Raw genomic sequence first — 259452 nt, 5'->3', positions numbered from 1 at the left:
TATATACATGTGTGTATAGAAACATATGTGTGTATATACATATGTGTATATATATACATATGGGTGTGTATATAAATGTGTGTGTATATATACATATGGGTGTGTATATAAATGTGTGTGTATATATACATATGTGTGTATATATACATGGGTGTATATACATGTGTGTATATATATGTGCGTATATATATATATATATATGTATATATATGTGTGTATATATGTGTGTGTATATATATGTGTGTCTCTATATACATGTGTGTATATATGCATGTGTGTATATATAGGTGTGTGTGTATATATACATGTGTGTATAGAAACATATGTGTGTATATCTACATATGGGTGTGTGTATATATATGTGTGTGTATATATACACGTGTGTGTATATATACATATGTGTGTATATGTACATGGGTGTGTATATACATGTGTGTATATATGTGTGTATATATACATATGTGTGTGTGTATTTATGTGTGTGTATATATACATGTCTGTGTATACATACATATGTGTGTATATATACATGGGTGTGTATATACATGTGTGTATATATGTGTGTATATATACATATGTGTGTGTGTGTATTTATGTCTGTGTATATATACATGTCTGTGTATACATACATATGTGTGTATATATACATGTCTGTGTATACATACATATGTGTGTATATATACATGTCTGTGTATACATACATATGTGTGTATATATACATATCTGTGTATATACATATGTGTATATATATACATAAGTGTGTGTATATATATATCTGTGTATATATACATATGTGTGTATATATACATGGCTGTGTGTATATATACATGGGTGTGTGTGTATATATACATGGGTGTGTATATATACATGGGTGTGTATATACATGTGTGTATATATATGTGTATATATATATACATCTGTGTGTATATACATGTGTGTATATATACGTGTATATATATATACATGTGTGTTTGTATATGTGTCTGTGTATATATACGTGTGTCTATAGAAATCTATATATATGCCTGTATATATAGATGGATGTATACAAGTACAACCGTCTCCTCGCGCTTCCGGACTGAAATTTTATCCACGCTTTCTAGTACCTCTCAAACCTCATACCTCGCTCGCGTACCTTGCGTCCCTACCATCAAAAATGCTCTCCTTTCCAATTAGCAAATTAGCAAATTGCACCGCTAACAAATGCTGAAAGCGAATACCTTGCGGGCTTCTCGGAGGATTTCCGCTGCGCCTGTCCTACGCCTCGCCGTTTAGCTTCAAACTCTTTACATTGGCCTTACGGGAAAAAAAAAATTAAATCGGACGCTCTCCTTTCTTATCACGAGGCGCCTCGCCGGGCGCCTTAGCCGATCTACGTTCCTGAACGTTACCTCGGCCCCGAGCCCGCCTCTCCGCGTCTTCCTCGGCCCCGCTTCCCTTCCGCTTTCAATTCTTATTAACGCCTGGGAATTACAATTATGCCTTTCCATGCCGCTCTGGGACTACCGTCCCTTCCCGCCAATCCCCGTGCTTCTTATCCTTCCTTCGGCCCGATGACGCGTCTGCTTCCCTTAAGATGCCCTTTAAACCGTCTCTAAAGCTCCTTTCTTTTTCTATAGGCCCTTTGAAAGCCCCGTTTCTGTACCCGCGCCTTTCGGGACGTGCCCTTCGCTAAGGCTCTCGCGTTTAGCGTCCGGCGTTTCATCGAAAATTTCCGAAAAATGTTTTCCCGTCGGCGGAGCCCGGCGCGTCGTCTCGGAGGTGGTGGCGCCGTCGTCCCGTCCCCCGAACTTTTTAACGCTTTAAAGTCGCGTTCGATTCGAATGGATACGGGCTTGATGGGACCATTTTTATATCTATTCCGACACATTTTAAAAACCTCAAAAATCTTCTCTAACGGCGAGTACTACCTCAACTTTTTACTTCTACCCGCGCCTGCCGCTTTCTACGGCTCCACGCTGCCGGCTTCTGGCCGGATTCTGTCACGTCGTGACCGAGATAAGGAACTAACGCTTCACCAGTCCTACCTCAGGGTACACGTTTACTACCGTGGAACGGAGCCATTCCGATTCCCGGGACCCTGCTTTGCGAATGCGGAAATGCCTCAAAAACGTAAAATCCATTTTTTTCATTTCCATCGGGCGCCTAAAGTGGTCACCTAGAGCGAGAGGTCCTGATTTTTTCCGTACAAAACATGGCGGAGGCCGTAAAGGCGCGGCCGCGTCCATTATTATGGCGGCGCCCGTTTCGCACGTGCGCGGTGCACTGGACTACCAAAATGGCGTCGGCATCGCTCGAGCATGCGCGGTGCACTGCACTACCAAAATGGCGGCGGCATCGCTCGAGCATGCGCAGTGAAGTAGACTACCAAAATGGCGGCGGCATCATTAGAGCATGCGCAGTGTACTGAACTACCAAAATGGCGTCGGCATCACTCGAGCATGCGCAGTGCACTGGACTACCAAAATGGCGCCGGCATCACTCGAGCATGCGCACTGCAGTAGACTAACAAAATGGCGCCCGCATCACTCGAGCATGCGCACTGCACTGGACTACCAAAATGGCGCCGGCATCACTCGAGCATGCGCACTGTATACTTCCAAAATGGCGGCCGCGGAGTCCCGACCCCGAAAACGGCCATACGGCTGCTTGGCGGGCTTCCCCGGCGCTGCGGACCGGTGCGGAGTGGCCTTTGAGGGCCGATGGAGTGCGCGCTACGGTTTGGCGCGGCCGCCGTTTTGTCCCGAAAGCGATCGGCAAATTCCGTTCTTTTTCCGCCTCTCGCGCGGTTGCCGCCGCCCGTGGGTGACGCGGACGGCATATAGGACGCCTTTGCAGCTGTTTGCGGCGAGCAGAAATGTCCCAAAAGCGCGAAATCCGAGTTTTAAATTTCGATCCGGCCCCTATTTCGCACATGCGCAGTGCAGTGGACTACCAAAATGGCGTCGGCATCACTCGAGCATGCGCAATGTAGTGGACTACCAAAATGGCGTCGGCATCATTCGAGCATGCGCAGTGCACTGGACTACCAAAATGGCGGCGGCATCACTCGAGCATGCGCACCGCATTGGACTACCAAAATGGCGTCGGCATCACTCGAGCATGCGCAGTGTACTGGACTACCAAAATGGCGTCGGCATCACTCGAGCATGCGCAGTGTACTGGACTACCAAAATGGCGTCGGCATCGTTTGCACATGCGCAGTGCACTGGACTACCAAAATGGCGTCGGCATCACTCGGGCATGCGCAGTGCATTGGACTACCAAAATGGCGTCGGCATCGCTCGAGCATGCGCACTGCACTGGACTACCAAAATGGCGTCGGCATCGCTCGAGCATGCGCACTGCACTGGACTACCAAAATGGCGGCGGCATCACTCGAGCATGCGCACCGCATTGGACTACCAAAATGGCGTCGGCATCACTCGAGCATGCGCAGTGTACTGAACTAACAAAATGGCGTCGGCATCACTCGAGCATGCGCAGTGCACTGACTACCAAATGGCGCCGGCATCACTCGAGCATGCGCACTGCAGTACACTTCCAAAATGGCGGCCGCGGAGTCCCGACCCCGAAAACGGCCATTCGGCTGCTTGGCGGGCTTCCCCGGCGCTGCGGACCGGTGCGGAGTGGCCTTTGAGGGCCGATGGAGTGCGCGCTGCGGTTTGGCGCGGGCGACATTTTGTCCCGAAAGCGATCGGCAAATTCCGTTCTTTTTCCGCCTCTCGCGCGGTTGCCGCCGCCCGTGGGTGACGCGGACGGCATATAGGACGCCTCAGCAGGTGTTTGCGGCGAGCAGAAATGTCCCAAAAGCGCGAAATCCGAGTTTTAAATTTCGATCCGGCCCCTATTTTGCACATGCGCAGTGCACTGGACTTACAAAATGGCGTCGGCATCACTCGAGCATGCGCACTGCACTGGACTACCAAAATGGCGTCGGCATCATTTGGGCATGCGCAGTGGAGTGGACTACCAAAAATGGCGTCGGCATCATTCGAGCATGCGCAGTGCACTGGACTACCAAAATGGCGTCGGCATCGTTTGCACATGCGCAGTGCATTGGACTACCAAAATGGCGTCGGCATCACTCGAGCATGCGCACTGCACTGGACTACCAAAATGGCGTCGGCATCACTCGAGCATGCGCACTGCACTGGACTACCAAAATGGCGTCGGCATCACTCGAGCATGCGCACTGCACTGGACTACCAAAATGGCGTCGGCATCACTCGAGCATGCGCACCGCATTGGACTACCAAAATGGCGTCCGCATCACTCGAGCATGCGCAGTGTATTGGACTAACAAAATGGCTTCGGCATCGTTTGCACATGCGCAGTGCATTGGACTGCTAAAATGGCGCCGGCATCACTCGAGCATGCGCAGTGCACTGAACTAACAAAATGGCGTCGGCATCATTCGAGCATGCGCAGTGTAGTGCACCAACGAAACGGCGTCGGCATCACTCGAGCATGCGCAGTGCAGTACACTTCCAAAATGGCGGCCGCGGAGTCCTGACCCCGAAAACTGCGATTCGGCTGCTTGGCGGGCTTCCCCGGCGCTGCGGACAGGTGCGGAGTGGTCTTTGGGGGCAGGTGGAGTGCGCGCTGCGGTTTGACGCGGCCGACATTTTTTCCCGAAAGCGATCGGCAAATGCCGGCTTTTTCCGCCTCTCGCGCGGTTGCCGCCGCCCGTGGGTGACGCGAACGGCATACAGGACGCCTTCGCAGCTGTTTGCGGCCAGCAGAAATGTCCCAAAAGCGCGAAATCCGAGTTTTTAATTTCGATCCGGCCCCTATTTCGCACATGCGCAATGCACTGGACTACCAAAATGGCGTCGGCATCGTTCGCACATGCGCGCTGTTGCCGACTTCAAAAATGGCGGCCGCGGGGGTCTTTTCTGAGGGAATATACGTCTACTGTGCCGCCTGAACGAAATGCCGAGTCCGAGGGTGCCACCGCCGCATTTTCCGGGCTTTGCGGGCTTCTGCTGAAGCGTGCGGTGCTGTGGACGGCGCGGGGAGCTGGCGGGATCCGCCTGTGCCGGGGCGGGCACCGCCGCGGTCGATTATACGGCGGACACGCCCCCCCTGCCCCCCTCGGCACCCTCCCCTCCCCCCCCGCGTCTCCCGGATCCTTAAACATGGCACTCGGCACGCAGCGGATGGCGGCGGCGGCGGCGGCGGCGACACAGGTCGGGGCGGGGCCGCCGCGGGAGGGGGGGGCTGACTCGGCGGCCCCCAGCGCGGGGAGGGAGCGCGGCGAGGGAGCGCGGCGCCGCCGCCTCGGGGCCCCACGGGACGCCGCTCCCCACGGACCGCACCCAAAATGCGGTGACGTCCGGCGGCGGGGGAGAACCGACAGGGGAGGGAACTTGCCACGCGGGACGGGGCCGCCCACGTGCCGCGAGCGACGCTTTTTTCCGACTACAAACACGCAAATACCCCAAAATTCACCTGCTTCGGAACGCGCGACCCCCTCTCCCTTTTAAAGCCCGACGCAAACCTGCGAACGACCGCCTCGGCTAACACCGCACACACAAATAACATATACTACTTACAAAATACACATACCTATACTCCAACATATTATTACATAGATTATACACTAGCAACCAGCTATATTGCTCTGAAGATTTATTTTTGCATACCCTTTTTTTCCTCTTCAGGACACTACATTCATGCCTGCAAAAAGAAAAAAAAATGTACAAACCCTTTCACATTGGGTCAATTAATATCATTTCTTTCTCTTCTTTAGCAAGTCAAACCACCTGCTTCTACAGCACTTCTGAACTCCATTCTGACTCTTGGCAAGAAATTCTTACGGGCCTGACATTGTGGCTACAGCTCTGTGATGATCCACGTGAAAGGTGGGTGCTTTCTTCAATTATCCTTTCTTCAATGCAACACTTCCTTTTTACTATCTATCTAGGTCATCTCCTTCATTTTCATAACTATATTTGGAAGGCACTGTGTACTGGGCATTGCCCATAAATGTCCACCCAGAAAGGTAGACAACAGCTTTGCTGCAAGGCAGATAATCTTTTCAATATTCCTGCAAGAGCTGGCTTGCCTGCATTTGGTAATTATGGAACATGCTTCAGCTACTCCAGCGACAACACGTGAACAATTACTTCTTACTGATAGTGAGGCTCAAAAACGACGCTTCTGAAGCAACGATGCACTGCAGGCACCTGGACACATGTCCTTCCCTTAGGAAAAAAACCTCAAAGTTCTTTCCCTCTTCCCTGGCTTGCTGGTACCAAGCACAGAAAACTGCACCTGAGGGAAGCTTGGAAGCCTGTATCCTCTGACATTTTGCACTTGGTTAGAGCTTTTTTTTCATACCTCTGCATACTTCTGAAAATTACAGTTCCTCTTTTACAACATAGCCAATGTCCACACTTACCTAGAAAGAGGCACTGGGATTTGTTTTCTGTAAATTCATTCACGAAACTCCTTGTTCTTTCTCTCTCTCCTTCATGGCCAGAGTTTCCCAAAGAATATTTAGCAGGGCCTTTTTGCTTTGATACCCTCTATTTCATTTCCATTTCATTCCCTAAATTCTTTACATCCTGAAACTTTTTCTAGTACGTGGAAGAGCACGATCATAAATGGACAACAGAAAAATTGTAGAACTTCTCTAGCTCAAGATGTTGTTTTTCACTCTTTATCTATTTGCTCTTCCCATCTCATAGCTGTTCTTTTCCATGCAGCTTTAAGGGCCTGCAATTCTCACTGCTGCAGAAGGACTTGTGAACTGCTACTTCCCTACGTTGCTCATCAGAGCACGGAATCCAGTCGGAAGGTGCCGGTCCATCGGTGCGCAAACCTCCAGGTATGGCTAGAAAGAGTAGAAAAAATTCATTAAATACTTTCCCTTGGAAAACAGTTCCCATGCTTTGCAAATCTGGCTTCATACATAGAAATATTGGCACATCGAGTCTGTATCAATTTCAATACAGAACAGCATCGCTTTAAACTCTTGAAAACTTCAGGGTTTGGATGATGTTGCTACCGCTTCCTACATTACAAATGTGGCTATGCGGATCTCAAAACTGGTACACATGTCTCCAAATATTTTATCTAATACTGGACAGTACATAAGGTGCTTAGCCTTATACCTGCACATGCTTATTACCTGTGTGCGAACTGCATACCACGTGCATAGCCTGCAGAAATACACTTCGGGATTAATTCTGATTCGTAAGGCTCCGTTACGTGAGCCTTACAGAACTGCACCTCATCCATTATCCATGTACAGAAATTTGGCTTTCAAATGGCCTAAGAGAAAAAAAAATAGTTTTGCTAACTCTTTCAATGCCATCTTAAAGGAATAACATAGCTCATGTTGATGAGGAAACAATAACTGCAATAACCATCCTCCCCTGTTCCCTGTATGACACACTGAAAGATGGTTCAGAAGGTTTACTTCAACCACTGTAGGAAATGCCACACAGCTCACATGGTGGCCGATTCTCAGCCTCTGTTCCACTCACTGTATCACTCGGCCAGATCAGAGAGAAGCAAGTAAAAAAAAAAGTTAAAAAAGTTTAAAAAATATTATCCCAAAGGGAACATTTGCAGGTGGTGGTTGTATAATTGTTCCGTCTGAACGTGTGAGCGGCCCAGGCCACGCTTCTGATAGAACTGTTTGGTGTGGATGAACTCATGTCACTGTGACCAAAACATATGAGCGATACTTTGCTTCCCTTTATGCAATTAACACCTCTCTGGTCACCACAGTTCTGGTATTAGGTTAGCCTGAGATGCTGCCGTCTGACAGGGATCCTTCTCAAAACCTAGGGAGAAAACTCAGGTTTATATGTCAGCACCTTCACTGATGACTTCTTTACAATTCAGTGGCAAGACGTCCTTCATCTATTTTTATTATTTGCCACGTAAGCCACACAAGATATTTATTCTTTGAAATAGGACTCTGACATCTCTTCCCTGAAAAGGTTTTCATCATTGCTCATAAGTGTGATCTCCCTCCCTCTTCCTGCTGATCAAACCTGCCTCAAACCACTGCCTCTTTTCAACAGCTAGGAAATCCTTGCACACGCTGGGCACAACACACCCAGGAGTCCAAGGCCAGCCTCAGGCCTACCTCCTAGCAGCTCCTGTCTGGCACAAATCCTGACATTTGCACAACTTTACAATACAAAATCCCACATTTCCCCATGGGAACCTGGGGGCAACAATGGCTCTTTTCCACGGGAATGGCACATCACCACTCTCGTGTAAGATAGGCAGTTTGGAGGAATCCACGTGCACACAGACCTCTGCTTCTTTACACCTTTCATCTCACAGGATTCCTGCAGCATGCACACTTTTCAGCTACAATACCACATTTGGAACCTGGCTGCAAACGGGGCCTCTTTTACACACGTAACAAACTTTTCCACCCTTCTGACCACACCGTGGCAAATGCCTCCTCACATCATAAAAACCATCTGACAACACTTCATAACAAGCCTCAAGATACACTAGATCGCCTCTGTGTTACCTCACTCCACTCAGTCAGGTTTTCTGGGAAAAAAAAGGACTGTTTGAACCTTTTACAAACCTGCTGTGGGACTAAGAACACCGAGCTATACTGAGAGCAATCATAACAATCCATTCTTTACATTCATTTCAATTATTCACTACCCACAACAACACCTGTAACTCCTGCTTCAGGACACCACATCTATAGAAATACTGCACCACTGATATTAAAGGAAGCGAGGACAATAACCACATCAAATCTCTTCTTCCCCCACAGCAATGACCGTGGCCACATCTCCTTCTCTCTACCTCGAGGACACGCTCTGGGGAGTACCTGACAGCATAAGAGCTCTCAAGAATCTTCACCACTGTCAAGACAGCCACTTGACCCCAATGAATGCAGGATCTCCTGCAAGGACTGATGCTGCCACCACTGCAGCTTCTCTGCTTCCACACGGGGAACCCAGCAGAGCACGGCCACGACACCCTCTGCACGCTGCAGCTGGCCACAGCAGGGCAGGGTGGAGAGGGAGGCAGCAGCACTTTGGGGAGGCGGCAAAGAAAAGCCAGGAAGAATGACCTCTGAGCCAGGACGAGGCCAAGGCCCGTGGTGGCAATGACAGCAGCGGTGGAACTCCCCAGCAGCAGTGGAACTCCCCAGGTAACCGGTGGCAGCAGATGCACCCACGATAATCAAAGCGCTCCGGCTAACTGACCTGGCGCCGGGTCACCCACGACCGTACCTCCAAAATGACCCGCTGTCACCACACCCTGCTGTCTAATTGCACCGGCACCGGATCACCCACGGCCATACCTGCAAACTGACCCACTGTCACCACACCCTGCCGTGTTTGCCAGCCTGGTGCTTTTTTCCATATCTAGAATGTGGAATTTCCGGACAAGGAGGTTGCTTTTTCAAAATTCTACAAGTGAGGACGCTCCAGTGCTTTTCCTCAACATGAAAATTACGGCTTTTGGATTTTCTTTATGCCCCTGACAATCTGCACGCTTTTGGATTCTGGCTGCGTCGGTCTGTGCGCTCTATGAAAAACATTCTACCGTTTGGACCTTCCGAGAAACGGAAATCTTCCAGGATTTATGAAGCGATACAACGAAACCTTTTCTCAAAACTGTATTCTTATTCCCACCCCCTAAACTTTTATATAATTACACTCATCTATTTACATTATATCTATTTGCACTTATTATAGAGAAAATACTTACAAATCCATTGACACTTATGGAACCTCTCCTAAGACACAAGCCACGTATTTACAATGTTCAGCTTGTACATTTTGACACTTCAATATCACATCAGACTTCTACGCTCTAACCGTACACATCTACTCATATCAAACCTCTCTTTACATTAATATCTAATATCTGATTAGACTTTGTACAGAACAGCTAATAGATCTCTTTATTCTTTTTTTACATTTTGTCCTATATATCATCCTGCCTTATAAGTTAAGCTCTTTCATTGGTTCATTTATATACACAACACTTGTGTTTGCACTTTAAAATCTTCTATCTGCTTTGGCCTTGCATGGACAAGCTTATGCAGGACACACATTACTCTCTCTGTCTCATCTGCATGGTGCCCCAAGGAAGATTTTACAAGATCATTGTCTCAAAGGAACAACAGAAAAATGGCAACACCTCCCTAGCTCAACATTTCTTTTTCCTCTTTTCCTAATTGCTCTTCCCATTTCACATGTTGCCTTTTTAATGCATGTTTTAAGGACTGCAATTAGCACTGCTCCAGAAGAATTTGGGAAGTGCTGCTTCTCCCTCTGGCTCACCGTGGAACAAAATCCAGACGCGAGATGCCGCTCTGTAGCTGTAGAAAACCTCCGGGTATTCATACGAACAATACACTAAATAAATGAAATTCTGTGCCTTCAAAGAAATTCCCCATGTCTGGAAAATCTAACAAAATACATTAAAAAACTCTCCTAATCAAGTATGTATCCATTTCAATGCTGAACAGACACACTTTGAACTTTTAAAAACTTCTGCCTTTGGTGCTACCCCTTCTTACATTACAAAAATTGCAAATTCTGACCTCAAATCTGGGTTCTGGGGGACCATAGGCAACTACACCACGGCTGTCACTAGCCCAGATCCTACCTAGGCCCGTATGGGATACAGGTTCACCTTGGGGTTACACACAGCTGCTCTGGCAAAAATTCCTCCTGCAGGCACAAGATTACACGGCAGATGTTCTTAGGCACACCGTGAAAGGGGGAGCTTTCAATGGCACTCTGGGATGCAGGGGGCTGCATCACCCACTGCCCTCAATACCTCTCACTCATCCTTCCTTTCAGCTAACGGGCCATGGCCCCCCACCCGCTCCACAGCCCCCTACAGCCCTGTGGTGCCAAGTGCTGCCCTGGACAACACGACACCTGTCAGCTCTGGAGCCCAAATCCTGGTTTTGTAAGCCTGTGGTGGGACTCGGCAATAGGGACTGGGGGCTGCACCTCTCCTGGGGTGACCTTTGGCTCCACTAACCTTGTGTGGTGACAATTCACACGGTAGCCAGGACTCTGCCCGTGTCACATGGGTTCACCCCCCATGCCGGTTAGGGCTCGCCACTCCATACCCCACCTGTCCTGGACACGCTCTCACTCCCCCAGCAGAGGCGCTACCCTGGGGCTCTGCACCCTGTACACATTTACCTGTATCTCTCTGACATCCCCTCCTATGCCACCGCCAGCAACCCGCCTTGGGACCGGGCTCTGTCTCCCACACCCTTCTCCCTTCTGCTGCACCCCATGCCTCTCCCACAAATGTTTACTAATGCATTCTATTGCTGATCAAACAGAGAAATAATTAACACATTCACACTTTTCATTAGGAGTTTATTTATTAAAGGAATCATGGGGAGTAATAAGCGAAAATAAATTGCACCAGCCTGCACTTACCACGCAGTTTTTCCTTGCTTAATAAGGTGATGCTGAACTCTCTCAGCAGGACTAAAAAATCCAGCTCTCCGGTTTAATAAAAGCCACCTTAGACCCACTGGGCCCAAAACTGTAAGAAATGTCACACTTGTTTTATAGAGCTCTGCAACTAGTCACATTGGATACTGCTTTCGGGACTGCCACAATGACAGTCTTGCCATCCTGGCAAGCTCTGGCTCTGAACAGCCTGCTTGCTGGCAGCTCCTGCAGCCAAAATTTATCCAGTATCTTCAGCACCACCTTCATGCCACCCTAGGCAGCTGAACCGGGACACCCAGGACATTCCAGGCAGAGGTCCCTGCAGAACCATAAAAATCGTTCAGTGCTTTGCAAAGCAAAGCTCAGAGGGATACAAGGCATTTTTCAGGAAAACCCACCAAAAACCCAGAAATTTTAGTGACCGAAGAACACGCTTTTTGGAATGCAACTGCAGCCCGGCTCGTACCGAACGCTACACCTATCCACACTTTTAAGGGTGTGGAAAATGCCTTCAAAAACAGGTTATCCCATGACCACCTCCCACTGACAGGATCCTTGGGGCAACTCTTAGATTTTTGCATGTTCAACTGACAATAGGAAAACGGGACAGGTGTTTGGGATTTCTCTGAGCACAGTCTAGCAGCTCACAATACCCTTTGGGCTTTTACTTTGGTATTTTTATAACCTGGGGTTTTAATTATTTTCTGACCTGTGCTTGTCATGGGCCTCAAGCATCCTATTCCAGCCTCTTGGCTTCATTTGCCGTCTTCCACCGCATTTATCCTCGCATGGAAACTGCTAAAAAGCACAAAACAATGACACACGCTTCACACTTCAAACGCAAATAAATTACAATTACGAAAAATCTCGCTGCCACTTTTCTAAACTATTCATCACAGACCTTAGAAAAAGCAAAGGTGATCTGTCCCTGACAGGACCCCGCTGGGACACCCGAGCAGGCTCAGCGGGGCGCGGGGAGGCAGGCGGCTTTGGGGACGATTCACAGACACGCTGCCGCTGCCCGCAGGGACACGAGCCCTACCACCGGCTGCGGCTCCGCTCCCGCCCGCCCCCGTGGCCGCAGCGCCTCCCCCGGCGCCTCCCCCGGCGCCTCCCCCGGCGCCTCCCCCGGCGCCTCCCCCGGCGCCTCCCCCGGCGCCTCCCCCGGCGCCTCCCCCGGCGCCTCCCCCGGCGCCTCCCCCGGCGCCTCCCCCGGCGCCTCCCCCGGCGCCTCCCCCGGCGCCGCCCCCGGCGCCTCCCCCGGCGCCTCCCCCGGCGCCTCCCCCGGCGCCTCCCCCGGCGCCTCCCCCGGCGCCTCCCCCGGCGCCTCCCCCGGCGCCTCCCCCGGCGCCTCCCCCGGCGCCTCCCCCGGCGCCTCCCGCGGCGCCTCCCCCGGCGCCTCCCCCGGCGCCTCCCCCGGCGCCTCCCCCGGCGCCTCCCCCGGCGCCTCCCCCGGCGCCTCCCCCGGCGCCTCCCCCGGCGCCTCCCCCGGCGCCTCCCCCCGCGCCTCCCCCGGCGCCTCCCCCGGCGCCTCCCCCGGCGCCTCCCCCGGCGCCTCCCCCGGCGCCTCCCCCGGCGCCTCCCCCGGCGCCTCCCCCGGCGCCTCCCCCGGCGCCTCCCCCGGCGCCTCCCCCGGCGCCTCCCCCGGCGCCTCCCCCGGCGCCTCCCCCGGCGCCCCCTCTTTGCCGGGGCGGAACCCGAATGCGGACGGGAGGGAGAGCCAGGGGTGGGGCTGTGCGGATTCAACAGTCACAGCACAAACGGGCTGCTCGGAAGGGTGGCTGTGAGATTTGCGGGCTTCCAGGGCTCTGTGCTTGTGAGGCGCGGGCAGGGGAGCGCGGAATGCAGCGTGGGAGGAGCTCGGGAACAACGCGAGGGCGGTGGGCGAGTCAGGGGCGAGAGCGGCTGGGGACCGCCTTTGGAATTCCCTGTGTATCGTTCCTCGCCTTTTTGGCTAAGATCAAGTGTAGTATCTATTCTTATCAGTTCAATATCTGATACGTACTCGATGGGAGGACTTTATATTACAGGATTTTTGGGCTCGGGAGTCGGATCCGGAGCTTGCTCCCTCCGCTCCGCGCGTGGTACGGGTATTGCGGTGCCTCCGGGAACGGTGCACCCCGCCGGGGACCTCTGGTCGGTTAAAAACACATTTAAACCCGAGTCAACGTGATTATCCGCACTTAAGGGTAAACCGCAGCTCTCCGGACCCCTGAGAAGCTGCCAAAGCTCGGGCGGCTGTGATTCTCTCCTCCCTTCTCCTCGCAGGGTGCGGCCAAATGGCGGCGCTTCCCCCGTGCTTTTGCGTGCTATTTGGGTTAAACTCCGGGATCTCGCCGCTTTCTGAGGGGGTTTCCGATTTATATCAGGGTAATGGAGGACACTAATGTCATTTAAATGAATCTGGGAGGGGATTTGGGGCAGTTTTGTCACATAAACACGTGAAGGAGGTGAGCAGCGGGGCGGGGGAGCCGCACGGCTTTCTTTTTGCAGCTCTTTGACCGCGGATGTTTCTACGATGCAAATAAAAATCTCAATTCTTTTTAAAAACACCGATTTTGTTTATTTGTAAAGTAAAAAAGGTGCAGAGCTTCATCACAGCCGCTTCGGCAGCGGCTTGGAGGTCCTGGGGTGACCTAGGCGATCCCGGAGTCCCCAAAGCCGGAAAATTCCCTAAAGCCCCTCCCGACCTTCCCCGGTTTCCTCAGGAATTTTGGGGGCGATGTGACAATTTTGGGGGATTTTCGGGCGTTCCCCGCGTCCTCCCCGGGATTTCCCCCCTCCCCTGCTCTTACCGCAGCCCCGAGGGTCCCTCTGCTGCCCCCGAAAAGCCTCAAAAAGGGGCAAGAAATCCCCGATCCCCCCCGTCCCGAACCTGCCCGGCAGAGCGGCGTTGGCCCGAGCCGCGCCTCATGAGGGAATATGTAAATTAGAAGGGCATGGGCGGGGTTTGGGGGGCAGGAGTGGTTATGCAAATGAGAGAACGCCGGGAGGGAGTGGCTTCGTGTGAGTAAGGGGCGGGGTTATGCTAATTTGGATTACCTCATGCGCGAACGGCATCTTGGGAGAAAGGGGCGGGGTTATGCTAATTTAGATTACCTCATGCGCGAACGGCATCTTGGGAGAAAGGGGCGGGGTTATGCTAATTTAGATTACCTCATGCGCGAACGGCATCTTGGGAGAAAGGGGCGCGGTTATGCTAATTTCGATTACCTCATGCGCGAACGGCATCTTGGGAGAAAGGGGCGGGATTATGCTAATTTCGATTACCTCATGCGCGAACGGCATCTTGGGAGAAAGGGGCGGGGTTATGCTAATTTATATTACCTCATGCGCGAACGGCATCTTGGGCGAAAGGGGCGGGGTTATGCTAATTTAGATTACCTCATGCGCGAACGGCATCTTGGGAGAAAGGGGCGGGGTTATGCTAATTTAGATTACCTCATGCGCGAACGGCATCTTGGGAGAAAGGGGCGGGGTTATGCTAATTTAGATGACCTCATGCGCGAACGGCCTCTTGGGGAAAATGGGCGGGGTTATGCAAACTAGCCGAAACGCGGCGCGAGTTGCAGTCTCGGTAAAGGGGCGGGGTCATGCAAATTAAAGCACAATCCCGCATGAATGGCGTCTGGGGAAAAGAGGTCCGGCCATGCAAATTAGATCACTGCGCGCAGCGATCGGCGGCATCATGGCGGATGAAGGTCGGTGAGGCAAACTCGATTCCTTAGCGGCGCGAATGGCATCTTGAGAGCTTTACTGGGGGATTTGCAGAGTTTAGGCCTCGGTGCGCGGGGGGCGCGGGGGGAAATGGGCTTTCAAGCCTTTCCTGAGTCCCCGAAAAAAGACCTTTTTTCCATTTTTCCCCACACAAATCCCCGCAGCTCCTCTCGGCCCCGGCTCGGCAAATCCAACCGCATGGTCCGAGCGGCCAAAAGCCCGAGCGCGGCACCTTCGCCGTGCCTCTGCCGGCCTGTCCGGCCCCGCATGGCCGCCCCGCGCCCTTGCTTGAGCCGCAGAATCCATGAAAAATCTCCTGCAGCTCCCGAGCCTTTCCGCCTCTCCCGGAGCTCCCAGCGCCTCACGAGCTTCCCGCGCGGCCGGCCGGAGCGGCGGGGTGATGCATATTAGAGAACCAGAGCACCGCCGTGATTTCGGGTCAGTGCTTCAGAAACATGTGCTGGCAGTGCGGGAACACAGCGGGAAAGAGTCTCTAAATTGCTGGAAAGGAGGTGCGGGGCGGCGCGGGGGAGACAGCGAGGTGTGTGTTTGTCGAGCGGGGTGCCGCCGGGAGCGGGGGAAGGAGATTGTCATCGCCGCTCGGCCGTTTGGCTAAGATCGAGTGTAGTGTTTATAGTTATTTATTCGGTTTTGGGTACGTCCCAAGCTCTTCTGAGGCTTTCCCATTTCTCTGCTCCTCTCAGGACGCTGTATCCCATTAACTTGGGAAAGTTAGAGATGTGACTAATTTATCCTGCTGTGGGCTCACTTCGGGCTGTGCCTTTCCCAGGGTTTTGGGGAGGTGCAAATGTATTTTGTGCCTGACGGAACACTGAAAACAGAAGGGGGTTTATTGGAGGAGGATCTGGCATGTATATAATCTGTGGAAGGAATTCACAGAATAGGTATTTCAATTATCCTAAAATAAATAGCATTACAGTAAACTGTGAATCTGAAATTTGCCTGCTGTGTTCAGTTTTGTGACTGCTGTCAGATTCTTGATGGATTGTGATCACCCTTTCACTTTTTTATTGGCAGTACCTTCTTTGTGGAGTACCACTTTCCTGTGGGAGTCTCCAAGGATGATAAAGGACAAGTCTCCGTAACAACAGAAGCAGTTCGAGGAGCTTCAAGTAAAATCACTGATGATGGTAAGAGCATTATTTCCCTCCCCGCCCTTAGATTTAGTTTCGTTGACTCCATCTCTTAGAAATTATTCAGTACTGTTTTCCATGTGTTTCCATGCATTGCCTGAAAATCACAGTATGATTCGTGGCACCTCTGCCCCTAGAGTTGCCATGCTGCAGACAGGGGAATGGTCCTCTCAGGGAGAAGGAAGCCAAGTGATTTTTTAATTCTTTTTTTCTTTCAAGAAGTATTCATGCTGGAATTTTCAAATTTCTTTTCCTAGGGAAAGAACAAGTTAGTAAGCCCATTCCTTCCTTTGAACATAAAGCCAATATTCTTTCTGCAATAGTAGGAGAATTATCATGTACTTTTAGAAATATCAGAGATACTTACAGCTCAAATAAATAATTTTCCAGATGTTGATGTATGTCATGTAGTATCTCCAATAGCTCAGATAATCTGCTGGATCCAAGGATCCAGAGTCCTGTGCTCAGATCAGCAGACATTAATCTCTGTACTGAGAGTCACCAGTGTTTGTATCCCTGGGAACAATTTCTGTTTCTGTTCCCACTGAGAAGAGAATGCTGGATGAGCAAGATCCTCTGCCCAGTCTTTGCAGAAACTGGAATGCCAGGGTGACTTTCAAAAGCCTCTCCCATACGGTCAGTCGTTGGCTTTGCATCTTTCTGAGTGGCATTTGGGAGACTTTGAGTTCTCTTGTAAATTCTTCGCTGGTCGTTTGTGACCAGAGAAAACATCTGCTCCTTCTGAACTTCTGTAATGCAACATTGTAGTCCAAAACTAACCCATCCTGCTGCCCTCTGCCTTGTGTAGAGTTCAGCTCTGTGGAACCTACCAAAATAGGTTGGGCTGAAAATAATTTGAGGAAGACATCAAGTCAATCCACTGTAGCATTATCCTTCCTGAGAGCTTTTATCTCATTTATTAAAGATGGCTAATGGGAAAAATTCCATAGCCATCCCAGACAAGGTGGAGGAGTGCTTGGCATCCGGTTGGAAATTTCTTTGTGTAACCTGCATTTTTGTCATCACAAGACTACTTCCTTGTCCACTGTGAATGCTCTTACTGGATTTGTACTCTGTCCCAGACTGAATGCCAATTCAGTCCATCTCTTCTTGCAGCTATTCCTTCTCTCCTAAAGCTGTGATCTTTCTTGCAGCTCAGCTTTGACTCTCTCAAGAACTGTCTTGAACTATGTTATTTAATATGAGACAGAGTTCTCTCACTGAAGAAGGGCAGGTCTTACTGCATGCTAGAATGGTAGAGACTTGGTGTCACCCGAAGTCTTTAAATGCTGTTACAATTTAAAATTATATTAATTTATCTAATAATGTATTGATTTTTAAATTCTTTTTATTAGCTATTTTTTAATTAATTTATAATCTTAATTTTGTCCTGCTGGCCTCCTGCTATTTCCTGGCCTTGGAAAATGAAAACCAGTTTACTTGGGCCTTGATGTTAATACATAATGCAGAATTAAATGATTGTGTGTGTGTAACAGAGCATTCTCCAGGAGAACATTTATTTCTATCAGGTAATTTTGGATATTTGTTGCTCCACTCTTCCTTCCAGTGGTGAAATTCCAACAGCACTCTGTGTTCCAGGTGCGGTTCGGAGGAACAATGATAGAGCACTGGTGGGGCTCTGACCTGGCTTTTAAAATCTACGTGAGGAAAAGCACACAGAAAAAGGTACTTACTAGAAGATGTTCCTATTTTGTGTATTGAAAAGCAAAGAAATTGTTTGCATTTCCATTTCCTACGGAAGCGCAGACAACCAGATATTGGCAAGGGAAATGATGTTACATGTAGATAGTTGAACTGATCGCAGTTCAGTCTTCACAGAATCACAGAATATTCTGAGGGACCCACAGGATCACTCCTGTGGCTGCATAAAGGATTTTCTGAGTTTGAGACTGGCTGGCAAAAAAAAACCCCTTGTCCTTCCCGCATCCTTGAGAGTGATCTCTTGCTATTTGAGCATATTGGATCAATTATAAACATTATCCTTCAATGAGAACACGGCTCCTATAGTAGTGTGGAATGAGTTCATGTGGATGCAGTTTATATCCTTACCCTGCCCTGTGTAAGGGGAGTCATGTGAGCTGTGAAAAACTGGTGTAACTTGTGCATTCTGGGGGAAAAAAAGTACATTTCTATCCGGTAAGGTTATTTGCATAACCATCTGCCTGTGATGAAGATGGTGAGAGGGATTAACTCAGTTTAGGTTATTTTAATCAACACCAAGGTTGTCTGCCTTTCTGTTAACGGGGGAATAAATAGCATCTTTCAGTATGGAAGTTTTATTAGGATTTAGGATTTTACTAGGCTATTCAAATTTTGCATTAATCTGGAATTGTTTACAGTGTGTTCTGGGAAAATTTGTCTTACTGATGTTCTAGTGAGACTTGAAATTGGAAGTAAAGGAGATTTCCCAAATCCCTGTTGGTACAACCAATGTAGGAGTGGGGAGGGTGTGTGGCTGCTCATGGCTTCCCAGAAAGCTTTTATTTCACAAAAGTTCTTTAAACCTGATAGAAATCTTGCAAAAATGAATTCTTTGCCTGCCCTCAGCCCGTGGCCATTGGCTCGGCAGTGCTTCAGCTCCGCAGGGTGATTGAGGCTGAGCTGCTCAGTGTTAGCTGGGAAATACCTGTGGGTAAAGAAGGAGATCACACACAAGTTGGACCGTTACAGGTATGTGTTTTACCAGCTCAAACTTGAGTTGTTACACACTTTGGCTGCACACTCTTATTTTTAACTCCTCTTTTCTCTCTTTGTTTAATTTGCCATTTCTCAGATACAAAGCTTTGCAAGACTAGTATAAAATAACATGAATCTTTTTTATTCCTTAGGGGTTTGGAGAAATATTTTGAAACTCCTGCATGTCTAGGGATGTTGTCAATAAGCTAGGACTTGAATACAGAAACCACTCCACAGGCAAATTTGAGTGGCACGTATTCAGGGCTTGGAGCTTTGGCTTCTGCTTCACATGTGACATGAGCTGAGGTCTCTCCTGCCAAGGAGGCCTTGTGTTCCTTGTCCTTGTCACTTCAGGAATTACTTTCTCCAGCCAAAGTTTTTACTGGTTTGCAGCTTCTGATTGAGAAGCATTAACAGTTTGAGAGATTTGACAGTTCTGAGCAGGTGAAGGGTTAAGAATGGGGTGAGCTTTAAGGTCCCTTCCAACCCAGACCATTCAATGATTCATCTGTAATTGTGTGGTTTTGCACTCCGTTCTGGACTTTATTTCATCGAGTCACATGTAGTTTATTTTACAGCAAAAGCTGTGGCTGGTAACCGGCGTATGCCTTAGGGTGAGTTCTCGAGCCAAAGGTGTGCTGTTTTCCCTGAGTTTCTGTTGCAGCCCTTGGTTTTGGATGAGGCACATCTGACCAGCCTGTTCTGCCTTGTCCTGCAGGTGTCCCTGGAGCTTGTGGCCAAGAGCAAAGACTCTGCCTGCACCGCTGCCAGGTCAGCCACGGCCCCAGCTCATGCCAAGAGACATCCCCAGCTGAAACCGCAGGAGCCCAGCAGGACAAGTGGGAATGCAGAAAGCACTGTGTGCACCACAAGAAGCCCTGAGGACTGCCAGGAGCCAGGAGCAGGCAGCAGGTACACAGCACAGCCGCCACACACCGTGCCAGCCCCCACAGCCCGGGATGGGGTGGCACACAGAGCCCCAGCTGAGGAGGATGGGTTGTTGCTGCATGTGCTGTTGATGGTGCCTGATGGAAAGGATTTCATTGCTGAAGGCTCTGGGCTCCCCACTTCTTGTAATGTGTATTTAAACTGCAAACTGCTCAGCATTGAGGAGGCAACGAGATCCACTGTCGTTTGGGGCACAACGCAGCCTGCCTTTAATTTTTCTCAGGCAAGTCTCCCATTCTCCATTTCACACTGATTGAAGCATGGTATTCCTCACTGACAAACACATTTCATAGTCAAGTTACTTGTATACGTGGAGAAACATTTCTGCTTGCCTCTGTCCAATGCACATTGAATTTTGAACTTCTGTCTCTAAAAAGCACAATTCTGTAGACTGGAATAAAGTAGACTTACCAGAATGCTCTGTACTTAGCCAATATTTTCCAGTGTATTCTGTGTACTAATTCTGCTTTAACACTTTCAGGTGATGCCTTTTGCATTGACTTCCAGACACTTGGAGCGGCTGAAGAACAATGTGATGATTATTGAAGCATGGAACAAGCTGGGAAGCCCTGGCTGTGACAAATTGCTGGGATTAGTGAAACTCCCTCTGCATCAGTTTTACATCTCGTTCAAGTAAACTTTTTCTTTTCCCCACATATTTTGGGTTGGGCAATATCCTAACTCAGAGAAAGAAGTCAGGGATGGCGTGTGGGGTTGTGTGGGAGGGTTCTTAGTTACACTTTATAGCAAAAGGCATTTTTGCCCTGCCAAGCTTCCTATAGCTCTTTCCCGCAGTGAGCAGCGTGTGAGTTACACTGTCCTTGTCCAGAAGTACAGATGGAGTGTGAGAAATGAAGTCACTGTGCTGCATCAGGGTTGGTGGCTGCTTAACTTGTGGTCCTGTGACAGACTAAAACCAGAAGAAATCAAAGTGACTACACAGGAAAATGAAGTGTGGCTTTCCGTCGGTGATTTTCCAAGACTGTGACTGATTGGGTTTGCTCCTAATTAAGTTCTGCAGAGATCCCATAGGGATGCTGTCAGTTTGCACAGCCCAGATGTCAAATAACCTCCAAAACCTTCATATTTTGTGTTCTTATCTATTGGGATTCTCTGGAGTTCTTTGTTCTTTTTGGTTTTAATCTATTGGCTTCTTGTTCAGTTAAGTAATATACCTGCTTAAAACAGTTTAAATTAGTGGAAATACTGGACAGAGGAGATTCTTCCTAATGCAAAGGATTAATTCCTTTTATTTTGGTCAGACCTAATGACAAGTGGAAATCAGACAGTGCTGGAGCTGAATGGCCACTGCTTTGTTAGTTATTACTGTGTCATTTGTATAATTTTTTAGTAATCCACTGTAATTTACTTGTGTATGTCAGAATCACCAAACGGTTTGGCTTGGGAGGAACCTTAAAGCCCTTCCAGTCCCACTCCCTGCACTGGGCAGGGACACCTTCCACTAAACCAGATTGCTCCAAGCTCCATCCAACCTGGCCTTGAATAACTCCAGTGTATTATTGGAGATTTTTCGATCTTTCTGGGAGGTTGTCACTGTTCCTTCTTTTCTTCCATCCCCAAAGGCACATAACTGCCTCCTAAAAGTATAGCGTGGCTACAGGGTGTTAATGGGAGTCTTGTTCCCATTCTTCCCCTCACTCACAGATCTCTAGGGTGGCTCACAGCTAAGGCCCTGTTAGGTTTTGGGAAGGTGTCCTTTGTCATTGCTGAAAATGGCCTCTTGTACTCAGCAGCTCATGGATCTCTGCTCTGTGAAGACTGGATGTAATTGAGACAAATTTCAGAGGAATGGAGATAGATTGTTTTTTATCAGCATTGAAAACCCTGTCTAAAATGAGTTCTGTGTGCTCGTGTTCCTACTCAGATGCTCATTCTGATGCTGAGGCTTTTTTGTTTGTTTTGTTTTTGTTTTGCAGAGATCCCAGGGTTTCCCAGCTGCTCCTGCAGGCTCAGTACCCCGTGGTGTCTGTGGATGGCCACATGCCTGTGGTTGATGTTTCCACCGGCAGCACAAATGGGAGCCTGAGGGTCATCCTGGCAATGGGATCAGCTGCTCAAATAGTGGCACTGCAAAGGCTGAAAACTGAAGAAGGAATGGTACCTCCTGTCACTCAACGTCCTCCCCACTCTCTGGACCATCCTCCTACAAAACCCGCAGTGGTATTTATTGTTCGGTAAATCTTGAGTCTCGCTGTTAAGGACATGTGGAAAGGGTTTTACCAGTGGGTTCATTAACAGGCGAGTGATCCTCAATCTCTTGATGCTGTAGCAAATTTTGTCATATTCTACATATTCTGCACAGAGTTATATTCTTTATACTATTTTTTTACCAGCTTTTTCTCACCAGTCCTGACATTATTGCCCTTTCAATTGCCTTGCATATCCACTGCTTCTATCTTCACAAGTCCAGTAAAAAAAAAAAAAAAACAGGAAAAATACAGAAAATCTCAATTCTCACAGTCTTATTGGAGAGGTTTTGCCACTACCTTTAAGTTGGATAGGTGGGAACTTTTATGCTTTTTATATGCTTTGCAACAACAACAAAAATTTCTTTCAGGCTTTCTATGTTTCTGTAAACTTTTAGGAGGAAAATGGCAGGTAATTGTTCTGCCCCCCATCTCATGCTTCTTAGCTCCTGATCACATGTAATTGTTTAGGTTGGAAAAGACCTCTATGCTCATCGAGTCCAGCCACTAACCCAGCTCTGCCAAGGCCACCATTAAACCATGTCACCAAATGTTACACCCACATGGCTTTTAAAAACCTCCACTTCCCTGGGCAGCTTGTTGAAATGTTCCCAGTCTCCTAAAGTCATCCCTTCCGTGTGGCTTCCCTTTTTTTGTTAGCAGGTAGGCCCAAAAGGGGGAGAGCTGATGGAGCATGTGTTTGAGATCCATGTGGAGAGTGTGAAGGGACTCACACCCTTACAGTCCACGGTGTGGGGAGAGGCTGACTGCTACATCCAGTACTATTTCCCAGTTCAGGAGCCTGGTTGTGGTGCACTGCAAGGACCTGGATTGCATGATGGTAAGTTTGTTTCACCATTTTCCCTTATTTAGAGCATTGCTTCTTTAATTAAATATTGTTTAGTCATGTTCTCTCTGCCTAAGTAAGATGGGGCTTTTTTTCCTGAGCTTTCATGCAGCCAATGCTTGTTTTCTTTGGAAAATTTGGCTTAGGCTACGTCACAGTTGGATATTAAGGAAAATATCTTCATCAAAAGAGTTATCAAGCTCTGACACAGCTACCCAGGCCAATGGTGGAGTCACCATCCCTGTAAATGTTCAGAAAGTGTTTGTATATGGCACTTGGGTACATGAATTACTGGTGGCCTTGGCAGTGCTGGGTTAACAGTTGGGCTTGGTGACCTTAGAGGGATTTTCCAACCTCAACAATTCTGTGATTTTCATGGATACACCAACAGAAGAGTTGCTTAGTTTAGATCACTAGGATTGACATAGAATGGTTTGGGTGGGAAGGGACCTTAAAGCCCATCGAGTGCCACCCCCTGCCTGTCCCCCAGGGACACCTTCCCCTATCCCAGGTTGCTCCTAGCCTCATCCAACCTGGCCCTGGACACTTCCAGAGATGGGGCAGCCACAGCTTCTCTGGGCAATCTGTGCCAGAGCCACCCTCATGGGGAAGAATTTCTTCCCAATATCCAATCTAAACACACCATTTATCAGATTATAAAAGAGTATTTAAATATTTGCAATGGTAGGAAAGAACACAGTGTTGAGTGTTTTGAAGCACTAACATCTATTCCCACTGAAAAATGACAGTCCATTGTTCCACACTAAGTCCTGTGGGATTTTTGTAGTGTCTTTTTAGCAGAAGTTCCCAGCCTGTGGCTCGCAGGGTCGTGGGGCTGCATGGATTGCTTGTAAAAGCTTTGAACTGAAGCTCAGAAGAGCTTTCTCCTAGAGGATTTTGTTTCCTGTCTATGGGTCCTGCCTCCTGAAGGATTGCAAGCCGAAAAAGGTTGAAAGCCACAATTGCAACTATTTTTAACCAAGTCTGCTCAATTCACAGGCATCACTTTAAAGTCATTTCGAACAGCTACCACTCTGTGTGTCCCTGATCCCATCTTTAATGATGAGCATCATCATTCCCTGTTGGTTCCTGCTGATGTCCCAGTCCAGAGGCTCCTGGTCAGTGCATTTATGGCACCAGGAGCAGCAGGAGGAGGAATCCAGTTTGAAGTCTGGTGCAGGTACAGAACACTATCCTATTCTTTGTAGATAGCACAGCAATACAGGTAGAGATAGATGTGATCCTGAAAAATCTGCAGCTCTGGGATGGATATTCCGTAATATCATTTTATAGTAGCAGAAAAAAAAGTAAGCTCATCAGCATTTGGTGATGAGTATCTGCACTTAAGACGTGAGTCTTTTTCCCCACCGAGAGTCCTAATGAATCCTTTCTTTTTATAATTTACTTAGAAAGTTCTTAGTTTGCTTTCTTCCATCTTTTAATCAGCATAACAATCTAAAAGTAGTGTTTAAATGCTTGACACATTTATGAAATAAATGAAATACATTTAATTTATGAAATTTCATATCATTTATGAAATGAAATAAACGAAATACATTTACTTGAGTTTCTCCCTTAGCTGGGGACACTAATTAGGGTATAAAGACACTCAAATTAAAGTTGACTTCTGTGCAGTTGTGAGGGAAATGCTAAGGCTGTTTTTTTGTGTCTTACCAGGTATTATTACCCAAATGTCAGAGACCAGCTGGTTGCCAAAGGGGCCTTGCCTTTGTCACGGCTCTGTGCCATGGTGACTATGCAGCATCGTGAAGAAGTAGGGATACAAACTTTCAATCTTCCCTTGGTTCCCCGGACTGATTCCTCAGAGGAATTTAATCTGCGCTCTTCAGGTGAGGAAGCTTGTGGGCTTCACTTCATGGGGTAAAATGCGGCTCAGCTGGTGAAACCTCAGAGCAGCACATCAGTGTTGGATGGTGTGTTAGCAAAGGACAAAGGAAATGGCCTCAAGTTGTGCCAGGGAGGATATTAGGGAAATTTCTTCCCCCAAAGGGCTGTCCAGTCCTGGCACAGGCCATGGTAGAGTCCCCATCCCTGGCAGGATTTAACAGCTATGTGGATGTGGCACCTGGGGACAGGGGGTAGTGGTGGCCTTGGCAGTGCTGGAGGAATGGTTGGACTCCATGATTTTATTGGCCTTTTGCAGCCAAACCAATTCTCTGATTCTGTGTAAAATTTGGCTAAAATAGGCTTTTAAAATAGGCTAAAATTAGCCTAGAAATGGACTTTTATTTGCTTTCAAGGGAAAAAAAAATATGTATTTGTGTTGGCAACTGAAACCAGCCAGGAGTGGTTTTCCTCCCAGCTTTCACTATCACCATAATGAGTGAAAAATCAGTGATTAAACACGGGCAATCCTCAAACTCCAGAAAAGTTTTCAAAAGCTCTCTCTGAATATTTAACTGCTTTGCTGCTAGTAAGCCCCAGCCTGCAATCAAGCTTCTCATGTAAGGTGAAGGAGGAGGATCTGAAGAATGGCTGTTTGTGGTACATAGTGTAAGCAGAGATGCCTCTTGTGGCTCTTTAAATAAAATAAACATCAGCTCTGAGAAGGCCACAAGGAACTCTGCGGCAGCTTTTTGGAAAAAAGTGGGGGTAAAACAAGCTGGGAGTGGCCGGGCAGGTCAGCGTGCTTCAGTTGTTTTGTAATAGGTGAGCACCGTGCAGTAGAACACAATAGTGTTGTTTGTTTCAACACCTCTTGGAAGACTGAATTGCGGCAGGTGCAGTTCCTGGATTTCGCCACAGGATGGAGACACTGAGGCGATCGAATAATGCCGGCAGGTGCAGTGCCCGGAGTAGTCCTCCCTGTAGGAGGGAGACACTGAGCTAATCCCATAATGTTGGTATGGTGCAGTTCCTAGGTTTCACCACATGATGGAGACAATGAGTCACCCCCTAGTTGGCAGCAGGGTGCAGTTCGTGGGTTTCACCACATGATGGAGACAATGAGTCACCCCCTAGTTGGCAGCAGGGTGCAGTTCGTGGGTTTCACCACAGGAGGGAGACACTGAGCCCGTATAGTCAGTTGTGGTTTAAGCTGCGTAGCTAAATATTGATGATGTTGGCTGTACCTGCAGGAATAGCTGACTGTTTCTTTCCATCCTTTCTTTCTTTTAATCCAGGTTTGCTCGATGTGAGTGTGAGGTACCAACGATGCATGAAAGCAGCAGCAGGAATAACTGCTCAATCTGTTTCACTTTCTGTACAAATACACAGGGCAGCTGGTTTGCAAGCAGCAGCCAGGTAAAGCCTAATTTAAAAAGGAGCATTTTTCACTTAAAACAGCTTTATCTAGAGGCAGCAGGCTGAGTCATGAGATTAGAACAAATTTTTACTGGCCAGCTTTCCATCTGCAGAGAACAAGATTCAAAGGGGGTTCTGCTCCAAAGTGAAAATAACTTTATAAAGACCATCAGCAGTTATTGTCCCTGAAATTGCAGTACAGGGTGGTAGCATCTGTTCTGCAGATGGATCGAAACTGGAAGGTCATGTTTTCATGCATTTCCACATTTTTCTGCACCAAAGTCTCATATAAAAATTAGCTGATATAAGATGGTACCTATTTGGGCATTGGATCCTGGTATTGCTGGTGCTACTTGAAAGCTAGCTGAGGTTCTTTTCTTGCATTTCACTGTGAAAACCTCCATAAACTAACCAGGAAATGAAGCATGTCCCTTTCCACCATAAGGCTTCTGCTCCAATTGCATGGTATAAGTCAAGGGAATGGAATGACTCTTCATCCGTCATGTGTATGACCTGAGTAATACCTGGGTCTGGTTTACTTGTAAATTATTCCATTTGTTAATTTCACCTGCTTTTGCTGGTCAGTCCTGATCTGTAAAAATAATTTGGTTTGGCCTTTGGCTTCTTTCTGGAGCAGGTTCTATGGGAAGTTATTCAACAGTACAGTATATTCTTGAAAGTGCTGAGTACTTTCTCAGATAAAAGCACAGCCACCTGTGAGGGACCTTGTGAGTTCCTCTCACCATTTCATATCTGTTCCTAGTACGTTCAGGTGGAAAGAAAATATGAAAATGCTATGCAGCCAGAACCCACATCCATTTTGACTTCATTCACTGTTAGTCCCACCTTTTCAGCTTTACTTTATCATGTTGGTTGCTAGATTCCTCACACGTGAGATTCATTCTCTTCCTTCTTTCTCTTTTTTCACATGTGAAATGAAGAGCTGTGGCCCAGAAGAAGCCCTCTGTGCAGTACTTCTCAGGGGTGGGAGTGAACACTTATGTGTGTGTGCTGCTGCCCTTCCTGCCCCAGGCACAGACACACAGCACAAGAGTTGTGCCCTGTACTTTCTGCCCAGAGTTTGAGCAACACATGGACTTTCTTTGTCATCTCATCATTCAGAAAAGCAGTGGAGAAGCCTCTTCTCTGGGGGAGCTCTTGCAGTCTGCCAGCATTGTGTTCTCTGTCTACCATCAGAGCACCAAGTCGGGTAAGGACAGCAGGTGTGATTACAAGGACTGAATGCTGGTGCAGAAGTCTCCTTAAGTTTAGCACAGGAAAAGAAATATTCATAGAATAATGGAATACTTTGGGTTGAGACTCACAAAAACCTCCCTGCAATGAGCAGGGCCAGCTTCCAGCAGGTCAGGTTGCTCAGAGCTCCATGCAGCCTGAATTTGACTGTTCCCAGGGAGGTCTGCAGTTGCTAATAGATGTAATTACCTGAACTGTCTTTGGCAGAGACTGTTCCCCTTGTGCAAAGCATTTTTGAGACTCCCAGTGATCAAGATCACCTCTTAAAGGAAAAGATAATGCATTTAGAAGGGTTAGAAGTGTTTTCAAGATGATAGCTGAGCCACTTGCTTTTGAGGCATTAGATCTTTCTTGCAAAGGAAGTACTCTGAAAGCACCTGCAGCAGCTGTGCCAGCTGCTCTCCAGTCAATCACATCCAAAGCTTTTTTTTCCAAAAATTTTAAGGTGGGAACTGACCTTAAAGCTCATCTCATTCCAACCCCCTGCCATGGGGTTGCCATGGGACCGTGCCCATAGCCCCGGTGGGGCTGCAGCCGGAGCGGGAGCGGCAGCGCCGAGGTCGGCCCCAGAGCCTTTCCCGGAGCAGCTCCTACTGCCCGCGGCGATCCCGGGGGCGATTCTGGTCCCGACCCCGGCCCCAGTCCTGCCCCGGTCCTTCAGCCCCGGGACCCGCAGCCCACCCGCCCGGGGAGAGGTGGTGCACCCAGCAGACACCGACAGGAGCCGAATCCCCGGGTCCCGATCCCAGTCCCGGATCCCACCTTAGCACCTCAGGTCCTGCGCAGCTCCCGGAGCGACGATCTCGCTGTATCCCGAGATGAGCATCCTCCGCACGAAACGGAGCAGGCGTGAATGCGCCGGGATTTATGGGCCGGGCGGGGCGGGGCGGGGCGGGGCGGGGCGGGGCCGGCACAGGTGTGGAAGGTGAGGCCGGCACAGGTGTGGAAGGTGAGGCCGGCACAGGTGTGGAAGGTGGGGCCGGCACAGGTGCGCGGGGCCCCAGAGCGCCTGCGCGGGGCGGGGCCGAGACGATTTAAACCCCGGGAAGTGGGTCAGTCGCCATTTGCCCCTCGGCGCTCGGCGGGGGAGGTTGCTGCCGGGCCGGGCTCTATATCTCTTTTCTTCTGTGCCTCTTTTCTTCTAATACTTCCCTTCTTCTATACTTCTCTTCTCCTATACCTCTCGTTTCTCCCCCCTTTCCTCCCCTCCCCTACCCCCTACTCCCTCCCCCCCCCAACCCCCCCCCTCCCTCTCCCCCCTAGCCCTCCCCTCCCTCCCCCCGGGCCGTCTCCCCCGGCCCCCCATCCCTATCCCCCTACACAGCCCAGCGCTACCCTACGCTTCCATCCTCCCTCTCCTCCTTCCACCATTCCTTCCCCCCACACCCCGGCTGCCCCCTGTCCCTGCTCCCCTTCCCCCCCTTCCCCTCACCTGCCCGCAATTATCCCTCTCCTACCTCCACCCTTCCTTCCCCCTCCCCGCACTGCGGCTCCCCGTGCCCCTTCTCCATGCCACCTTCCCCCTCCTTCTCCCCCACCTGCCTTCGATCCTCCCCGTCCTTCCTTCTCCCCCCACACCTCCCTCTGCCCACTCCCCCCGCACACTCCGAGCCCCCCACCCACCCCGACAACCCCGCTGCTCCCCTATTCCCGTCCTCCATCCCCCCTCTCTCTTTCCCCCGCAGCCGCGGGGCTGGGGGCGCCGGGGAATAATAAAGCCCAGAGGGCCGGAGCCCGGCGCCCCCCTCCCTCCCTGGAACCCCCACACGGGGCCGGGCCCGCTCGGCGGGTCCCCCCATGCAGTTCACAAGCACCGCCCGACACCGCCGGGGCTCCGGCTTTCCCCACATCACACTGGGGCTCCCCGGGAGGGTCGGGGCTGGGGGTTAGGGGGGGCCCCCTCCTTAGGAGGGGGTCCCGGGGGTCCTGGGGGGGGAACGGAGTGGGCCCCTCCGGAGAGGGTCCGGGGAGGGGTGGAGGGGCTTCCCCCGCCCCCAGTCCCCGCCCCCTCCTCCAGACCCCCTCCTCCGGAGGGGACCCGCCCCAGTCCCCTCCCCGGGACCCCCTCCTCCGGACGGGGGGGGGGGGTGTCGGAGGGGAGGGGCCGTTTGTTTGACTGCTGATCTCCGTGTGTGTTCACGCCGCAGTGACGTGACCCCCTCTGCTTCCCCCCCCCCGGTTTGGCTAAGATCGAGTGTAGTGTTTATAGTTATTTATTCGGTTTTGGGTACGTCCTTGGTGAGAGGACTTTACGTTAAGCGAGTATTTGAGCTCGGGAGTTGGGTCCAAAGCTTGCTCCCTCGGCTCCGCACATCGTCCCGGTATTGGACTGCTTCCGGCAGCGGTGCATCCCCACCGGGGACCTTTCGACTGCCAAACACAGACTGAATGCATTCGGAAACACTAAACATCACAAGTCTGTGGGTATTCCCCCCGCGAGTTCCTGGCACGGGCTTGCTGTCATCCCCAGAGCTCGTTCTCACGCCCGGTGCATCTTCCCGGCAATGCGGTGCCTCCGGGAACGGCGCACCCCGCACGGGGACATTACAGTAGTGAAAAAGCACAAGGAGAGAGCGGTTGATGAACTGCTGCGTGTACTTGTGGCAATATCAGACGTTATTAGGTGACAAAAGGTTTGTGGCCCTTCCGAAGGTGCCGCGAAGGCAGCGCTGTAGGTTGTGGATCCCGTCCGTCCTTCTGCCTCAGCGCCCGCAACATCTCGTGCCTTAGCCCCGCCTGTCCCAGGGGCCCTGTTATAGGGCGCTAATAACGGGGAGATTAATAAGTAGGTTACAGTGAAAAGGGACAGCGCAAGTCTGCTTCTGCAGGTGCTACCGGAAATACCCGAATGGTGGAGAGAGCGAGGGTAAGTATGTCAATTCATAACGTATCTTTCTATTCTTTAGCAAGTCAAACCACCTGCTTCCACAGCACTTCTGAGCCTCATTCTCTCTGTTTACAGAAAACTCTTACAGGCCTGTCTGTGACTGACGTGATGGCTGCAGCGCCACGATGGTCCATATCAACAGTGGCTGCTTCTTTCCATTCTCCTCTTTTTCTGCTAAACTTTCTTCTCACAGGCTATTCCAGTCATCTCCTTCACTTGGGTAGCAGCATTCGTAAGGCACTGGGTACTATACTGTGGCTTGGGAATAAATGGCTGGCCATAAAGGTAGTAAATAGCTTTGCTGCAAGACAGAAAATGTTTTCAAGATCTAACAAAAAGGTGGTTTTAGCCTGTGATTTTGTAATTACAGAACATGCTTCAGCTACTTCACATGCAACACATGAAAAATTATTTATTGCTGAAGCCTGAAAAGGTCTCTACTTCTGCTGTGACACATTGTGGCACCTGGATACATGTCCTTCCCTAAAAAAAAAAAAAGGACAACAGAAAAATTGCAGGAGTTCCCTACCTCAGGATGGTTTTTTTTCTCTTTTTCTTCCTGCTCTTACCTTCTCATATCTGTTCTTTTTAATGCACATTGAAAGGACTGCAATGATCAGTACTGGGGAATGATTTCTGAAGTGCTGCTTCTCCCTCTTGCTCATCGTGTCACAGAATGAACCCAGAAAATACCATTCTATACCGTACAAAATTCCAGGTATGGATACAAATAATAGAAAACCATCATTAATTACTTTCCCTTACATAAGATTGCCTATGCTTGTAAAATCTGTAGGAATACATAGAAAAATTTGCAGATAAGGTCTGTATCAATTTCAATCCAGAACACCATCATTTTAAATTGTTAAAAAAATACAGGTTTGGATGATGGTGCTACCACTTCTTACATTACAAACTTTGGCAATACGGATCTCAAAACTGCTTCACATTTCTGCAAATATTTTCATAAATACTGGACAGTAAATAAGGTGTTAAGCTTTATACCTGAACTTAGTTATTACCTGTGTGTAGACTGCATAATGCACACGTGGCCTGCTGAAAAACACTTTAGCGTTAAACCGGATTCGTGCGGCTACATTCTGAGAGCTGCCGTGAAGTGCACCTCCTAGAATAGGCATGTACAGAAATTTGGCTTTCGCGTGGCCTACAAGAAAGAAGTGAAACCTTACTGGTTCTTTCAATGTCATCTGAAAGAAAGCACATCTCTCATTTTAAATACCGAAGTGTAACTGTCTTGACCTTTCTCCCCTGCACCCTCGGTGAGGCACTGCAAGAGGCTTCATAGGGCAGCATTTTGTAGCTGTACAAAATGCTTCATGCAGCATTTTGTAGCTGTCAGCCTTGCTACAAAATGCTGCATGGCTCATATGGTGGGTAACTTGCAGTGTGTGTTCCACATGCTATTCCACTTAGCCAAGTCACACATAAACAAGGAAGATGCTCAGAGGGATACTTGGGAGGTACTGGTTGTGTAGTCGTTCATTCTGAATGGGTCAGCAGCCCACCTTGTGCATCTGATGGAACTGTTCTGTGTACATTAACTCGTGTTGCTGCGACCAATACACCTCAGCGATACTTTGCTCTACTTGGCGCATTTAACAGCTCTCTGCTCAGCTTCTGGTATTGGCTTAGCCTGAGACGCTGTGGTCTGAGGGGATCCTTCTCGAGGCCTGCTGACAGCACTTCAGGTTAAATGTCAGCAGCTTCACTACTCATCTCTTTAGAGCTTAGCAGCAGGATATCACAGATCTGTTTTTCTTATCTGCCCCATACAACAGGCAGTATATTTATTCTTACAAATAGGATGCTGACATCTCTTACCTGGAAAATTTCCCTCTTTGGTCAGCAGTGTCTTCTGTCTCCTGGTTTTGAAACACTGTTATATCATCTTTAGATAATCCTTATGTTTATTTTGGAACATAGATAAAATAAGTCTCATTAAGTATAAAGAGGGAGCAGGGGTTTTTGTTGGTTGTTTTTGTCAAACATGTAAAATCCCTAGGAAAGGACACGGGTCAAACCCGCTTTGCGGGAGGTGTCTGGAAAGGAGGGAGGTTTCACTAACATCATCTTGTGTTGGACAAGGCTGCCCGTGATGGAGGCAAAATGGCTTTCAGTAAAGGATACCGTGTCTATCACAAGCTGGATCCACTTCCCATCAGCGTGATTGTGGAAACCAGGAACAGAGAATAATGTCTCATGTTTGAGTCTGCAGCTGTGGCTGTCCTCTGTAAGTCGATCTGTTTTGATAACTACAGTGTAGAAAGGTGTCAGACTTGACATTTTGTGAGCCATTTATTTGTGGAATGTAAAGAAGCAACTATTGGGTTTTCCTATTTGCTAATGGAGAGGCTTTAGATTTAAATGAGGAAAGGAGACATTTTCTTATCTTTATCTGTTGAGAGAGAATTTGACACATTTAATTACATTTCATTGTGCATGTCTATTTGCTTGTCCACTAAATTTTCTTAAAATAGTTTCCAATATTGTCTTATTTCTTTGGCTCTGAACAACCCTATTTTGAACACATAACTCATTGGCAAGCTAAGCCTCTGTGTTGCATTTCATAACAATAAATTCTATATTCTAAAATGTTATCGTTTGGTTTTGTCTCATTTTGTGAGACTTTTGATGGCTTTTTATTTTGTAGCTTTATTTTGTCCCTGTTTTTTTAACTTCCTCGAGACTCTATTGATTTGTCTTGTAATAAAATGAGTAATATTTGGAGCAAGATGTCTTGAATTGCAAAGTTATTTTTACATGTTTTAAGTGAAAAATACATGAGATATTTCCCTAAATTCTTGCCCCGTCTTGTTTTGTTTTGTTTTGTTTGTTTTTTCTTTGTTTTGGTGTTTTATTGGGTTTTATTTTTTGTTTGAGGACACTAAAATGAGAAGTGTACAAGAGAACCATAAGGCTACACATAGGCTTTTAAAATATATAAAATTATAAAATGTTTGTGTTCTTTAGGAAGTCAAAGCACCTGGTTGTATAGCATTTTGAAGCTTGATTTTGACTCTTTTGTAGAAAGCTTTCATACCATGGAAGTAGTTTTATCTGTAGCCAGCACCTGTTAGAGGCCTGGCAATGACTGACGTGGTTGCCGCGGCTGTATGATGGTCCAGGTGAACAGTGCATGCTTTTCTCCTATTTTTGAAATTCTTCTTTTTTTGGTATGGTTTCTTCTCACTATGTGTTTGAGTAATCTCCTTGACTTTGGTAGCAGTATTCACAAGGCACTGGGTAGTGTGGATTGGGAATAAGTGTCCAGTCAATAAGGCAGTGAACAGGTTTAGTGACAGCCATAAAACGTTTTGATGATTTGTGGAAAAGGTTGTTTTAGCCTGCATTTAGCAATTACGGAACATGCTTAAACTACTTCAGGGCCAGCAAATGAAAAATTATTTACTCCTGAAAGGTATGCTCAGAAAGGGCAGTAAGTCACTTCTTGTGTCGAGATACACTGCGGGCACCTAGATAAACATCCTTCCCTAAAAAAAAAAATCCATGTCAAAGTTCTTGCCCACTTCTCTGCCTTGTTATTACCAAGCAGAGGAAGCCAGATCTGAAGGACATTTGAAAGCCTCTCTCCCCCTGGATTCTGTACTTAGTGCTATCTCATTATTAATCTGCAAACCATTGGCCCAGGAATTGTAATTGGTCAGTTATGTCATAGCAAATGTTCATACTCAGCTGGAAGGAGTTACTAGGTATGGTTTTCAGTAACCTTAATCAGGAGACTGCTCACTGTTTTCCTGTCTGGTAAATGGGCATAGTTTTCTATTGAATGTTTAGCAGTGACATTTTGCTTTCATTCCCTCTATTTTATTTCCATTTCATTCCCTACATTCATTAGGAACACTGACACTTTTCTTCATGGTTGGAAGACCAGAGTCTTAAAGTGACAGCAGAAAATGCCTGGAGTTCCCTAACTCAGGTTTTTTTCTTCTCTTTTTCTTCTTGCTCTTCCCATCTGGTATCTGTTCTTTTTAATGCATATTTAAAGGACTGCAATTATCACTGCTCAGGAAGCATTTGTGAAGTGCTACTTCTCCATCTTCCTCATCATGTCACAGAATACAGCCAGAGAATTCCAGTCCGTAGCTGTACAAACTTACAGGTATTCATACAAATAGGCAAAGTTCATGAAATACTGTCCCTTGGGGAAGATTCCCCATGTCTGTAAAATCTGTGTGAATAGATAGAAAAATGGTCAGATCAGGTATGTATCAATTTAAATCCTGAACAGCCTCACTTCAAACTTTTAAAAACTTCTGGGTTTGGATGAGGGTGCTACCACTTTTTAGATTACAAAAATTGGCAATACTGATCTCAAAACTGATACACATTTCTCCAAATATTTTAATTATTACAGACTAAATAAAGTATTTAGCCTTATACCTGGACATAGTTCTTAGCTGTATGTAGGCCATATTATTTATGCACAGCCTAGTAAAATACTTTAGCATTAAACCTGACTCATATGCCTCCATTCTGAGCACCTTAGTGAACTGCACCTCCTGCAACATCCATTTACATAACTTTGCCTTTGAAATGGCTTAAAGAAACGAATGAAAGCTTACTGATTCTTTCAATGTCATCTTCTCTCATTTTGCTGAGTGAAGGGTAACTGCGTTAACCTTCCTCGCCTGTGGCCTCGGTGAGGCACTGCAAGATGGTTCAGTGGTTTAGTTCAGCCTTGGTAGGAAATGGTGCACAGATTAGATGGTGGGTGATTTTCAGTGTCTCTTCCATGTGCTGTTCCAATCAGCCAGCTCAGAGAGAAGCAAGGAAGAGGGTCGAAGAGATAGTTCAGAGGTGGTCAATTAGTAACTGTTCAGTCTCAGTGTGGGAGAAGCCCAGGCCATGCTTCTGATGGAAGCATTCTGTGTGGATTAACTCATGTTGCTGTGACCAAAACACCCAAGCAATGCTTTGCCTTCCATTGTGCACTTAACACCTCTTTGGTCAGCACTGTCCTGGTATTGGGTTAGCCCAACACACTGGAGACTGAGGGGATCCTTCTCAAAGCCTGCTGAGAGCACTTCAGTTTAAATGTCAGCAGCTTCACTGGTGATTTGTTTAGAATTTAGTGGGAGGATGTCATAGATCTATTTTTCTTGTTTTCCATACGAAATAGGCAGTAAATTTATTCTTTGAAATAGGGCTCTCTGAGATGTCTTACCTGGAAAGGTGTCCTTAACCGGGCAGGAGTGTGTTCTCTGTCCCTCTTCCTGCTAGTGAGTCATCCCAAAATGAGTGGGAAGCTGTCTTTACTCCTGTCACCTGCCATGAGCAAAGAAGAACATTCTGTCTGGGAAAACACTGTGCCGCAAGCGCACTGAGCAGGAACATCATTCACATCCTTGGACTTCAGTGTCACAGGAAAGCTGAGGAGAGAGCAGATGTGAGCAGGAGGAGGCACAGTGCCCACCTGGACTCTCTGGAGCTGAAGTAAGAGCTGTAGTAACCTGTGTGCAGCAGGCACCCTGGTAGCTATTCACCGCTGCAGTTAGCAGTGCTACTCATACCAGTTCTTAGCAAGAAAATTCTTCCACACATTTAAACCTAGGTGGTCTCACCAGGCCTTGAAAAGCAATCTGGCAGGGTCCCCTCATCCCCAGCATCCTGAGCTGAGACAGTACTAGGGGTGTGTCGAGAAAACAGGTATCAAAAGTAATAAAATAGTTCTTTGGTAGGTAAATTTAATAAATGAAAGTGATGACTCCATTCTGATTTTAATGTCACCTGTGTGGTAATATTCAAGTGTTAGTTTTAATTTAAATACAAAAATTTAACTGTCCTAATTTGACAAAATCCTTGAAAACCTCAGTCTTAAAAGCTCAAAACCAAATTGTATTCATAAATTTTTCACAATTTTTTCAGCTTTTTCAGGTTCGAAACCTTTTAAAGGGACGGCAGTGTGGACTTTTTCTTACCTAACATAACTGAGAAGTCTTGGCTCAGAAGGAAATGCACATAATTTCAGGACTGTGGGGTTTTTTTCCCACAGAGTCCCATAATCAACCTGGAAATTGTAACTTAAAATGTGTTGTCTCATGGCGCACTGTGAACTCACCAAGAAGAGAACCCAACTGTGGAAAGCCTACATGGGGACTTTTAAAGTGATCTGAGCCTTTAAATTGTGAAAACTGGGAAACTGATTTCTGGATCTGGAATGAAGCGGAATACATGTTGAACCAGACAATCCTGAAAACAGGACTGTGGATGGGACTCCATTTGTGTAACACTGGGAGGGCTGACATATTCCTTTTAAAGTAATTGAATCGGTCAGCTTTCTCAAATGAGTCTGTGATTGGTAAGGCGTGCCTGAGGTTGTATTTTCAAGCCCTATATATCTATACTTAGAATTTCTTATACTCTAAGTTCCTGTATATAATACAGTACATACGTATTTTGAAATCAATCTTAATAAAAATTACCATTTTTATATATAGATAAGTTAGAGGTTTTCCTATTTTTTATTCACACACACCCCCTGAATTTTCAAGAATTTTTTGAGGTATAACCTTCCTTTTTGGGGAGGACCCCCCTGACCCCTCTTATACCCTATTCACCTTCTCTTCCACCACATCATCACTCTCACAGTGACATTGGGGTGCCCCAAATGGCATCATCACTACCTCAACTACAACTCCCTACCTTTTTCCCCTGCCCCGAGGAAGGCATAAAATGAATATACTCCAAAATACTGGCTCTAGCATTCCAAACCTAATACGTGGCAAAGGAACCATTTGCATTGTTGCATGTGTAGTAACTGCATCTTCATATCCATCTTCCATCAATGAAAATAACAGGTATAAATATCAGACATTGTGATGAGACATACAAAGTGATTGCACTGCAAATGAAGTAAAGTAGCCTATGTACTAGGCAAGTAAGTGAAAATCAGAAAAGGCTGCGATGGGACTGAGGGCGCTTGAAAGAACCTCAAGACTATAGAACTTCATCATATGACAGAAATCGGTATGTAAAAATGAGCAAGCCTTATTCTTTATCTTAAAGCAATTGAATTTCTCACATCAAAATGGAATCAATCTGGCACTACTAAATTGTTTAATAACGAGTGAAATAAAGTTGAAGGGTTTATCCACTAAGAGAACTGGTGATTTATAAATTAAAGCAGAATAGTATTCCACACGAGGGATTTGGGATTGGTGCTAGCAGACCCTATGCCAGAGTTCAGGGACTCAGAGACCTATCCAGTGAAGCCACCACCTTGTGTAGAGGGAAAAACCCCAAAGATTCCAGGGTTCAGACTGCTAAACTGCAAGTGAACATCTGTGCCTGTGGTGCCTATTAGGAAAATAAGTATTAGCCAGTCTCCAAGCACTTGTCTATATTCCAGGTAGGCACTCATCCATGGAAATGCCTTTGCTTTAAGTAATCTTGAGATACATGGAGCCAATATATAACCATGTGTATTTCCGTTCTCAGCCAAATCGATCTAGAGTCTTTTTATTACTTTCCCTCCTGGGAACTTTCGTTACTCGGGATTTTCCTGGGAGGCATCTGTACCATGTCTGTGTAATGTAATTAAGATGCATTTGCTATGCATCAATAATACAGATGGGCTGGAAGCACAGGGAAAAGGTCTCACCTTAGAACAGTGCGTAAAATTAAATCTCCTTCTATTATTATCACACATTTGTTAGTACATAAAATATATTTAATGAAAACCAAACTATCAAACAGTAAGTAACTTGATAAAAGTTCAGTGCAGCATCACTTGTGCCCTGGCTGCACACGCGAATGGAACGTGTTTCTGGGGACCGGTTAGTGCTCTAGATACTAATGCTGTCAGAGCTCAAAATCTAAGCTCTCAACAGACAGATCTGAAGAATGTGGAGGAAAAGAACCTGCAGATTCCTTCAGCCAAAGTGGCAGATGGCCAAATGCGCAGTCAGTTGGCTACAAGATCTTTAACTCACATGACCAACAATTACTGCAGAAAAAGAAGTAAAAATCTATCAGAGGAAGCTGTTCACAAATAAAAGTCTTCACGAATGGTTCAATGCAAATTTCTTTTTGCTGTTCTTTCCAAACCTTGTTGGTGAAGGTTTCAATCATTCAGGTTGCTTTTTCTCTGGCCTTTCATCCGCATGTCTTGCATGAAGTTTCTGAAGGCTGGTTCTTCGTGACTCTCTTCAGTCACTGGGGGAAAAAACAACAGTTCAGGACTATTCTGCTTTTGTTACTGACAAAAGCTAGAGTCAGGATAGTCAGAACAACATAGAATGTCTGTTGGATCTTCAGCTACATTACAAGGCAAAGGAAATAAGTGATCCTAAACATCAATGGAACAGGGGAAGCATGAAGACAATGTCTGTGAGCTATACAAGAGAAAAAACACATTCCAAAGACTTAGAAGATTGCTCCAAGACCAAAGTCACAGCAAAAGGGAAGGGAGCCAGGGGAAGAAACTGTAAGGCCAAAAAGATGATGAAACAGCTGTGCATTCATCAGGTTCAGAAGTCACTATGCGCCCCAGGCCTAAGTTCTCTGGTTTTTATGTGTTCTACACCTATTAATTACTTAAATAGAAAATTTACGTGTGAACTTTCACAAAGGTTGGAGAGTGATATCCCTGGACTAAACATTGCACCTGGGCTTCTGCTGTGGGTTCTGATACATGTATTTAGGTGATTGAATGTTTGCTTGTTTTCTAGGCTGTCTTTACAGTCCATCCAGGTAATGAGATACAGAGGGGATTTCCTGACTATATGGGCAGCTTTCAAGACTCATTCCCTTACCTTCATGGTCAATGTCATCAGTATCGCTCTCCCTCTCTTCTTCGTCTCCATCAAGAGTTCCTCGTGTTAGAATTAGCTCAGAGGGACCCATTGCAGAAGCATCGTCAGGTCCTTGAAAGAAAAAGAAATGGTTGTACACAAACCAGCTTGCTAAAGGTAAGATATAGTGAACATTGACAACTTCTATCTGTACATAAAAACATCAATTAACATGTGCTCTGAAAGGACTGAAAACTGCTTGTGGATCCCAAAGACACAGCACAGACTTCATCAGCACATGCTTCACACAAGGAACTGTGAAGCCAACAGCACAGCTTTTTCATATTCCAATATTTCACCTTTTCCAAAGTATTTCATTATTTTCAGTATTATTTTCAGTACTTTCAGTACTGCTTTAGCTACACAGCAGGGTTTCTTCCATGCCTGTGACTGACACGGAAGAGCTAAGTGTGGCCAATCCCACAGGAACTAAAGCCCCATTTCTCTAACGTGCAACTGCCTTCACACTTTTGCTGTGAAGACAGAGAAGCGCTGTATGACTTTGCAAGGCAAACTCTTCAGAAAACTTCTGCAGTGAACTTAAAACTTCCTGGTGAGGTACCTGCCAGTGTGCTGCCCTGCACACACACGCTGCCCATGTCCTTCCACAAGTGTTCCAGCTGCTCTCTCTTTTGTTTCTCTTGAGCTTCCTCCTGTGAACAGTTACATGTGAACTCTGAGAACATTTAGCACATCAGTGGAAAAGTAACCTCATCCAAACCCAGCAGTCTGTCCCCCAGCCAGAGCACAGAAGTCACTAAGCAGGTCTTACATTACAAGTAAGGTTACACAGAACTTTTGACCAAACATGGACTTCCAGTATGGCGGACTTCTAGAACATTTTTCAGCAGCATCAGGAAGACAAACTCAGTGCAGCTGTGCCTGCAGAGAACTGTCCGTTGGACAGCCAGGACTCAAGGTGAGCGGAGCTGCTGGTTTTGGCACTGCACATCAGTCTCTGTAACTGTCTAAGTCAAACCAGTTCACTTCACTGGCACAGGAAGATACAGGGATAGCCTCAACAAATCATTCCAGATTTTATTTTCAACAACTCTCTGTGCTTCTGAATGGAAGATACAAAATTATGTCCCCATGATTTTCTCATAATTAGCTCACATATTAGCACTAAAGCAGTGAACAGTATCTGTTTTACAAAACATCTTTATTCTTGTAAAGATATGCTCCACTGCATCCAGGAAAAAAAGGCAGATAGCAGACTCCTTCAGCACAGGAGTTTTCCCACACTAAATATGACTAGCAAATGAAATGTTAGACCCTCTCAATGTAAATGCAATTGTGTACATAAAAGTGACCTCAAGATACACTCACTATCAAGGTGTACAACAGCTAAAAACACTTACCATTGTTTTTCTAAGGCGCTCATATTCTGGACGGTACTCTCTGAAAAGATAAATAGAGTGCATTCAGTCTGAACCAACACATGATTTGTATTATCATGTGTTCATGATAATGAACACTCATCTCAGAGGCTTCCTTCCACCCCAAAAAAAAAGTTTTCCATAGGCTTTCATATTTGAGAGACATTTCAGAAAGACTAACAGTACTTTTTACCCAGATTTGGATTCTGAAACCAACAGACGCAAAATAAGTGAACCATCTTCATTGAAACAGCAACAATTCAAACCTTGATCATTTTATGGAATTAGAAAAAAAAACTTCACATATTTGATGGCACAGATAGCTTTTACTTTTTCATTGAACAACTAACACAAATATTCACCTCTGAGTAGTTCCTTTTCACTGCTGCTTTTTATGCTGATGCTTAAAGTTTACTAGAAACCTTAAATTGCCTTGGCTAAGGAAAGTGTAAAGTTGTTCAAATCAAAGGAGCTACAAATCAATACCTTCAGGAGGTATGCACTGGGTTAACCCCTTAAAATATCCCCTTACCTCTCATATTCATCTACAGCTTTAGAAAGCTGGATAAAAAACTCATCCAGTCCTGTGCCGAGCACCGCAGAAACACCAACCACCTGCAAAAGAAACCGCACACCAGAACTGGAGAGTAACTAAACTAGTTTCTAACAAAACACAACAAATTGCTGCTAATCTAAACCTAATGATAGCCATTTAATCAGCACAGCGGCACAGTACTGTGCAGTAACGCTTCTGCTTCTATCCATCCTGGTTTCAAACTCTTTCTATGCTTGCTGTTCATGGTAAGAAACGTGAAACAAGAAACATGCTTTTGGTTGTTGCTGGTTTTCTGTTTGGTGAGTTGTTACGGTATTTTGGGGTGGTGTTTCTTCGGGGAAGGGGGTTTGTTTGGTTTTATTTAACAAGATGGGGCAATTCAAGAGAAAGTCAGGACATTCTGTTGCTTACTTGTTTACTGTTAATAATCCAATCTGCAGCTAGGGTTATAAGTAGTTACTATGTATCAGTGTACTGGAATTAGCAGAATAGACAAGAACTGACCTTCTGGCTCTAAAATTATGTCTTATACTTTCTATTTAGCCAAAGCACATTTTATAAAAAGTCCCCAGTCCAACCCTAGAACAGCAAGAAGTGGAGGATTTAATCAGTTACTATGGCAACACATTCAAAATTCCCAGCTCCTCCCTAATTTGAACTTGTCTAACATTACACTTCTGGCCATTTGTTCTACTTGTATTACATCAATTACCTAAAAATACATTTCCTTAAGTCTACTACCAGCCAGAGTCAATAATCCTCTAATGGAAATTCTTCCTCTTTTTCAAAAGCAAGACAGTTGCAACTACTCACTTTCAAAAGAAAGACTTTTTTCAGTATGGCCTTGCACTTGATCGTTAATACAGTAAACATGAGACAGCTCTCCAAAGGACTTTAAGCATTAAAATATGCTGACATATATTAATATTTTTACGTTCCCTGCACTTAAGTACACGCTGCCATCTATGCTGTAATGTTCTTCGTACGACCTGCTCTCCAGTCCAGTGCTCTAATGGCTCTGACAAGCACACAAATGTGACTTAATTAACAATTAAGGAACAGGAAGTACTCTAGTTCTGTATATGGCACCACTACAATCCCTTCTGAAATTCTGTATATCATTCCACATTGAACAGTTCACAATATTTTTGTTTTGGCTACATTATCATTACCTATCTGAATGGAATCACTTCTTTTCATTTTCCTTCTTTTAATATCCATAAGGCCAAGAAGGCTTGCTTTTTTTATAGTATAAGCTGATGACAAACAAAATTAGCTGAAACCTTTAGCACACACTATAGGATCATTAACAGCTTCCAATGCATAGGGTTTCCTGAAGAACTGGATTACTTTGTCCTTTCAAAACCTGGTTAAGTGGGGAAAAACCCCCAGTGTCTTCTTGCATTATTATTGCAAGCAAATACAAGAGGGGGTGGAGGGAGCAGAGAGTGTTTGTTTGGGTTTGAGATTCTTTCTGTTTTTCCTATGTACTGAATTGCCCAACTGTACTAGACGCTTTCTGAACAAGGAAAATTACCTCCGATGGCAAATGCTGCAACAAAGAATGCTGCCTCTTGACAGCCTATCTTAGCTTTCTTCTCATGATTAAACATAATTCAGTATTATATTATTCAGGCACCCACTCACCGTGACACAAATCTGCAAATCCTCAACATGGCACATAACAGATTACAGTTCAAAAGGGCATTGCAAAGACCCTTTACAGAACGACAGGGGTTAGAGTCGGACAATAACTCTGGAGATGATCTAGTCCAACTTCTCTGCTCTAAAAGCAGAATTAACTAGAACAGGTTGCTCATGACTTTGTCTCCAAGAATGGAGACTTCACAATTTCTCTGGACCATCTGTTCCATCTGCTCTATCAGTAAAAATGAAGTAATTTTTTTCCCCCTCTTCTGTTTAAACATAGTTTCCTGCATTTCCCTTTGTGTCCATTGCCTCTTTTCCTTTCCCTGGGCACCAGTGAACAGAGCCTGCCTTTTCCCTTCCTTAGACTCTACTCCTACCCTAAATCAAAAATATTCTTCTTGAGCTTTCTCTTCTCCAGGCTTTTCTGACAGGTAATAAACAAAAATAAGATTCTTACCTTCAGTGAACTGTAAAATTCATCCAATACTAAACTCATAGAACGAGTCAGGTTACTGACATAGGAGGTCTCTTGATTTAGGGCATCCTGAAAAGTCTCAAAGTCCTGCATCCATTCCACTGCGAACCTGTGGTCAATTATGTCAGTCTGGAAGGAGAAGGGAAAATATTCAGAAGTAATACTCTTACCTGTAGGCTGTTAAGTGGACAAAATAAAAAATAAAAACAAATAAATAAAAAAATGTTAAATTTATTTTCAAAATGTTCATCTTTTCAAAATACTAAGCCCTGGTCTGAAGTTTTGCAAGTTCTGTTTTTATCAAACCAACTACACGAATACCTGAAGAGAAGACACAACCACCACAGCTTAAGAAGGCAACAGCTGTTTAAGAAAACAATCACAGGTCTAAAGCCTTCTATGATTTACTGGAATGGAGCATTCAAAAATCACGTACTGTACAATGAAGTTTAAGGTGTAAATAGTAGATCATATGCTTGAGGCCAGACAAGAACAGCCCTCACTGAAGATCCCAAGCTTTCCTGATTGCTTGGGGTCTGGGGGGAGCAAGTGCCACTTCCACGTTGGGTAATAGCCCATGCAGTCTCTATGAAAGTGAGCTGTGTTCTGACCCACAGAAGTTACAATCCAAACTCAGTGCAAGACAATGAACACAAACAGGTGAGAGGGTTCCACAGTTTTACATTGATTCATATGCAAATAGTCTAATAAAGAGTTTCATAAACACCTTACCACATGCACATCCCACTCTTAGCACAGTATCAGGTGCCTAAAACTCTCATATATTTCATTCCCCTGCACCAATGGAAAGGAGAAAGATAAATTGCCTACCAATTGCCTACCATTACTCAAGAGATTTGAGACAGAACTGAGTTCACCAAGGGCCAAAGCCTGAGTACTTAGAATCCTATAAATAAAATTAAATCACTTCAACAAATTACTTTCTTTTTCTCTGAAAATCTTAAAATTCTAAAATCTGTTTGTCACTACACATGTATCAGTTCCCTAGGATTCTTCCATTCTTATCAATAGTCAATTTTTAAAAATTAAATTTAATTAATTTTTGTAAAAAATTCTTCAAATGCTGTTGCCTTTACATTTTAGCAAGGCAAACATGAGATCAAAATGAGGTTTAAAATTATGAATCCTAAGCATCGGGCCTACCTTTCCTTACATCCACTGATCAAGTCCCACTTCTTTTAGCCTTTCAAGGTGTATTTTCTTAAGAGAGAATGGTTTTCCTACCTTATGCCTTTATGAAAAGGAAAAGCTTAGGAGCTTATTCTAGAATTACTGTCTAGAGTTAGAAAGAAAACTGTGTACAAAAACTTGCTCTGTAAGCAGGCAGGTATCAAAGATACACATGGTTTGGGTCACTGGGCAGATGGGTGGAGATAGGACACAGCAAACACTCATACTGCTTGGCTTGTGTGAGGGAAAATGTCACAGTCAAGGCATGGCCTAAGGGAAATGTAGGCGTGTGCACAGAGAGCTTGCTGTGCTGGGGATAAAAAATGCAAATTGTGTCTGTGGGGAGCCTTTTGGGTGGGATTCTTTTAGTATCTTAAACGAATATGTTTAAAGAGACATCTGTTAAGCTCAGAAGCATTCCTTTAAGGCTGCAAGTGTGTTACACAACAATGGATGTGTGTCTTTAGACTACTATCTGCCTTCCAGTAAATACTGGATCAAACATCTTTTGTTAAGTTTTGCCTGGTACAATATGTGGGATTCCTTCCTCAAAATGTGTAGATGTTACAGCATTCCCACTGTGAGTCATTAGCATGCTGCTGAGTAGGAAAAATAATGAAGACAAATGTACTGTGGAAACAGGGTGTGTAAGAGCAGATTCCGGAATGACCTTCCCCTTATACTACAGAGTTAAGTTTCCCTACAGCCCAGGTTTAAGGTCCAAAACATGTTTCAAATTGTTGGTATCCTCTCTGACTTGAGGGTTTGGGTGCAACTGCCCATCCCTGATTATTCTTGTGCATTTAGATACCAGATTAAAGACCCCTTTTAGATTTGGTTGGCAACCTGCAGCTCCCTTCCAGTCTCTCTTTCCTAGTAAAAACTTGTAATTGTGGTAAAACAAAGACACCACCGCAAAGAAGCTAAACAGAACAATGTACCACTAGGAAATGGAAACCAGAGTTTTAACTTACTTTGTTCATGACTACGATGAAAGGTAACTTTGTCTTGTACAGGATACTGGGGGAGGGGGGGAGACACAAAATAAAAGTTTCAAATTAATTTAAAACTCACTAGAATAGAAACCATAAGGCAGACATAGAAAGTTAAGCATAAAGCAGACAAGACTTGTGCAAAACTGAATACATTTGATGTCAAAAGAGAATTATTTTCCTCTGCACCAATTAGAATGTAATTTTCACTCAGGTCCTGCTTACAATTCTTGAATGAAATATACCTCCCCAAGATTTAAGCACACATCTGTGAGATAAAAAGTCTCTGACACATCCAGCTGATTTTGGTTACCATTGTCTATGATTCTCAGATCCTAGTTTTTAACTCCCTTTGCATTTTGCATTTGACTCAGACCTTGGGTTATGAGAGATTTTTCGTGAACTGTGCAATGAATTCAAATGACACAGAACATCTATAAAGAAAAGCTACCTTGACACAAGAGCTCACATGTTCATTTCACTGTATATATTGCGATCACTTTCACTCGAACTAATATCAGAAAATGCAGCATGCAATAAGACACATTTTGCACACTATTACAGTGGTCATTCCATAGGTATTTAGTCCCTGATTTAACATGAAAGAAAATAGAGAAATTCATGTACGAGAAACAATATGATAAATCAAGAGCTCCTTGCTATGCTGAACTCCAAACAAATCTTGAAGAATCTCTTAAAAGTATCAATAACATTAAAAAATGGAATTAAAAACTATGTGTTTACAAGAAGGAGTCTGAACTAGGCTGTCTTGATACACCTTAGATAAATGGACTTATAAGCAATAGGCAATGTTAGATCTAACGTAACCAGCATTCATCACAACGAGGTTTCATGGATTATTTAATGCTTTCAGTGAGAGTTTTGAGCCTATGAGCTCCAGATGTCCATTGGCACCTAAATTATTCTGCTTTTTCCATGATAAAACCACTAAGAGAATAACCGAGCCAGTAGATTGAGGGGACGCGAGGCATCCAAGTGCAAAATTAACGACCTCCTGGGCTGCATCAAAAGCACATGGGGAGCAGAGCAAGGAAGGTGGTTCACCCTTTTTACTCTATTCTACTGTTATACCACCTGGAGCACCGCATCCAGCTCTGGGAACCATGGTACAAGACAGACACGGACCTGTGAAGCAGGCCCAGAGGAGCTCATGTAAACCATCAGGAGACTGGAAGGACTCCCCTATGGAGACAGGCCAAGGAGTTGGGATTGTTCAGCCTGAAGAAGGCTTCAGGAAAGCTTTATTGCAGCTTTTCAGTGTACAAATAAAAATGGTCTAGTGGAAGGTGTCCCTGCCCATGGAAAAGAGTGTGGGTGAGGTCCCTTTAAACCCAAACCATTCCATGATTCCCCTCCAAAGTAACTATCAAAGAGACACAGCAACTGAAGCAGATGGGCTGCACTTCCAGCTTTTCTTACCTGCAGGCATACAGCATATTGGACATAAAAGTGATAGGGTTAGTACTGCGAGAGGTGTCCATCACATAGACAACAACCGAAGGAAAAGAGGAAGCCTGGGAACACAAAGTAAAAGACAGTTTAATTAGAAGCACACTGCTCAACAGCCAGGTCATTCACACAGCTTCACTGTCCAGTCATGTCAAAAGCACTTACCAAGGCCTCAGTTATGATGGTTCCTGATGCTGACCAAGTAAATACTTCAATTTGCCCTGGTGTGTCAATAATAACATACCTGGTAAGAAGTCACCCCCAAACAAGAAGGGAAAATTAGTTAAGCAAACGGTCCTGTTCTGACTAGACTATCAGCATACAATGGCAAATCACATGCTTATTCTATAACAAATGAGGAAAACTTCTCCCAGTGATGAGATTTATGGGCATGCCTGAAAATTTCCTGTGTCAGTTTTGTAACTAAGAAGCATGTACTCTCATGAGTTGAAAGCATCAATCTGACAGACAGTTAGTTGTGCAAAATCTCCAGAAAAATAATTATTGCTGCCTGTTTGAATAGTGTGTGAAAGAAAATGACGTCTAATAGAAGACAAGAAAAGCAGAACTGTAATCAGCAGACTTTTTTTGGATGTATCCAGAGAAAATCTAGTTTATCTGTTCTATGCCCTTTTCCACACAAAATTTATACCAAGGCTGAAAAAAACAACTAGAAAACATGCAGAGAAGTTTTTCAGGATTTCATGATTTTCCCACAATAATCCCAGAAAAGCAGAACTCAGTAGAATGTACTCACTTGGATGCATTTTGTCTTTTTTCAATAAACTTCATCACCTGATTGAAAAAGAGGAAGTATATTTTGTGTTTTGGCTCACAACAAGAAACTTTTATCTTCATTTCACAGCAGAAACTACATTAACTTGCAGGTATATATCAAAAGGTTGAAGTCTTTACACTTTTCAGAAGGAAGGAAGGCCCTACTAAGGCAGGCTGAAAAATGCTCACACCCTGCATAGGTCAAAAATAACCTCGATTTTTTTGTGTGTTCCAGCACCCGACTAAAGTAATGCAGTTGTTCCCTGCCTTTTCACTAAGAGATTGTCTCGATATCTGACATCAGTCCCCACCCCTGAGCTGATTTAGTGTTATGATTTAGGAGGGCTGTCAGTTATCAAATAACCCCAGGAAAATTTAACCGGTTTCCAGAAGTGAGCTTCCCTAGTTCAAAACCAGAGCATTCAAATTCACATGAAAGACTTTATAGTAAACATGGTGGAACAAAAGTCCTGTCCAAAGACTGAAGAATGTTCCGTACGTGTGCTTTCTAAATTTACTTTTAAAAAAGCTAAAACACTGAAATCTCTCATATGAAAGCTAATGTGCTCTGACTGCACTGTAAAATACAGCGTTCTGTATGGAGAATAACTCCCCAGAAATATTCCCGATACACAAACCCCGCAGTCTCCCAGCACAGCATCGTAGGAATAGCTCATAGAAACAACCTTGTACCTGGTCAAATCTTGTAGCAAAGAGATTGAGAGAGGTCACTATTCCACCATTTGGGCCTAGCCCATATCTGATGCTTCATTTAGGAAAGCAGATGGTTATGCACACCCCAGAGGTCTTCTTTGTCAAATCTGACAACAAATGCACACTGGATACCTTGAAGCAAGAAATACCCCTAATACACAATTAACTCTTCTAAGTCATTCAGTATCATAACAAATACAAAGTGTCTCTCTCTTACCCAAATACATGTGATTAACAGCAGGAAGAGGCTAAGTGGCTTCCCCTTGGCCTTTTTGCTTTAACTGCACAAGAACTCATAACATACTGTTTTCTCTAACACAACTCTCATTATCCAAACATGAGGCCAGCCATCCTCCTTAGGCCCTTCTTAACAAGACACAAAAACTCCAGTAATGGCTAACAGATGCAGTGAAGCAAAATAATGCACTTACATGTTAATTTGAAACTTTTATTTAGGATGTTTTGCTAGTAATCCCAAATCAAACAACAGCCAAAATTAAGAATAATATCCCCACCACCTTTATTCTTGTCTAAAATATTAAGATTCATACTTGCAAGTCAAAACCAAAGACTGTATTGTCTCCATCTGCACAAGCTCTTACATAGGAGACCAAGGGCCTCCACAGCCCTCTGGAAGTGCAGCCACTTTAGTGTAATGTTATTGCACTACAGTCATTGACACTGTGAGCAAGAGCAAACACTCCAATGTGTCTGAGATTCATAGAGACAACAGTGCTTTGACAATGGTCAAACAGAGAAACAGTTTTCTCTGTCTACTACAGATAAATAGGAATTTCCATATTTGTTTATGACAAATAAAATTAGACTAGTTAAAACATGGGGAAAAGGCTGCTGGCCACCACAAAACAAAAAAAAATAGAAGCCACGAGTTCTTTGAAAGAACAACAAGAGAAAAAAAAGAAGAAAAACTACATAGGCAGAGTCCCTATTACTTGTAAAAACTTACTGTTAGGCAGAATCGTTTTTAGCACAGGCAAAAATTACCTAAGGAGTATCAAATCCTGTACGTCACATGCAACAAATACACAGTCAAAACCTTCTGATATTCATGCACCGCACTGCATTATTGCAATCCCCCCACCTCCTGCTCCTTCATCACAGTGTGCACATGCAGGTTATTTTCAAAAACTTAACATTTCAAGTATCATTATGTAGACAAAAAAAAGGATACTGTTTCATGACTTCTTTGTACTTCACAGTGTCCCTGATATCTAGGGGAGACAGACATATAAGCAGTTTTCCAGCCCCCAGCTGGTCACCATCAGCTAACAAAGCATAGCTATATCTGCATTACTAGAGATCCAGCACTGGAACAGATACTCCAATTATTCCTCTGATATCAGTGACACAACTTATGTACCCACATTTCTTTCTTATCTTCTGGAGAGGCTGGGTGGCACAGTTCACAGAGTGTAAGAGATAGGACTGTCATGGAACTAGGGACTGGTATGCTCTTTGGAATAGCTAAACATAAGATCTGTTCTATTGCTAAGATATTTTCTCTGAAATCCATGTCTTCTAAAGTGCTTTAAAACTATTTGGTGGTAACATATGTGGATGTAGGGAATCAGATAAAATCTGCTGATACTTTTCATCACTGACAAAGAAAAAGCCTCCAGAACCCAAACACCTATGCACCAGATGATATAAAAAATGTACAAACGCACTGAAATAATGGCTTTGGTTATAAAAATACCTGTATTAATGACTGTTTGGAGAAAGGAGTTACAATTAAAAAAAATCTTCAAATCTATCTTGTATTAGAACTTGGACTCTCTTAAAGGAATACAAGCAGCCCAGCTGAACACCTCACGAATTCGCCACGGCTTCCGCGGAACACGTGAGAAGCACTCTACGCGCACCGGTTCTGCCTCTGTTTATGGCCCTACGTATTTACTCTCTCCTGGCGGACTCCAGGCCGCTCCTCCGGCCAGGCCCCACCCGCCTCGCAGAGCGCAGCACTCACCGATGTTGGCGGGGAACGGCAGGTTGTGGACGGCAGGGTCCAGGTTGATCACGTATGGAGGACAGCGCTGCCCGTGCAGGTGGGCGGCCAAGCGCTGTGGGGACACGGGGAGGCGTCAGGTCCCGCCGACACGCGGGTAGCCCCCGGGCCTTTGCGACTCACGCGGCCTCCCGATGCCCCGGCACCCCTCACCTGCACGAAGGTGGTTTTCCCGGAGCCGGCCATGCCCAGCACCAGTACACAAACCGGAGCCTCCACCGCGGTTCCCGCCGCCGCTGCCATCTTCCCAGGGCCCGCTTGTCCTTCCGGGTCGGGAGGCAGCCGCAGCCCCGACGTGACGCGCACAGGCGCGGCTGTGGCCCCGCTGCCGCCCGGGACGTACCGCGGGTCCGCGCGGCCTCCTGGTGCAGCACGACCCAGCGGGTCCCGGGGCGGGCGACAACACCGCGGCGGGGCTCAGGGCGGCCGCGCAGCCAGGGCCAGCTGGAAGCGACGGGCGGGACCGCACGTGCGGGCGCGGCGCTGACGTGGCGGCGGCACCGGCACCATGCGGAGCGGCGGCGGCTCGGTGAGTGCCTGCGGTCCTTCCACCGGTGCCGTCGGCGGCTGCCCCTGGGAGCGCGGCTAGGCTGCGGGTCACTGCGAGATGGGGTCCGACGTCGGGATCGCGAGAGCAGGCCGGCTTCCCCGGGACCGCCGGCGGGGCTGTGCGGCCCGGCCCGGCGCGGGGAGCGGCCCTGAACGGGCGGCGAGTGCGACCCGCTCCGAGCTCCCGGGGAGCAGCGGCGGGAGCGGCCCCTCTTCGCTCGAAGGCCAGGCCGTTCCCCGAGGCTTCGGTCCGGGCCGACACCCGGAGTAGGGCGCTGCTGGCGCCGGCGGTGCACTTTGTCCGAAAGGCCTTCGTCGCAGGAGAACGTAATTCATGGAGCGTGCTGGTAGGAATGGGAACGAGGAGCTGAAAGAGGGAGTTCCCGAACGGATACTTAGCCTTCCGGCGCCTCGCGGGGACGATCGGGCCTGCAGGATGCCCGGTGCTCCCACTAGAACCCCATCACCTCCAGTTTCCGAATCAGTCTCCTCACCTCGGGGAGTTTCCATGCTGTGCTTAAGAACCGTCTTCCCAGGCTGAATGCTGTAGAGCAGCCTGTCTCCAGCAGCAGCCGTGTTCCAGCGCACCGGACTGTCCCACAGTCTACGGGCTGGCAGAATTCAGCAGTCTCCGTGTTCTCAGGCTCTGGGCCGCTCTTTCGCTTTTTTTCACCTGTGCCGTGAAGGTGACTTTTTTGTTGTCCTTATGTCCAGCCGGTGGGCAGTCCTGCATACGTTAGGTCTCAGTTCTTTAAGTGGAAAGTAAATTGTATAAATGAAAAAACTTTAACACCAATTTCTGTAGATGCTTCCTTCATAATTGCTGTTATCAGCTTCTCAGAAGGGAAAGCCTGACAGATCATCTTCACTGTCCTTTTTTATTGCAGATCCTTAACTGCCACCAAAATTCTTTCTACTAATCTTCACTTTTATGCAATTCTTTTTAGTTGTAAAAACCCCATGAATCTTAAAACATATGCTGTTTGGTGGTCATTTCCATTTTTCTAATTGTCGATTAGGCCAGCCAATTGCAGCAGACTCTGCCTGCCTGTTTATTCTTTTTTATCATTGTAACTTCATAGCCCTGATTTTTTCTGACTCCTGCTCAGTGAGGTTTCTCCATGTTTTTCATGTGGGGATTTCCCAGACAGTACTGTTGACACTACTCTTTGGGTGTAAATAATGCAAGCACAAACATCCAGTTGACTTTACTTCCATAGGATACAAGATTTGATTGTGAACTCATTGATCAAGCAGTTGGGAATTTCTCTCATACTGCTTCCCTAACATTTCCACGAGGAGAATGGGGCTGGAGGCCCAAGGCTGACACTCTGTAGGCACAGTTTAACCATTCATGTTTTGGTATCAGAGCCTGCTGCTGAACTTCTTGACTGGTGGCTTAGGTTGTCTTTCACCGTTGATAATGTGCATCACATTTTTCTTTAAAGAAGACAGGTAATTTAGCCATAATTTCTTTTCTTCTTCTTTTTTTTTTGGTGCGTGTTTTTGTTTGCTTGTTTGTTTTGTTGGTTTGGTTTTTGGTTTTGGGTTTTTTTTTTTGGCTGGTTGGTTGTTGTTGGGTTTTTTTGGTTTTGTTTTTTTTCTTCTTCCAGTTTCTTAGCCAGTTGCTATATATGGCAAAATACTACCTTTGTTCCCTAAGCTGCCATTTTGGTGTTACATATACTTCCATTTTTATTTTCTAGTCAGTATAACTAATGTTTTTGTCTTGGGTTTTCTAACAAAGAATGGCATTGAGTCATGATTAGTATTTGGAAGGAGGTGGTGATAAGTGATCGTCCACATGCTAGGAGCAACGTACAACAAACGAGTTGTTAACACTGACTTGAAAATGTACATTTGGATACATTTGTTAAGTTACATGTCTTAATAGGAGCATAGCAAGTGGTAAGTGACAAAAAAAATCTTTGTTAAATAAGAAAAAGGGTTCTGTGATGTATAAAGTGAATACTTTATGTTCTGTGATAAAGTGAACATCTGGGCAGCTGATGGAGTATTACAAAGTGAGATAAAAAAAGAAAAGAAGGCATGAAGGATACCAGAGACAACATTCTCGGCAGGCTAAATGCAAGCATTACTTCTTTAATGAAAAATAAGTAAAAACTAGCAAATTAAGATCTAAAATATATATAAACATGTGGTCAAGTCTAGGCAGAAAGCATGTATGGGTGAATGTACTGGAGACGAACATTCCATCATGTCCCATTGCAAGGGGAAAGATTGGTTTTCATATGGGGAATGTGGAAGAATTTTTCAAAATCAAAAAATCAAAACCCTGTTTTGATTCCAGTTCCAATTCAGCTGGAGTTGGAAAGGTTAAGCACTTCCATTTGCAGAAAATAGTGGTTCATTTTTCAAAGAATGGTGTATGCACGTCCTCGAAGAGCAGATTATTGTGTTTGGCTGCACAGAGAAACATGCTAAAAGAAGACAAATTATGCTGCTAATATGAGTTGTTCTGCTTTGTTAGGACACCAGGACTGGACATCACAGACAACAGAAGGTCAAGAAGTCCTTGGGAAATAAAAAGTATGTGAATGTTTTTATGTCTAGTTTGATTGAGGGCAAGAAAAAAAGATCAGAGAATCCTAATGGAAAACCCGTATCAGGTCTTTATATAATAGTTTGAAATTTAAGAGTTGCAACAATTTTAATTAGTGTGATGAGAGTTGCAGCTGGCTTTGCTTGTTGGTTTGCAGGAAAAATGCTTTTTTGACACTTCAGTGTGTATTAGCATTCATTTATTTTTTTAAGGCTTTTAACATTGTGAAGATAAATACTTTAAGTGCAAAACCAAATGGTGTTCCAAAATCTATGTAGTTTGGGTGTGATTTCAACAGGAAGATTTTGCTTTGAGAATTCCTCTCCCCATGCTTCTCCAGTACCTCCTGAAACATAACATGTAATGACCTGACCTGGTGCTGTCAGTGCCCTCCACTTATTAATTCCTGGATTGATGTGTTAGAAGGTGAGCTCCACAGCTCAGGGTGTGGGGTGATATTAATAGAATGGCCATCATAGTCATCACTCAAGTGATCTGATTATTTCAATTTGGGAACTGTAGTTGCAGTGGGATACATTGCAAAATGTTTCTGTTCTCTTTCTTTTTTTACATAAATGGTATTTGCCCAGAGAACAGATATTCTGTGTTACTTTGACACCTCATCAGTTTGCTGTCATGTACAGGAACATAGATGTCCAGGCATTTCAAGCCCAAGAGAAATACTTTGGAACAGTGAAGCCAAGTTCTCTCTGATCTCTATGAAAAGAATTCAGTGCTATTGATTAGTCTAAAGTCGTCTTAATGTAGTGTGAGTTTTGGGATATACTGGATAGTCTTCATTGCTGAAAGCCTTGCTAATTAAAATACTTACTAGCATTAAATCTTTTAATTGTGTAGTGCCAGCCCTGATTCGGGGAATAGAGACTGAAGGAGATCTTGGCCTTTGTGGGGTGGAAAATGTCTCTTTTGTAATGATGGACTGGAGAAAAATTCTTGTATTCCGAGGATAAATGTATATTTTTAAATTGAGATTCTTTCATGCCTGCTTCTAAAGTTGAAAGCTTAAGATAGGAGGAATACTTCTTTCTGTTTCTCTTGAGAGCTTCCTTGTGTTGTTATCCAAAAGATGTACTGAAAAACAGCACTGAGGATGTTTTATCTTGCTGGCATTTTCCAGTTCCTAAAACTCAGGAGATTCAGTGAACTGTGAGATTAATTTTTAATTTCACTTGGGAAGATGAAAAGGATCTCGTCTGTCAAGTTATTGTCATTGTATGCATATGCATCCATATACATAGGAATTCAACTTGATGTTTTCCAGGTCTAAGCAACTTGATGAGGTGGAAACTACTGTTCGAGGAGTAAACAGTAACTGTGATGACACAGTCACCAACATTTCTTCTGCCTCACCGAAGGGCCCTGTGAATGGGAGTACAGAGTCCAGAAGCAAGCGGACCATTCGCAGGCCTGCTTACTGGTTGGAAATGAGAGGAATAAAAAACAGTGTTAACAAATCTTCGGAAAAAAAAGGTATTTATCACTGTTGATTCAAGGCAAAATTGTTTTTCTCTCTGGTTCTTCTGTGAGAGATTAGTCTGCTTCTGAAAGATGTGCTCCAGTTCAACCACAAATTACAACCATGCTAGTGCTGCTCATGTATTAGAAGAAATGAACTTCTGCCACTGCACAAATATGGGTACAATTCTCTGATATTACACAGTTCCTTTTGAGTGATTTGTCTGTTAAAATAATGATTCTGTGGCTGAACTCAGTTTTATCTGTAGAAGAGATATGCATAAGAGTTATGCCAATCATATCAGAAATATGCTTCTAGAGCTTTAAAAATAGAACCAGCAACACTAAAGATGTGGCGACGGGGACCATTCAGGAATACTTAAGATTAGACACAGCTTTTGTGGTTGGTGGATTATTATTTTTTAGGGATGTTTTTATTTCTTTTAATTTATCGCTTCTGTGTGTTATAATTTTCTGATTTGGAATGGTTTGGGTCCTAGGTTGTTGTAGGAACATTCAGATTTCCTGGCCTAGGAGCTGTTTTCCAAACTTCTTGTGCGGCAGAGAGCCAAAACGTCAATCTTTTTTAATGCAGTTTTTTCTTTTCTCTAAGTCAGAATCTGCATTCCATTCTGTTTTGGGGAGAGGCAAAGCTGTTAGCTTGAAAGAAGCAAGATTGCTGTAGCTCCGCACCCCCAGGTCCAGTCAGTAGCAAGAATCAGTATGTATTCTTGTAGGAACAAACACAGACATACAACATACATAAACAGGAGCCACACAGATCTGTGTTCACACAAACACCACCAACAGCCTCCATCCTTAAAGACGCAGTCTACTCAGTACCTGGCCTTTGGATCCCAGTCTCCTTGGTTGCTGGTTCATGGATGTACTGGCCCACAGAGACGTGCCAGTGGCAGATGTAGACCTCCTTATGGACAGGTTCATACTCATAGACCCTGCTTGGTGTCAGACATGACCAGATTTGTATACTGACCAGTCACCTATTTACAAGCAGGTATTCTTTTCTATTGTCTTACACCTCTATTTTCCCACACTCGGATCAACCCCAAATTGGGTAATTCTCTCCCTTTCCCTCCCTTTGACAATACATCTTGTGTTTTTCTGAATTGTTCTCCACTCAGATCCCATGTGCTACATATCCCTAAGCATTAACACCATGCTCTATTTTCTCACTGCTCCCTGCCTTCCCTGTTCCGAAAGGTGCTTCAGAGAAGAGTTCCCACTGACTCATTCTTGTGGGTCTCCTGGGACAGACTCAGGAGGAAGCTGTCTGTTTCTCCAAGTCCATAATTAGTGTTGCCTGCCTACTATTGTGCTTCTGTGCTTTTCTGTGTTCATGGAGATAAGACTTTTATAGACTTGGAAATATTCAGGGCAGGCATGATATTGCTTGGGTTTCTCTATGCTCCTTTTTGTGTGAGTGCAGATGAGGTTTTTATGACATAGCCCAGCAGCTTCTGGCTCTCTTCCTGAGGAGGATTATTTTTCCAGGCCGTGCTGTGGCACTGTCTCTTCCATACTTGCTGTATCAGAGGATTGCAGGCTGTGGGGTGCCTAACGGTTGCTGAGTTAGAAGGCTGTGTCTAGTTCACTGATGTCCAGGTGCCTTACAAGAACTATTCTTTTCTTGGCTAATTATTGAATACCAGGGTAAGATAAGGCAGCAGTAGACTCAGAGCTGTTATCTAGAGTGAATTTAGAGACTGCATTTCTGTTCTTACTTATCAGGAGAAGTACTATTGAAAGGCAAGAGGAAATCTGAGCAAAGGGAAGGCAAAGATGTTAAAGACTCTCCCAAGAAGAAGCAGAAGATTTCAGGTAATACAAATAACTTGTAATTCCTAACTACAAGCCTGCAGGTACTTCAGACTTCTCTACACAAATGACAACTTCTGGAGTCTTCAAACTTTATTTCTGATTCTGAATGTTTTGTTCTAGGAAGCTGTGTCTGCTTTACAGTGGGAGTTAATCTAATCTCAGTCTATCTTAGAAGTCCAGCAAAGGGAGGGAGGGAGAAAGGGAATTACAGGAAGTATAGGCTAGTCTGCATCATTTCAGTTTCCCAAAAGATTATAAACTAATAATCAGACACATTACTTGTAAACATCTGGAGATTGAGTAGATGATAACAGTAATATGGGTTTGTTAAGAAGAAATCAAACCCAAACACTTTTCTTTTGCTACAGAGACCGAGGGGAGATATGCTTGATATCACAGATCTTTCCTTCCTTCAAAATGTTTGTCAGTCAGTGGTTAGATGCAAAAGAAAGTGTACAAGTGGTGAAAGTAGGGGCAGGTGACACAGAAGTGTACATTTGCTGTCCAGTCTTGCAAGGATGCGGTTAGGAAAGCCAAAGCCAACCTGCAGTTGAATCTGGCAAGGGATGTGAACAGCAACAAGAAAGGATTCTATATGAACAACAAAGGGAAGACCTCCCTCATCAGAACTGGGGAGCTGGTGACAAATTACATGGAAAATGCTGAGGTACTCAGTGTGCCTCGATCTTTATCAGTTTTCTGTGCCTCGATCTTTATCAGTTAAAGGAATCCTTCGGGAATCCCAGGAGCCTGAGACCAGGCAGAGGGAAAGTCTGGAACAAGGAAGCCCTACTCACTCAGTGAAAGAGGAAAAGGTTAGAGCACATAAACAAACTGGATTTACCAAATCACTTGCCAGTTGTCCTGGTTAAGTGGGAAGGTCCAAGAGGATTGGAGGTTAGCCTGTGTGACACCAATCTGCAGGAAGGGTCCGAAGGAGGATCCAGGAAACTTCAGACCTGTCGCTCTGGCCTTAGTGCCAGGGAAGGTCATGGGGCAAATTGTCTTGGGTACCATCATGTGGCATCTACTGGACAACCTGGTGATCAGGCCCAGGCAGAGTTTAGAAATGACAGGTCATGCTTGACTAACCTGATGTCCTTCTATGACATGGCGATGCATTTCATAGATGAGGGAAAGGCTGTGGATGTTATTTACCTGGACTTTAGTAAAGCCTTTTGATGCCCATTTTCCACATCATGGCTTGGACAGGTGCACTCTTTCCTGGGTAAGAAAGTGGCTGGATGGCTGGGCTTAGAAAGTCGTGGAGAATGGAGTGATGTCCATTTGGGGCCCATCACCAGTCAAGCTCCCCAGGACCCAGTATTGGGCCTGTCCAGCTTAATATCTTTATTGATGATCTAGATGAGATGATAGTGTGCACCTTCAGTAAGTTCACAGATGACACCAAGTGGGGTGGGATGTGGAGAGAGCAGAAAGGCTCTGCAGGAGGGATCAGGACAAGCAGGAATGATGGGCCAAGGCCAGTGGTGTGAGGGTCAGTGAGGCCAAGTGCTAGGTCCTGGCCTTGGTTCACCATAACCCCATTAAGCGCTCCAGGCTGGGGCAGAGGAGCTGGAAAAAGTCCTGGGGGTGTTGGTCAACAGTGGCTCAACTGTGCCCAAGTGGGCAAGAGGCCAATGGCCCTCCCCAGGGCTGTGCCAGCAAGGGCAGTGCCTGTCTCCTGTGCTGAGCACTGCTGGGGCACGTCCAGTGCTAGGGACAGCTCTGGGCCCCTCCTGATAAAAGAGACATTGAGAGGCTGGAGTGAGTCCAAGGAAGGGAAGAGAGCTGGGGAAGGGGTTGGAGCACCAGAAGCAGCTGGGGGTACTCAGCCTGGAGAAAAGGAGGCTCAGAGAGGACCTTCTCGCTCTCTACAACTCCATGACAGGGTGGTGGAGCCAGGTGGGGGTTGGACTCTGCGTCCAGGGAACAAGTGACAGGACAAGGGGAAATGGCCTCAATTTGCACCAGGTTTAGATGTGATGCTGAGAATAATTTTTGCCCCAATAGGACTGTGCAGCCCTGGCACAGGCTGTGTAGGGCAATGGTGGAGTCCGCATCCCTGGAGGGACTTGAAAGGCATGTGGATGTGGCACTTGGGGACATGTGTTAGTGGTGGCTTTGGCAGTGTTGGTATATCGGTTGGACTTGATGGTCTTAGAGGGCTTTTCCAAACTAAACAGTTTATGATTCTAAGTTCTGTGGGGCCTGATGAGTTGCACTGAGTGCTGAGAGCTGGCTGATGTCATTGTGAGGCCACTCTTGATTATCTTTGAAAGGTCATGTAGACTGGCAGAGGTTCCTGGAGGCTGGAAGAGAGAAAATATCACTCTTATCTTCAAGGACAGAAGGAAGATCTGGGGAACTACAGGCCCACCTCAGTGGGGACAGAAGGAAGATCTGGGGAACTACAACCTCACCTCAGTGCCTGGGAAGCTGAAAGATGGAATCATCCTGGAAAACATTTCCATACACATGAAGCACGAGATGGGGATTTGGAGTAGTCAACGTGGATTCGTGCAGGGCAAATCATGTTTAATCAACCTGATAGCCTTCTACAATGAGGTCACTATCTTAGTTAAGCAGGAATATAGAATGATAGTTAATGGTCTGTCCCTATATTCAATTTTAACTATTGCTTTTGTCACCAAGGACTTAGAAGTATGTAGACAGCGCAAAGCTGAAAGTGATGGCAAGTGTATTGGAGAAAAGCTAAAAGTGAAAGTGGTCTTGACAATAAACAATTTAAAAATAGAGAACAGCATAAAATTAAAGAAGTACTATCACCACTGAAAAACAAAGAACACCTTCCCAGGTGTCAATGCTTCAGAAGAGGATTCAAGATTTATAACAGATCAAAAGTTGAATAGGGACCAGCAGTGTCATAGTTGTTCTGAAGAAGCCAGATGTTAGACGGAGAGCTTTGAGCAGGACGGTAGGCTTCTTACACATGTGAAGTAATTCTTGTGCTCTGATGCAGGGTCACACATGGAGTGCTGTTTCCAGGAGTGGGCACTGCAGTTCAGGAAATGTGTGGGCCAGCTGAAGAGGACAGGGAGATGAGAGCAAACAGCATAACCCATGAGAAAATACTGAAACAATAAGAGTTTTTTTTAGTCTAAAGAGGACAGGAATGAGTAGAGAAATGAGACCCTCCATTTTGGTTGTCATTAGATGGGCTCAGCCAAAATGTGCACAGAGGATGTTTCAGTGTGAAGAGTTCCCATCACCTGAGCTCTGTGTATGAACAACCAGAGAGCTTACAAATATTTGGATTGGACTAATGCCTGCCACTATAAATAGCCATCAATTTTGAAAGGGAGTAGGAAATAAATCTTGATATCCCTTTAAAAAAAAAATTGAACATTCCTGAATAACTTTGAGACAGCAGGCTAAATAACAGCGTTCTAGCAAGAAAGTCTGCTTTATTTTGTTACAAAGCTAGCAGAACTGAGTCTTCTTGCTTGTCTTGTTTGTGTTGTAACAGGAAAAAACCAGCAGGCTGGAACAAAGCAAAACTCGAGAACAAAAGACCACTGTGTTCAGAAAGAGCCCGAAAGCTATGGCACAGGTAAGAAGAAGAGGCAGTTGCTAAGAATGGTGTATGAAGCAAATAAAAGATAAATGTGATTCTAGGATTTGAGTCTGAGCAACAGCTGTGTTTATGGTGTTTCCATATAGTAGTTCACTTTACTGTTGACAAGGAAGAGCTGGCTGCTGTGCTGGCACTGTGTCAGTTCTGCAGAGCAGGACTGAAGGGACTGCACACTACCGGAGCCACATGCTCTTGCCATTGCATAATGTAACAGTGAAGGGGGAATCACTTTTTGAGCTGAACAAAAGCATATTAAAATAGTTGCATTAAACTCATAAAAGTATTTGTAGTTTTTACTCAGCAGAATATGTTTGCAGGAAAAATTCTGTATCTGTTGCTGCCAGATCACCTTTTCTGGGAACCAGAGACCCAAGTAGTCTGTCCTAGAAAAATAAAATTAGCCTTGATTCAGTGAGTGGAATGGCCTGGTATTTGTAGATCATAGCGCTCATTAAACACCATGATTTTCTGCGAAGTGCAGTTTGAATCACAAACTTTTCCCCCAGCCTTCTGGAGAGGAACAGCCTGGGCCTGTTAATACTGGGAAAAGATGAAAGCCTTTGGATCTTGTTATGGTAAGAATTCAGGCAGATGGCTGCTAAACCACTTTCTTCCCAAAACCCATTTCAGTAACTTCCAACCTCTGTGGATCGTGCCAAACTTTTGCTTGGCATTTCACAAAGAGGCCAGAAACTGGAAACCATGCCACACAGGGTGCTTTTCCCTGACTGTTGAGTAACTTGGCCTGATGGTCTGTGACTGCTTTTACTATGAAAACCCTTCTGCCAAAAGAAAAGTTTACTCAGCATGCTAAAGTAATTGTGCAACAAAAATTAACAGAGGAAAAATGTCTACTGGCCAAGTGGAAGAACACTCCTAACAAGGGAATGGTAGGTTAAAGAGTGTTTATAAAATGCTCTTCAAAAAGGAGGTGATCAGTGCCTTGTGACATTACATCCCTAAAGCCATAAATGAGCTACACCTATTGAAGTATAGGTGGACACAAGTTTGGTAGATGTCGCTGTTGAACCGATAACGGAGCAAAGCAGCATACAAAAATAACAGTGAGAGAATGCAGAATGCTCTTTATTTAATTAATAACAATATATATTTATACACGCGAGAAGGCTATTCAGATTGGCTAACAATCATCCACCCCCCGGTATGATTGGCAGAGGCGTTCCAGCATCTGTTCCAAAACCACTCTCAGTAACATGGAATTTTATCTTTATATTTATTAAACTTAGTAGGAGAAGGGAAGAGTTCCCGTGGGAAAGAATCTGTGCTGTCACAGGTAGCATGTGACCTGTTTCTTTCTAGGGTTCATTGTGCACATCGAAGGAAAAAATAAAGATCTTCTGTTAGCACTTGTATTCTAAACATTGTGCCTTGGCAGGTAGTATGGAAGAGCAATGGTCTTTAGAGATTCAGGACAAAGGCCGAGTTACCTGTCCAACATGCCGGGCTGTGGTGAGAAAGACTGTAGAAGGACTGAAGAAACATATGGTAAATTGCAGGAAGGTAAGAATACAAGAGATGAGCAATGGTTTCTTTAATTCTCTTCAGTTTACCGATAGGAATGCCTGCACGCTGTTTTGTGTTGTGTTTAAAACCAGTTTCATCTCATCATCACGTCCATAAGCCAGAGCCCTTTATACATGTGTAAGAGTAGTGCTTGGTGCTTCTTGCTTAGCCTTTTGCTGAAGGTTTGGGATAGTGAACAAAGGTGTAGTTACTTCATTGTTCCGCTACATTTTAGATCCCATCAAATCTGTTCTTACAAGACAGTTACCAGGCCAAAATAAATTGTTCTGCTCTCCTGCTCATTTCTTTCCCCCAAAGAGTTTTCGACTGCTTTCATTAATTTACAGTTACATGCACCATGTCCTTGTTTATTTCTAGGAAATGTTCACGTGTCATCACTGCGGGAAGCAGCTGAAGTCTTTAGCAGGGATGAAATATCATGTCATGGCAGACCATAACAATCAGGTAACCCAACTGCTGTGCATCTAAAACTCCTACAGGCAGAGCAGGCTTTGGTCCTTCCCTGGTACACACAGAAACAGAACATGGAGTGTTTTTTTCAAGTGTTGTAGCTGTCCAAATCTAATCTATTATTTTTCCAGCAAGATCTGAAAAACAGTAGAATGTTACCAGAGATGGTACGCATGCAGCATCATATAAAGAGGGGTTGAATTTCTGTTTAGGCTGGTAATAAGTTACACATAAAAGGCATTCTCAATCAGAAGGAAAAGGATTGCTCATTAGGCTGCAATTTGCAGTCCTTTGCTAGAAAGCAGGAGTTTTTCTACATCCAGAGCAGACTGGATTTGAAGTAAAAAAGCAGAAGCAACAATTAGTTCTTGTCTCTCTTTACTGTAAAAATACTAATGCTAAAATCTGCTTTTCCTCTTTGCTCTTACTTTAAAGAAGGCAGTGTCTCCTGTTGTAGTTGTGAAGAATTAGAACTTTTGAAAAGGTCATTTGGAATTTTGGGTAAGGTTCAGATAATTCACTGTAATTTTTTGCACAGTTCCCAGAACTGCAGTTTCTGAACCTACAGAAATACAAAAACCTACTCATACCTAACTGTATTAGTAAATTATGCAGGTCAGGGATCATATTCTGGCCCTGAGGATTAGGTCTGTCACTCAGTTCTAATTTATTCAGTCTAGGTGTAATAGGTAATGTAGGAAATAATATACAATAGCCATTAGAGAGAGAATAAAGAACTTGAGCTGTAGTTTAGCACAGATGAATAACTGCTACAAGTAGTTTCACTTCACTTTAGTCAGGCTAAGTGAAAAGGGCAGGACCACTAAATGTTAAAGATGCATCATTTTCTGTCAGTTTACTCCTTTTAAAGATAATTCCTCTTTGGTTTAACCCCAGCCAGCAGCCAAGCCCCATGCAACCACTCATTCTCTCCCTCGCCCGCAGGATGGGGGAGACAATCAAAGAGTAGAAGTGAGAAAACTCGTGGGTTGAGATAAAGGCAGTTTAATAGGTAAAGCAAAACCATGCACACAAGCGAAGCAAAACAAGGAATTAATTTACTGCTTTCCATGGGCAGGCAGGTGTTCAGCCACCTCCAGGACCGCAGAGCTTCATCATGCATAGCAGTGGCTTGGGACGACAAATGCCATCGCTTCGAACGTCTGTCCCCTTCCTCCTTTTTCCCCCAACTTTATATGCTGAGCATGATACCGTATGGTCTGGAATATCCTCTTGTGATCAGTTGGGGTCGGCTGTCTCAGATGTGTCCCCTCTTGCTTGTGCACCCCCTGGCCCCTCGCTGGCAGGGCAGTACAAGAAAAACCCTTAGCGCTATCCAAGAGCAACAGCAAAACCATCTCTGCACTATCAACCCAGTTCTCAGCACAGATCCAAAACACACTTCCATACCAATTATCACCCTATCCAAAACCAAAGCAAGGATACGGAAAGTGGTCATTATAGTAAATACATGTCTGTAAAATCATACGTTGCAGAGATTCAATTATTTCAGAAGTTTTCCTGCAACAGTGTTGAGTAGTGAATTCCCTATGAGAAGAATTATAAATGCTGAGCCTCCTCTCATTCATTCTCATTTTTCATTCATCTTACTGCTGTGCTTTAGCCAGTTATGAAGGAGGGAGAAGAATTGGATGAGCAGCTTGAGCGAGACCGCCTACGGAAGGTTTTGAAGCGTATGGGAAAACTAAAGTGTACAAGGGAGGTAAGCTGCATTTTGCAAAGTGTGAATTAAACAGGAGTGGATGCATAAACATAACACATGAGAGTGCCATTGAGTATGCTCTGGTACTGGCCAGAGCAAGATTTGTTTCAAGATCCCAGCTGTGCTGGGACACAGTAGCATAGAATCATGGAATAGTTTGGGTTAAAAGAGAGCTTTAACGGTCATTTCAATGCCAATTCTTTGATGCAATTTTGTCTGTGTGAACAGACTAAAGTCTTCTACCTGCTTGTCTCTGCTCTGTCAGGAAAGGTGATAGTACTTTGGGCAGTAAACTGTGGATCCTGTTCACACTGGTTGCGTGATCACTTGAAGAGTGGTTTTCTTCCATGTATTTTTATTCTGTGTTGACAGGGCTGCACAGGCAGCTTCACCAGCATAATGGGATACCTATATCATGTTAAAAAATGTGGGAAGGCTGCTTCCGAGCTGGAGAAAATGGCTATGAAGTGCCATCACTGTGGAAAAGCATACAGATCAAAGGCAGGACTTGTCTACCACCTCCGATCTAAGCACGGGCCGGTGAGTGCGCCCTGTAGTGATTATCAGGAGACTGTAGTGGGACTTCAGCCACTCAGACTTGGGACACATGTAGGCTTTTGTCTGCTGCTTTGGTGGTTAATTACCAATCACAGATCTTACCATTTTCCCATCTGTGGATTATTTTGTCCTTGCTAGTTTCCTTCTAGCAGCAGCTGTTGCTTGTCTGTGACTAGAATGAAGTTTTTAATAGTAAATCAGCAGGGCAGCAGTAAATCACCTGACTTTTGCTCCATGGAAGAGTGATGCAAACATAACTTGTGATCTGCTTTCCTTTGTTCTTAAAAGACTCACCATTGAAACAAAACAGGCAGTGCTGTGTGGCTGGCACAGGCCTTTCCCATGAGAATTCCTTTTGTGTTTTATAAATAAAGATAAAGTTTGGATGTTATTAAAAACACTGTCCCAAGACTTGGACGGTGCAGACCTGGCCAATCAGGCCTAGGGGGAGGTTTCTGACTGACCAATCTGGGTGACTTTTGAAAACTCTATATATATATGATGAAATCAATACAATAAAGGTCTTTACTTCTTGCCACTGAGAACTGGATTCTTCTCTCTGCTAGCGGCTCAACAGCGACAGTGCTGTGCTTGTTGTCCGTGAGGGTTTTACAGCAAATAATGGAATACCTTTCAAGACCAGCAACTGCATGAAGCTCTCTGCTTCAGCCTCACTGCTGTGACCCCTGTGAGCACATCTGGGGGTCTGTCTGACTAGTGGGATGCACTTCTGTCCTATGTCTGTGACAGTGAACCATAGCTACTGCAGCATTTTTATGAGGGATTGGCAAAATATTTATTCCCAGTATTTAGTGTAACTGAAATAGGAACTAGTGAAAGAGGCTCACAGTTTTGGACCTTCATTGCAGGTCACTTTCCTCCATGAGGAGAGAAGAACAGAGAACCTGAAGGAAGTTAAACGGGAGCAAAACAACACAGGTAGAGTTCAGAGGAGATCTGCAAAGGTGGCAATCTACTATCTCCATGAGCTGGCTGGAGAAGAGCTAGCCAAAGAGTGGCCCAAAAGAAAAGTTCTGCAGGACTTGATTCCAGATGACCGTAAGGTACAAGGCCTTAAAAATGGTTTATAGGGTTCAAGTTTTTACCTCCACATCTGATGAATCTTGTACTGGCTCCTACCCCATGTTTATGGCACATGGAAAGTAATACGTTGTGTGAGATTGGGTTCTGCTCTCTCTTGTCATAGTTTACATTATTTCTGTAGCAGCAATTTTTGTGGTGTAAGTGTTTTGTTCAGGAAAGCTGTAATGACTGTAAAGTCCTATTGCTGGAATTCTCAATGGGCACAAGGAACACAAGCAGTTATGGGCCTGATGTTGCTCACAAGGGATAGGCTTAAGATCACTCCTGCCGTGCTGTAAGGCCCCAGCAATCCTTCCAGTCTCTCATACATGCTGTGGTATTTCACAGTGTTTTAGACTTCAGAGTGTCCAGGAGCATCTCTTAGGCTGTGAGTGAAACCCAAGGGAAAATGATGCTTTATGATTTCAGCGGGGTAAGTACATTTAAAGGAATTGTTGTAGTCAAGGCAATGGGAAGTTTCAGATTCTGGTATTGTGGGGGTTTTCCAGATTCAGTTATGTTTCTAGACTCAGTGAGACAGGAAAACACTGATTATTGGGAGTTTGCCTGTTAAAGTAGGAGAAAAGATAGCACTTCTGTCTCAGCCTGGGAGAGGAAGAGACTTACTTGGCATTCTGTGTAGCCAGCATTACTTCCAACTCTCGATTCCATCTTTGTCTAAGCTGAAATACACTCGTCCTGGATTGCCCACGTTTAGTCAAGATGTGCTGTGCAAATGGAAGACTGAGATAAAGATGTACCGAAGAGTCCACTGCCCAAATCAGGTAATCCTTAAGTGTTTCTGAAGCCTCAAAGGGGACAGATTTCAGGTCTGTATGAGCCAGCAGCTTCCCACAACCTTGAAACTGCAGTTTGTCTCTGTGGGAGACAAATCCTGCTACATCTCAATATGGTTGTTTAGTGTAATCAAGACCGTGTTTAGCCTTGGGGATGTCTGGGGATGCTCCTTTTGTCCTTTGCATCAAAGTGCCCTAGGGATGATCCTTTTGGGAATGTGTTTGAACACTTCAGAGACAGTAACTTGGTGTCAGGCTAGTACAGTTCTCTCATCCAGGTAGGAGTTGGTCCATTTGGAAGTTTGAGCAGTGGAAAAATGACAGGCCCCTGCCTTTCTAGCTAAGTCTAATCATGGAAGGGAGGAGTAGAGGTGGAAATACAAGAGTAGAGAGACTTTGTCTGGCACAACACTTATTTTTCCTTCGTTCTGCTAGACCAGCTCTAAGCCCTGTTTAACCTGGCCTTGAGTATTTCCAGGGATTTCACAGCTTCTCTGTGCCAGAGCCTCACCACTCTGACAGGGAAGAATTCCTTCCCGTTATACCATCTAACCCTGCCCTCTGGCAGTGGGAAGCCATTCCCCCTTGTCTTGTCATTCCAGGCCCTTGTCTGAAGTTCCTCTCCAGTTCTCTTGGACTCCTTTAGGCACTGGAAGGCTTCGTTTCTTACAGTACCATACAGCAAGTCATCCAATGAGAACAAATGGCCCCGTTGGTAGAGGTGATGGTGGATGTGTCCATGTGATGCATGCTGTCAGAGAGCCAAGGGTCAGTGGCAGCTGCCCTCTGGGTTTGGTGTAAAGACTATGCCTTCCCCTGCCCTACCCCACCCAGCTCTCTCTCCCCAGTATTCAGGCTAGCATCGTTTTCAAGTATCAGAATTGCAGCACCATGTTGTATGTGGAGCTGCCTCCAGAGAGCAGCTGTCCTGTCACCAACTGCTAACCCAGCCGTGTGTCTTGCTCCTGTTCTGGGGCCCAGGCTGAGCACTGTGTGGTACCCTGAGACTGATGCCTGAAGCTCTCCGTGGGACAGGCCTGTAAAGCTGCCCTTTAACTGAGACCAGGGATGTTGGATGCTGTACTCCTGCTCTGTGCCATTAGAGACATGAGCGGTGCAGGAGGGAGAAGTGTCTTGTACCTGCCCCTGTGCTCTGTTTAAAATTTGTCTCTGTTGCACTTCAAGCAAAAAGCAAACTCTGAGTTTAGTCAGGCTATTGATAGAGCATGAGTGTAACTGTAGCAGTAGTCTCTTTATTATGTCCAAGTGTGCTCAGAAACTGAAATATAAATACTAAGTTTAATGAAAACTTAACTCTTCTAATGGTCTTTTTACGACAAGCTTTCTGGCTTTGTAGGATTGGTATCTGCCTCCATCTGCCTGTCTTTGGCACTTTTGGAATTGTCCTCCAGACATAGTAAGACTTTATTGTCCAGGAAGAAGTGATTTCTTGCTAGCATGTTGTTGACATGTTTTTTTTTTTACTGTTTCAGGGTTGTGAATCTGTGTACGGCAGTGTCTCAGGACTCAAATCTCACCTTGGCACATGTACCTTGGTTGGTAGCCTTCTTCTAAAAGCCCCACTGTCCCTCTGATATCCCTTTGTTCAAGCTCTTGTCCTGCCATCTGCTAATCTGAAATCCTCACAATTTCATGGATTCATAGAATGGTTTGGGTTGGAGGGGACCTTAAAGATCATCTCATTCCAACCCTCAATTTAGGTGCTCCCCTATGTGCTAATGAGGTTGCCATTGCAAACAATACTTGAGACCAGGAGGAAGCACCTTAATGGCATTCCTTTTAATGACACGCAAGTCCTACCTGTAGATTCACAGCTACAAGAGAAGTTTTTCCAGGTGCAGTTCTGGAGACCTTATGACATCTCAGAGAGCAGTCCTATGCTTCATGGGCACAACCGCTCTCTCACGTCAGTGCTCCTGTAGCTAAAGCTTTGGTTTGGATGATTTTACTAGTTTTTTACTGCTGGGTTCTATCTGAGCAAGATTCAAATGAAATATATAAGTGTATCGGCCTCCTGGTCCAGCAACTCTTGATGGGGTTTTTTCTGTTTGTTTGTTTTGATGCCAGGGAGACTTTGTGGCTGGTAAATACAAGTGTCTCCTGTGTGAGAAGGAGTTCATTTCAGAAAGTGGGGTCAAGTATCACATCAACTCTGTGCACGCTGAGGTAAGGCAGGCAGAGTGGAACCTCAAACCCCAGGCTGTTGGAGGTGGGGAGAGTGTCTTGAGAAGAAAATGCTGGATGTGTGCCCTGCTTTACTTTTTCCTTGCTCACTTTGGGAACAGGTTCCTTAAACTTAGCTGGTCTTAACACGTTGGTCAGGGGAGCAAGTGTTACATCATGTCACTTGCCTTGTCCTAAGCTGCTATTGCTTTGTTCAGCTCTGCAGCATTTCCCGTGCCTTTAACTAGGCAATTGTTAAATCAAATCTGAATCCTCTGAGACAGAGTGACACCTTAGAAGACACATCAAAAAACAGAGCGTTTTTAAGCACTTGCCTTTCCAGATCTCACATTTCAGGGAAACCTTATCCCACAAAGCGGCTTTCTTGTAAGCCCTGATAGAATTTATTTGGTGTGTCCACCACCATCGGTACCAACCTGTTGTCTTCTAAACCTACAGGACTGGTTTGATGTGAATACAACGACCACCAAAAGCTTTGAGAAGCTAATGAAAATTCGCCAAAAGGAAGAGCAGAGGAAGCAACGGAAGAAACGTCCTTTGACCAGAGGCAAAAAGAAGAGAACTGGCGCCCTGGCTGCCAAGAAGCTCCCTGCTTCTGGAGTTGAAAAAATGAGGAGAAGTAAGAGAGGTTGTCCACAGCGAGTGGACAATGAGAGTGCGAGCAGTGAGGAAGGGGCACCCCAAGTTGCACAGAGAGCTGAATTTCCAAAAACCAGCCACAAGCGAGGCCGAAGTAAATCCCTAGAAGATGAGAAGGAGTAATTCTAAAGTTTTTCAGTTACTAGCCCCACTTCTGTCAGGCTCATAACCCACAGCACTAATATAAGCAACTAAATGTCTTCGGGAGTGTGACTCAATTCTGCTGGTGACTTCGATATTGAAACTTTTGCCTCTGGTCAGTTGTGAGGGATACAAACCAAAGCTGTGGTGCAGAGGCAGCTTCTCCTGGTGTAGTTCCTTTGGACAGTGGCACTAGCAGTGTACCCAGCGTGATTCCTGCTCTGGTTGCAGTCTCAGTTTGGTCATACTAGTTGCTTGTTTAGTGGTTTGTTTCCAGTACAAGTGTCTGTTTTGTCATCTTCCTCTGATGGGTGAGATCAGGGTCCTTTTTTACCATTCTTCACAGAAGGGACTGACTAGCACAATGTTCAGGTCTCTTCAAGGGGGAAATCCTTTCTTGCACAGAATGCACACAAACTAAACATGAAAATAATGCTGTGCAGAATGCAAAGACGCTGGCTTGCCCTGTCACTCTCCTGTCTGTTGTCAGTAAGGCTACCACAAAAGAGACCTTCCCAGTGTTTGCTGTGGCCTGATGCACAAGGCTTATTTCATACACTGGTGTTCAGGCTCAGCACCAGACAGCAGTACATCAGCTTGGAAGGGATGGAACATCGTTATTACTCTTGTCAGGAACCCACTGTTCCGCTGGCATCTGTCTCCTGTGATGCTGGACATTAAAAATATGTAGAGAGACCTCCAGTGCAGCAAGGAGTAAATGCTCTCAAGCCCTTTGGAGACTCATTGGCCTTTCAGAGCCCACAGTAACTGATGTACTGAGATGGCCTCTGCGTGCCCTCTGAAGCCCACTTGTTTCATACTCTCCTGGGAAACATACTGCAAGACAGTGCATACCTACATGAGTAGCCTGCTAGTGCTGGGACCAGGTTCCATGGAGCTGCCTTGCCATCATGTAGTTCTTTGTCATGCCAGCACTCCCACCATGTCCTTTTCCCATGCTCTGCAGATGCCACCTTTATTGTCTTACATCACCTGTTTCTTTTCAGTATCACCTCTCTGTGCAAATGAGGTATATTAACAGTGGCTTCCATGTGTAGTAAAGACTAAAAGAAGAGGGCTCATTATTTTAAGTCATGTGTTGGCGTTATCTATGGATCATTAGAAATAATATCTTCCTGTGCTCCATAAGTCATAGAACGTTAACAGATTGGAATGGACCTTAAAGATCATTTAGTCTCACCCTCCGCTGCCACAAGCAGGGACACCTCCCACTAGACCAGGTTTCTCAAGACCTAATTGAATCTGGCTTTGGACACTGCCAGCATTGGGGCATCCACAACCTCCCTGGGCAACCTGTTCCAGTGTCTCAATGCAGCAAATGTCATAGAAGCTAGCAGGAAGCAGCAGCACAGTCAGTCCTATTTTTTTAAAGAATGGGTTCCCCAGAATCTCTGTTATCAGAAGACCATGTACCAGGAAATTGCAAAATTTATACTGTTTGACAGAGATGCTGGTGCTGAAATTTGCAGGGAAGCCATTGCAGCATCTGGGGAACAGGCAGGTTTGTACATGTGTGTTAGTACCAGCATGATCACATTGTCCCTCATGGAAGGGAGTGCTGTAGAGCCAGGGAAGTCTCTAGAACTGCCTTTGGAGCCAGTTGCTACTGCATTTGCAAGTGCTGGACTGAAAGCAGGTGTGTGGACTGTGCAGAGTGTGTAAAGTCTACAGTGAGATGGGCAAGATCAAAAGACAACAAAATAAAATGTCACCAGTGCGAGAATGTGGTTTCTTGTCTGTTTGGCATGTGGTGTTCTTGGTACTATCCCTCCTGGCACAACAAACCCCAGCCTACCCAGGGAGTTGTCCTACGTGGTCTGGTGCTGTTCAGTTGTCTTTGCGGTTTCTCCTCAGAACTCCACACAGCTGTACTTGGAGCAAATGTTTACTACCTTCCCACTTAGTCCAATAAACCCAGGAATTAAAGAAGGTTTTTCATGGGGGTTTTCAGTCTAGAGTCCTGTTTTTAGTCATTTATGGGTTACTAATTAGACCTGTTCTTTAGACATGGGTACTTCATGACCCTTCGGTTTTTTTACATCAGTAACATACTCCCCCTCATAACATGGCATGTGGGAAAAAATCATTCTCCAATAATCTATCCCTGTCCATCAGCATTACAGCAGATTGTTTGCTGGATTGGCTCAAGATGGTATGAGGTGGTTGCATTGTTGACAGTCCGCTGCTTGTGAGGAGAGATCTGTCCTGGAGCACCTGCATCCTGCTGTAGCGGGGCTAAGGCAGCCGTGCTCCACTGCTCTGAGGGCAAGGGATTTAGGTGAGGGGCAGAATCCCCTCCCTCACCTGCTGTCTGCATGCTGGACATGCACTGGTGGTTTCTGGGCTGCCAGTGCACATGGCTGGGTTGTGTCAAATTTTGTTATCCCTAGGTCCTTGTCCACCAGGCTGCTCTCTGTCGATGGATTCCCCAGGTTCTTCTGGATGAATTCCCTCCCCTCCAGCAAATCAATTGCACCAAGCAGCTTGGATGAAGACTTTACATAGTGTGAGCAACAGACCCTGGAGGAATGCTGTCCACTGCTTCAGCAAACTGGGCCTTGCTGTTACCAACTCTACTTCAGCAAGTACATATTTAGAAAGACCATGAAGGAATCAGAAGTGACAAAAGAGACCAGATAGTCACTCAATACTTGTTGCATTGATTTATTGTACTAAAAATGCTATGTATTATCATTGGAACTTGTTTTCAGCCTCTGTGTCCTGTACTGCTCAGTCCTGGTAACTGAAATAGCTTTATGGTATCAGAAATTTCTGCCTGCATATTTGTAGTCATAATTAACTCCATACATAATTTGCTGTGTGAGCTAAAGAGGCTTGCCTAGCCTCAGTCAAAACAGGTTTTTTCTTTTTTCTGTTGTGCATTGTTCTTTGCTGACATGCTATGTATCGATTGGTGTATTTTTCTCTTTATAAGTCCAGAGACATGAACCAGGAGCCAGCTGCAGTATTCTGTAACAGTCTGGTTTATGTAGGATACAATGACAAGCTTACTCTGCTCTCACCTACCTCTTTTGGTCCTCAACTCCCTCACTGTGAGAGAACACAGAATAAACTAGGTTGGAAAATACCGTTGAGATCATCGAGTCCAACTTCTGACTTACCACCTCCTCATCAAATAATCCACTGAGTGCCACATCCAGTCTTTTTTTAAACACGTCCAGGGATGGTGACTCCACCACCTCCCTGAGCAGACGATTCCAGTGCCCAGTCACTCTTTCAGTGAAGAATTTTTTCCTGATGTCTAACTTAAACTTCCCCTGGCGCAGCGTAAGACTGTGTGTTCTCATTCTATCAGTGGTTGCCTGGGAGAAGAGACCAACCCCCACCTGGCCACAACCACCTTTCAGGTGGTTGTAGAGAGTGATAAGGATACCCCTGAGCCTCCTTTTTTCCAGGCTAAACAACCCCAGCTGCGTCAGCCATTCCTCACAGGGCTTGTGTTCCAGGCCCCTCACCAGCCTTGTTGCCCTCCTCTGGACATGTTCAAGCATCTCAACGTCCAGCTTAAAATGAGAGGCCTACAATATTTATATTCAGTTTTACCCTCTTACGCACATTTTTCAGTTCTTCTAAAAATGCCTCTCAGGACCTATTTCTTTTGTTTCTAGAAACTCAATGGCTTAAGTCCAGACAGCACATGTGAACTCATTGTGAAATACTGTGATGTACTTCACAGAACTACTCTAGCAGAGACCTTAATAACTATGTTTTGTACAGTAACTTTTCCAGAAAGCTTGGTTGCATAATCAATTTTTCATTGCTTTAATTTGTCATCAGCTTTTTAAATCTGCAGATTTTCTTTGTAATTGTTATATAATTTTATTAATATTCTTGATAAAGATGTCAAATAGCTGCAGACTCTGGGATTCTCTAGGACAGATCCTTATTTACAATTATGTGATAACATGCATTTAATGTATTCCACCGATGCTTGTGTAACATGTGGAGCCAAGAACAAGGCCTTAGAGAAATTTATTATGTCAACAGCTACTTTTACCAACATGGACTTTTAATTAATTAAAAAATGTTTACAGAAAGCTGTTCTCTGTAAAACCACATTGGATCGTTCTTATGGTGTCCTTTACTGTCAGTGGTTGGTGTGTTTGGGAGATTTCAGACCAAGCTGTATTTACAGTCATCACACAGCTTGTCATTTTTAAAGTACTGGCATACTTGAGTTTTGCTTTGGGGGCCTGGAGGGTTTTTTTTTGGAGGAGGAGAGAGAATATATTTTGGTTTGTGAGTTGTTCAGTTGTTTTGTTTTGTTTTGTTTTGTTTTTTCTTAATCCTCAGGGGTTTCCCCATAGTTCCAAGTCATTGTTAAAAGTCATTAATAATTCAATAAGTTTTGGGAATCACCATCTTTCCCTGCAAGTTATGTAATGCTATAGTTTTAGAGAGGTTTAAGCTCTTTTATAATGCCAAAGTGTTGAAAAATATTGAGCTTTTTGTTGAGAGGAAGCTGTGGCATGGGAGGCACTTTACACAGAGAGATCCACTGCAGTTTGTCATTCCTGCTGCATGGAACAGTCTGATGCTGAGTATGGCAAGTGAGAATGAAATCACTGCAGTCATACACTTAGCTCTGTCACTGTATGAAGATGGGGTAAATCCCATTAGTTTGTCCTATCTCTATTGGTAAGGACACCACACCTGTGCCAGGCAAGCTCTTCCACTTCTGTGCTTTCCTTGGAGTGACATTACCCATAAATCACGTTTCCCTGTGCAGCTGCAGGTGTTTGGGAGCAGAGCCATGGCCTGGGACCAGCTCCCAGAGAAGTCTGGTCCGTGGTGCTTGCTTGCTGACCTTCACAGTGAGTGGAGGGCTAATGTCATCCTGGGATACTGTGTGACTCTGATGCTGGTAATGAAACCAGCACTAAGCGCAACATTATTTCTTGAAGTGTTACTTGACTCTGAAAGCCAGATGCCTTCAAAATTAAGTAGGTTAATGTCATCATTAAAATACAGTGCAATGAGAGTGAGATTGGGGAGGGTGGTGGTTATATTGGATAGCTCTGCTGAGACATTAATTAGTGCAGTGTTTCCTTTTATGCATGCTGTATCAGGTCCAAAACCCCATCTGAATTCACTCAAAAGTCTTCCAAATCAGAGGCTTTTGTTTTCAAAAAAGTGCATTTGCATTTCAGAAGCAAGCCTCTGCCTTTCTTTGGAAGCAGGTAATAAAAGCCAGGTAGTTATTCAAACATAGCCTGCATTGAACCACAGAATGACCATAACCAGGTACATGGTCCCAGCGACTGCTTGGGGAGACAGAGCCTAATTAAAGGTTAGGAAAATCACAGCCAGTGCTGTCTTCTTTTTTTTTCCAGCTCTTCCTCATGGCCAGGGAGGCTTTTGGCCCTCTGCACCACTGCAGTGTGGGCTGGTCCCTCACCTGCTCTTGGCTGGCCTTGCTCTCTCTGGGCCACAGCCCAGGCAGTGCTACAGGCAGTCAGTGCTGCACCAGGCCAGGATGGGTGGTACCTATGTCACCATTTTTGAGGATGGCTCCTTCCCCTCACAGGAACCAGAGATCAGCCCATGCAGCAATAAGGGTGATAGGAAGGAGGGCTAATATGCAAAGGAAGGATGTGAATGGGAGACAGACTTCATCTGATTTAAGTACTTGGTAAAGAGGTAAATCTTAAAAGAAGACTTTTCCACACATGGAATCATAGAATGCTTTGGGTTGGAAACGAACTTCAAATGCCAACTAGTTCAAGACCCTGCCATAAGCAGAATTGTTTCCTGCTAGATCAGGTTGCTCAGAACCCCATCCAACCTGATCTTGAATGCTTCCAAAGATGGGACATTCACCATCTCTCTGGGCAGCCTGTATGTGTGTCTAACTACATTCATTGTGAAAAACTTCTTACATCTAATCTAAATTGATTCTCCTTCAGTTTAAATCATTGCTCCTTGTCCTATTGCAACAGGCCTACTAAATAGTCCATTCCCATCATTCTTGTAGGCTTCTGTCAGAGACTGAAATAGTTCATGCATCAAACATTGATATAAAGTTTTGCTCATTATAACAAAAAGTGTATAAAGAAGCTATAACCAAAGAAGCCTCCCTGAAGATTCCTGACTGGGACTTTGGATTGAAAGTCAAACTGCTGAGATTAGATAAAGGGAAACTTTTTGTTCAGTCATCTCAGGCTGAGGGAAAGGTATGCATCCACAAAAGGCCAAACCCACCAGCTGCACTGAAAATCATCTCTCTCTGAGTTTGGGGGGGGGGGGAGGCAGGTTTACACACACTCCCCCCAATGAGGGGTGGGGAGGAAGAGGTTTTGGGTGCATGACATAACCTCTGGTCAGAGGCAATAAATGCCCATCTTCCTTTACACAAACTGGCCCAGCTGTGGAACCTCCCCCAGCCCCACAAGCTACATCCACAGGATTTGTAAGTGAGAGGCAGCTGAGGGGGAGACATAATCCATCAAAGACACCCCAGAGTGCTAGGCCTTGCACTACAGGACTGCACGTGATGCTGCTGCTAGAGACCACCTCCTCCCCCCAGGAGGACATACCTGGACATTGCCACCTCGCCTGAGTGTATATTAACTCATGGGATTCTGTGCTTTTCGGGAGGACCTTCACCACCAGGAAGACCAGCTGGAGAGGATCATCAAGATGCCAGTGAGACCCACAGAGTGGTGGTATTCTTTTTATTCTGTCTCTGTCATTCTCTGTGTCTGTCACTCTCTGGCCCCCCAACTCTTCCTACTTCTCCCTTTCTCTCTTCTCCCTCTCTCTCTCTCTCTCTCTCTCATATTTACTATCAAAACCCATCCTATCAATTGGCATATGGTCTCATTTGCACCTTAATTCGGACAGAGGTATTTCTAAGAACCTTAATAATCAGATCATAACAGCTTTCTTTAGGCACTGGAGGGGCTCTAAGGTCTCCCCAGATCCTTCTCTTCTCCAGACTGAACACCCCCAGCTCTCCTAGCCTGTCTCCAGAGCAGAGGGGCTCTAGCCCTCAGAGCATCTTCATGGCCTCCTCTGGCCTCACCCCAGCAGCTCCATGTACTTCCTGTGTTGAGAACCTCAGAGCTGAGTATCTTCAATGAGACTTTGCTGCAGCTGCAGTTGAAATTCCCAAAAAATTTTGACAAGGCCCTGGACCTCTTTAAAGAGCGAGACTGCTGTGCATTGAAAAGGATGGTTGTCTTGTTGAGGGCTAGAGGAAGCTTTTCGAGGAGACATTTGGCATTTTCAGGGGAGTAAGGCCACTGGGGGAATCCTGCAGGGATCCACATTAACACTGGACTGTTCAAAATGTTTCCCGCATGATATAGGAAGTAAATGAGCAGAGGGACTAAGGTCAGGTTTGAGGATTACACAGCAGTAAAAATTAAAAAGGCACCACACAGAAGTGCTGAAGCATCTTAGAATACTGAGTGGTTGGGAGATGAAACAGCAGATGAAATTCAGTATTATAAAATGAAAGGGCCCCCAATAACATCTATATATTGCCCTTGCATCCTTTCAAATATGGTTTGAATTGGTGTTTAAAACAGGGATATCATGAAAACCTACAGGATTACTTCGTAACTTCTTGCTGCTGAACTCTTTCCTCTTTAAAACATCTTGCCATGCTACATCAAAACCATCGGCCAGGATAGACTCCAACCACCCTGGCCCTGCCCCCTGCCTCAGAACTGCTCCTGTGCAGAGTACAGGCAAAGCAGGGAGGACACTTCCAGCCTACAGGCACTGTCTCCAGGTGCTGCATCAGAGCCCACCTGTTTGCTGTAGGGACAGTTTGTAACGATGATGATGATGATGATGATGATGATGATGATGATGAAGATGATAAGCGGCATAGGCTCTCATTTGGGAGGTGCAAAGAGAAATCGTTTTTTGCAAAAAACAGGCCATTTTATGCTGTAAGCCTTTTATCAGTTTACATTCTTGTGAAGCAAAACAAACATGCATCGGCTGCCTGCCACTGCAGGTGTCAATGTCCATGCGGCCCTTCACACCCACTCACCTTTTAGATCATGTGGTGTCAATGCATATCCCCAACTAATCACCATAAAACCCATGAGGTGAACACGTGCTGATATTATAACTTGTTTTCTGGTTATATAACTTGTTTTTTACCTCCATGTTAGCTGAACATTTCCCAGAGTGCTTCTCTGGCTAGCAGAAGTGACAGAAATGAACAGAAGTGAACAAGGATTAAACAAGGGTGACAAGGCCCTTAATCTGTAAGGTTTTTCTTTTCTGCAACAACAGTTCACATCCCTGACACAAGTGGCTGGCTCAAAGGTCTGAGGCTAATCTGCACAGCTCCCTCCAGATGGAGTGACTGGGTCTCTGCCACACAAAAAAAGTCTGGTCTGGTGTCCCTGGCCACCTCTCATCACCAGCCACTTTGATGCAAGGGCTATAGCAGAGCAGTCCCTGAGCAGGAGAGGGAGGTTCCATGGCACCACACCACAGCCACGGCCAGGCCAGGCAAACATGCGGTTCTCTGTCACATGGGCTGCCCAGTCAGTGCCTTGTATCGCTGTCTCATGTCCCTGACAGCTCCCTGTTGTATGCCATGGAGATACAGGCTTCACACAGGGTTCCCCTCCATCCCATGTTACCTTGGCTCTGCACCTGGCACAACTGTGCAGGTGGGCTCAGCACTGCACTGAGCAGAGCCAGGCTGGATGGCAAGCACATACTCTCCCCTTTCTCCAGGAACTTCATCACTGCTCACAGATTATGGTAACAGTCACACAGTCAGCACAAGCAAACATAAGGAACAGATCCCATTGCAAGCAATGCAGATGGCAAATTGGCCCTGTCAGAAGCAATGCCAGGGACAGGGTGTCAGGAGAATGGCAGTAAGACAACCCTTGAGGTGGAGGAGTGGCTTGAAACTAAATCAATATCCTCCAGTCTTGCACTGAGAGGGCAATCAGCCCTCGCCTCCATTTGGGCCAGGTCAACGTGGGATGAAGTTCTACCCCAAACATGGAACAGGCCACTCTAGTCTCTGCAGCAGCCATGTATACACTTGGCAGCTGTCAGGCATCTAAAGAGAAACTGTCAGCACATCCCCCTCAGTTTCATAGTTTCTAGGCTAAACAACCCAGGCTAATTTAGGCTTTGCCCAAATAAGCTGCTTTGCCCAAAACTCTCTCTTAAGGGAAGTTTGGTTTGCATGGCAAGGTTTTGGTAGTAGGAGGGTTACAGGGATGGCTTCTGTGAGAAGCCTCTAGAGGCGTCCCCCATGTCCAGCAGAGCCAAAGCCACCTGACCCCAAGACAGACCTGCCATTGGACAAGGCAGAGCCCATCAGCAATGGTGGCAGTGCCTCTGGGATTTAGGAAAGGAAAAAATTGTGCACAGCAGCAGCCAGAGAGAGGAGTTATTGTATCTGAGAGCAATAGCCCTGCAGCCCCACAGGCCAGTGCAGAAGGAATGTGAGGAGGTGCTCCAAATGTTGGAGCAGGGATTCTCTTGCAGCCTGTGAAGTCCAGGGGTAGCAGGGACTCACTTGCAGCCCAGGAAGATCCACACGGAATCAGAGACCCACCTGCAGCCACCAGAGGTCCATCAGGCAGCAGAGACCCACCTGCAGCCCATGGAGGAGCCCATGTGAGAGCAGAAAAAACGTGTGAGAACCCTTCCCGAGGAGGAAGTACTGGCAGAGACATGGTGCGATGAATTGATCCCATTCCCTGTCCCACTGCACTGCAGAGGGGGAGGAGGGAAAGAACTGGGGAGTGAAGCTCAGCTGGGGAAGAAAGATGGGGTGGTGAGAAGATGGTTTTAGAATTTGGTTTTATTTCTCATTACCCTACTTTGCTTTGATTGGTAATAAATTCAACTAATTTCCCAAAATTGAGTTGGTTTTGTCCATGACAGTAGTTGGTGAGTGAGCTCTCCCTGTCCTTATCCCGATCCATGAGTGTTTCACTACATTTTCTCTTCCCTGCCCATCTGAGGGGGGTAGTAATGGAGCAGCTTTGATGGGCACCTGGTATTGAGCCAGAGTCATTCCAGAGTATTTTCCAGCCAGTCCCAGGTGAATTTTCTCCCTCCCTGAAGCCCAAGCCCCTGGCTGGACACCAAACCCAGAAGAGATGCCAGCACTACCAGGCAGAAGATCAGGCATCAGAGCCATAGCAGGTTTCTGGCAGGCTGTATGCCCATTACAAACGGGCATGACACCCCCTTTTGCATGGCAGCTGGTCACTACAGAGCAGTGTCTGCCTTGGGGTGTAGTGTTTGCCCAAAGCTCCCATTCTCTTGCTGAAGAGGGTTAGCTTTCCTGCCTCACATTCAGAGCTTTGTGCATTTATCTGAGCAATAACAAATAAATTTTTTCCCGAGGGGTGGGGTTTGATAGAGTTGCTCATGAACTTCCATCAGTTGTGTGTTCACTGACCATGACAGTGCTGAATGCTTTTGCTATTGATAGACCTGTCCAATCACTTTTCAGCTTTACCAGGCTCCTGGCCTTGGTGGCTTCATGTGGTGTAAATCATCTGGGAAAGGGCTAAGTGGTAACACTATTATGAATATATTGACACACAGGAAACCCACATCTCAAATGCCATATGCTGCCTAGTTGTCCCATATTAAAAGAGTAAAAAAGAAATTATCAGCTGTGAAAGATGACCAGGGTCTACTGTGTTGCAGATGGTGCAGTGCAGATAGATACCAAACTGTTAATGTTTCTTACAATAGAAAGTGCCAGAACTAATTGGGCATCTGGTCTAAATACAACAGAATAAATTACTTTTTACATTGCACATAATTACACAGCAAAACTCTTGACTTCAAAATACCCTGTGATAATAAAAAGTATAAATGTCTGTTCTTGAGCAGCACCAAATTCCCCAAATCCAATTATGCAGCAGATGGTAAAAAGATGTCATCACAAAATAAATAAACACATAAAGTAGGATCAGGAATTATTAATGATTAGTGGGTATTAATGATTAGCAGAGTGACTTTCCACACTTTATAAAGTTCACAAAGTGTTGATAAAATGCTGATATCCACAGCCTGGTGATGGGTCTGAGCTTCTTCCTTGGCTGAAGACAAAAGGGGACTTTCCTGTAGAAGCTTTATAGAAAGTATCTGTGGTTTGCTGTAGCTTTGTCCTCCATTATTATTATCACAGGAAATCAATGCATTAATTCCACTTCCATGGGAGAAAAATAGGATACAGCACCCAGCACACAGATATGACTAAGTGGATGGGAATGAACCCTCACAACAACCTTGGAAATTTCCTTTCAGTGAACATGGAGACAGCTGATGCGGAGCTCCTGCCATGGCAGCCCTGGCGAGAGGACATGGTGGGCAGGCATGGAGCTGGTTAGGAGACAGGGTCTGGGGGTGCAGGAGCAGGTCTGGCTTTCACACCCTCCACAGCCCTCCTCTAGGCCAGCCAGCAGCTGGTTGAAGGGCAATGCTCACCTGGAAAAGCCATCTGAGTCACAGCTGAAGTTGGCAGCTGCTTCCATAGGTACAGCCAGGTCACAACTGACCATGGAAGGCTCTACAGTGGGAAAAGGGAGCAGCCAGAATATGGGGGAAATAACTGCATGAGTGTTGTGTCCCAGGAGGGTAAACAGTCACAGAGGTCCAGGACCCCAGGTCAGGACCCAGCTATTGCAGGTCATGTTGTGCTTTCATAAATCTGTGAATGCTCACCTCACACTAGTTAGAAGCTAAGTCTTAGATTAGGAACACAAAATCCATGCATCCTTTGTGGGTTTCATTTAATCAATAACATTTATACACTACGAAGATTCTGCAGATTCTGCACCGGCATATAATTAATCCAAACCTTTTCCAGTTCCAGAGGTCAGTTCCTGATGTGCTCGGAGTCCTTGCTGGTGTATTAAGAGGAAGATGACAGCAGGATGATGTGGTGCAGATGCAGGAGGCTCCTGCATCATGGGCAGGGCATTCTCTTGCTGCCAGCACCTCTCCCAGAACCTCACATTTGCCAGGGGCAGGCTGGGACTCTGGTGCCCATAGGCCAGGCTGCAGAGGTGAGGATGGGATCTCAAGGCTGCTGCTGGATTTCCCCACTGCATTCCAAGCACAAGGCACTGCAAGGCATATAATGCAATTCAGATGCATTAGTTCTTGATTTGCAATTGCAAATTGAATTTCACCTGGTCAAAAATCCAAATACTCAAATGATAATTAAACGTGTATGGAGAGTTTGCACTCTCAGTGTTTACTATTTATAGCCTGGACCCACAAATGCAAATGCCATCACCTGCTCCCAAAGCACACCATGCTCCCTGTGCAGTCACTGAATTCCCAGGATTGTCCTAAGTGGCACAGCATGTCCTTTCCCACATCCAGCACTGATCTGGAAGGTGTGTGAAGCCTGGGAATGCCAGCCACCCAACAGTGATGCCTAGGGTGATCAGACACAAAATTCCCCAGTCATAACATAATTCTCCTCCTGCACAAGAGATGGGGTCGCAGCCCAGGGCACAGGGAAAGGATACAGAAACCAAACCACTTTTAAGTAGTTTGGGGGAGAGATGCAGTTCATTATCACTGTCCCACAGTGCTGATGAACACCTCTTTTTGTATCAAAAAACCATCATTACTCACTGATACCTAATGCTGACAGTGCTGAGCTTTTCAAATAATGTCTCTGCTCTCTGAGCACTCCTGTGCAGTCCAGAGCAGTGCTGGGCAAGCCAGGGATCCTTGGCTGGTGGCAAAGACAGGCTATGGAACAGTCCCAACAGCTAGCTCTGCAATAACCAAGTGGTTCTCACAGTGACCAAGTGAGAATGGATCTTGCAAAGAAGACATAACTGGCAAACTGTTCCTGTAAAACCTCTTGCAGTCACAGTTTTACTGTTGCCAGCTCTACCCTTGGCTTTCCTGTAGTTCCCTCCCCATAATGCAGTTAAGAGGGACAAGGAGCTTTGAAACAGGGCTGCTGGGAAAGCAAAATCAGGCTCACCTCCTCCTCACCACTGTGGACTGCAGCAGCAATGAAGCTCACCACAGGAAAGAGGAAGTCTCCTGATCTGCCAAGAGTGTCTGAAAAGCAGCACTGCACAACCTAGATGGGACCATTTTGATCACCTAACCTGCCACGCAGCTGCAGAATTAATGTAAATTCTGATGGGCTTCAATTTCCACTTCGCTGGAATTTGTCTCTTGTACACGGACACAGCAGATTAAATCTTTCCCATGGCAACGTGAGGACCCTGGTCTTCCACAGCCCTCCCTAATGCACAGACCAATTCTCCTACGACTAGGAAAGACCTTTTGAAGCGACCAAGTAAAGACTTTCAGGGGCCCTAGGACACTGAACTAGGGATGTATGTGCCCACATGTCTGCACACATGCACACACGCACGCACCAGTGTACTATTGCTGTGGGCTGGCCTCATCCGGGGGCATGGTCTAAGCTGCCATTCGGCTCCAGCTATGCCACATAGCCAGGACAACACAGGCTGCAGCCAAGGACATCAGCTGAACAGAGAGAAGCCTCAGGAGTCTCCAAGTCTGCCCAAAACCACAGCTAGGCTGAGCCACCTTAGCAGCCCCTTGGAACCACAGATTCCATCTTGGCTTGACTCCTCCTTCCAGTCTGCATTGCTCACAGAAAGTAGTAGGTTGCTGCTGTAAGGTAATAGAGGACGATTTGGGCTCATTTTTTTCTCTACCCCTTCACTGCCTCAGTGCTGCCTTTCCTGGGGATGGGGCAGAGCCCACACCTGTGCCTTCATGCACACCCGGAGCAGTACCCTGGAGAGCCAGAGCACCCCCAGCTGCAGAGGAGCTATAGGGCTGCGCTGGGGGCACCAGCCCGAATGTCGGCACCTATCAGTGCCCAGTGGTGACACCAGTGTTGCTCACTGCTATAGGCGTGACCGTGGGCCCAGGACACGTGCCTGCATGTGGAGACTCCCGTGCTGAGCAGAGGGGGCGCTGGGGTTTACTGGGGGTACAGCACAGAAATAGTTGGCACTAGGGCTACTAGGGGTACAGCACGGGGAGAATTGGTGCCCGGGGTTACTGGGGGTGCAGCCAGCGGCTGGGCAATGTGGGTTACTGGAGAACGATATCGGGAGCGGCGATGCTGGTTCCAGGCGTCCGGCAACAGGATGAAGGCAGTACTGGTGGTTTGGGTGCACGGCTCGGGGGGCTGGGGGCGGTGCTGGCCGCTCCAGGGCACGGCAGAGAGGCGGCGCCGGAGCCGCCGCGGTGCCGGAGCCGCCGCGGTGCCGCTCGGGGGCGGGCCGGGCCGGGTGGCCGTTCCGCCCCCCCGCGCTGCGGCCGGGGCTCGGCCCCGCTCCGTCCCGCGGCGTAGGGAGCCGGGCCGGTGCCAGGGCCGCCGCCCGGCCGGGCCGCAGCCCCCGCCGCCATGGCCCGCGTCTCGGCGATGATCAGCCCGGTCCTGGTGCTCTTCGGCTGCGACCTGTGTCTCGTACGAGCCAGTAAGTGCGGCCGGGCCGGGAGGGCACCGGGGCTGCGCGCCGCCGCCGGGCTGGCTCCCCCCGGGCGGGGAAACACTCGGGGGCGCTCGCCCCTGCTGTGGGCTGCGGTCCTCGCCAGGCCCCCCCGCTGGCCTCACCGCATTCCCGGCCTGGCCTTTGCCGCGACCCTCGAGCACTCCTCGGGCACCCCCGAGGCGCCGCGGCCTCCGAACCCCTGTGCATTCGACCGGGTCGTGTCCCCTCCCCGCGGGACGGCTGCTGCCACGCTGCCCTTCCCGAGGGCTCCCAAGGGCTCCCGCCGCGGGCGGGGCGCGGGTAGGAGTGGACACTCTGCGCCCCGCGGAGCGCAGCCCCCGCGTCCCGCCCGACCCCGAGGGAGCTCGTGCCCCGGGTAGGGACACTCAGGGCTGCGGCGGGCTGGGGCTGGCCGGGTAACGAGGATCGTGTCCCTTCCTTCCTGTGTTCGGTGGGACATCGAGGTCAGTGCACCCGAGGCACCGCTGTCCTTGTGTCCTTTGACTCGTCTGGATGACCTGCTGTCAGCAGCCACCTCCTGCTGTTTGCCCCTCGACAGGTTACTGAGATATTAAATCGAATTTCGAGTACCAGACATGTTATGCTACGTTGTACCGTGTTGCAAAACACGTACTGGCGGATTCAGGAAGAGATGCAGTCAGGGGTGTTAAAAAGGGGACGCTTATTTTTAGATGTACAGTCTGGTGCTTACTCCTTGCTGCAGCAGTAAGTTGGGGAAACATCTGGGTGCCCTTGAACAGCAGCCCGAAGGGCATGGGTTGTGGGGACAGGAGCAATCTGCTCTCCAGATCACAGCAGGACAGGGAGGGCACCAGTGGAGCTGTGCCCTTCTCTCTGCAGCACCACATCTGCCAGCATCCCTCATGAAAGTTATCTGTCCGGCCCTTTGCTGTCCCATGGAGCTGGGATGCATGTCAGATCTGGCCCCATGTCCAGCTGCCCACCAGCCATCCCTCCCACTGCCCACTGGCCATCCCTCTGACTGCTCACTGACCACCCCTCCCACTGCCCTCTGACCATCTCTTCAACTGCCCACTGCCCATCCCTCCTACTTCCCACCAGCCATCCCTCCCACTGACCACTGGTCATCCATCCCACTGCCTACTGGCCATCCTTCCCAGTGTCCAGCCACAGGCTGCAGTGCTGCCAGTTCCTGTATACAGCCCTGCTCTTCCCACCCCTCAATCAGGCCCAAAAGGAGCACACTACTGTACACAGAGGAGAAAACCTGTACCAGGCCTTAAGTAAGTGACACTGCTTTCTGTGGAAGTGTCCCTTTTGTAATATAGCTTTAATAAAAAGTGAAGCTGGATAACTTATAAGTGATGTAGAATCATTAGCAGTTAATGCATTGAGCTAAACAGTGGCACACTTTTCCCAGAGAGCCCAGCAGCATCTTGACTTTATAGCCAAAATGTGTTGACTTTAGAGAGCATGGTTTTTGGAGCACTTGCATTCACAGATCTTTATGGCAACAGCTCTGCCATGAAGCTGCTCTGATCTCAGCTGCAGAGCAGGCTGGATAGTATTAGATGCAATGTGGGGATTATACACAAAGCTTTGTCCTTTGGAGGTCTTATAACAACTTTGAGGTCTCATCTTGACTTTCATAGAATCCTGAGATAATTTGGTTTGGAAGGGACCTTGAAGTCCATCTCTTTCCACCCTCCTGGTATGGGCAATGACACCTTCCATTAGACCAGGTTGCTCCAAGCCCCATCCAACCTGGCCTTGGACACTTCAGGGACGGGGCAGCCACAGCTTCTCTGGACAGCCTGTGCCAGGGTCTCACCACCCTCACAAGGAACAATTTCTTTCCAGTATCCCATCTAACCCTGCCCTCTGACAGTGAGAAGCCATTCCCCCTTGTCCTGTCACTCCAGACCTTTTTTTCAAAGTCCCTGTCCAGCTCTTTTGGAGGCCCTTTAGGCACTGGAAAGGGCTCTAATATCTTCCTGGAGCCTTCTCTCCAGGCTGAACAACCTCAGCTCTCCCAGCCTGTCTCCAGAGCAGAGGTGATTGGGATTAAACACTGCTTTGTGTATCTAGAGTAAACTTCTCAAGTTTTGATTTCTGAGGTTTTTTATCTCTTCCTACCAGGCATGCAAATTCCATATGCTCAGAAATGTATTTTCTGCAGTTCATTCAACATCAAACTGATAAAGGCACTCTGGTTTTCCTAATGCAGAACTGTAACCTGGACACAAGGTCTCCTGTCACACTGGTTCCGGGCTGCTGGCCTGGAGTCTGCACCAAGAGTGCTTAGTGTGCATGCAGTCTGGTGCACTGACAAGTCATGTGCATCATGGCTCCGCTCTACCCCCATGTCCTCTCACCCTTCTGCTGCCAGTGAGTGGCAGTCCCTGCTTAGGGCCAGTGCAAGCTCTGGCTAAGTACAGCTGGAACACTTCTGTCCGCCCTGCGTGGACTCAACAGCACAGCTTGTGGATCAGTGCAGTGCCTTTGTTCTCAAATCATCAAGTGGCTCTCAGTCCCAGGACAGTGTCTCAGCGTCCCCAGCCTGAAAACCGCAGGTGGGCCAGGCTGGGCGCCCCGCAGAAGCTTGGAAAATTCTTGTGCAGAGCTGGGCAGCTGCTACAAGCTCTATCCACAAACTTCTGTGTTGCAGCAATGTCAGACCCTGTTTTTAATTTCCTTACGTACACTTAAAGGTTGGTAGTTGAGCTGCCTCCATTGAGCATATACAGGACTCTTTTAATTCTGTTAGATGTTAAAAAAAACACCTAATTCATTACTGTGGATGTATCCTGTGAAGCATCATGTCGTATTCTTGTCCTGAGGCTAGCTGGCAGGATCTGGTCATATCCATGGTATTGATATGAGTTCCCTCACGAGTTCCAAAGAGGGAGGTACATCAGTACTACCTGCTAGAAATGGTTTCTGGCTCATGCTAGCTCCCAAGCCATGCCCAAGAGTGGTTTGGGCACATACTGGCTGGTGCAGACCAAATCAGTTCTTGGACCAATCTCCACCACTGGATTCTTGGGCTGTTCTGACCCCACCGTTTGCTAGCACAGTGATAACCTAGGACAACTGTTCTTCTGCTTGAAAGCGAGCAGAAACATGCAGCCCCCCCATATATCCACACTTTGAAATGCCTGTTTCTGGAACAGTTGTATGCTGACTGACAGGGTGCTGCTTGAGCTCGCGGCTGAGGGTGCTTCTGACACCAGCTGTGGTGGAAAGCCAGACCAGGCTGGAAAACCATCCAGTGGAAAAGGACCTGGGGGTTCTAGTTGACAGCAGTTAAACATGAGCTGGCCAAGAAGGCATAGAGCATCCTCGCTGGTGTCGTCAATAGTGTGGCAGCAGGACCAGGGAAGTGATTTTCCCCCAGTGCTAGACACTGCTGAGGCACCTTGAATCCTGCGGTCAGTTTTGGGCCCCTCATGACAAGAAAGACAATAAGGGGCTGGAGCATGTCCAGGGAAGGGAACAGAGCTGGGGAAGTGTTGTAGTGTGCTTATGCGGTATCACGATTCATAAACGGCCACCCCACGCTGCAGGGAAGGGACTGAAGCACTAGTCTGATGAGTGGCTGAGGGAACTGGGGGAACTCAGACTGGATGAAAGGAGGCTCAGGGGGGACCTTCTCACTCTCTACAACTCCTTGACAGGATGGTGGAGGCAGGTGGGGGTCAGGCTCTGCTCCCAGGGAACAGATGACTGGACAAGGGGAAATGGCCTCAAGTTGCATCAGTGGAGGTTCAGATTGGGTATTAGGAACAATTTCTTCACTGAAAGAGTGGTTAAGCATTGGACAGGCTGCCCAGGACAGTGGTGGATTCACCACCCCTGGAAGTGTTCAAGAAATGAGTGGACATGACACTTTGCAATATGGTTTAGTGGGCATGGGGTTATTCGGTCAGAGATTGGAGTTGATGATCTTGTGGTCTTTTCCAACCACAATGATTGTATTATTTCATCTGCAGGAAGCTGAGCTTCTGTGCCCACAGATATACATACACCCCGGGCAGTGGACAGGGCTGGGTCTGTGGCTTTGTTCAGCCGGTTTCGCTGTTGGCTTGTAGGTGAGCAGGGTGTGCAGGAGGACATGGCTTAGTGACTCCCTCCCTCTCATAGGTTAGTGATGAACCAGATTCCCACTGGCAAAACTCTACAGAGACACACTCTTTGTGGGATAAAGGATGTTTGAGTGTACCTTTGAAACCTTTCCAATTTTCCAGACTCCTTTTCTGGAGGAGAGAAACAGAATCCTGTGGTGTCCTTGTCTCTGATGACCCTCTCTCCTGGTGGTGTGTCAAACTTCTGAGGACACACTAAGTCCCAGGGTCTCTCTTAGAACATGTTTTCTGGGTTCTCCTCTCTGTTTTAATTGCCCTTGGCAGACCACAACCCTTAATTTTTCAGAGTGGGAACCACAGAATTCCTCTGGTTTGATCTGGAGCTGTGTATATTCTGATGTGAATGAATGCACTTAAATAGCTGGCCTGCAAAAATCACCTTTCCTTGTCACTCTAACTGGGGTTGTTGTTTGGGTCACAGTTGTCCTTTCTCTTGTTCTCAGGTGCCCCCTGGAGCTCTTTTTCTGTATAAATCACAGCATTGACCTTGTGCTGCACAGACATCTTGTAGGACACTGACTTATTTGCAGGGAGTGAGAGCACACAAACAGCCTTAGTGTCTTTCATGAGCTCCTGTGTCTAATTTCCAGACAAAATTTGGCTTTGTGTGCAGGACTGTGTGGGATCCTGTTGTGCTCTTACTGCTGTGAAATCTCAAAGTGGCAGTGGTGCAGACCATAGGTCAGTCAGGTCAGCTTTCCATAGAACAGCAATGGCAGAGCATTGCTGCCAGCTTTGCAGCCAGTGGCACTGCACTGCTAGGACAGCCAGCTCTGCCTTCAGCACTGGCCTTTCCTCCACACCCTAGAGCAAGGAGTAATGCCAGGCAATGGAGATGGCCAGATTGAATTCCAGAGTGTGTTTACTCCAAGCTGCTCCATTTTTCTGTCGCAGTTAATATATCATTGCTATGTCTGGGATGCTTCCTACGCAGTTCTGAGTGGTGTGCCAGGCATTGGTGGTGTGCCCATCCACAGGACAACCCCAGAGCTCTGTTGCCTGCACACTCCTCCTGCACCCAGTAGGCAGCTGCCTGCCAGCCCAGGAAACACCGTGTTATGCATGTGTTGCTACTGGCAGGGCTCTGGCTTATCCATATGCTGTGCCACTCCTCTCCTGGGGACAGGTTCACCAGAGAAGGTGCTAGTCTTTTGCCCTAGCCAATGTGCTGCCATGGGCAGGTGTTGAAGATGCCCCATGATGATGTGCAGGGCTGAGGGCCTGTTCTGAGACATCTTCTTTTGCCTCTTTCCTGTGCCTCTCCTCGGTCCATGCCTGGTCCCCAGACAGGCCGCCATCCCCTGTCAACGTGACTGTGACGCAGCTGAAGGCAAACTCTGCCACAGTCTCCTGGGATGTCCCAGAAGGTGACGTGGTCATCGGCTATGCCATTCTACAGCAGGTATCCAGGATCTGTTGCCAGGGGGCTGGGGACACTGATTACCAGTATTCTCCTGTGTCGGCCGTTTTGCCATGGTCCGGGGCTCCTCTGGCACCTGCCTGAGGACATCTCTGCTGCTGAGCAGCCCTTGCCAGAATGCCCCATCTGTGCCATCCATCCTGGTGGAGGGCAGAAGGCCATGGGTTGCATTGGGGTAGTCCCTCTAATGGCTTCCCTGGGATTTCTCTGGGTAAGGATGGTGCTTCAGCCATGATATAACCCTTCTTTGCTTGCCTTGTTCCACCTAATACAGCCCTGGGTGATGGTGGCTTCTCCAGAGAGGTGCCTGGCTCTCAGGCCATGCAGGGATTCTGAATAGACAGTGCTGGCCAGTCTGGCCCACCCTGGGGGTGTATGGTTGCCTGGGAAGGGAGGAGTGAGGGCAGTGTGTCCAGCACAGCCCTGCAGCTGGGGGCCTATGACTGGTGCGGCTGGAAGCAGCCTCCCAGGGCTGACAGCTCTTCCCTCTGGCAGCGGCAGGATGGGCAGATGCAACGCTTCATCCGGGAGGTGAACACCACCAACCGTGCCTGTGTGCTGTGGGACCTGGCAGAGGATGCTGACTACATCATCCAGGTGCAGAGCATTGGCCTGTATGGGGAGAGCCAGGCTAGCAAGCGTGTCCACTTCCGCACCCTGAAGGAGACTGACCGCCTGCCTTCCAACAGCTCCAACCAAGGTGAGGCACCTCTTTCCAGCTTGCCCAGGTGCTGCTGGTGGGGCCACACCTGTAGACCTGTACAGCAGACAGGCTGGGATTCAGCAACCAATGAGGAAGGTGCTGCCCTGAGAAGTGGGTTGCTGGGGACTCACAGGGCTGTACAGGCTGCTGTTGTGTCCACTATGTGTTGTGTCCACGGTAATGTCCCCAAGATGTGGTTTGCAGCCATCCTATCCTAGGTCTTGGCACCCATTCAGCTAGGCAGACTGGCCAGGACAGCTGCTCCGGCCTGTTCAGCTGCTGCCCGTAGGAAGCCAGTACTGAACAGACTCTCAGATCTTCCAGATCTTCCAGTCTGCAGGCTATCAAAAGACAAATGACAGAGCCCCATGGTCTCCTTTACTTCTAATATCTTTGTTGCCTTGGGGTTGCCTGCATGTTGGTCCATGAGAGATAATCCAGGAATCCAAGAGATACGGTGCCCATAGAGGGCATGGGAGTCTGTCTCCAGCACTAACTGTGAGAGGGATCTTTATTATGGCAGGGCAAGCAGATGGCTGACTTTCCTCAGAACTTTTGTGTTCAACTGACCTGTCCTGCCCTGGTCACTGTGTAGAGAGTGACCTTAGGGACTACTGGCATGCATTGTGCAGTCCCTACATGAACCCAAACAAGCTGTCGGAATCCCTGACTATCTTTGTGGCAAGGACGGTTTATCTGGCACAGGAAAGCCACAGGATGCATGTCCTCTCCCCAGACAGGATGTCATCTCACACCCATCCTTGTTTGGGGGAGGTGAGCTTCTCTCCTTTGGAGTTTCTCAAATCCTCTAGTGTTGCTGTAGTGGGAGGGTATCTGCTGCCAGCCCTGCTTGGGGTCTCTTCTCTGCAGGTGACATCACCATGGAAGGTCTGGACAAAGATCGGCAGCTGCAGACAGGCGAGATTATTATCATCGTGGCTGTGCTGCTCATGTGGGCAGGTGAGTGCCACAAGCAATGTTCTGGCTGGCTGGGACAAAGGTACAATCCATGGTTCACAAAGAGGATTTGGCTCAAGGGAGTGCAGAGGCACATTGGTGGAGGTCTGACACTCTTCAGTAAGTCCATTGAGTCTCCGTAGGAGCTGGAGCCAGTGGGGTAAAATGAACAACCACAGGCAATGCTCAGCAGCAATGGCTTGGAGTATGTGGAAGAGCAGCAGACAGAATGGGATCTGGAATTACAGGGTGGAAGCATCCCAGCTGACAGTAACGATCGTGTTGGTTGGCCTTAGATGTCATGACAGGTAACACTGCTGCACTAACTGGTAGTGGCTGTGCCTCAGTTTACTAAAGCTGTAAAGTGTGTGATTTGCTCCTGTACAGCACAATTAAAGCCAGTGTTCCAGTAGGCAGCAGGCTGCCTGGGAGCATGGGAGCCTAGGTGGTAAGTCAGTTCCTGACTGGTCGCTTGCAGCTGCTGTGAATGGGAAGTCATTGATCCCCTACTCCCTTCCCAGTAAATGTGGATTTTATAGTGGCATTTGATGACAAAGAAATTTGTCCTTGCCCTGGCCTTGACACTTTCGTAGTGCACTGGGAGAAAATTCAAGAGGACTGCTGGTAGTTTACACCTGGCACAGGTTTGTGTGGCAGGATGCCAGATGGGAGGAGTCAGGCCCAGTCTGTGCCTGACAGTGCCTGTGTGTTATCACACACACACTGGGGTTTGAGTGAGTCCAGCACAGTCACACTTGGGGGCATCGCTCCAGACTCCAGTGCCCAGGTTCCCAGATGTGGGACATGCTGCATGAGATGTGTGCTGGGAAACCATGAAAGTGACTGACCCCACAGCCAGTTTGCATGGACAAAGACAAGGGCTGGCTTTTGTGGGGGTCACAAGCACCAGCTCAGTAACTAGTGCCTTGCTGGAGGCACTCCAAAACCCACGCAGCTGCCCACTGACTGAACTGTTCCTCTCTGAGTGCCTCAGCATCTGCCTTTGGTGAGTGCCAAGCACCTCACATGTGCCCCAATGGCCTTAATCACGTCCATGCCTGTCTGCCCGAGGAAACTGGCCTGGCCACACATGCAGAGCAAGGAGTTGACAGCAGTTAAACATGAGCTGGCCAAGAAGGCACAGAGCATCCTCACTGGTGTGCAGAGGGGTGGTGCAGGCTGCTGCAGGTGGAGGTGTGGGTGTGCAGCACCCCAAGGAGCCCTGGGTGTGACTGCTCTGCAGCTGGGATGCTGTGGGGAGGGGAGGCAGAGGCAGCCACTGTGAGGGTGTCCTTCATGCAGTCTGTCTTTTGGCAGCGGTGATTGCCCTGTTCTGCAGACAATATGACATCATCAAGGATAACGACTCCAACAACAACAAGGAGAAGACAAAGCCGTCCTCAGAGCATAGCACACCGGAGCGACCAAGCGGAGGCCTGCTGCGGAGCAAGGTGAGTGGGGAGGGCTGTCAGGAGGGTGAAGCATGTGGTGTCTTCTGGGGCTTGCAGCCTGGACAGAATCTGGCACTCTCCGGAAAGGGAAACACCCCAACTCATGCTGTCACCCCAAAGACTGAGGGTTTTTAGGGTACAGTGAACCTTGTTCTCTCTGAGGCAGCGTGTGTGCTCCATGGGTGATTGCAGGAGAAACATTGGAAGAGATGACAGGATATAACAGCTGGGATGGCTCTTGCATTGCAGGGTGGTAACTGACCTCTCACTGTAACAGACCCTTCACCATGCCCTTCCAAGGCTGCACCTCTCCTGCACCGATGGACAGGTCTGGCTCCTGCCTCTTCAGGCAGGAGTGGACATGCTTGGCTGTTCTCATGGTTCCTGCACTGGTCTGTCACTGCTCACTTTCTGCCTTCACTGCAGCTGGCTCCAGGTCTTCACCACACAAGTCATTCCAGAGCCCCTTCCTCACCCTGAAGGAAATGCTATGCCAGGCTCTAGATGGGGAGGGAGCAGTACCTTCATCTGGCTGTTCCCTCAGCTCCTGACATTTCTCCCTTTGTTACCTGCCCAAAGACAGTGGTTTATAGCCCTGATGCTCTAACGGGACTGCATGTTAGGTTTTTGCTTGTGTTTCATCTGCCGCCTCTATCAAGGGTGGGAACTCCCCTCACTGTGTTGCCTTGACTGCCCCACTGATTCCACATCTTGGTTTCCAGCAGATGTCTGGAGCAGAAACTTCCTGTTTGGACTTCAAGGCCCCAGTTCCCTTCCTCCAGATTTTTCAGCTTGCTGATTACTCCTTGTCAAAGAGATCCCTCCTCTTGGATCCCTACTCCAAACTGACCCTGCTCTGCTGAGGTCTGCTGGTCTTGATGCCTGACACAGGCTGAGGGACTCTGCCATGGGGTCTGATCCCAGGGGTGCAGCAAAACAGGGTCTTAAAGCAGATTTTTCTCTCATAGAAGAAATCTCCCTCGGTCAATATCATCGAGGTGTAAGTGCAGCACCAGCTCTGCCGTCTGGCTTCTTGGGTGTCCTGCCAGAGCCAAAGCAGGCCTTGGAAGAAGAGACAGCACCAGGCACCCAGCCTGGAACTCAGCATGCAACGATCCACGTATCAGAACTCCCGCTTTCCTGAGGGCACCTGTCCGGAGATGTGCATGGAGCCAGCTCCCAAGCCATGCATGCAGAGCATGGCCCTGCCCATCCCGCACACCTGGCCCCCCTCCCCTACCGGTGCAAAGCACGGAGCTGAGGACAGGTGAGGGGCCACACCACCGGCTGGAGTGAGGGGGAGCCAAGGGGCTGATGCACTGGCCTGAGGGGAGGCCATGTCCTTGTGCACCAGCTTGGCCAAAGCCCTGGATGCAGCTGTGGCACTGGATGCCTGCCCAGCATCAGGGCGCAGACCTTGCTCTCAGCTGCCTGTTTGGGTTTGTAGAGAGCAGGAGCTGCTCCCCTCAGGGCCCTGGGGCTGAGGGAACGGGGCAGTGCAGGCATTGCCCCAGCACTGCCAGGAGAGCTGTGGCCAGATGGTAGGAGGGTTTGTCTGTGGACCCAGCCCACACAGGGGAAGAGTGGATTGCTGCTGGAGAACAGGGCTCCACTGCACCCCATCATGGCTTTGAAGGGGCTTTGAAGCCTCTGTCTACTGCAGAGGACAAAGGCACAAGGGACAACGAGAAGCTAGTGCTGTCAAAATGCCTGGCCAGTCCACAGAGGCTGCAGCTGGGGCAGGGAGTGCTGGTGGGAGCCCCACAGGGCTGGAGGAGTGGGCAGTGCCAGGGCATGGCTGTGGCTATGCTGTGTCCCCAGTGGGGCTCAGAGTTGGCACATTCAGGCTGTTTGAGGGGAGCTGCCAATCACTTTTGTGAGCAGCACAGAGCCTGTGCTGCCTGGAGGAAACAATGTGGCAAGGCCTGCAAAGTCTCAGTTGGAGGGAATGGGGTGAAAAAACGAGGCTCCCTACTGCCCTGGCTGCTGCTCTCCCTCCATGCTCTGCTCTGCAGCCTGCCTCATACAGGCTCTGCAGCCCTGGACTCAAGCATCACAGGATCCAGTGTCTTCCAGGAATAAATCTCCCAGTAAAAGCACTTTCAGGACTTTTCCTTCCAGGTGCTGCTCAGCTCTTGCTGCAGGACTAGGTGGGGAAGGGACAAGATAAGCGACTCCTGTGGCAGGGTCTTTTCAATAAAAGCATCCTGGCTCAAAGGCAGCATCAGAGCTGCAGGTCACTGTGTATGTCCATGCATGCATACATGTACGAGGTCTTCAATATATGTGTCTGGCCCATAAGAGAAGATTTGTTCTAGAGTGCTGTGCAAGAGCTGGAGGTCCTCCATGGTCACCTCAGGCCCCTCTGGCCCTCCAGGGAGAGCTGCTGCTAAGAGCTGGGCCATATCATGCTGCTGGACCAGCTGCAGGCTGTCCCACTCAGAGTGACATCATAGCTGCTTCTCTGCAGAGAGCAGAGGCATCCCAGCAGCAAGCCCAAGAAGGTGGTCAAGGCCTGACCCTGACAGGCTGCTGGCTGGAGGGGCCTGTGCTGCTCCCTGCTCAGGTGAGGAGAGGGGTACCTGAGGAGTAAAAGCACCATGGTGGTGGGATGCAACTGCTGCTGGGCTGTAACCTGGGTGGCAGGGAGCATAGCCACAGCTCCAGAGACACAAACATCTTGTTTTGCCCACCAGGTTTTTTGGTGGTTTTTTTTTTTTTTTTAGGGAGGTACATTAAAGAAACTGGGGCTGTCAGGGAAATACAAGAGTTTTAAGGAAATTCCAGTGATCTGGAAAATGCTTAGAAGTTCTGTTTTGGAATGTCATAGCAGATGTGCCTGCTATCATAAGATTTTTAGCCAGGCCAGAGGCACACACAAAGAATCAAAGTATCAGGTGATGTGAGGAACTATGGAAGGCATCAAAAAAAAAAAAAGTCAGAATGCAGGGGTTGTGACCAAATAAGAAACAGAGCACAAAAGTCTGACATTAAATGAAAAATCAGGGTGTGTTGCTGAGGGAAAAAACCTTCCCCTCTGAAAAAAAAAAACCCAACAAACCAACAACAAAAAAAAAACCCCACACACAAACCACAAAACCCCAAGCCACCACTTCTTCCCAGACTACTAGGAGGGCAGGGAACTGCAGCAATGAGTGGTAGAAGCTGAGGGCCTGACAATCACCTGCTCACCCTAACAACAATTACAGGTTGCTCTGTCCCCCAGCTGAGGGTGAAAAGACATGAAACTAGATTCAATATGCAAAACCACAAGTGAAAAAAACCCTTGTCTAGCTTCTGACTGACCCATAGCACCCCAGGACGCCCCAGTGCCTGTGGCACTCACTGGGAGACTGGCCCTGCCATCCCAGCTGCAACCAGCAATTGGTGCTCGGCTGGGCTGTCAGTGACACCAGCCTGAGAAGGGCATCTGTGTGGAGATGTGACAGGAACCCAGCAGCAAGGGCCTCAGCCAGAACACAGCTGCAAGCTGTTAATTGCCAGAGAAACCAGACATCCTGATGGCTGCAGCCTCCCCTGCTCTGTCTGGGGAAGGAAACCAATTGCACATCTTGCCTGTGTAGAGCACAGCTGGGATGCAGCAGGGCAGAGATACTTCAGAGCAGAGCAGGCAAGTGGGAAGAGCACAAGAGCTGCTGACACACAAGTGCTTGTGTCTGCCCAGGCCTCAGCATGGTTAGCATCAGCTCCCATCAGTCCAGGTGACATTCACAGGTGTTCAACACACCAGTACAGCACAGCCTGAACCTGCTCCTCCCAGGTCATGAAGACACCCTGGCCCCTGGCAGCCCTCAGCACAGGGAAGAACAGGAGGAGCAGCGCCCTCAGGGCTCACAGCCAAGGAAAATGTGGGGGTTCCAGACTCCATGAGCTCGGGGCACAGCAATTCTCACCACAGGCAATGCAGCAGACGCAGTATCATGCATGCTTACACATGGCACCCACCCAGCACTCAAATGAGAACGGTAAAAAACTCAGTTTATTTCTCTATAAAGGCAGAGCTTTCCTTTAAAAACCAGTTCATTTCACTCGTGAGAGGGTATGGGGCTGAACTGCAGGGGCAAGGCCTTCATCACGCACTGCTCCAGGCCAAGAGCTATTGCTCCCTGAGTATGTACACTCCCTGCACTAGGCAGGCTCAGAGCACTCGGGGTGGTCCTGCATGGCCTGGGAGTGAGCAGGATGAGGAGCATGAGTCCCCCAGCCCAAGCTGGGAGCAGCTGCAGCTCAAGGCAGTTCATGCAGCTGTTGCAGCAGCCTGTGCACTCCATGGCAGCAGCGCCAGCAGCCCCTGTGCCGCAAGGGCAGTGCCAGGGCAGGGCAGGCACTGGCTAGCCCAGGTGCAGGCACAGGGTGAATCCTGAGTAGCTGGTCCGTTGTTGCAGAGATTTGGCTTAGCCCAGGGGAGTCTTGGGGCCAGCAGTCTTGGGGCCAGTGGTGGGGAGGTCTCCAACCCCTCCCAGCACCGTCCAGCTGTCCAGGGGCTGCCCCAGGTGGTAGCACAATAGCTGTGCTGTAGGAGAGCTCAACTGGGGCCCAAGAGGTGTTAATTCTGAAAAGTGAGAGGAAGACATGGACCATGAGGCATATGCTGGGAGCTCAGCACAGCCTGCAAGGGGAAGCAGACCTTCCCAGGTAAGCATCAGCCTCCCTTGCCTTGCAGAGGACATGTTGGGGGATGAGCTGATGCAGCACTGAAGGAACTTACCTGCTGGGCTGTGGGATTCCCTCCCCAGCTTCTCCATGCTGCTTTGGAAGAGAACACAGCATCCATCATACCCCAAGCACATCCTCCTGAGAGACATGGCATGCTCATGACCCTGACAAGGCAGGAATGGCACAGCAGCACCAGGCACTGGGAGTGCAGAAAGCCCTAAGACGCCTTGCTACCAAACTCCATCCCCAGGCCAGCCTATCCCAAGACTGCAAAGCTGTATCTCCTTCCCATCAGGAGCCCCATGTCCAAAGGGGTGCTACTTCATCAGGCTACACAAACAGCTCCAGTCTGAGCACCACTGGTTGCCACGTGACACTGGCTCAGCTCAAATTCAGACCTGGCAGACCCCAGCTGAGTGCCTGCTGCCATGCACATGGAGAGCTGCCATGCACATGGAGAACAGCCATGATGGAATGGGCTTCTCAGGCTCACCACCAGCACTTCTGCCAACCTGCAGGTTAATCCTCTGCTGATTGACTGTTCCATCAGCTCCCCCCCAACATAAGACACACATCACCAAGCTCAGCCCACAGCCCCAGTCCATGCAGAAGTCAGCATGATCACGCCTCCATCCTGGTCCAACCCCAGGGAAATCAGTGGGAGAAGAAGGACAACTCTGAGTCCCATTTGAGAAACATGTCTGGACAGGCTGGCCTCAGCTAAGACTGGCAGAAACAGAGTAAGAAACATCTCTGGATGCATCCTGGGGGTCAGTAGCTGTCTCCCGCATCTCTGCTGCAAAAGATGGACTGCATGGTCTGTCCCTCCACCACTCAACCTTCTGTTCACTTGAGCTCTCAGCTGATAGAGGCAAAGAAAGAGCAGGAAACCTCCCCTTGGTTCCATGCAGTTCTCCTCCATGATCCCACCATGCCCATGGCCCCAGCAGCTCCCCTTGCATGGAGCACGGAGAAAGAAACAAGACAGTTCATCAGAGACATCCCTGAATGCAAGCAGCAGCTCACCACCTACCCAGATAAGGTTTCGCCGACATTATCATCTTCCTCCTCCTCCTCCTCCTCCTCCTCCTCCTCCTCCTCCTAGCAAGCAAACAAACAAAAACCCACCATGATATCTCACTGCATGGTCAGGTCTCTGCCAGGAGCAAGGCTGGGCTGCTCAGAACCTGTCTGGCCCTTTCACAAGACAGTCACTCCCCAGGCACAGCACAAAGGGCTCTCACAGGCAGTGGGGGAAAAGACTGGAGTGCTGGGCTGCCAGAACCTGCTGGGCTCAAGTACACAAGGACAGATAGGCCATGGCTCATCCCACATCCCATACCCCCTCCAGGAGCAATGCCCCAAACACAAGCTGTGAGCATGGACCATGCTGACACAGCTGCTGACACAGTGCACCTCTGCCCAGGGACAGTGGTGGGTAGGCACACCCTGCAGCTGAAGGGGCAGGCAGAGACTACCAGGAGCAGGCTGCACACAGGTACAACCCCAAGCATTGCCAGGCTCGACCCACACTGGAAGCATGAGGCCAAGGACCAAGCATCCAGAAGCTCCCAGGCAGGGACATAGTGAGACCAGCATAACAATGCTCCAATTGCTGTGGCCATGCAGGAGGTGCAGTGCAGATGGGCTGGGTTGAGCCTTAGCTCAGGCTGGCAGGATGATGATCCAAGGGTCCTCGCCTTCAGAGGCAGCTCTCACCCCCAGCCATGAAACCAGGTGTGCAGCACAGGTCCCAGGTTCCTGTGCGACAGGGCCGGCAGAGCAGGGCTGAGGCTGCAGCAGAACTGGGCCTGACAGCAGAGCTCCTGAAGCACAGACACCAAGGAACTTCACCTGCTGTATGAACCACAGAGCCCAGTGCACCACCTCCCATCAGGCTGCCATGTGCAACGGGGGCTGTGCAGGTATCAACAGGGTTCTGGGAGGGCAGGAGCAGGGAGCTGTGTAAGGGTCACTCTGTTCCTGCCCTAATTCCAGACATCCCTGGGCATGGGCCTGACTTGCACATACTGTACCCCAAACTGGTGTCTGAAGGGAGTGCTCCCTTTTGGGGCTGGCTGATGGGGTCTGCCGGGCTCACTGCTCTCCAAGACACATGAAGGGTGAAAGGGTTGTTCCTGCCTAGAGCCTGGGACAGGGCAAAAGCAGCTGTTAGTGCCTGCAACCTGGAGAAAGTCCAGCTGGGAATGTACAGGCAGGACTGTGGGCGAGGAACAGGGTACCCCTGCTGTGCTGGAGAGAGAATGCAAACAAGGGTAAAGGATCACCACTCAGGGCAGGCACCACCAGGCCCTGAGCTGGGCTACAGCTCAGCAATACACAGCAGTTAAGCATGGGAGAGCAGGTACATCTCCAACCCCACCCCAGCCTGAGATGGGGGAATGGCAGAGAACACAACCACAAGGACAACACTCCCTGCCTGGTGTGTTTCACCAGCCAGGCAGCAAGCCATCTCCCCTCCACACAGCCCAGGACAGGGTCTCACACCAGAGACATTTATCCCAGAGCTATGCAGAGGGACACATCTGAGAAATTCCTCCTACCGGCATGTGTTGCTTCCCAAAGATCCAGTGCCATCTGAAAGGCCTGGGCCACAGTCAGAGTCACAGCCTGGGCCTGTGAACATGAAAGAGAGGGAATGCCTGCTTCCATCTGGGTCCTCAAGCCAGGATAACCCCGCTGCCATGAAATCTGAGACCCCACAGCATCCCTTGCTGCCTTTCCCTGCAGAACACACAGATGGAAGGCCAGAGCTCAATTCTGAGTCCTGTCTGCCGCTGGGGGCCAGTCACCCCCAAGAGCAGACCTTCAGGAGCTGGGACAGGAAGCCCTCAGGAGCTGGGATGGGAATGGGGAATGCCCCTTTGCTCACTCCCTGTCTTTGCAGCACCTGTTCTCTGGCTCCAAATCCAGCTGAGGTTCACAGAGGTAAGGGCCTTCTTTTGCTGAAGGAAGAGAAGGCAGGCCCTTGCTCCCACCCTTACCTCACAGAGTCAAGAGCAGAAGGCAAGTGCTTACAATCTTCTTCTTGGGTGAGAGGAAGGCATGGCACTCCAGTGCCCCATTCTCCTGGCTCTGGGCAACATAAGCAAAGACTTTGTTCTGCAGTTTGTCTGTTGTGCAGTAGGAGATCCTGTGGTCAGAGAGGAGCTGTCAGAACAAACCGGGACCCCAGTACAGGACTTCTGCTGCACTCCCAGCACATCAGCAAGCACTGCTGACAACCTGAGGCTTTCACCTGCCTGAGCTGACTAGGCAGCCCAAACCCCTACCAAGGGCCAGAGGCTGCCTGGTATGTGCAGCAGGTAAGAGATCACTGCAGCCACAGGCACTCCCTCCTGTGCCCGCCTGTGTGGCCTGTAGTTTTCTGATGGCCAGCTCAACCCAGTGTGTGAACTCAAGCACTGGGACAAGAGGAGCACAGAAGGGTGGGTGACTGCCTCCAAGGACACAGCTAGAGGCCAGGCAGAGGGATGGTCTGACCTGGCACATCACCTCTGGCAGTGAGACCTAAATTTTGCACCAAAGAGATGTCCTGTCTCTGTTTCCCATCTAGCCACTAGACTGCACACTCACTGCCCTCACACCCAGCACCCACAGACACCTAACCCAGCCAAAGGACAGGTGGCAGGAGAAATCAACATCAGCTCTTACAGCAACTGCCTTTAACTTGCCCAAGTAAGCTGCAGTTTCTGGCATCCTGCAGCCAGAAGGGTGGTCCCAGAGCAGGGGAGACAGACATGCAGTTCTGTCCTGGGGGGCTTTCCAACCACCAGCCTCAACATCCTCCTGCTGAATGCCAGGAGAGACAAGCAGGGCACAGGGAGATGATGGATGGGCGGATGAACTCAAGGCCACCCAAGGACCCTGCATACACTCAGCTTCAGGCAGTGCTGGGGGCATAGCAGAGAGAGAGCACAGGCCTCAGGGAGCCAAGGAAAGACCTAAACTTAAAGGTACTGCTGACAGAAGGCCCAACCCTCCCTGACTGCTCAAATTCCCGTTAGTCTCCAGCTGGCTGCTGGGGAACACCTGGCCCACCCCCATGACATGCCCACCTGTAGATGGAGATGTTCTCCACCATCTCCTTTGTGTCCGCATCCTGCAGTGAGATGCCCTTCGGAGACACTGTCAGAATCACTTTCTGAAACTTGCGAGCTCCCACCCGTGCCTGGCAGTGGAAAGACACCAGCAATATCTGCAAACCTGGCAAGGGCCTTCGCCTCACCCCCTGGCTGGAAGGAGCCCCCCCAGACTCTGCACAATATAATTCACTTGGGACACTTGCTGCAAAGGCTTCTGCTGTAGGGATGGCACAGCAGAGCCTGGCAATCAGGCCTGCCCTGCACGGAACACTCCTCAAATCTGTTCACACTACTGCCACGCATACAGAAAGGGACAGACCTCACCTCCCCCAGTACTTCACCCTCCTCTCCATGCTGTGGCAGGCACAGCTCTGCTTCCAGCTGGGTTCAGGTCTGGGAGCAGGTGGCCGGGGCTGTCCTGCAGGAAGGCAGCTTCCCCACAGCACACAGGCAGACACCAGCAGCCTCCTGCGTAGCACCCTCCTCTTGGGAAGAGCACAGTCCCTCACTGGAGCTCAGGGGTAGTACACAGTCACATGCCAGAGTCCAGGGGCTAGGCTCTGACCCCAGCACAGCAGGGCCCCAGGACTAGGTCTCACCGTGGCCACGATCCTGCGGATGGCGGCAGCAGCCATGTCTTCTCCTTTTGGTTTTTCTACCAGTGTCATGCCCAGATACTTGAGGGTGAAGCACATTCCCTCAAGCAGTGGCTCCTGCATATCGGCCCAGCTCTCCGGAAGCTCTGCAAAGACAAAAGCCCTTAGAAGCCATGTGCCAGCAGCCCCACAACTAGGCCTGGAGAAGCCACCCCGCCCATAGCTCCCAGCAGCAGTGTTGTTCCCTGCCCCCAGCAGGACACTTTCCTGACTCTGTGACACTCTCATAAGAGGAACAGGAGTGGGCAGTTCACCCTTGAAGCTTTAGTCCTCCAGCCCTGGAAGTCCAGGCTCTGTCAGCACAGGCAGACAGCTCCAGCATATCTGCACAGGGCTGAGGATGCTGCAGCCCTCTTTGCTGTCTGCAAAAATCTTGCGTTTCTGGGTCTCATCTGTTTCATCACAAACAAAATGTTCTCTGTGGTGCATTCCTCTCATCCACCTGAGCTGCTGGCACACCTGAAGAGCAGCAGCATTCATTGCCACACTGAGATCAAAATCCCCAGATTGCCCCAGTGCAAGCAAAGCCAAACCCCTTGGCATCTCATTTGCAGCAGCAGGCTGCCAGGGCAGGGGCAGCTTAGTCAGCACTTGTGATCCAAGCTGGGGTGACTGGGAAGCAACTGCACCACAGAAATGCTGTGTCAAGAAAGAGCTGGGAATTGTCAAGGTGTGTACTGTTCATGCTGAGCTAATACTTTTCAGGGTTATTTTCAACTCTTCCCTGGGATTTGCTCCCTGAGCATTACTGGCACACTTGCAGAAGGGTCCAACTCATAATTGGAAAAATCTGAACCCACAGGGAAATCAGGAGACCTTATTTGCACAGCATATTCTTGCACAAGTGACAACTGTCAGGGAGCCTGCCTGGTGCCATACAGACACCAGTGACCTCCACCCTGGGCAGCAGAACCCTGTGACTCCAAACTCTCAGGACAGTCCACGTATGCCAGGCCTGCCAGGGTAAGCACTGCTGCTCCAGCAAAGCTTTGGGCAGCTGACTGAGAACAGCCAGACATGACCCTCCTGTGCCACAGGGTGCCTGTGGGGTCATGGAATCATGGAGTGGTTTGGGTGGGAAAGAACCTTAAAGCTCATCCAGTTCCACTCGCCTTCCACAGGCATGGCCACCTTCCACTAGACCAGTCCAGCCTAGCCTTGAACAGTTCCAGGGATGTGCCCGTGGGTCGCTCTTGGATTCTGCCGTGCCGCAGACAACACGGGCTCGCATGGCAAAGGACCAAGCGCGGCGGCCCAAGGGGACCGAGGTCCGCGGAGGCCGGGGAGGTTCCCGGTGCTGTCCAGCGTGTTCCAGCGCCTGGCGCGGCCGCCCGGGCCCGTCAGTCCCCTGGCGCGGGCGGCCTCGATTCACAAGTGGGGCATGAGGCGACAGACCGGGGAGCGGGGCATGGAGGCCCCGGCGAGCAGCTGCAGCGCCGCCGTGCCTCGAGGCCGGCAGTGCCCCGGCCCCCTCGGCCTGATCCCCGACCCCCTCGCCTCCCCTATCTCGGCTACCCCTACGGCCGCCCCCGCCCCCCCTAGTCCTCCAACCCCCTCGGACTGCCCTGCAGCAGGCAACGGCCGTATCCTTGGCCCGACTGCGCCGAGCTGCGGGCTCCCCGCCCGGAGCGATGCATGGCCCCGACCCCCGCCTCACTCCGCACTCACTGCGCCGCCGGCGGAGACCTAGGCCATGGCGGGAGAGGCGCGGGCTCCGCAGCACGGCGCGCCCCGCCGCCCGCAGCGCCTCCATAGCAAAGCCGGGATCAAGCCGAGCCGAGCCGGACCGATCCCTGTCGGTGTCGCGGGGGGGGTCGGTCCCCGCGGGCTCGACGCACTGGCGTCAGCGCGGTGGAGGCGGCGGGGTTGCCGCGGCAACAGAGGCGGGGCGAGGCGGGACCCGTGGCGGCGGCGGCAGACGCAGCGGAGCGGGCCCGTGGACCCTCCCAGCCCGGGCCCCGGCCCCGGCCCCGGCGTAGGGCGCGATGCAGTTGCGGCACGTGCGGACCTTGCTGGCCCCGCAGGTCGGGCCGGGCCGGGCCGGGCCGGGCTGGGGGGAGCGGGCTGCGGGGGAGCGGGCCGGGTTGGGCTTGGTTTGGTGGAGCGGCCCTTACCGGTCTGGGGCGCGTAGCTCCCGGTCTAGCGGCGGCGCTGAGGCTGTTGTGTGACTGCTGAGGTGTGCGTGCCCAACCGCTGAGCAGTGTGTATCCGCTGAGCTGCGTGTGCCCACTGGGGCTGTTGTGTACCCGCAGGACGGGACGGCGCGGGTGACCTGCATGGCCTGGTCCGCCAGCAGTGCCCGATTCGCCGTGTGCACCGCGGAGCGCGTAGTGTTGCTCTACGACGAGCAGGGCGAGCGGCGCGACAAGTTCTCCACCAAACCGGCGGACGCCAAGGTGAGCGGGGCCGGGCCGAGGCGTGGGCCGGGCAGCGCTGGGGCAGCCGACCTTCCCGCGTTCACACAGACCCTCTCCGCAGTATGGCAGGAAGAGCTACACGGTCAAAGGCATGGCTTTCTCCCCGGACTCTACCAAACTGGCCATCGGGCAGACGGACAACATTGTCTACGTGTATAGGATCGGCGAGGAGTGGTGAGTCTGCGGTGGGGTCCAGCGCACTCCATTCCGCCCTGCCATGGGCTCTCTTAGCCTGATCCTCGCCCTGGCACACACTGCAGCATCCATCACCTGACCCACAGGGAGCCAATTAGGTGTCCATGGGGAGCAGCGGGTGAGGTTTCCTCGGCAGGGCCCTTGAGTGGAGCCCTGGCTGTGTATGCAGCCAGCTGGAGCCCATGTTGCCGCCCTGTGTCACAATTTTGGAGCCGTAGCACACACCTGCCCCACTGCAGCCTTATTTGCTGGCATGAGTTGTGCTAAGGGCACTCAGAAAGGCAGTTCTCCAGAGTTTTGGGAGCTCAGAAGTTGGGGTCTTTTTGATTTTTTGTCTAAAGTTGTGATAGACAAGCAGCATGCAAAACCTCAATGGCCTATGTTTGGCAATACTAAACATACAAACTGCATACGAACAGTAGGGTGAACAGAATGTGCAGTGTTGCCAGATTTGCTAATAGCAATTTTTTTTACATTTTCCTGCAGGGGTGACAAGAAGGTGATATGCAACAAATTCATCCAAACGGTGAGACCCAGACTTCTGTTTGACTCCATTTTCTCCAGCATATGTAGGAAAAGACAATGAGAGGTCTCTCTTCTCATACGCACAGGTGTACTTGGCCCAGCTATATTTGATCTTTAAAGATCTTAAGAGAATCTCTAAATTCTGAGGCACATATTGCTCATCAAGCTTCAGAAGTCTCCTAATGCCTGGGTACAACACAATAGCTAATTGCTGAATGATCAATGCAGTCAGTTACAAAACTTTAAGGACTACTTTAGGCATCAGCGGACAGAATATTTTAAGGGAGTTGAAAGGGAAAAATACGAGAGACTCAGAGCCCAACTATTTTTCACAGGTTGGTAACTCTAAACTCTAAGATTCCTTATTAAACAAAATGGAATGTGCGCACATTTCAAACTGCATTCACAAATATCCACATGCTCAAATGCCCCAGGTTTGTGATTTCAGTCAGGTTTGCTCTTTGGTCACCTTCATGTTCTGCTGCTTTGGCTCTGCCTGCCTGTGTTAGAGAGCAATCTGCCCAGTAGGTGTTTGTCAAGGGATGGTGTTTGCCATCTGGAAAAGGCAAAGATGTTACGAATTCCTTGCACAGAAAGCCATTGGAGTGAGAAAATACAGTGCACTGTCTATTTCTACCTTCAGAGGCGAAAGTCCAGCAGCTGCCCAAGGCTTTCCAGGCAAGTGCCACCCCCATGTTCTCTGTGTCACCAAGAAAGTTCTCTGGAGGGTAGGAGGAATTATCCTCCATGGCCAAATCCCCAGAAGACTTAGACAGAGCTGCTCCTGATGGAGTTGCTGGCTTCTCTGTGCCAGGCTTTCTCAAGCTGTCTCTCAGGTGAAGGACAGCCTCAGCCCCTGGGTCAAAAGCCTACATCTCAGAGTTGGGCCGTGGCCTACCACTGTGGCTGCTCTGACTGCTCTCTCCTGGCTGCTGGAGGGAAGCCCAGGGAATTCTGTGGCTCTGCCAATTGGAAAGCTGCTAGTCAGCTTCTGTTTCTCTGTGGCTGAGCTGCTGCACTGAGTGATCATGAGAATAGAGTGTGATGAGGAAATGAGAGCAACAGGAGCTTGGTGTCTATTTGTCCCTTTCCTGAGCAGGGTGGCTATGCCAGGTGTGGGCACCTGTAGTATCCCTACGGTGAGTCTCCCTCCCTTTCCTTTTGCACCGCTTGCTGCCTGCCCCTCCAGCTGCCTGCCTGGTGGGGACCTGCTTGCCTCTCACAAGCTCAGATGCTGTCCATGGCACGCATATAGGTTTTTGCATTTTTCATGTAGAAATTCAGTAATTCTTTTCACTCTTTCTCTCATTTTCCCATGCCTTTTCTACCATTCGTAACACAATAAATCCTTTTTTTTTCTGGTTCTTTATGCATGGGATTTTACTGCTGTGTTTGGCTTTCTCCTGTAACTAAATACTGTTACTTAAAAATTTCTTATGTGTTCAGTTGTCGCTGTTGAGCCGCTAGCAGAGTAAAGAAGCACCAGTTCTCAGTGGCAAGAAGGAAAAAACCTTTATTGTTTTGATTTCATCATATATATAGAGTTTTCAAAGGTCGCCCAGATTGGTCGGTCAGAAGCCTCCCCCTAGGCCTGATTGGCCAGGCCTGCACCGTCCAAGTCTTGGGACACTGTTCCAATAACATCCAAACTTTATTTATAAAACACAAAAGGAATTCTCATGGGAAAAGCCTGTGCTAGCCACATTCAGTCAATATGAGAGATCGTTTATTGAGCCCTTTCCCTCTCCTGTCACTGGGCACTCTTACGTACCCAGTGATCACAGTATGTGATCACACTGGCAAGCCAAGCCTCCTGCTCAAGGGCCGGGAGGACAAGCAGTCAGCACATCACCACTATGCAAGGCTTGTTCCCAGGCTTTTGTTGTGTTAAACTGAAAACAAGAGTCTGGCAGAAAATGAGGTAAATACACAAATTCCTGGGAAATGGGTAATGAAAATGGGTCTTGGTTATTGGTTGGACGTTTAAATTATGAACAGTTTGGTTACCTTTGGACATTTTGTTGCCTGATTGTAGCTGTGTTTACTGATATGAATGATCAGAGTGCAGATAGAAGATGAGGTGAATAAATGAGGGCATATATGTATCTAAAGCTTAAAATGGGACTGAGCAGCCAGTGAGGCTGGTTGCTGGTGGCATAGTGCCAAACACCAGCCTTTTTACTGACCAGAGTTCTGCAGGATAGATGTGAAGGGCTTTCATAAACTTTTTTGACGCTCTCTTACAGTTGGGTTTTGTGGTCAGCTTTATTCATCCTGACCCCACCTCACATTTTGAGAATACCTTTGGTTTGCATTTAATGAGCCTATTTCTACCTGACCTGCTTGGTAGCATCTAATAACCAACCATCTTGCTTGTCAATGAAAAAATAGAGACTATTTCTGATTCATCAAATGAAGATCCAATATACAAGTATTCTCATAGCTACTACAGAAGTTGGCACAGTCAAATTATTTTTGTATTTTTTACTTGTTGCAAAAAATCTTTTAAAACAGCCATGATTTTATACATGCACTGATAGCATGTGGCAAGCCAAGCACCTGCTCAGTAGTACTCTCAGAAGAGCTCCAAACTGAACACATCCATACAACTTTGCTGCCCTCCTTTAGTCCTCCTGAACTCAATTACTTTGCCTCAACTCACTATTATCTAACTTAAGCTTCTGCATGGAGTAAGGCTTGTCCAGTAGCTTCAGCTACTGTAAGGCCTGGCCAAATGCCTCCTGCCTGAGTGGTGTCTGTTCATGAACTATTTTAGGTGGCATGGAAGCTGATTAGGTTGGAGCTCTTACCTCTCTTTTTACCTCCTCTTTGGCAGAGTGCCGTGACCTGCTTATTGTGGCCAGCAGAGAATGTCATTGTCTTTGGTCTTGCTGAAGGAAAGGTAAAGAAACTTGTTATTTGCATGACTTTCTTTCCCTTCCTGGGTATGCCAGGGTCTGCAAGTGGCTGGGCTATGGGATAAGAGACATAACTGGGTGCCACAGTAGTAGTAACAGAGGGATTACACCATGGACTTGAATTTTCTGATTCTCAGTTAGTCCCTGGAGATTCTGTTGGATCATTTGGATCTTTCCCCAGGCCTCTCTAGTGACAGGGAAATGTGACTCCAACTTTTCCACTTCTACAACCTACTGAAAAGCAATGAGCTTGCTGTGATTTCTTTCACTGGTCATGGACTGAACCTCTGGGAATATTACTTACACAGGGGGAGATCCACCTTCTACAGACAAAAAGCAAAGTTGATCAGATTCTCTTTCTCAGGTCCGTTTAGCAAATACAAAGAACAACAAGTCTTCCACCATTTATGCGACAGATTCCTACGTGGTGTCACTAACTTCCAAGTGAGTATGGCATTGCTTTGGCCTGCTCTGCTTTGGCTCAGTCTCCCACCTGCTGCTGGCCTGGCATAACGGGCCATTATGGGAAGTTGCCAGTGTTCTTTTGCTGTTAGTTACTTGTCAACATAATAACAAACTGTTCTCTCTAGAAGAAATTCCTTCCTAAAATCTGGTACCTGGCTGTGCCACACAGGCACTCTGGTTGTTCCTCAAACACAGTTGAGTTTGAAAGTCTCCATGGGCTTACTCATATACATAGATGTATTTGAAGCTGTGACTTTATAAGGATTGCATTTGTCAGCTTCACATAGCTATTTACTAACATTAATCAAGTTTAAGGGCTAAAAAAGGTAAGAACATTCTGCCAGATAAAACTCTTGACAAGGCTCTAATTAGGAAAGCAACCCTAAAAGTGTAATTTAAAATTATTCTTATTAATAAAATTTCCTTTTAGCTGCTTTAGTATTCTTTATCAAAAAGAAAAATTAAGATGTTTCATTGTCCTAGGAGTGGGATTTTCATTAAATGCTGTTGTTCTGGTGACATATGTGATTGCTGGGTTGTGACAGTGTCCATAGAATTTGTATTCTGTTCTTGAATCTTCATCACTAAAAAGTGTTTTTCTGGGTACATGATCTTCAGCCTGTTTCTTCTTCCTTGCTTTCTTCTCCCTGCTTGTGTCCAGAAGTACAGGGCATCAATGCTGTAAAAAATGGACTTAGGCCTGGAGTTTTTGCCCAGATGTTTTTTGCCTACATTGTGTTTCTTTTAGGGATTCCCAGTATCATAATACCCAGCCTCACTTCTGGAACAATTCCAGTGCGAGGGCTGTTTGATACACTTTGCTGTAAGCACTTCTGAGCGGAGTCATTATTCCACTGAACATCACTTAGCTTCTCTGGGTTTTAGTAATACAGAAAGTTGTTTATTGTAATTTCACATGATGAAGCTACTTAACTGGCTGCTCTCCACTCTCTGTACTTTTGTCTGATTTGTTTTTACAGACAGTGGCACAGATACTCGATATTATTCTTGTCTTTGGGGAAGGTTCCTGGATCAGTGATGACCCTGGGAATGGCTGCTCTGGGCGGAGATATGAGTATAAAGATGCAAGTCTTACTGCAGCATTGTATCATCCTGTCTATTTTTCTGCAGTGTGTCCGGTAGGGGAATCCTGTCTGGCCATGCAGATGGAACCATAGTGCGCTTCTTCTTTGCTGATGAGGGCTCAGGTGAATCACAGGTATCAAAGATCATTCTTCAGTGAGCAGAATTCCTGTTTGCATAGCCTGCTTCCCAGCTCCAGAGCTCTGGAAAGGGATCAGGCTGTGGAGGAAGTGCAAGTCTGGAGAGGAGCTGCAGGCTGTGCTTGCTAGTGAAGGTTTTGGGAAGCACTGATGAAGGCAGAACGGTGACTAGATGCTTTGGAATGCACTGAGGGCAGTGGTAAGGGGGGAATTCATGTTTTTGTGTATGAGGCATAAGGCTGTTCAGGTGTCTGGAAGGATCTGATGTTCCAAGTGTCCAGGAGAATGATGCTCAAAGAGGTGTGGTTCCATGGAATGGCTATTGTAATCTCTGCACTAAGCAGTGTGTAGTTACCACAGTTAATATTGAATTTCAGGCTCACATTTTGTCCTTGGACACCCAGCACTTTTCTGAGCCTCCTCCTCTGCCAGGAGTCTCTCTGTGCTTCAGGCTGTGGTGAAGGGGATGTTGTTCTCAGATCTTTTTTCTCCACCTGAAGCAGTTTGAGCATGGCTCCTCTCTGCCATGATAACCTGAAGGCCCATTTATACTCTGCAGGGTTGGGAGTTCAGTCCCAGTCTGGTTAATGATATTAGTCTTCTTACTGGCATCAGGAATCTTCTCTCACAGTTAAATAAATGTAATAGTTGATACATCTCTCAGTTCTGTTTTCTGTCTTCCTACAGACTGGACAGGCAGACAAAGATGTCTCTGTGAACTGGGCTTTACAGAAGGTCCTATACTGATCCCACTGGGATAGCTGAGTACAGAGGCTGGTTGGGGGCTAGGGCCATTCAGGTGTTCAGGGTGTTCTTGTCTGTTGTAGGGCAAATTGGCAGTGCATCCCTGTCCTCCTTATGCCCTTGCCTGGGCTTCCAATGGCATTGTGGCTGCAGGCTGTGACAAGAAGATCGTTGCTTATGGGAAGGAAGGCAGCGTGATTCAAACCTTTGACTACAGCCGGGACTCATCGGAGAAGGAATTCACCACAGCAACCACCAGTCCCGGTGGCCAGTCCATTGTCATTGGCAGCTATGACAGGTACCATGTCCCTGATGGAGAAGTCTTCTCTTTATAGTCCTTCCTCTGTCAGCCGTACACAGTTTTTCATGTCTTTCCTATCTGCTCTCTGACAGGTTGCGGGTTCTGAACTGGAGCCCACGCCGCAGTGCCTGGGAGGAAGGCAAGCCCAAAGAAATAGCTCACCTATACACCATCACAGCTTTGGCGTGGAAGAGGGATGGCTCACGGATCTGTGCGGTTTGTATCATCAGTCAGGAGCCCTGAACCCTCAAGTCCCATAGCTGGGTCACCCTTATCCATGTTTGTGCCTGGAAGCAAAGTGGTGTGGTACAGGGACAGCTTTGACTGTGGTCATACTGATGTGGTAGCACCATCAGCCAGGGGTACAGTGCAGATGCTGAGGCTGAGACCTTACGCTAGGAAACTACTGCAGTCATGTGTGCAGAGTGTGAAGCTGTAAAATCTTGTGGCTGTTGGTGTGATGGCTTGCTGGTTGCAGCAGCACTCCTCTTTTCTGAGAAGCGTAATGAGGTCAGCATAGCTCCTCCAGAGGAGTCTCAGGAGCATTCTTTCCTCTTCTGTGAGAAGCCGTATACAAACTGACCTGCTAATTAAAGAAGTCTGTGTTTCTGTGCTGTGTTTCCAGTTCAGCATGCTCTTTTGTCTGCTTTCAGCTGTCGAGCCTTAATTTGCCTTTCTCTAAAGTCAGATAATTCTTTAAATCTCTTTAAGTTAATCTTTCTGCCTATTTTTCTGTAGTAAGTTGAATAACTCAAAACACTTAAATTATTTAGGAAATTATTTAGGAAATATGCTATTTACAACTTTTGTTTAATAATTTTCGCATATTTTTGTGTTCAATGATCAAGAATCCTTGAAGTATTTTCAGACCAAAAGTTACTGAACATGTGAACAAATACTTGCAGAGACAGGAAAGGGGCTAATGGATAGGAGATTAGTGAAAAAATGGGGATGTTACACAGAAAGAGATAAAGCTGAAAGGATTTTGCTGGGAGGGAGGAGAGATTGCGAGGCTGGGAGAGGGAGAAATGAGAAACAGAAGAATAATGGGGAAGATGGGGGTAAAGGTGGTTTTTAACCCCGCCTCCTCCTGTCCTGGATTCATGCCAGTGTTTGGTGGTCTCCACTTTTCTGAGAATGGCTCAATCTTTCTGATGTCTCAAGAAAGTCAAAATAGGGCTGGTCCTCCTGCATCTAAGTGCTTGAACCTTGTTCCCCAGAACAGCTAGGACTGGTGTGTTTGTGTCTGACCTCTGATCTTCTTCATGTAAGCAGAGTCTGGAAAATCTCTCCTTAACAGAGTTCACTGACCACACAATGTGTTTTTGTCCCCAGGGTACGCTGTGTGGAGGAGTTGAACAGTTTGACTGCTGCCTTCGCAGAACCATTTACAAAAATAAATTTGAAATTACATATGTGGGACCAAGCCAGGTGAGAGAATAGCTAATGAGGTATGAAATTCCTGATGAAAACAGGATGTTTGCCAGAACTAGACATGCTTGGAATTCTGCACCTACAGTTTGCTCATACCAATTTGTCAAGAAGGGCACAGGGGATATACCAGGGACAGGGCTAAGGTTGGGTGGGAATTGGCTAGGATAAAAGGCCATGGAGTTAATGTTCTGCTTTGTGAATTTGTGTGAGGTACCTCTGTGCCAAGTGCAGACTCCTGAAGTGGTTTAATTTCGGCTAAATTTACCTTGTTCAAAATGAGGCAGTGAGGGTAAGCTGGCAGCCTGGGCACCCCGCTACAATCAGGAGAGAGACTGCAGGACTCTTCAAAGAGGGCTTATCCTTGGGGGCCAGGGTGGGCCTCCAGATGGGCTAGTAACTTGTAAATGGCAAAAGTAAGAATCTCGGGTGTCTACTACAGCTGTCATCCCATGCAAAAGGAATGGTAAGGTCTTTTAAAAAAGCAGAGTGAAGTGATGTGAGGGGATGCCTAAATATCCTAGTATCCTCTGTTGCCTAGTCTTCCATGGGGCAAGAAGGCTGTGCTGTTCCTCTGTGCATGGCCTCATATTGCTTTTTCTCATTTTCTCTAGGTCATTGTGAAGAACCTCTCAACAGGAACTCGAGTTGTGTTGAAATCCCAGTATGGTTACGAGATTGATGAGGTGAAGATCTTAGGGAAGGACAGGTATCTGGTGGCCTATACCTCAGACACGTTACTGCTGGGTGACATCAGCTCCAACAAACTCAGTGAGGTACTGGAAAATCAGTGGCATTTTTGAAGTGTCAAATGCTTAACTTGGTAACTCAGAGGATATGATTTCTGCATGGGAACAATACCTCTATTTTCAAAGAATCATAGAATAATTCACGTTTGAAGGGGCCTTGGGAGGTTTCTTATCAAACTTACTGCCCAAAGGAAGTTCAGTATTCAATTCAGATGCTGTTACTCAGATCCCCTGGTTTCTCTAGTCACCTGTTCCAATGCTTTACTGTCCTCATGGAGGAAAGCCTTTTTCCTAAGTCTTGCTGATATTTTGACTGCTGTTTTATGACCACTTCTCATCCTTTCACTCTGCATCTGCCAGATAAAGCCTTGCACCACCATATTAGAGGTTTCTTAAGCCTTCCCTCCTCCAGACTGAAGAAGCCAAATTCCTTCAGCCTCTTCACATCAACCGTCTTGATGGCAGTCTGCTGAACTTGCTCCAGTTTATTAGTCTTTCTTGTACTTGGGGGCCCGCATCTGGATGTTTTACGTATATACATTCCAGATGGGAATGTACAAATCTTTGTGTGTTTAACAAAACAAAACCAAAAATAGGTCAGAAAACCATCCATGCCTGCATCCCACATCTTATGCCAGTGCCATTTCTGGTAGCAGAAAACACAAAAATTGTCCATCCCCGAGCCTCACAGTGTACTGAGTGCTGAGCCCATGTGCTGAGCTTAGAAATGCAGGCCATAGGCTAATGTCTGGTAAAAGCATTAAATAGGCTTCAAGGACATACTTGCTTTGTTCGCAGAGATATCACATACTTTTCATCAGACTAATGGTGAGCTAATCAATCTCTCTTGTAGCAGGATCTCTGACTGGAGATTTGAGCTGGAGAATGCTGATGCTTAGTAATATAACTGAGAATCTGGCCAGACTGAAGCTCCCAGGTTTCTCTATATCTTAACGCACAGAGTTTTTGTTTCAATTGCACAGCTCTACTCACTTCTCAGAAAGAATAGGGCTGTGAGGTATCCATTTGTTATCTTCTTGTCTCACTGGAGTTTTGTTGAAGCAGTAACTTGTAGTTCATACTCCAGGAGGGAAGAGGACTGCTGTAGCCTTGGCTTTCAGTTTTCTGCTTCTCTGGCCACTTGTCTGCTGTTATCACAGTAGCTATTGTATTATATCCAGTGCTCTACTCAAATTGCCCATCAGTTGTTCCCCCACTGCCACTGTGCTGATTAGTCATTGCTAGCATGACTCCAAAAAAAAAGGTTTCAGCTACGTGTGGTGGTGTGGAATTTCTGCCCCCACCAGTGGTAGCAGTGATTCTGTGGCTATGATTAACAGAGGCAAATGAGTTATTAGGGTGCTTTTTGTAATAGAGCTGGGCTGGGGAAGGTGGAGAAGTGCCTATGAAGGAATAAGACAGAGGGAGTACCTTGATCACGTGAAGGCCTCTTGTTCAGAAGGCAGTAATATACTATACACAGAGAGCTGGAGTCTGAAGCTGAATCTAAAGAAAGGAGAGGAATGTGTGAAATTTGCAAGCTGGGAATGACTGAAAAACACTGTTGGCAGCTAAAGTGATGGAACACAATCCCTTGTGCAATGTAACTCTTGCTGTCTGTTGTGAGAGCCGAAAGCTGGACAGTGGGCCCCAGCACCTGCAGACTGGTCCTGGTGGATCTGTCAGCCTCACCCTGTGCCGTTGCTTTGCAGGTGGCCTGGCAAGGATCTGGAGGGAATGAGAAGTTCTTCTTCGACAATGAGAATGTACGTAGGATGGGACAGAATGCTCCCCATGAATGGTGTGTAAAGCTGTCTGTACACCAGCAGGAAAAATGTCCCTGGGGTTTCTGGAAGACCCTGTTTCTCGGCAGTTTTCTGGACTTAGCCTCTTCATGCAGATCCCAGTCTGCTTCCTCCCTGTCTTTGCCTTTTCCACATGCCAGGTACAAAACAAACTCAGCATGTGGACTGACAAGTTATATAAGTCATAATCCTGAAGAAGAGAGAAGCAATAAAAGAGCAACAGCCAGAGACAGTGTTAGAGATACAGGATACAGCTGTCATGGGGACAGCTTGACTCCTGCAGGACTGATAGGCCCACAACTAAAATCCCCAATCTTCAGGAAAAGCTGTCAGTCACAGCAAGAAACCAAGGACAGCTCCTTAGTCATCTCAGTGTGTTTGAATTTAGATTTGTGTGCAGCAGAGTTCTTTTCTGCACCCCTCACTGGCAGGTGTGGGTGTTTGTGTGGCTTTTTTCTAAGAGTGCATTCTCCTCTTGCCACCAGGTCTGCATGATTTTTAATGCTGGAGAACTGACACTAGTGGAATATGGGAACAATGACATTCTGGGGTCTGTCCGCACAGAGTTTGTGAACCCTCATCTGGTCAGGTAAGGGCTACATGTGCTTCTGTAGCTAACACAGGCATTTAGTGAGACTGAGCTCAGACATACAACCTTGAAAGTATCCCTCTCTGTAGAACACAGCCCCCAGACACTGGGGCCTGAGTAACCCACTTCTCACAATGACCAGCGATGGGTTTAGCTGCCAGGTTATTGGCTGTCAAGTTTTAGAAACACAAGAGCCTCTTTTCCTCTGATCCATGCTTAGTGCAGCCTGCCGTGGTTGTTGCTGGACAGGGACCTCCTGTGCATGTTCTCAGGCAACTCTGCATCCAGCTGGTCCTGGTAAAGCATCATTAGGGACTCAGTTGCCAGCAGGACCTCCTCAGTCACTCTAAAATTCTATACCCCATGTTCTGATGTGGGAGAAGGGAGGATCATAGGCTGCTCAGAGCAATGTAATTAATGTGTTATTGGGGACCCCTACTCCAGAGGGGTAGCTTCTGGGGGAAAGCCATGGATCAGAAAGGGTTTTTTCTCACTTGAGGCAGCTATAGGTGCTGGGCAAGTGTCACAGGTCAGAGAACTGCCAGAGGCTGCATGTGCTCAGGGAAACTGCAGCAAAGTCAGGGAGGGAACTGTGTGATTCAAATGTGAATTTTTAGACTATTGAAGGTAACAGTCCTTCCCTTCAAATCATAGTGTCCGTATCAATGAGAGACAGCAGCGAGGCATGGATGAGAGCAAGAGACTGGCTTACCTGATGGACATCAAGACTATAGCAACAGGTGACTGTAACCCTCCCACCTCTCCCCTGTATTTTGCCAGCCTTCCTGATCCCTTTTCATTTTCTGCTCCAGGCAGCACATTCCTGAAGGTCCTCTGTGCATTCCCTCTACCAAGCAGCAGATTCCTGAAGTTCCCCTTCCCTCTGCCTAGCAGCAGTCTACTGGAGACCAGGCTGTACTGCTTTCAGCAGGATGCTGCCTGCTATGGACACAGCCATGGGTGTCTGTGACTGTCCTGGACCCCGACTCTGTGTTGCCTGCACTCCCCATGAGCTGTGCATGCTCACAGACAGTGGGGGAGAGTTGCTGCTGTTGAGAAGGTGTCAAGATAAAATGTCACTGCTGCCTGGTTTTCATGTCACAGTGTCTTTGCTGGGGGCCTTGCCCTAATTAGGTTCCAGGCATTTGATTGCCCTGGCACAGCTTTAAATGTTGAGCACTTTGAGGTACATAAGGTACTGATGTAGCTCCAAGTTCTCAACTTTCAAAGCTTTCTCTTTCTTTCTTTCCTTCCCAAGTGGACCTTGTTGGTGGCTACAATGCTGGCACAATCAGTCATGACAGCAAGATCGATTGGCTGGAGCTGAATGAAACAGGTCACAAACTGCTCTTCAGGGACAAAAAGATGAGGGTGAGGCAGGCCATGTGCCTGGATGGCATGTTTGTGGCATTTAGACATGCCTAAATTGAGGGAGGGGGGTGAGAAACATTTGAAGTTCTCCTGATTTTTTTGCTTACTGCTCCTTGGAGAAAGATTGACCATGTCCAGATTGCCTGAGCTGGCAGTGTTGCATTCTTGAGTCATAGCTAATGCTGAACTTAGTTACTAAACATCTGGCTTCATCCCATCACACCAGAAAATAAAAATGATAGATTATTCTGCTGTACATATGTCTATGGTATTCAAAAAGTCATGTCAGTCAGGTGAAGCCCCAGGTGACTGGAAAAAGAGAAGCATTGTACCCATCTCTAAAAAGAGAAGGAAGGAGGACCCTGGGAGCTACTGACCTGATAGCTTCACCTCTGGACCTTGGAACATCATGGAACAGCTCCCCATAGAAGCAGTGCTAAGGCACATGGGGAACAGAGAGGTGATTCAGGACAGCCAGGGGAGGTAATTCAGGACAGCCAGCAAGGCTTCACCAACAGCAAGTCCTGCCTGACTAGCCCAATGGCCTTCTCTGATAGAGAGACTCCCTCAGTGGACAAGGAAAAGGGCTATGGATGTTGTTTATCTAGACATGTGTAAAGCCTTTCACATAGGCCCCCACAACATCCTTCTCTCTAACCTGGAGAGACATGGATTTGATGGGTGGGCTGTTTGGTAGATACGGAATTGGGTGAGCAGTTGCATCCAGAGGGAAGTGGTCAACGCCTCAGAGTCCCGGTGAACATCAGTGACAAGTAGTACCCCTCAGGGGTCTGCATTGGGACCAGTGTTATTTAATATCTTCATTAATGATACAGACGAAGGGATTAAGTACACCCTCAGCAAGTTTGCAGATGACACCAAGCTAAGGGTTGAATGGCACACCTAAAGGACAGGGCCATCCGAAGGAACCTAGACAAGCTCTAGATCTGCACCCATGGGAATCTCATGAGATGTAACAAAGCCAAGCATAAAATATGTGCTGGACCAATCCCACAGTGAGGGCATCAGGGGAGGGTGGATTCTGCCCCTCTGTCCTATTCAGGTGAGATCCCCATCTCCTGTGCTGCCTCCAGCTGTAGGGTCCCAGCATAGGATGGACATGGACCTGCTGGAGCAAGTCCAGAGGAGGCCACAGAGATGGTCAGAGGCCTGGAACACCTCTTCTGTGAGGAAGGGCTCAAAGAATTTGGATGGTTCATCCTGAAGAGAGAAGGCCCCATTGAGGCCTTAGAGTCCCTTCCAGTGTCTAAAGGGCCTCGGAAAGAGCTGGACAGGGACTTGGGACAAGAGCCTGGACGGACAGGACAAGTGGGGATTGCTTCCCATTGCCGGAGGGGAAGGTTAGATGGGATGTTGCAAAGAAATTTTTCCCTGTGAGGGTGGTAAGGCCCTGGCCCAGGTTGCCCAGAGCAGCTTTGGCACTTTTCATCCCTCAAAGTGTTCAAGGCCAGGTTGAACAAGACTTGGAGCAACCTAGTCTAGTGGAAGGCGGGGGGCAGGGGGCGGGGGTGTTGGAACAAGATGCTTTTTAAGGTTCCTTCCAATCCAAACCATTTTGGGTTTCTATGATTTCTCCAACCATTTTGGTACAGACTGAAACAAGGACTTTCTTGTTGTCTTTTGATAGGTGTGTCATGAGACTAGCACAGTTCTTTCTCATCTTTTCTAGGTGAAGACAAGGAACAGAGACAGTCTGGGACTTTATAGTCATGAGACATCATATGTATTTAATAAAGTTATGCCATGTGTCAGGTTACACCTTCCAAACTGTTATGTTTGTTTCTGGGCAGTGTGTTCTACAAACAACTGATCTCACCTTATTGGCAGCAGTCCTTGGAAAAGGACTGTGTCTGGAATGGACAGTTCAGCCCAAAATTGCGGAGGAAGACCCTTCTTCGTCCCTTAGTTTGTTTCCATGGAGAACTTTAGAGCCCATTTTCCTGTTCCAGCTCTGAAGCTGAGAGGGAACTGAAGTTGCACAAGGCATATTCTGGTCTGTATATGTCTGTGCCATGCCGTAAGGGAGGCAGGATCTGCACATGTTGCTTAAAATGGTGCAAGGGTTTAAAAATATCTTAATTCCTGGATAGCAATGTGTAAATAAGTATGAGGTTTTAGGATGTGTGTGTTGAAAGAAGTCTGTTTCCTGATGGGTAGGGTCTGTTTACAAGAGGCCTACTCAGATGTTCCTGTGATGTTTGTGTGAGCTGGCAGCCCAGCCACAAGTCCAGCTGAGCCTGTTCTCCTCTCTCCCCTCCAGCTGCAGCTCTATGACATTGAAAGCAGCACCAAGACAACCATTCTGAACTATTGCTCCTACGTGCAGTGGGTTCCGGGCAGTGATGTGGTGGTTGCTCAGAATAGAAACAGTCTCTGCATTTGGTACAACATTGATGCTCCAGAGCGAGTCACCATGTTTCCTCTGAAGGTAAAACTCTGGAGACTTTGCCTCCTGCAGTTTCTTTTACTTCTTCCTCACATATGTGGGAGTAGTAAGGGTGGTATGGCAGAAGGAAGACGAAAGGGAACTGTTAGTTTCTCGTGGACGAAATATGAGCTCATTTGTCAACTTTGTGGCAGACATTCCTGGCAGAAGATGGAGCAAGGAGCTGCTTCATGGCTCAGTCTGCTCAGTGAGAACTCATTCAGAAGAACCGTGACTGGCAGAGCTCTCGCAGTGCTGCCCTCACATCCCTGCAACCCCACATACTTCAGGTGAATGTAAGAGTGTTGATAGCTGGTACTCTTTCTAGGGGGATATCGTGGACTTGGAAAGGAATGATGGAAAGACTGAAGTGATAGTATCTGAAGGGGTAAACACTGTGTCCTACACCCTGGATGAAGGCCTCATAGAGTTTGGAACTGCTGTTGATGATGGGGATTATCACAGGTAAGTGCTGGTTACACCAATGGGGATGGCAGGTAGCTCACATCACGTGCCAGACACCTGGGAATCAATGATCCATAAATGGCAGCAGCACAGCTTTCCATACAGAGTTGAACTTCAGACTCTCAGCATGATGTTGGTGCCAGGTCTGGCTGTAATGAACATCAGAGTCCTTCAGGAGAGAATATTCAGCTTTTACCTCCTCACAGCTTTGTGGTTTCAAACTCAGGGAGAGACTGGCCAATCTGGTCCTGTAGACATCGACACGGCTTTGCTGAAGACAGTTGTAAGTTAATTGCAGTGAATAGGGGTGTCTCCAGAGCAGCCAGATGTGAAGTGGTGCTTGGGTGCTTTTACTGCTGCCCTTCCAGGGATGGTGGCAGTGGTATGGAAACATCCAGGAGCTGTGCAGAGTAAAAATTGACTGCCACTGTTACAGGGCTTTTAAAAGTGACCAGGGGAGAAAACTTCATGTGTTCATAGCACTCTTGGCTCTTTAGAGACTTCTTCAGCAGGGACTTGTATTAGACACAGCACTTTAGACTTGTTCCACACTGCTGCAGCCTTCTGCTGGTAATCCGTCTCTTAAGTACCTTAGCCCAGGTAGGAATAATGTAGATCTCTGAATTTTACTCTGCTCTTTCAGGCCCTGTGTTACACTGTCCTCTTCAGAACTGGGCACACCCAGCTGGCTTTATCTTCAGTGCAGCTCTGGTTAGGAGCTCCTGTCTTACAGTCTGGGATTTTCCTCAGAGAGCTCTTCTGTTACTGAAAGTCTGCAAATCTCTCTGTCTCAAGGGCTACTGCATTTTTGGAGACGCTGGAAATGTCCACAGAGACTGAAGCCATGTGGAAGACTCTCAGCAGACTGGCTTTGAAAGCGAGACAGCTGCACGTTGCAGAGAGGTGCATCACATCTTCGTGGCTTCAAGATGGTCTTCTTGCTGGATCCTAGAAACCAGGCTCCAGCTAAAGATGTGGCTCTGTGTATGGTCTGGAGGATTCACTGCATTGGAGACTTAAGTGTTCTCTATGCCAGGAAATTACTTTGCCTTTTCATCCCAGCCAGTAATGCCAGAACCAGGGGTGGGAAGACATTTCTCTGTAGCATAAATTTTTGTTGATGGTATTCCAAAGCTGTGTATGTCAGAGAGCTGACAGACATGAGCAAACTGGAGGCATCACTGAAGCCCGGGGAGGTGAAACATGAGCCTTGGTCATGCTCATGGATTCTCCCATAGGGCAAGGCTAGAGGGCATATCTGAACACAGGTCTTGGCAAAATCCTTCTCTTGAAGTAGGGCTATTCCACCTCTCCCATTGTGAAGCTGGGTCTGTTGCCCAGGTTCTGAATTTCTTTTCTTGGACCAAAAAGGGGCAACAAAACCCGGTTATTGACTAACTGTTTTGCATTTTCCAGGTGCTTTGCAGCTCTGGGAAACATGGCAAAGGCTCGATTTCTGCATGAAACCAATGTCATTGCTGACCAGGCAGCTCAGGAGCACGTAAGTCAAACTTTGCCTGCTCTGCAGTGCAGCAGTTTTCATTTAAACACTTGCATACACAGTATCTTCCATGTCCATGCTCACCAGTGTCATGCTACAAACCAGTACCTCGTCATGTGGAAAGTGCTGACATTATCTTCCATCCATGCCTGCCAGGTCCTTCGCAAGGCTGGCCATTTTATACTACTCCTGGCTTGTCACTGCTGTGGTACTCAACTGCCTTTCATTTCTGTAATGACCCAGTCTCCACCTGCAGTCCCCTCCATGTTCCATTCTAGAGCCTCTTCTTTCCCTCAGCAAACTGAGCTTGCTGCTGTTGTCTGCAGGGTGGGGATGGCACAGACCACTACCTGGTGCGGGCCCGCTTGGCCATGCTAGACAAGAACTACAAGCTGGCAGAGATGATCTTCCTGGAACAAGTGAGTAAAGGAACAAGGAGAGGAAAAGGTTCTGTTTATTTCTGAGTGGGGAGGTTTGTGCGCTACACTGTAAAAGGAAAGGAAGATGTTGCTTGTTCCCCGAAGAGGAGTTTTCACCATGAAACAGGAGGAGCTATTCCTTCTTCTGAGGTGTAGGATTATCCTGAGATGCATGAAGAGAGTGAGGGAGGATGTATATCCATGGAAAGGAGACAGTTCACTTTTTCAAGTGTTTTCTTCACATCTAAACCTGCCCACTGTGAGAGGTCCATGGCAATGTGTTGACTCCTAACCTGGAGCCTGCAGGTTAATGCTTTGCTTTCTGATATAGAACGCCACAGAGGAGGCCATGGACATGTACCAGGAGCTGCACATGTGGGATGAATGCATTGTGGTGGCCAAGGCCAAGGTACAGAATATGGCTGCACTGGGCTGTGGACTGGTCTTGCTTGGTAAATCTTCTGGCTGGGAGTCCATTCCGGGTCCATGTTCTTTTCACCTGCCCTACCTTGCTTCTGCTTAGAAGGGTAGAAGCAAGTAGAAGGGAAGGTTGCACTGTGTAAGTACAGACCCAGATGAATAGGGAGAAAAGCTACTGAAATTAGTTTAGGAGTCTCTGTGGCTTCAAAAAAAAAATGGGTAGTGCCATGATACACAGGGATGGCATTGTGGTTTCTGATAACTGGACAACAAGAGGCCTGGTGCTATGACCAGGTGTTCAGAGCCTGCAGGATGAGCTGGAAAGTGTCTCATCCTACCCAGGTCAACCAGTTCTGTGTTTCTCCACAGGGACACCCAATGCTGGAGAAGTTGCGTCGGGGTTATTACCAATGGCTGCTGGATACCCAGCAGGAAGAGAAGGCTGGAGAGGTCCAAGAGGGACAGGGTGACTACCTGGCAGCCATCAGCTTATATCTGCGGGCAGGGCTGCCAGCCAAAGCAGCACGGCTGGCCATGAGCAGGGATGAGCTGCTCACCAATGGGGATGTCATTGATAGGATCTCCATGGCACTGATCAGAGGGGAACTGTATGAACAGGTGAATGGCCCTTCTTGTTGGGCTTTCTTCTTAGGGGCATCAGGGTCTTTACCCTATCCTCTGCACCTGTGAGACACAAGGGCACTGAACTGGAAGGTGGCAGAGGTAACTCTGTGTTGATAAGTTTGCAGTTAACATTTATGAGGACAGTCTTCATTGTGTCCATTGTACATGGGTGAGGTCTAGAATTACTGTTATTAATCAGGAAAAGGATCACATCTCATTGGCAACATGTCTCCAGAATATGGAGTGTCAGTAATAGTTAAGGAGTCCCTTAGGAAGATGGGAATCAACAGGAGCAGAATCATGAATCAAACTGAAAACTTGATATCACTGTGGAAAAGTCAGTGCTCCCTCATAGCAGAATAAAATATGATGCAAAGATAGTCTAAATGAAAAGTTAAAGAGGCAAAACTAAGGAGTTAAAGACTATCTGTAGAGCTGTGAATATCATAAAGAAGGGATGTGATTATTCTCTGTGTCTAACACCAAAAATTGGTAAGTTATTATTAAGTGACAGTTTTAAAACCAAAGGGTGTTTTTCCCAAAGCACATAATCATGTTAATGTAAGAAAGCAGTGCTGAGTCTGCCCACTGCTCAGTATCCTGGCCAACAGTGGCCTCTGGCAGATGTTTAAGAAAGGAAAATAAAGAACAAGGCAAGCAAATACAGGGTTGCACTACTCCTAGTGTGTTTTCATGGGGTCCAGGAGTTTGCAGCCTATAATGTACCTGAGCAGTTCTACTTTTATTTTTAAGTGCTCTTCATAGATTTTACTCCATGAGCTTGTTAAATTATTGCTTCAACCACATGTAGTTTTTTAGTTAAAATTTTGGCTATGAATTATGTAGTTCAGTTATATGTTGCGTGAAAAAAACAGTGCTTTTTGTTAGCCTGTTTTATGTCTCCTTTACAAATTACATTCCTGTAGTGTCAATTTATCTTCGGCATTTTCTGGCCATTTCATTTTGACCCAAGGGAACTTTGTGCTTTTCCAAACCTGCCATCTTTTCTTAAGCCTTCAGTTGAAAGAACAACTCAGTAACTGGAGCTCCCACTTACTGGAGCTACTGTATGTCATTACCGAAAGTATAAATAACCCAAAAGTGATTAGACAAATCATGGAAGTAGATTAGACAAATCATGCCAGTAAATATGATGGTGTCAGGGCATCATGACACAAACTCGGGGAGCTTCTTCTGTGCCAGTTGCCAGAGATGGACAGATAGAGGAAGACTGACATATACTTGCTCTGCTATTGCAGTCCTTCTCTAGATGTGGTCTTACCACCATTCAAATACTGGAGGAAATGAGCCTTTGGTCTGCCAGGATAGCTGTGCTGGGATTGATCAGCAGAGAGGACAATATTCTCGGCACATGCTGCCTTTCCTAGAAGTTCCTTAATCCCCATGCCCTTGGTTAATGGGGAGGGCAGAGCTGGTGCAGGAGTGTGTGTGGAACTGGTAGGGCATGATGATGGGGGGAGTTGGTGGCTCTGGAAACTGGCACCTGTTATTTGTCATTAGGCTGGAGACCTGTTCGAGAAGGTTGGGAACCCACGGAAAGCTCTGGAGTGCTATGGCAAGGGCAGTGCCTTCCTGAAAGGTACTGTGCTCAGTATGTTCTTCCCCTTCAATCTCCAGCAGGAGCCTGGGTAGTCTGTCCTGGTGGCAACATTGCCTGGAGCCCAGAGATGCCTGGGTGCTCTGCAGCCTCCACCTATCATATCATTCAGTGTGTGTATTTTCACATAGTTGTACTTGCACATGCAGTCCCAGGAGAGTGTCCTGTTCCCAAGCCCTTGACCATGCTGACAGCACCAGCATGGATTTGACCCAGCTCTCCACGGGGGTCTAGGTTACTGGGTAACCCATTGGAGCTGAAGTGGTTTAGACAGTTCCTTAAACTATGACCCTCCTTCTATGCCAAATCCAAGGCCCATGTTTGACCCACAGTTCTGCTTCTTTGCTGGCCTCAGCATGACAGCTCTTGTGTCCCCTTACAGCTGTGGAGCTGGCTCGTCTGGCGTTTCCTGTAGAAGTTACGAAGTTGGAGGAGGCCTGGGGAGACCATCTGGTGCAGCAGAAACAGCTGGATGCTGCTATTAACCATTACATCGAAGCCAGGTAGGGGCAGGGGAAGGCTCTATAAGCAGCAGGATACTGGCAGGGTATAAAGTTGATATATTTGCATTTATCTGTGCTAGGTTTGCCTGAGTGAGCCCCCACTACCCCACTTAGCAGTGCCCCGGTTACTTGTGTGCACCAGCCATTGATGGATGCCTTCCCACATCTCTCTGAAGATCTTACAGCCCTGATTGCTCTTCCCTGCTGTCCCAGTTCTTTTGTCTTCCTTAGCACTACCAGTTACTCAGCTCCTTCATTCTGCTCTAGCTCAGGGAGCTGAATCTAGCAGCAGAGTGCTCTAGTCTCCCTGGCATAGCGCAACTGGAGAAGATGGCTACTGCCTGGCTCTAAAAACTAATGGGTTTTGTTCTAGGTGCTCAATTAAGGCCATTGAGGCAGCTTTGGGAGCCCGGCAATGGAAGAAGGCCATCTACATTTTGGACTTGCAGGACGAATGGACAGCAGCCAAATACTACATCAAGATTGCCCAGCACTATGCAGCTTTACAGGAGTATCAGGTGAGGCCACTGACCACAATCACCACTGCGCTGTGTGTCCCATGGATATACTGAGTGTGGTCTTTTCCTGGCAGGTTGCAGAGGAGCTATACATCAAAGGAGGCCAGACCAAGGATGCCATTAACATGTACACGCAGGCCGGGCTCTGGGAACAGGCTCACAAGGTAGAGCCAGAAGCCAAAGCTTCTGGGAACCTCACCCCACTTTGTGAGATGTGTCTTCCATCAGGGGGTGGTGGTGCTTTGTGCACCAATACCTGATCAACCAGTACTCTTCCCAAAGGATGCATGTAGGACCATCCAGCAGCCAGCAAGAAATCCATTCCTAGTATTCGCATCCTGACCGTGCCCTTTTTTTTCTCACAGCCCCACGTGGGTGCACCTCTGGCTTAAATGGCCCTCTCCAAGAGCTGGTTCTGTGTGCATTGTGACAGTGACAAGTGCTGCCCATTCTATGCAGAGCATATAGCATGGATACTTGTTTGTCAGATGGGAAGGAAATTGGTTTTCTCCTTCTCCTTTACTGCCATGTGCCAGGAAATTGCTGTTCACTGTCTCCCATGTGTGTTCCTTCTGGCAGCTGGCAGTCAAGTGTATGAACCAGGAGGACGTGACTGTGCTGTACATAACCCAGGCCCAGGAGATGGAGAGGCAGGGCAAGTACAAAGAAGCAGAGAGGTGAGTTTCTTCCAGTACCAGTACCAGTCCAAGACAGAGCCCTGAAAAATTGGCTGTAATGAGGAGGAGCCCTTTCCTGGGTTAGGAGTAGAATTCGGGACTGGGATTTGAAATGGTCAGAGGAACTCTTTCCACACACAGAGGTATTTCAAGATGCAGAGAGATTTCAGGGACTGGTCATGTCCTTGGCTGAGCTGTTTGGGTGTGCTTGTGTTCCCAGGCTGTACATCACTGTGAATGAACCTGATTTGGCGATCACCATGTACAAGAAGTGTAAGATGTATGATGAGATGGTTTGCCTAGTAGCCAAGTACCACAAGGACTTACTCGGAGATACTCACCTGCACCTGGGCAAGGTGAGTGCATCTCATGGCAGGGGATCAGCTAGACCAAGCAGGGGCAGGAGTGTTGTTACAAACGAGTGTTTACAAACGAGATCACTAAAAAATCACTGGCAAGGGTATGAACAAAAGTCAGATTTAATATTAAGCGACAAAGCACAAGAAGTTCATTGGCAAGATTCACTCTACTACTTACAGGACAGCTAAGGCACAGCAAGGGAAAACAAGCAACGACAAAACCAAACCAAATCCAGGCGATCAAAACAGAAACAAACTGAGAACTGTCTCAGGGTGTGTGTGGGTGGGTGTGGGTGTGTGCGCAGCTAAATGTGACAAAAAACAGTGTGAGCAAGGATAGAAAGGAACATGGCCTAAAAGCTTAACACTCAAACTTTACAGTACTATAACTTGACTTATACCTTAAGCCTAACAATTTAAAATAGGAGAAACACTTAACTTACACCTAATTGAACTTTATTTGTAGCTTCACCGTAACAACCTAACAGAGGAATAACACTTAACAGGATTTAACCCAACTTGTAACTTTGAAGTTATACTTAGCAACTCAGCAGAACAACAATTAGTGGTACTTAGCTTGTAACTTGATGTTTAACAACTTTGCAAAAGAACAATACTTAACAGCATTTCAGTAAGTTTATAACTTAACCTTACTTACAGGCCTAACTTACTTAGATATCCAAGGTACTTAAACATCTAAGAAAGCAACATTTCTCCCAAATTTGCTATAGGATATGCACATATTTATGCACCCAGACAGAAAGAGTCAGTGCTTATAAGGTACCTGGGAAAAATTCCCCTCAGAGGTCAGTGAAATACTTCAGGTGCTTTTGCATCTCCCAGCGGGTGAAGGATCGGGCCTCGAGGAGTGAGGATATCGGCATAGGACATGTCATTTTTCGGTGATCTTCCAAGTACAGCAAATCTGAGAGTTTGCTGGCTCTGAGAGGTGTATCCCCCTAGAGTGAGATCACTGGTCGCAGTCCACTGCAGTTCCAGGAGAGCTCAAAAGAGTCTCATTTTGGACTGTTGTTTATAGGGTCGCAAGAGAGTGGGTTTCATTCATAACTATGATTCATCCTGGCCAAAGTTTGGGTCAGCGCTTTCTTTGAAAGTGTGAGAGCAGGAATGTTATGTGATTCAGGCCAGAGGAATATTTTCCAAGGCTTGTCATAAGGAAACCAGAAGCTTGTTAGCAGTTCCTGGGAGCAGACAGTGTTTCTGATAAGCTTGGAAAGAGCTGAACTCAGATGCTGTTTTCAAGGCCAAGGCCTAACAAGCGTTTCTCAGATCACACTGCTGCTTAGAAGGGAGGAGGCGGGAATGCACCCACTGCAGATATGACTATCTCATTGTCTCTGAGTGCAGGAGCTGGAGGCAGAGGGGCGCTTGCAGGAGGCTGAGTACCACTACCTGGAAGCCAAAGACTGGAAGGCCACAGTGAACATGTACAGAGTGAATGACATGTGGGAAGAAGCATACAGGGTAATTATCATTCACAGCTCCCCACCTGTGCAGGGATCAGGCTCTAGCTATGGGATCCTGGTGGGAACTGCTTTGTCTCTGCTCACTGCAATATTAGAACAGTCAGTGTACACTACCCAGCCTCACCACTGCCCCAGCCCTGGAGGCCTATGGGCTTTCCACTCTGCAGCATTGCAGTCCAAAAGCAGGGCTTGACCCCTTTCCTTTCTCCTGTGCTGCTTTCCTCCAGGCACTGCTCTGTCCCTGAGCACTGTGTCCTGTTGTACCACCGAGGTGTTGCTCTGGCCACAGCCCCCAGCACTGCTCTTCTCAGTGAGGGTATGGAGTGCTGAGGTCACTTCTGCTGTCCAAATGGTGATGTGGACTGTGCTGAGGCAGCAGCTCTTTGCTCTGCCGTATATGCCTTTATCTTACTCTCCCACTCATCAGTCCAGCGGTGGTCATAGAAGGGTTCCTCAGGAGGGAGCAGATGGTTTTAGTGCTCCCTCGTGTGGGCAGGCAACACATGAGAGGGACTCAGTCTGCTCAAGGTGAAACAGATACACTCTTTTCTTTGGACAGGTGGCCAAGGCACATGGGGCCGCAAACTCTCATAAGCATGTGGCCTATCTGTGGGCGAAGAGCCTGGGTGGAGAGGCAGCTGTAAAACTCCTCAGCAAATTTGGACTTTTGGAGATGGCCATTGACCATGCAACAGACAGTGGGTATGCTGGTGCCTCCACCCAGCACTTCCCTCCCCTCTGCCTAACCTGAGAAAAAATGGGTAGGCCAGGATAACTGTGTGCACCTGGTAGCTGCAGGTCCAGAAAATGACATGTCTTCCTATCCCACCATACTTCACTCAGGCATTCACTTCCTTGACACAGCCCACTTCCAATCTTTATGTCAGTCTCTCAAATGCCAAGTCCGAGCTAGGCAGCAAATGCAGTTTGTCCCTTAACCACTGCAGGGGAAGCCTTGTGAGAGCCTCTGAGCATGAGAGGAGGTACTCCTCATGTCACCATAGGTAACTGCCTGCCACAAAAGCTTTGGGCCTGCTCTGTACCTGGCCAGGTCTCTGGTTGCACGGCCATTAATTACTGCTCTTCCACAGGCTCCCACATCTCTCAGCTCCTGCCTTGGGCTTTAACAGCAGGTGTGAAGGAGCCGTATTTTCTTAGTGGGGACTCAAAAAGCTCCTGGTCAGGAACAGGAGGAACGGGCAGTGCTAATTCACTTGGGACCCCCTGTATTCCCCTTTCTCCTCTCCCAGTATCTTGTGCCCTACTTGATGTCTTGTTCTTGTTGAAGGCATACTCTAACAGCGCAGAGTCCTTCTCTCCTTCATTGCAGGGTCTTTGAATTTGCTTTTGAACTGGCCCGCCTATCCATGAAGCAGAAGATGCCAGACATCCACTTAAAGTATGCCATGTTCCTGGAAGATGAGGTAATTTTTCCCCCTGGAATAGGTGCAAGTTCTCTGGTCCCTCAGGTAACTCAGCAGTTGTGCCTGGGCTGCTGCAGCTGTCACAGTTCTGGCTGCAGTCACTGCATATCCAAAGGGCTCCATGATGACAGTCCCAAGCTGCATACACCTTTGTTTCATAAATCCTCGCTGCCTTGCAGTAAGTAGAGGAGGTCATGTAATGATATCAGAACAGGAAGGCGTGCAAATTAATCACTTCCTCTCTTCTAGGGCAAATTCGAAGAGGCTGAAGGAGAATTCATTAAAGCTGGGAAGCCCAAGGAAGCCGTGCTGATGTATGTGTCCTTCCACATCCTGGCCTGCTGCATCTGCTCTCTCCATGCAATGCCAGCCCGGTTGCCTCTTCAGCATCAGGCTGCTCCTTGTCATCCCCCTTGTTACATCTCATGTCCCTGTTAAATCTCGTGCCCCCAGGTTTGTGCATAACCAGAACTGGGACGCTGCACAGCGTGTGGCTGAGGCTCATGACCCAGACAGCGTGGCTGATGTGCTTGTTGGACAGGCACAGTTTGCCTTTGAGCAGAGAGAGTTCCAGAAGGCAGAGGCCTTCCTCCTGCGAGCACAGAGACCTGAGCTGGCCATAAAGTACTATAAGGTGAGCGCAGTCTGTAGCAACACCATTGCCTTCCTCACTGGACAAGAACCCAGTTTAGATGAAAGAGTGAAATACACCTCCTAGCTCTCCCTGTCAGCTTTGTAGCCGAGGAGAAACCATTTACTCAGGGGTTCTAGAAGAACTTAATTCCAGCCTAAGACTGAACCAGTGGATTTCGCAGCATAACTTTGTGCTCTCACAGTTCCTGGAGGATGTATCCTGCCAGAATATGGGTGGTCCTCGGGGCAGCACAAGTGGGTGCATTTGGAGACTGTAAGTGCCCATTCCACAGAGGTAACTGGAATGGATGAGCATGTTCCCCTGAGGTGGTTTGGGTAAGTGGATAGACACAGGTGCCATTTTGGGGGAGGACAGAATTGGATAGTGCTACTGTGGTTGTTTATTCTACTGGGTTGTCTGGCAAGATGGCATGAGGGGCTAGATGAGTTATGTGATGACAGGAGTGTGGGGGATCCCAGTGAACTGGTGAAAACTTCTCCCCATTGTACCTGTGCAGGAGGCCAGCATGTGGAGTGAGGCCCTGCGGGTCTGCAAAGAATACATGCCTAGTCGGCTGGGAGAGCTACAGGAGGAGTGTGGCAGGGAGGCTGGCAAGAAAGGCTCCAGGTAAGGAGTGCTGTGGTCAGGATGCAGGAAGTAGACAGGTAGCTCTTCCCCGTGGCCATTTGCTGATGCCTTAAAGACACAGCCTGATGGGATCCCTGACATCCAGTAGTTTCCTTCTTGAGGACTCTGGACTTCTTACTGCATAGGTTTCCTATTATCCTTCCTTACTTCTCTGGGAGGCTTATTTCTGCCATCCAAGGTCTCCCAGATGGCTTCTTGCTGCACTTACTAACCTCCATGGTCTCCTGTACTGCCAGTGCATCTCCCCATGGTCTTTGGTCAGTTCTCTCCTCAGCACTGTTCCTGTTCTCTGTCACATGCTCTGCTCTGTCTGAGGTCCCTGCTTACCTGTGCTGTGCACCTCCCTGCCTGCACCCTACACATTGTCTACAGGATCTCTGGTAGCATCCCTGTCCTGCTCATGGCCTGCATTCCTCCCTGCAGCGGAACTGAAGGGCTGCTGGAGCAGGCACGGGAGTGGGAGCAGGCTGGGGAATACGCCAGGGCAGTGGACTGCTACCTGAAGGTGCGGGATCCCAGCAACAGTGTCCTGGTGGAGAAGTGCTTGCTGAAGGTACTGTCAGGGGCTATGATTCCCTTCACCTGCTCTTCTGCCTGGAAGGTCTTCCACAACCTGAGTGTACCTCAGAGATCCCTGTCACTGCAGGGCATGAGAGAACCTGCAGGCTGCAATGACTGCAGGGCTGAAAGCCTTAGTAGCTGTTCTCTTGAGCCATGACAGGCTGTGCTTATCCTGCACAGTGCAGCCTCCCTTGCTCTGGCACCACCGCCTGTGACAGGTCCGTGCCTGTGTGCCCACAGCTTCTTGCACTAAAGAAGCTGTGGGCACACAGGCCCTTGCTAGAGGAGCACATTTTTGTGCACTGTGCCACCAGTCCTTGTGTTCTTGCTCATACTCACCCCCATATGAGTGCTCATACTTCTCACTCACGTCCTTGTACCAGCTTCAACAATTATGTCCTTGTCTGATCTTCTCCTGTGTGCGAAAATAGCTGGGCTTTGTTCCTCTGACTTGTTGAAATGACCTGCCATTTCTTCTCCCCTTCTCCCACAGTTCAAGTGCTCCCAGCTGTCAGTCTTTCAGCTGGGACTGAGCAGTTCCCAGCTTCATCCCATTCTCCCACAGTTTTTAACAATTGAGCTGCTGACAATTTCTCTTCACAGGCTGCTGAGTTGGCCGTGAAATTCTTGGATCAGTCACAGAGCATGGAGGTGACGCGGACCGTAGCTCCTCAGCTGGTGGCTATGAAGAAATACAGCATGGTGAGGGCTGGCTCCTGCCCCCAGACTGCTGAAGAAGTAGTGACAATGGAAGGGAGAACTCTATCCAGAGGAAGGAGGTCAAGTCACATCCTGGGGTGATGGGTGGATGGATGGCCTTATCTAGGATTAGGCTGTGCAGAGTCTTCAAGGAGGATAAAAGAGGGGAATGAATCAAGTCCTGGAATAGTGTGAGAGAGCTGGGCCTTGGGAGGAGGCAGGAAGCAAAGGACAGGCCTATCTTTTGGGAAGAGACTTTCTGTTTTGTTGTTGTGCTGGTCAGCACCAGCTTCAGCCTGGGATACAGGGAACCTGTGGGGTTCTGTCTCCCATGGAACTGGCCCTGCAGGCAGCTGAGCTCTACCTAAACTTGGACCTTATCCGAGAAGCTATCGATGCCTTCATTGAAGGGGAGGAGTGGAGCAAAGCCAAGCATATGGCCAAGGAGTTTGATCCCAGGTATGCCCTGAACTTTGCAAACTATATCCTTCTTGTTCCACCCCGCCCCCCGCATGATCCCTTGTCCTGTCTTGTACTGTCCTGCTGCCCCCTAGGTTTCCTAGATTCTCCCCTCAGTGGCCTTCCCCGGCTTGGACAGGGCACATTCTCCGCAGCTACCCTTTCCAAGCCATTTAACATTCTGACACTTACCTGTTGCCACATATCCCACAGAAATTGTTATCCTCTTTTGTCTTATCCCTACCTCTATCTCCCTTTGCCTTGTCATAATTCTGTGCATGCACTTCTTCCAAAAGCCCTGTGATCCCTTGTTCTCCTCATACATTATATTGCAAAGAGCTGCTTAACCTGTTTCCTTCCCCTTCCACCTGTGCATCAGCAGCATGCCAGCAAGACATGGCACAGCTGAAAGTCTTCTAGTCCCAAGGCTGAATCCAGCCTCTGCACTGATGCAAGATAAGAGTCTTGCTGCCTATTGGTATTCTTTCTACCCACAGGTCAGAGGAATACGTGGACCAGTGTTATAAGGAGTATTTAAAAAAACAAGGAAAGGTAGATTCGGTACGTATTTGGGATGTCTCGCAGGCTATGGAGTGATCTCAGGACCTGTGAAGATCCTTGGGGTCTTTCTCTTGGGGCTTTTGCCTGACTGCATATAGGTGAGAAATCTGTATGTGCCTGTGAGTCATGGCTACTGCCAGACCACAAAATCACAGAAGGGTTTGGGTGGGAAAGGACCTTAAAGCTTATCTCAAGCTCATCTCATTCCACCTCCTGCTTTGGGCAGGGACACCTTCCACTAGATTGGGTTGCTCCATACACATGTTGCTGGGTCATGTCCAATTTGTTGTCCAGCAACACCCCCAAGTCCTTCTCCTCTGGGCTGCTCTCCATCCATTCTTCACCCAGGCTGTATCTGTGCATGGGGTTGCTCCAACCCAGGTGCAACACCTGTCACTTGGCCTTGTTGACCTTCATGAGGTTCACATGGGCCAGCCTCTTCAGCCTGACCAGGTCCCTCCCGATGGCAGATGGGTCACACGGGCTCTGTGATTTCATGCTGTGAAGGGGGAGAGACTCTGTGTCTGGGAAAAAAAGACGAGTGACCTGATGTCTGCCTGGATGTGTGTAGGAAGCCTGGCCTGCACAGTGAATTTATGGCTGTTTCCATCCTCAGCTGGTGGGAATTGATGTCATGGCAGCTCTGGATATATATGCGAAGCAGGAGCAGTGGGAAAAGTGCCTGGAGGTTGCAGCTAAGCAGGTGAGTGCTTGTGTGAGCAGGAACTGACTTGTGTGAACAGGAACCTCAGGAACTGACCTGTAGTCCTGGCACCCTGGAGTGGGTGGGCTACACGGAGAGACACTGCAGGGGCTCAGGAAGCACCACTGGACTGTCTCCATTGTGGCCAGTCAGGCTGAGTGGGGAAGCTTTAGAACCTGGAAGCATATTGTGTTTAAATTTTTTGAATAATGAAACACTGGAAGAAGCTAAATGAGTTGTTTGGGCTGGAAGTAATTGGTACCATGGAAACAGGGATTTGTAGAAGAAAGCCTTCTTTCTCCATGTTCTTGAGAGCTCTGGTGTCAGTCGGAATGAGACATCCTAGTCAGGAGAGCAAATTTGACATTTTTTCAGTTTTACTGACCTGAAATTAATAAAATTACCTCAGCAGAGTAATAAAAAAGGAGAAAAGTTAAATGAAACTGTTTAACAGTGCTCTTTCAAGGCAGTAAAAGGAGACAAAAGCTCTCAATTACCAGGATCTACCTTGAGGAATGGCTTGTATTCACTGGTTATTGATTGATGATTGGTTATTGAATGGTTATTTGTTCAATGGTTGTTGATAATGGGGGTAACCAAGGGCAGGCAATTGTTTGGAGTGAGGTATTGGTTCAGACTGAATAACAGGGCAGCCTGGGCAACAGTATCTGGAGTTGGTGGAGACATCACAGCTTATCACTCAGACCAGCACCAATGCCTTGGAAAAGCGCTGGGAATGTCTGGAGCTGCGGTTTTATAACTTTGGTTGCTGTAACCTAACTTGGGGTTCTACTGAGTGAACTTGGTATCTCTTATACTTAGGCTTCTCTGTGGTACAGATGGTGTCTGTTGTAGTCATTGTTCTCTTGGAGGTTTCTGTACTGATATTCTGTTTATCAGGAGCCACAGAGAATTACTGCACACTCTGTTTAATGGGAAAGACTCAGTTTATTGTATTGGGCACATGGCCACATTGAGCCTAAGGAGATCTTGGTGTCTGCTTGTGCCTCTAAGAGAGCATTAGCATGACCCTTCCCTGTAACCAGTGCAGAATATAATCACTTTGACTCAGCTGTTCTACAGTGATTATACAGCAAAAATGTTACATTTATCAAAACAGGTCACATACTGGATTTAATCTTTATCCCATGCTATATTGAACATGGTGTTTCACCAGCACCCACATCTGAGTTTTCAAGTTCTAGACATCTACTGGGACACTGGTCTTTCTTCTGCATTATAAACTTTCTTCCATTGCTGTTTTTAACAGGATTGCATATTTTGTACCATTTTCTTCCTCTCATTCCTTTATTTATGCATGTGTGAAGCAGTTCTTTCCTTACTTGTATTTCTGTGAGGCCAACAGCAGTCCTCAGCAGTGTCTGTGGGGTCAACACATGTATGAGCAGCACTCCAAGAGGGTCTGCAGTCTTGGAGCTGTGACAGCATGTGGATAATGCACTAGAGCAGCTTTGTAAATTACAAACATCTTCACTCCATCCAGGATGTTTGTTAATCCCTTTGTTAGACTAAAGGCTGCTTTACAGTTGGTAGCCTTGTTGACACACAGTAGAGGTGCTGCATCCTTCAGGTGTTTAGCAATATTCCTTTGGCAAGTGGTGAACACCTGGAAAACAGCTGTATTTGCATGTGCAGAGGATCAGTACAGCATCAGCTAGCCAAGATTAAGGTTGGCTTACCCTTTTGGGCCACAGTAGGGCCCAAGTCAAAACCCAGGCGTGCTTACGGCAGTCTGGCTCTGATTATACCTGTTTTACCCTTTGGGACTCAGGTGTGTTCACTCATGGCTGAATCCATTCCCACCAAGTGACAAGTCTTCAGTTCATGATTCTCATGCTGCTGCTTTCCATGTGTCTTCTCCAGAGCTATAAAGTCCTGCACAAGTATGTTGCTATCTATGCAACACACCTGATCCGGGAGGGTAGCTGGGATAAAGCCCTGCGCCTGTATGTCCACCATGGAGCACCTGCCAACCCACAGGTAATGAGGGCAATACAACATCCCAAGGTGAGCTGCCACAGTGTGCTGTGATCTGCTGCACAAGTCAAGTTCCCTGTCAGAACTGGGATTGCCTGCTCAGCACATCCAGCCCTGTAGTGGATTCTTCCAGAGGGCTGAAGGCAATCTCCTGGCCCATACTCTCCATGGGAAGGAGCAGGGGAGGTTGAGTGTTTGTGTTTGTCTTGAACACATTGAGCACCAAGTTTAGAACAAAAGGAACCATTTGCCTCTCCGAGAATACCGGCTGTAGGAAGTATCCTTCTTCCATCCTTTCCTGTTTCCCTGCCTTGTGCCCAGCATGCCTTGCAGCCAGCAACCTGCAGCACTGCCACTCTGGGAGCCATTCCCTCAGCCTGTGCTTGACAGCAGGAGAGCTACACAGTCTACTGACTCCCAGTCTGTCTCCTTCCACACTTCTCTCCTTTTTCTTGCAGAATTTCAACATTTACAAGCGTCTCTTTGTGGAGATGGTGAATGCATCTGGCATGAACTGTGCCGAGGCATACTCCAGCTGGGCTAACCTGCGGGATGTGCTCCTCAGTCTGGTGAGTGTGGCCATGGCCACCACTACCTGTTCAGCTCCAGCCCCCCAGGGGCTCCTGACTGGGCAGGAAGAAGAACCAGTCTCTCGCCAGGTGACATGGGCAGTGTTTTTAGAACACAAGCTCAGGGTAAAGAGCTGGCAGTGGGGACAGTAGGAAAACAGGATCATGTGAAGTAGACGTGGCTGAGCAAGAGAAGGCAGAGAAGAAGGAGACCCTCTGCTCAAGGCCAAATCCTAGAAGCAGGTCTCGACATTGGCCCTTGCAGAGCTCTGGGTGTCACTGCGACATGGGAGCTATCATGACATGTTGTCGTCTCGACCTACATAGAGCTACTCAGCCCATAAGCCTGAAAATATGAGTACTCCCTATCTCCCCATGGATGCTTTGAGCCTTCTGTTCATCATTCCTGTCCAGAACACCTCAGCCAGAGCCCATGATTGCCTTATCTCTGTTTCTGTCCCATAAATACCCAGCCCTAGTATTAGCAAAATCAACAAATCCTCCCTTTGTCCATCTAGACTCACCCCTGCTTCCAATGCTGGCTCATGTTGCAGTACTGGTGACTCTTGCTGGCTCCCACAGCACAGTCTGGGACCCAGAGCACCCAAGGCCCAGCCCTTGTTCAGTCCCTGAGGTGTCTGGGTATTTCAGATCCTTCTCTCCTGACTGCCCTGGTCTTGTGTGGATGAAGAGTGCCCTTGCGCTCTCCTGCTCTCAGTTCCTCTCATTTTCTCTTCTCAGTGTGAAAACTTGATGAAGTGCAGCGAGGCAAACACTCCGGCACATGAGGAGTTTGAGAGGATGCTGCTGATCTCCCACTATTGTGCCACCCGCTCTGCCGCGCAGGGCCTAAAGCAGCTGGTGAGGCTGAAGTTCCTTTGCCAGGTTATCACTGAGCACGGGGAACACCATGGGGATGTGCAGATTCAGGGCTATTCATAAGTTACTATTCCACTTCATGAACCACACATCACGGATGGATGAGAATGAGACTGCAGTAATCTGGGAGCCCACCACTAGCAGGTGAAATAGGAGATAGTCTTCTCTGCTTATAGTGGGAACTCCCCCAGCCACTATGGCTGAGCTGTAAGCCAGGGGAGAAGCTGATCCAATTGCTTGGCATGACTTGTGAGAGCAGAGGTGCCAGTAGAAAATTTGGGATCACAAAAAATCTGGTCTTCCCAGGGGAGGAATGGCTTCCTCTCTGCTCTCGTGGGCTCCAAGAGCTGCTGGGCTTCACAAATGGTTTTCAGAGCAGACTGCCTGCCCAGGGCTTTGGTAGGTACTGGTCCTGTGTGCTGGGCCTCTTAGGGGACTTTGGGAGCTTGTGGACGTGTATGGGGGCATCACAAGGTTCTGTGAGTATTTTGGAGTCTTGTGTACACTGGGATTTGTTCTGGGCCTCCCTGCTGAAGTCATGATCCATGTGATATTGTGGAATTGTTCTAGAGCCCTGTATGGATGTAGGACTGGAGTTGTGATGGAGAAGGCTGTGAAAATGAAAGGTCACCACAGCTCAGACCCCAGTGAAAGTCATGGGAGACTGGGGTCTCCTTACGGCTGTGTGTGGATGTTGGGGGTCCAGAAGCATATCAGACAGCAAAAGCCAAGTCTGATGTCTTGGAAACTTGTACAGATCTCCACAGCTGTGGAATGTTGAGGTGCTGGGCGGTCTATCTGGCACCATGAAAGAGGGGTGCCCTTGACAGTTCTGGTGTGACGATAGGTATCTGACAGCAGAAAAGTGAAATTACCCTTCAAGTCCTCACCCCAACTCCAAAATTCTTACATAATTGAATAGAAGAAAAAACTTACTGTGGCTGGAATAGGTTTCTTGGAGAGGTTGGAGCATCTCCATTCCTTGAGATGGTCAAAACCTGACCAGGCATGTTCCTGAAACTGTTATAGCTGCCTCTGCTTTGACTGGGGCTAGGGGCAGGATTTGGGGACTGCCAGCAATCCCTTCCAACCTCACCTGTTCTGTGACTCAGATAGGGGGAGTTTGGGTGTGGTTTCTAGTGAAAAATAGCAAGGCTCATAAGGCAGTAGAATTTCACCCTCAGATGATAGTCCCGTGTGTTCTCTAGTGAGGTAACTCAGGGTCAGGACTGAAGTTTTTGACCTTTTTTATCTGTAGGGCACATGAGGGTGCAGAGACCCTGCTGAGATCCTTCCACTGTTTTTTTCTGTGCTGAATTGTGGCTTTCCTGTCTGCTGTGTCCACAGGACACCATGGCTGCCCAGCTGTCCATTTCCCTGCTGCGCCATACAGATCTGGTCCCTGCAGACAAGGCTTTCTATGAGGCTGGGATAGCTGCCAAGGTAAGAGCTACCTGCCACCGGACCAGAGAAGGAGGTAGGGCACCCTGGGCTCAGGGATTCTCGACTTTAAGTTCCCAAATCCTCCCCTGGCTGCTGGACTCTGGCACTGGAGGATATTCCTCAGGCAGCTGGCTAGACCTCAGCCAGTGAGCAGACTGGACCTACAAACCATGGGGTGGACAGAGGCCACATTATGGCTCTGTCAGTGTGGATGTGTCCCAGCTCTGCTCTGCATCACCCAAGCGTCTGACAGTCTGCCCATGAGGAGTGACACTCCTCCAGTGGCAAGGACAGCAGCATGTCCTCACTGCCTGGACCTGGCTGTGCAGTAGTAGAATCATGGAATGGTTTAGGTGAGAAGGGGCCTTAAAGCTCATCTTGTTCCATCCCCAGTGGATGTCCATGACCAGGGACACCCACTAGACCAGACTCCTCCAAGCCCGATCCATCCTGGTCAAAATGCCTGTCTCCACTGTGTGGGATAGCCTGTGGCAGTGAGCTGGTTGTCCCAGGGATTCAGTCTTCAGTGATGGCGAGCTGGGATGTGCAGTCTCTATGTCCATTCCCTGGGCTGCAGGCAGAGTACTGTGGCACAAACAGTCACATCCTTCCCCAGACATGGCTCTCAGAGAACTGTGGCTGTGAGGATGAGCTGCCCAGTCTCACTCAGGGTTCTTTGCCATAACAGGCCGTCAGCTGGGAGAACATGGCGTTTGTCTTCCTGAACCGCTTCCTGGACCTCTCAGATGTGAGTATGGTCTGTGCGGGGAGGGCTATCTCTCTAAAATGGCAGTGGGCTATAGGGCCGTCACAGATCCCCAGCCCGGCCAGGGCACACCTGAGGCTTCTGTGCGACAGCACATTGGAGCTTGTACTGATGGTAAGTCCCAAACCCCACTCAGTGTGTGCCTGGAGGGCAGTGGGCACCCTCGCGCTACCTGTGGGAGGACCTCCCCTACAGGGCACCTGCAAAGCCCTGGCCAAGTCACGCTAGGTGTGTCAATGCCACCGTGTACATGGCAGCAAAGAGCACGTTGGCCTAACAATTTACGCCTGAGATCTCAAGGCTGCAGGTGCCATTGCAGCTTTCAGGGTGATCTCACTCAAGTTGTTACAAGAGAAGAAAAACTACTTGGGGGGTGGAGGCCATGGCACAGTGCTTTGGCCACTGTGATACAAGATTCAGGAGTCCACTCAGCCCGTTCTTGACCAGCAGGTTGGTCATCAGAAACACCAAATCCAAGGGAGCTGACAGATCTCACTGTGACAGACTCTCGAGTGCTGTCAGCAGCTGCTGGGGTAAAACAAAAGCCTCTGATTACATCTTTCACTCCTTTGAGGCCACCTGAATAGGGCAGTGTCTGACAGACATTGCAGTGTGTGGCCATGGGTGACAGGAGGGCCCAGTCACCACAGGATGAATAGGCAGGGACATCCTCACTATGAACTGTACTGTGAGATCCATGACTGGCATTGCCCAGTGCTCCACCACTTCTTTTCCAGGCCATTGAAGAAGGGAACCTGGATTCCCTGGACCATTCCGATTTTCAGAGGACAGACATTCCCTTTGAAGTGCCACTTCCAGCCCATCAGCATGTGCCTGTGAGTGTCACCTGCCTTCTTCGGCTCCTGTGAGCAGTAATGCTGCTTCAGGGTCCTCTGAACAGGGATTGGGGTGAGGCTAGGACTCCAGGAACTGCAGGGGATGGAAATAGACCCAGCACTGCCATCCTTTGCCTGCCCCCCCACTGCAAGCATGCACATGTGCACAGACGCACACACACCTGTGTACACAAACATGCGTGCACAGATGTGTTGCACACACACACTCTTTCTCATGCTCCCCAATATACACACATATACTCAACCACGACTGTGCACCACGAACATGTGAGTTGTGTGCACATCACATACATCCATGTCCTCCTCTCCTGTGTGCTCCCTGGTGCTCTGGGGCTGCAGCTGGGCAGCAGCATCACAGTTCCTGGCCATGAACTGGCCTCTGTCCACAGGAGGAGCAGCGGGAGGAGGTGAGGGACTGGGTGCTCACCATGTCCATGGACCAGCAGCTGGAGCAGGTGCTGCCACAGGATGAGCGCAACACCTACGAAGCCTCTCTGGTGGCAGCAGGTACTGGAGTGCACTCCCTGCCCTGCGTGCTTACAGGTAAGCTACAGGACAGCTCACTCAGACAAGAGATGACACAGTGCCATAGGGGGAGTGGGAACGTGCTGCAGGGCAGGTCTGGGCGGTGCTGTAAGAAGAGTGGAGTCACTGTGTGGCTATGGGGAACCAGCTCTGCTGGAGGAGATAGGACTCTTTTACTAGGAGGGTGAGTGAGCACTGGAACAGGTTGCACAGAAGTTAGGGGATCTCCATCCTTAGAAACAGTCAGAAGCCGTCTGGACACAGCCCTGGTCTGGGGTGGCTCTGCGTGAGCAGGGAGTTGAACCATACAGACCCCAGAGCAATTCTGACTTCAGCCACACTGTGATTTTGGTGATGGTTCAGGCTGGCACAGCTCTGTCTGGGGACTCCAGGCTGGCCAGCACACACAGTTGTGAATGGGTAGCACGTGGCCCTACTCTACAAAAACTCCGTTCTGGCAAGTTCTGTCCCTCTCATGCACACAGTATGGAACTGCTGTGCAGTACTTAAAAAGGGTCAGAGGAGGGGGATCAGGGTTGGGCAACCAGCAACAGGGCCCTGGCTCCAAAAGTCAGAAGCTGGGTGCCATCCCTGGACCTACTCACTTAGCTGTCATTGCCCAAGGGCAGTTCCGCCCTCATCTTCACTTGATCTCAGCACTTTGGGCACCCTTGCCTCATTTTGGTCTCCTAGAGACCAAGGCAGCGTTATTCCCTGCAACACATTGGGGGCAACCTCAGCCACAGCGCAGGGAAGGGGTGCACCAGGTGGGGGCCCGTTATGGGGCTTACCTTATACTGAATGTATCACTTTATGCCCAGGGTACCCTGTGCTAAGAAACAAGATCGAGCTGAGGCCAGGCCGAGAAGTGAAGAAGGATGTGTGGTACAAGTTCATGATGGCTGTCAAGGTGAGCCAGAACCCCGCAGGCAGAGAGACGGGTTGTGGGTGGGGTTCAGCCCCTCATGCTGACAATACATTGTTCTGGATGAGTCATTGTCCCAGGGCAGTTTAATGCACTCTCCTGACTGTGCTGTTGGGTGGGGTGAGGACTCAGTCCCGCCAGCCCACGAGGTGCCTTCAGGCAGCGGGGACAGTGCCAAGGCCTTTCTCATTTTGCAGACATCCCACAGCCCTGCAGGCCAGGATGTGATAGAGTTCCTCCGACGGTGGTGTGGGGGACTCCCAAGCACCAGCTTCTCATTCCAGTGAGCAGGACTGTGGCAGCTTTCAGGCCTGTTCTTCAGCACCTTCCACTTCCACATCCAATAAACATGTTATCTCAACCCCACAGTGCTCCCATTTGCCAGGGGATGCTGAGTCCAGAACACCTGCAGCTGCTGGACACAGGGCTGTAAACCCTGTACATGTGTCTCAACCTCCACATCCATGCATCACTCATACTGGGACTACGGCTCTGTCAACACCCTTGTGCCTGGGGAGTGGCAGGCGTGGAGATGGGCTCACACAGCAGCTGCACTGTCCTTCCCTTGGCAGTCCTAGCCCCCAGCCAGCACTCAACTGGCAGAGCCACTCAAAGCAGCAGCCAGCGTGGAAGGGAAAAGTTTATTTATGTAAGAAAACTAGAGGGTTGCACCACAGGGATTCTTCCCCATCTGTTCCCTGACATGCCTGAGCACAGGCACAGCCAGCTGACATGCCTACAATGCCACCAGGACATGGGCCCATGACCTCTGCCCATCCACATCACTGCTGACAGAAACCAACAGAGCCTTCAGCACACCAGGAAGGGCCTGGCAGCTTGGAGAGAGGAGGAGAGAGCATCTGGGGCCCACAGCACCTGCTGGCTTGCAGGGTCTGTCCCAGGTGGGGTGGTAGAGCTGGGGGAGGGGGGAAGGCACACCCCTCACCCCTCCAGCCCGCCTTACGCACACTGATACTGCAGCAGATGTGACATCACCTTGCTGGATCACAGCACTACTACAGCACCACCTGGGAGTGAAGGAGCACGTGTGAGTGTGCGGCTGTGCTGCAGGGCCCCACATCACATGGACTCTGGCCATGATCTTCAGATGAGGTGTTTTGGGGGGCTGGTGTGGGCATGGGCCCTCTTGATGGCAGAGCCTGCTCCCCCCTGTCCCATACATGACCCACGTCGTGCACTCACCTCTCTGGCTATGTGTGAGACTCAGCAAGTCCTGCCAGGAGCTGCTGCCTTTCACGGGGTGGTTTCTCCATCACTGCACTTGGCCTGGCCAGCTAGAGATTTTTTAAAAAGACAAAAAGTGGAGGGTGGCAAGGGTATGTGATGGGCAGTGTTTTCACAAGAAAAGAACCAGCTTGGCTACCAGGAGGATGAAGAAGGTCCCTCTGCAACTCCCCATGAAGGGGTGCTGGTCTGGCATCTCGGCTGGCTAGAAGTGGTTCCAGCTCAGCACACCCCCCTCCCACTGCTGCACAGCCTGCTTGTTCGCAGCAGAACCCAGCACCTTCCAAATGCAGCACAAAGGCAGCAATCGGGGAGATACACAGAAATCTATCCGGCTCTACAGGGCGTACCTGCTCCTTGCTGTAGCTGCGTGCACACGGCCCGATGCCCTGGAAGACCAGGGCCACCAAACAGCACCTGCCCGAAAGCACAGCTTCGGCAGCTGCCAGCAGCAAGGAGGGGAACCAGAGGGCCAGAGCTGTGTCCTGCGGAGCGGGCGGTCAGAGAAATGTGGGCACTGCACCAGGCTGTCTGAACAGACTGAGCAGAGACTGTGCAGGCAGCAGGGGAAAGAGGGAGAGGGAAAAGGAGAGGGAAAAGGAGAGGGAGAGGGAGAGGGAGAGGGAGAGGGAGAGGGAGAGGGAGAGGGAGAGGGTCGTAGGAGGGACAGGGAGAGGCAGAGAGAGTGAACAACACAGAGTGAAAGGAGTAAAAGAAAGACAAGAGGACACAAAGAAAGAGGCTGATGGGAGAAGTGGGAGTGTGTGGTGACCCTGCAGACTCACATAGATTCGCGTGGTGTTGAAGGGGCAGTCGTTAGTCGCAATGGCTGCACGGGCGTCCACAGGCAGCGCGGAGCTGTTGCAGCCCTTGACCAGGTGTGTGCCGCGGCTGTGCACCGTGAGGGCAACGGCCAGCGCCAGCCCCACGCTGCACGCGGTGGACAGGAGGCAGTTCAGCAGGGATACACTCAGCAGGGTCCAGTGCTGCAGGCGGCAAGAATACGAGTGGGACTGGCACAAGCTCGGGGAAACGCTCGGGCCGGGCACCTATGTCTCTGCAGAGCTGCTCCCCCGAGGGCACATACACCATCTCTTACATCTTCCAGGACGGCTCAGCCTTGCTCTCGGATGAGGCTCTCGAACCTTTCACATCCTTCACCCACTGTGAGCTCGGCACCGCTGGACACCCCTTCCCTCGGATTCCGCGGAGACTCCCACACACGCTTGGCCGCGTGCCGGGAGCCCCCAGCCGCAGCCCAGCCCGGCCGCCCCCGCCCCGTGTCCGCCCACCCTGCCAGCCCACGCGGGATCCCCGACCCGGCTGCAGCTTCGCCCACCGAAGCGCTTCTGCCCGAGGACGGTGCATCCGCTGCTCCCACCCTCCCGGGGCCGCCGGCGGGGCCGAGCCGGGCACAGGAGACACCTGCAGCGCCAGCAGCCGCCGCCGAGGCGGAAGGAGCGCGCGGGGCCAAGGTCCAGAGGAGTGGCTGCCGAGGCAGGGCCGCGCCGAGGCCCCCTGCCCGCTTGGCCCCGCAGCCCCACACTCACCAGGGCCACCCGGGACAGGTTGTGCGACACCAGGATGGCGACGATACCCGCGGCGATGCTCTGCGGGGAGACCTGCGCTCAGCAAGGTCCGGGCAGAGCAGGGCCCGCCGCCCCTCGCCCGGCCCGGCTGCGCTCACCAGCAGCCCCGAGCACACCGACACCACGTTGGCCGCCGCGTACTCGGGGGTGACGGCGCGACGGGCGCCGGCCACGTGCCGCAGGACCGAGCCGTGCACGATGGCGCCCAGCACGAGGCTGCCGTGGCCCAGCACGATCAGCCCCAGCCCCGAACGCATCAGCCGCCGCGGCTCCGCCAGCGCTCCCGGTCGCCGCCGCCCCCAGGCCATGGCCGCCGCCGCCACCGCCCTCGCACCGCCCCAGGGAAGGGTGGCCCCGGCCCGGCCCCCCGCCCCGCCCCGCCCCGCCCCGCCCGGAAAGAGGCGGCACTCGCGTATTTACAAAACAGTTTATTAAAAATAGGAAATGATAGAAATGAGATGCAGGAGCCACGGCTCGGCCCCGCCGCGCGCCGGGACGGGACTGGGCCCTGGGGCCACTGCAGGCCCGGGGGTCCGCGGGAAGGGCGGGAGGGCTGCAGCGGCAGCGGGGCCGCAGCCCGGGGGCGGCACACGCCGCGGCCCCGGGCGGGTGCGAAACAGTAAACAAAGTGCAGCCAGGGGCGGGAGCGAAGCGCCGGGCGGGGAGGGGGGACAAGCCCGGCCACCCCTGGGCCCACGGCCCGGGAACTAGGGGAGTGATGGGGGGTGCAGGGCTTAGGGGCTCACACCCGCTTACCTTTAAATTAAAAAAACCCCAAAAAATAAAACCACACCAACAAAAAAAAAAAAAACAAAAAACCACCCCACAAAAAAAAAACAAAAACAGCAGAAAAAAAAGGGAAAAAAAAGGAAAACCCCCCCCATTTCTGTGCTGTGCAAAAGACACTTTGTACAATTCAAACAGAACAAACTCCATGCACATGAGTGGGGCTGCAGAACACCCCAAGCCAGGCCTCAGCTCTGCAGCACAACCTGGCAAATCCCAACAAAAACAGGGCTGGAAATAATACTGATACGCAAAGTCCCCTTTACGAGGCGGGCAGGGAGGACTGTCGCTGAGCCCAGCCACGGCACATGCAGGATGAGCTTCCAAGCACTGCAGCTGGGGTCTTGCAGATGCCCGACAGTGGTGAGCAGACACAGATGGGTCGCAGGCAGCGAGGCCATGCTGGCTGCCCAGGAGCCATGGGGCTAAGATGACACAGTCACTGCCGTAAGGGCTCCATTCCGAGTGTAGTAGAACTTGCTAAACGCCTCTTCAAGTAAACAGGTGAGTCTGCTCTGGTCAGCCTGGGGAGAACAAGGATAGTGAGGGGTAAACCCCATCCACTCAAAGCTGAGAGTGTGGCTGGAGTCCCCTAGGGCTTATTGCTCCTGCCTCCTGCCATCCCCTCCCTCCCACAAAAATGGCTGATCTGGCATAAACCATTGAACTCTGAGAAAGGAACACAGGCCTGTAGCCCTACCTGAGCCACTGCTTACCTCACTGATGAACCCAAGTTGGACCAGTTCAGCTGCCAGCTCCTGGATGTTGTCATCTGCAACACAAGGAAGGGTGTCAGTCCCTGGTCCAAGCATGCTGCTGGCCCCAGTGCACCTCAGCATGGCCAGAAGGGTACTTACTGAGCTAAAGAGAGTACTTACTGGGCTGCAGGTCACAGCTCAAGTGTCGATTCAACTTGTCTTCCAGTTTCAGCAGCAGTGTCAGCTGCAGGGTAAATGAATTCTCATGGGGGACTGCAGTCCTGCAGGCTACCAAAGCAACCCCAGAAATGCTCCCTGGGATCAGAACCACCCCTCCAGAGCCCCACAGGGGTCTAACAGAATAGCCATAGCCAGTTCTATCCTGAACCACAGCTGGCAGCACCATCCTGTGCTGACCTGGGGGTGGGCCAAGGTGCCAGGTCAGCAGCAGGCACAGGCCTGGATCAGGCTCTGGGTCCTGACAGTGGCAGCTGCAGCAGTGCAGAGTTACCCACAGCACCAGCAGCACATCAGAGCCACAGCCCTGCACAGCTGCCCCAGCCTCCCTCAGCTCAGACAGATGTGGAAACATACGTGGTGCTTCACCCCTTCCTCCACAGACTCGATGTTGCACTGCATCAGCACCACCTGGAACAGAGGCACAGACCCCATAAGAAGCCGCCCCACACATTTGCCTGGTGATGGGAGTGGGAAACCAAGCCCCTAGCACTTACCTTGCGGGTCTCCACCTCAGCAGGCTCTGGAGTTGGGGTTTTCACTGATGGAGGAGCAATGGGAGATTTCACCACAACCTGCTGGGGCTGTTGGGGTCGTGGCATCCCAAAAGCTGTGAGGGGATAGATTCCATTCCTACAAGGAAAGAGCGGCATCTACGGTTACACCTCTCCAAAATTTTTCCAGTCTCACACAATTAAAGGTGTCTTTTAAAAAAACCCTCTTACCTCACATCCTCCAGGAACTTGTCCAGCTCCAGTGCTGGAGATTGTGAGAAGCTGGAAAACAAAATGCCCTGAGATGAGAAATCATCTTACAGTACCATCTACTTGGGTCTCTTGGGGTGCAGTTTCAAATCCCCATGTCCTGGGCTGTATCCATGGGTAAGATGGGTATGCACAAAGGCAGGCACAGGTGAGACAAGCTCCTATCTTCCCTTAAGGAGATGACTAGCTGTGGCTAGCACAGACCTTTCTCATGGGAACTTTTTCTCTTTTCTACCTGTGTTTTATAAAAAAAGATAAAGTTTGGATGTTATTAAAAACAGTTTCTCGAATGTGGACGGTTCAGGCCTGGCCAATCAGGCCTAGGGGGAGGCTTCGAACTGACCAATCCGGGTGACCTCTGAAAAATCTATATAAGTTGGAATTAAATAATAAAAGCTCTCTTTTTTATGCCACGCTGAGAATCCGGGTCTTCTTTCTCTGCTAGCGGCTCAACAGCGACAACTACCCACAGAAGCTGAGGATGTGACAGCAGTTATGGTAGTGCCAGTTTCACATCCCTCAGAACTGTCCAATGCAGAGTTATTTGGAGGGTGGCCCAATAACACTGTTCTGGCAAGGAGTTCCCCAGACACCAATCATACCAGGTCCCTGGTTGTAACAAACACTTGGAACAGCCAAACCCCTGTCTCAAGGCTGCTCTGAAGCATTCCAGATGAGGTAAGGACTGCAAAGCTGCTGGAAGCCTGACAGGATATCTGCAAGTGCTTTGCTGTCCCACAAGTCTGGTGTGGACTCCACACCTGTCTCAGCTCCCAGATCACTCTCCAGACCCTCCCACACCCCCAGCACCTGGGACCATCCCATCCTCTAAACCAGCAATAATTTTGAACAAAAATTTACAATTTTTTTCTGGCAGCTTGGCTTGCATGGCACTCTGATGAACCATCCATAAATTATGCTGACATTTCAAGTCATTGCTGCTTTCTTTTCCTTTTCCAGCACCTCTGAGGTACAGCACTACCAAAAACTGAGTTCCAGGCTGGCACCCACACACAGCCAAGCCCACACAGACTGACATCCCATGTATGCACAGGATTTCTCTTGCACAGCTTTGGCTATTCACTTGTCCTCCATTTTGAACCTGTATCAAATACATTCCAAAGGGAATTTCATACTGCTATTTCCTAGCACTATGACAACTGGAACATCAGGTTTTGGAAAGGGTCTCTACAGCTCAGAGAGCTGCTCATATGGATGGAGCTGTTCTTCCTGGTTACTGTGGTTACTCTTGTCCAGCAGCCTGAGCATCCCAGAACTCTGGGCTCCACTGGTAGCACCCTAGGCATCTCTGGAAACACAGTACTCACATCTTAGTCTTTACAGCTAATCCCTCAACTAGCCAAGGCTTTGTTATCCAAAACGTACATCACATTTTGGCACTCTGTTTGTTCCCTATGTGTTACAGTTACTCCCTTAGGGAGCCACCCCTACAGTGTAAGTAGTGCTGTGTGTAACTGACAGCTGCCTCAGCTGCTTTTCCCTGTGCATAGTGTGGAATAAGCTGCTCCATGAGGAAAACACTGAGGAACTCTTCCTCTGAAGTGCTGGACTCCATCTGAGGCTGTGATTGGTCAGAGCACCTCCCCAAACTGCTCAGCCATGTTTCGCTGGGGACTGCTCCAACTACAGTGTGTTCATTTCCCACCCCTACATCTGGGGAACAATTCACATCTCAGCTAAACAGAATCTGCTCCCAGGGCATGGGTGCAAGATCTCCTTCCATCCAGTAATCACCCTTCCCAGAACTGTGTGTGTCCAGACAGCGACTGCTCCTTCACCTCCAGCTCCACCAGCTCCCATTAGCTCTCAGTCAGTGGTGAAACACCAACACTGAGGTGATGGGCAGAGTCCCAAGCAGAGCCCATGGTGCACACCTCAGTACCCCAGCACTACTCCCCTGAGCAGCCCCCCACGAGCACACCATGAGGACTCACATCATCTTGACTCCTTCCCTGTCCTCATGATTGATCTCTGCCAACACTGCATTCATGTCAAGGTTTTTGGTCATTTCTTCTAAAGCATTTTCAGGAATCATATCTATTAAAAAAAAGGAATGTTAGAACAATCTCTGTTCTTTTCCAGCCTCAGAAAAGTAAAGAAAAGTGCAGAGCTCTTATGCTCCCTGATGCTCTTGGAGCAGGCTGGGCACCACGGCAATCCCAGCCCCACAGCAACTGCAGCCACATCCAACAGCCAGGTACCTCCAGAGCAGGGGAAAGGAGGTGGGGACGGGACAGGACAACAGTTACCAAGGTGCCAGCTCACTAGGGTAAGCACTGACAGCTCAGAAAAGCTCTGCAGAGCACTGACCGATATGGGAAAGTGCCTCCCGGGGCACTGTACTCACGTTGGTGCCCAACGATGCAGTGAGCAGCCAACAGCTTCAGCGATGGCACCTCAAACAGTGCCTGGTGGAATAGGAGCTCCCGGGCCGTGGGGCGCCTGCCAGGGTCCTGTTCTAGACACTTTTGAATGAACTCCTAAAGACAAAACCTGCATGAGACAACAAGCAATGCCACCAGAGCAATTCAGGGCATCAACCCCCCTGGCTCACCCGCTGCAGGGGGTCCTCTAACAACTGGATGGCACTGTTGATGGCCTCCTGCGGCACATATGATGACTCCCCATTCCCCTGGATCTCCAGCACCGCCATCTGCAAACAGAGAGCAGAGTATGACTCCACTGGGAATGGCAGACTGCATGCGAGATAGGTTCAAAGAGACCACTACCAAGCATGAGATCACCACAGCCAAGCTGTTTGGGGGTACTTAAGGTCACGGTTTGGAGAGACAGAGAGAATGGCTGCCTTATTATGACAGCTTGCTCCTAGTACCCCAAAAGACTGCCAGGGAACCCTGGGAATTCTGCCACCAACAACCTGGACAGTTAAGTGTCTCCATTTTGAACCTCATGATCCATTGGCCTGTCATTCTGGTTGATAATTCCATAATGAAGCAGTGACTGGATCACTGCCAGGATCGGATAGTGTCCCTTCTGGCTGTGTGAATAGCTCTACATCACAGAACAAGAGCATGCACACAACACATTAAGAACAGGCTCCAGTCAACGACACAGACACTAATTCCCAGCTAGGAAAGGCTGGAAAATATTGCAGAGAATGCCTTTGCATTCATCTTAAGTTTGTTTCCTAAAAGTTATGTCTTTCCACCATTTTATTCCTGCTTCACTTATGGAATGTGCAGCACAGGTTGAGGGTTTCTTGTGTTGGCACTTTCTGACAGCTCTTCTCAGAAAATATTCCTAACAACAACTCACATTTCCTGGACTTGGACCTACTGATTGCAAGGACAGAGGAAGCAGGAAGCTGCTGCAACCACGTATGTCAGACTCACATCGACTGCAACCAGCACCTCTATCAGATGGGCACAGGCTGGCCCAGAAAAAGTGATGGACTACAGCTGTCCTCTGCTCCAGACACCCCAAGAAGAATAGGCACTGGGAGCATACATGGACATTACATAACATTTTGCAACATTGACTATTCCCACCAGCCAGTGGGTCTGACTTCAGGACTGGCCAAGACTTGCAAAGTAATTCATTACCCATTAGGAATTTCAGGAAGAACTGCAAATCACTGAGCCATTTACTTCTTAATGAGGCACTTTGGGGAGCCTCCATAGGGATCCCTCCAAGGCAAAGGGCACTTGGCTCCAAGGAAAAACACACTTGTCACTGAGCAAACCACCCATGGCCACAGCCTTTTAGAGCTATCTCTTTCCTCAGATTCATCATCTCTGTCCCACAGCTCTTGTTCAACACTTACCTCCAGTGCACACATCCCAAAGGAGTAGATGTCCACAGCAGTGGTGACATTGGCAACTTCTGTAACACAGAAATAGCACTGTTATCAGTCAAGTCTGCACCACGTTGGGACAGTTCTGCAGCTTCTCCCTCTGCTACAAAAGGACAGAGGAGCTGAAGCATTTCAGCTGGCAAATGGCTCAGAACTGTTAATGTGGCATCTGTCAGGAGCCTGGAGCTGAGAACAAGGTGCAGAATAGCTTGGAAGCATCAATAAGGCCAAAAAACCCTGGGCTTGCAGTCAGAGCCATGCCATACCTCCGTATTCTGGGGCAAAGAAGTGCAGGTTCTTCTGCTCCTCACGACAGGTCTTCACATGGTTGTTAATTGTATCTGGTGCCACTAGAAGAAAACCAGGAATGCTTAGGATACAGGAAGCCATAGCCCATCCCTGATGAAATCCCAGGGAAGACCTGCAACTCCAAGCCCTTGGTGCCCAAAGAGGCAGAATGGTGGAGTTAAGGTGACTCTTCACAGCCCTCATCTCTTGTCACCTACCCCAATACATTCCTGCATTGTTTCCTTGGCAGCTTAGGATCAGTCTTCAAGGGCAAACCTGGAGACCACAACTGCTGCCTAGGGGGAAGACAAGCTGGGAACAGCTCCCAGTTGAAATGCTTAACTTCAATCAGATCTATAGCATTTGTCACAAGCCGCTCATCCAGGACAGCAGCCTGAGGAACAGCCAAAGATGCCAAGGTCACTGCTTTTGGTCACCACCTGTGTTACCACCTCAGGGTTCTGGAAGAATGAACCTACCAGGCTACTCTTCCACATATCAGGAGGAGGCTGGTGGCAAAGTGCCTCCAGACAACAGTCAAGCCAAGCTGCTGAAGGAGGGAAGGTGACTACCCATCCAACAGAAGCCTCCCAGCAGCCAGCACCTCCACAAACCACTTGGAGCTATGGGGAGGAAATAACTCGCAGCCACAAGAACAGTGAGCAGAGCACAAGTATGGATCTCCATGAAAGATAAGCCTTTGGTACAACCACCTCCGCAGAGACTGCAAACAACCCTCCAAAGCTAAGCAGCTGTCTCTGCCAGAGAGAAACACTGAGGTGGGCAGGGAACACAGAGACACAACCCATTTGAAGCTCTACTGTCACACTGGAATGTGCCCAGTCCCAGAGTCTCAGTCCCATGTCCCACCTGATCATCCTCCTGGACAATCACAATTGGTCCTGGTCTGTACTGGTTCAATGTAGGCTGACACGGGACGTGCCAAACCACTTGTATTTTTCCACACCAAAGAGGATTCCACTCTGAATGACTTAGTTACCAGTCTCAGGGAAAGGATGTTCTTTGGGCTCTAGTCAGACAAGAAGGATCTCCCTTGGTAACTCAGCTCAGCCTTGCTGCATGGCACATACCAACCTGAGTTATTCAATCCAAGCACTGGAAGCAGAGCTTCCTCCAACAGAGGCTTCTTTACCAACCTTCCATTCACAAGTAACTGCTTTTAGTTCCCTATATTAGCTCTGATCCTAAGAATCCAGCAAGATGACTTAATTCCTAGTGCTCACCTGCTCCCGGACATTACCAGATCCTCTCACCTTCACACCATCAAGCAATGTAAGCTACATTCTTAGTCTTTCTCCTAAGACCTGTTCTGTTTTCCCAGTGAAACTGACTGCTTTAGACAAGTTCTGGCCAGGGCTATGCACCATCACACCAGTTGTCTCTACTGAGGACTGTGCCTCAAAGGATCTCAACACCGCCCCCACGACAAGTGGTTCAAAGCCTCCCTCGAGGAGCCAGCAAATGCCTGATCCTCCTTAGTACCCGAATGATAAGCTCTGGACTTCTATGCACCTTTGTACTTTGCACTCCTGAGTCAGTTACAACTGGAGTTTGTCCAGTCCTCTGCACTGCACAGATGTGTTCCTGTGCTGCTGAAGCCAACCCTTCAGCCCCAAACCTGTTACCATGCATTCATCCAGTGCCAGAATTTATACACAGAGTAAAGCACCCACAGCTTGTCCAGCACATTGGGTTCTCATACCAGGCCTTCTAAAGAGAGTATTTAAGGCTTCAGAAACCCTTCTGTTCTAACATCAGATTTATATTGTTACTTATGGGATCCTAGATGTCTGTGCCCAATGCAGTGTACAGGAACTATCATTCAGATGTTCATGATCCCTGTTAAACCTGCAGCTACTGCAGGCATGGCAGAGAGACTCCTGGTGGTGAACTCGTCAATCTGGGGAGAGAAAATAACTTATTTTTTAAGTCTTCTATTCATTCTGCCTTTCTTATCAGTACAACGTATCGTAAGAAGAAATAGGAACCAAAAACTCAACAACCCGGTCCTGCCAAATATGGAGCAGAACCAGCCAACGAGACAGCCACCTTCCACTCAATGCTGTGATCAGCTTCATTTTCTAGTGTGTCTTTAAATCCTGTTATGACCACATGTTGGACGGTAAGGCCCAGTCCACTATCCGGGGGCACTTTGTTCTTGGTACCTGAGCCCATTTAAGGACAGGGATGAGGCAGTAATCAAACATAGAACAGATTAGCAACAGAAACTTCAGTGGTGACAGCTGACACACTCCCACACCAGACAGGCAGGTAGAGTGGAAGCCCAGCCCAGCCTCCATCTATAGCATCCTTAAGGAGGTCCAGCCAGTCTTGATAATGAGCTCCTCTGCATCCAGGTCCTACAGACCTTCTGCAGTGGCATGAGCATTTCTGGAAAGAAGCGGGCTCGCACTGTTGGTGGGAACCTCCAACTCACACACACAGAGCTGACACACAGGCAGCTCTGAATTTGCTGCTGAATTTGCTCTGAGGACGTGCCCCCTCTGGTACTCTGGTCCTTGTGCCTCCTAACTTGCCGAGTCCCACTGGAGTATTTTTCCATCACTGTGGATGATGATATTGGCTCTGCAGATATTGGCTCTGCTCTGAAGGTGGATTTGATCAGCCACACTTGGCAGGGAATGTGTCTGTTCCAGCCATTTATATCCCAGCTCATGTGCACCTTGGCTGAAGTGACAGGCATCACTTCTCTCTGTTATTGCAAAGCTGAGGCAGCACAGGTGCAATGACATCAGACCCCCAGAATCTTCTGTGTATCTCAGAGCTAAGCAGGGACAGCCCTGCCACACACAGTCCTGCTCTGCGCATCACTGACAGCACAACCTGCTTCTGAGGTCAGCTCTGAAAAACTCCCTGCAGCCATGTTCAACACAGCAGGCGTAAGTGCTGTTACAACTGTAACAAGATTTTAGGTGCTAAGACAAGAAACTTTGGTTTGGTCTGGTCTCTACTGCAGGTATGTTGGTGCATGGGCCACTTGGCACTGACAGAGGCTTGAGAGCTTCACCTGAGGCTACATTTTAAACCAAGCTCCTGACTGTACAAGGTAAGAACACACATCTAAAGTTACCTCTGACACAATCTCCCCTGCTTGACTCACACACAGCTGCTATCTGCCACTCATTCCTGTATTCTCAAACTGGCTCCATGCTGTGCATGATTGAATGGATGAAGGCCGAGGACAGCTATGTTAAGAGAGACAAATGATGAAAGCTACAAAGGAAAGCCAGATTGCCAACATTAACAACAAACATGTCTTTCTCGACCACAAGGTGACTACAAGGGGCAGATTAAAAGACACAGCCCCATGGGATTGACAAATCTGGTGGGCTATTACCAGAGATGAATTTTAGAAAACAGTTCAGAGAAATACAGTGTCTGAGAAAGGCAGGTGATAGGAAGAGATGTGAAGTACAGCACAGGGTAGGACAAGCAACCTGTCTTTGACAAGCTGAACTCAATCTGACAACAAAAGCATAAAAACAGATTATCAATATTCCTACAGACACATGCCGTAGGCTAGTCAGACTTCTCAAACTCTCAAGAACAGGCAAAGAGTTGGCCAGCGTAAGCGGACAGCTTGTGCACCCACTAGTTGTTAGCAGTGCCAGCCAAGGAGGCAATGGTGGCATTCCTTCTCATTTGTCCTCAAAGCACGTTTAGCAGAGGTGCCCAGGCACACAGCCCCCTGTTCTGGAACACTCCATGTTGCAGAGGATATTTCCCTCTTACGTGGTGTCCATCTCACACCTGCCTTTATTCTGCTTTCAGAACTTCCTCCTTGCACGCAGGAAGGATAGCCTGCCCCACAGTCCTCCCCACAGCCCTGTCCAACAGCTCTGCCTCTCCTCTTGCAGCAGCCACTGAGCTACTCAGGTTCTTTCAAGCATGTGAGCATGCTGCAAAGCAGAACACAACTCCGCTCCTCAGCGAAGGACTCAGTGCCTGGCCCGACAGAAAGCAGGCGGAAACCAGGTGACAACGAGAAGGATCAACTGTTGACCTCTAAGATTGTCCCAGGTTTGCTGTGCAATCCATCAGTGGGACAATTAACCACTGTACCAGCACTAGGGACCCAAAAATTATCAACTGAACCCAAGACCACCTCTGCAGCTCCAAAGGGGAGGCCACAGGGCCAGGAGAGGTATGAGGCCACATTATTATCCCCTGCATTCATATGCCCCAGACACTTTCACGCCTGCAAAAGGGTACAAGACTGCACAAATCCACAAGGTTACACAGCTCGCTTCCTTTGCACACAGTGATGACAAAACCTTTTTTATTAGGGAGGGCAAGGCCTAGAAAATAAGGAACTAGGAAGCTATTTGGAACAAAAATAAGCATACAGCCATTAAACATGGAGTCATACAGGAAGAAGTGTGAGATTTATGCTGATCACAGAATACAAGTCCCCTACAGCCCTCAGATCTGTATCAAGGATTGTAAACGGTGTTTGCAAAATATTTGCACCACTGAGTCACCAGAAGCAACAGGATTTTATTATTTTTAACAGTTAAGTATCACTAGCTGAAGGGGCACATAGACTCAGTGTACAAAAAGTTCACTACACACTGTTCCCAGTGCCAAGTAAAGCACCACATCTGCTCACACACATATGCACTCCTGCCACATCTACTGACATCGCTTCCCAGGAGACCAACCTCTGCTAAAAAATTGCCCATGGTTCACTTCAGAGAATACACTGCTGGAACAGAATCAGTGGTACTGGCAACAGAGAAGTAATGTCACACAAAAACTGGAGAAGGCTGCTCTCCACAGAAATTAATGGAGAATCAAAAGCATGGTGTGGTTCATGTGGGAAGGGTCACCTTGTCCAACCCCTCTGTTCCAGGAAGGACACCCAGAGGTGGTTGCCCAGGACCACATCTAGATGGCTTTTGGGTAACTCCAAGGATGAAGACTTCATCACTGCCTTGGGCAACCTGTGCTTGGGCCACCACCACACTGAGTAGAACGTCTGGGGTCCAGCCTCTGCTCCTATCCCTGGGCACCCCTGGGAGCGCTTGGCTCACCTCCAGACACCTCCCCACAGGTGTCACTGCCAGGGATCCCCGGAGTCAGCTCTGCTCCAAGCTGAGCAGCCACAGCTCCCTCAGCCTTACCCGAGCAGAGAAGCTGCAGCCCTGCAGCATCACAGGGTGCTCTGGGGGCTCTCCCTAGCTTGTCCCTGTCCATCATGTCCTGAAGAGCCAGCACCAGGCCCGGATCTACAGGGTGGCTTCACGCATGCCGGGACAATCCCCTCCCTCCTCTGGCAAGGCTTTGCCTAATGCAACCCAGGGCATCATCAGCCACCTTTGGGGCCAGGACACACTCACTCTTGTCAATGAGCCACAAAGGGACACAATCACACTGTGTCACATTTCTCATGAAGCAGTGGGTAGTATTTTTATATTTAAACGAACACTTAAGAGTTTTAAGTTGATGTGTTTGACCACATCCATTGCATGAAAGCAGAAAGTGGAAATAGGCAGAGCAGGAAAAACAAGAACAGATGAAGAAGTGTAAGATTAGTACCTGTCAATCATGGCTGCATGCAGGCTCCTAAGCAGAGACTTAGGAGCTTATTGGCACTTTATCTGGAAGAGTTCATGATACAAACAACTTCACCCCTAACAAAGTGTGTTGGGAGATCTAAACTCTGCACCCAAAACCAAGTTCCATGTTCTGGACCAGAGGAATGAAGGTCCCACTGACCATGCAAACCCCTGCTTGGGCTACATCATCTAACTGCAATGCAATGTCTATATGAAAAATATATAAATCTTCACATCACAGTGCAAGAATTATATGCAATCAGAAAAAAACAAGATTCACCGAAATGCTACAGACTGAGCTACTCTGGAAGAATCACCTACTCCCAGAAGACAGAGGTACACTAGAAAACAAGTCCTCAGAAATGTTACTGTGAAAATTATCTTTTTTTGTGAGCAGCTCTGCTTAACAGAAATGGAGATTGAACCAGTATAAATGCACATTCTAAAATGTGATTAGGGCCCACAAATTCAACTGTTCCATATTTCAAACTCCACATCTGTGATTATCACTGTTCCACAACATGCCAAAGGGACCTTGGGAGATTTAACCCATAGAAACGCTCACCTTTGGAAGCAGGAGCCAGAGCGCAAACACTGCTCAGCCCACACATTTCCAGGCCTAAACCACAAACCTGTCCAGGATGGGAGGGACCTCATGAGAGGGACCTCACCCTCTGCTCAGGCAGAGCCAGCCACCACAGACTGCCCAGGCTTGCCTTGCTTGTTTAAGTCATCTTTTCAGAACTGGCACAAAGGAGCTTTCTAAACTGCTGAGGTTCCCAAGGCCTTCAATCAAAGGGCCCCGAAAGGAGGAGACACCTGCAACTGCTGTGCTAGTATAAAAATGGGTGAATGAAGACCTGGATGACTATAATCCATATCTCCATAGCCAATGGGAAAATCACATAAAAGCAGAGAAAAAACAGAGCCAAGCAAAACTGAGGCAGCAGCGCCTTCAATGCAACACAGAAATAACAATGACCTCAGAAAATGGATGTTCCATAAACTGGAGCACTAAACTGAGACATTTAAACCTTTTAAGATATCGTGTTTGACTAAAAACAACAACCAGTTTAGATTATCTGATTAAACTGGTACACTGAGCAAGGGAGGTAAGTACATGGAGCAAGAACCAGCTTTTAAACCTTCTGCAAAACAAAATGAGTTTATTACTATCACAACATAGGAAGAAAATCTTTGCAGCAAGGCCACCAAGGTCACCAGTTCTTAAATCTGATCTTAAAATCTGATCTTAAAACCACACTACCCTCCCCAGATGGACACACTGAACACACGGTCAGATGGAGGCAGTTGGAACTTCCAACATGGACAGAACCCAGGAACCGCCATCACCCATGGCTGCTCCTCCTACCTTGAGCTCTGTGCTTACACAAAAACCCAGGGCAGGTCTCTGGAACTGTTTCTGCCATTCTAGTAATCACAAATAGCAGCTAGAGCATTGTAGCATTACAATTATGGCACTGTACCACTAAAATTAAAATCAAGTTCATGTTATTCAACCCAGTTTGTTCAACAGTTTCTTAAGAACAACCCAAATGAGAAGCATCTTCACTTGGAGACAGGTGTTTACACTGAAAGTCTCACAGAAAACACAGACCCATGCCAGACAAAGCCTTTAAAAAAAAGCCAGCCCCCCCTTCCCCCCCGAAAGTAGCCCAGATATCTGACCTCAGACTTTCTGAAACCTTCTGGACAAAACGTTCAATTCAAAACTATTTCCTTGCCCAGCTTCATTTCTAGAAGCACCTGTAGTCACAGACAAACCTTACAAATATCTGCCTTAGTTTTGCCAAGTTTCTATGGAACCAAGAAACTCTGGCTTGCTAGAGAATGTGCTTGACTTACACATAAAACTGTACAGCTAGAAAACCTAAACTACATCAATCCATGTTAAAGCTTCCTAAATCAATGCCAACATGTCATTTTTATGGCAGATTTTTCTATGTCTGATTACTTCAATTATCCATTATTTTCCCTTTAAAACCACCCCTGCCATAGCTGAAAAAATAAATAAAGCCAGGTCCAAGATGTCCTACTAACCTCTTATTTCTACATCACCTCAGATGTCTGTTAAGAATGTGTAATCCAGCATGACAAGTCTTTAAACATCTGGCAACAAAATCCAAGGGAGTGAAGTGATGACTAAAATAAGATTAGTTATGAAAGCATGTCACTCACAGCCTCATTAACTCAATGCTCAAGCAACACAGTAGCCTTACACCTTATATTTAGTGTTTTCAAACAGAAATCACTGTTCAAGATCTAAGGCTTGAATTCCCAAGCTCTCATATCAACAGTACCTCCTGATACAACAGACAAATTCACAAGGAACCATCCAGGAAAGCTCAGTATTCCAAGGCCATCTGCTGCTGTTCCAGAACAGGTGAGGTAACACAGCATCTCCTTATGACTGCAGAGTGCTGGCTCAGGCTTCTCCTGCCCTTCTAGAATGAGGGCCCTTGTTTCTGCTCACAGGAATTACTTGATTTTGGAGAAATGCCTGGCCAGCCTTAAGCCTTGCTGCCCTTAGTGTGGCCGAGCCCAGGCTCAGTCAGGTTCCCATTCTGTGGGCTTGCTCCTGGACCAGTCTGCTCGCTGCTGCTCTGCCATCCTGCCCAGCCTGCAGCCATGCTCAGGGACACCTGCCCCCCTCAGGACTCAAGTCCTGACTACATTACCATCCCCCTCAGCTACACCAGATCACAGATTAAGCTTTCCGGGAGCCTCTGCTCCGCTGGGGATGCAGAGTGGCACAGCACGTCCTCCTGCCAACACCTGGAAGGCACAGAACCCATTCCTGCCAACACAGAATCCTCCTGCCAACACCTGGAAGGCCCTTCCCCTTTCCACCACTCCAGCTGATGGTTGGTAGGTTCCCAACTCAGTAGAAACAAATTCTAACCATCGAGAACAACCCTGATGGCAAAAAATAAAATAAATAATTATTTAAAATGTAAACATGGTATTCTATGCAATACGGTTACAAATTGCAGCACTCAAATCCTTCTCTGGCCCCCACCAGCCCAACTCCCTCCTCATACGCACAGATCTCCCCAAAACCAGAGATCTGTCTGGGGAAACATCAACAGCCAAGCTTATTCAACCAAGGGACTCATTTGGGACAGGAGGGCTCTGGCCATCAGAAACACATTCACTGAAACATTAATCTTAAAACCAACACATCTAAGGAGTTCAAACTACAAGCAAGCAATTGGATAGCCAAGCACACAGTGGGGCTAGTCCAGGGCTGGGTCCCAGCCAAGGGCAGCAGAGCAGCAGCAGGGAGAGCCTAATGGACGCGGGAAGTTCAGCTGGGAAGAGCTCAGAACAAGGCATGGCTTGTTGACATGCAGGAGCTGGCATGCACAGGGCCTGTGGACTAGCACACGCTAAGAACATGGAGAGGGAGAAAACTAACAACCAGGAGACTTCACAAAGGGCAGTGCTCCCTCTCTGTAAGGCTCTGGCCAAGAGCACAAGGAACAGTTTGCATCCCAGCACAGAACACAAGCCCTCCAAGCAGGATGCACCTAAGCCAAACAGTTTTACACACAGCCTTATAGCAAGGGAACACTGCAAATAGATCAGTGTGTATGTTTGTGTGTTACAAATATAGATATACACACACATATATATATAAATATATATATACAGATACACACAGAGATAAAATCATGTACATGACATAAGTGGAGTCACATCACAGGAGCGGAGAAGTTTGCTCACCATTAGCAAATATCCTATGAAAGACTGTTGTAACAGAGCAGCCCGTGAGCGGGAAGTAAAACGAGATAAAGTCAATGAGTTGGTGAACAGCAAAGCACTTACATCCATAGAGACAGCTGGGTCAGAGTCAGGGCACACAGGGACAGGACTGAGCACTGGGTCCTGCCTCCAGCCACCTCTTCAAAAGCAATTTACCTAAGGAACATCAGGGTTTCTACCTGAGAATCAAACCACATAGGGGAGACAAAGGATCTCTGACCAAGCAGATTATGGCCGACTCTGAGACCAAGAAGCTGGAAATTCTGTTCTTCTGTGAGTGTCTTATAGTACCTTAGCCCCCCATCCCCCACCCCTTCAGTAGAAAATTCCCTTTCTCAACATCCCAGCAGCTTCTGGTCACCCATCTCAGGAGCAGAACCCACACTTACACACCTGGCCACATGATGCCACAGCAGAGCTAAGACCTAGTAAGAGTCCTGGCCCCATGGCCTGGAATTGAGGGCAGACTCTGAGCAGACACAATTAAATACAGACTGAGTCCAAGGTCAGGTGTGATGCAGGTACAAGAGACACATAGCCTGGACAGCAATGCCTGAAGGCATAAGTGGTAAATCTGCACTGCACTCCACAGAGCTTCCCCTGTGCTCCACCAAGGTCTCACTTAGCACATGCTGACACATTGTCATGTCTCAGGGGCACCAGAGGACACTGAGACCCTACAGCTTGAGGCCCCCCTTCTGCTGGGACACTCCAAGAGCTGCCCAAAAGGATTTTTAATTCAAACACATCACTTCTTTCCACCTGTGAATGGTTCATATACTGCCAGTGAGAATTCCAGGAAAAGCTCCTAACAATGCCAACACAAGCAGGCAGCAGCACCAGGCGCCCTGTCTGTACACGCTGTCCTCCCCACACTCAGAGCATCTGTAGACTGTCTCAGGAACACACCTGGCAGCACAGCCCCTTGTTAGACAGCACAGACAACCACTGTGTTGCATGTAGGTTCTGTGAAAGGTATACAGGGCACAACTTGGACTTCTCACAAGGAATGCTTTCATCTGACCACAGCTCCAAAAGCAGGTGAAACATTCCAGTCTCTGGGAACACCAGTGGCAAGTTTAAGAACTATTAGTGTCTTCCTATCCTCATCAAAAGTTCTCCAAAGTTCCCCACTCATTTGAAATTTATTCTCCTTAAATCTATTACATCTGCACTGTATGGCACGGGGAAAAAGAAAGTTAGTAAATTAATGGATTATGGTGGCTTTTGCACTTAAGCAGTATGCAAAATCCTTCCTCCTTTCCACCCCTGTTTCTTCCACAGCTGACCCTCAGCACACAGATTTACATACCAAACAGAGAAACAGTGCTAAGTCCAGCCAGTGAACATGCTCCCGCATCTGAGGGAGCAGTAAGGAGCAAAGGGCTGTTTCCACACCTGAACATGTGTCACAGGAAGCAGTATCAGACATTCCCAATGTGACACTACTCTCCTGGCACACCCTCCCCCAGCAGCCAGCAGGATGTCCTGCAGTGCACACCAGCAGCTCCCTTAGCCAGGTTTTTGCCCCACATTCAGCAAGTATTCTCTTTGCCAAAGCCACAGGGAGAGGAATTTGGGAGCAGCACCCAGCACAGTACTGGGGACAGAGACAGCACCAAAGCACAGATCATAGTGCACTGAATCCTTGTTTCCCATAAATCCACAGAAATTACTGCCCTGCTGCTTTTAAGTAAACACAGGGAAGTGCTCAGATACCAGCCAGTTGTACGGAACAAGGACAGAAAGCAGCAAACAAGAGCCTGGCACTGTCAGTGACCCGGAGCAACTGTCACTCCAGGGCCCAAATTCAAACCCAGCCCATCTGGCACTGCAAAAGCAGCAGTGCCAGGAAAAAAGGCTCAAGCTCCAATACAACCAGGAGTCCTGGGGATGTAACTTTGCCTTTTCTGGTTGGGTGGGCACTGTAGGAATAGGAATACATCCTGCAACACTGCCAACTCTAATTCCAGCCTTGCACTGGAGCCACAGCTTTCCCATCTGGAGGATTCCTCTTCTGACCATGAGTCCACTTGCACTCACTTCCTTTTTTATTTAGCAAAGGACCAGAATCTTCCAGATAAGTCACTTCACTTCCGAACATGAGGTGAGCCAGGCAGCCCGAAGCAGTGGAGCAGAGAAGTCTGCCCAGGAACAGCTGCACTTGAGCACTGCAGCTGCACAGTCACACTCCAGCACATTCTACAGCTGTGACAACACAGACACCCACTACTCCTGGCATGAGCACACACATATGATTGCCATGTCCCTCCTGCTGCACCTGACAGAAGCAAAGCTTTCTGAACTGAAGGGAGCAAAGGTGTAAGTGTGCTGAGGCCACTATTTGTACCCCAACACCAGAAAAGCCACCTTCCTTCTGGACAGCCTCTGAATGGCACCACTGGAGTTGCATGCTCCAAAAACGGCAGCTCTGATGACCTGCAGGACCTCCCTCTGGTGAAAGCTGTGGCTCCAATGCCAGCTCCATGGATTTGGTTTTACAGGCAATGCTGTCTGCTCTGCAGAACAATGGCAGCTATATGATACTTTCAAACTAAACTTAAAAAAGAGGATTTCTTAGTACTCAAGTCATCCCATTAGTGGCCTGAATTAGAACTGAATGCCAGGGAGTTTGCCAGCAGACAGCTAACAGATGTACACACTCTTGGAAATCTCTCCCACCTGGACAAAGTCAGGAAAACACAATAAAGTGAACCCCATGATGACATCAGTCTGTGTGAAGAACAAATCCCCAGGCTTACAGGCAGGTCAGAAGCAGAGTGTTCTTTTGCCATGATCCTGACTCCCTGGTACAAGTACAAATCTGCTACAGAGAACACAGACCCCAGTTCTGGAACAAAGGGACAACACAGGAGTTCTTTGATGGGAAGAAAAGCCACAGGTCTGCAGCTGATGTAGAGGCTATTACTGGATGACAGGTGATGCAGAGCATCTTTCCCTGTACACTGCCACATCAAAGCAGAACTCACACAGACAACAGCTCCAGGAAAGCAAAGACTTACTCCTCAGATCGAGAATACTTGCAGAAGTTGAACAACAGGTAGCAAAGCTGTCCCTTGAAAGGTCATGTCAAGGGACATGTGCATCCTGACTGCAGACAGACTTTAGAGATATGGGAATAGCAAAGGTAGAAAAACCAGAGCACGCAAGGATGCACTGCACTGCCAGAAACATCACTGCTTACTTATGAAATAAACCATTTTGGCACAGGGTGGCTGCCCAAGCAGGGCGTGTCTGTGCCAACCAGGCCCAGGGCAGCTCGGGAGCCTGAAGCCAAGCCCACGAGAGGGATGCTGGATGAGGATGGCAGGACAAGCCACTTGCTGCAGTCAGAGTCTGTCCACTTTATTACAAATGTGGGCTGCTACAAACAGCACTCGTGTGGCCTTCATGGACACAGCTCCCTAGGTAGCTCCAGAAGCTCCACAGCGCTGGGAGGAAAACTCTGTGTGTATTAATATGAAAACCTGTGGAGCAGATAAACCCACAGATAATGTGCCTACAAAACTTCAAAGTTTCAGCATCATTTCCTGTGTCAGCCCCTTCAGACAAAAAGAAGAGGCTGAAAGACAAACAGCACCCAGTATCAGTCCTTCCTGCACCTGACAAGGGTCAAATCACCAGTGAATTCTACTCCCAGCCTCTGGCACATCTGATGTAGAGGAGCATGTGTACACACATGCCTATCATTCCAGGGAACCTGAAAAGGAGTAGATCCCTTTTCCTGTTTGGGCAGTCTCTCTGATAGGCAGGGGCACCCCCCAGCAAGCATTACCTGACCCAATTTTGATCAGTCCGTTGTGTTGGATGAAGATGGTGTCACAGGTCAGGTTGCCGTGGATGATGGGGGGATCACAGGAGTGGAGGTAGCTGGAGATGCAGAACAGAGCACTGGTCAAGGCCTTGAAACCCTCCCTTCAACCCCTTCCCATGTCAAGCAACATCAGAAGAGAACAAGAAAGGAAAGGGCACATGCCAGGGATTTACAATAGCCAGAAGGTACAATTCAGTGACTGTACATTAGCCTCTAGTTAGGAGAGAACCAGAAATAAATAGGAATTGTCTCTAACAATCAAACTCCAGAACATGAGGGAAAAAGAGAAAGCTTTCTCTGATCAGTTCCCAAGAAACTCAGGGTACCAGAGGCAAAGACGCAATTTCATTCACCCCAGTACTGCTCAGTGGCTTCTAAAAGGGTTACAGTTTTATACCAAAAACATCAGAGCCTTATTCTGTCCCTATTCAAAGGGGACCAAAGAGGCACTTAGTGCTATACACACACAACTGTGCCTGTTTCCCAGCAGATACAAACAAAGCTTTTTAGTGCTGAGTCCCAGGTACACTCTGTCTCACTCTGCCTGGGTTTATGTTATCAGCTAGCACAAATGAGGATGGTCAGCTCCCAGAAGCTTATTAGAACCCAAACTATTCACCAACAGCTGTAATTTAGCCAAATGGGCACCAGAGTTTTCTCTATAGAGTGCAAGCCATGTTCTGTCATACAGGCTATTGTTTCTCCAAGGCTCTAATTAGTTACTCACCAACTCTAGCTCAGGTGGAGAAGAGTTTTTAAAACCCAAAACACATTCTACTGTATAGCGCGATGATGGCCGCAGAAGATCTGCATCATCAAGAAATGTACACACACATCTAACAACACCATGTCTCAATATGCATGAATCCACTGCCTGCAACAAGGCTACAGCTTGCTAACACTATGGAAGCTTTTCTCAGTCCTCTCACACAGAACTTGATTTCCCTGTCATCTCTGCAACATCCTCCTGACCATGGTGAAACCTTAGTTACAAAGCTGGATACTCTGGAGAGCTCCCTGATAACTCAACTGCCATGCTCACTGCCACACAAGTCACAATTGTTGAAATCCCTAGGTAAGTACCCCACGTACCTGAGAGCAGAGAGGATCTGGGTACACCAGCGCTTCCATGCCTGCAGACACAAGAGGGAAAGGATAAAAAAAACATCCACAAGAAGCTAATCTGTAGTTCTGTGATTCACAGCCCACAGGTAGGAAGGAATACATGCTCCAGGTTTTACTCAGTGCAGATGTAAAGAATCAGTACTCTTATGGTCAGCTTGTTTCTACATGTTCCCATGGGTCCAGAAACACACCTGTCCTCCTCAGTCCGCCCATACACAGACACCTTCCCCCTTTCCTGTGAGGGCCCATGGAGAGAGACATGCCTCTCACACCCCACCTAAGAAGCTGCAGAGCTGCTGGCAGTAAAGCACCCCGCACAGAACTGCTGTCCCAGAGAACCTGCAGCTGAACTAGGTTAAAGGGACACAGCTGAAGACAGGTTAAAGGGACACAGGGGAAGTGCAGCCACGTGTTATCACCAGGTTCTCACTGGGATCCTCTGCTGAAAGAGCGTTCCAGGGGCTGATGGTTCTAAGGAAATAAGGTCATATAGGAAAAAAGTTACCTTTTCATTCATAGTTTTGTGGTTTTTCTTTGTTTTCTTCAGGAATTGTTTCAAGCTCCCTGAAGACATGTACTCAGTGATGAAGATCACCTGTGGGGCAGTATGACACATTACCCTCTACCTTGCTGATTACCTAACACCACACAATGACAACCCAACAACCTGATGGTCACACTTACCCTGGCCTTGTTCTCCTTCACATCAGCCCAGTATTTGTGGAACTTCACAATGTTGAGATGATCCAGCTGAATTAAGTTGTCAAACACTGCTTTAACTTTTTCCTTAACATCAGAAAGACAAAGACATGTCACATCAGAGACCATACCAACCTATATTCTTCTTTCTTCTTGGGTCTTGATCCCCTCAAACACCACCATACGTGTCAAGCTCCTGTGCCAAGAACAGACAGTACCCCATTTCCTTCTGCACTGCATCTCAGCGGAGCACAGTTTGATTGCCAAGTCTAAGTGAACACAAGAGCTCATGGAAATGGCACAGCAACAGTTTTCCAGCACATTTCCTCTACAGGCTAGGCTTAAGCTGAATTTGCTACATTTGGACAGCGGAGGACTCCAAACCCAGCCAATTATCCACACAAAAGGTCCCCAGTATCCATAATCCCACCCTGGGCAAGGTATGTTTCTCACATCCTGCTGGGAAACACATCAACTTACTTCCTGAAGCTTAAAGTTCTTCCGCTCAGAAAACTGAACTTCATTCCAAACAACTTCCACACCTTCCTCTGTATCCATGGCCAGGTAGGCACTGTCAATCCCCGGGACATTGCGCTGGTTCACCTGGAGGGAAGGGTGGAGAGAGTTGTGAGCTCTAAGCCAGCAAGACCAGATCACTGCCATGCAGCACTCATTGGAGAATTATGAACTCTGCTCATTAACTTTTAATTAAATGAGAATTCCAGGACAGGATTTGCACATGTATCTTGCAGCAGGGCATACCCAAAACATGAGTCACTGTAAGCCATGTGAGCACCAAGTCCTGATCATACTGGTGGGAAAACCTCTTGGGCACAAACACTGCATTGTAGCAAAGCTGCCTTCTGCCAACAATACTTTAGATTTTCATGTTTTAGGACACCTGTAGTTCATTCCACAACAAAAAAAACATTCCACCCACACAAAACGGATACAGAAATATCTGAAGAATTTCATGGAGGAATCTTCTGAAAGGTGATGACACCCAAAACTCAATCAAAGCAGAGAGTAAAAGGGGAAAGCTGCAGGTTCAGAGGTGGGAACCAACAACACAAGGGAAACTACTACAGTAATTCCTTTAATTATTAATTGTAAACGCTGACCCAGCACAAGTACATCCACATTGAGTATTAAAGACACAAATGAGCACTCAAAAGCAGCAAGGTAAGGGGAGAGGATTGACAGTTTAGAGCCCAGCACAAGAATGACAAAGGCTGTGGGAAGACATAAGGCTGAAAGACCTGCAGAGATCAGAGGTGAACCACACTCCCAGCAACAAAGTTTTCCATAACATGGTTTTTCTTCAGATATGCAGCAGCATTCAAAGACGGGCTCTTTCACTCGACATCCATGGCATTTACTGTAATGCCTTTGGCAGGCAATTTCACAGGCACAGAGCAGTCACGGTCATGGTAACATCCCACTGCACCAGGCAATGTGAAGTGATAGAACTGGATTCAAAGCACTTAGAGAGGACAAAAAGGTAGAATTCACCTTTTGATTGCCAACCAACAACCATTCCTATTCCTATCCACTGACCACACACCAAGAATCACTTCATACAATCATAGAATATCCAGGGTTGGAAGAGACTCACAAGGATCACTGAAGTCCAGCTTCTGGCCCTGCACAGGAAAATCCCAAGAATCCCACCGTATGTCTGAGGGCATTGTCCAAACACTCCTGAACTCAGACAGAGTTGGTGTTGATTACCAGACTTGGCAGATTTCAGCTGATCTAATTTCCCCCCTGAGGTTAACACTTAACACAGATTTGCCTGGCAAATCCAGACTCATCTTCCACTTCTATCACCTCCAAACCTGGCTATATCACAGCTCCTCCTTCTCATATTGTGTCACCTTCTCTTCCAATACTAGGAACCCCATCAGCATCCTATTGCTGGAACTTCTTACCATATATAAGAGCTCCCTCGAAAATCTCTTCTCCCTTGGCAGCCACTTTTGCATGATCAAATGTACCCGATTTCATCATTCCAGCTGAACTACTCTATCCCATTCTACTCCTTCAGTAGTCTCACAACACTAAGTGACAAGCCACCAATACAAGTGGGAGTCTTTATGATCTCCCAAGGGAATCTGAATGGCCCGATGACATTCAATACCCTGACACTGCAGGGGACATGCTGCAGTGACAAATGATGCCAAGCACAGTACAACCAGAGTGATACGGACTTCTCCAGCAACTGATCAGTAAATGACTGTGACACAATCAGCTGCAAGGCACGGCACAGACATGAATAAGGAATACAGGCCATAATTACATAAGGAGACCCTGAGCTACAGAGGATAACTATTGAAAACAATCACAGGAGGTAACAGCCAAGCCATGAACAACCCCTTCCACTCCCTTCCACTTGAGCCACCTGCATAACTGAGGGGTGAAAGGACTGAGATTTGGTTTAAGAAGACATTCACATTGATCTGAAAACCTTGATTTTATACACACCCACACACTGATAGCAACAGACCAGGCCTGTTGTATTTCATTATTAAAGAAAACTTAAGGAATAAAAATAATCAAGGATAGAACATTTATTCCTTCAAAATTTAGAATAAGCAGTATCTTAGAGATCACAGCAGCATAAAATCACCCAGTTCAATTACTAAGGCTGAATGGCAAAAGGTTTTAACTTCAGGAAAGTTTAAAGAAGCAGAAAGGCAGGTGTGTGTGAGTAGTGCAGGGACAAGGTAACAGCCACCACACCAACACCCAGCACCACTGCATCCCTTTGAATTGCTGCCTATTCACAGAAACACTAAGGTTGGAAAAGACATCTAAATCACAGAGGCCAACAGTTAAAGGCTCTCTTTACTAAAAGACCTCCAGCTTTACTGGATTAAGTAGCAGCTGGGGCTGCGGACCTGTCACATCTCCCACTTCTGGCCAAGCTCTCCAAGCGTAAATGATTTCCATGACTCATAGGCAATACTCCAGAGCACCAGATATGACTCAAGACACCAAATCCAGCTGATGTCACTGACGGAAATTCTGTTTCTCAGGAGATTCGACAGCTTGGGGAGAAGAGTTAAAGGGGAAAAATGCAGACAGGCAACTGAAAGGCAACAGCAGATTGCTCCTGGGTTCAGCTTGCCAAATCCCTATTCCACATCCCTCTCCATGCTTGGTAAAGCAGAATCCTAAGCCCTCATGAAAGCATGGAGATAATGTATTACTCTGGTGTTTGTCCCAGACAGCCCACAGACTAGAGAGCTTTTACACTCCAAGGGAGGAAGTGACCTGAGCCCAGCTTAGCTTGAATTTCTGCAGTACAGCAGAGGAAGCAGCTCCACACTACAGAAGTACCAACACAGCTCTGAGTCTGTGTAAGCAGGAGGCAAGAAAATGAAACAAGAATTTCAAGTGAATTTAATTACCTAAAGGAGTACGGGTGGAGCATCACAACTGCTCTAAAGGAAAAAAGCTTGGAAGTTTGAAAGTTAAATTTCCCTTTGGAAGGTTATTCCATTATCTAATGCGTACTTTTTCTATCTGTGTATCTATTACTGAAAGAACACAGACTTTTGGAGAGACATTCTGTAGTTCACATGATCTTTCAATTAAACAAAAAATAAGTACAGCCTAAATCACAAGTGACAGTGATGACTTATGATCTAGGAAAAAAGGTATAAAAATGGAAAAAAGTCCACAATAACTAGAATATCAACACAGAATGGACCTGCACACTGAAAAAGAGCTGGGGGAGTGGCAGCACACCAGGCCAGACCCTCACAAGAAGCCCCAGGTCTGGTTCCGAGAAGCATGAATTTGTTAAGCAGTTTCCCTGGCCACTTGTTTAGGCCAGAGAAAGGGATCAAATCTGCCCAACCACCTAGCAAACGCTCAGGACTAGAGATAAGAGAACCCCCAAGCCAGCAGCTGGGTCATGAGGAGCTCAGCTTCTCCTTGAGCTGTGGGGAAACAAAAAGCAGCAAATTTATCAACAGAAACTGAACAAAAAGGGTTCGCTGGGATCTGAGGCTAATCCAGAATGTAACACAATAAAGAATTCCAGGTCCACTGCAGGCAAAGCGAATAGAAATCCAACAAAGCAAAGATGCAATCCTACTTCATGTTTTAATTAAACTGACACATTGGCCTTGGCAACTACAGTCATGGTAAAAAATGCTTGAAAGACTTTAATTCAACAAGAAAATTAAAATAACCAACGTAACTTAACAATGGCAAGGAAACTGTAAGGAAAAGACAATCTGACCATCAGGAATATAATAACTGGCTCTTCCAGACATGCTGCAACAAGTAACAAGATCAAATGCATCAGCAAGAAGTCAGTTAACCCAGTAAGACACATCTGGACCGTGTAAAGGCAGGGCTAAAAGTCCTCCATGTGTGGAAGTTCTCCCACACGTGTAACTTCACTGCACCAGGAGATGCCATGCTGAGATCCAAGCCAAAGGCTGACACATCCTTTAGGCACAGACAGTGTGTGTTCCTGTCACCTCCTGTGGGTCCTGCTCCATGCTGACCTGCACAGCTGAGCCCCACTGGGATCCAGGACACCCTGCCCGGAGCCCAGGCCCCTCCTGCCAGCCAAAGCTGCATCTGCTCTGAAGGAAAGAGACAGGTTTTGAACCACAGCACAGTGTCACACCACCATTCCACAGGCTGTCACACAGTGGCCATCCAGGCTCTCCAAAAGCACTCTGACAGTTCTGAGTAAACAACACACTGCAGGACAGACCTAACTACAACTTCCCACCAGGTTACTCCCCAGGCATCTGATCAGCAGTTTACAAAAAGACAAAAGTATGACAGGAGTCAAGGTGCTTTGAACAGAAGCAGCACTTCTCTGGATACAGTCAGTGAGATTGGAAAAGCCCTCTCAGATCAAGTCCAGCTGCTCCCCCAGCACTACCAAGGCCACCACTTAGCCATGTCACAAAGTGCCACATCCACATGGCTTTTAAATTCATTCAGGCATGGGGACTGCATCCCTGTCCTGGCCAGCCTGTGCCAAGGCTGGACAAATCTTTCAGGGAAGGAATTTTCCCTAATATGCAACCTGAACTTCCCCTGGCACAGCCTGAGGCCATTTCCACTTGTCCTGTCCTTAGTTCCCTGGGAGAAGAGCCCAACCCTCACCTGGCTTCACCCTCCTGTCAGGGAGCTGTGGAGAGCCAGAAGGTCCCCCCCCCCGAGCCTCCTTTCCTCCAGGCCAAGCCCCTCCAGCTCTCTCAGCCACCCCTGGGGCTCCAGGCCCTTTCCCAGCTCTGTTCCCTTCCCCGACACACTCCAGCCCCTCAGTATCTCTCTTGTTGGGACGGGCCCAGAACTGACCCCAGGATTTGAGGGGTGGCCCCACCAGTGTCATGTATCCCACACGGAGACAGGCATCATTCCATCTATTTAATGGACACCAGAAATGAATACAAATTGCCTAATGGAAGAGCAAAGGGACAAGTGCTCAGTTTCACTTTTTTTTTCAAAAAAAAACAGGCAGTCCAATGGAGTCCAGGAGCTCAATCATACTGAGCTGGTCTGTGGAAGGAGGAAGAGGTAATGATTCTTCATCCCTAACTCCCAAAGAAAAACAGAAACAGCATAGCAAAATAAATAAGGGAGTGTGGAAGAAAACCCACTATCTATAAATAAGCCCATTCAGGCAGAAGTTCATCAGGAAGGTTCTGGTAACTGCACCTGGGGCAGTAAGTTCAGGTGAGTGCCAGCAGTGTGAAACTCCAAGGAGAGAGGGAAAACCAGACAGGATAAACTCCAGGTGAGCTACTACCAGTCTGCTACAGCCCATCCTGCTCTTCTGTGATACTTTCACTTAGCCAAGAGATCTTCAAATCACTGCAGGTAAATTAATAACATCAATCATAGGAGGCGTTGAAAGATCAGTACACTGAACAGAAAATGCCATAAAAATTGGTATACTATGGAAGTACCAGTCTTGGAAACAACCCCCTGAGGCCACATAAAACACTAAAAGAAAGTTATTATTTCATGTTTTCTGATAATACTGGAGAAATCTGGCAATGAAGTGAGAAAGCATCATCTTTCAAAGAGGATGATGAGGAAGCACTTGATTTTGACACACATATATATAAACTGCAAAGCTGACTGCCATAAGATGTCAGAAATAAAAATGGCTGCAAGGTGAGATTATGGGGAATTTTGAGATGGAATAAGAGTATTTCAGCACACTATACATGGAATGTTTGAGGAAGTTCCAAAAGTGTGGAAAAAGAATGATCAAGACAAGCCCTGAGCCTGGCCACTATCACCTGCACTGTCTTTTTGTTAAACTATTTTTCAAACTATTTCCTGTGCCAATGTGCTTCTCAACCTCTGTGTATGAACACACATCTGCAAGCAAACTTCACCCCAGACTAGCCAGAAAGGTGGGACAAGTCTTGGGAAAGGATTTTGCAGAGACAGAGGGCCTGGCACACGGGTACTAGAAACCTGAAATGGGCTTTTTCCTGAGCACTGAGAAATAGAAACAGGATACAGCTATTCCTGTCATCCATGTTACCATGAGGTGCTTGAAAATCACCATGCTCCCATGGCTAACCTATGTCTGGCTGTACCTCTGTCTATCAGGATTTGCCTTGCAGCCTTCCTCCAGGCAGGACCTGGAGTCAGAGCCAGCACGTGGCCTCTCCCCTCTGCTGGCCCAGCAGGAAGCCTCTTCCCAAGCCTAAGCTCCATCAAACCTGTGGCAGCTGCCAGGATACCATGATCACGGCCTAGGCTTCCCAAGGCAGAAGGCTGACAAGGGAAGGCTTTGATGCTGCTGCATAGACAACAGTATTTTTAGAACAGCTCTGTATGGAACGTAGAAAGAACTCCATCCCTTGGTCACAGGCAGATGGATTGTGACCAGCACCTCCAGCCTCCCAGGAGACCTAGGAGAACAGCAGTCAGCCACCCCTGCTCCTGCCTCTGCTGCAAGAAGTGAGTGCCAGCTGTCCGTCACAGTCTGTGAGCAAGGACAGAACGGGGCTGTGACAAAGGCTCAGTTCCCTGTGCATCCTGAAGTGCCCCTCAGCTCATTCTGGCACATCACAAGGGTTCATTTTTTCCAGGAAGCCCCCACATGAGCCAATAAAAATATTGAAAGGTTTCACATACTCTCTTCTTCTTAGTATCTTCCCTGTTGTCAAAGAACACCATAAAAACTACAGTATGGCATTTTCCACCAACTGGAAAAAAAACCCAGATCCATTGTCAAAGCCTATCAGGGAGCTGGCAGCCCTCTGAGCACCAGCTTCCTTGGAGGACTGGTGCTTATCTTTTACTACTGTAGCAAGTTTCTTTCCAGTCACAACAGAGGCTGAGGAGATCAGGCTCCAGCATCCCAGAATCCAAACACTCAGTCTGCTTTCACTCCAAGAACCCTGCACTTTTTCTCCTTGAAGGAATGTAAATCCAGAGGTACAAAAGTTACCAACTGCCTCTGGATGAAAAATGATTCAAGTAACTGAGACTCTCCCTAGAAGTGAGAAGACAACAAAGAGATAAAGATGCAGCAGACCGAATGTTTCATGTCCTGTCTCTATGAGTTCAGTTCCTCATGAACCACAGCTCCTTTCTTAACATTGGACAGTTCTCACATAGATCAAGAGCATCTGTAATCCTGAGCCCTGAAATACAACTGTAATATCCAGCCATCATCAGCTGGGAAGTGCCAATCCAAATGACAGCCAGATCTTGCATAGAAAAAAGAGAATTAAACTAATGGCAAGGTGCTGCCTAAATTAATTTTCTGAACTTCCAGCAACAGTATCCAATGAAGAACAGCAAGACTGCACTCGCATGCACAGGTGCATACTGTCTCAAACTCTGCTCCTGACCTGACACCCACACGGAACTCCATCCATCACCCTGTTGTAGTCTGCACACCACTGTAAGGGAAGCTGTGAAGGGCTGTAGCTTTCACCTAGCTACCTGACAGTGAAAAATCCCAGAGACAGAAAAACAAGAATTATTCAACATGGCAACCACTGCATGCACAGCCACACTGACACACGAGGTGTGTGCCCAGAGATAAGGGAGAAACTAACCCCTTGATCTCAGCAGCCACTGAAGTGGGGCAGAACACAGAAAGTGCAGCAGGGGAAAGTCCAGCAGCTGAGTTGCAAACAAGTTAGTAACACATCAGCCACAGAACAACAATCAGCCACAAGGTTACTGATGGCTATCAGGAACTGAAATGTCACCTTCAGCTACCCCAAAAATCCCCCTCTACACTTCAGAATCCATGGGACAGAGACAAAACCCCTGTGCCTGCCCTTGGCACAAGACAGCATGATCAGCACTGGGATGGGTTTCCAGTCGACGGACAGGACACGAGCAGTGCTGCAAGAACAGCACAATGTTCTCCCACTGCTCTTGAGCAGCCTGGCATATTTCCTGGGAAAGGGCAAAGGCATTTAAGCAGAGACCAGTGCTCATTCTCCCGCTTTCTCCCTTTTCTGCCCTAAGTGCCAGGCTTCACACTCTCACAGACTGTCCTGCACCAGAGAGCACAGCAGCACTTGATGAGAGCAGCACCACCCCAGGCTGTACCTCCTGAGGAGCCTACGGAAGAGGCAGCGAGGCCCACTGAGGCCTGTTAGGCCTTTGCCCTCTTCACCATGACAGACATGCTCACACACACCCCCAAAAGGGAAGCTGCTTGTGCCCACACTGACAGCACAATACAGATTCCCTCTTACTAAAGCATACTACAAAGATGTCAACAAAGTACTTTCTTATGAAGTCCTGTCTTACAGAGTCACACAGTGGTTTCCTCCCCAGAAAAGGTACAGAAAGAAACCTGGCCAATAGACAGCTATCACACATGGCAAACCAAATGACAACCCCATCTAGAAGAGGTTGAGCCTCTTCTACTCACATGAGCTTGCCAAGCCAAACATCGTAACGCTAGGCTGAAAACAAAGATTCTGCTGCAGAAGAGCATAACTTTTCCTACAGTTATGTTATGTGTCATCCATGTAGCTCCCAGAGACAGCAGGCACGAAGCTCTCCATTTCAGGTTCACCACTAGACAGCTTCAGGAGGCTAAACCTGACCTGCTAATGTGGTGCTGCAATCCAGCTCCATTAGGAAGTTTCTATTCCTAGGAGGCACAGCAGATAATTCTCAAGATACTTGGACAACCCAAGAAAAGTAAGTTATGCATGCATGCTGCCTGCAAGAAGGAAATGGAGTGTTACAGCAGGACAGCAGAAACAGAGGGGCTGGTTTGTCAGGATGAGCAGTCAGAAGGGAGCCAGGCACGCACAGGCTGGGAGACACCATTAGCCCTGCAACTGCCCTGCCCTCATGCTGTGGGGCCTTGCCCTGTGCCTCAGCAATGGGACAAGATACCCTGTTAAAGCCTCACCTGTGTGCTGGTCAGGTGAGCAACCAGGGACGTGGGCACAATTCCAGAGCCAGATTCAGCTCTGGGAGGAAAGCAGCACAGTCCACAACACCACAGGAACCACAGGTACTGTTCCATGTTCCACAAAAAAAATAGAATTTGGGGGAACATAAGCATTTTCTATCTTGTTAAAATGGATTCTTGGTTAAAAATGTCACAGAAGCATTTAATTTTAATAAAACTACTCTGAACTTTCACTGGAATTACACACTTCGCACTGCAGAAGTTCCCTGTTTCTAGGAAGAATTACAATCAATGAACTCAACACTCAGTCCTTTTTTACGTCTGAAGTTAAAGCAGAAATAGAATGCAGAACACAGAACAGTCAGCTGGAAGGGATCTCCACGGGCTCCCTAGTTCCACTGCTTGACCCCCTTAGAGCTGGCCCATGTCACAGCATGTTATTACGGGCATTGTCCAAACGCCTCAAACATGGACAGCCCTGGGGCACCAACTTCCTCTCCGGGAAGCCTGGGACAGGCATGACGTTCTCAGCAAGGAAATGTCCAGTCTGAGCCTCCCCCGATGCAGCTTGGAGCTGTTCCCTGGTGTCCTGGCCCGGGATCCCAGGGAGAAGACCTACAGTGGGACCGTCCCCTCTCATGACCATCTGGTTCTGCTGTGTGTAAAAGCCCCAGGATGGGGTTCGTTGCCCTCCCCGCTGGTCCCCACCTGGAGGGGGTTTGCCCTCTCGATGCCACGGCACAAGCTCGCTCCGGCTGACATGCTGCCGACCAGCACCAGGGTCCCTTTCTGCAGGACTGTGCTCCGCCTGCTCCTCTCCCCGTTCAGACTTGTACCCACTACCATTTCCCCTTGTGAACCAATGTATTTTCAGGTTCATTAGAGGATACAGTTCAGCCCAGGCGGCTGACGCTAAAATATGACCATGTCTTGCCTTCAGCAGCTACTGTTTGGCGGCTTGGCCAGGACGGCGTTTCCCAGGGCCCTTCCCGGGTCCCTTCGCCGATCCCGACACAGCCCAGAGGGTGTGGCCGCCTCGGGGCGTAGCCAGAAAGGGCCACAGCCAATGGGAGCCGCCGCCGGTGATGTAACGCTCCTCACCGCCGGCCATTGGTTGGCGATGCCGACCAGCAGGCTCCGCCCTGGACGTCAGGCCCCGCCCCGCGGTGCCCCGGGACCGACCCTGGTTCTTGTCCCGGTCCCGGACGGGACGCGGGGCGCTAAGGAGGGCCTGAGGCTACTTCCCCCGACTCGGGAGCAGGCGGCCAAGGCGTGCGGGGACGACACGGCCAGCTCAGGCCGTCCTGCCGCCCAACGACCGTGCCGGGACCAGGACCGACGCCGCGAGCGCCGCCCCGCCGAAATCTGCTCGTTTCGGTAAATAGGCACCGACATCCCCGGCTCACAGCCAGCCCACTCCTCCTTGCTCACGGGCCCTCTCTGCACTGGCTGCACAGCCCCACCGCCGCTGCAGCGAGTTCATCACAAACAGTCCATGGATGGTAAAACAATTTTTTTTTTTTTTTTTTTTTTTTTAATGCAAGGCCATTACATTTCAACTCGCACACCCGACCACGGCACTCAGAGCAAGCAGACAAAAACGTCACACCCAGGAAGTACCAGAGCACAGGCAGAACATACTGTCTCACTCCACAATCATGTGTACCCATTCCCCTCCAGATTATGTCTCATTGCTTCCATGGTGCCACCTAATCCAACATCCAGGAGATACTGCTATTATAAAAGATCGGGATTGCCTCACCGGGGAAAGGTCGGCAAATCCTTATTCAACAGAGTAACACCACCTCTCTGTGAGAGGTAGCAAGAAAGAGTCTATTCACACACTGCACTGACAAGAACCAGTGTGGACTGAGCTGCCATACCTCCCCAGGAAAAGGGGTGCCCTGCTCTGGGATGCTCAGAAAGTAAAGCCATTATTCCAAATAAATTTCATGTTAGGACATCTGCAGTGGGAGAGTTTATTCCGGAGCGCAGCTCAGCCCAAATGCTTAAGACAGCAAAGAGAGTCTGATGCCATGCAGTTCAGGGAACAAAAGCCTCTCAACAGGCTCAGGGCTAATTGAACAACAAATTCACGTGTGAAATCCAGAGACACACCAAGATTTCACTACAGGGTCACAGCTGCAGCTGAGGCCACTCCCAGTCAGACACCAGTCCGTGCAGCCTTGATGGGCGAAGGCTTCAGCAACAGCAGCCCTGAGCTCACACAGATCACTCAATAATTCTGTGGCCCCAATGCACATCCTTCAATCCGTGGGGGTAGGCAGCCTGAAGCCGTAAGACAATCACTTAGCCACAACAAAATTTCAATTAATTTCTCTTGTGTGGGCCTTAATTTGTCTGCAGAGGGGAAACTGAAATCCAAAGAAAACACTAGAGCTTCCCAAATCTTACTTGTCATGTAAGAAAATACAGAAAACCCTGAGAGGAAATTTCTCTTTCTGTATCAAAATGATTAGTACTGAATAAAACACATTGAAAAGACGACACAAACAAACTAGCTTTGTTCTCCGGCGTGTGCCAGTTCAGCGCAGAGCAAAACATAAAGCACTTCAGGTACAGAATATATTGTGAAGGACAGAACCAGAGCTTCATAATTTTTTTAAAAAACAGGAAAAAATAAACAGATTTATTTAAAAATGTTAAAGCTACATTTGTAACCAACCTGCAGAGCCTCACCAGTAAAGGCACATTCTAATCACACCATGCCAGGGTTTGGCTCACATTGAACCAAACCATGACAGCTCTCAGCAAGCAAAGGTGAAAAACTGTGGGGAATCCCTGACCTTACTTTGACCTCCAAATTTACATTAGAATAAATCGTCTCTCTCATCACTACTGGGGTTTGCACTGCCCTTTCTGCAGTGGTAGACAAAGCAGACAAACCCCTATGTTCAGCCCTGACTCAACTGAGAAAAGCCCCATCAGCATTTGTGCCGCAGCGCTGAAGCAAGCACGTTGTCTGTCTGTCAGCACCTGCCAGGGCTGCACAGCCTGCCCAGCTAGGGCAGGGGCACTGTGCCAGCACAGCGTAGAACCCAGTTTGTGCAAGCAGCCCCCAGGAAGCAAAACAGAGCCCAGCAATAAACGGAAAAAGGGATACATCCCAAACAATACGATCTAATCTCCTTGTGCCTTCACAAAGCACACTGCCAAGCAGACACACTGAGCTGTGGGTGCAGGTAGGACAGGCCAAGAAACAAGCATGTGTAAAATGACTGTGCTTTATCCTGATTGCAAACGCCAAAGCAAAGCAAAAGCAAGGATTCAAAAGCTGAGCTTGGGTCATTGGCCCAAGTAACCGGCCACCCCGGCAGCAGGTACTATTTACACTCCCCAGCAATGAACACCAAGAAATATCCAGTCATTGCTCTTCACCATTCCCAGAGCGAAAGATCTACGAAATGCGACGCACACCGGGTGTGCCGGAGCCACTCCCTACTCCACAGCAGCAACAGCTAACCGTGACACCAGCCTGCGGCAAAGGAAGACATCACCGGCTGTGCTCCAGCCGAGACGCTCCGGGCCCGAGGAATGGCTGCCCCGCGGCTGGCGAAGGACCACCCATCTCCCTGCTTCCCGGGAGCGTGACGGACCTCCACTCTAGGGCCCGGCTGTCCCGAGGACAGGTGGCAGGAGGACCCAGAGGAGCGGAACAAGCGGCCGCCTGGGCCCCGCCCGGGCTCCCCCGCTGTCCAGTCCCGGGAACCGATCCCCGGTACTGACCTCTTCGCGCCGCTTCTGCCAGCGGCCACACGGCGACTCCTCCAGGATCTCGGACTCGTCCTCACTCTCCTCCTCCTCCTCCTCTGGGGGCGCCGCGGAAGTCACCGGCGCAGACACCGAGGTCATCCCCGGGCTAGACGAAGCGGGCTCCGGCTTGGGGTCGGAGCCGCTGCTGGGCACCTGCTTGGACTCGCCCTCCGACATGCTGCGGTCGCACACTCTGCGGGAGAGGAGCGGTCCGTGAGGCACAGCGGGACGCCAGGCCGGGCCGGGCCGGGCCGGGCCGGGCCAGGCCCGCCGGGCCGGACCGGGCCGCGCCCGCCGGGTCTGTCAGCCAGGAACGGGCCCCGGGCCTGCCAGCGGTGCCCAACCTAGCCGGTCCAGGGGGCGGCGGAGAGCGAGGGGCGGAGGCCTCGCACTTACCGGGCCCGCAGCAGCTCCCGGTCCCGAGCACGTCCCCGCCGCAACCGCCGCGCTGCGTAACGCGCCGTGCGGGGTGGGGCCTCTGCCGCAGCCAATCAGCGCCGCGAGCGGCGCGTCAGCGCCCGCCAATGGCCGAAGGGCGGGACTCCGAGATGCGTCACACGACAGGGGGCGCCCTGCGCGAAGGGCCGTGAAAGATCGTGAAGGCGACGGGGCAGCGTCGTTCAATACCCAATGAAAGTGCGAGGAGGGGCCGCCAAAGTCGCTGATTGGTCGGTGGGCGTGACTGAGCATATATAATATGCTGGGTGCGCGAGGTTCCCTCATATAGAGGGCCGGGGGATACCACAGGTAGCTGTGAGCGCGCGCAGCTTTAGCTGTGCGAGTGGCTGCCAGCGGCACCGACCGACGGTAGCATTGCCGGGCCTGAGTCTGCTGTTCTCCCGGAGGAGCCTCAGGGCAGGTCGAAGCCCCCGGTGGGCCGTGTGGGTAGTCCTAGGGCGGAGCGGGCCGCGGTGCCGCTCTGGCCGTGCCTCTATGGTCGGCGCTTCCGGCCGCCGCGCTTCCGGCCGCGCGACTTCCGGTCGCCGCCCGCCGGTGAGAGGTCCCACCGCCCCCGCACTCCGCCCGCGCCCCCCGGTCCGGTCCGGTTGCCGCCGACCGAGGGCGCCGCGGCCGCAATGGGCGCCTACTTGTCGCAGCCCAACACGGTGAAGAGCTCCGGGGACGGCGCCGGGCTCGGGCCGCGCCCGCTGCACTTCGGATTCAGCGCCATGCAGGGATGGCGTGTCTCTATGGAGGTGAGAGAGTGAGGCGCTGGGGGCTGGCGGGACGGCGGCAATTCGGCGCCGACAGGCTCCGACGGCGCCGAATGACGAGGGGGTCCGGTGGCTCTCGGTCAACTCCTCCCTTCCTCGGCCAGTGTGGGCATTCTGCCTTTCCCGGTGCCGCCCCAGCCTTCCCCGAATCCCCCACGGCAGCCGCGTGTTTCGGCCCCTATGGGGAGAGTCCCCCCGGTTCGTGGGGGACACGTGCAGCTGGATAAATCCCCACGAGAAATGAGAAATTCGGGGTAAAAAGCAAAGGGAAGGAGCGTTTGGTGCTTGGGGCGAAGTGCTGAGTGAAATCAAATGGGAAGTTCTCGGGGAAAATGCCTGGTTTTCTCCCCTGAAATGAAGTGGTGGTGTCTTGCTGTGCTTCCTCCCTGTTTTTATTTATTTACAGGGAAATTTGTAGGAAGAATTCTCATGGCTGGTCTCTCGTGTTGCCAGTCCTGGCTTTGCTGGGCTCGTTGTGGGCAGATAAGCTACCACCAGACCCACACCTGCCTGAGGATCCAGGTGTTTGCCCGTGTTCCCCTAGTACAGGAGGCTGCAGGGACTACTCTTAAAGCTGCTGGTTGGTGTGAGGGCAGTTTGGGGCTGCTTGGTCTTGCAGCTCTGTGAACTTCAGACCTTCTGTGAGTACCAGAGTGAGTACCTCTGGGCAGCCAGCAAACAGCTGAGTTCTGTAAGAATTAATCCTGGTTGCTGCAGCTACTCTCTCAGTGTCTGGTTCATAGCCCTGTGGCAGGTCTGGAGAGGGTGTCCTATTCAGGCTATTAGACATTGAATTTTTGCTGATAAGGGTTCATGAGCCATTTTGTCAAGCACTTCACCACTTCTTGGAGTGGGACATCAGTTGTACAAGTGACAAACCAGTGACCAGATGTGTTTCCTCCTTTCTGTGTGTGAAACCCTGGGCTCTGGTTCTTCAGGTAGAAGAGGCCAAATTGGTACTTGTGTTTCTGAGATACACTGAGAGTGTGTGTGTGCTGAACTGATCGACAATGTCTGAGCTGGTCCTTCCCAGTGACCCCTGGAGGAGGGAACTGATGCCACAGGGACATTCATGTAGTGCTGAGTCTAATCTCAAAGGCGATTAACACGTATGTAAGCAGCTAAATGCAGGCATGGGTCTGGCATCCCTTTGCAAAAAGCTGGGATGTGTTAAGGAGCCAGGCTGGGATGAGGGAGAGCAGAGTGGCCCTGATTTATAGTGCTGGTGGGCTCAGTCAGCCCTCCCGCAGTTGGGGCATGGCTCTAACTTCACTCGCTTGAGGGCTGTCATTGGTAGCTGTGCAGAGGCTGGATGAGGCCCCAAGCTGCAGATGTGGGTTCTGCGCTACCCAACATCCCTGGCTTATCCCTGCTGGCAGAGGCATCATTGAGGCCATCAGTGTGGATGTGATTTAGTTGAGTTATCCCAAGAAACAAGCAGATGGCAAGAGCTGAACTTGCTGCAGATTGTTTCTGAGCCTGATGGGAGAGAAATGTGTGTTTTGCACACAGATGAGCAGTCCATTTTCTTGCATTCCAGCACTCTTGTGTTCTGCTCTCTGTCTTGTCTTGGTTTGTTTTTTCTTTTTTGTCACGTTCAATTGCGCTTTTGCTCTTCTGCAAGGTTTGGAGAAAGTTCTGAGCAAATGTTTGTGCTTAATGCTCTGGTTCTGTGTGTGTTGGTAAAGTCAGACAGGGTGTGCATGTGGTAAGACACAGGTATTTTGGGTGTAAAGGAGCTTTTTGTCACCTTGTACTTGGGTTTTAGGAGCCTCCAAGTGAGATGGATATACAGGGCTCTGAAGAAATACTGTAACTTAGTCCAGAGAGGTTGCTTTGAGAGTAAGGAAATGTTTGGGACAGATGAGGGACCCAAAGCATAAAGATACAAAACCCGCCTTGTATTAGGTAGTAGAAGCAACAAAGAAAAAGGCTGAAGTCAGTTTTGTGGTCCAGAGGAGCGCTCTGGGATACAGTGGTAGGCACAGGATGTGGTTGGATGGGGCCTCTCCACACTCTTTGCTCCTGTTTTGACCATACCCCCACAGTAAAACGCCAACAGCCTTATTTTTCAGCTTCATTCCTCTCCCAGGTTCAGAACAAAAGCCCTTGCTTCAAAAATTGAAAGAGTTTGGTTCAAAATATGGAGATTTGGTAAATTAACTCTCAGGTTAATTTATTAATTTGCTTGCTGATTTCAACTGAGCTGCATGTTTAATGTTTCAGACACACTTTTACACCACAGTTATAGTAATCATTCAGGTGACTGGGGAGAATGAGGGATCCCAGAAGGCTGGATAGCAGGGAGTGGACTTTTGGAACTTCTGTGAACTCTTGCAGCGTGCAAGATCACAGTCACTCAGAGGACAGTCACTGCAACTCACTGACCAGGGCTGGGGGCTGGGCTGGAGGCTGGTAACTGGCAGCATGTGGTGGTCTTGCTGCTCTGCTTGTGGCATTGGCAGTGCCAGGACCTGGCTTTGCCTTGTGTGCAGAGCAACCAGCAGTCATGCTTGGAGCAGGGCAGAGCAAGCCCCATGTACAGTGTGGGAGTTGAGCCCTTTTTCCTGCATGTGCCAGCCATGCCCATTTGCCCCGTCAGGGTATGGGCTCAGTGAGGGGACAGATCACGACAGGCTCCAATGGGGGCTCAGAAAGGGCAGTACAGACCATTTTTGGTGCTAGTGCTGGATTTTCTCCCTAGCAGCATTTGTATCTCTTTAATTACACTGCTGTTTGGCCACCTGGGACTTATCCCAGTTACTGTGTTGGTGGTTCACTGTCTTGCTGGCTTCTGCGAATGCTCAGAAGAGTGAGCATTAAAATGCTGCTTTTTGGTTTATCCTTGTTTTCATTTGCTCTCTCCAGTGAGGGCTGGGGAAATTTCCTGCACTGCCATTCAGTCATTACTCATTTTGAACTCAAATGGTCACTTGCCTGTTCAGAAGCTCTTTTCATCCCAGTACCAGCAGTTCCATTGCAATGAGTGCTGCATAAATCCAGAACCTCTCTGTTCCTGTTTTCCTGAGCAAGGAATAAAGTTCATTTTTAACAAGACACTGGGACTCTGGGGACCGAAGAGACCTTATCCAAGATTCGTACATAAAAAAAGCAGTAGAGCTCAGTGGTAGCTGGGCTGTGATCTAGTTCTGTGTGTGTAAATTTTGGAATATTGCTGGCAGCATGGACACATCCAGATATTTGAGCCAACTATCCTGGAATAAGCACAGTGTTTTGGGGCAACTGTAGCACATTTAAGGTGATGAACCACAGGGAAGATCACATTGTTGAACATATCACAGGATACACGTTCTTCCTGAACACAAGCATGTGGAATGTGTCAGATGGTGAGGTGGTGGGTGAGGGCTGGACTTGAAGGACTGTCAGGAGGTTAGCTGGGCAGGGGAAGGGCTTAGAAGAAAGGTTCAGCCTGGCTGTCTGTTCCAGGCTCTGTGTTGCAATAGCTAAAGTGGGTTTACTTACCCATAGGGGAAGAAGTTCAGGCATTTGGCTGTAAAATCAGGGGGGTGCCTTTCTCAAAGCTGGCTGTTCTACAGAGACCTTGTGGAGAGAAGAGCTGTGCAGTGTAAATGGCTTATGTGTTGACCTTTGTGCTTTGTCTAGAGATGGGAATAGAACTGGGGAAGGGTCTGGAGCACTAGTCTGATGAGGAGTGGTGGAGGGAGTTGGGGAGGGCTCAGCCTGGAGAAAAAGAGGCTCGGAGGGACCTTCTCACTCTCTACAACTCCTTGACAGGAGGGTGCAGGTATGTGGGGGTCGTGCTTGTCTCTCAGTGAACAACAGACAGGACAAGAGGAAGCAGCCTCAAGCTGTACCAGGGGAGGTTCAAGCGAGCAATTTTTTGTGAGCAATTTCTCCAGGGAAAGGTTTGTCCAGCCCTGGCACCGGCTGGCCAGGGCAAGAGTGGAGTCTTCATCCCTAGAGGGATTTAAAAGCTGTGTGGATGTGGCACTTGGGGGCATGGGACAGTATTTTGGGTTGGCAGTGCTGGGGGAATGGTTGGACTTGGTGGTCTCAGAGGGCTTTTCCAAACCAAACAAATCCATGGTTCTATGATTTTCTGTGGGTCTAATGCAATCCCTGTCATTCCAGACCTTTGCTCTCTCTTGCAGGATGCCCACAACTGCATTCCCGAGCTGGACAGTGAAACAGCCATGTTCTCTGTCTACGATGGACATGGAGGTAACTGCGGCCGCTTTGCTCTGTCCTGTCCTTCAGTGTGACCCCTGTGGGCTGTCCACAGCTGCTGGGGCATCCATCTATTGTTAGGAATTCTGCTCTTTGATGGGAAGCGTTTTCTTTGATAGATACCATGAACGGAAGTTCTGAACTTCTTAGGGGTTCTAGAAGGAAGGTCAAGGTTTGATCTGAAATTGAAATGAGATATGCATTTCATCTTTTATATCTTTTGAGAATGGCTGTTTATATGGTGGATAAGCTGGGCAGGGGAGTCGCTGAAGAAAAAGTGGTAGGAAAAATCACCTGAGATTTACTCTAAGCAGTGTGTTCTGGTGATTGCCCATGGAAAGTGTGAAAATCAGAACAGGCAGATCCATTCCCCAGGTAAAGGGTTCCCTAAACTGGAGATTGCAGCCTTTCTGTCCTGGAGACATGCTGGAGTCTTCTGGATGAACTAAATCTTTGCAAATTTGTCTAGAGTGTAATTCAAGCAGGTTTCTGTATTTGGTGATTGTTTGCACAATGCATGTTGCATAGAATCATTATTTGAAAAAGATATGGTAAATTCTGCTGCCTGATAATTTCACAGTATCCATAACACTTACAAGGAATGAGTGAATAATCACTCTGGTAGTACTTTTCACTTTTACCATTTTGGACTCCATGTCCTTTTCTCCAGTCAGAGGAGCCCTAGGCTTGTCTCTGCTGCTGTATGACTCTGCTCTGTATGACTGAATATTGCTATTAAATATTATTGTAATATTACAGAATTTTCTCTGCCAATATCACGTAAGAGGTCAAGATCCTGATGCTAAATCTTGCAAATTATTTTAATTTTTATCATTCTGAGTGATCCATCATGTTTTACTGACCTCTTTTCCTGCTAATTTATGTAGATCTTGAACAACATAGCTTCTCAAGGAGCTCTCCCAGTGGCCATCCTCCATTCTGCTTTTCCCGTGCTTTATGCTCCTTGCTTTTCCCGTGGCAGCTTAGTATGGAAAACATTTGATGATTTATTTGAAAGCTTTTTGAAAATATCTGTGGAGTAAGTGAACTAAACTGCCTGTTTTCTCCTCCTGTTCATTGGCTCTATGATGCAGTGGCCAGTTTGTGACTGTCACTGCTACATATGTAGCAAGTAGTTCTTCCAAAGATGTCATCTATGTATTTCATGTTGTGAATTTTTTTTTCCTGATCTTCATCTTAGAGTGTGCAGAGAGATCAGTTTACCTGACACACACCATGCTCTTTTTTTGTGCTGTACCTATTAAAGGCTGGTCTTGGGTCCTGCTGTTCACTGGGCTCTGTAGTTTGGTGGAGTTTGACTGAGATCTGTTATTCAAATGCTGACCTTGAGCCTCATCTGGCACTTGGGCTCTGCACTGAGGCCATTGCTGTCCTTCAGTTTCCACCTCATGGAGACAATTAACAATTTTTCAGCTTCCTCCAAGAGGTTTTTGTAGAGAAAACACAGAATGGCCAGGGCCTCATGACCCTCACAGGCAGGACTTTCTCCCTGATATCCCATCTAGCACTGCCCTCTGTTAGTGTGGTGCCGTTTCCTCTTGTCTTGTCACTCTAAGCACTTGTCACAGGTCCTCTCCAGTGTTCCTGTGTCAGACCCAGTCTGTTTGTTCCCTGGATCTGTACCATGGAATGCTTTGCAGCACTATGTAGCAGCAATCATTTTGCTGTTTGGCTCTGTCAATAGCCACTCGATCCCTTCTCTGCAGGTGCGGAAAAGTCCCTTGTCTGCTTGCTCTTCCCCCTGTCTTCCCCGGTCTTGTCTCCCCACTTCTCTTCCCCCTTCATTCCCTTTGCCTCTCCCTTTGCTGAACTGATGGCTGGCTGCTGCTTTCCCCTCACTTCCCCTGCTCCCCATTCCTTCACAGAGCTTTGCTCCTCTGTGCACAACTCCTTGTCCTACCCGGCTGCCTGCACACCCTCTGTTGGGCTTGGAGAAGGACAGGGAAGTTGGGATGTGCAGCAGGAAGATCAGGAATTGTGTGGCTATTCCATCCTGTGGAAAACCCTTCTGTGTGCAAAGGGTTTCTTTCCTTCAGGCTACAGGACTGATGTGGCTCTGGTTGTACCTACAGCCACAGGAAAGCTCCAGGTGCAGGTAGGCTCTGCAGTGCTGTGCTCAGCCACCCACACTGCTCCTTCTTTGTGCTGTGTCAGGGAATGGCTGGTCCAGCACAGCCACAAGATGTTCCTGGACCCTGCAGTGGGACCCTCCACCTGCCTGCAGCCTGCCCTGCTTCTCTTCCTATTTCTGTGCAGTCATTTCATTTGTTTCTCAGTTTCTGGCTCTAATTTTTCTTTTTCATAAGGTGTGAGCCAGGTTCCTGTGTCCTACACTGTTCTTTGCCCATATAGAAACCTCAATGGTTAGTCTGATCTCTTACAACTCACACTACTCTTTCTGGCTCTGTTGAAGATAAACTACAGAAATTCATCATCCCTCACTGTTTACTCTTCCTCCTCTCTTAATAGCACCTTCAAGATCACAATAAATGCCTCCCATGCCCTATTTCATGCGTGACATCATTACTTACCAAGCTGGGGGAGGTTCTGGCTTTTAAAAGTCTCTCAGCCATTCTAGGATGGACACTTGACTTGAGTTGTGTCTCAGTCTTTGTTATCCCCTGTGCTCTCAGCACGGTGTTCTGGCTGCTGTTTATCTTGCTGTGCTCTTTCCTGTACCAAGGTGACTGCCCTGTCTCCTGAAAGGTTCATCTCAATCTCTGGAATCCCATTGACATTAGTCTGGAACACACACTAGAACACAGAACACTTTTTTATGTGCTCACTGCATATTCTTAATGCTCCTAGAGAGCCTACAGTGAGCAAAAGCTTCCCTTTCCTTCTGCTTGCACTGACATGTGAAATTAGAGATTTCTAGGTAGGCTAGATCTAAAGAGTTGGCCTAAATGTCATCATGGGCCTAAGCTCTCTCTTGGGAAGCTCACAGTGTCAGCCAAACCTGGTGGTTTGGAGCTTTTTTAGGTTTGCCAGGGCCCATCTGCACATCCTATTGGGAAGGTGTGAGCAGGATCCCTGAACTCAGCTGCTATGTCACCATTCTGTGTTGAAAGCCGCTCTGGTTTGTGTCCCAGGATTTACCTCAGAAATTCAGTTACTCAAGAGCATGTTCTGTCTGGGAGGACGAGCCTCTTTAAGTGATTTCTGCTCTTTTTCAGGAGAAGAAGTTGCCCTGTACTGTGCCAAGTACCTCCCTGAGATCATCAAAGACCAGAAGGCATACAAGGAAGGCAAATTGCAAAAGGTAAGGGGCCAACTCTGCCCTGGACTAAGTGCCAACACGGAGGAAAGCCCTTGTGTCAGTACCCAGTTGGGTGTGGGTGATCCAGGGAGGTGATGGAGTCTCCATCCTTGGAGCTGTTCAGAACCTGTCTGGGCATAGTTCTGGGCAACTGACTCTGGGTGTCTGTGCTGGAGCAGGGAGTCACATCAGGAGAACCCTGGAGGTCCCTGCCAGCTGCAGCCCTGCTGTGATTTGTTATCATGTGCATGCTGGAAGAGACTGGATTGTACAGTATGGCAGGCAGACATCCCATAGAGAAGGGACAGCTGCCCATTCATGTCTGTGTTCATACATAGGCCCTGGAAGATGCATTCTTGGCCATTGATGCCAAGCTCACCACAGAGGAGGTGATTAAGGAGCTCTCTCAAATGGCTGGGCGGCCACAGGATGATGAAGATGAGAAGGAGAAAGTTGCTGATGAAGATGATGGTAAGTCAGATGCCACTGAACAGACAAGGCTGCAGCTCCAGGACAGGGACATAGAGCAGCAGGGTCAGGCCGCCTTGGGCACAGTGTTTTCTGTCCCAGTTTCTCAGTTAAATTTTGGCTGAGTTGAGCTACTGCCCCTCAGCATTGTCCATGGCTTTGGGCTGGTGCTAGGAGAGCCCTTACCAATTTGGGAGCTTAATGCTATGGATAACCAACCAGTCCGTCACCCTTTTCTATAGGGCTTCCTCCATGTGGTGGAGGTTTCCAGGATGTGTCAGGAACTTTGAGCTGGGCTCAGTTGTGGAAGGGAAATGATGTGGTGGCAGCCACCAGCTGCAGGTAGGATTGAAGCAGATTCTGGTCTCTTCAGCAATTCTTCTTCCCACAAAGAAGCAAGTGTCCACCAGCAAGTGACTGCCAGCCCAGGAGGTGTTTCCTGGGGTGGAATCCTGTGCTGCTCTCGCTGAGTACCTTGTGACCAGCCTTGAGGCCAGATGCAAGGCAATCCTACCACTTTGAACAATATATTAGTCCTCAAATGCTGAATTTCTTGGTTCTTTTTCTCCAGCTGATAGGGATGAAGTGGGTGTTTGGCTGAGTTGTCTTTTTGTTCGGTATTTTCAGGAGCATTTGGGATATCTATTACTGTTTTCCTTTTGTGATTAAATAGCAAAGCAAACTATATGCAAGGGGAGGATGTCAGTAGGAAAGCAGCGGTCACTGGCTTGTGGTCACTGGGGAAAGTCATCCCACTTTCTGTCTAGTCCCACTTGGGATATACTGCAGTCACAGTCCAAAGCTGCGTGCTCTCACCTGTTGTACCTGTCCAAGTGGCAGTTGGTGGAGAACCCTGTGGTGTTTCAAGCCCATGGAGCAGTTACTCTCTTCTTGTTCTCAGCTGTAACATTAATGACCGAATCTACACATGAAAGTGGCAACTGCTTCCCTGTGGCTTCCAAGGAGCCTATGTTTGGGAAAGTGAGGCTCTAGCCCCTCAGCTGCACACCTCATGTGAACACTGTGCTACCCCCAGCCCTTACACCTAGTGAAAACACTCTGTGGTGCTGTCAGTTGGCCAGGGAGCACTGGGTCTGGGGCACTGGCAGGCTGTGCCATGGTCAGAACCGTGACCTTGCTGTTCCCATCCTGCTCACCTGCAGCACCTGGAAGCTGTGGGAGGGAGCAGGCCTGGCTGTGTGCTGAGTCAGCCTGGAGAGCACTGCTGGAACTCTGCCTGCAGCAGCCTCAGCTGGGACAGCTCACCACAGGACCCAGTGTGGTGGGTATCCTGTTCTTTGACCCTCTCTGTCCTTGCCCCCTTCCTTTTCTGTTTACAGTGGATAATGAGGAAGCTGCTCTTCTGCATGAGGAAGCCACAATGACCATCGAGGAGCTTCTCACACGTTATGGACAAAACTGCACCAAGAACCTCAAAGCCAAGTCTGTAGCTGCAGCTGGGGATAACGCTATGGAGGGGACAGGCAAGCAGCATGATGGGGAGTCAAATATGAATGGAGAGGCTGACCCAGGGGAGCTTCCTGACCACAAGGAGAGGAAGAACGGGAAGCCAGATGAAGAAATCACGGGTATTTCCTCCACCTCAGACAAAGCCAGCGCTGGAGGCAACAGCCCTGCTCTGCAGAAGCCTGAACTAGGCAAAGGTGACGAGGCCGTCACCTCTTCTACTGGGGAGGCCGGGCCCTCCTGCTCCTCTACGGGAAAGCCCCAGCGCACAACCAAATCCAAATTTTTTGAGGACAGTGAGGATGAGTCAGATGAGGTTGAGGAAGAGGAGGAAGACAGTGAGGTAGGAAACAGCACTGGGACAGAGTGGCCTTCTGGCTGGGCAGAATGCATTGCTTATGGTGGTACTTGAGACGAGCCTCTGGCTCATCCTAGGTGTGTCCTAGGAGCAGGTATTTCAGGCTGATCCTTTGAGGCCATCCCATGGGAATGTTTGGATTGTTGAGCTAACCCTGAAGGACACACCCTCATCCTGCAGCAGCCATAGCCGACACCCCTTGGTCCTGCTGCATGCACCATCCCTTCATCCATTGCTGTAGTTATAGCAGCTGCTCTGGTTGTAGCCATCAAGTGTGGGGGACACGTGCCAGGTCACCTCACACCTCTGGGAAAACTGATCATTGGTCCCCAGGATGGAGGGACCAGCAGGGGGACAGCACCAAGTGTCCTGTGTGACTTCTGTGATATCTCTTTCTTGTAGGAATGCAGTGAGGATGAGGATGGTTACAGCAGTGAAGAGGCAGAGAATGAAGATGATGAAGATGACACTGAAGAAGCAGAGGAGGATGAGGATGAAGAGGAGGAAATGTTGTTACCGGGCATGGAGGGGAAAGAGGAGGTGCACATGCTGTTTTTGTGTTCTGCAGCTTAGCATGGAGCCAGGGGCACTTGGGAGACTCAGCTAGGCATTGTTCCTGTTCAGATGGGGATAGAACACCCTGTGCGCTCTCCTGGGACTGAGGGAGCTGCTGGAAGCCTGGGTTTGTGCAGAATCTGAGGGATGGGCCTGGATCTGGACAGCAGGTTAAGATTGAAGAGGCTGATCCTGGTGTGGAGTGCTTGGAAAGTGGTGTGGGGGGAGAGCATGGGACAGGAACAGGAGGGCTCTGCTGGCACCACTGCTCCAGAGCACAGCATCACTCCTCACCAGGCCAGGGCAGTGGCTCTTCAGCCCGTGGCAGCACAATCAGGCAGGCCACGCACCCAGGTTAGGTTCATGGGGACATGGCTTCCAAGTTTCTCCCTTTGGGGAGATGTCCTGGCTTGCAGCAAGGATGTGCTCGAGCTGGGCTGGGGCTGTAATTAGCACGTTAGAGTGGAAGGTACGGACATGTCGAACGCCAGAGAATCCTGACTTACTGAGCTGCATGAGGCTGGGACAGAGGTGTTGCCTGACCCACCCCTCAGTGAACACGCTCTTGCTATTTCCCACTTCCCTTGGGCTTTGTCCATTGTTCCATGTGTGCTTATAGGGTGAGATGCAGCACTCCAAGATCTGGGACACTGCTGGGGCTCTGGCAGCTGGTACTGGTTCCCTTAGTGACATGACAGACAGAGAGAGAAAGGAATCTCACCAAAATTTTGTCTCTTGCAGCCTGGCTCAGACAGTGGGACCACCGCTGTCGTGGCGCTCATCCGGGGCAAGCAGTTGATTGTGGCCAATGCTGGGGACTCGCGCTGTGTCGTGTCGGAGGGCGGCAAGGCTGTTGACATGTCATATGACCACAAGCCAGAGGATGAGGTGGAGCTGGCCAGGATAAAGAATGCTGGTGGCAAGGTCACCATGGACGGAAGGGTGAACGGTGGCCTCAACCTCTCCAGGGCCATCGGTAAGCAGGAGGGGGCATGCTGGCAGGCCTGGCCTTGGAGCACCGGCCTCGGGACAGCCATGCTCGCAGCACTGCCAGCCACTGATATTATGGAACAATTTTTAATGAGATGAGTAAAACCTCTTCAATATTTGATGGAAGATTTCAGTCTAATTGGAGAAAATGGCCATGAAACAGTTAAACATTAGTGGAAAGCAGCATATGCCATCTCCCAGGCTGTAGTGCCAGCAGCTGGGTTGTCAGAAACCACCTCATGTAAACTGTCCCAAAACCAGGCAGCTGCCTTTGGAACAGGGCTTTTCCTGCTTACTGGCTTATTGAGGAACCTTGGTGTGTTGCTTCCTGGGAACCTGGCTTCATGGCAGTCTGAGGGTTTTGTTCATCTGTACGTGTGCAGAACCACTGAAATCATTATCTTAGTGTAAAGATATAAAAACACCTTTAGAATGGAAATGAGTTTATCTAGGGAGACACTGGCATTCCCACCTGCTATTTTGTGGTGGCCCTGGAAGTCCCTTCATTGGATGGGATTCCTGATAAGCTGCTAGCCAGAGCTGAGGGCATTTTCTCAAGTAAAGCTTTGAATCATAAAATGAACCCTGGAGTAGTTTGGGTTGGGAGGAACCTTAAAGCTCAATCAATTCCAGCCCCTGCTATGGGCAGGTATACCTTCACTAGACCAGATTACTCCAGGCCCCATCCAGCCTGGCCTTGAGCACTTCCAGGGATGAGGCAGCCACAGCCTCTTCAGAGTTGACAGATGCTGTGTGCTGTTGGCCTGATGTTGCCTCAGAAGCTGGGGAAGGGGCACTTGGTTTGGAGTGAAGGGAGGCTGAGCTGGCCAAGGCTCGTCTTCCTGGGGCTTGCCAGAGCTTCCACCTGGAACCTGCAATGGTTCCTCTGCCTCATTGCCTGTAGCCTGATTGCCAGGTTGTGGGAGTACTTGCTGATCCCACTGGGAATGCCCTTTGGCAGGGCAGTGCTGCTAATTGTCCAGGGCAGGCAGCACTGCCTGTGCCCAGACATCTTCCTCCCCACCACAGGGGATCACTTCTACAAGCGGAACAAGAACCTCCCTCCAGAAGAGCAGATGATCTCTGCCTTGCCTGACATCAAAGTGCTGACAATAAATGATGACCATGACTTCATGGTCATTGCCTGTGATGGAATCTGGTGAGTAGTGAGGGAGCTGATGTGCCTCTGGGGCATCACTGCTCTGGCCTTTCTCCAGAACGGCCTGAGGAAGGCCTGTTGGACACTATGGCATGTGTGCTCCCTTCACCTGCCCTTCTGACCTCTCTGCTCTGCAGGAATGTGATGAGCAGCCAGGAAGTGGTGGATTTCATCCAGTCGAAGATCACCCAAAAGGATGAGAATGGAGCCCTGCGACCACTCTCCTCCATTGTAGAAGAGGTAAGATCTGGAGCTCCGTTGTCCCTTCAGTAACATCGTGTTCCTGCAGCCCAGCTCGGTGCCTGGCTCTGCCCTCCCACTCCCTCAGATGGGTACCCTGGGGACTCCAGCCAGTATCTGACCTCAGGGGTGCTGTCCAGTCAAAGGAGTTTTTGCCCACATTCAGAAACCTGGGGCTGCCGAGGCCATTTCTGTCCCTTGTCTGGTGGGACCAGCATTTGATTCATCCTGTACAGGTCTGACCTGGCTGCCCCTGAGCCACTGTCGGGTGCTGGAATGGGCCCACTGCCTTAGGGTGGTCCCAGTGTATGTCTATGCTCTCTGCTGATGTGCCCTGTACCTCCCCAGCTGCTGGATCAGTGCTTGGCTCCAGACACCTCAGGGGATGGCACCGGCTGCGATAACATGACCTGCATCATTATCAGCTTCAAACCCCGTAACACACACCCACCTGCCGAGAGTGGGAAACGGAAAGTGGGGGAGGCGGCAGCACCAGCAGAGGAGAACGGTGGGGACAGCACCAAGAAGGCCAAACTGGAGTAGCAGGGCCCACCTGGAGACTGGGCTGTGCTCACCAGACTCTTGTTTCTTACCCATGCTGAAATCAAGACTCCAAGTCTTGTCCTTTTTTTAGCCTTAGCAGAGGCCTTGTTTGTCCGTGTCCTGGTCGGGGGGTGGGGGCGGGTCTGGTTAGCGAGGGCATATCGCACTGTTCATCCGTAACCATTCCAAAGAGGGAGCAAGGACGGAGCTGCGCCTGGGAGCGCTGCAGTGCAGAGCCCGTGATGAGGAGGAGGAGGAGGATGTCCCCCCATTGTCTCCATGTGGTTGTTGCCATTTCTGTGCCTGTGAATTTCCGTTTGGAGGGAAGAACTTTTTCACTGTTGAGGTTTTTTTAATCTGCACCCAATTATTTAAGGCCCTTTCTGTTTTTATTTGTGAAACAATCTGGTGGTGGTGCTGCAGCCACGCCATGTTCGGTTGTACACTTTCAATCAATACTTTTTTCAAACTAAAAGACCAGAAAATGCAGCTGTGGTCTTGGTTCTTGGCTCTTTCCTGGAGGGGGGAGGTTGAGAAAGGTGAGGTGGGGAGGGAGAACATTTGTCCGTGTGGTGTTGGAGCACTGCAGGGCTTTGGCCTGTGGCTCCCAGTTCCCCCAGGACAGCTCTTCTGAGGAGTCTCACATAGAGTAGACATGGGAGTCTGGAAACAGTCTGTCTGCTGAAGGGGTGGGGGTACCAGTCATGCTCCTGAGCTCACCTGTCCACAGCAGACAGCACCCATCAAGCTGCACCTTCTGTCAAGGTATGGCAAGAGGCAGCTCCTCCCTGATGCACAACTTGTACAAGATATGTCAATACCTGTGGCTGCTCTGGCAGGAGTGAAATCCCTGAGCTGTAAAACACTCACAGAAGGGTGGGCTATACAGGTGGACTCTTCCCTGTGCAGCAGAAAGCCCATGCACATGACAAACCACTGCAAAGAAAGAGCCCTCTGTGGTGATCCATTATTTCTTTTCTTTTTCTACACACAACTGGCCCTTTTTATATCCATTTCCCACATTTGTTCTTCCCCCTAGTCCCTCTGTCCCCCACACCCTGGAGTGGTTCCACCTGCCCCAGGGTTCCATGGGAGCCACAAGCTCTGTGGGCAGCAGACCCCATTGCTGCCAGAGGGGTCTCCCACTGGCCCCCTTGACCTCAAGCACCCCTGACTCTGACCATCCCAGGGCCCTGTGGCAGCCAGGGCAGAGCCTCTACTGGCTCTGCAGAGGTGACCAGGATGTTTCCCTGCATAGCCCTTGGGTTCTTGGGTTCCTGCTATCACTGAACCTGCCAGGTAGCCATAGCAGAATCCCTGGATCTGCTCCCTGAGCAGCTGCAGCAAGGTAAGGCAAATGCCTGCAGCTCTAAGGGCCTGTGATGTGCCACAGGACCCACCACAGAGCATTTTGAGTAAAAATCAGCATGATAAAACATCAACAAAGCACACAGAAAATTGTCTAAACCCAGTTACTGCTCAATACAAGTTACTAATGGGAGGTCACCACTAATCAGAGCCATTTGGGGGACTCCACAGAGACTGGGGGAACACAGGAGAGAGGCTGGGAGAGTTGGTGATGTTCAGCCTGGAGAAGAAAAGGCTCCAGGGAGACCTCAGAGTCATTTCCAGGGCCTAAAGGGGCTCCAAGAAAGCTGCAGGGACTTTGGACAAGGGCCTGGAGGGACAGGACAAGGGGGAATGGCTTCCCACCTGGCAGAGGGCAAGGTTAGATGGGTTACTGGGAGGAAATTCTTCCCTGTGAGGGTGGTGAGGCCCTGGCACAGGCTGCTCAGAGAAGCTATGGCTGTCTCATCCCTGGAAGTGTTCAAGGCCAGGTTGGACAATGCCTGGAGCAACCTGGTCTAGTGGAAGTTGTCCCTGCCCATGGCAAGGGACAGAGGAGCTTTAAGCTCCCTTCCAACTCAAACCCTTCTGACATTCTTTGACTGCCCAACTCTGAGCACCAAAACATCCAAAAGCAGGGGTTTTTTTTTCCCACAGGATACTGCAGTGGAGTCAGAGCAACCAGGATCCCACTGCCTGAGACTATGTAACCTGTCTGGCAATGGGCCCACAGCCCGTGGCATTACCCTGTGGTTCCTCCATGCTGGCCTGACTGCAGGATGGATCCCTGTGGGAATCACCACCACAGATAGGAGCTGGGGGGCTGCTGCCCTCCTCCAACCCTGCAGCCTCAGGGCAGATCAGTTGGTACAGGCAGAGCAGAGGCCATGACTACCCCTGCATTGCCTGGGTGGCCTTGCCCTCATACAGGTGCAGATGCGATGCCTGTTGTCCATGCCAGGGGGCTGCGCTGTCAGGGGAGTTTAGCCACAGCAGATAGAGGGACCCTCAGAAAGCAGCTTTATTTTCTAGCAGTGCCTCTGGGAAAGGGGCGGACAAGGCTGGTGCAGGGTGCAGCAGTGCTGGGTGCAGTTGGCACCCACCCAGGCCCCAGCTCCTGAGGCTAGGCATGCTGGCAGAGGGGGACTGCCTCTGCCTCTGCCACTGGAGGGCATGGGACCTGTGTCGATCAAGGCTCTCCCCCTCAGACCCCCATCACTCCACAAGGACACCCACAGAGCTGCCCCTGTCACTGGTGGCTCCCAGGGAGTCCCCAGAGAGACTCTGCCCAGACAGGGCACTGCTGAGGCTCTGCTGCCGAGCAGGATGCGGCACCGCTTCAACTGACACCTCCACCTCGATGGTGACACCTTCCCTGCAGAGAGATATTGGCCTGAGAGCAGCAGCCCAAGGTGGGACATCACCTGTCCCTGCCCAGCACAGTGGGAGCGGGGGAGGCTGTTTGGAAGGGATATGCCACTCCCTCAGCTTCCCCCAGCACAGCCACCCTGCTTACCTGTCTGAGGCGTCCTGGCCTTCACTCAGCATACTCCCTGCAAGGGCCACTGTGCTGGCTGACTGGCTGTCCTGCTCCGGCCACACTGGCCCTGGGCGTGGGCTGCGGCTGCTGCTGGGGAGGGAAGCAGTGGAGTCTGGACCTCCATCCTCACCTGGTCTGGGCAGCACTGACCACAGCTCATTCACTGGGGAGAGAGAGCACCCTGTTCCCAGGAACTGCTCCTCGCTGGAGCAGGGAGGGCACAAGCCAGGGCCCACCAGCTGTGTGGGACTCACGTTTGGCCAGGTTCTCCAGTTCCACCACGCCGAGGTCTCCAGGTGTGCGGCTACCTCTGCAGCCCCAGCGGCTCCGGCACAGAGACAGCATCACTGTCCCATACACATAGGTGAGCATCAGGGGCACGCCAACACCTGCAGGCAGACAAGTGGTCACTGCCCAGCCCCAGCCCTGGTGCCTCTAATCCCAGACATCCCCCAGAGCCACTCCACAACCACAACCACAGCCACAGCCCTGCTCCCCAACATGGGCAGTGCCCTCGGCACTCACCCACAGTGAGAGCTGTTATGATGGGGGACACAAAGAGAGAGAGGAGGACACTGCTGGTGACAGAGAGGCACTGCTGGCACCCCGACAGGCTGCTTCGCCGGCTCTGGCCCAGCACCTCAAGGAAAAGTCAGAAAGGTGAAGAATTCTTGAAGGGCTCTACAAAGACTGTAGCACAGCCCTGGTGACATAGCCTCTTCCCAGCCTAGGAGAGCTTCAGCCACAGACACCCCTCCCTCTCCTCAGGGACAGGCAACCACAACACCACCACAGCACAGGTGTTCCTGGACAGCCCCCCCTAACACCTTTCCTCCTTTTTCCCACCCTGACCCCACTCCCCAGGCTGAGCACACCCATGCTGGTGGGGGCTGCTGTGGGGCAGCAAGGTCCTGCTGCTTGCAGGTCCTGGCAAAGAGGAACTGTAGGCCATGAGGGGTGGTACAGGGACAGGCTTTGGGCAGTCAGGGGTGGTACAGATTGCTGAGGTTGGTAAGGGGTGGCACAGGGATGTGCTGTGGGCAGCAGGGAGCACTGTTAGTCTGTCCAGGCTGAGGGCCATGGGCTGCCAGGCTCAGTAGGGAACAGGACCACAGGGACTCCAGGACCTCCTGCCAGTACCTTCCTACCCATGTAGATAGGGATCCCAATGGTAATAACAGGGACAGCAACACCCGCGGCAAGCGAGATGACCATGGGCGCTCCCAGCAACATGCCCAGCTGCCACAGGATCCTCCGGGTCCGTGACCACGGCCTCTTTCCCCAGAAGGTGCAGCCAGAGGGGCTGTGGAGACAGAGCAGGGCTGAGCCAAGGCTCCTGCAAGGGGCAGGCAGAGACCAGCACAGCCTGGCTCCATGCCAGAGGACACCCACAGGCCTACTGGAGAGGAAGCAGCCAGGTTTTCCCAACCCTGAGTTCCAGCTGCCTCCTATGTGGTGCCAACAGCTGGCCCTAGCCCTGCCAGACCCAGTGGCACAGATCACCCTGGGCAGACCCAAACCTGGGGCAGGGCCTGGCTGCCCCCATCCTAGCCACTCACCTCCTGGCCCAGGACAGTCCCACAGACCCCCAGCTCCTGTCAGGGCCTCCAGCCCTGGCCCAGGAGGGCCCCCAACCCCCATAGCCCTGCACTGACCTCAGAAAGTGCACATCAGAGATCTCCCGCAGGCAGAGCCAGCAGAAGAGGCACCCACAGACTGTGCAGTTCATGCGGTTACAGCTCCCATCATTGATCTTCATGATGAAGGCGCTGCAGCGAGGACAGACCTTGATGTCCTCGGCCTCAGCTAGAGGGAGATGAGACAGGATGGGGGAGCAGGACAGAATAGTGTGCATCCAGCCCCACATCCTGTCCCAGGCTTCTCCCATCCCACAGGTGTCATGGGGGGAGCCGACATCCCTTTGCATACCCCAGCCCAACAAGCACAGGGAGTACAAGCCTGCAACTGAGGCAGTCACAGGGAACTCTGGGCCCTGGCTCCAGCAGCCCCGCAGGCAGGAGGCACAGAGGAACACAACTGTGCCAAACTAGCCTTGCTGCTCCCACCCTGGGCCAGGGCCTCACCGTGGGCCAACTCCTCCAGTTGGGTCAGCTGTCCTGTGGGGGTGACCAGGCTGGGGGCCAGTGGCACTGGTGCACAGGGGCCATCAGGGTGCCAGGGCTGCCGGCAGTGGTAGCAGAACTCAGTGCCACAGCCCTCACGCCCACAGATGAGGCGGGGACATTCGGCACAGCCATGGGCAAAGACAGCGTAGCTGTGGGGAGAAGGCAGTTGGAGCTGTGGTACAGAAGGGTGCCCCCTCCCTGGCACAGCCAAGCTGGGCTATGGCAGTCCCAGTACTGCACTGAGCTAGAGCCACAGCCCCAGCTCAGGAGAGCCAGGATACAGCCTCACCAGACAACCCTCTCCAGCACCCACAGCCCTGGGGCTCATAGACTAGCTAGCCCAGCCAAGGCCATCACCCTAGCAGACAGAGCTGCACAGGTTCTGCAGCCATACCAGGACTGTACACCTCTCTGGGCAGGCCCAGGCCAACACGGGACCAAGTGATGAGAAACCCAGCCTGGGAAGAGCTCACAGGACACAGGCACACACTGTTGCTGTGGGAAGGGTGGCCCACGCCAACTCCCTCCGTGCCGGGGCTGGTGGTACCTGCAGTCAGGTGCAGGGCACCAGCGGGTGCCAGGATCAGCCACTAGCAGCCGTCGCAGCAGGAACTCCTCATACTTATCACGGAGGGCAGGCTCGGGCAGGAGCCGGTGGACATCAGCAGGCTGGAGCACAGCAGGGCAGTGCGGGCAGGACACTGGCACGCGGCTCTCGCTGACAGCAAGGCGAAGGTACTGCTCCAGACAGGCCCAGCATGAGCGGTGGGTGCAGGAGGCCAGGGTGGGAAAGGCCTCAGGGGGCTGGGGCAACAGGCACAGGGGACACTCCTCCAGTGCCTCGCCCTCGCCCAGGGGCAGCACCACACACGTCGTCGTCTCCTCTGGTCCCTCTGGCTCTGGCTCCGGTGGTGTCTCCCCCCCAACAGCTTGTGACTTCCGCCTGAAGCAGCCCAGGAGCCGTCGGGGCCCAGGCGTATGTGTGGACTGTTCCATGGTGGCCCCGCAAGGTAGCCACCGGAGGCTGTTGGGCTATGGAGGGCAGCAGGGGGGTGCCTGCCCTGGTGCAGCCCCCATGGCGTGGCTCCTACCTGGGCCTCCACACAGGTAACGGTGGAACCATCCCCAGCAGCAGTCGGTACCACTCAGCCTGCAGAGGAACCGCTCCTGAGAGCGAGCCTGTGCCCTTGGGAGGGAGCAGGCCCTTAGCACCCACAGAAGCCTGACAGCACCCTGCTGCCAGGCCCCAAGCCTGTCCTGCCCCTTCCTGTCTCCTTCAGCTCAGCATGAAAAGCCCAGGATCACAGAACTCCCAAATCCCCAGCGCGGGGAACATGCCAGAAACACTGTGATGACCAGCCCATGCACAAGGCAGCGTGATATTCAGACCCATCCCCATCCCAGGGCTTCAGGGCTCTCCTCCCCAGCGTGAGACATGGCTAAAGCACTTTTCACGGGAGTTCAATTGACAAGGCACCCAAGAGCCAGTTCATTTGGTGATCAGGAGCCAGGTGATTCCAGCAATGAGGTTCTTTACTTAGAGCTCGCAAATCCATGGCCACACCCCCTTCCCTCCTGGTGGTTCTTCCCTCTCTATGCCCCAAAGCTGCCCCCTGCCCTCCCCATCTCAACAGCACTGCCACATCCCACAGCCTCCAAAAGCGTTCCTATGTCAGCTCTGCCAGAGGCAGAAGTGCTGGCATGGGAAGAGGCAGGAACCAGTGACACTCAGGTGAGACCGAGCAGCCCGATCATACCTGCTCTGCTGGGCCAAGCAGTGGGTGGCTCTGCATCCCCCCCAGGGGATACAGCATTTCCCAGGGAATACAGCACTTCCCAGGGAGAGGGTAACTGCAGAGCTCAGGGAAACCGGGCAGAGACGGGATTTATGTGGTAGCTGGAGAGAGACGGCCAGCGTACCTGTCAGCGGGGAATCATCGCTGGCAGCACGGCACGGCCACGGCTCCCCCGGGACGGCCACAGCCCGACACATCCAGCGCCCTTGGGATCTGCAACGGGACGGCAGCGATCCGTGAAGTGGCCGAACCGCGGTTCACACAGCCAGGGCCGCCTGCACACAGACCGGAGCCACCGGGAGAGCACAGCGAGTGATGCGGGTGGGGATCGGGCACAGCCTTGGAATACGGTCTGGCTGCACCCCCGCACCGACCACCCTCGGGACCGGCTAGAGCACGGCGTGACCGGGCAGCCAGCGGCCCTTCGTCCCTGCGGCGGGACGCAAAGCCCTGGATGTCCCCGGTCTGACCGCGCGGAGACATCGGCAAAGGACTCACTGGGCTCTGCCCGCAGGGCCGGGCCCGGCCGGCACTGGGGGAGAAGCCGCAGCCTCCCCTGGAGGGGCACAGAGACTGTCAGCGTCCGGTAGCGCCCCCGGTCCCGGTCCCGGTTCCTCCGGTGCCACGGCCTCCCGCCGACCGGAAGGGGCGGAGCTCCTGTTGTCCCGCCCCGCCCCGAGCCCCGTCCGAGCCTCTGAGCCCCGCCTGCCTCTCCCGTGATCCGGCTCGGCCCAGCCCCACGCCCCCGCTGGGCCCGAGCCCGCTCCCGCTCATGCCGCGGCCGCCGGGGCGGGCGGGGCCGGGAGGCAGTGGTGGCCCCCGCGCACGCGCGTGCTCCGCTTCCGGGTCGCGCGGCCGCTTCCGGCACAGCCCCCGCGCGCCCCGGGGAAGCGGAAGCGGAAGTGTCCGGTCGAGGCGGGGCGGCGGTGGCCGCCCCGGGCTGGCGGGGGCGGCTGGCGGGCCGCGGGCGCTCGGGCGGCGGGGCCGGGCCGGCGCCGGGGCCCGCCACGATGCCCCGGCGGAAGCAGAGCCACCCGCAGCCGGTGAAGGGTGAGTGCGCGGCGGGCCCGGGGGGCGGCGGCGGCCCGGCGGGGACCCGCGGCGCTCGGGGCGCTGCAGCGGACGCCGAGGACGGCACCGAGGAGACGGCAGGAGCGGCGGTGGTGCTGCCCGGGAACCTGCTGCTGGGCCGCGGCCCGGCCTCCGAGAAGGGACCGCCAGGTGCGTGCGGCCCCCGCGGGGACGCCGCCCCTCTCCGGCAGCCGTGCCGGCGGGGACGCGGCCGGACTGGGCCGCAGCTGCCCCGCGCTCTGCGCATCCGGCAGCGCCCGCCCCGGCACGGGCCCGTCCGACGCGGGCTCCGGCCACGCTTCCTCTCACGGGGGAAGAGGCCCGGCCCCCGACGGGCTCCCGGGTGGGTTCTGCCCGCCCGGCATCGACCTCCCAGCACCGATCCCCGTCCCTCCCGGGAAGGGTCCCGGGCACGACGTGTCCCCGCGGTAGGTTTGGAGCCGCGCCCCGCAGCTGCCGCCGGGCTCACCCACCCCAGAGCCACCACACTGCTCAGCCCCGACTCTGCTGCCCACCCGGGAGTCCGACCCGGCTCCGGGGTCCTGCTTCACTGCTCCCCTCGGCACTGCGGGGTATATGGGGTGCTCTCAGCCCCGGGACCCCCGGCCCGGTGCGACCCGACAGTGCCTGAGCAGCCGGTACCCCCCGAGCTTGGGTCAGCCCAGGCCGAGGCAGCCGGAAGGGCGAGCGCTGCTCAGCTTTATGGAGCTGCCTCATGGGGACTGGTGGGAGTCATTCCCCGCCCCAGGCAGTGAGCAACGTGGGGACAGAACGGCGAGAGAAAGGGACATGGACGGTCTGCATGGACTGTCTGGTTCCCTCTGTCTGTCCCCTAACTGTTCCCAAGAGCTGTGCCATGGTCCATGTGCTCGGCAGCCACGCTAGTCTGTGCCACACTCCTGCTCTGGTACTGAGGCTCCAGTCCCAGCTGCTTGGCAGATGGGGCTGCTCTGAAGGCTGTGCTTATCTCCACTGGGACAGCCACCTGGTAGCTTTAGGAGCTTGCCAAGGATTTGGTAACAAAACTCCCAGGAATACCTGTTCTTCCATTCAGCCCCAGCAAGGGAGCAGGACCGGGACCTCAGCCCAGTAAAGTGGTCAGGACAGACAAGCTGTCCCATCTGAGCACTGACACGGCCATTTAGGAGACAGTGCTCTGGGGACGCTGTGGCACTACTGAGCTGAGGAGACAGGGGGTTCCCTCAGTGTGGTGCTGGACTGAGGGGACAGGTGGGTCCCTGGGTGAGGGTGGGGCGGAGCTAAGGAAAAAGGGGGCCCCTTGATAGAGGGCTTGAGGCAGGGTCAAGGGTTTCCTGGCAATAGCCAGGCTTTGGCAGGATGCCCTTTTCTGATGTCTGCATTTCAGGCAGTGCTTGTGGAGGGGGCCTGAAGGGGCCACCCTGTCCCACAGCATGAGTCACCCTCACCGCTGCACCTGTCTGGGGCTCTGGACCCAACCGGGGGGCAGCAGCAAGGGAACAGTCCAGGCTGCTTCCCAGGATGGTAGGCAGCTGCTGGGTCTGACAGGCCCCAGGGTGGCAGGTCACGCAAAGCATGGGGCCAGCAGGGCATGGCTTGCAGCTGGTAGTGGTGAGCTGCCCCTCCAGCCCAGAGCACCAGCCTGGGGGCACATGTGGGGCACAGGGGCTGCAGAAGGATGTGTCTGTGCCCAGCTGAGAAGCGTCAATTTGAGAGCCTGGCACAGCCTTCCTCCTGCTGCCATGGGACAGCGGCACTGTGTGGGGCTGGGGAATGTTTCCTGTAAGATGGAGGGGGCTGGTGTTGGAGCTCCCTGGTACCAGCCATGAGAGTGTGACCAGCTGCCAGCCCCGGGGCTGGGGCAGTGGCACAGTGAGGGGGGGCACAAAGCAGCTTTATGGGCACCCATTTCTCCCGCCTGGGCTAGGCTGTGCCCACCACCTTCCTACCCACCAGACCCACCAGTGCCAGCAGGTAACGGATCCACCCTGGTCCCCTCACCCTTCCTGGTGCCAAGGTGTTGGCCAGCCATGCAGAATTGTAAGGGTTTCCCGAGATATCCAGGACATGCCCTCAGGAGGGTGTTGGGACAGGCTGTAGCTGTGAAGCTCCTCACTGCAGTGCACAGTGCAGTGGGCTCCTACCAGGTGCCGCAGGGTGGGTTATAGCTGCCTGAACCCTTCTGGGACTGGGGGAATGGGCAGAGGGGCTGTGCCTGGGCCAGCCAGGCTGACACCCACCCCATCCCCATGGTGTTCTCAGCAGACACGCTGGTGGGGAAGATTGCTATCCCGGCGTACACCCTGAGTGACGACGACTGCTCCTCTGGGTACCAGCAGCTGAGTGTGGAGAGTGACCCTGAGGAGGGTGGTGAGCCTGGCCCTGCCGCCCTGCCCTGCCGCCAGTGCGGGCTGCAGCTGGCTGCCAGCCTGGGCCAGAGCTGCCTGCAGTGTGCCGGCGCCGAGGGCGGCCGCAGCCAGCGCATCGTCTACTCCTGCCAGCTCTGCCCCTTCGCCTCCCACTACTCCAGCCACCTCAAGCGCCACATGAAGACACACAACGGGGAGAAGCCTTTCGCCTGCACGCAGTGTGCCTACGCCTCTGCCCAGCTGGTGAACCTGACGCGGCACCTGCGCACACACACTGGGGAGAAGCCGTACCGCTGCACTTGCTGCAGCTTTGCCTGCAGCAGCCTGGGCAACCTCAAACGCCACGAGCGGGTCCACAGCCAGGACAAGCCTTTCCAGTGCGCTGCCTGTGACTACCGCTGCAACCAGAGCCGTAACCTGAAGCGGCACATGCTCAGCCACCGCCTTCCCGAGGGCGAGGGGCCACACCGGCGGGACAAGGACCCAGGTAAAGGTGGGAGGGTGTGGGGATATGGGGAGAGCTGCTGTGGGTGCCTTGGGGCTGGGGCAGGGCATAGACCCTGCCATCGACCTGACATGTACTGCCAGGCTCACTGAGGCATTGTGGCTCCTCAAAGAGCCAATTCTCACTGGCGCTGTGCCGCCCTACTCACAACCCTGTCTGTTTGTCCCACAGAGCCATTGCTGCCAGAGCTGAGCCTGCATGTGGGCAGTGGCAGTGGCCCCTTCCTGCCCGGCTGTGCACGGCTGCGAGGCGAGGAGGCAGCCGCACTGCCTGAGCTGCTCTTCCCCTTCACCTGCCGCATGTGTGGGCTGGTGCTGGACGATGGGTTCGCACAGGATGAGGGCCTGGCCGAGCAGGTCTGTGGGCGCTGCAGCCTGGCGGTGCTGGGCACCGAGCCAGGTGCCAGCCCCCGTAAAGGCACTGGGGACAAGGGCTTTGCCTGCAGCCTCTGCCCTTTCGTCACCCACTACCCCAACCACTTGGCGCGGCACATGAAGACACACAGCGGGGAGAAGCCCTTTGCCTGCCCACTCTGCCCTTATGCCTCTGCCCATCTGGACAACCTGAAGCGGCACCAGCGCGTGCACACAGGTGAGAAGCCCTACAAGTGCCAGCTCTGTGACTACGCCTGTGGCAACCTGGCCAACCTCAAGCGTCATGGGCGCATCCACTCAGGCGACAAGCCCTTCCAGTGCAGCCTCTGCAGCTACAGCTGTAACCAGAGCATGAACCTGAAGCGGCACATGCTGCGGCACACGGGCGAGAAGCCCTTCCAGTGCCGGGACTGCCCCTACACCACTGGTCACTGGGACAACTACAAGCGCCACCAGAAAATCCATGGCCACACGGCTGAGAGCTGGGTGAACCCGCGCAATGCCAAAGCCCTCCTGGCCCCCCAAGCCGTGGGCACGGCCCTGCCCTGAGACAGCACTTAGTCTGGCAGTAGGCCTGGGGTGCCTCGGCACCTGCCCTCCCTGGGGGAGGGACAGTGAGGGCAGGCAACTCCACAGGGGCTTGGGGCTGCCTTATGCCAGGCCCACAGGCGCACTAGGGTCTCCAGCAAGGGCTGCCTGAGCAGGGTGAAGTCACGACTGGCGGCTCCAGCTCCTGCTCCCATGGCAGCACTGCGGTGTCTCCAGCCACCCCACCTGCCTATTTCTGCCTGCGGGAGCCTTCCTCTGCTGGGGTTTGGGGAAAAGGGGGGAGGGGGGAACAGGACTGGTTCCATGGCTGCTGCCGTGCTGGTCGGTGTAATTTATATTGTGTATAAAAGCATTAAACAGTCAGTTTTGTTATCTGCTCTTCTCCCTGGGGGCCTCGTTCTGCTGCAGAGGAGGACAGCACAGGGCTGGCACAGGGAGGGGAGTGACAGCAGCCACCCCCCAACAGACAGCCTGGTACCAATCAGGATCCGTTTTAATCATCGCTGCAGTGTGTAAACATCAGTTACTGTCCATTAATGCTCTGTCGGGCTGAGCAGCAGGAGATACGTGATTACAAGCCTAGATTATGCTGGCATCTATGAGCGGGTTAGAGGGAACTCTGCGCGGAGCTCCCTGAGACAGTTTACTGCACTCTGTCTCAGAGCACAAACCTAAACACTAATTTGGCATTATGGACTCTGCCTGGGTCCACCCAGGGCAGCTGCCCCCACCTAGGCCAGGCCCTCCCAGCTGGGACAGGAGCAGCTCTGCCCCTGCGCTAGGCCAGGCCCTGCACTGCTGCTCCAGGGTTTGGCCCAGGCACACTGCTCAGGTTGAACAAGCCCTCTCCCAGCTGGAGCCAGCAGCGGGAGGAGTTCAGCTGCCCCCACCCCAAAGGCAATGGCAGGCTGGGGGTGAGCTCCCAGCCCCGGGGAGCAGGGAAAGGTGGATGTAGCAGGTGAGAGGCACGTTGATTGCAACCTGGCTGCAGGTCGTACATTCCTCAGCAAAGGCCCTTGCTCAGGCCAGGGCTGTCCTGGGAAAGGGGGCACTACAGATCCTCATCGCCAATGCCCTCAAAGGCATAATTGCCGTGGAAGTCATTAGCACCCACATCGTTAGCAGAGCTGGAGTGGCTGATCCCACGCAGGCTGACGGAAGTGAGCTTGCTCTGTGGATAAGGGAGATGTTAGGGAGGACACCTCTAGCTCACCTACCCGCTTAGCCTGAGAGCTCTAGCGCATCCGCACACAACTCACCGAGAGTTTGGCCACAGGCTCCCGGGAGGCATCAGGCGAGTCCTATGAGGACAGCACAGTTGGGCAGCGCAGGGTCATGGGACACAACACCCACCTGTCCTTTTATCTGCCCTCCCTCCCTAGGGAGTCTGGCTCACTGAGATGGTCCAGGACCTCTTTCCCTTCCCAGGGCTCTTGAAGCAGGGCACCACAGCCCTGCTGTGCTCTGGGCTTGCCCCAGCCCTGTCAAGGGGACAGTGACTCCCCTGGAGACAGTGAGTTATGGTATGCAACACATGGCAAAGCCCATGGTCGCACATGTTCCCCACCCAGGGCTGCAGAGTCCAACTCACCAGCAGCGGGGGTGACTTCACAGCTTGCTGGCTGTCTGAGCGCCGCAGGGCCCCATTCATCCGCCGCCGATACATCTGCAGGGAGGAGTTCAGCTTAGCCACAGGGTCCCCAGGGGCTCTGGGGCTTATAACTGGCCCTGGGGATCTTTCTGCTGGCCCTATCCTTACGGAAACAGTCAGGGTGCAGCCCAGACCCCAGGAAGTCACAGGGGCAGGTTGGGATCCCACCCTGGGGACATCATCCAGCCCCAGCCCTCACCTTGCGGATGCTGCCTCCAGATTTTTTCACCATCAGCTCATCTACCATGGACTGCAAGCAGATGCTCAGCATGATGGCCTGCAAGGGAGAAGCGTCACAGGGCTCTACGCACCCCACAGCCTTCCCATACCCCACACTGGGCCCAGCCCAGCCCTTGCCCTCACAACCACCACCAGCCCACCACACAGGCAGCTCTACCTGTGGGCTGGTGATGGTGACCCACTGCAGCCGGTCCTTGCTCATCAGGTACTCAAAAGCCAACTCTAGTTTCACCTCAGACTTCCCTGGGCTGCTCCCCGAAGGGCCATTGTTCATTGGCACCTGTGAAGACACACACCAAGGTTGCGAGCCCCCAGAGGGGAAGTAGCAGCTCCCCAGGTGCCAGTGCAGATTGAGGGCAGCACCCAGCCAAACACAGGACACCTGCCCACCATTCTTCTGCCACTGTCAGGTCCACTCAAATGTCCTCACACCAATGATCCCCTCACCCCCAAGGCATGATGCAGACCCTCCCCACTGGGAGGCTGGGCCAGACTGGTGTCAGAGCCAGCAGCCTTCCCAGGGAGAGGTACTAGCCCAGCCTGGCATAGCCAGGTCTCTCCAGCCCCCATAGAGCCCTCCCTGTTCTCCAAGCGTCACTCACCGAGGATGTGACCCGCCAGCACCGCATGCGTGTGACCTTGAAGCTGCCCTCCTTGATCTGCTCATTCGGCAGCCGCACCTGGAAGTTGAGCTCGTTGTTGCCAGCACTGACAACAACATGGCAGCCCTTCTCAGGGAAGTCGGTGATGCAGGGGTCGAACTTGAGATAGCCGTAGTACTTTAGGGTCTGCGCCAGGCGGATGAACTGTGGGCAGAGCCAGGGATGCTCAGCACTGCTGGCCGCCTGCCCGGGCCAGAAACAGGCGACCAACCCAGTACCACACATCACATGGAGAGGGGCTGGTGCAGTGGCAAGGACTGCCCCAGTCATGACATTGCACCCTCCCCTACCTCCTTCTTGGAGACCTTTTCTTGCAGGGACTTCAGCTGCCGGTGCTGTTCCTTATTGACAAGGATCCATCCATGCTCAATGTCTGACACCGTCTACAACCAGCAGAAGCTGGTGAGAGCCTGAGACCAGAGCCTCCCGAGCCCATGCACAGCTGTGGCCAGGGGGTGCAGTGCCCCTCCTCGCTTGGCTGTGCCACACCAACCCTCACCTGCGCATACAGCAAGTTCAACCCCACACGATGCTCCATCACATCATCATCATAGGCTGAGTCCCAGTAGCTGGAAGGGAACCACATGGGTCAGCCTATGCCCCAGCTCCTAACAGTAATGAAGAGAAAATCACCCTCCTGTGGGCTGGCTCTCTGGCCAGTTCCCTTGTAACTGTGAGTCACCATGCCCTGCTCCCCATCTAAACCAGTTGCCATGGGAAGGCAGAAATGGGCTGAGCACAGCAGGGCAGCCCATATTCCTGTGGCATGGCCAGGGATGCCCAGGTGTGTTCCTGGGGGCCAAAGCATCTGTGGGCAGCAATGGCAGGAGGGGAGGGTGCCTCTGTGGAACAGGGAGCCCTGGGCACCAACCCACTGCTGCCCCCCCAGTCCCCCAGTCACCTCTTGCGCAGGATGATCCGGAACTCAGGGTTGTGCAGGCTGGTGACTGACACGTATGGCAGCTCAAACTCCTGCAGCTTTCGCACAACTGCAGGGAAACACCAGCTCAGCAGCAGCTCTGGGCAGCAGGAGCCCCCAGATCCTCACAGCCAGCGTGCCCCAGGAAAAACAACTAGGACCCCCACTCAGGGCAGGGTGCAAGCACACAGCACTCATTCCAGGCAGAGGTCCCACTGCAGTGGGCTCTACTCACAGGAGAAAGCTCCATCCTTGGTCTGTCTCACTAGAAAGAGGCTGAAGTAGCCAACCAGGTCATCTGGCAGATCCAGCTTGGAGGCTACAGCCTGGGAGGGAGAGCAGGAGGTCACTACTTCCCAACATAAGTCTCAATCCGGTGGCAAGACTCAGCCCATATGCATTCTGGGACCTCCCAACAGCCAGAAGGCAGCACCTCTGCTGCCCTGGGGCTAGGCCTAGGGCTCGTTGCAACCAGGAAACAGCTAGGGGTCCCCCAGCATCACTGTCAGCCCAGAAATACCCAATGGCACACCCATTCCAGCTCCCAGCTTTTCAGCCCCACCAAGTCAACCCTGATCCAGGGCGGGGAGATAGCAGGAGAGGGCAGAGGAGGCTGCTGGGCTGAGACACCCCCACACATGTGGGAAACCCCAGAACACAATAGGAGGGCACCTCAAGGACATCCTCTGTCTGGTCTGAGGTGAGGATGGTGACCTTGACCTTCTGCCCGTTAGAGAGCAGCACTTCCAGCACCACCTCCTCTGTGGGGATCTGCTGTGTCTCCTGGAGAAAGAAACAGGACTGGCACCCCAGCCTCTTGCTACAAATTGAGGGCCCCAGACCTCCCACAGCTCTGCCCCCTCACCTGCTGAGCCTTGCGCAGGAAGCTGTTGAAGGTCTCACTGCCCCCCAGTGTTGGATCCTGCCGCACTGTGGGAAGGGGCATGAGTCAGGAGTCCCATGAGAAGGAGCAGGGACCCACAGCAGTGCCTGGCCCTTCTGCAGCCCCTCAGTTTGCCCTCAGACTGTGTGCTGGGGCAGCCAGGGACTCCCCCCACATCCCCACTCTGCCAGTGCAGGGCAGGGGCTGAGACTGGACCTGGCATCCAGGGGACAAGCCCAGCAAATGCCAGCGCTACACTGGGAGCTGCAAGATGGGCCACGGCGAATGGAGCAGTGCAAGGCGGAAGCCATGGGCAGTGCCCCGGTGCCCTGCACAACTGGACCGGGGCAGGCCCAGCTTACCAGCCTGCATGTACTTCTCCAGCTGCTCCCGTCGCTGCTCTACCTCCGCCGGGGTGAGCGTGAAGATCTTCTTTGGGGGAAAGGCTGGGACCACATTGGCGCCATACTCCTTCCTTAACTGGGACAAGAGCAGAGTGCTGCAAGAGCCTCTAGGGAGATGGTGGCTGCCCTGATCCCTCACCCTAGCTGATCCCCAGGGACCTAGCAAGGGGAGCAGAGCTTGCCACCATCCCTCATCCACTTGGAAAGCCAGCAGCATGCAAGAACCCAGATGGAACATCACAGGAGCTCCCACCACCCTCCCTACCTGCTCGTGCAGGCCCAGGAGCTGGCTGTAGCGCACCCGACAGTGCAGCACCCCGTTCACATGGATGTTGTAGGCCTGCAGGGAAAGATGCCAGTCAGATCCCAGCACCTGTCAGACGGAGGGAACCCAGGACCTGCCCAGCTCAGGGCACATAGGACATGCCAGGGAGCACCCATCCAAAAGATGCGCCTGCTGGACACCAAGAAGGCCTAGCCCTGTGGCTGCCTAGACATGGGGAGTACAGTGCCACACTGCAGCCCTGCAGACATGGGTGTCCCCACGTCAGCAGAAAAGGACACCCCTCCCTGTTCACAGGGATTCCCACAGACCTGGTCCCCGGCTATGCCCCCTCTGCTCTTGCTCAACTCCTGCTTCTGACACCACAGGCAGAGCACAGCTACCACTGAAGAACATACGGGGCCTGGCAAGTCCATGGCCCAGCTCCTAGCACCTCACTATAGGCAGAGTCCTTCCAGGGGACAGCACTGTCCTCACAGGTCCTGCTGTCCCCAGAGTACTGTCTCGGAGGGCAAGAGGATGAACATGAGCCTCCAGCCAGCCATCACTGGCCCAGCCTCCCATGGATGTCCTCAGTGCCCTCCTTCCCCTGAGCACCGGGACTGCCCAGGCTCAGCAGAGGTCCCAGCCCAGCCATGCTGGAGCTCACACTGGCATCTCCCAACCCAAAGGCACCAGCCCAGTGGCTCGGAGTTGCTACAGAAGAGACAGGGCGGACACGGGTGGTACTGGCAGCACCCACGCCTGCCCACATCAGGGCTCTCCATGAGGTCACAGCTCCTACCCAGCCACCGGGCTGCCCAAGGGCTCTCTCCAAGGTCTCCCCCAGGCCTGAGGAGCCTCCGCAACAGTTGAGGGCAAAGTGCAGGGGGGTCATGGGGCTGAAATACCTCGAAGGCTGCTTGCTCCTCTAGCCCTTGAGCAACTGCAGCTCCTGCCTCTCCATCACTGATAACCACCCGGTCCATTGCCCAATCTCAGGCTCCCGAGGGGAATCCTCGGAAGAGGGATTTTGGCACAGAAGGCAGGTGGGGGGGATCTCCGCGGGATGGTGGAGCCCAGGGTTGCCCACCCTTACCCCGAGAGCACCGATCTGGACCCTCTGCCCAGCCTAGGGCTCTGCTCGCCTCTGCCGGCCCCGGGAAGGAAGTCTGGGCACTCGGTGGCCACCGCCACTCGGCAGCAGCGCCCCCCGGCCCCTCTCCGGAGGCGCTCACGGCGCAGGGAGCAAAACAGGAAGCCGAGACGAACGGACGGACGGACGGGCGGGCCAGGATGAGCCGGCGCTGAAGATGAGACCGGACGGGGCCCCCGCAGGCTGTTCACCCCTGCCCGCGGCGCCCCGGGCAGGGCAAGGTCCGGACATCCCCGGGGAGGTCTTAGGGACCTCCCGCACCCTATCCGGAGGCGCGGGGGCGGTGGGGCCCGATCCCTACCCAGTTCTAGCACAGGGCGCCGGCTGGGGATGGCGGTGGGCTGGGACCTGCCTGCCTCGCCAGGCCCCGGTCCCTGTCCTGATCCCGACCCGCCACTGCGCCGGGGCTGCGGGACCGCACGGCCCCACCGGGGCCGCACCGCACCCGGGCCGCGGGGCCGCGCCACCCACTCTGCTCCGCAGGACGGCTCCGTTCCGCGGGACGACTCCGGTCCCTCGGCACTGCTCACCACGTAGGCGGCGGCGCCGCCGTCCCCGGCGCGGGTCTCGGTCTCGGGAATGGAGAAGTGCATGGCCGGGCCGAGCGCGCCCCCGCTACCTGCCTCCCGCCGCCGCCATCTCGGGCTAGCACTCCCCGCGATGGCGCGGCCCGCGGCACCGCCCGCCCCAGGGCCGTCCCGCCCCGCCCCGCCCGAGGCCGTCGCTCTCCGCCCGCCCCGCTTCGCCCCGCTCCGCCCGCCCCGGGGACGCCCTGCCCACCGCGCCCCGAGCGCCCCCGCCGCGCGGGGGCTGAACGCGCGACCGGCAGCGAGGTGGGGCAGGACAGGGAGAGGGAAGGGCCGGGGAGGCGGGGCCACGGGGAGGGACCCCCGGGAATGGACCGGCCCCGCACCGGTGCGAGTGACGTCACGACGCGTCACGCGGAGGAGCCCTGACGTCACGACGGGTCACGCGCAGCGCCGTCTGGCCGGCAGGGGACGCCGAAGGCGGGCGGACGGGCGCCATGGCGGAGCGGGCGGGTGAGTGCGGGACGGGACACTGGGACCGGGACCGGGACAAGACCCGGCCCCGCTCACGCTCCCATCATTCTAGGTACGAATCCCGAGGGAGCTGCGTCGGTGCCGGCGGGACCGCAGGTGAGCGGGGCCGGGGCTGGTGTGAGGCCGGGGCTGGGTGCCGGGGCCGCCTGACGGTGTGTGCCCATAGGCCCCGGAGCTCTCCCGGGAGGAGAAGCTGCAGCTGCGGAAGGAGAAGAAGCAGCAGAAGAAGAAGAAGAAGAGCGAGAAGGGGCCGTCAGCCGAGCCCCAGGAGCTGGGTGCGACCCCCGAGCCGGAGCAGCCGCGAGGTGAGAGCCGCCGTCCCCACAGAGCCTCTAGCGGGGCAGCGCTGGGCCGGACCCGTGGGCGTACCGGGCTGGCAACGTCCGGAGCCGGGAGTGTCTTCCAGTGTAGCCCCACTCCGTGCCCTAGCCCGGGCCCTTGCGCTCCCGGACACCCGCGTTGCCGTAGGGACTGCAGCGCAGAGCACAGGGCTGCCCCGTGGTGCCGTGTCAGCTGCGCGGTAGTGGTGAGGCTGTGGAGCCCCTCCCAGGGAACAGAGGGCTCTCCGTGCCTCGGGCTGCCCCTCGCAATGGGCTGCATCTCCCGGTGATGGAGGCTGGGCACAGACTCCCCCTTCCTCCCTCGCAGCAGCTGCTCAGCCTGCGTCCACCTCGGCTGATGGCCCCAGCGATGGCGAGAAGCCCGTGGGCAGCAAGAGCAAAGCAGAGCTTCGAGCAGAGCGCCGGGCCAAGCAGGAGGCTGAGCGGGCCCAGAAGCAGGCCAGGAAGGCAGAACTGAGCCAGGCAGCCACAGCAGCCAAGCCCCGGCAGAGCCCCACCGAGCCCCTGTCCCGTAAGGCTGTTATCACCACGGGGTGCAGAGGGTGGGTGAGTGGATAGGAGGGTCTGGGGTGGGCAGAGGATGCCTTTGTGATCTGTCCATGGTCTGGGTCCTGCCTGGCCCTAAGTGCTGCCCTGCCTTCCCTGAATGGGGGGGTGCACCAGAACAACTTGTCCTCACCCTGGCTGTACTCACAGTGGTGAAGCGGCTGCCAGAGCACATGCAAGTGGATGACCCTGCTGCCCAGAGGAAATTGGCCAAGAAGCTGGAGCGGCAGCAGGTAGGAGGACCAGGTGACCCACTGCACACCTGGGGCAGCCATGCTGCAGAGGGCCTGGTGGGGGCACATGGTGGGACCAGGGCCTGCTCTCTGAAGGCAGGGGGGAACTTGGCATGACCTGAGAAAGTGCTGGGTGTGACTGGTGGCCATGGAATGAGCAGAACACTGGAACACCATCAAAATACTTGGCTGCAGGTACCTCTGAGGCAGGACTACGGCACCAAGGTTAACCTGTTCTCCCACCTCCACCAGTACAGCCGGAAGAAGCCACTGACACAGCAGATGAGGTACAAGGCCTTCCCAGCCCAAGGTCTCTGGCAATGCTGGGCTCTGCTTTGGTTGGCCTGGCTGCAGAATGGCTCTGGAACAGGGATGTCCTAGTCCTGCATGCAGGATACGCCTGGAGTGTTGGGGGATATTTTGCTTGCTTTGGGGAGTGGCAGTACGGGCAGCCCAATATCTTGCCTGTGGGGTGAGTGCAGGGCCACAGGAGAAGGGGCTGTGGGATGAGCCTGGCTCCTCAGGTTACTGCCATCTCCCTTCCTGGGCCATCCCTTGGGTTGTTGGGCTGGGACCTGTCAATGCGTTGGGTGTTTTGGGCTGCAGAGGTGCTGACAGCTGCCTCTTGCTGGTCTGTGCAGCATCCCCTCCACAGTGATCCACCCAGCAGTGGTGCGCCTTGGCCTCCAGTACTCCCAGGGCATCATCAACGGCTCCAACGCCCGCTGCATCGCACTGCTGGAAGTCTTCAAACAGGTACCTGAGCAGCTACCTGGCAGCAGGGGCATTGTGCTGGGCACAGGTGTGTGATCCTGCTTTCTGACTGCTGAGGCTGTATCTGTGGTCAGTCATCATCAGCCTCTTCCTTTGGATCGTGCCAGGGCGGGGTCCTTTCTGGCACTGCCACTGCCACTGCTGTTTTGACTCACCCTGGAGCACCCATTGGCCCTCCAAGCAGCGTGTCAGGCTGTGCGGGACATATGTGTCTTGACTGCAGCCAGTGAGGCAGGGTACTTGCATACCCTACCCTGAGGTGCCCTGAGATCATACTCCTTTTCTACTTGTCTTAGCTGATCCGGGATTACTCCACTCCCCCCAATGAGGAGCTGTCACGGGACTTGGTGGCCAAGCTGAAGCCACACATCAGGTGAGGGCTCCGGAGGGCAGAGCAGAGGGACCAAAGTTCCACGGAGTGTGGTCCATTGTTCACGTCTCTGGTTTGGTGTCCACCCAAACTTTGGCTGACGTTCCCAGGGTTCTGCCTTCCTGCCCACTCTGCTTCTCCCTGTCTTGGCCCTCCAGGCTGCTTTGGAGCTAAGCCCATTTCTTCTGCAGTTTCCTGAACCAGTGCCGGCCACTCTCAGCCAGCATGGGCAATGCCATCAAGTTCCTCAAGAAGGAGATTTCATGCCTTCCTGACACCCTGAGAGAGGAGGAGGTGAGTGGCCTTGTTGAGTGGCAGGCTCCAGGCCCTGGGTGAAAGAGCTGAGCAGGGAGCAGGAATGGGATGCAGACTGGGAAGTGCTACAGTGGCGTTGGAAGCTTGTTATCAGGGAGAAGACCCTGACCCCCACCTGGTTCCAGTCAGGGAGTTGCAGAGAGCGAGAAGGTCTGTATGTGATGTCTGTCTCTCTCCAGGCAAAGGAGAAGCTCCAGGACATGATCGACAAATACCTGCGAGAGAAGATTGTCCTGGCAGCTGAGGCCATCTCAAGGTCTGCCTTTGAGAAGATCAATGACCATGACGTGATACTGGTATATGGATGGTGAGCGCAGGCATCCAATCTGGTGGGTAGGAGGAGGGAATGGAACAACATGGGAGGTGAGGCTGTGATGGTCCTGCACAGGGCTCAGCACTGTCCTACCTGGTGTGTCTGAAGCTGGGTTCCAAGAACCCCAGAGTCACAGCTCACTCCACCCAGGGCACTTACAGAACAGCCAGGGTTGTTCACTGGATTTTAAACAAACTGCTGCAAAGTCAAATGTCAGGAAGCAAAAATATGGACATTTGTGCCCCAGAAAGTAGAGGAAGGGAAAGAAGCCAGAGACTACTGCAGCAAGAGTCCAGATGTGATATGTATCCTGGGCAGAAGAAGGTGCAGGGGCAGGAGGCCAGTGCAGGTTTGGAGTATTGTGAGAGGGAAACTGGGAGAGGGTGTGGCAGAGTCTCTTGTGGTGGTCACAGACAGGGAGGTCAGTGCTGCTTCCAGGGAGGGCTGAAACATCACCTTTCCCAGGAGGGCTTTCCTGTGCAGAGACAGACCGGCCCTGGGAGCCATGATGGCAGGAGGGTTCTGGAAGGGGCAGCATTCATGAGGATGAGGGTGGACATCATGGCCTGGTGGGAGCCTGGCCTGATGGGATGAGGCAACTCCTTACTGGTGCCCATCAGCTCCTCCCTGGTGAACCGGACGCTGTGTGACGCCCATGCAAAGAAGGGCCGTGCATTCCGCGTGATCGTGGTGGACAGCCGGCCGCGCCTGGAGGGGCGGGAGACACTGCGCCGCCTGGTACGGAAGGGTATCCACTGCACCTATGTGATGATCAATGCTATCTCCTACGTGTTGCCTGAGGTGAGGGTCTGTGCCAAGGGTGAGGGAGGCAGCAGTGTGATCAAAGGTGCTGACAGATCCCTGTGCTTCCCTGACAGGTGTCCAAAGTGCTGCTGGGAGCCCATGCACTCCTGGCCAATGGCTCTGTCATGTCCCGGGTGGGGACATCACAGATCGCACTGGTCTCCAAGGCCTACAATGTGCCCGTCCTGGTCTGCTGCGAGACCTACAAGTTCTGTGAGCGAGTGCAAACAGATTCTTTTGTCTCCAACGAGCTGGGTATGGCTTCTTCCCCTTCCTCCCATCTGGGACCTTCTCCCACTTCCTGCTGTAGACCATGACAGTCTGCTCTGCCCTGTCATAACCCTTCCTGGGTGAGGGGCCACCACTTGCAGGCAGGGGGGCCTGGCAGGCAGCAGTGGTGTGTGCTGCTCCAGGGGCAGGATGGAGAAGTGCTGTTCCTCCCCCTGATCCTGATGGCTTTTTATCTCTCTGCAGATGACCCTGATGATCTGATTGTGCTCCGGAAGGGCCAGGCACAGCTTGGGGGCTGGGCAGAGAACAAGTCCCTGCGCCTTCTTAACCTGGTCTATGATGTGACACCCCCAGACCTGGTGGATTTAGTCATCACGGACCTGGGCATGATCCCCTGCACCTCAGTGCCTGTGGTCCTGCGTGTCAAGAATGTGGATCAGTAGTCAGGGCAGCTGCAGGGACACTAATAAACCAGGCCCCTGGTACCCCGTGTGTGCCATCTGTGGTGTGGCAGAGCCCTGGCACCCGTGTCATCCATGTCACTACTGGCACAGCTCTGCACCTTCCTTGAGGCCTGCTGGTCCCAGACCCTCTCCTCCTACTCCAGGCCTGCAGCAGGGAAGGCTCTTCCCTGTCCCTAGGCCCGTCCTCTGGGAAAGGGGTGGTGATGGCCCCTGTCTTATCCTCCTCAGAGCTTTGGTGACACTCGGGCTGTGCTTCTAGCAGCCCCCCGAGCTGGGCTGGTGGTGGAGAGCCCGAGTCCCTCTGGCCGTGGCCTCTGGCACCAGCCCCGGAGAGGTCCCTTCCCGCGGTAGCCCGGCCGGGTGGCGAGCGGTGTCCGGGACAGTGAGGCCGTGGGGAAGCGCGACCGGTGGTGCCCCACAGCCCGAGCGGGGCCAGCGTGGGGCTCCAGGACCGCTGGGGGCGGAGCCTGCCTTGAAGGGTCGTGGCCATGTAAATCGCGCCACTGCCTTCAGAGCAGCTCTGCTCTGGCAGGGGCGGGGCTCAGCCGGGCTTCATCTGGCTGGTCATGCAAATTATCTGCACCGCGCGGAATGACGGGACACAGCCCGCCCAAAGCCGCCGCTGTCCCCACGCGTCCGCGGGCGCTGCGCGGGGCGGAACGTGCGGACCGGGCTGCAGCGTGGCGCTGGGTCCGTGCGAGCTCGGTATGGGGTGAGGTGTGCGACGGGTGGGGCGGGTCCGTGCGGGGGTTAGGAACTCATACTTACCTGGCAGGGGAGACACCATGATCAGGCAGGTGGTTTTCCCAGGGCGAGGCTCATCCCTTGCACTCCGGGTGTGCTGACCCCTGCGATTTCCCCAAATGCGGGAAACTCGACTGCATAATTTGTGGTAGTGGGGGACTGCATTCGCAGTCACTCCTGAACTCGTTGTTCGATGAAAGAACCGTGATCCGAGTTAGCTGTAAGTGGTCTGCCTATGTCGTGTGTCTCTGTCCCTGTCGCTGCCGATGTTCTTGCAATTGTTTCTCTACTTACTGCCTGCACTGACGGGCTATCGCTCACCAGGGTCGCCTGCAGGTGCAGCAGCAGTGGGACTAACCCGCCTCCCGGGAGTCTCAGTGCCCGATGCCTGTCCCGTCTCCATCCATGCGGGAGCAGCCCAGCCTCGCCTTTTCCGGCTCTAGCCCGTGGGCCGACAAGCTGCTCCGGCCCAACCCTGTGCTCAGGCTGCGGTGGGACGGTGAAACTCGGGTTTGTGTCCCGGCCCACACAGCGACCTCTCGGGAGATACGGACGGGGGGAGAAGCTTCGCCCGATTCAGGATGCGTCAAATTCCCTCCCTCTGGAAATCCGGCTGAACTCACGGTGTGAGTGTGAACACCCCGGGTGCGACCCAGACAGTGGTCACCACGTGGGACCGGCATCTCCGCACCCTTTCCCCAGCGAGGACCTATTTCACCGGGGTGTTTGCCTGCTCCTGCAGGCACGGCGTGGGACAGGCGGAAATCATCCCGGCTCCAGTCGCAGTAGTCCAGAGGCCCCCCTCTTGGGATCTGCTGGCCAGGTCCTGCAGGGAACGGGGATGTGTCTCTCGGGCACGGGCAGCGCCTGTTCGGAAAGAATAGCCCTGAACTCCAGGCTATTCTCGAACTGCGCACCGAGAGCACTACAGGACTGCCCGCACTGCCTTCACGTTTTGTCGGAGGATACCGGACCCCTCGCATATCGCCCCCTACATCCCCGCTTCCACATCCCATGGCTCCCATGTCCATCGCCCCGTCTTCGATCCAGCGTCGGGCTCTCCCCTGTACTTTCATCATCAGCGGCGAGCAGTACCCGTTACCGCCTCGGACTCAATGTCAGCATCACTGGAGACGAACACGTTCCTGTAATGTCCTCCAACAGCACACCGAGCTGTACATTTAATCAAAGTACTCATTTCTGTCCTTTACTCGTAAAGTCAGGGGAGAGCGCGAACGCAGTCCCCCACTACCACAAATTATGCAGTCGAGTTTCCCGCATTTGGGGAAATCGCAGGGGTCAGCACACCCGGAGTGCAAGGGATGAGCCTCGCCCTGGGAAAACCACCTGCCTGATCATGGTGTCTCCCCTGCCAGGTAAGTATGAGTTCCTAACCCCCGCACGGAACTACCGAATATACCGCACACCTCTGTAAGACATGGTCACTCCGCACTTAGGTTCACACGACTCCAGCTCCGTACTGCAGCATGATTCGCACGTTCCGCTACGCGCAGCGCCCGCGGACGCGCGAGGACAGCGGCGGCTTTGGGCGGGCTGTGTCCCGTCATTCCGCGCGGTGCAGATAATTTGCATGACCCGCCCGATGAGCCCCGCCTCATGGCCCACCCCACACTCGTCGAGTCCTTGTGACGTCATCTTTTTGGCCATCCCCAGTTCCGGTTCGGTGCTAGTGGCGCGGCCCGCAACGGGGCGGTGGCTCCAGGAGCCCCCGATGGCATCAAGCGCCGCCCGCGGGCCGCCGTGCCGAGAGCGGAGTCTCCGGGAGCGGCCGGGACGACGATCGGGTTCTGCCGTGCGCAGCCGGAGCCGTAGTGGGGAGCGGGAGGGTGAACAGAGAGTTCTCCGTATGTAACGGGGGTGGACGGGACGAGGCGGGGGCGCTCCCCGGGGTACGAGGCGGTGCCACCGTGCCCGGTGCTACGGGCCACCGAGACGTGCCAAGGGATCTTGCTGCGTTTTGGTGCTAATTCCGGTGTTTTGGGGCAGGGGAAGAGCTGCCGGCGGGAGATCTGGACTGTGAGGATGGAAGAGGAGCTGCCAAATCCCCGACAAAACCTGTGCGGCCCCAAGTCGGTCCCGACGGGGCGGTGGAGGAGCGCGGCGAGAGTTCTGCGAACGGGGCGGTGCCACCCCCAGGGGCTCCCGGGAAGCGCGGCAAGAAAGGCAAGGCCGAGGTGCTGCTGCTGGAGCTGTCCCAGGCCCCGGAGCCCATCCAGATGCAAAAGGTGCTGGGGAGCAGCGAGGAGGGGGACGGCCTTGAGACTCCCCGGGGCGGGCGGCCCAAGAGAAGGGCGGCCAAAGTGTAAGTGATAGTGACGATGGGGGCCTGGGGGGACGTGCGCTCTAGAGACACGTGGGAGAGCTGGGGATGTTCAGCCTGGAGAAGAAAAGGGTCCAGGGAGACCTTAGAGCCCCTTCCAGTGCTGGAATGGGTACCAAAAAAGCTGGAGAGGGACTTTGAACAAGGGCCTGGGGGGACAGACCGCAGGGGAATGGTTTCCCACTGCCAGAGTTAGATGGGATGCTGGGAAGAAATCCTTCCATTCGAGGGTGCTGAGGCCATGGTACAGAGTGCCCAGAGAAGCTGTGGCTGCCCCATCCCTGGAAGTTTTCAAGGCCAGATTGGATGGGGCTTGGAGCAGCCTGGGGTAGTGGAAGGTGTCCCTGCCGATGGCAGGGGTTTGGAACTGGATGAGCTTTAAAGTGTCTTCTAACCCAAACCATTCCCCAATTCCATGATTCAATGACCTCTGTCTCTCCAGAGGGTCTCAGTGTCTTTCCTGTAGGACTTTGTACTATGTTGATGGGATGTATTGATTTCTCACAGACCAATCCTTTCCCACTTTAGGGAATGTGTTTTTATCTGGGACCCCTGGGCAGGGGGCAGCAGCTGCCTGTGTCAGTAGAAATTTCCTTGGTTTCTGACAGAGCAGGAGGAGCTTATTGGTGGCAGCAGGGCAAGCTCAGAGAGTTCAGGGTGGGGGGAAGCTATGTGCCTGGGGCCTCTGGCACAGCTGGAGCTGATCCATTGCCCAGACCATGGCCTGGAGGGTGCATTCACTGGGTCCTGGAGGGAAGGAGGGAGGCAGGGCTGGCTCACCCCTGTATCATCCTGCTGCTTACCTCCAGGCACTGCCCTGGTGTTCCAGGGCTCTGCTGTACCTGCAGGAGCTGGCGGAGGAGCTGATGTCTGTGTGCCAGCCCCCCACTCCAGCTGAGGGGGCCCCAGAGCTTGAGCATGTCCAGACGAAGCGCCGGAGCCGGAGGAGGAAGGAGGAGGACACAGACAGTGATGACCCTGCACGAGATGCTGACTTCGTGCCCTCACAGGAGGTGCTGCAGGCAGAGGAGGAGGAGGAGGAGGAGGGCAGTGACACGCTGTTCAGTGAGGCATCAGAGCCAGAGCTGGAGGCACCTCGAGGGCACAGTGGAAGGACGGCGGTCGCAGGGGTGAGGGCAGGGGGCTCTGCCTGAGTCCCTTCTTGTCTGTGTGCCAGCACCAACAGCTCCAGGTGCCTGTGCTGCACCATAGTGTCCCTGCTGCCAGGGTAGGACAGCCATGACGTGGGTGGCACGTGGGGGTGGCACAGGGCCAGAGGCAGTTCCAGGTAAGGGCCAGTGGGGACGGGAGCAGGGACAGGTCCTCTGGGAGAGAGGGCAGAGCCTGTCCTTCCGCGGGAGCAGTGGGAGGTGGAGACAGATCCTGAAGGGGTTCTGGCCATCTGGAAGTTCCCATAGTGGGGCTCCATGTCTTTAGCCTAGTGTGGCATGTTGATAGTGGCTCTGTGATCGGGGACTGTGGTGGTTCCCTTTGGGACAGGTGGGTCCTCCAGGGGGTCAGGGCTTGCTCTGAGTCTGCTCTTGTGCCCAGAGATCCAAGCCCCAGTGCCGAGGCCTTGCTCCCAATGGCTTCCACAACTCCATCATGGCCCCAGTGGAGAAGAGCTCCAGCCTTACCTGCAGCCTGTGAGTGGGAGCTCAGGGTGCTGGGATACTTGGGGGGGCCTACGAGGAGCAGTGGGTGTATGTGTCCTGGTACCATCACTGGTGCAGACACAAGGATGAAGGAGCGCATGCCATCAGGAGTGTCAGTATACTGCTGGGATGGGGCACAGGTGGGTCAGGGGGGTGGCAGAGGGCTGGAGCTGTGCTGCAGAAGGGGAGGCTGTGCCACAGGGTGCAGGTAAGGGGTGCTGCTCATGCCACGGGGAGGGGATGTGGGGAGGGGGTGCTGGCCGTGCCAGGTGCAGGGCCATGGCTGAAGTCTGGCATGTGCTGCAGGCGGGAGCAGAAGCACTCACAGTGGGAGTTCCCTGACTGGATTCCAGTGGCAGACGGGTGGACGTGTCTCTCTGACAGGTACATGGGAGCAGGGAGGGAGCAGGGCCAGAGAGGATGTGGGGCAGGTCCCAGCAGTGTCTCGGTGAGCAAGGGGATGGGTGGAGGCTGTGCTCCTGTGCCCCTCCGTGTGTCTGTTGTGGGCTTTGAGGGTCTCTTAGATTTGACTGTGGAGCCATGTGGCCAGCAGCAGGGCCTGTCAGGCTGTCTGGAGGCCAGGATGAAGCTGAGGCACAGGGCTATGCTGGGGTGATTGGGTGACGGGTGGGGAGACCTCTTCTCACCTTCTGCCTGCACAGCGAGGCCGCCCCGTACCTGCCAGCAGAGGAAAAGTCTCCCCTCTTCTCCATTCAGCGTGAGGGCATCAAGGATGATGGTGCCTTGTACAGGTTAAACAGGTGTGTAATGGGGTGTCCTCAGGCCCAAAAGGGTGTCCCCCTGCCTAGCATGGCAGTGGCTGTCAGGTTATCCCCAGGCCCAGCGGGATGGTGGCTGTCAGGATGTTCCTAGGCCTACCTGGGACCAGTGGTTACCCCCAGGGCTACATCCATGGGTTGGCCAGCCAGCCTGTACCGTGTCCTGGGGTCCCACCAGCCCCTGCTCCAGTTCTGCAGAACCCTCTCACCTCTCCCCACAACAGGTTCAGCTCTCTGCAGCCCCATCCAGAGCGCCTGGATGTCTCCTTCTTTGTGGGTGGCCCAGTGTGGGCAATGGAGTGGTGCCCGACCCCTGAGGGCTCTGCAGCCCCGCAGTATGTGGCCGTGTCCTGCCACAGGAGCATGGAGGAGACGCACAGCGTGTCTGGGCTTCACACAGGCCCTGCACTCCTGCAGCTCTGGGGACTGGGCATGCCGCAGACAGAGCAGGGGTGAGTGGCTGGGGCTGGGGCCTGCCCAGGAATGGGGCAGGGCCCCGACCTTGCATCCCTCCATGGCTGCGTGGGTGGTGAGGCTTGTCCTCTCCCAGAGCCACTAGCCACAGCCTGAACCCCAAGGAGGCTGTGCTGATGGCCTGCTCTGCTGGTGGTGTACACTGGTGTGTATTGGGGCTGCTGGGCACCAGTTGCAGTGTTCCTCATGGCCCAACTCATGCCCACAGCTCTCCCAACAAAGCCAGGCTGGCCTATGCCATCGCTGCTGACTACGGCTGTGTGTGGGACATGAAGTTCTGCCCCAGTGGTGCCTGGGAGCCACCCACTGCAGCCCGGATGGTGAGTGCTGCCCTTGGGTTACCCAGGAGTCCTGAGAGGTGACCCCATGTTTGAGCTCATCTGTCCATCCCCAGCATCCACAGATGAGCCGGCTGGGCCTGCTGGCTGCAGCCTTCTCAGACGGCAGAGTGGTGGTGTATGCCTTGCCGCACCCCGGGGCCCTGCGTCATGCCAAGACAACCCAGGTAAAAGGTAGGAAGAGCCACACCGCTGAGCAGGGGCGTCCTGGCCCTCCTCCCACTGTGTCAGGCTGGGGCTTGTGAGCCCCAGCCTGAGCACCTCTGCCCACAGGAGCCTGCTGTGCTGGGGAGCTGCCAGCAGGACTGTCCCAGACTGGGAGCTGCATGGTGGGGAAGTGAGCCCACCTAATCCCCATGCTGGGGATCCTGCTGCTCCCAGCCTGGCAGCTGCCACAAGTATAGTGTGTGATCTGAGGCTGCGTTTTGGTGTTGGGGGCCTACTTTGAATCTGCTCTTGTGCCCAGAGATCCAAGGCCCAGTGCTGAGGCCTCACTTTCAATGGCTTCCACAATTTCATCAGGGCCCCAGTGGAGAAGAGCTCCAGCCTTACCCACAGCCTGTGAGCAGAGGCCATGCTTTGGTTCAGTCTCAGGGACATTGTAGCAGCCTGGCTGGGACATAGCTCCTGGGCAGCCCCTCAAACCTGGGCATGGGGAGGGGGCCATCAGCAGCATCACTGTGGCCAAAACAGGGTGCTGGCTGTGTTGCAGCCACAAAGTGTGTCCCCAGCCATTCCCCATCTCTCTGCTGGCCACTGGGAGCCTGTCCTGCTGCCAGAGCTGCTCCGTCCAGCCTGGCTGAGCCATGTGTCAGGGCAGGACAGGAAGCGCTGGGCTGGCTCAGGCTAATGGTGCCTGTAATAGACTGTGCTGGAGCTGAACAGGACTGATGGCCAGTGCATGCTGGCAGTGGGCACTCAGCTGTGGTCAGCAGCCAGCACGTTCATGCTGGCAGTGGGAAATGGGCTCCCTGTGCCCAGGCACAGCTCCTGGCCCCCCCAGCATGTTGGCTGTGTCTGCACCAGCTGCGGATGGCTGGGCTGCTGCCACAGCCACCATGTGTCACCTTGTGATGGGTCCCCCCGACTCCTGCCAGCAACTGGAGCTTGGCACGTCGTTGGCTGCGGCTGCTCGTACAATCATTGCACGTCATGGCTAGGCAGGAGCGCGGGTTCTCAGCCACAGGATTGGTGCCAGGCTGTAGTGACAGGCCCTGCTGGGAGCTCCCAAACTGACATGGCAGTGCTGGCTGTCCCTGGGGCACTGGGGACCCACACCCCTGTGTTCCTGCCTGACAGAGCCGGGGAGATGGCAGGACAGGGACTGGTAGCCCTGGCCACAGCCATGAGGAGCTGTAATCCAGGCTCCAGGCAAGGAGCTCCCAGGAGAGCCAATGCCTGCCTGACCCCCTTCTACTCTCTTCTAGATGGGTCCCTCCACAAGCACCTTATCTGCAAGGTCAGTGTTCCCTGCGATGGTGATCCCTGTCAGGGCCAGCACCGGGCAGGCCCGACAACCGGTGCTGGTGGCGGAGCTTGGGGAGCCAAGGCACCTGCAAAGTGTTGGAGGGGCAGAGCAGTGTCATGCTCCCTGCCTAGGCATCCTGGCTCTTGGGGCATGGATGATACCAGTACAGGGCTGTGACCTAGGGCTCTCACTTGGCCCCCAGGTGCAGTGCATCGCCACACTTCAGGTGGGCTCCATCCAGGCAGGTAATGCATCTGAGTGTGGGCAGTGCTTCAGCCTCTCCTGGATGCCTTCCAAGCCCCACCATCACCTGGCAGCAGGGTTTTATGACGGTGAGTCTCCTGTGTCCTTCAGCAGCACTCGGGGAGCAGCCCTCACCCTTACAGAGACACTGGAGCCTTGTGCTCCCTGTGCCTCGACTGGGGTAGGGGATGGGGGAGCCTGGGGTGAGGGATGGAGGGAACAGCAGCCAGCAGTGGGCACCATACTGGAACCTCTGTCCATCCCTGGGTCAGGGGAAGGCTTCTGTGGGCTGGTTATTGTCACTCTCAGGTACCTCCAGGCTGGTCACCGGTGGTCCTTGTCTGTGGCTCTGGACTTATCCACATCTGTTCAACTTGCCTGGATGGAATTTTCTGCCAGGCTTCTAGTGATCCACAGCTCTGTGTTATGTTGCCAGGACCTGGTATCACGCTGTCTGTTTGGAGCCCCAGCTCCAGCGTGGCTGCCATGTCCCATGGCCCTGCCTGTGCTGCTGTCCTGTCAGCCCCAGCCCCAGCTCTCGCTCTCAGCCCCTGCTCCAGCCTGGCTGTTGTGTTCAGCAGCTTCCACAGCCCTGCCTGTGCCGCTGCTGGTCTCCTGCTGACGCACCTGCGCCATCAGCAGTGCCTCATGGACACAGGTCTCTCCACAGGCACCGTGGCAGTGTGGAACCTGCTCACCAAATCTCTGCTGCAGTGTGTGCACCAGCCTGACGCCTCCCTCAAGCTCTACCCTTTCCAGTGCTTTCTAGCCCATGACCATGCAGTCCGGAGCATTGAGTGGTGCAAGGCTGACAGGTGAGGGCAAGAGTGGGCACAGGTGCTGCCAGGAGAGGGGCTCCCTCCTGCAGAAGAAGCCCCTTTGTCAGGAAGGGCTCAGGAGGCCATGATGCCAATGCCACTTGGCCCTCTGCAGCACCAGAGAGGTTGGGTTGGGCTTTCCAGAGTGAGGACAGTTGAGTGACTGCAGGACTGGGGCCTCCTTGTCTCCACGGTGGGGCAGGGCACAGCTCCATACTGGGCTCTCAGTGCTGCCTTTCTCCTGGTTCTCAGCAACTTCCTGGTCACGGTAGGCAGCGATCGCAAGATCAAGTTCTGGGACCTGCGGCGGCTCTACGAGCCCATCAACAGCATCAAGCGGTTCCTGAGCACCGAGGTGGCCTGGCTGCTTCCCTACAATGGCATCACTGTGGCCCAGGACAACTGCTATGCCTCGTGAGTGCTGGGGGCCAGTCCTGCTGGCGGAGCCTGGTCCAGCTTCCCAGGGGCCCCTATGGCTTCCCTCTCCCAGGTCCAGCTGTGCCATGGCAAGGGCTGGCTCTGCTTGGTTTGGGTCACACCGCAGCAGCACATTGTGACATCCCCTCTGCCATGCCATCCTGGGGCAGAGGCAAGGTGGACCAGGAGATGGCCCACCCTTGGACTGGGCAACAGGGGTCTTGCTAAAGGGGTCTGTGGTCTTAGTGAGTTCTTGACCTGCAGGAGTTGCTTTGAGCTGCCCCTTGACACTGTGACATGCTGCTAGAGCAAGGATAGCTCCCTCCCCACCCAGGGCCAGTTCTTGGGGGGAGGTGGACTGTGCCTGGCTCTCATGATCCTGATGGCAGTGCAGAGTCAGGCATCCACATCCCATGCCTCATTTCATCCTTTCTGCCACAGGTATGGGCTCTGTGGGATCCACTACATCGACGCCGGGTACCTGGGCTTCAAGGCCTATTTTGTGGCCCCTCGCAAGGGCACTGTGTGGGTAAGGGCCAGTACAGGGCCATTTTGTCCCAGGGACCAGGTCATCACCAGCTGGGGCCCGGGGCTTGCGGGTGGGGTGACGCTGCCTGGCTGGGGGTGGTGGGGACCCCATGCCCTCCAGCCTTCTGTCCCTGCAGAGTATCTCTGGCTCAGACTGGCTGAACACGGTAGCGGCGGGTGACATCACTGGCGAGCTGGTGGCAGCGGTGCTGCCCGACCTGGCTGTCAACCCCCTCAACGTCAAGCGCTCCTCGGACCGCAGATTTGTAAGAGGCCGCTGTGCTTGGGGGGCCCAGCCCAGCACACAGGGCCAGGGAAAGGGCAGGGCTGGGACCATGGGAAGAGTGTCCTGGGGCCCCCATCCCACTGGTGCCTGGTTCCCTGTCTGCAGAGGAGCAGCAGGATCCCTATCCACCCTACCCTGAGTCCCCTCTCATCCACAGCCAGTGTACAAAGCTGACTTGCTGCCTTGTGGCTCTGCTCGGCTAGAGGACACTGAGCAGGCACTGCCCAGGACCCATCGCTACAGTGAGATGGTAGCCAGGAGCTACATCCAATTCCAGGACACAGACCTGGTAGGAAAGGGCAGGGGGCAGCCGGGGTCCAACCCATGAGCACGGCTTGGGGGGCTGCGGCTTGACAGTGGGGGTGGCAGGGCCAGGAGATGCTGCTGGGGCAGCCCCTCATCTCTGGCAGAGCTAAGACAGTGGTGCATGGAATGCTCCTGCCCTGGGCCCACAGCCCAAGGTGGTGCCACCACTTTCCAGCGCAGCTTCCAGAACTTCCCAAGCCGGGAGCCCATGCGCCGGATGCACACGCAGGAAGTGAAGGCAGAACTGAGCCTTGACCGCCTGCAGTTAGAGGCCCTGCACAAGGTGAGGGGGCCATGCTGAGCCCCAGCCCAGGTCCCAGCCCTTCATGCAGATGGCTCTGCTCTGGGGGCCAGAGTCCCAGCACCTCAACCCCTCCCTTATGAACTCCTCTCTTCCCACAGGTGCGCTTCAGCCCCAACCTGGATTCGCAGGGCTGGCTGGTGTCAGGTGGGCAGGCAGGCATCGTGCGGGCACACTGCCTGGCAGGGCTGGCCTCCGGTGTGGGCCACCAGCTGCTCCCAGAGTGCCGGGCCCGCTTCAGCTTCCTCTATGGGGACATACCCAGCAGCCCTGGCCCCCCCGAATGCTCCTCACTGCCAGTGGAGTAGGGACATCAGTCCATCATGCTGCTGCCACGTGCTCACCCTGGGCTGGGTCGGGGCTGCAGCCCCTCTCAGTGCTGCTTTCCCTGGATGTCTGCTGCAGAAGGGACGACTGCTCCCAGCCATTCCCTGGGATGCGCTGGACACTTGTCCACGTCCTCTGGGCCTGGAAGGATCCATCTGCGCTGTTTGGTCTGAGCTGGGCAGGGGTGATGGGACCTGCTCATGTCCCAGGGCTGAGCTGTGGGTCTGACCCCTCAGAAGCGCCCATGGGCCCCACCAGCATGGGGCTCTGTTTGTGCTCGCCGCCATCCCCATAGTGCGTCAAAGGGCAGGGAGGGGGCTGGGAGCTGTGGAGTCGCTCACATTGAGCTTGTGTTCAGCTGTGCAGTAAACGTGGTTGGTTTTGTACAGCTGTGGTGGTGCTGGCACCGTGGCAGACGTGGCTGGTAGCTGTGGCTGTAGGGGCCCACCCACAACCCCACCATATCCCTTCCCATGCCCCTCTGTCTCCTGCACTGCTGCTGCTGCTCCAACACATTTATTGGCAGCGCTGGCACCGCTGCTGGCACAGATGGACAGATGGACACCAGGGGCACAGGCACAACTCAGCAGAGGGGATGGATCAGGCCCAAACACAGCAGGATTCAGATGGAGCCCAGACAGCAGCATGGGGGGTTGGGGCCAAGGCCAGGTCTGAGGACCCCTGTGGGGGATGTTCCTTCCTGCCAGGACACACAGACTCCCTGGGGACTGAGTGGTCGGGCAGGATTCCACCTCTGGAGCTGTGGCACAGCAGGGAGTGGAAGATCTTGGGGAGCCCCTGTGCTTCACAGGCCAGGTCATGTGTCTGTCCCCCCAGGACCCCGCACTGTCCTACCCCAGGGCTCCGCAGTAGTGGGGTGGGTAGAGGGCAGGATGGGATCTCAAGCACTGCCCTGCTCTAGGGCAAGGAGCTGGGGCCAGGGCCAGTGTAGCAGCAGGTGGAGGTCTCAGGTGCAGGGGTCTTGGCAGTGGGGACAGTCTGCTGTCTCCTCCCGGTGCCGCTCCACCTGTACTGTGCACAGGGCAAAGCCAAACCTGCTCTGGAGCCGGGCAGTGACCTCCTGCAGCACCATCTCGGGGTCAGCACTGGCATCTAGGAGCAGCAGGGCAGGGGCTCATTCGTGGCATCGGCAGTGGGACACCCCCAGCCATGTCCTGCACGGGTCACTCACCCACAGCCACATGCACTGACACGGCAGAGTGATTCAGCGTCAGCGCCCAGAGGTGCAGGTCGTGGACACCCTGCACCCCACTGGTCCCCAGCAGCACCTTCTTCACATCGTCAAACTCCACGTCCCGTGGTGTCCCTGCCAGCACCACCTGGTCACAGGGAGCCACCCTTGGCCCCTAGCCACAGCCCTCATCTGGGTGAGGACTCCCAGTAGAAGCTGCTAGTGCTGAGAGCTTCCCCAGGGGGACCAGGCAGGGCACAGTGGCTCTGGGGTGAGACAGCCTCACCTTGGGGCCAACACTACTGGCAGGGGTGGAGAGGAGGGACTGGGGAGATTCAGGTGGGGCAAGGGAAGGACAGAAGAGGTGAGCTGTCTCATGGGCAAAGTGCTGTGGCAGCTGCAGGTCTCAGAGCTCCTGTGCCCACCCTGCACCTGTAGTTACACACCCCTCTCACTCACTGCTCACCTTCCATGAGGACCCTGAAGACGTCTCTGAGGATCGTGGTGGTGGAGCCGAGGACAAACACTGAGAAGAAGAGGGTGCTGATGGGGTCTGCGATCTTGCATTGGGGCTGCAGAGAGCAGGGTGGGGTCTCTGTGAGGCTGGGAGCAGAGCCCCCATGGCACCCTGTGGGGAAGCTGTTCCCACAGGCAGCACTGGGGCAGTCCAGCCCGGGCACCTTGAAGTAGATGATGATGGCAGCCACGAGGACACTGACGCTCTGCAGCAGATCACCAACCACGTGGACGAAGGCTGCCCGCACACTGGTGCTGCCGGGCAGGGGGCCATGGCCGGGCTGGCAGGCCACAGAGCTCTCCAGCTGCTCGTAGCCCCCTGTGCCATGGCCATGGCCAGCAGGAGACTGGTGCAGGATGTAGGCCATGCTGGGGAGAGCAGGGCTGGCTCAGTGACATGCTGGCAGGGTATGGGGGCTCTGTTGGCCCTGGCTGGGCAGAGGGGTCACAGGCAGGCACACTTGGTTTCCGGGACAGTGGAGGGGAGTGGGGCTGGAGGTGCAGCAGGGCTGGGAGGTGTGCAGGAACAGGGCAGGGGTTTGGTCCTGGGGCTCATGACAGGGCTTGGGAGGTGCTGCATGGGGGAGCAGGGAATGTGGGGTGTGGAGATGTAGGCACATGGACTGGAAGCCCTGAGCTTGGGGGAGGCAGTGCCTGGGGAAACAAGACTGGTGCAGAGGGACATAAGGTGACCTGGGGGCACAGCTGAGATTCCAGGGGCACAGGTGGGGCAGGACTCAGGCTGATGGTGCATGGGGATTGCAAGCGCACAGCCCCATGTGGGACATACACTAGGTTGACGCCGACGGCACAGGCGGATGTGGCCAGCATGGCTCGTGCCTCAATCTCATAGTCATTGCTGATGATGCGGGCAGCTGCCAGGTAGACGAGGGCTGCGGTCACAACCCAGATAGAGAGGACAGAGGCCAGCGCACCCAGTGTCTCTGTGGGATGGGACCCATCAGCACCCACCCCGGCCTTCGGGGTCCCATGGAGCCCCGCAGGGCCGTGCCCCACAGCTCACCTGAGCGGTGCCAGCCAAAGGTCATGGTCTTGGTGGGTGGGCGGTTGGAGACCCAGAGAGAGAAGAGGCTGACGGCAATGCTGCCCACATCTGTCAGCAGGTGGGCTGCGTCCGTCATGATGGCCAGGCTGTGTGCCAGGTACCCACCTGTGGGCACAGAGCAGCTAGCACGCCGCACCTTGCTGGCAGCCCCCCACCCTGGCCCAGCCCCCGTTACCTATCACCTCTCCAACCATGAAGAGGCAGCAGACGGCACATGCGACACTCAGCTGCTGGCGGGCCTGGAGCCTGCTCTGCACAGGGCTGGGGATCGGGGGGCTGCAGCGGCAATGGGGAGCTGAAACCAGAGGGGCTGCCGGTATCGGAGGGTCCGGAGCGCCTGTGAAGAGACTAGGGGCGGGAGTTACTGCCAGCAGCGCCGGATCTGGTGCCCCTGCCCAGAGTCCCCGAGGGCCCTGCTACTGCCCAGTGGAACACAGCCAGGCAGTCGGTGGGGCGCCAGCGGAACCCCCGCAGGGGCACGAGCAGCCACGGGACCGGTGGCAGCAGCAGAAGGCAGTGGCACAGGGCTCCCGGCGTAACCGGAGCCGGGAGTGGTGCGGGTACCCGCGGGGAGGTGCTGGTGAGAGCGAGGTGTTGCGCCTGGGGCCGGGCTGCGCGACGGGCCACCGGTGCGGAGACGTGAGGCGTGGGGAAGGGGCGGCGGGGTCCGAGGCCCTGGTGCGTGGGGCAGCAGTGCGGAAGTCAGGACGGACAGCCCACCGGGGACGGGGGCTAATGGATGGACGGTACCTATGTGGGCAGGTGATGGATGGATGGATGGTACCGGTGTGGCGTGGGTGATGTTTGAGCGCCGATAGATGCTGGACGGACACCAGAGCCGGGAGCGTGCATGGCGCACGGAGGGGCTGGTTCCGCTTGAGTGGAGGTGCCGGTGGCGGGGTGAGCGTGCCCGTGGTGGGGTGATGGTGAAGGTGGTGGACTGAGGATGCCTGTGGCACACTGTCAGGGCTAGAAGCGGGGACTGCGGAGGTGCTGCTGTCCGTGTCGGATGAATGAAGGCACGGGGGCGGGCGGGGAGGGACGTGCTGGGGATGCCGGTGTCGGGGGTGGGGGTGGGAGCTGGGCGATGCGCGACATGCGGGGGGGCTTGCGCGTGCCGGAGGAGCTGGGGGTGATGGGGACGATGGAGGTATCAGGGGTGATGGGGGAGCTGGTGCTGGCATTGCGGGTGCGGGAGACCGAGGGTTGCAGATGCGGGGGATAATGGAGGTGACGGTGTGAGGAATTGCCGGGGACCCTGGGAGGTGATAGGGTGCCGGGGGTGGCGGTGCCGGGGTAATGGGGGTGCCGACGATGGAGGTGGTAGTGCCGGTGGTGAGGGCGTCGGGACCATGGGGTGCTGTGGTGGCGAAAGTGCTGGTGGTGATTGGAGTGTCGGAGGTACCGGGGCAATGGGGGTACCAGTGATGGGGGTGCCGGTGATGGAAGTGCCGATGCCGTCGGTGCGGGCGGCGCCGGTGATGGAGTTGTCGTGCCGGCGGTGGTGGGGGTGCCGGGGTGATGGGATGCCGGTAATGGGATGCCGGTGATGGGTATGCCGGAGGTGCCGGTGATGGATGCGGGACGATGATTGCCGGTGCCGGCGGTACCTCTTGAGGCGCAGGCTGCCGTCGGCGCGGCCGCCCCGCGGGATGACCAGGCGGGCGCTCTCGGTGCCGGTCGGGGGCTCCATCCCGAGCGCGAGCGGCACCGCGGGCACCGGTAACGCCGGGCCCCGCCCCTGCAGTGACTCCGCCCCTACCCTGCCAGGCCCCACCCCACACGGGGATGTGGCAGGGTGGTCCCGCCCGCGGATTCCGCCGTTCTGGGCACTGGGGAAGGGGCGTCCGGGGCGGGGTGTAAAGGGCTGCTGGAGTGTTGCGGTCCAATGAATCTCCAGGCAAATCCATGTGCTGGGATACGTGGGAGCTGTGTGTAAGGGGCTCTGCTTTCTCGGGGGAAGCTCTTTGGGGCCAGGGCTCGGCCTCACGTCTTGTCCCTGGGCAGGTGATGACACAACTGCTCCTGGAAGCCGTCTGAGCACGAAAAGGACAGGAAGGGCGATGAAGAGAAGCCGGCACGGTGTCACCCGACGGGGATCTTGCCTGACCACCCGATCAGCGTCTGCGGTGAAATGCCGGACCCAGTACACGAGGGGAGTGGGGATAATGTCTGCCCAGGCTACAGGAAGTCTTTTGACATTGCACCCCATGGGATGCTCCGAGGGAAGTTGTGGGAGCATGGGCTGGATGAGCCGGGAGGGGCTGCATTGAACAGGGGCTGTATGGCCGAGCCCAGAGCAGGGTATTCAGCGGCTAGTAACAACCAGTGTACCCCGGGGTCAGTACTCGGTCTAGTCCACCATTAGGGACCTGGAGGCCAGGCAGAGCACCCTCAGCACGCTGACAGATGACACCGAGCGGGGAGGGGTGGCTTCACCCGGCAGGTCGTTCTGCTCCGTAGTGCGGAGGAATCCAGGATGGGTTGCAGAGACGGGGGGCAGGAGTCTGGGGAGGGTCAGCAGGGGCAGTGCCTCGTCCTGACCTGTGAGGAACACCCCTAGGTCGGGCCGGGGGCAGCCGGCTGGAAAGCAGCTCCGCAGAAAAGGCTCAGGGGGTCTTGGGAGACACTGAGTTGACCATGAACCAGCAACGTGCCTTTGGGGCGTCCTGGGTTCCACCTCCGGGCGTCCTGGTCTCCACCTCGTAGCGCCAGGCCCAGCACTGGCTCTGCAAGACACGAGGGACAGGGACAAGCTGGGGAGAGACCCCGAGAGCCCTGTGATGCTGCAGGGCTGGAGTTTCTCTGCTCGGGTAAGGCTGAGGGAGCTGTGGCTGCTCAGCCCGGAGCAGAGCTGACTCCGGGGATCCGTGGCAGTGACACCTGTGGGGAGGTGTCTGGAGGTGAGCCAAGCGCTCCCAGGGGTGCCCAGGGACAGGAGCAGCGGCAGGGCCCGGGGGCGCATCTGGGGCGTGGCCTCGGCCAGGGGCGGGGCCTGTTCCAGCCGGGCCGTGTGCAGCACGAGCTGTCCCGGCAGTCCCCGCGGCCGCGCGCAGCCATGGCGGCGGCGGGAGCGGAGGAGCGGCGGGGGGCGATGGGGCCGGAGCGCAGCCCCGGCCCCGGCTCCCTGGGCTCGCTGCTCAGCCGGTTGCCACTGGCGCCCGCCCCGGCCCCACGGCGCCGCACCGCCAGCCAGTGCAAGCCGGAGCCGCCGCTGCTGCGCACCAGCAAACGGACCATCTACACCGCCGGGCGGCCGCCTTGGTACAGCGAGACCGGCGCGCCCGTGGACGAGGCCTTTGTCATCGGTGAGCGGTGGGATGGAGCGGGGTCGGAAAGGGGATGGAGTCGAGACCGGGCCGGGGAAGGGGATGGAGGCCGGACCGGAGCCAGAGTCGGGCTGCAGTCGGAAATCAGGGAACCAGGGCCCGAGCAATGGCCGAGGAGGGGCTGGGACCGGGCTGGAGCCGGATCCAGGGCCGTGACGGATCCGGGGCCGGGGCGGTGCCCCCGCCGCTCCCCGCAGGCCTGTGCGGTGGCAGCGCCTCAGGCAAGACCACGGTGGCGACGCGGATCATCGAGGCGCTGGACGTGCCTTGGGTCGTGCTGCTCTCCATGGACTCCTTCTACAAGGTGCGAGACGGGGGGCCCGGGGTTCCGGTACAGCGCTGAGCGGTGCCGATACTCGCGGTTCCAAAGCACTGCTGAGTGCTGCTGATGCTTTGGGGTCCGGGTATCCGGTGCGGCACTGAGCAGTGCTGGTGCCTGTGGATGCCAGGATCTGGCGCAGTGCTAAGTGGTGCTGATGCCCCGGTCCGGGTATTGAGCATGGTGCTGAGCAGTGCTGGTGCCTGCAGGTACTGGATGAGGGGCAGCAGGCACTGGCAGCCCGCAGCGACTACAACTTTGACCACCCCGATGCCTTTGACTTCGAGCTGCTCGTCAGTGTCCTGCGCAAGCTCAAGAAGGGCAAGAGCGTGAAGGTGCCGGTGTACGACTTCACCACGCACAGCCGGCGCCGCGAGTGGGTGGGTGCCACAGGGACCAGGGTGTGCCTAGGTGACAGAGTCTGTGGAAAGGGGAGCACCCCTGAGGGCTGCAGGGCCTGGGAGGCTAAAGGGATGGGGCAGCTGGGGGTCATCAGGAGTGGGGAACTCATTCTGGGGAGACTGGATGGATTTGCAATCAGGCTAGCACAGATGTCAGGGAGGGGCTCAGTGTGAAGGGGGGCCAGAGGGATGGCATTGGGCAGAGGCTTGGGATCTGGAGCAAGGTTCAGGGTCTGTCCTGGGCTGGAGCGTGATGCACAGGGATGAACTAGGGCTCCAAGACATTGAGTGGTGCAGGGCAGTTGTGGGGAGCCCCAACACAGTGGTGAGAGTCCAGGGGGGTCGGTGCACTGTCTGTGTCAGTGTTCGTGCTGCTGTGGCATGTGGGGGGAACAGGACAAGCACAGCTCCTGTCTGCCTGCAGAAAACGGTGTATGGGGCCAATGTCATCGTGTTTGAAGGGATCCTGGCCTTTGCTAACAAGGAGCTGCTCAAGGTATTGCTGCCTCAGGTGGCCGCTGGTCTAGGAGGGGATGTGCGGTAGCAGGACAGGCACTCGCCTTGGGTGCCACTGCAGCAGTGGGGGCTGTGGAGGGAGAGATCACCGCACTTGCTGGCAGAGCACTACAAGTCAGAGGCCCCAGGGAAGGTGATGCTGGGTGCCATCGCTGGGTGGTGGAGGGAAGTAAGGTGGGTATGATGAGGGCTGCGTAGAGGGTGCTCACCCCTCCCAGTTTTCCAGCTCTTGGACATGAAAGTGTTCGTGGACACAGACTCCGACATCCGGCTGGTGCGGCGGCTGCAGCGCGACATCATGGAGCGTGGGCGCGATGTTGCAGGGGTCATCAAGCAGTACAACAAGTTTGTAAAGCCAGCCTTTGAGCAGTACATTGAGCCCACCGTGCAGGTCGCTGACATCGTGGTGCCCAGGGGTGAGGCCAGAGCTGACTGTGGCATTGGGAGCGGGTGTTCTGGGGCAGGGGTGGGTCAGCGTCTGCCCCACCCGGCTCCTCTGCTCCACTCTCAGGTGGGGAAAACTTTGTGGCGCTGGACCTCATCGTGCAGCATGTGCACAGCCAGCTGGAGAAGGTAAGCCAGGGGTGAGGAAGAGCAGGGTCCTGCATGCAAGAGGGCAGGATGTGGCTGTGCACAGCCTGGAGCTGTGGGGGGTCTTGATATCACCTCTTTTCAAAAGGCCCCAGTGTGATGCTTGGGGCAGCAGATTGTGAGGTGGGCACTGGGGAGGTGGGTGGGGAGCCACCTGGGCTGCTGCAGTGGCTGTGCTGGTCTGTGAGTGACTGACAGGGTGTCCTTCCTGTTCCCCTGTGCCATGCCGATGACTGCTCCACCATCCAGCGGGAGATTACAGTCAGGTATGTGGGACCCACCACTGCAGAGGAGCCAGTTCCAGGTGGGGGTGGGGGGCTGCTGGCTCCCACTGGATCCCAAGACTTGCCACATCCCTATCCCCACTGGCAGAGCTTTGCAGATGTGCCTGAGCATAGCTGCTCCTCACCACTGCTGCAGTGGCTGCTGTCATCTCCCTGGGGCCTGTCTGGCTGCAGCTGTGGGCTCTCTGTGACACGTCCCACACTGTGCCTGATGCATGTAGCCAGCTCCCTGCCCTGCTCCCCTCCCTATCTGGAGCAGGGCTCCTGCCCTGACTGCTGGGTTACCCTGGGCTGTTCAATTCTGCAGGAGAAGTGCCCTGCATGGTCCATGTTCCCTGGCAGTTCGTGTTCCATCTGAGCACGACAGCCCTTGTCCCTTGCACAGTGTGCAGCCTGGTCCCAGGGCACATGGGAATGTCCTGCCTTTGCAGAGTGGCTGGTGCTGCAGAGGCTGCAGCAGCAGGCTGTGTGGTCCAGGAGGTTTGCCCTGCTGCTTTTGGTTAGTTCAGCTTTGGGATCTCATACCTGGTATCAGACTTCAGGCATTCTTCAGGAGCCAGGCAGGAAGGCCAAACACAATGCACGCCTTGAAGGGGAGGTTCTTCTGGAGCCTTCCTTTGGTGGAGCCATGTCTCTTCAAGGGCCCAGTGCTGTGGCTCTGCATGTGCTGCACAGCTCTGACCCCCTTCCTCACTGCAGGGCAGCCCTGGCCTCAGCCCACCAAGGGCAACCGCTGCCGAAGACACTGAGCGTCCTGGAGAGCACGCCACAGGTGCGGGGCATGCACACCATCATCAGGTACGTCCCTGCCACCAGGCCCCTTCTCTAGGCTGCTTGGTGAGGTCACACTGCAAGGCCTGGGGTGAGTTTTTCCCCTTTGCCCCTGGGACCCCAGTCATGGATGTTGGTCTGGGGCTGAACATCTGAACAGAGCTGGCCCTGGCCCACAAGCATTTCTCTGATGACCAGATCTCTGCACATCTGCTTTGGGTGACTCCTCAGCCAAGGGCATGCTTTTCCTACAATGGGAGGGGTTGGCTCTTTCCTTGCTGGAGCATGGGTGGAGCAGCTGGTGGTATGGAGTGAGGTGCCCCTTGCCCCTCTCCCAGGGTACTTGTGTTTAGAGCCAACTTAGAGAAGGGACCTGGGCTGCTGCTTCTATGACTTGGGCACTCTTGATCCTTTCACTCCCTTCTGATGCTTCTTTTCTCCACATGACAGTAGCATTAGTGCAGAGTCAAGGGGTGAGTTCTTTAGGACTACTGAGAGGTTACTTATTCTTGTGGCTGCAGAACCTGGCAGCCTCCACTTGCATTTCTGCACAGCAGAGATGAGATGTTGAGCCCAGTTGGATCCTCCTTTGCCTGCTCATGTGCTGCTACAGCACCTGTGTGTTGCAGAGTGTAATCTCATGTCCTTATCAGAGATCTGGAGAGGATTGAGTGCACTTTCAGTAAATTTGCAGATCATGCCAAGTTGAGTGGGATGTGGATCCGCTGGAGAGCATCTGCAGAGGGATCAGGGCAGGCTAGATTGATGTGCTGAGACCAGCGGTGTGAGGGTCAACAAGGCCAAGTGCTGAGTTCTGCCCTTGAATCTCTACAACCCCATGAAGTACTCGAGGCTGGGGCAGAGGGACTGGAAAGGCCCTTAGGGTGTTGGTTGATAGTGGCTCAACATGAGCCCAGGTGAGCAAGAGAGGAATGGCACCTGGGCTGTCCCAGCTGGGCACTGCTAGGGCCCCTCCAGTTTTGGGGGCAGTTCTGGGCCTGTCCTGACAAGAGACATTGAGGGGCTTGAGGATGTCCAGAGAAGGGAACAGAGTTGGGGAAAGGGTTGGAGTACAAGGAGCAGCTGATGGAGCTGGGGGTCTCAGCATGGAGAAGAGAAGGCTCAGAGGGGACCTTGTTCTCTATATCTTCCTGACAGGAGGGTGCAGCCAGGTGAGGGAACCAGGGAACCAGGGCCCGAGCAATGGCCGAGGAGGGGCTGGGACCGGGCTGGAGCCGGATCCATGGAATAAGAGACAGGACAAGAGGAAACTGCCTCAGGCTGCTCCAGGGGAGGTTTTGGTTGGATATTGGGAACAATTTCTTCCTGGAAAGGTTTGTCCAGCCCTGGCACAGGTAGTGGTGGAGTCCCCATCCCTCAGGGGATTTAGAAACCATGTAGATGTGGGCTAGTGGCGGCCTTGGCAGTGCTGGGGGAGTAGCTGGACTTGATTACCTCAAAGGGCTTTTCCATCCCAAACAGTTCATGACCTTCTGATACTCATGACCACATGCAGGCTTGGCACCTCCTTTCCTTCTCCTGACTCCTTCCTCCTGTAATATCACAGGTCATGGCAGTAGAACAGGTGATGTGCCGTCTTAGGTGTGCCAGGCAGAGCCTTGTGCCAGTGCCAGTGTTCCTCCCCCAGGCTGTGACTCCACCTTTGTACCACAAGTGCGTGATGACCTTAATCTGCTGAGGCTCAGCGTTGTGCTGAGCTGCCCTGGGCATGGGTCAGGCTTTGCCTGGGGCTGCAGCGCTTTGGCACCATTGGTCGCACATTCCTGTGCTGATGCTATGCGGGAGCAGGGATCAGGGGCAGGGGTGATGGGGAGGTGGCTGAGCCCATTCCAGGTGGTGTATAAGAAATGCCACATTTCTGAGGGGTGTTGACTCAGCCTGTCAGCCACCCCCTCAAACCCTGCTGGGGCAGTGCAGTTCCCAAATCTCTGAGCTGAGGCGCTCCACTGGGTGTGTTAGGGGATGGCAAAGCAGTGTGTGTTTCTGGTGAGACTTAGCAGCACTCGTTGGCTTCTGTGTGACTTGGGTGTGGCGTGGGGCTGTTGCTGGTCACCACATGAGACCCTCTACTCCTGAGGTGCTGCTTCTGCCTGCTGCCCTTCTCCCGAGCTCCAGGCTGGTGAGGATCAAACACACCTTTTGCCTCATTTCCTGTGCGTACAAAGTTACTGCATCTTGGCAGATCTGTCTCTTGCCATAATTAATTGAATCACACAGTGGTTCGGGTGGGAGGGACCTTTAAGGCCATCTAGTCCAGCCCCTGCCATCAGCAGGGAACCTTCCAGTGAACAAGATTCCAGCTGCTGCAGTACCACTGGCCCCACACACAGCAGCAGTGCTCATGGAGTACTTAAGGAAAGCACAGCATTTCTGAGCACCTTGACATGCCAAACCCATTGCCTGCATCACTGCAGAGCTGTGAACTGGGATTCTCCTCCCACCTTTTCCTGTCGTGCTTTTCCCAGTGCAGCTCTCTAGGATGCAAACAGTCAATCCTGGCATGCCAGTCTGCTGCTAGCCAGCACCATTCCCTGTTGTTCCACATCAGAGGCTACTCATGCTCCACCTGTCTCTCTTCTGGGAGGGTGTTGGTGGCAGCAGATGAGCATTGTCATGGCAGATCCAGGCTGGCATCTGGGGAAAGTGCTTTCTAGAACAATTTCCTGCTGTTGTGGAGAGATAGAAACTGAAAATTAATCCCACAGTGGAATAGCTGCACAGTTTGAATAATGAGGCTGAGAATATATGGGGTATGAAGGATCCAGTGTCAGGATGAGGGGGAATGGTATTCTATTGCAGGAGGGCATGTTAGATGGGATATTGGGAAGACATTTTTGGCTGTGGGGGTGGTGAGGCTCTGCCATAGGTTGCCCAGAGAAACTGGCTTCCCCAAGGTCATATCATACTGGACAGGGTTTAGAGAAACCTGGTTTAATAGAAGGTGTCCCTGCCCATGGTGAGGGGTGGGACAAGATGACTTTTAATGTCCCTCCCAACCCAAACCATTCTGGGATTCTGTAGCCTATCCATACCCAGATTTCCTGGTGCCTGGCTGTACCAGCTGGCTCTCAGCTGCAGACAGTCCAGAGCTGTCCATGAGCAGAGCTGATGCTGTGATCAGGCCCCAGGCAAACACTCCTGGTCCCTCTGCAATCTCCTGAGCATGCCAGGGAGGGCTGAGGAGCGCTAGCTGTGGTGCTGCCTTGCCCACCTGTAGGCTCCTAGTGTGCTGCAATGTGCTGAGATTCATCTGCCTGTTCTGTGGGTAGGAGCAGTGTTTCCTGAGGCTTCACCTGGGCAGTGATGCTGTGGGGTGAGTGGACTGCTGTGGTGACAGCAATGGCCCCTTTGGCAGTGCTCTGTCAGCTGAGGAAGTGGGATGGAAGCACTGGTGGAGGGATCCTGGTACCCTGCTGCTGCTGAGCATATCTAGGCTGACCTTCCTCACACAGCCCTTCCCCCTGCACTGCTTGCACCCTGGCAAGGAGAAGCTTCATGGTTGTCTGTGCCTCTGCATTGGGGCTGGTGGTGCTTTCCCATCTGCTGAGGAACCTGCCTCTGTGGGAGCAGTGTGGGCCCTATCCCACCCAGCCAGGTGTCAATCTCTGTCTGGGAGCAGTTGGCTGGGACAGGACAGGCTGCTGTGGAGGCAGGGAGGCTGCTGGGCTCATGCTGTTCCTGAGTTGCTGTGGGTGGGTGTGTGGGTGCAGCCCACCTGTGAGTGCTTGCTGACAGCCCACACTAGGAGCTGTAGGCAGGGTGCTTGTTCCTTCCAGACCAGAAGGGATTTTCTGTCTTCCCTGGGCATGCTAGCTGTGCCCCAGGGGTTTGGAAACGTCTGTGTGCCATGGTCACTGCAGATGCTCAGCTGCGAGCAGCCCTGGAATGGCTGCAAGAACACACAGGGACAACAGTGACTGTTCATCCTCCTGAGTGCCTCAGTGGGGCTGTCTGTCATCTAGGGAGGTGTGAGAAATGGCAGATGATGTCTTAAAATACAGAGTTAAAATATTCAATATCCTTCTGCCTCTTCAGGAGCATTGCCAGCTCTTCCTCTTCCATCTGGGAAGGGGCAGGTGTCCTCATGTTCCCCATGAGGCTGGTGGCCAGGATGCTCACAGCAGATAAAGCCATCCACTTTCCCTCTGCTGTGGGGTTAGTGCCCTGCATGCAGGGCTGGCTTTACCCCTCCTGGGGCAGGGGAGAGGTTTCCTGGGAATTAGAGTCCCATGGCAGTTTTGTTCTGGTTTGTGTCTGTTTTATTTCTCGCTGCCCTCAGCACCTCAGAGCTATGGAAAGGGCCTGATGGGTATTTCCGAGTCACCTGGTTTTTGGCAGGTTGGTACATAGAAGGGAGAGCTGGGGACATGTTCAACCTTTTTCTGTCATCCAGCATGCTCAGCCGTGGTACACTATGTTCCCTTCCACAGCAGGGTCCTGGTCCATCCTGGCTCTCCTCCTGGGCACCCCAACACTCACCCCTTTCTCCTGAGTTTGTGCTGCCCCAGGACCAATGGTGCTGCCTGACCTGCTCCCACTCCCCATTCTCTCCCAGTTCTCTCCGATGTCTGTAGGTGGCATTGCATCTCCCTCCCAGGGTAATTAAGCCTCTCTCTTGCCTCTGTGGTCCTAAGACAACAGCTGAGGTCTCAGCAAGCCCTTAAATGCTGGTGAGCACTGACTGTGTCATTCCAAGAGTGCTCTGGTTCCCACAGGCTGGGACTGCTCTCCATGCTGGTTGGCCTCTGGAGCCTCATGTGTCATCTGCAGGGGGTTGCAGGGCCTGCATTCCCACCTCACATGTGTCCTCCCTCCCAGGAACAAGGACACGACCAGAGATGAATTTATCTTCTACTCTAAGCGGCTGATGAGGCTGCTGATTGAACATGCCTTGTCCTTCCTGCCACTGAAGGTGAGTGACCACTCTTGCGTGTAGCCACAGCCCCATTCCCATCTTCCTTCCTGGGCACCCCCAGTCACAAGGGGTCTGGCTCCCCCCACACTCCTTGTGCTCCCTTTCTGCAGTCGGTCACTGTGGAGACACCTCAGGGCACCATGTACGAGGGGAAGCGGTTCCACAGGCAGAGGGTGAGACACAGTCCCGGCTCCCTGCTCCCCATGAGTGTCCAGCTGGGGTCAACATGCATTAGGAGCACCCAGCACATGTTCGTGCCCCTTTCCCAGATCACTGGTGTGTCCATCCTGCGAGCAGGGGAGACCATGGAGCAGGCCCTGACTGCTGTCTGCAAGGACATCCGCTTGGGCAAGATCCTCATCCAGACCAACCTGGACACTGGGGAGCCCGAGGTGAGTCCTGCTGCACCATGGCACACAGCCATGCACTGCTGGCCGGTCAGCAACCACCCTTCCTTCCCTCCCCAGCTCCACTACCTGCGCCTGCCCAAGGAGATCAGCGAGGACTATGTCATCCTCATGGACAGCACCGTGTCCACAGGGGCTGCAGCCATGATGGCTGTGCGCGTCCTGCTGGTGAGGGACCGCATAGGTGGGTGGGGGCATGGGACCCTCTGTGCCCAGCCAGGCTCTCATAGCTCCATGTGCCACAGGACCATGATGTGCAGGAGGACAGAATCTTCCTGCTATCGCTGCTGATGGCGGAGATGGGCGTGCACTCTGTGGCCTATGCCTTTCCCCGTGTCCACATTATCACCACTGCTGTGGACAAGCGGGTCAACGAGGAGTTCCACATCATCCCGGGCATCGGTGAGGAGAACGAGGGCATGTTTCATCCCATGGCCAGGACCAGCACCCCAAGGGTAGCCTTGTGGCCGGCCACACTGAAGAGATTCTGGTGGGGCTGGTTCTGCTGTGCCCTCACTCTGTCCCTTCCTCTGCCAGGTAACTTTGGAGACAGGTACTTTGGCACCGATGGTCCCTCGGCCTGGTGTGAGAGTGACAGCATGGACTGCTGAGCTGGCTGGCCACAGGATCCGTGGCCGGGCTGGCTGCAGGGCTGGCCCCACCCCTGCCCCTAGGAGAGGCCCCAAACTGCCAGCCATGCCCACCTGCTAGCCCCTGGCTCTCACAATAAGCCCCTTGCTGCTGGTCTCCGTCTGCCCCAAAGGACCAATCCTCCCCAAGGAGGAGGAGAGAGGGATGGCCTGTGGGCCTGTGGCCCACAGAGAGGGGACATTTAGGGACATTGCTTGCTCCCAGAGCCCTGCCTTGGCCTGGGCCAGCCGTGCCTCCCCACGGAGCAGTGGCCTCCCTGCGGCTGTGCCTGAGGGGATGCTCACCCTCTATCCAGGGGAGGAGGGGGATTGGATCCAGTCCCCCACCCAGGCACCAGGCGAGCTCCATGCCTGGAATCTGTATTTATTTGTATTTATTGTGGGCAGCCCCCATGTCCAGTGGGGTTCTCCAACATCAGGGACTGGACCTAATGGACCTGCTGTGTCCCCACCTATCCACACTCCATCCCTGCCCCCTGGTCCCAGATGTTGGGGGGTGGCATCTGGCTGCTTTCCAGATGCTGTGCCATCCCCGGTGCGTAGTGGTGCTGGTGACCCGGGGGTGATGAAGTGTCCCCGGTGCTGCCCTTGTTGCTCAGGTTCTTTTTCTAAAGGGCAGCGGTGGCCTTGCCCCTCTCCCCATCCTCCAGCGGCGGCAGCAGGAGGTTCCGGGGCCGGGGGTCTGCTCGTACTCCCTACCCTGCGCTGTCCCGGCGCCCGGCCGTGCCGTCACCACCCCCTCGCCGCCCTTTTGTACCAATAAAGGAGCAGCGCGATTCCCATGTGCCGCCTCCTGCTTCCGCCGGACCGGGAACCGGGCGGTGCGGGGTGTTTGCGGGGCCGGGGCGGGTGTCGCCAGGGCGGGCTGTCCCCTGTACCGGGTCGCGGGCTGCGCCTGCGCAGAGCGGCGGCGGCGCGGGCGGAAGCGGCGGCGGGCGCGGGGTAGGGCCGTGGCGGTCGGTGCCGCGTCCCGGGACTCCGACCCCCGCGACCCTCGGCGGGGCCATGGCGGAGCCCCCGCGGCCGCAGCGGAAGCTGTCCCGGGTTGGGGAGAGCCTGTATCGCGTGCTGGGGCTGCAGAAAGGCAGCTCCCCCGAGGAGATCAAGAAGGCCTATCGGTACGGGGGGGTGTCCGGCGGGGTCCGGGGGGTCGTCCCGGGAGCCCAGGCATGCGGGTCCGTCCCGCAAACGCGGCCGGGATCCTGTCCGGATGGTCCTGGTCCCATCCCGGCGGTCAGGGTCGGTTCCGGGAAACGAGGCTGTAACCCCATGCCAGGGTCCTGGTTCCATCCCGGGGGTCTGGGTCTGACCCGGGAAGTGAGGCTGTGACCCCATGCTGGGGGTCCCCCCCTGCACCCCACAGGAAGCTGGCTCTCAAGTACCACCCAGACAAGAACCCTGATGACCCAGCGGCAGCTGAGCGGTTCAAGGAGATCAACAGCGCCCACGCCACACTGAGCGACACAGACAAGCGCCGCCTGTATGACCAGTACGGCTCCCTCGGCCTTTATGTGGCCGAGCAGTTTGGCGATGATGCCGTCCGGCACTACTTCCTCATGTCCAAGTGGTGGTTCCAGGTGAGCCCAGTATCATCCAGCATCCATGGGACTGCTGTGATGGGGCTGGCAGCTCAGGTGGGCTCAGGGGATTGCCATCCATCCTGGCAGGCTGGTGGCTTGAGTGGGCTCACAGGGCTGGTGCGATGGGCCAGGGACTTGGGTGACCTCACAGTGCATCTGTCCCTGACACAGGCGCTGGTGCTGTGCTGTGGTGCCCTCACCTGCTGCTGCTGCTGCTGCTGCTGCTTCTTCTGCTGTGGGACGTGCTGCCCGCCCAAGGAGGATGAGTCCTACAAGTATGTGGATCCCAAGGACCTGGAGGCACAGATGCGTGCAGAGGACAGCGGTAAGTCAGGCTGCTTCAGGCTGTAGCCCAACAGCAGGGAGCACCTAGGTTTGCTTTGTGGGGCCTCTGGGGTCTCCCCATGTCCCATCTCATGTGGAACAGAGTTCTGGCTCAGGGCTTGGGTTGGTTTTAGACGCAGCTCTTCCAGCCAGTCCTTGATGTTTTCTGTGTGGGCCAGGGCTGGTGACAGTAACAGAAGGAGACACTACATGGCCCATGGGTACACCTTGTCCTTTCCCCTGAGCAAGTGCCCCCTGACCAGGCCTGAAGCTTAGAAACCCTTGGGCCTGTGCCCTTTGGAGCACAGAGTGTGGGAAAATCAGCTGTGCTCCAGGCTGGCTCTGTTCCCTGGCACTGGCCATACTGATGTCAATGGGGGCGGTGGACTCCTGCAGGTTTCTGTGGAGTTGGGGCACTCTCACCACCACCATTGTGGCTCTATGCTGGCCAGGAGTGTGGGACCTCTGGGCTGTGGGAGCCCTTGAAGGGGTGTTGTGAGATTCCTAATCACTGGCACCATAGGATGGGGCTGAGCCACTGATCTACAACTCTTCCTTTCCAGATCCTCAGATCCCTGTTGTAGCACAGCCCCCACCTGCTAGCACGGAGCAGCTGCCAGCCAGCACCAGGAGTGATGCCTGAGGCCGGGCCCATCCTGCCGACTCCCCCAGGACTCGGGGCAAGGATTCTCCTTTGGGACTGTCACTTTCTGGGACCACGGTCCCACCCCCCAGACTGGCTCTTCAGCCTCGGGAGGGATAGAATCTCAGGTTAATTTGGCCAGCATCAATGCACAGGCTCCTGGGCCCCTGCTTGAGCTCCAGGGCAATGCCCCTGCGTCCCAGCACCGGTGGTGGCAGTGGCCCAGAGCCCGTGCTGCTGCGACCCCCTTTAGTGCCTTGCCTGTGCCCGTGTTGGGCACTGAGCACCAGGCACAAGCAGAGACGTTCCGGGCCGAGCTCTGCAGCTCATGCAAGGGATCCAAACGTTTCTGAGACCATTAGCACTGTAACCTCTGGGGCTGGGCTGAGCCTGCTGCCCCCCTCGTGCAACCCTCCCGATGGGTGCTGGGTGCCAAATGCTGCTGTGAGGTTGGGGTGCTTCTATCTGTACCCCTTTCCTCTGTCCTCTGGGTTTGTCATGTTTTTTGTGGGCACCATTAAAGGTTGATGGGAGGGGAGTGTGTGTCTGCCTGGGCTCTGTCCAGGGCTGCCAGGACACTGCGCAGCAGGGTGTGCCTCTGCCTGGTCCTGTTCACGCTGAGGGCTGTGCCTGTGGATTCTGCGGGGTGGTGGATTGAGTAGGGTGTGGAGTAGGAGGTCATGTCCCAAGTGGGGTGAATGTCACTTGTCTCCTGTCACCCACCTGGTCTCATTCTGTCCCCTGCTGCTGGCTCCCGCAAGCTCTGCTTTTCACACTCCTTGCTGCTGCAGTCCTGGAGCCCTGCTCCTGCCCTGCTATCTGGGGAGCCGTGTCCCTGTGGAGGAATAGGACCAGCAAGGAAGGGACAGAGGGGGACCAAGTGAGCCCCTTGCCCTTTCTTCCCATCTCTGGTCACCACCTCAGCCCGCAGATGCCTGGGCTCTGTCTCACTCCCTAAAACATAGACAGGGTGAGTGGGCATGGGGGGTGCTGGCACCAGCCCCTCCACCCTGCTGTTCGGGGGGGGCTGGCACTGGGCTGGGGCTGTAGGATCTGGGGGACTCCAACCTCCCCCAGCCCTGCTACCTGCAGAGGAGGGCAAATGCCCCCCAGCATGACTACCAGCCCTGTGCTCCCTGCACCAGCCAGCTCTGGTCCCCTGAAGCCTCAACCACTCCTCCCCGGGCAGGGGATCAGCGAGTCCTGAAAGTCAGTTGGTCCCAGGGAATCAGCCGGTCCCGGGACCAGCGGGTCCTGGGGAGTGGGTAGGAACGGTGACTCAGTGTCACCCGACGCCGCCGACAGCTGCGGCCCCGGCGGGGCGGAGGCGGCTAAAATTAGCGCCGGGGGCCGCGGCCGGGGCCGAAACAAAGCGAGCACCGGACGACCGCAGTGGAGCCGCAGGACAGAGCCAGGCCGGGCCGGGCCGAGCCGGGACTGCGGCCATGAACTTCGCGGTAGGTCTGAAGCCGCTTCTGGCGGAGGCGCGGAGCATGGAGAGCCTGGAGAAGCAGCTCATCTGCCCCATCTGCCTGGAGATGTTCTCCAAGCCCGTGGTCATCCTGCCCTGCCAGCACAACCTCTGCCGCAAGTGTGCCAACGACGTCTTCCAGGTGGGACCCGCCGGTGGGGCGGAGGGAGGCACCGGGACCTCCGGGCTTGGGACCCCAGGCCGGCGGGTGGTGGCCCTGTAGCCCCGGGATCTCCGGCCATCGAGGCGGAGGGGCGGGCGGCACCAGGAACACCAGGATCCTCTTACCGAGGGGAGCTTGGTCCGGCACTGGGAATCCCGGCTCGGGGACCCGCCCCTGGAACCTCCGGCTGGGCTGCCCTCGCAGCCGCTCCCGGCTGGCGGGGACGGTGAGCGGAGGACAGGGACTGTGTGCGTGTCCTTGTTTGTGTCCACATCTGTGTCCATGCTCGTGCCAGTCTCCATCTCTGTCTCCGTGCCCGTGTCCGTGCCCGGGGGGTGTGGGGCGCAGATCCGTGGGGGTCTCGCTCCCAGGGCAGGAGTTGCCGGGGTGTGCCGGGGGTGCCGGCGGTGCGGGGTGCCGCCGTCGTGACGCCTCGCTCGCTCCCCCAGGCTTCCAACCCGCTGTGGCAGTCACGGGGCTCCAGCGCAGTGCCGTCGGGCGGGCGATTCCGGTGCCCGTCGTGCCGGCACGAGGTGGTGCTGGACCGGCATGGGGTGTATGGACTGCAGCGGAACCTGCTTGTGGAGAACATCATCGACATCTACAAGCAGGAGTCGGCCCGGTCCGGAGGCGCGGGGACCCGACGGGGGGGGAGAGACCTGCGGGTGACAGCGAGCCCATCAAGGGGGCTGGGGGTGGGATCCCTCTTGGAACTGGGGAGTCATGGGGCCCACATGGGACCAGGGAGTGTCCCTGGGGGTGGGGGTGTCTCTGGGGCCAAAGGTATTCCTGGTGCGAGAACTGTCCCTGAGGTTGAAGGATGCCTGGGGACCAGAGGTGTCTCTGAGGCTTGGCAGGTCCTGGGGCTGGTGCTGTCCCTGAAGCTGGGGTATTTCTGAGGGCCAGAGCTATCTCTGGGGCTGGGATTGTCCGCGGGGCTGGGGAGTCACTGGGGGCCCGGGTGTCTCTGGACTTGAGGGTGTCCCTGGGACTGGAGGTGTCTGACACCCCTGCACCCATGCAGACCCCTTCATGCCAAGGCTGAGCAGCACCTCATGTGCGAGGAGCATGAAGATGAGCGGATCAACATCTACTGCCTGCGCTGTGAGGTGCCCACCTGCTCCCTCTGCAAGGTGTTTGGGGCGCACAAGGACTGTGAGGTGGCTCCACTGCCAGCTGTCTACCAGCGCCAGAAGGTGGGACGCCCCTGGGGTCTTGGGAGGCCAAGGGTACCCACACAGCCACACTGACGCCCATCCCCTGTACTCCCAGAGCGAGCTCAGTGATGGCATTGCCATGCTGGTGGCAGGAAATGACCGGATCCAGGCCATCATCACTCAGATGGAGGAGATTTGCCACACCATCGAGGTGGGGACTGGGGGGAATCCGGCAATGAGGTCATGCCAGTGGAGAGGATGTGGTGGGTTTGGGAGAGTCCAGCCATGGGGCTATGCTGGGGAGAATATGGTGCAACCCCTGACTCCTATCCTGCAGGAGAACAGTCGGCGACAGAAGCAGCATGTGGGGCTGCGGTTCGATGCACTGTACGGGATCCTGGAGGAGCGGAAGAAGGAGCTGCTGCAGAGCATTGCGGCTGAGCAGGAGGCCAAGCTGCAGCGTGTCCGTGGGCTCATCCGCCAGTATGGAGACCACCTGGAGGCCTCCTCCAAACTGGTGGAGTCAGCCATCCAGGCCATGGAGGAGCCCCAGATGGCTGTGTACCTGCAGGTCCTGCCAGACGAACAGGGAGAGAAGGGGGACAGAGGGGCTGTGGCTGCCCTGGGGCTGTGTGGTAGGGTGATGGTTCCCTGAGGGGCATGGGGCTGCCTCACAGGTCTCTACAGGAGGGCTTTGCTCACCCAAAAGGATCTGTGGATGCCCCTGGGATATGAAGGGGTGGACCTGTGGTGAGGGTGATGTTTAGAAGACACTGATCCCCCCTTGCTTTCCTCCACAGCACTCCAAGGAACTCCTGAAAAAGTGAGTGGGATGTACTGGGGGGTAAAAGAGCTGTAACTGGGGACTCTGTGGGTGCTGGACCCTGCAGATCCCAGGGTGTGCCTGCCCTGCAGGATCACAGACATGTCCAAGGCATCAGTGAGCAGCCGCCCTGAACCCGGCTATGAGAACATGGACCACTTCTCCATCAACGTGGACTACGTGGCTGAGATGCTGAGGACCATCGAGTTCCAGACAGGTGCCAGCACTGGGGAAATTGCCGTCTGCAGGGGGCACTGGGACTGCCTGGGATGCCCAGCCCTCAGACACACAGATGTGCCTACCACTACACATCCTGCATACACATGACTAGGGATGTGACCTCCAGCTGTAGCACCACCCAGGGACCCTAGAGGGTCAGCCCTGCCCCAGGCTCTCCTTGGCTCCCGCACTGGGCTGGTCACATTCCTTCTGGGAGCATCCTGGGCTGTCTTGGGTTGGTCATGTCCCTCCTGGGGTGTCCTGGGGTGTCCTGGTCTGGTCACATTCCTTCAGGGCCATCCTGGGGTGTCCTGTTTGGTAACCTCCCTCCTGGTGTGTCCCCATACTGCGGGAGGGAGGGAAGGTCCCAACTGAGCTGCCCCCTGCCCGCAGAGCCGCTGGGGGAGGATGAGGGTGATGCACCTGGGGATGGCAGTGAAGCCGCAACGGATGAGGACCGGCTGGACAGCCTGGAGGTCCCCGAAGCTGCTGAAGGTGAGTGCATGTCATGCCTGCCAAGTGCTTTTGTCATGCCCAGTGCCATGTCCAGTGCCATGCCTGCTTTGCTGTGCCATGGCCCACATGCAGCAGCACAGGTTCTTCAGGGTGCCAGGGTATCCCTGTCACTATCTTGTTCCCTCTTTCCCTCTGCAGATGTGGGGCTGAGGCAGAAGCCAGCAAGCTCTCCTCATGGTGAGACCCTCATGGGGAGTGATGGGCACAGCCATGGGGTGTCATGGGGCGTCATGGGGCAGAGGCGGCACCGCCGGGGATGGGGATGAGGATGTGAATGGGAATGTCACACCTCAGGCTTCCCCCAAGCCATCCCTGTCTCCCTGTTGCAGGGGCTGGGAAGGGTGTCCTGGGGTCACAGGGCTGAGGCTATTTTTCTGCACAGGTCAGCACTGAAGTGAAGCCATGGGGTAACACTGGCACGCCCCCGGCTATGGCTATCCCGCTCATCCCACCCCAGATGTGGCCATTCCTGACACTCTCAGGCGAGCTCCATCCCTGCTGCTGGAATTCCCCAAATGGGGGCTGCCCCTCTCCAACATTAAAACTGTGTGAAGACACGTTCTCCCGTGTGGTGTGTGGGTGGGGTGGATGCAGCCAGAGCAGCTCCACACCGGCCCCACAGCGTCAGCCCAGCACAACCCCAGCCCTGCCACCCCCACAGTGCCCCCGGAGCTTCATGCAAGGGGCTGAGACCCCAGAGTCCCAGTGCAACTCGGGAGCTTGGAGCCTTGCACCCTGTGAGTGGGGCTCTGCCCCCCACCCACAGCCCCTGCCTGGGGCTGAGGATCCACAGGTGGCCCCCAGCCCTGCCACCCTGTCTGGGTGCCCGCGGCAGCACCGTCTCCTGGGTGTTCTGAGCAAACACTGTCGGGATGAGTTGGCTGAGTACATACACGGCCACATCAGCGCTGGGTCAGGGGGGGCCGTGCCCCCTGAGCCCGGGAGGGTCCCCCGGGAGGGCCGCAGCAGTGGTGGCTGCGTCACGCACCTTGTCCCGTCGCCATGGCGTCACGGCTGATGCTGCCGATGATGCACATGGCCAGGGGTGCTCGGACTGGACGGGTCTCCTGGGGCTGGGCTCCACTGGGGGGGGGGTCCCCGCTGCTACCCCCTGCCCAACCACGGAAAAGCAAGGGCTGAGCCCTGTGGACCCCCTCCGCACTCCATAGACCAGGGCAACCTGCAGTATATCCAGGGGCCACCATGCTGTCCAGGGGCTGGGGTGCAGGGTCCCAAAAGACAGTTGACAGGCTAAGGGACATCTCTGCTCTCTCGCGTCCCCGAGCTGTCACTGCGAGCAGAGGTAATGCTGCTGCCAGTGGACCAACCCCAGGGCCCAGCCCATCTGCTCCACGCCACCATCTGCTCCTTCACACACCAGAAATGCATTTGGGAGGGCTTGGGTGGTCCCTGGGGAGTAAGAGGGCCTGTAGCTCTCCATGTCTGCAGCAAATATTTGAGTATGCAGCATTTGCTTTTCCGCACCCCTCAGGGATGTTCTCTTATCCCCATCACCATCCAGAGGTGACTGAGAGAGACTCACAAGCACTCAGTATCCTCTCAGCTGGGTGCTGTGGGTGCCACCCTAGTGCATGAGATGTCTCAGGAGAGCCCCATCTTAGTTCTCTTCTGTTTTGGGCGATTTTGTTCCTTGTGCCTTGTGTCCAGATGCTCATCACCTGTCCCTGCCTTCCCAAACCAGCCTGTCCTCTGGGCATCCCCCTGGCATTTGGTGATGCCTTTGCTTGTCCAGTTAAATTGTACCCCCACCTGAGATTTCAGGAAGAGGTGATCTGTGCACTGAGCATGTATTCTAACACACAGCCTGCTCCAGTTCCTATTTAAGATTGTCTCCAAGAAGCATCGTTTCTCTTCATTCTTCTCCATAAGTGTGTTCCCAAAGGCCTCTTTCTCCATAAGGGGCATAAAGTTAACATTCCTAAGGAACATTTTTTCACTTTCCCCCACAAAGGCATTGTCCACATGCTGTCATCACTTACCCAACTACATGTCCCATTCATGGAATTTTGCCCATTTTGTTTTGTTTGTATTGGGTTTGCATGGCAAGGTTTTCATAGTGGGGAGATCACAGGGGCAGCCTCTGTGAGAAGCTGCCAGAAGCTTCCCCCCATTTTCAAGTGAGCCAAAGCCAGTTGGCTCCAGGAGGAACCTGCCACTGGCCAAGGCAGAGTCCATCAGTGATGGCAGTAATGCCTCAGGGATAATGTATTTAAGAAGGAAAAGTAGTCTTTGCATACAGGTAATTGCAGCCAGAGAGGAGTGAGGGTGTGTGATACCAACAGTCCTGGAGCCTTTCAGATCATTGGAAAAGGAAGTGCTCCAAGTGCTGGAGCAGGGATTCCCCTGCAGCCCATGGGGCCCAGGAGTAGCTGAGACCCCTCTATAGCCTGTGGAGACCCACATGGAGCAGAGACCCACCTGCAGGCCCTGGAGAAGCCCAGAGCAGGTGGGTGCCCAAAGTAGTCTGTGACCCCATGGGAAGCCCATGCTGGAGCAGGGTCCTGGCAGAGACCTTTGGACCCATGGAGAGACAAGCCTATGCTGCAGCAGGTTTGTTTGCAGGACCTTTGGCCCTGTGGGGGACCCAGGCTGGAGCACTCTGTTCCTGAGGGACTGACCCCATGGAAGGGAGACATGGTAGAGCAGTGTGTGAAGAGCCACAGCCCATGGGAAGGGCTTGTGCCAGAGAAGTCCGCAGAGGATTGTCTCCCTCCCACACTGGAACAGGGCAAGGGCTCCCCTCCCTGAGAAAGAAGCAGCAGCAGAAAACCCACAGTGAACTGACTGTAACAACCCTTCCTGTCTCACTGTGCCACTGGAGGGGAAGAGGTGCAGAATCAGGAATAAAGCCTGGGAAGGACAGAGTGGGGAGGGAAATGTGTTTTTAGAATTTGTTTTACTTCTTGTTACCCTTCTCTGATTTGATTCACAATAAATTAAACTAATTTCCCCAAACTGAGTCTCCTTTGCCCGAGTAATTGGTGAGCTTTCCCTGTCCTTAACCTGAGCCATGAGCATTTCCGTATATTTTCTCTCCCCTGTCCGGGTAAGGAGGGAGTGATGGAGTAGCTTTGGTGGGTATCTGGTGTCCAGCCATGGTCAATCCATCACACATAAAATGTCAATTACCTTCCTCTGACCCTTCCCATACTTGGCTTGTGTTAAACCCCATGGAAAATCCTCACAGGGTTTTAGGGACTTAAGGAGCAATGTGCACAGAACTATTCATGTGCCAGGATCAATGTAGGGTGGGGTTATTAAGCCACAGGAACGAAGTACTTTCTCCTTTTTCAGGGGGAGTTGCAAAATTCAAGACCCTTACCTAACATGGGGGTAAAAATCAAGTTTAAGTCTAAGCTTAAAATTCCCTAATCCAAAGGGTCCTTGATTGATCGTGACACTGGGAAACCCAGCAGTTTTACTGCTGGAGTTTGAATTCTCCCAGTTGATTGGACAAGCTGTAAAGTAACAACATTTTATATAGTGGATCAACAAAAAGTAACAACATTTTATATAAGCACTTCACTTGCAAAATTAACTTACATAAACAGATTAAAAAAATTAAAGAACTGTTTATACTTCTATGTCCTCAGTCGGAACTTCAGGTTTCCAGTTTGGTGTGAATTCCATTTATCTTGTCCAGACTCAGGGACCTTTTTCACACATGTGATGGATCCAAGAGTCGATTCCTGCCTTTTTCACTGCAGTGCATATTCTTAACATTGTGGAGAAAGTACCTTCCCACCTTTCTTGCAGAGTATCATCCTTTCATGTTCAAACATGCACAACTTCTCCAGAATGAAAAGACTGTCCAGAGATACCCAAGGGAAGGGTGGGGCCTCTGATTCAAAAACCTGTGAATGAGGATAAAGGCTATGTAAGAGAAATTAAATAATCCTTTGGCTCTGCTTATCCCCTTACACACATCTGATTTCTGTGTGTGGTTACAAGGTTATGAGGGAATGCCTTCCAGTATAGTATTTCCAAAGAGCTCATTCCTGCTTTGACTCAGCGACTGACACAAATTCTTATAAGAGCCAAAGATGGTGCTCTATGTGAGCCTCTTGTTATAACTTGGCTATTTGCCTCTTTATTGTCTGATTCACCTTTTCTGCCTCCCTGCTGGACTGTGGGCTCCATGAGATGTGTAATTCCCAAATAATCTGTGAAAACTCGGACACTTCCTGCAGTATTTCTGCTATAAAGTGGGGTCCATTATCTGAAGAAATTCCTTCTGGGACACACAATCTGAGTATTATTTCTTTTAACAAACCTTAATCATTCCTCTGCTCTGGTTGGTGCAGCAGGGAAAATCCCTGATGTCAGGGAAAATGAGGAAATAAACTCTCCAAACAATTTGCTAGGTTATAAAGGTGACATTACTTTATTAGGAGTGCTGGATGCACGGGAAATTCTCCTCAAAGCATGCATGCCTGGTAACCTAACAGACCAAGTTGTGGTCCTGAAACTAATACATATTCATCACATTTATTGAATACAGGCATATATACTGATAATTTCCATGGACTTACTTTGGTATCGTTCCAGATCTTCTGATGAACCTTTTCTCCTTGAGAGTATTTAAAATAGGTGGTCAGATCATAATGTACATCTCTTATCATTTTTTGTTCTGACACACAATCCTTGTTCTTAAAACTAGAATATTGGCTAGTACATATTAATCACTAATATAACTAAATAAGGAAGCATTAGCTGGCACAGGACTTAGTCAAGAGTTAGGGAGTTAACACAATGCCACATTAAGCCCTGACATTTGTACTAAGCACTGTATGGTACAAAATTAAGCATTAACCACAAATATAGGGGTCATAAACTATTGTGCTAAAGTTAAAAAAAGTTTCTTACATCTTCTCCCCCTGTTAGAAGTGGGAGATTTCTTACAGAAACATGACCTGTTTGGTAACAAAATTTCCCCTTTGAGACTTTTAATATAACTTCTTTAAAGTCTCATATCCAATTGTTATACCTACCTAGTCTGCACAGAGGTAAGCATCATATTAGGCAACAAGTGATTCAGATGATGAGTATAAATATCACAGAAAGTACAATTGTTTTAATCATCCTGCACTAGGGAGCCACTAAACCAGCCAAGAGAAATCTAGTCCTTCTGTCAGTGTGACAGTTGTGACTGACTTCTTTAGTTGTACCTACTTACCTATTAGTTGGGAGTTATAGGAGAGGTTGAAGCAACACATCCCTTTAAATTCTTCACATCTATGATTATGTCCCAACAACAGATATTGCTGGTCAGTTTTCAAGGACAGCTTCTCTAACTTGTGTAATTTCTGTACTCAGGGCTGTTAATGTTCCTGAAGTGAAATTCATGTATTTAACTGAAGTACATGTGATTCTGTTTGTGGTGTGATAAGTCACAGCTACCCTGACTCCAGGTGTTCAAAAAGCAGCAGCAACCACCTCACTCTCACTATACAGGGTAACTCTGGCAACTGATAAGCTGAGCACTTCTCTTTTATGTCCCTAATCTTCTTTGTCAAATAGTAAGGGAGTTAATCTACCGATAGCATGGGGGCCTCCAGAAATATTAGCCAGAACCTATAATTAGGACAGTTGCCCACACTGCAAAAACCATCCTATAGGTAGCTTAGTGTGATGCCATGCACAAGAGATTTGTTCCACGCTGTTACATTTTAAGGGAGGTTGTAGAAGTTAGATTCTCACACTTAGAGAAACAATCATCAAATATTCCATGTTGCTTTTCTGGGGAGGTCCCTCTCACTCTTGTTTGTAGCAAACCCTTTTCTTTTATTTTTGTACATGTTCCAGCCACATAGAGAATTTTATATGGTGGCTCACTTTTAAAGTTGATAACATAGGGAAATTTTTCAATACTTCTAAAGGAGCTGGAAATCCCACCAAGCAGGAGCTATATGTTGATCCTACTGAATCGCCTGCAACTATGCACGAGGAGGGTGAATTCCTCACTTCCCTTGCCAATAACTCTCAGATGTTTCTGTTTTCATCCCATTGAGGTAACACGAGTTGAGGATTATCTGCATTAATCCTTGTTGCTCTGGTCCTCCAAACTACAATCAGCAAAATCAATGTCTGGTTGAGGCCTATGGGTCATGTGGCTTTGGCATCCGTTCTGGTGCCAGAGATGGCTTGATTCAGTTGCAGTGGAGTCACAAATCCACTCCTTGCACCTTCACAGCTGTATTGATGTTCAGCAGCACTTGATATGGTCCCTTCCCCCTTTTCCAGAGAAGTTTTTCAGTCCAGGTTTTGAGGCGCTCCCAGTCTCCAGGCTGGTGTGGATGGGCTGTGACCTTTAATGTTGTGGGTGCTGCCAGTATAATGTATCTGTGGATACATTATTCTGCTAGACTTTGATCCCCACAGATTTGGATATTCCCTTTGCTTTCTGTAACTTTATAGGGTCACCTGTACAGTATTTCCTATGGGCTCACCTTTTCCTTGCACATAGGTCTAATTTGTACTCTCAATAAGGCCAAGAGAAGGGCAACTGGCCATTTTAAACATGATTCCAGGCAAATCTTGCTAATTTGTCTCTTTATACTCTGATTCATTCTTTTTACTTTCCAGCTCGACTGAGTTTTCTGTGGGGTGTGCAAATCCCATTTCACTCCTAACACTTTGGCTAAGCCTTGCACTATTTCAGAGGTGAAGTGTGAATCTCTGATGACATTCCCACTGACACTCCAAACCTTGGTATAATTTCCTTCAACAAAACCTTCACGACCTCTCCAGCTTTGTTGGTGTGACGAAGAAAGGTTTCTGGCCATCCTGAAAAAGTATATACCAGGGCAAATAAATTCCTGTGTTGCTTTTGCAGTGGAAACTCCACAAAGTCCATTTGCCAATAGTCCCCTTGACAACTGCCTTTCCTAACAGTCCTGGGTGTGAACCATCTGATTTGATGTGTATTATTCTTGAAACAGGTTTGGCACTTTTTAACAATGCTTTTTATGATACCAGTTATTCGTATGCTCAAAACTTGAGGTCTCTTCTGTTGTTCCTCTTCCATCTTCCTCATAAGGTATTGGGGAATTATTACCTGTTTGCTGGGTGTTATCCACCATCTTTCAGGGCTCTTTTCAGCATCTAAAAAATTTACCACTTCCTCATCTTCAGCTTGATAATTGGCAGCCTTCTTGTCCAAATGCCAGTATTTCTTGGGTAAGACCAACAGGATGTCCCCACCAGCAGCATCCTAAATCGCTTTGTCAGCCAGGCCATATCCAATATTCACTGGGATTTCTCAAAATGGATGAGCTTTACAATGAATTACTGCCACCTTTTGAGATAGCTGCATGCCTTCTAACAATCTCTGTATTCTTTGTCTGTGTTTCCTGGGGGATCCTTTAGAAGTTCACAGCCCTCTCTCTTTCCAAATGGCTCCATGAGCATGGACAATTCCAAAAGCAAATTTCAAGTCACTCCATACATTTACAGTCTTACCCTGTGAGAGCTCCAACACTCTGTCAGTGCAATCAGTTTTGCTTCCTATATTGGGGATCAGAACTTTGGCTTCTATTACCTCATGCTGAGTTAGCACTGCATTCTGCCTTTTCAGATTCCATCTTTCACAAAGCTGCTCCCATCCATGCAAGCAGCTTCTTCCAGAGGAGTGTCTTGTAGATATTCTTGACTGGAGTACACCTGTTCAATGGTAGGTTCTGCATTCCAAGCCCAACCTGAAATTCCAATGGCCCATACTAGCAGGGTGACTGCGTTGTCCACTTCCTCTGGTACTTTTACTTCAGGTTCGGGATTCTGTAACAGATAGAGTTGGGCCTCCAAGGTCTTTTCTTTAGGAATACAAACTGTTTGGTAAAACCAGCAAACCAGAGGAGTGATTGATGAAACCAATAAATGTTTGCATTAATTACATCTGGGTGATTCTGTCAAATCCATTTGCGGTTGTTTCTCAGGGTTATTCCTGAGAAATTATTCCTGCTTTGTGCTTCCTCCCTATATTTTCTTTCCTATTTTTGGATGATTAACACAGAAAATGATAAATTTTTACCAACTCTGTTGGCAAAATTTTGCATCTTGCATCCAAAGAATTTTTTACTAAAAAGAGTGATGCATCTGCTCCTCTGTGTGTCTCTTGATGCAGCCTTTTAAGTTGGGTTTCCATTATCTCCAAGAGCTGCTTTCCAGATGTTTACCACCACCCTTCTTTATTAGTAGTACAGTTAAGCTGTTCCACTCATTTTTCCTCTCCTTTGGTATAATTTGTTGGAGATGGATCTACACAGGATTGTGGAATCAATGCTCCTTCGCAACTTTGTTTCCTCAATGAAGCTTCTCCCCCTGCTGGATCTGCACTTTGATTTCTCTTTACAATATTTGAATTCTTTTATGAGTGTTTCCCCAAGGCTGTTCCCTGCTCCCTGAGCATCGGAACTTTACACTGTTTATGTACTTGAGCAAAGAGCCAGCACTCACTGGTTGCCAATTACAGAACTTTTTTATTAATTAGAACTCAAACTCCCCTTTTCTGGGTGTGTCTCCCTTCCCATGCTGATCACTCCACAGGCACAACTCTCTCCTCCATTTGAGCTGGGGTCCATTCTGAGTTAGTGGTCAATGACTCAGTGATTGTGATCTCCTGTTGCTGGAATTACCTTTTCCCCAGGTACTGCTCAGTCCTGCTGATGACACTCATGGTGCCTCTCATCCAGACAGCCCATTCCTCCTCGGACAGTCTACCCTTTTCCTTAAAAGAGAAGATTAGCCAAGCCTACAAGGTTCGTGATGTAATTATCAATCACAACTGTCAAGCTACATCTACTGAGGGACATGAAGGACAACAAAATCCTCAGTGGTAGACACTGAGCTGGGGAGGTATCAGTGACATCTCTTCCCAGTGGATCAGCTGGGCAGCAGCTCACTGGCTGGGAAGGGTGAAGGGAGAGGAGGAGCCCTTCACTCCACAAAGTGTGGGGGGCTGTGGATGCAGCATCCTGGCCAGGCTGGGGCTTCCTGGGGTGAGAAGGATGTGACCTCTGGAGTCCAGGAAAGGGTCAAAGCTATGCCAAAGGGACTGGAGCATCTTCTGCATGAAAAGGAACTGGAATGTTTTGGGGTATCCATGTGCATACCTGTCAAATGGGAGGGAAGGTAGAGGGAGCCAAGCTCTTCCCAGTGAGGCCCAGTGACAGGATCAGCAACAGCCACAAACTGGCCTCCAAAGATTTGGGGTTTTTTTGCAGTGATCACACAGGGTGCCTGGAACAGGCTGCCCAGAGGGATTGTAGTCCCTCCACCTGGGAAGCCACTCACAGCTGCATGAGGACCGAGAGGCCCCTAGAGCCCCAGCCTTGCTCATCAGGGTTGGCTGAACCAGGTTGTCCAGGTCAGTGTCCCACCCAGTATAAATATCTCCTAGAACAGATCGTCCCACTACAATCCTTCTTGCCAGCATGGACTTCCAGTTCC

At 51.5% G+C, this 259452-nt stretch overlaps 18 protein-coding genes, 5 long non-coding RNA genes, 3 other non-coding genes and 1 pseudogene across 61 annotated transcripts; 18 read left to right on the top strand and 9 right to left on the bottom strand.

Moving 5' to 3' along the window:
* The first annotated feature begins 5147 nt into the window (after positions 1-5147).
* Positions 5148-6823, top strand: LOC146440610 (uncharacterized). Its single transcript, XR_014851427.1, has 3 exons — positions 5148-5192; positions 5756-5867; positions 6714-6823. It is a non-coding gene; the product is annotated as an uncharacterized LOC146440610 (long non-coding RNA).
* A 6543-nt stretch (positions 6824-13366) lies between these two features.
* Positions 13367-13556, top strand: LOC146440609 (U2 spliceosomal RNA). The gene has a single exon (XR_014851437.1). It is a non-coding gene; the product is annotated as a U2 spliceosomal RNA (small nuclear RNA).
* A 6419-nt stretch (positions 13557-19975) lies between these two features.
* On the top strand, positions 19976-22120 carry LOC146440608 (uncharacterized). The gene is made up of 3 exons (XR_014851426.1): positions 19976-20171; positions 20430-20581; positions 21886-22120. It is a non-coding gene; the product is annotated as an uncharacterized LOC146440608 (long non-coding RNA).
* A 1850-nt stretch (positions 22121-23970) lies between these two features.
* On the top strand, positions 23971-27494 carry LOC146440607 (uncharacterized). Its single transcript, XR_014851425.1, has 4 exons — positions 23971-24182; positions 24680-24852; positions 26146-26266; positions 27208-27494. It is a non-coding gene; the product is annotated as an uncharacterized LOC146440607 (long non-coding RNA).
* Positions 27495-28069: 575 nt separating this feature from the next.
* Positions 28070-29636, top strand: LOC146440606 (uncharacterized). Its single transcript, XM_085056790.1, has 3 exons — positions 28070-28445; positions 28494-29405; positions 29538-29636. The coding sequence occupies exons 1-3, from the start codon at positions 28374-28376 to the stop codon at positions 29634-29636; spliced, it is 1083 nt and encodes a 360-aa protein (XP_084912916.1). The 5' UTR covers positions 28070-28373.
* Positions 29637-29674: 38 nt separating this feature from the next.
* Positions 29675-29875, top strand: LOC146440605 (U2 spliceosomal RNA; annotated as a pseudogene).
* Positions 29710-33155, top strand: LOC146440604 (uncharacterized). The gene is made up of 2 exons (XR_014851202.1): positions 29710-30386; positions 30483-33155. It is a non-coding gene; the product is annotated as an uncharacterized LOC146440604 (long non-coding RNA).
* A 4941-nt stretch (positions 33156-38096) lies between these two features.
* GPN1 (GPN-loop GTPase 1) lies at positions 38097-50748 on the bottom strand. The gene is made up of 15 exons (XM_085057385.1): positions 50625-50748; positions 50433-50526; positions 49638-49677; positions 48425-48491; positions 47712-47749; positions 47120-47198; positions 46925-47019; positions 45467-45512; positions 43284-43430; positions 41153-41235; positions 40603-40642; positions 39804-39894; positions 39203-39313; positions 38496-38603; positions 38097-38394 (listed from the first exon to the last, which is right to left on the bottom strand). Exons 1-14 carry the CDS (start codon positions 50712-50714, stop codon positions 38512-38514), a joined length of 1113 nt encoding a protein of 370 aa, XP_084913511.1. The 5' UTR covers positions 50715-50748; the 3' UTR covers positions 38097-38394; positions 38496-38511.
* A 112-nt stretch (positions 50749-50860) lies between these two features.
* Positions 50861-74040, top strand: ZNF512 (zinc finger protein 512). 4 transcript variants are annotated; one of them, XM_085057381.1, is made up of 15 exons: positions 50861-51000; positions 53512-53570; positions 54866-55074; positions 56809-56898; positions 60389-60472; positions 61893-62017; positions 62399-62485; positions 64116-64214; positions 64587-64754; positions 65642-65836; positions 66539-66640; positions 68146-68208; positions 68741-68839; positions 69296-69476; positions 72049-74040. In XM_085057381.1, exons 1-15 carry the CDS (start codon positions 50980-50982, stop codon positions 72102-72104), a joined length of 1638 nt encoding a protein of 545 aa, XP_084913507.1. In that variant the 5' UTR covers positions 50861-50979; the 3' UTR covers positions 72105-74040. The 4 variants fall into 4 exon arrangements, with proteins under 4 accessions (XP_084913507.1, XP_084913506.1, XP_084913505.1 ...); XM_085057380.1 differs by having other exon boundaries at positions 71774-74040; XM_085057379.1 differs by having other exon boundaries at positions 69296-73930.
* Positions 74041-83927: 9887 nt separating this feature from the next.
* On the top strand, positions 83928-95023 carry FNDC4 (fibronectin type III domain containing 4). 8 transcript variants are annotated; one of them, XM_085057370.1, is made up of 7 exons: positions 83928-84129; positions 89558-89673; positions 90187-90391; positions 91265-91354; positions 92669-92802; positions 93525-93666; positions 93774-95023. In XM_085057370.1, the coding sequence occupies exons 1-6, from the start codon at positions 84057-84059 to the stop codon at positions 93663-93665; spliced, it is 759 nt and encodes a 252-aa protein (XP_084913496.1). In that variant the 5' UTR covers positions 83928-84056; the 3' UTR covers position 93666; positions 93774-95023. The 8 variants fall into 8 exon arrangements, with proteins under 8 accessions (XP_084913496.1, XP_084913495.1, XP_084913497.1 ...); XM_085057369.1 differs by having other exon boundaries at positions 93771-95023; XM_085057371.1 differs by having other exon boundaries at positions 83929-84129; positions 93528-93666; positions 93771-95023.
* Positions 95024-96784: 1761 nt separating this feature from the next.
* LOC146440600 (low density lipoprotein receptor adapter protein 1-like) lies at positions 96785-104494 on the bottom strand. Of its 4 annotated transcripts, none has more exons than XM_085057367.1 (9): positions 104356-104494; positions 102185-102327; positions 101559-101671; positions 100519-100633; positions 100044-100116; positions 99516-99628; positions 98513-98559; positions 97532-97572; positions 96785-97375 (listed from the first exon to the last, which is right to left on the bottom strand). In XM_085057367.1, exons 2-9 carry the CDS (start codon positions 102302-102304, stop codon positions 97218-97220), a joined length of 780 nt encoding a protein of 259 aa, XP_084913493.1. In that variant the 5' UTR covers positions 102305-102327; positions 104356-104494; the 3' UTR covers positions 96785-97217. The 4 variants fall into 4 exon arrangements, with proteins under 4 accessions (XP_084913493.1, XP_084913494.1, XP_084913491.1 ...); XM_085057368.1 differs by lacking the exon at positions 104356-104494 and adding an exon at positions 103910-104123 and having other exon boundaries at positions 97532-97614; positions 98513-98562; XM_085057365.1 differs by lacking the exon at positions 104356-104494 and adding an exon at positions 103910-104123.
* Positions 104117-142023, top strand: IFT172 (intraflagellar transport 172). 7 transcript variants are annotated; one of them, XM_085057343.1, is made up of 48 exons: positions 104118-104265; positions 104494-104637; positions 104720-104832; positions 105340-105379; positions 108215-108280; positions 108661-108740; positions 109893-109980; positions 110812-111026; positions 111122-111245; positions 112365-112460; positions 113075-113236; positions 114922-114975; positions 115500-115603; positions 116258-116343; positions 116862-116974; positions 119256-119423; positions 119749-119885; positions 120681-120788; positions 121302-121386; positions 121713-121805; positions 122137-122214; positions 122595-122843; positions 124371-124449; positions 124850-124970; positions 125344-125488; positions 125563-125652; positions 126068-126165; positions 126386-126521; positions 127893-128009; positions 128571-128713; positions 129342-129435; positions 129685-129749; positions 129889-130069; positions 130587-130696; positions 131141-131270; positions 131882-131980; positions 132327-132436; positions 132934-132997; positions 133614-133700; positions 135585-135701; positions 136157-136267; positions 137009-137128; positions 138494-138589; positions 139278-139337; positions 140093-140191; positions 140602-140755; positions 141559-141647; positions 141860-142023. In XM_085057343.1, the coding sequence occupies exons 1-48, from the start codon at positions 104227-104229 to the stop codon at positions 141947-141949; spliced, it is 5247 nt and encodes a 1748-aa protein (XP_084913469.1). In that variant the 5' UTR covers positions 104118-104226; the 3' UTR covers positions 141950-142023. The 7 variants fall into 7 exon arrangements, with proteins under 7 accessions (XP_084913475.1, XP_084913474.1, XP_084913469.1 ...); XM_085057342.1 differs by having other exon boundaries at positions 132285-132436; XM_085057344.1 differs by lacking the exon at positions 114922-114975 and having other exon boundaries at positions 132285-132436.
* Positions 134629-138499, bottom strand: LOC146440599 (uncharacterized). Its single transcript, XR_014851201.1, has 2 exons — positions 138083-138499; positions 134629-137997 (listed from the first exon to the last, which is right to left on the bottom strand). It is a non-coding gene; the product is annotated as an uncharacterized LOC146440599 (long non-coding RNA).
* Positions 142024-142288: 265 nt separating the features above from the next.
* Positions 142289-144838, bottom strand: KRTCAP3 (keratinocyte associated protein 3). Its single transcript, XM_085057378.1, has 6 exons — positions 144595-144838; positions 144458-144517; positions 143693-143893; positions 143258-143392; positions 142866-142957; positions 142289-142690 (listed from the first exon to the last, which is right to left on the bottom strand). Exons 1-5 carry the CDS (start codon positions 144802-144804, stop codon positions 142874-142876), a joined length of 690 nt encoding a protein of 229 aa, XP_084913504.1. The 5' UTR covers positions 144805-144838; the 3' UTR covers positions 142289-142690; positions 142866-142873.
* Positions 144839-144909: 71 nt separating this feature from the next.
* On the bottom strand, positions 144910-179898 carry NRBP1 (nuclear receptor binding protein 1). Of its 2 annotated transcripts, XM_085057351.1 has the most exons (19): positions 179714-179898; positions 179291-179510; positions 166630-166752; positions 166135-166236; positions 165956-166045; positions 165418-165458; positions 164287-164381; positions 160452-160475; positions 151083-151166; positions 150787-150845; positions 149557-149655; positions 149350-149482; positions 148937-149039; positions 146943-146993; positions 146715-146850; positions 146575-146628; positions 146161-146224; positions 145999-146054; positions 144910-145806 (listed from the first exon to the last, which is right to left on the bottom strand). In XM_085057351.1, exons 2-19 carry the CDS (start codon positions 179492-179494, stop codon positions 145708-145710), a joined length of 1617 nt encoding a protein of 538 aa, XP_084913477.1. In that variant the 5' UTR covers positions 179495-179510; positions 179714-179898; the 3' UTR covers positions 144910-145707. The 2 variants fall into 2 exon arrangements, with proteins under 2 accessions (XP_084913477.1, XP_084913478.1); XM_085057352.1 differs by lacking the exon at positions 160452-160475.
* A 349-nt stretch (positions 179899-180247) lies between these two features.
* PPM1G (protein phosphatase, Mg2+/Mn2+ dependent 1G) lies at positions 180248-194289 on the top strand. Its single transcript, XM_085057350.1, has 10 exons — positions 180248-180513; positions 184665-184734; positions 187938-188023; positions 188359-188491; positions 189829-190298; positions 190716-190853; positions 191610-191844; positions 192888-193017; positions 193155-193257; positions 193606-194289. Exons 1-10 carry the CDS (start codon positions 180394-180396, stop codon positions 193798-193800), a joined length of 1680 nt encoding a protein of 559 aa, XP_084913476.1. The 5' UTR covers positions 180248-180393; the 3' UTR covers positions 193801-194289.
* Positions 194290-196150: 1861 nt separating this feature from the next.
* LOC146440594 (E3 ubiquitin-protein ligase RNF19B-like) lies at positions 196151-201404 on the bottom strand. 2 transcript variants are annotated; one of them, XM_085057361.1, is made up of 10 exons: positions 201108-201404; positions 200734-200822; positions 199361-199999; positions 198772-198962; positions 198343-198493; positions 197828-197990; positions 197213-197327; positions 196942-197076; positions 196664-196850; positions 196151-196522 (listed from the first exon to the last, which is right to left on the bottom strand). In XM_085057361.1, exons 3-10 carry the CDS (start codon positions 199807-199809, stop codon positions 196363-196365), a joined length of 1551 nt encoding a protein of 516 aa, XP_084913487.1. In that variant the 5' UTR covers positions 199810-199999; positions 200734-200822; positions 201108-201404; the 3' UTR covers positions 196151-196362. The 2 variants fall into 2 exon arrangements, with proteins under 2 accessions (XP_084913487.1, XP_084913486.1); XM_085057360.1 differs by having other exon boundaries at positions 199361-199963.
* A 115-nt stretch (positions 201405-201519) lies between these two features.
* Positions 201520-205828, top strand: ZNF513 (zinc finger protein 513). 4 transcript variants are annotated; one of them, XM_085057359.1, is made up of 3 exons: positions 201520-201659; positions 203925-204515; positions 204705-205828. In XM_085057359.1, exons 1-3 carry the CDS (start codon positions 201620-201622, stop codon positions 205454-205456), a joined length of 1383 nt encoding a protein of 460 aa, XP_084913485.1. In that variant the 5' UTR covers positions 201520-201619; the 3' UTR covers positions 205457-205828. The 4 variants fall into 4 exon arrangements, with proteins under 4 accessions (XP_084913485.1, XP_084913484.1, XP_084913483.1 ...); XM_085057358.1 differs by having other exon boundaries at positions 203922-204515; XM_085057357.1 differs by having other exon boundaries at positions 201520-201830.
* A 103-nt stretch (positions 205829-205931) lies between these two features.
* Positions 205932-212334, bottom strand: SNX17 (sorting nexin 17). 2 transcript variants are annotated; one of them, XM_085057363.1, is made up of 15 exons: positions 212164-212334; positions 210481-210555; positions 210174-210291; positions 209794-209858; positions 209601-209711; positions 209164-209254; positions 208911-208998; positions 208509-208578; positions 208300-208392; positions 207950-208027; positions 207505-207627; positions 207307-207384; positions 207048-207122; positions 206716-206757; positions 205932-206627 (listed from the first exon to the last, which is right to left on the bottom strand). In XM_085057363.1, exons 1-15 carry the CDS (start codon positions 212224-212226, stop codon positions 206508-206510), a joined length of 1290 nt encoding a protein of 429 aa, XP_084913489.1. In that variant the 5' UTR covers positions 212227-212334; the 3' UTR covers positions 205932-206507. The 2 variants fall into 2 exon arrangements, with proteins under 2 accessions (XP_084913489.1, XP_084913488.1); XM_085057362.1 differs by having other exon boundaries at positions 207950-208153; positions 212164-212333.
* A 99-nt stretch (positions 212335-212433) lies between these two features.
* Positions 212434-217106, top strand: EIF2B4 (eukaryotic translation initiation factor 2B subunit delta). 2 transcript variants are annotated; one of them, XM_085057354.1, is made up of 13 exons: positions 212434-212673; positions 212747-212790; positions 212861-212999; positions 213346-213546; positions 213732-213814; positions 214010-214101; positions 214456-214570; positions 214885-214961; positions 215150-215252; positions 215453-215580; positions 216207-216387; positions 216465-216645; positions 216865-217106. In XM_085057354.1, the coding sequence occupies exons 1-13, from the start codon at positions 212658-212660 to the stop codon at positions 217062-217064; spliced, it is 1560 nt and encodes a 519-aa protein (XP_084913480.1). In that variant the 5' UTR covers positions 212434-212657; the 3' UTR covers positions 217065-217106. The 2 variants fall into 2 exon arrangements, with proteins under 2 accessions (XP_084913480.1, XP_084913479.1); XM_085057353.1 differs by having other exon boundaries at positions 212438-212673; positions 213343-213546.
* Positions 217107-217845: 739 nt separating this feature from the next.
* On the top strand, positions 217846-218007 carry LOC146440590 (U1 spliceosomal RNA). Its single transcript, XR_014851435.1, has one exon. It is a non-coding gene; the product is annotated as a U1 spliceosomal RNA (small nuclear RNA).
* Positions 218008-219049: 1042 nt separating this feature from the next.
* Positions 219050-219213, bottom strand: LOC146440589 (U1 spliceosomal RNA). The gene has a single exon (XR_014851433.1). It is a non-coding gene; the product is annotated as a U1 spliceosomal RNA (small nuclear RNA).
* Positions 219214-219447: 234 nt separating this feature from the next.
* On the top strand, positions 219448-228496 carry GTF3C2 (general transcription factor IIIC subunit 2). 6 transcript variants are annotated; one of them, XM_085057328.1, is made up of 18 exons: positions 219459-219694; positions 219837-220152; positions 221000-221300; positions 221722-221816; positions 222132-222209; positions 222488-222586; positions 222829-223056; positions 223287-223398; positions 223473-223590; positions 224844-224875; positions 225087-225216; positions 225798-225942; positions 226198-226359; positions 226804-226891; positions 227028-227156; positions 227334-227465; positions 227658-227765; positions 227885-228496. In XM_085057328.1, the coding sequence occupies exons 1-18, from the start codon at positions 219562-219564 to the stop codon at positions 228089-228091; spliced, it is 2613 nt and encodes an 870-aa protein (XP_084913454.1). In that variant the 5' UTR covers positions 219459-219561; the 3' UTR covers positions 228092-228496. The 6 variants fall into 6 exon arrangements, 5 of the variants coding, with proteins under 5 accessions (XP_084913455.1, XP_084913456.1, XP_084913454.1 ...); XM_085057329.1 differs by lacking the exon at positions 224844-224875 and having other exon boundaries at positions 219457-219694; positions 223473-223583; XM_085057330.1 differs by lacking the exon at positions 227028-227156 and having other exon boundaries at positions 219457-219694.
* A 114-nt stretch (positions 228497-228610) lies between these two features.
* On the bottom strand, positions 228611-233126 carry SLC30A3 (solute carrier family 30 member 3). Of its 3 annotated transcripts, XM_085057334.1 has the most exons (8): positions 232495-233126; positions 231060-231232; positions 230843-230989; positions 230609-230762; positions 229983-230187; positions 229769-229874; positions 229303-229437; positions 228611-229223 (listed from the first exon to the last, which is right to left on the bottom strand). In XM_085057334.1, the coding sequence occupies exons 1-8, from the start codon at positions 233124-233126 to the stop codon at positions 229078-229080; spliced, it is 1698 nt and encodes a 565-aa protein (XP_084913460.1). In that variant the 3' UTR covers positions 228611-229077. The 3 variants fall into 3 exon arrangements, with proteins under 3 accessions (XP_084913460.1, XP_084913459.1, XP_084913461.1); XM_085057333.1 differs by having other exon boundaries at positions 229769-230187; XM_085057335.1 differs by lacking the exon at positions 228611-229223 and having other exon boundaries at positions 229294-229450.
* A 434-nt stretch (positions 233127-233560) lies between these two features.
* On the top strand, positions 233561-243870 carry LOC146440586 (uridine-cytidine kinase-like 1). Of its 3 annotated transcripts, XM_085057337.1 has the most exons (14): positions 233561-234192; positions 234411-234517; positions 234742-234912; positions 235358-235429; positions 235676-235865; positions 235961-236022; positions 236290-236306; positions 237024-237122; positions 241935-242028; positions 242142-242204; positions 242301-242423; positions 242499-242606; positions 242684-242840; positions 242976-243870. In XM_085057337.1, exons 1-14 carry the CDS (start codon positions 233943-233945, stop codon positions 243047-243049), a joined length of 1587 nt encoding a protein of 528 aa, XP_084913463.1. In that variant the 5' UTR covers positions 233561-233942; the 3' UTR covers positions 243050-243870. The 3 variants fall into 3 exon arrangements, with proteins under 3 accessions (XP_084913463.1, XP_084913464.1, XP_084913465.1); XM_085057338.1 differs by lacking the exon at positions 235358-235429; XM_085057339.1 differs by lacking the exons at positions 242499-242606; positions 242684-242840.
* Positions 243871-243975: 105 nt separating this feature from the next.
* On the top strand, positions 243976-246173 carry DNAJC5G (DnaJ heat shock protein family (Hsp40) member C5 gamma). Its single transcript, XM_085057341.1, has 4 exons — positions 243976-244206; positions 244452-244665; positions 244840-244993; positions 245556-246173. Exons 1-4 carry the CDS (start codon positions 244094-244096, stop codon positions 245633-245635), a joined length of 561 nt encoding a protein of 186 aa, XP_084913467.1. The 5' UTR covers positions 243976-244093; the 3' UTR covers positions 245636-246173.
* A 284-nt stretch (positions 246174-246457) lies between these two features.
* Positions 246458-250539, top strand: TRIM54 (tripartite motif containing 54). The gene is made up of 10 exons (XM_085057340.1): positions 246458-247248; positions 247719-247891; positions 248294-248465; positions 248542-248637; positions 248764-248997; positions 249227-249249; positions 249342-249466; positions 249862-249963; positions 250123-250161; positions 250367-250539. The coding sequence occupies exons 1-10, from the start codon at positions 247081-247083 to the stop codon at positions 250375-250377; spliced, it is 1143 nt and encodes a 380-aa protein (XP_084913466.1). The 5' UTR covers positions 246458-247080; the 3' UTR covers positions 250378-250539.
* Positions 250540-259452: the final 8913 nt, after the last annotated feature.

The sequence above is a fragment of the Lichenostomus cassidix genome, chromosome 3 (assembly GCF_008360975.1).
Source record: "Lichenostomus cassidix isolate B80296 chromosome 3, HeHo_3.0, whole genome shotgun sequence".
In the NCBI taxonomy this organism is placed as follows: Eukaryota; Metazoa; Chordata; class Aves; order Passeriformes; family Meliphagidae; genus Lichenostomus; species Lichenostomus cassidix.
This window is presented reverse-complemented; position numbering and strand designations above follow the sequence as displayed.

Coding starts and splice junctions, on each gene's coding strand:
- LOC146440606 (XM_085056790.1), top strand. CDS start 28,374: ATGCGCCGGGATTTATGGGCCGGGCGGGGCGGGGCGGGGCGGGGCGGG. Junction 28,446..28,493: donor GGCCGGCACAGGTGTGGAAG/GTGAGGCCGGCA, acceptor CAGGTGTGGAAG/GTGGGGCCGGCACAGGTGCG. Junction 29,406..29,537: donor CGGGAGGGTCGGGGCTGGGG/GTTAGGGGGGGC, acceptor CCCCTCCTCCAG/ACCCCCTCCTCCGGAGGGGA.
- GPN1 (XM_085057385.1), bottom strand. CDS start 50,714: ATGGCAGCGGCGGCGGGAACCGCGGTGGAGGCTCCGGTTTGTGTACTG. Junction 43,431..45,466: donor TCATCGTAGTCATGAACAAA/GTAAGTTAAAAC, acceptor TTCTCCTTCCAG/ACTGACATAATTGACCACAG. Junction 39,314..39,803: donor GCAGGGCAGCACACTGGCAG/GTACCTCACCAG, acceptor TTTTCTTTCAAG/GACCTGACGATGCTTCTGCA.
- ZNF512 (XM_085057379.1), top strand. CDS start 50,980: ATGCGGAGCGGCGGCGGCTCG. Junction 66,641..68,145: donor GAGTCCACTGCCCAAATCAG/GTAATCCTTAAG, acceptor TTACTGTTTCAG/GGTTGTGAATCTGTGTACGG. Junction 68,840..69,295: donor TCAACTCTGTGCACGCTGAG/GTAAGGCAGGCA, acceptor CTAAACCTACAG/GACTGGTTTGATGTGAATAC.
- FNDC4 (XM_085057370.1), top strand. CDS start 84,057: ATGGCCCGCGTCTCGGCGATGATCAGCCCGGTCCTGGTGCTCTTCGGC. Junction 89,674..90,186: donor GCTATGCCATTCTACAGCAG/GTATCCAGGATC, acceptor TCCCTCTGGCAG/CGGCAGGATGGGCAGATGCA. Junction 90,392..91,264: donor TTCCAACAGCTCCAACCAAG/GTGAGGCACCTC, acceptor TCTTCTCTGCAG/GTGACATCACCATGGAAGGT.
- LOC146440600 (XM_085057368.1), bottom strand. CDS start 103,994: ATGGAGGCGCTGCGGGCGGCGGGGCGCGCCGTGCTGCGGAGCCCGCGC. Junction 102,328..103,909: donor AGGTCTCCGCCGGCGGCGCA/GTGAGTGCGGAG, acceptor TTGTCTTTGCAG/AGCTTCCGGAGAGCTGGGCC. Junction 100,117..100,518: donor TCTCACCCAAGAAGAAGATT/GTAAGCACTTGC, acceptor TCATGTTCACAG/GCCCAGGCTGTGACTCTGAC.
- IFT172 (XM_085057342.1), top strand. CDS start 104,227: ATGCAGTTGCGGCACGTGCGGACCTTGCTGGCCCCGCAG. Junction 139,338..140,092: donor GCTTCCTGGACCTCTCAGAT/GTGAGTATGGTC, acceptor CTTCTTTTCCAG/GCCATTGAAGAAGGGAACCT. Junction 141,648..141,859: donor AGTTCATGATGGCTGTCAAG/GTGAGCCAGAAC, acceptor CTCATTTTGCAG/ACATCCCACAGCCCTGCAGG.
- KRTCAP3 (XM_085057378.1), bottom strand. CDS start 144,804: ATGGCCTGGGGGCGGCGGCGACCGGGAGCGCTGGCGGAGCCGCGGCGG. Junction 143,393..143,692: donor TCAACACCACGCGAATCTAT/GTGAGTCTGCAG, acceptor CCCGCTCCGCAG/GACACAGCTCTGGCCCTCTG. Junction 142,958..143,257: donor GCAGCTACAGCAAGGAGCAG/GTACGCCCTGTA, acceptor AAAAATCTCTAG/CTGGCCAGGCCAAGTGCAGT.
- NRBP1 (XM_085057351.1), bottom strand. CDS start 179,494: ATGTCGGAGGGCGAGTCCAAGCAGGTGCCCAGCAGCGGCTCCGACCCC. Junction 165,459..165,955: donor ACAAAACTATGAATGAAAAG/GTAACTTTTTTC, acceptor TTGTGTCTGCAG/GCATGGAAGCGCTGGTGTAC. Junction 146,629..146,714: donor CTGAGGTGGAGACCCGCAAG/GTAAGTGCTAGG, acceptor CCTCTGTTCCAG/GTGGTGCTGATGCAGTGCAA.
- PPM1G (XM_085057350.1), top strand. CDS start 180,394: ATGGGCGCCTACTTGTCGCAGCCCAACACGGTGAAGAGCTCCGGGGAC. Junction 184,735..187,937: donor TGTCTACGATGGACATGGAG/GTAACTGCGGCC, acceptor GCTCTTTTTCAG/GAGAAGAAGTTGCCCTGTAC. Junction 193,258..193,605: donor TCTCCTCCATTGTAGAAGAG/GTAAGATCTGGA, acceptor GTACCTCCCCAG/CTGCTGGATCAGTGCTTGGC.
- LOC146440594 (XM_085057361.1), bottom strand. CDS start 199,809: ATGGAACAGTCCACACATACGCCTGGGCCCCGACGGCTCCTGGGCTGC. Junction 198,963..199,360: donor TGCCCTGCACCTGACTGCAG/GTACCACCAGCC, acceptor TTCTCCCCACAG/CTACGCTGTCTTTGCCCATG. Junction 197,077..197,212: donor CATAACAGCTCTCACTGTGG/GTGAGTGCCGAG, acceptor GTCTGCCTGCAG/GTGTTGGCGTGCCCCTGATG.
- ZNF513 (XM_085057356.1), top strand. CDS start 201,620: ATGCCCCGGCGGAAGCAGAGCCACCCGCAGCCGGTGAAGGGTGAGTGC. Junction 201,831..203,921: donor CTCCGAGAAGGGACCGCCAG/GTGCGTGCGGCC, acceptor TGGTGTTCTCAG/CAGACACGCTGGTGGGGAAG. Junction 204,516..204,704: donor CCGGCGGGACAAGGACCCAG/GTAAAGGTGGGA, acceptor TTTGTCCCACAG/AGCCATTGCTGCCAGAGCTG.
- SNX17 (XM_085057362.1), bottom strand. CDS start 212,226: ATGCACTTCTCCATTCCCGAGACCGAGACCCGCGCCGGGGACGGCGGC. Junction 210,556..212,163: donor GCGGCGCCGCCGCCTACGTG/GTGAGCAGTGCC, acceptor CTTTCCCTGCAG/GCCTACAACATCCATGTGAA. Junction 208,999..209,163: donor CAAGGATGGAGCTTTCTCCT/GTGAGTAGAGCC, acceptor GTTTCCCTGCAG/TTGTGCGAAAGCTGCAGGAG.
- EIF2B4 (XM_085057353.1), top strand. Junction 213,000..213,342: donor CGAGCCGGAGCAGCCGCGAG/GTGAGAGCCGCC, acceptor CCTCCCTCGCAG/CAGCTGCTCAGCCTGCGTCC. Junction 216,646..216,864: donor TTTTGTCTCCAACGAGCTGG/GTATGGCTTCTT, acceptor ATCTCTCTGCAG/ATGACCCTGATGATCTGATT.
- GTF3C2 (XM_085057328.1), top strand. CDS start 219,562: ATGGCATCAAGCGCCGCCCGCGGGCCGCCGTGCCGAGAGCGGAGTCTC. Junction 225,217..225,797: donor GGCAGCAGGGTTTTATGACG/GTGAGTCTCCTG, acceptor GTCTCTCCACAG/GCACCGTGGCAGTGTGGAAC. Junction 227,766..227,884: donor AGTTAGAGGCCCTGCACAAG/GTGAGGGGGCCA, acceptor CTCTTCCCACAG/GTGCGCTTCAGCCCCAACCT.
- SLC30A3 (XM_085057333.1), bottom strand. CDS start 233,126: ATGCTCCCACAACTTCCCTCGGAGCATCCCATGGGGTGCAATGTCAAA. Junction 230,188..230,608: donor GCCGTCGGCGTCAACCTAGT/GTATGTCCCACA, acceptor TGCTCTCCCCAG/CATGGCCTACATCCTGCACC. Junction 229,438..229,768: donor CTTCAGGGTCCTCATGGAAG/GTGAGCAGTGAG, acceptor TGGTGCTGGCAG/GGACACCACGGGACGTGGAG.
- LOC146440586 (XM_085057337.1), top strand. CDS start 233,943: ATGGCGGCGGCGGGAGCGGAGGAGCGGCGGGGGGCGATGGGGCCGGAG. Junction 234,518..234,741: donor CCATGGACTCCTTCTACAAG/GTGCGAGACGGG, acceptor TGGTGCCTGCAG/GTACTGGATGAGGGGCAGCA. Junction 234,913..235,357: donor ACAGCCGGCGCCGCGAGTGG/GTGGGTGCCACA, acceptor GTCTGCCTGCAG/AAAACGGTGTATGGGGCCAA.
- DNAJC5G (XM_085057341.1), top strand. CDS start 244,094: ATGGCGGAGCCCCCGCGGCCGCAGCGGAAGCTGTCCCGGGTTGGGGAG. Junction 244,666..244,839: donor TGTCCAAGTGGTGGTTCCAG/GTGAGCCCAGTA, acceptor TCCCTGACACAG/GCGCTGGTGCTGTGCTGTGG. Junction 244,994..245,555: donor GATGCGTGCAGAGGACAGCG/GTAAGTCAGGCT, acceptor CTTCCTTTCCAG/ATCCTCAGATCCCTGTTGTA.
- TRIM54 (XM_085057340.1), top strand. CDS start 247,081: ATGAACTTCGCGGTAGGTCTGAAGCCGCTTCTGGCGGAGGCGCGGAGC. Junction 248,998..249,226: donor AGATGGCTGTGTACCTGCAG/GTCCTGCCAGAC, acceptor TTTCCTCCACAG/CACTCCAAGGAACTCCTGAA. Junction 249,467..249,861: donor GACCATCGAGTTCCAGACAG/GTGCCAGCACTG, acceptor CCCTGCCCGCAG/AGCCGCTGGGGGAGGATGAG.